We start from the raw sequence: 288,358 nt of genomic DNA, 5'->3' as shown, positions 1-288,358 counted from the left end.
AAGAGTCCAAAGTCAATACATCCTTGTTGCTTCAGTGCCAGGGTCGTTGGCAATGGAAAACATTGCCAGGAATCAGTGTTGCTTTAATGGTTTGAATTCTTTCTTCCACCACACATAGAGCTGAAGGACCAACTGGATGGAGTTTGCATAGTCAGTCAACACAATGAAATTGGAAACGAAATATTTCTTAAAGATATGCTAATTTCTGGAATGGGCAGGTCACTGGACCTAGCAGAAGGGAGCTCTACTAACCTGTCCCAATCTGGAGATGAGCACTTATACCTGTTTCTGGGGCTATGTTTAGAACTACCAACTCCCCTTTGTGTAAGTGGTTGGTCTTGTTGGTGCTAAACAATCAGTGGGAATACAGCCACCCTGTTGGATACTTCCTAATGTATTTCAGTCTCAAAGAAGTTGCACTGTTTTGCAGAGGGTAAGACACTGCTGATTTAGGACACCTTCACATGGAGCTTATGTAATGTTATCAAGATTGGTTACACATGGAAGTTTGCGGGTCCTTTTTATGATGCTGTCATCCTCTGGTGCAACTCCCGCCATTTTTTAGTTCCATTCTGCCATGATTTAACTCACCGAAGCTGCAATAATAAATGGGATGGTGGAATATTGTTGTAACGTTACAGTGGCATCTGCTGGCTGTACAATGGAGCATATAAACTTCCCCACAACAGAAACAGCCCCCCCTCAAAGATTTGTTTGTTTGTTTAATGTACAGTAGTCCTTGGTCTGCAATAGCACTTGGATTCAGTTATTTCCCCATCTCTTTTCTCTATCACACCATGTTCTCAAATTCTTACTGGGAATTGTTGCCTTGAAATTGCCACCAAATTGTCTCGGAGCTTCAGCAAGAGTATGGGCTTGTCTCATGCCGTCTGGCATACTTGTGGAAAAGCCACTCTTGTGCCACTTTTCAAAGGGAAGGCAATTTAGATCTGGGAGTGTGTGGGCACCAATTCAAGTGAGAATAGAGCAATGTGGAAAGCATCAAGCATGGGAAAGGAGGGAACTCAGCGCAACCCATAGGCTCCTCTTTAGCTTGGCATCTCTTCAAAGAAAACACCCACTCATCATTGAAGAGAATAATGGAAATGGAAATGGATACTTATTGAGTGAGCTAGATTGTGGGCAAGTCTGCAAGAAGATTTTTATGATGGCACCCAGTCACAGTCCTTATTGAAGGACCCACCTCTTCACAAAGTAGATGTGGAGGAGAATCAGACCCAGTGCATGGGTGGCACACTCTACATTAGGTGTGTCAGAGAAATCCACAATGGAATCAAATGAGTTTGGATTTCTCTGAATCTGACCCATGGATTCCGCAGTGGACCGACTTTTCAGGAGCAGCAAGGATTCAATGGACTTGTGGCTCATTTTGTTTGTTTTTTACTTTCCAGAATTTTATGCAAATTTAGTTGTAGAAAAATGTGTTTAAAAATGCCTGAAAATGAGCCCCTTAGACTAAAATGAAAATGGGCATTTTGGAGGAGGGATTTGTGCATTTTTGCAAGTGCAAATTTGCACAAATGCAAATTTGCACAAATTCGGGAAACTGTAAAAATCTGATTCTGTCAATGAGCAGACCATGGAATGGCAGGCACCGGATAATCCACAAAATGCAGATGGAATGGATTTTACAAAATCCATACATCTATAGTTCTACATAGGGGGGAAAGCATTGCTGGTTTACAACCCCCATCCCATGCTGGACTTCCAGTTTAGTGGCAAAGCACTGAAAAGAGAGTGCAGGAAGTTCCTATGTGGTCAGACATTGAAGACTGAGGAATTTTAAACCCGTAACAAACTGCCCTTGTCTGCGTCCAAGAACAATTCCTTTAAAGTAAGCAGCTTGTCAACTACTCCCAAGCCAGGAGTGCAAATGCTACTCAGGAAGGGTCAACACTATACAAAAAGTCTTCCAGCACTCTTCAGACACCCATTCCTGTCTTCATCTAGCCTCACCTCATGGTGCCACCTGAAGTAGGTTGCTTCACTCTTCTGCATGGTAGGGCCAGCCTCAAAACATCTTAAGATAGGGCTGTTTAGCCAGGCTGGTAAAATATTATGTGGACTAGTAATTTCTTTAAATTTACCCACAAAAGTTTTGTTACTTTTTTAAAAAAATGTACTTGAAACGATTAAAATGTCCAGCCATTAATGATGGAAGGGAAAGAAAGCAGCAGCAGTGCTACCTTTTCCATGTGGCCCTTGGCTTATCCTCTCAATCCTCATTCCCAATAGTAATAAAGCTTTAAGGATGTGTAATGGCATTTGTATTTACTTCCCTCCTTCTACCCATCTCTCTGTTTTTCCACTGTCTATTTTGGATTGTAAGATCCTTTGGAGCAAGGACCTATCTATGTTGCCTACTGTAAGTTTCATGTACACTGATAGCACAGACTAAACAATAATAAATAGCAATATGTCATTTCTATGTTAGAGTGCAGGGAACAAAATACGGCATGGGAGCAGGGGCCAAGAAAAGAAGTTCAACCACAGAATTTGAGGAATATCAAAGCTAGACCAACATGAATGAGCTCTTTTAGACTTCAGGTAATTTTATATTTCCCTGCAATTTTTAGATGTATTCTTTTGTTACTTGAGACATATGTTTGTGTGTTTTAAAAGGCCTGAGCTCTGGGAAAACTTCCGTGGCGAGAATACTTAGAGGTCGATTTGAAGTTCAAGTGTTTTTGAACAACAATTTTATAGAAGGTTAGAAGATAATAGGAACAGAAGTTTAATTTGAGAAAACAAAGTCTGATGCTGAAGAAAGCAGGAGAACACCTCAAAGAATAAGAAGATGAAAGAAATTCAGTAATGGTGTCATCATAGGAATAATTAGAAAAGACAGTGAACAATTATGAGATACAGATACATTTTGCATAAAGACACGCACTGAGGAGAAAGAAATGCCAATAGAATTACATCCACAGATTGAGAAACTAGAAATCAAGAATGTTTGTGGACTCTTGGAAGGGACAGAAGGGGATAAATGAAGGATCTAGACAAATGGATATTGGGAGTTGTGGAAGCTGAATAATCTGATGCGGTACAAACTGATATGGCATTCAAATAAAGATATTCTTGACTTTCCTATAATACCCCCTTAAAGAATGGAAAAGTACATTCTGGGGTGCCCTAGAGTATTAAATGAAAACTATTGTTGAAACTCCTAATAATGGTCAGCCAAAAGGATATAGGAGGCTAGAGAATATTTGTTGAAGCCTGTTGATTTAAAGTTTCACAACTACGAAGGAACACAGCTTTTGATTCGAAGCTGCATAGATGTGCAGAGGCATCCTTTCACTGCTATGGAATTGAGCAGAAGAAAAAAACCACTTCCAGAGCCCCATCATTAGTCGCTATTTGCCGTGCATTATGCTGGTGTAACTGATCGTGCAAAGTTTTGAGGCAGGATATTTCATGTTCAATCATGCCCATGTATCGTGGTGGTTGTCGCTTTGCAACTGCGATGCTGCGGGTGATTGGGGCGGGATCAGCAGTGAAAGCAGCACCAGATGGATGGTGCCTTGGCTTTTACTGTACCATTGCCCTGCCACTTTCACAGATGTCTTCCACTTGTACCCTCCTGTGTTTTCCCACCATTTCTTTCATCTTTTTTCTTAATGCAGAAAATCTGTGTTGAGGAAGCAAAGACGGAACACCTACACAATGCCTTCTGATCACTAGCATTAAGAACCTTCCATCTGGAAGTAACCCTGGTAATGAAGCTACTGAAGTTAGTTCACAAAACAGGGAAGCAGCAAATGAAGGCAGAAGAGAGACGTATAGTATTGCCAACTATCTGCTTAGTTTTAATCATACACGAATGCTGAATTATAGAATGTGGGTTACAGAAAATCTGTATTGTTTTATTTGACTTTGTTTTAAGGGTTTTTTTGGGGTGTGTGTGTGTGTGTTATTGATTTACTAATTAAATTTGAACATTACTGCAATTAATATAGTTAACGTTATACAGTTAACATCATGATGCAGTTAAGATTGTTTCCTGTAATGCTGAGGTGCAATAAGCAAATTGTACATTTTCTCTCAGCTGAAGAGAATGAATACAGAATGGGTTAGCTTAGTGGTATTTGAAGAGGAGAAAGAGAATTGTGTGCCCAAACACCGTTGAGTGAGGAAAGAGCTCGTGTTAGTGGATTTTCTCTGAAAGCCAGGGGAATAGCAATTTGATAGAGGAGAAGTTGGTAAATGTAATCAGAAATGTAATAACAGATGGGAAAGGGAAGTATCTGACCATTTAAAGATAGCACAGAGGTTCATCTATATCTTCGGGCCTGGTAATAATAATGATTCTGCTTTTCCCATGAGTTCCCCCTGCCCCAGGGATTTTTATTTTCTTAGAGCTCATTCAGTACTACTGGAAATGTTTTTAACATCGTGTTGGATATATTTCCATGTCAGAGTACACCCCAACATGGTTGACAATCAATATTAAAAATAGCAGGAATAGTCTTAGCATAAAGGGCTTCAAGATGTGTTGTGTTCGAAACATCCTACGGGCTGGGGGTGGGACACACACACACACACACACACACACACTTATATCTCCTAATCATAAGAATGGTTCGTTTGATTCAACTTTCCTTGACTGTGGTTTAATGAGAATGAGTCACTATGGCTGGAAGGAAAGCTCTGACCTAATCCACAGATCCACTGATTCTTGATATATCCTATTGCAGTGGTTGCCCTGAAAGTGTTCACTTTTTTACCCAGTTACCACAAAGTAGTATCTGAAGAACCACAACACTTCCCTTCCAAGCTCTCTTTTGGTGAAAGAAAACCGCTGCGTCTTAGGAACTGGGAGTAATAATGGGTATTTTTAAACTCATATTCCTCAATTTGGCAGGACATGTTTACGTGAAGGGTTTGTCCCGGGGTGGCTTCCCGGTAGCGGCACATCATCTACATGATGCAGCTGCCATTGCGAAGCCATCTGGGGGCAAACCCCGGAAACTCCACTCCAAAAAAGCGGGCACTTACCCCGACTTCTTCGCCAGTGGAGCCCATGGCACCTGTAAAAGTAAAAAAAAATAAAAATGGGCGTGGGCAGAGAGGAACGGGACTGTTCCTCCCCCTCCCCTTTTAATATTTTTAAATTCTGCCTTCAATTCAGTTAGACAAAATTTTAAGTGAATAATGAATGAACAGTGAACATTATGATTGTTTTCTGATTTCATCGTATTATATTACTAGAAAAAAAGCCTGTCATATGACAGGTGTATTTATTTTGTTAGCACTTCTTTGAATACAATATTTTTGGTATACACATTTTTAAAATTTTGAATCAACTTCCCCTGTTCTTCTTCGTGGTCTCTATGCATCACACATATGGGCTTTGCGCCTGCGCAGAGACCAGACCGGAACCTTCTCTAGCTGAGTGGAACGTTTTTGGCGGGAACCCCTCCCCCACGCTACCGCGCATGTCCATGGGGTTCCCGCCCTTACCTCAGTTCTTCGTCGTCCGCCGTTGTGCCTAGACCGAAAAACTTTATCTCTAGCGTTTTCTCTGTTGATCTATTTAAAATACTTTTCTAGCTTACCTTTTCTTCAGCTTTCTTCTTTTTCGTCCTTTTTCTCTCTTTATCTATATAAAAAAAAAAAAAAAAAAGATTTTTGTAGTTAGATTTCTCCTCAGCGACTTCGGTCGTGTGAGGCCTTTATGGCAATCAAAGCACCATTTAGAAAGTGCGTCAAGTGCGGAGCTAAGCTCCCTCCGTCTGACGGCCATTCTTTGTGCATTATCTGTTTGGGAGAGGGACATGTGGTAGAGACCTGCCACCATTGTATGTCTTTTACCAAACAAACCAGAAAACACCGAGCAGACCGACTCCGCTCCGTACTTTGGGAGAAGGCTCTCAAGGCCACAGAGGCCCCTTCGATGGAAAGAACGGCGGTTCATAAGTCTGTTGCCCGTAAAACGGCAGTTACAAAGACTGTTGCGGAGAAACCGTCAGACCATAGCACTGAAGTGCAGACCAGAGCAAATAGGGCTGAGATACCCCTCACGCCTGGTCGGTCTTTATCGAGTTCTATGGCTAAGACAATCCCTAAAACAGCCAGAACTCTGATATCTTCTTCTGAGCCGGAGAAGAAAAAGAAGAAGAAGAAAAAGAGGGATGTGGAGAAATCCACCGTACCGTCACCTCGACATCGGGAATCGGCCAAGAGCCATTCCACGCCTCCTGCCGTACCGACCACTTCGATACCGAGGTCACCTTCGGTACCAAGATCTATGTCAGTACCGACGGCCACGGTACCGACATGTCCTCCAAGTTTATCAGAGGGTGAAATTCGGGATTCAGTGTCGGTAACGTCCGCTCGGCAACCTATGAGGCCGCAAGAACTCGTACAGCCTTCCCCAAGACGGACCTCAAGAACAGATTGGGACAGAGCATCGCAGTACTCTGATTCCCAGCCTAGATATTATGACTGGGAAAGATACCGTCCTCAACAATATTTTCAAGGGGATCAAGGTTACTACCAGCAGGAAGGTTATTATGCACACCCTCCTCCAACAACAAGAGTCTGCCAGTTGCCTCTGCCTTCTCCATCCGCTCAGTTAATGTCGACGGTATCGACGCCTCGACACCGTGCACAGCAAGCAATACCATCTGCTGCATCCGCTACTGTGCTACCGCAAGATGATCAACATGGTCTGCAAGTGGTGACGTTATCCTCACCAGAGGATAACTATCCTTCCGATTCTGAATCTGAACATTCAGTTGCTCCAGCTGCCCCTTCACCTGACGATGCAATCGATGATACAGACCCGTCCTCTCCTTCGGACGATATGGTTCGTTTTTCGGACCATATGCTTAGGATGTCCAGAGCATTGGGACTTGACATACAGGAAACAGATGAATCGGTAGTCGACCCAATTTATGATGTCTTTCAGTCGACAACGAACCAACGTTTGGCCATTCCTGTTCCTCAAGCCTTGAAACAAACGGCTCAACTGTCATGGAAAACCCCTGCAGTGACACAGGCAACATCAAAGAGATTGGAGACACTCTATAAAGTTAAGGAAGAGGATGCACAATTTTTGCTTCAACATCCTAAGCCGAATTCCATTGTAGTGGAATCGGCACAGGGACAGTCACAAAAGACTCATTCTGCACCTGTCGATAGAGAGGGGAGGAAATTGGACCAAACTGGCAGGAGAGTTTACTCGTCCTCATCTTTGGGCATCAGAGCATCGGTGTACGAGGCAACGATGGCGAGATATCAGATTTTCCTTTGGGAAAAGATGGGTTCTCTATGCGAACATCTTCCGGAGGATAAGAAGGAGCTCGCAAGAGTATTCCAGAATGAAGCGACAGCCATAGCAAGGCAGCAATTGTCTACCGCTCGACATCAGGTGGATTGCCACTCAAAGTCGATGATGGGGGCCATTTCTTTGAGGAGGCACGCTTGGCTCAGATCAGCCAATCTTACTCAAGAAACGAAAGGGAGGATAGAGAGCATGCCATTCGATGGCGAAGGTCTATTTAATACAAAGACCGACGAGACGCTGGACTCTATCTACAAGGCGAGAACAACAGCCAAAAAGATGGGGTTTACTGCTCCTCCTCCACAGACTCAATACCGACAGAAGAGATGGATAAGACCTCCTCCACAACAACGGCCCCAATACCAGCAACCAAGGCAGCAGCAGCAACAACTTCAAAGGAAGCGGCCTTATCAGAGCCGTTTCCAACAGGAAAAGCGTCAGCCCGACTTCTCTAAGAAGCAGCGGGTTTGACTCCTCGGCTCCAGATCCACCCCCTTTTGCGAACCGCCTAGCACCCCATTACCATCAATGGGAGTTAATAACAACAGACTCCTGGGTGCTCACTATCATCAACTCGGGCTATGCCATCGAGCTCGATGCCCTCCCTCCTTTTTCCGGCGTGAAAGTAACGACTCCATCCCCTCCTCTGCTACTCGAAGTACAGACTTTGCTATCGAAAGGAGCCATCTCTCCCGTGCCCGCAGAGGAACTCAATCAGGGATTTTTCTCTCGTTACTTCACGGTCCCGAAGAAAGATGGAGGTCTTCGACCGATCATGGACTTAAGACAGCTGAACAAGTTCATCACCCCGAGGAAGTTCCGTATGACAACGGTTACTTCAATTCTGCAGCTTCTACAGAAAGGAGTTTGGTTTGCAGTGGTGGATCTGAAGGATGCGTACTTCCACATTTCCATCAGGAAGTCGCATCAAGCTTACCTTCGGTTTTCGATCGGTGCATCCCAGTACCAGTTCACCGTTCTTCCGTTCGGATTGGCCACGGCGCCGAGGGTCTTCACGAAGGTCATGGCGGTGGTATGCGCCCACCTAAGGCAAAGAGGCATCTATGTTTATCCATACCTGGACGATTGGCTCCTCGTAGCGGACAGCAGCGAGGCGCTCCAGTCGGATATACTAACCACCCTCAACCTGTTGGACTCGTTGGGGCTGTGGGTCAACCACGAAAAGTCCATTTTGACTCCACAGCAGAGATTGGACTTCATAGGGGTAACCCTATCCTCTCGAGACGGGAGAGCATACTTACCTTTAACCAGGGCAAACACTTTGCAGCAGTTAGCCATCGACATCGAGAGCCGGCGGAAAGTATCGGCTTGGACAGTCCAGAGACTATTAGGCCTGATGGCAGCCACTACGGCAGTCATCAGGTTTGCAAGACTCAGAATGAGGGTATTGCAGGCCTGGTTTTTAAGAACTTTCGATCTCAGGCTCAATGCTCGACGAACTTACCTTTCGTTACCGAAGCAAGTCAGGGCATCGCTGAAATGGTGGTTCTCGATGTCGACTCTTCTCGAAGGCGTTCCATTCCAACAACAGGCGCCTTCGGTAACGATCACCACGGATGCATCCTTAGAAGGATGGGGAGCCCATTGCAGCTCCTTAACCTCTCAGGGTCGTTGGCCTCGATCACAGAGGGAGCATCACATCAACCATCTCGAACTCCTGGCAGTAGAAAATGCAGTAAAAGCATTCGCACAGATGATCGAGGGCAAGAATGTCTTGATCGCGACAGACAATACTACTGTAGTGGCATACATCAACAGGCAGGGTGGAACAAGATCACACCCCCTGAACCGTTCTGCACTCAGGATATGGAACTGGTGCATAAAAAGAAGGACTTACCTGACTGCGATCCATGTAGCCGGCAAGGAGAACGTCTTTGCGGACTCTCTCAGCAGATCCTTCCATGTCGACCACGAGTGGGAGCTCGACGTAGAAGTGCGGGAAAGCCTTTTTCGGTACTGGGGCCGCCCTGTTGTCGATGTCTTCGCTACCGAGGACAACGCAGTCTGCGCCAAGTTTTGCAGCAGGGCAGGAAAAGGAAAGCGCTCTCTAGGAGACGCTTTCACCAGGACTTGGAGAGGAAATCTCCTGTACATGTTTCCTCCCTTTCCACTTTTGACAAGAGTGATAGCCAAGATCCAGATGGACAACTCCGATTGCATCCTGATCACGCCGTGGTGGCCTCGACAGACGTGGTTCTCCCACGCTCTTCGGTTATCGAGAGGGGATTACATCAGGCTCCCGTCGACACCGAAGTTACTGTCTCGACACCAGGGCAGGGTTCGACACGCAGATCTGTCGACCCTCAAGATGACTGCATGGAGGATAACAGCAACTCCTCCTCTGCAACTAGAACTTTGACTGTGGATCACATTATATTGGCAGCGCTAAAGCCTTCCACTAGGAAAACTTATGCAGCAAAGTGGCAAAGATTTCGGAACTTTGCTTCAGTACAAGATCAAACACCAGAATCTTGCCACTTGCCCTTCATCCTTAATTATTTATTGACACTTTTCCAGCAGGGACTTAAGCTCGCATCCATCAGGGTTCACCTTGCTGCGATTACATCTTTTCACCGGGGTGTGGATGGTTTTACACCTTTTACCCATCCAACAACCAAGAAATTTCTGAAAGGTCTGAAGAACACGATACCGACTGTGAAGACTATCGTGCCGCCTTGGAGCCTGTCAGTTGTGCTGCAAGCATTGACACGCAAGCCCTTCGAGCCCATGGCTTCGACAGACCTTAGGCTGCTTACTTTAAAGACTGTCTTTTTAGTAGCCATCACATCAGCAAGACGTGCAAGTGAGCTTAAAGCTCTTAGGATAGATGTTCCATACACTATCTTTCATAAGGACAAGGTTGTGCTACGCACAGACCCAGCCTTCTTGCCAAAGGTAGTGTCTACTTTTCATCTGTCCCAGCATATTTCTTTACCTGCTTTCTTTCCTAATCCAACTACACCTCTTGAGTCTTCTTTGCATACTCTGGATGTAAGAAGGGCTCTTGCTTTTTACAAAGACAGGACAGAGACATTTAGAAAGACAAAGCAACTGTTTATTTGTTATGGTGAGCCTTCTAAGGGACTCCCTGTCTCCTGCCAACGACTGTCACGCTGGATAGTGGAGACAATAGAATTGGCCTACTCTATTGCTAAATTAGAGTTAGTGAAACCTGTAACAGCTCATTCCACCAGAGCTGTTTCAACGTCGGTGGCTTTCACCAGAGGTGTTCCACTGACTGAAGTCTGTAGAGCCGCAACGTGGTCCACTCCATCCACGTTTGTCAAGCACTACAGTTTGGACACCCGTGCGAGGCAGGACTGCTCATTTGGGAGGACAGTGCTTTCAGAGATCTTCAGATGATGCACCAACCCACCTCCAAAGGTATGTCAGCTCGCTATTCGCCCATATGTGTGATGCATAGAGACCACGAAGAAGAAATGCAGGTTGCTTACCTGTAACTGTAGTTCTTCGAGTGGTCATCTATGCATTCACACAACCCACCCACCATCCCCACTTGGTGGTGTGAGACTTACAAATGACACTGTTTTATTGTGGAATGTACTTTACTTTATTTACACTCATGTTTATGGGGGCACAACGTCGGACTCCTGTAAACTGAGGTAAGGGCGGGAACCCCATGGACATGCGCGGTAGCGTGGGGGAGGGGTTCCCGCCAAAAACGTTCCACTCAGCTAGAGAAGGTTCCGGTCTGGTCTCTGCGCAGGCGCAAAGCCCATATGTGTGAATGCATAGATGACCACTCGAAGAACTACAGTTACAGGTAAGCAACCTGCATTTCTTTCCCATCAATTGTCCTCAGACCGTCGGACTCTGGACATTGCCACATACAGTTGTCCATGGGTAAATATCAGTACGCCCACCTTTTCTAATGTCTGTCCTTGGGCTAAAATTTTGAACCAACTTCCCCTGTTCTTTCCCATTCTTCTATCAAATTTACTCTGTACAATGTGCACCATGTACATTGATGGTGCTATATAAATAAATAAATAATAATAATAATAATAATAATACTCTCATGAGACAAAACTATTTCTTTCTTGGAACTTGGAACTTCCATAGAAGGCTGCAGTTCCGAGAAAAGTCGCTAGATGGCGCCAGAGGGCAAAAACTATAACTGGCTTGGAGGAGCAGTCTTGGGTTTTTATATATTTATTATTTATTTTATATATATATATATATATATATATATATATATATATATATATATAGTGTGCGACTACACTTAGAATCCTGTGTACAGTTCTGGTCACTCTTTGTATATCAGACAATTGTGACATCACCAACCAGTAGGCCAATCCACTGCCTCTGCCTTCTCTCCTATTTGCATAAGTGGCTTAGAGGAGGCCTCTGGGCTTTTATATATATAGATGGCTTTTTTAGCCACCTATTGTATACTGTCCTGATATCCTAGGATGAAGGAAGGATTAAAAGCACTTTAAATAAAAATTATTATTGTTATTATTATTGTTGTTGCTGCTTGAAATAATAGTAGGGTCTTACCTGGCAATATTTTCTTTCTCTAAAAAATATACAGCTGCTATTATTTTTGTTGTAGGGCCTCTAGGGGCTCCATCACATCAGCAATTTATTGCACACTCACCATACCTGGTAAGCGGTTTAGCAGCCCAGTACTCACATGACATCATCCATGTCCTGCACTCATTTCACCTCTTCCTCTCCATTTTTTATTTCTTTTTGGAGTGGGGAAAGTCTGGATTATTTCCCCTCCATGCAAATAAATGCACTCCTCCCTCCCATGTATTGCTGTTATTGTGTTCTATCCGACCATCCTGTTCTTTGTTGGGGGCGTGTATGTCTAAAGGCGGTCTCAGTAACAAAAGGGGAGGGCGCTGCGGTTCTCCACTCAATCATGAAGGGGGAGGGAGAGAGGTCCCATTTAACTCCTTACTCCTGAGTAGGCATGACCTGGGGTATATTTTCACCTTAAAAGAAAATGCACCCTCCTTGCCCGCAGCTCCCTCATTTTTAAAGAGATCAAAATTGGCACAGTGATTGCTCTTAAGTAGAGCTTTTAGCATGCTAAATTTGAATCAGATAAGTTCATCCTTTAATTTTTTAGTAATTTTTAATTCCCCCCTTAAAGCCTTTTCCCGATAGTCCACCAGTGCGAAGGATCAATTTTCCTTTACTTGATCATGCGAAGCTGTGCATATCCAAGTTCATAAAATAGAGAGTTGCTGGTTCCCTTACCCAAGAGTAAATACCATTGACTTCAACTGAATTTACATCCAAGTCATACTAAAATCAGGTGCATGCTTCCCTTTGAGTAAACCCCATTGAACAGAGAGAGAGACTTACTTCTGAGTAAACACATATACAACTGACTTTTAATAGTGTAGTCACCCAGAAGCTTTTTTTAAAGTCTCAAACAGCAAACTGGAAAGAAGCGCTCTGCAACCCTAGGCTTACTTCTGAGGTCTTACTTCTGTTTCTCACTTGCCAAACCCAACCTAGCAACAAATTGTACTGCAGCATCCTGCACCCTCCCTTCCTCCACCCTCATCAGTCTCCTCCCGTGGTCTTTCGCCACTTACTCTGAGGAAATTGGGTGTAGGATTGCAGCCATAATTACTGGTGAGTGGCACAGCTTTCCCTCTTGTATGTACGGTTAAAAATGCAGCTCCTGGCTTACCTGAGAAGCAAGGTTGTGGGGGGGGGCACTGTCCCAAGGGGGAGGCGGGGATAGAGCATCTGAGCCATCTAGTGTGTGCACTCATATGGGATTGGGTGCTCCGTTTTCCCCTTCAAGAGGGGGTTCACTTGATGGACCACTGGAGTGTACGTGGCATTAAGACCCAGCTCAACGTGGGGGCTGCAATCCACGCCATACCCCAGGGAGGCAGAAAGGGGCTCACTTCAACTACTGTCCCAATGAGGCGCCTGCAGGCAGGTAGTCCAATTAATGGATCCATGCCCTATGCCCCTGCCAATTCTATTCCAAGATGAACCAACGAAGTTGTAGCCAGTTACTGAACCCATCCAAGTCTATGTCTGAATTGGTTTCCCCACCTCCCTGTCCTGTCCAGCTATGCACTGCCACACACAAATAAAAATTGTGTGTATTTCTTTGAAAGCGATGTTCTCCTTCTATCAAGAGCCCATGTGCACATCTACCTTCCATCTTTTTGTTTTGTTTTGTTTAACACACCCAATACTATGGAAGAATTGATTATGCAAGAATGACATGATGCACCATTGATATTACAGATAATACAAGTAAAGTGGTAAGAGAAAAAACTGTGATTTATTATTTTTTTAAAAAATGGTCTGTAAAGGCTAAACCAGAGTAAACCTAACATCCAGGTAGTTCTGAATCCTTTGGCTAAGTTTTGATCTTTTCAAAGGAGTTTCTTTTACTTTTTATTTGTGTTTCTGACTTGCCTAGACTCTTTAATCAAAAGCCCAATAAAGAAAACAACAACCTTCACATTGGCTAGGGTGAACGGAAGCCCTTAAAGATCTAAGGCTAGGAGATCAATGCCCCCTGCAATTTAGGCCTGGACCTCAGTGCCCTGTTAGGTCAGAAGTCTTGCTATAAGGAAGGCGATATGGGACTTATTAAACTCTTTTATACATTCGTTTTTGACTTCATGTTAGGTGGGATGGGAGGTTAAAAGGGTGTGGGGGGAAACAGGGGAAGGGAACCAACAGCCCATGCAAACCGCCGGCGCAACGTTTTGCCCTGCACAGAGCTTTCATTGTAAAGCCCAAGAGTTCTGCTTTCAATAATCCTGCTGCTAATAATGCCCCATTGAGTCCAGAGAGAAAGACAGCATTGAAGTGCAATAGGGCTGAGTTTCACACAAAGGGTTAATTTAAAAAGAAAAAGGAAAGTTGGCTTGGAATGGTGCTATGTGGCCCGTATGGTGTACCAAGGCAGCTGAGAAACATGCACAACCAATAGGTGTAACCCATCCGCAGTGATAGTTTTATAAGGCGAAACACAAATGTTCAGAAATGTGCAGTCTGGTGGTACACAGAGGACTTGGGCTGGTTTCGTTCTTGCCCCAGGCCCTTTTATTATTTTGTTTTGTTTTTAAAGACGTAATTTAAATATGTGATTAAATATGAGTGTTAATGAAGGGCATTTTGCCAACTGCCAAGCCATGGAAAGATTTCACCTAAGGTTCACTCGAAAGTTTCTTTGGCCATGTGCAACTCATAGCCAAGCATGAATCATGCAGCTCCATGTGGGAGACGGAGCTACCTCTGAAAGGGTTGTGGGTTTCCATGCCTATGTTCCCATCTAGCCAACTGCCCAGGCGTATCAGCATTGCTCCGTCTTTAAACTGGTTTGGGGGTCAGCTAGACTTTGGGGAGTTCAGTGGGTCCCAGATTGTACAAAATTCAATCAGTTTTGTAAAACAGGATGATATGAGTGAGGCATTTTGGAGGTCTTGAATAAGCTGATTCAGTGGACCTGGTTTCTGGCAAGCCCCCAAATGCCTATGTATAAACTGTTTTTGCCATCAGAAGTTCAACTTCACACACAAGGCAGAAAGAATGGTGGCCAGTGGTATATTCTGAAGTGCAGAGCTCATCTTGGTTGTGTGTGTGTGTGTGTGTGTATACACACACACACTTCAAAGAGCAGTGGTACATATATAACATAATACCCTATTTATCTGCATCTCCAATCCTATGCATAGCTACCTGACTGCAAGCCTACGGATAGCTACCTGGGAGAAACCACCACTGAACTCACTGGTGCTTCTTTCTGATTGCTTGTAAAACACATTGAGCTTTAACAGAAGGTCTTCAGCAAGCTAAAATGCAACCTTTAGCTTTTAACTAAAAATGCAAACAGTCTTGCAAAGAAGTGTTATCATTTAAACTGCTAGGGTGGCATTAGGTTCTCCATCAAATAAGAGGATAGATGTATCCAGCAACCACTTGATTATTAACTATATTCCTCATCTGACTTCCTCTATGCTATTTTGTCATAAACAACATCAAAACTTGAACTCCTCATTAACAGCCTCATTCACTTGCCAGAGCAAAGAGGGTCTGTCAATTAACCTCGTGCTCCAATGGATGATATTGCTGCTCCTGCTCTGGAAAAATCTGGGAATTGCACCCCTTCCCCACATCCCTCTTCCACTATATTACATTGTTCTGGAAGAGCACAATTTGAGCTCCTTCAAACAGAGGGGGCAGGAGAAATGTGTTCCCTTACCGTTGGTTCTGAAGCTGCATCTCTTCCATTTCTACAATAAGCTGCAATTACACGGAGGAAGAGAGCAGAAAGAGAAACAAACGACCTCATGGCCCATTCAGTATAGTTGGACAGCACCCTCTAGTGGGCATGTTATAGCAAAATCTCTCCTGCACACGGCAGGAAACCGCAACAAATAACGTTGTAGCTCAGAAGAGTCACATTTAATGAAGATTATTTTATAACAACAACAACAAAAATTGCAGAAGAAACGTGAAACGAGCAGGAGGGAGACATGCTGGAGGAACATGGCATCGTTAAAATGACCCGTGAAGATCCGTGAGTGGCCAGTTGTGAGTGTGCTTTAAAACGCTGGTGTGAAGAATCTCATTGCTATTAAGTCAAGGGAGAGAGCAAAGGATTCTTTCAAATGGGCGATGAGGAAGAACACAATGAAATTGGCTTTGTCTGAATAAGGCAAGCGTGATGTTTTATGCTTATATTTTAGTGTCACAGAATATGGGCTAAATGGGGAACTCTGGCTGTTTTTGTGTTCTTGCCATTGTCATTGCTGCATCACCTCAGCAGTGACTCCAGTTCCCAGATATCAGTTGTGAAAATAATGCTAACAGTAGAGTTCAATTCAGGGCAAATAACAGCTGGAAGAATGTGAGGAGGGAAGGGGGAATTTTATCAGAAAAGCAGAATGTGAAAAGGGATAAATCTTTTCTGGAACAGCACCCCTCAAAACTGATATTTTAATAATTTCATCTCTGCAAATGTGATCACATGTTTTAATGTATCGTCCAGTTTGGCCAATTGTGAATTACTAGTGAAGACTAGACATGCAGGCCTTTGAAATCAGTACCGCAGCCATTGTATATATTATATAATCCAGTGGTTTTCTCCTTTATAAACAACTGGCATTTTTTAAAAAGTGTTATTTTAGGCAAGGCAGTACATTAAGTGGCATGTCTCCCTGATGGAAAATGTGAACTGCACATCCACGGTGAGATACATAAATTAGATAAAATAACAGAGGAAAATAAAGTAAAATAAAATAAAATAAGACATAGTGTTTTAATGTAGTTTGAAAACACATCTGCTGCATTCTGAGCATTTGTTTTCAGATAAAAGAATGTTCACTCAACATTCACTATTTCCACAACACAAATAATATATTTCTGTCCTCAGAAAGTTATGTGCCTTGGTTCCTCTGTCATAGGGTATATTCACTTTGGTATGTTCACTTTACCGAATAATATGTGTTAACCCCATGACACCCCCAAATACCTCCCTTGGTGTTTGAAGAGCAATTGTCTGTGCTCCTATGCTAAGTATTTATTACTCCTTGTAGGTAGGTAAATGCCATGGAGTTATGAGAAAAAGAATGTTTTTTTCTTTTCATATTGGCCCTCTAGCATGGATAAGGGCTGAATGGCAGGAACATCCTGCTCACATCTCCCCTTGGGGCTGCTTCAGTTGTTAACAGGATCAGCCTTACCATTAGGCAGACTGAGGAAGTCACATCAGGCAGCAGATGCTGAGAGGCGGCAGCAAGGTCTTGGTGGAGAGAGCTGTGTGCCATGCAGCCTGCCTTATCCACCTCTAAGCCAGCTTGTTGCCTTTAAGTGTGGTGGAGGTTGCTGTCCCGCCCCCAGTATTGAACTTGTGCATGGAATGTGAGGAGGCCACCATCTTGTTCCTTGCTCCAGGCAGCAAAATGTCTTGCACTGGCCCTGGATCTTACAGTCTGTAACGTCTTGGATACAAGTTTGTATCGCATAAAAAGCGTTGTAAGGAGGGTGAGGCAACCACCTGAGCTCCATCTTTCCATCAAGATGGGATAAAAATGCAACAAATAAAAATAAGTAACACATGTTAGTGTGTGAATACCATGCATAACAAAGGTTGAGAGCCAACCAGTGGAGGATTTTGGACCAATCAAATAAAAGTGCTTAAAATCCTTGAAATGTTGTACCCAGAATTGTACTCCTGACAAAGCTAATTTGAGTATTACCAGATCACTTGTTGTCTAGCAACAGCCGTCAAATGAACAACATGTAGTCAGAATTAAATTATCCAGCAGCTCAGCAAAAAGAGGCCAGGCCATTTTACTGATCGTTAGAACAATTGTGAGTAACACAAATGGCCATAACCACAAGCCGTTCCCCACAGAGCATTGTTTCCTGTCAGTGTCTGGAGAAAGCAGGAAAATGCTGATATCTACTGCAATTATGTTCAAGCCGATAACTGCTGTTTGATGTGATGAGCTCAATGCCTTGAGCTCTCGTTGTGCAGTCCTTTGTTCAACCTCTGAGGATCTTGGGAATTTACTGATCTTTGGCTCCCAAGTCTTTCTTTATAAACACACACACACACACACACACACACACATTCTATACTCGTTATTGCTTTTGTATCTTAGTTTTCCTTTTGGAGTTCAGCACAGTGAACATAGGAATGTCCTATTTCATAATCTCAACAGGTATATTAAATTTAGAAACAGAGAAATCATGTTTAGAGATTTATGACTGAGGAATTTGAATGTACTTCTCCCCAATATACCATTTTTGGGGAGTATAAGTCTCCCCCCCCCCACATTTGTTCACACCCACCCTTCATATAGAAGGAAGGGGGCAAAGGAGCAGTGATGAATGCTTTCTGAAGTTCTTAAAGGCATTTTACCTACATTAATCTCATTCATTTACCGTGGTCATATAGGCCAGAACATCTCTACATGAAGAAAAAATCCTGCACCTTTATCGGGGCTTCTTCCTGAGTCTTAGCGGGATTTTGATTGGCACAATATACGCACACTTTCACTTTTTTGGACAGTTCCCTTTGTGGGCAAGTTCCATATGTTTTGTTTATACCTCCAGTAGATGCTACTGCAATATTACGTGATTGCGAAAATACGCCACCTCTTTGATGGCTGCTTATATTTATTACTGCATTTTGGGGAGTTGAGGGGGCACCAACATCACATGTGCACCAGGTCCGTAAACCTTCTGGGTAACCCTGCAAAGGTGACCAGAGGGGGCACCAAAGGCATTCCTCACCTGGGGTGCTATTTATCCTAAGGCCAGCACTGAGGACAATGCCTGAATAGGACTTCTGATCACTTTGAATGTAGATGAATTCAGATGAACCACTCACACCGAAGGATTCCCATGAATCACTCAACAGTGTCAACTATCTCTTTCCTGACTTTAGTGCTTCACTGTGGAATTCGATAAAAGAGTACTCCAATCCAACCATGTGTGATTTCAAAATGAACTTGGCGCTAGCCCATGTTTCCACTTATGTTCTCATTCTTTGTCATGGTTGGAGTAGACTGTTCTCATCTTCATTCCCCACCAAGCCCTTATGCTACTTTGAAGCCAGGTTCTGCATCCACCAAATTCTGCTCAAAATTAAGAGCATCAGAAGAACTCTGCTGAATTAGGCCAAAGGCCTATCAAGTCCCGCAAACTGCTTTTCAAAATGACTAACCTAATGTCTCTGGGTCTGGGAAGTGCATCTGCAGGACTTGAGGGCCATAGCCCTCTCTCATTGCTATTTTCCAGCAGTAACTTCATCAGCTTTGAGTCCCCTTTTCATAGCTCAGCTAGATCATCTTTTGGGTCTAATGACTAGTTCAGTGAGAAATCAATATTCGGGATCAAAGACAGCACTCTGTGTCATGGTCCAAATCAACTTTGGGTATTATGCAATCATTCTTTTAACATATTTTTCTGATTCATATTGTGTCTACGGTATTCATGGCTAGATCTACACTACTGCTTTATAGTGGTAATGAAGAGCACTGATAACTGTTGGGAAACATTACACATTCCATACACTGCTTTCATACCGTGATTTCCTGCTTTTTATTCCACATTGTCCAAAATACTGCAACAAATGCCGTTGTGTGTCCTATGAGGCATGAATGCGCAAGAGGGATACAGCGTTGCTATAATGGCATCATAATGATTTGACGCAAGATGTAGATCTGGCCTATGATATTTATCTATAGAAGAACAATTGTAATCTTTTCCCACTAATTGCTGAGACTTGAGTTCTGTGGGGCTCTGGTTTGGTATCCCAAATCAAAACCAGTTCTGGCATTGTGGGGAGTTCAGTGGAACGACATCTGGCTGCAAGGCAAAGCACAGTCATAAAACAGCCGTTTTGAAAATATTTTACAGAAAGGTAGGGGACAAGATATTTAAAATAACAGCAGGCAGATTGCTTCATCTCATCACCTGTGACGCATTGAGCGCTTCCTGTTGCAATGTATTCTAAAGTTTCTGAAGTATATTGTATGAGCATATATGATTTCACAATTCCTTACTCCTGTAAATATTATATTATACTATATTATTTCTTTTAGATTGCCCTGAAGAAGGACTTTAATAGTCCAAAACATGTTGGCAAAAACATTAAATATTTTCTAAGATATATCTTTGGTTCCCCCCCTTGCCTTTGGCTTCCCCCTCCCTTGCTATTTGGGGTTTCCTTTCTTTTTTGCGGCTACCAGAGGAATCAGACGACTGCTTTCCCTCTGTCCAGCTGCAATAGTTATTGAACTAACCAAACAGCTGGGCAAAATACTTGTTATGTGGATCAGGCCCCAGATAGTTTCCATCACTCAGTTAAAGGGGTGTCAAACCTCTTTCAGCTCAAGAGCAGAATTCCCTTTTTGGAGAAGCTGCAGGAGCCCATATTCCAGTGGTGGGCTGGGCCAAAGGTGAAAGAGGTGGGGATCCAAAAACACCAGTCTATTTTAGCTTAAAGCTCTTACTAAGCCTTAGGGGAGGCACTTCAACTTTTTAGAATGGGAAATCACTCTGTAAAAGCCAGAAAACAACCAAATGTCAGGCAGTTGGGGGAAAGGGGATGACCATTTGTACAAGCCCAGAGGGCCAGATTGGAACTGTGAACTGGGGTTCAACATCACTGTTGTAAGGAGTGCCACAGCTCTGCTTGTTGAGCATGTATTCTGAAGACAAAGATTTGTACCATTCTCAATGAGATGTTGTTGTACTCCCATTTCTAGCGGTCAACCGCCAACGTTGCAGTTCTAGCGATAAGTGCCAATTTGGATTTAATCCATATTCCAAGCCCAGTTCTCAGTGAAGTGCAAAACCTGCCCCTGCTTCTGGATTACGCTGGTTTGGACTGGAGGGGGAAGCTGACATGAGTCAATGCTCCCTGCTATAACAAAATGCACACACACACACACACACACACACAGAGAGAGAGAGAGAGAGAGAGAGAGAGAGAGAGAATTCGTCATGCAGTCCAAATTCATATAATCTGGAGTCAGAAAAGTTTCCAACCTTGATGAGAACTATTAAATTCAAACTGGGATTTGTCAATTCTCCCAAACATTCTCTCTTTTAATATGCAGGAATTTATTATTATTATTATTATTATTATTATTATTATTATTATTATTATTATTAATTTATTTATTTATTTTGAGGCTTCTTCTTCTGGATTCTTTGCAGGATTAAGATTGACTCCTTTACATGTTTCTTCTTCTGGGTCCTCCCCCGCCTTTCTATATGTTTCATAATACAACCACTAGGTAGTGCAGTGGTATGCCAAAGTTGTGCAATTACACAAGATTTCTGTGGCATTGTAGAGGCCATTCAGAAAAAAGCCACACTTTTCCCTGTTAAGAAAAATATATGATAATGGTCGCAAAGCACAGGAGAGGCCCTAGAGGATGACAGTGTCATGTAAAGGGCCCACAAACTACTGTAAGTGAGCAATCACAAGCACACAATAAAAGCCTCATGTAGAAAGGCTCACTATCTCTAATCCCACTTTTTCCTTTTCTAGGTTACCTCAAAATTGTAACCAGTCTGAAAAAAACCTTATATTTTAACGCGTTTGAAGATTTTGCTGTTGCTTCTTCAGATAACACATTTCATTCAGTGAGCTGCTGTTTGGTGGTTCAATTCCAGAAATGTAATGAATAATATCGCTTCGAAGAAATTACTTTGGGATTCAGTCAAATCTCTAGTCATGACATCATCCCTCTACATCAAAGGAATCAAACAAGAATAAAATGCACACTAAATACCGCATAATCCTGTTTTTAATTGCACTTCTGAAGTGACCAGGGAGTAGAAAACATGCTTAATCCAAACTTCACAAATTCAAATACTTTTTTCAGTGAACTGGAACTGAACTTGAACTAAAAATCTCTCAGTTGCCTTGAACCTTGATTGGAACATAACCCGCATTACAAAAAGTGATAACCAAGTCAAAATGTGGTTGAAGTTGATTTGAGAATGGTAAGAAAGGGCTTCTCTTTTCCAACCTTACAGAGACAATTATATGACAACTATGGAAATCACTAGAGAAAGGAGAAAGAAAAGAAGAGAGCCTAAAGAACAAGTCTTCTCGTATTCCTAGTTTTCCTGTCTCATACATTTGATTACAGTTAGAAACTGCTTCTTCTATAGAAGGGCACCAAAAAAATAAATAAAAAAAAATTGAGTGAGTTAAGCTGCAATCAGTTGTCCTGTCCATACAAGAGCAGGAGACAGGGCACAATGGATGCCTGAGGGACGCTTTGTCAGGCTGTAGTTGCACAATCCCATTCCGTTAATCACCAGTGTAATGACACGAGACATTCCTGTTGGAAATAATTTCTGCAGACATTGTTACAACCCCTTGAATAAGGCCTAACAGAAAACCAGAGGCTGAAACGCATCAGGCTTGTGCACAGTAAAGTTGTCTACAGCATCCTGAGGCATTTCTCTCCTTTGAGCCAGTGTGTAGTGGCGAAAGAGTAGGATTGGGAGTCGGGAGATCTGGGTTCTAGTTCTCACTTGGCCATGACAACCCACGGGGTGACTTTGGGCCAGTCACAGACTCTCAGCCTAATCTACCTCACAAGGTTTTATTTTATTTATTTATTTTTATTTATTACATTTTTATACCGCCCAATAGCCGAAGCTCTCTGGGCGGTTCACAAAAATTAAAACCATCATAAAACAACCAACAAGTTAAAAATACAAATACAAAACACAATATAAAAAGCACAACCAGGATAAAACCACGCAGCAAAATTGATATAAGGTTAAAATACAGAGTTAAAACAGTATAATTTAAATTTAAGTTAAAATTAAGTGTTAAAATACTGAGTGAATAAAAAGGTCTTCAGCTGGCGACGAAAGGAGTACAGAGTAGGCGCCAGGCGGACCTCTCTGGGGAGCTCATTCCACAACCGGGGTGCCACAGCGGAGAAAGCCCTCCTCCTAGTAGCCACCTGCCTCACTTCCTTTGGCAGGGGCTCACGGAGAAGGGCCCCTGTAGATGATCTTAAGGTCCGGGTAGGTACATATGGGAGGAGGCGTTCCTTCAAATAACCTGGCCCCAAACCGTTTAGGGCTTTAAATGTCAATACCAGCACTTTGAATCGGGCCCGGACCTGGACTGGCAGCCAATGAAGTTGTAAAAGGACTGGCGTAATGTGATCTCGCCAGCCAGTCCCTGTTAGTAAACGGGCTGCCCTGTTTTGTACCAGCTGAAGCTTCCGGACCGTTTTCAAAGGCAGCCCCACGTATAACGCATTGCAGTAATCCAAACGAGAGGTTATCAGAGCATGGATAACTGTAGCTAGGCTATCACTGTCCAGATAAGGGTGTGTGTTTATCTTGTGTTGATAAAATGGGAGAGGAGGATTATGTATGCCGCCTGGGGTTCCTTGGAGGAAAAAGGGTGGGATATAAATGCAATAATAAAAATAAATATATTTTTTCTGGCGCAATCCCAGACAGCTACAAGGGTGCTTCCAGACAGAGGGCTCGTAGCACCTGTAATCAGAAGGCCTGGTGCAGCCATTTCATCTGCTCTTTCTTAGGGCACAACCCTAAGAAACTTGGATACTTGGTCAAAGTAAGGCCCACAAACTTTTTTGTTCCTTCCGGGATTTGTTTGTTTATTTATTTATTTATTTATTTATTGCATTTCTATACCGCCCAATAGCCGGAGCTCTCTGGGCGGTTCACAAAGTTGTGAGTCACATTTAGAGTGACCATATGGAAAGGAGGACAGGGACCTTGTATCTTTAACACTTGTAATGAGAAGGGAATTCCAGCAGGTGTCATTTAAATGAATGCAGCACCTGGTGAAATGCCCTCTTCATCACAATAGTTAAAGTTGTAGGAGCTCCGCCCTCTTTTGTATCTCGTCACTCTACAAATGAGGGCAGGACTCCTGCAGCTTTAACTGTTGTGATGAAGAGTTTAGTTTTCTTTGAAGGAGAGATCATTGGAAACATGCAGTGTGTTGTGTTTGTGATATTGGTTTTATTTACAAGCAGAGCAGGTAGGTTACAAGCAGAGCAGGTAGGTTCAGTAGCTAGAACTGCTGCTGACCATACCTCAGAGCCCCAGAATAGGGCTGTGAACCACCTCGGCCTGGATTTGGAGCAGCATCCAGTCAGCCTGAGGTGTGCTGAAGCAGATTGGCACTGAAGCCTCAGGCCGATTTGGGGCAGTGGAGGGCTGCTCCCCATACCTGCCAGCCTGGGAAAGATGGTGCAAATTCTTCCTCTGCCCGGTCCTTTAGCTGGAGAGTGCCACCTTCCCTAAACTCTGGTAGGTACTACATTTCAGAGAGCGGAGAAAGATTCCCAGCAGCTATCAAAGAATGGTAAATTCTTCTCCTAAAGGCGCCTGACCATTCACAGCAATGAAGATGGTCAAATTCATAAAAAAAATACTCTTTTGAAGATGGGGTGACCAGAACTGTACATACAGCAGGCAGACTCCAATGGGGCACTTATGTTACCCCCAATTCTCTTATGCCCCACCAATTCCATTACACAAGTGGTCCCCAACACTTGCGCAACAGCCACTTAGTCCTTCCGGGACCACCTGAAATCAGCAGAAACTCTCGTTTCTGGAAGAAGGCAGGTTGGCAGAGCTCATATAAGGAAGTTCCGTTGACCTCCTTCCAGAAATGAGCATTTCCACTCATTTTGGGGTTTCCACTAGGAAGCGCTAAATATCCCTTGCATAAGTGGTCGTCCCACTTGTGCAATGGAATTGGTGGGATCCCTGTTGGATTCTGCCCAGTATTCTAAATATGCTTCCACTGCAGAGTTATGTAACATCGTTATATTTACAATGTTTTGCTTCTGAGATAATATTGAATAGAGAGATACCTAAAATTAGATGAAATTGTGTTTTCTATTCCTGCAATTCAAGTCAGTGTAGAAAGACTACCTGGGAGCTGAAATTCTGGAGGATATGGTGTTAGTGCATGCAGCAGCATGATTTAAAAACACAAATTTTCTCAAGTTGAATATATATATATATAATTGCATATATAATTGCATGTGGTTCACAAAAATGACATTGCAGTCTTACAGTTTGACGTTAATCTCTGTGAAATGTATCAAAAATGGCTCAAAGTGAATTTACTGGAACTCAACCAGAACGATAAATACTGATGAACCTGAACTGGAACTGGCAGGAACAAGTAACGTTAAATGCAGTTTGAAGGGAAATTCTTTATGTGACCTAGAATATACAAAGAGGGCAACTTAAAGAAAACCTCAGATTTTATCATAAACACAGGAGATAAAGCATTGCTATATTATTTCCAAAAAAGGAAAAGGAAAATGTTGAAAGAAGAAAGTACAGATTGTCGAGACATTTATGGAAATATGCTGATTAGAGTTTCTTCTATGAAAAATGTGATTTTAAGAATAGATTGAACTGACAGAAGCTACACCACCAACCACAGGGTGTTTCGCACACATTAACTGCAGAAATCCTGCGTAGGTCAATGGATGGATTTACAGGTGTCATCTTGTGCATGTTTTCTCCGCAGGAAGTACCACTGCCTGGGCTTAATATGGATTGTCAGGCATCTATCGTTCTGTTGTCCGCTCATTGACAGAATCTGAGGTTTTGGGGGGGATGTACGGCAATTTTGTTCCACTTGTACTAATGTGTATTAATGCTAATTTGCGCTTACACTAATGTGCATTACCAGAAGTGTGCTTTAGCGCAAGTGCAAATTTGTGGAAATCCCCCCCCAAAAGTAAAAAAAGACAGTCCACAAGTTTGCAGAAGCTGTGTGATTAAGAAAAAAGTCATTCTGTTGCAATTCAGATTCATAGGAATCCTAACTCATTTGATTCTGTGTTGGATTTCTCTGAAATTTCTATTTCCAGTTCTCTTCCTTATTCTTTTCACTAAAACACTTCTCCATGCATAATGTTTGGAAATTAAATCAAGAAGGTGTCCTACTTATATAAGTTGATTATATCTGCCTTCCTCCTTCTGCAGCCAACCATTTAGTATACACAACTTTATTTTTATTTCGGAGTTCAGAAAACTTTTACATGAGGGTTAAAGCCTTCTTTCTCAGCACAGCTCCTAAAGTAAACTGAAGAGACATATATTTTGTCAAGGAACTGACTGTTGATGTTCTCCTCCAGGGGATTTAAATCAATCATTCCCCTTGTAGTTGTACTGTACAGGATTGATTTAGGTCACATTTCTCACTTTTCTGCGTTGTTAAAGAAAAGTTCAACCTGGAGCCGATCTACACTAAGCTGGATATACCGCTTATAAACGTTTTTTATTGTGTATTGAGTCTCATCTCGCCACATGACGCTTGCCTTGTAACGTTGTATTGCTTACCCTTTCTGTCGTTCTATTTTCTGATCTTATCTGTATAAGTCGTTGTATTTTCTCTTATGTGGCCGATCGCATCGTAAGAAACCTTCCTTCTTCTTTTTCATATGCTCCTAAACCTTCTCCTCATCTCTCATTCTCTCTTACTGTCAATGATGTTACACTTACTCCAGTCAAGGAAGCTCGTAGTCTTGGCTTTATATTTGATTCCTCGCTCTCCTTTATTCCTCATATTGAGGCAGTAGCTAAATCCTGTCGTTTTTTCCTGTATAATACTGCCAGGATTCGATCATTTTTGTCTGTCTCTTCTGCCAAGACTCTTGTTCATGCATTGGTTATTTCTCAGTTGGACTACTGCAGCCTTCTTCTCTCTGGCCTTCCTTCTTCTCACATCAGTCCATTGGTTTCTGTTCACCACTCTGCTGCTAAGATCATCTTCTTGGCTCGCCGCTCTGACCATGTTACTCCACTTCTGAAATCTCTTCATTGGCTTCCAATTCACTTCAGAATCCAATATAAACTTCTCCTGTTGACCTACAAAGCTTTTCACTGTCTAGCTCCTTCCTATCTTTCCTCTCTCATCTCACACTATTGCCCCGCTCGTGCTCTTCGCTCCTCTGATGCCATGTTTCTCGCCTGCCCAAGGGTCTCTACTTCCCTTGCTCGGCTTCATCCATTTTCTTCGGCTGCCCCTTACGCCTGGAACGCTCTTCCAGAACATTTGAGAACTACAAGTTCAATCGCAGCTTTTAAAGCTCAGCTAAAAACTTTTCTTTTTCCTAAAGCTTTTAAAACTTGATTTTGCTCTGACTTTTATACTGCCTGTTTGGTGCATTCTCTTCCCCTCCTTATTGTTTTATTTGATTTTATTAGAATGTAAGCCTATGCAGCAGGGTCTTGCTATTTATTGTTTTACTCTGTACAGCACCATGTACATTGATGGCACTATATAAATAAATAATAGTAATAATAATAATTTTCCTTAGCCAATCACCTTCCTCAGGGCGTGTTTCTTGTGTTTCCGTGCCCAAAGTAGCAGCCGTTTTTCCTCTTTCGTGCCTCGTGTTCCTCTTTGTAGCCACAACCTCCCTCCCCCTTCCATCATCTGCATGTCTATGGGCATTGTTCTATATGTGTTTACTCAGAAGTAAGACTCTCTCTATTCAATGGGCTTTCCTCAAAGGTAAGCCAGCATGTGATGTTAGCAGTTGAAATCAATGGGATTTCCTTTTGAGTAAGGGAACCAGCACACCTGTAGTTCATGAACTTGAAGATGCAAGCAAGCAGGGAGGGAGACTCCAGGCAGGGTTAGTGGATTTACTTTACTCAAAAGTAAATCCCATTGATTTCAACTACTAACATGACATGCTGCCCTTTGGTCTGTGCTTAGGAAAAGGGCGCAGAAAGAGGGGAATCTTTCAGCCCCCCCCTTCTCTCCGTTTTGCTCCCCTCCAAGCACAGACCAAGGGGTGGCAGGTCACATTAGCAGTTGAAATCAATGGCCTAACCCTGCCTGGAGGCTCGGAAAGGGGAAATCTTTCCACCACCACCCTTCACCGTTTCTCTTAGAGGAGGAGGGACAATGGAAGAAAAGAGGAAATGGGAAGAACAATAAGCAGATGGGGAATTGAAAAAAAAAACGTTACAACATACATTGTGTGGCCCAGAGTGCTGCATTCCTACAAGAGAGGAAACCAGTAAGAAACGCCTTAATACCTACGTGTGCCCAGCAACGTTTTAAGTCGGTATAACATATTATGTTTACTGACTGACAAAACAACGTTATATATACCAGTGTAGATCTCCCCCATGTTCCTTGTGATGCAGTTCCATCCTCCTCCACCACCCTCTAGGGATCAGGCATCCTGTTTGGGAAGGCCCGGCCTAATCTTTCTACATTTTAAAAAACACAAAACATATTATAAAATACAACTTGGTGAATTTTTTAAGTTCTGTAACGTTTTACCAAATTGATAAATATTCCAATATAAACAATCAGTAACATGATTCATGTTTCTACATAACACTTTTCAAAACAAAACTATAAATACTGTATTTATAGTATGCTTCACACAATATGCTCACAATCAGCGGTTGAATGTGGGTTGTTTTGAACGGTGGGTTGTTTGTTGAACCATAGGTTAACGTGCTGTCTGAATGCAGCACATTTTTTGCAGGGTGGTTTATCGTGTTGTCTGAACGCAGCCAGGGTGGCTTGTTAGACATCTTGAACAGTCCAACAACAAACCATGAGTTCTCAAAGTGGATTGTTCAAGAAAATAAGCCATGCTGCATGGTTAACAAGTCACCCTGGCTGCATTCAGAGAACATGTTAACCCACAGTTCAACAAACAGCCCACAGTTCAAAACAACCCATGAGTGTGGGTTAGGATGTTGTGTGAATGGTCACACTATTTAATTACTATCAATACATAAATTTAATCTTATACACCTACTCTTTAAATCTCACCATCCCTTAAATTGTTTTATATTTACTAATATCCAAACTGCATTTCTGACTCACAAACTCTAAAAAAAGGTCTCCAATTATTGAAAAAGACAACAACCCTTCCTCCTTCTTCCCACCTCTTATTTATATCTATTCCGTTAATTTTGCCATATTTGCCATTTCCAATACATTTAATAACCAGCTTTAACAGTCGGTACCTCGTTATTTCTCCATTTGAGGGCTGTTAAGATGTTGGCAACTGAATTTCAAGCTAAAGCTTGATGTTTACATAACATTACCTTGTTCACATATCCTAATAATGACCCAGTTCACACATCCTGATAAGCTTTATCGCGTACAAGCAGCATGCCTCTGAATCCTGCCCAATTGCTCCGGCTACAAGCAGGATCTTTAGTCCGTGTTTTGTCTAGCATCATGTGTGAATCCGGACCTCTGGCTTGTCTCTCCCCCAACAAGCCAAATCATTGGGGGTAACTGTATCTCATAATCCAACAAGGAACACACAGTTTTAGTAATTATGGGGAAGACCTGTGTTTGGGGAAATGTCCCCTCCCTAGATAAGGAAGTTGTCCAGAATGAACTGCTTTCTTCTTGTTATCCACACTTGGGACCCTGCCAGTGCCACCTTTCCCTGGCTGGGTTGTGGGCAGCAAGTAGCAAATAGCACTCCGGAGCCTTTCCCCTCTTTGCTATTTCTCCACTTAAAGCTGTGATTTTAAAGAGGAAGAGTTAATGAGCTCCAGCTTGTTCAGTGATGGAGTGGCGAGACAAGGCACAGCACGCAAGAGAGTCCAATAACTTGCTTTCCGCAACTAAGGAAGGGGAGATTAAGGCAGAGGGACCTGTGCTGGGAAAACCTATCATGCTGTTTGCTTGAGTCAACAGGAATGGGAAAAGGTGGAGACTTGACTAGAGAGCTGACACATGAGCTCCCAACTAAGAGCTACATGGTCCTAAGCCCTGACAGGTCTCTGCCTAAGCACAAAGGCTTTACAATTGAATTTGTATAAAAGGCAGTATGGATCTTGGAGTTTTATTTTCAGTTCCTTTTCTAATTATGCCATGGGATTTGCCTTGATATTTTCACTGAGCTGTCCATCCCAACCCCAAGAACTCTTTCGTGGTCAGCAACCACTAGCTCAGATCCCGTCCGTTTATATGTGAAGTTGGGATTTTTCAAGTTAATTTTTAAAAACAGGATTCTCCCCGCCCCACCCCCAGTTTGACACTTGCATTGCACCCAATCCAGTACTGGCAGTGTGATATCTCATATCTTGCACCATGGACTCTGCATGAGCGTGATCTTGCTGCACAGTGGTTAGGCTTATTGAGGAACTTAAGTCCGCTGCACTTGGTGCTTTTTAATTTTTTTTTTAGGAGAAATTGGTACTGCCGACTTGAGCAGGGAAAGCGTTACATGCTTCAAAGAAATAAACAACTGTAACAATGTCCCATATCTCTGGACCAGGATACTGATCCAACTGTCTTTCCACACCAAATCAATACTTGAGATCTTCTGAAGAAGGCTTGTTGGTCATCCGATTATTAACAGCGTCTCATCAAGTAATGACACTTCAGGCTTTTCTGTATGAGGCTTTTAAGTTTAACCCACCACTTTACGGAGTTTTCTGCTTCTGGAGTCTTTATGGGATTAAGATCGGCTCCTTTACACATGCTTTTTTTCTGGGGGGTTTCTTTCACTGCCTTTCCATATGTTCCTTTACAGAACAACTAGGTGGTGCTGTGGTATAGTAGAATTGTGCAAATACACCAGGGTTTCATGCCACCATTCAGGGAAATACCAGACTTTTGTCATTAGAAAAAAAAAGATGCTATAGTGGTGGCAAAGAATGAGAAAGTGGCCCTAAAGGATAATGAAAGTGGCCCTAATGGATCATGTCAAGCACCCACAAACTACAATGAGTAAGGAATCACGAGTGCACAATAAATGCCTTGTGTAGAAAGGCTTGTAACCAAGCCTTCTTGGTAGTGGCATCCACCCTCTGGAATGCTTTTCCACATGTGGTCTGAGAGGCGGAAGCTATGGTGAACTTTAGATGCCTCGCGAAGATGCACCTGTTTACTTAGACTTTCCCTGATGTGTAATTGCACTGCTCTGTTTTGCTGTGTTTGTAATTTTTATATTATATTTCTTATGTAAACCACTTAGAGATCTTATGATATCAAATTGTATATAAGTAGCTAAATAAATACATACTGTATTTCTTTGATTCTAAGACGCCATCGATTGTAAGATGCACACTAATTTCAGTACCACCAACAGAAAAAAAGCTTTGATTCTAAGAAATAATAAATGCACCCGCGATTCTAAGACGCACCCCGTTTTTAGAGATATTTATATGGGGGGGAAAAGTGTGTCTTAGAATCAAAGAAATACGGTAAATAAAATATTTCTGTGAGTAAGTCTGCCTGCCTGCCCTTCCTGAACAGTTTAACTAGGAGATGTTCCATCTGAAAGTTAAGAGACAGGGGGAAATATCTGTGTTCACGGGATCTGCAGCCTTCCAGCAGGGAGAGCCCCTTCTCCTTCTGGTTTGCGGAACAGAAAAGATCCAGCCAGCAACCAGCAGAGCTATTCTTGGAAACACGACTGAGTGACAGGGTAGGACTTGGGAAAGCAGGATACATTCTCCAGAAAGTTGGAGAATTTGGTGGGCCTTTTGCTAGCGACAGAGGAGGAAGGAGAGGTTCCGGGGTGTGTGGGGGAGTCAGGAAAGATGTTTGGTCTGCCCAGCCATAGCCACAACTCATCTTTGCGGCAATATTCCTTAATTTATTTAGGATGCAATCCTATGCATGCTTAGACAGAAAAAAGTCCTAAAATTGTTAGCATGCTGGCTGGCGCATGCTGGGAGTGGTAGTACCTTTTTCTGTCCAAACATGCATGGGATGGTGCCCTTAAAATACTTATATCCTTTCAATCTTGCTTTGAAGATGCCCAAGACAGCTGATGTTGTGTGTGGAGGGAGGGGGGGGGAGGAAGATACAGTATTAAATCAGCAAAACAGAAGACAGTGCAGCAGATTTCTTTTTTAAAAAACAACAAGAGAAAGATCCAAGGGGATGAAAATTCACAGGCTAGGTAGGCTAAAGACCTGTTGGAACACATAAGCTTTCACTTCACATCTAAGCACCATTAAGGAAGGGATCAGATGGATCAGGCAGGGCAGGTAGTTCCATAGCCCGGGGGCCACGATGGAAAAGGCCCACTTCCACCAAGCCTCTCCCACCCATCTGAGTGGACAAGCAGGCACATAAAGACCACAAACCTAACTTGATAATGGCTTGATGTGTGGTAGAAAGTAGTCCCTTTTATTCTGTTTCTAAGTTTTATTCCACACAGATTTATTTGCTTCCAAGTTGTTTAGGGCATTAAAGACAAGAACCAACATTTTGAGTCTCTGGAAATGAACTAAAAACTGCTGAAGCTGGTACAATACCAGAGCAGCATGCTTCAAATAACCAGCTCCAGTTAAAGCTTTGGCTGACATGCCTCAGTTTGCTAGTCCCAGGGCTGGTGCCAGACTATTTTGCGCCCTAGGCAAGGTGAGCTACTTTCACCCCCCACCCCCAAAATGCCAACTTTGATTTTTAAGAACATATGTTTCCTGGAAAAAATAAGAAGCACAAAAAAATACGTCATGCCAATTATAGCAAACAAATTGGAAAGGAACGTCTATGGGTCTAAAATGCATTATTTAATAGGAATATCACCTCCAAATCATCCCCCCAACTCTCTCACACACACACTCAGCATCACTCACTCCAAACAAACACACACATGAACACATGCATTCACTCAAAGACCCCCTGCACCGCATTCACTCATACATTCTCTCTCTCTCTTCCGGGCACGTTCCAGAAGTCCGAACGTGGATCCGCCCCACCCCAACCCCAGCGTCCCTGGCTTCGCTTCGGCTGGGCGGGCCAGGGGCGCCATCTCGCCCGCCCAGACCCAGCTGAATCCTCGGACTGGGCCGCCTCACAGACAATGTGCACGAGTGCTGCGCTGTGCCTGGCGCCCCTCTTAGCTTGGCGCTCTTGGCGGCCGCCTGAGTGGCCTCTATGGTAGCACTGGCCCTGGCTAGTCCACATCCAATCGATTACTGATCTCCTACGCCAAGTCAGAATGTCCCATGGCCTCCTTGGGGTTTCATTTATTTAGTTGAAAGATTGATTCTTCATCCTATTGCTAATGGCTCTCAGGGTGACATACAATAAAAACACAAATAAAATCCATATAAATAAGATCAACAGTCACATAATTCCCAGTTCTAGTCAGTATCCTAGACCCTATATTTTCTATTACCTGAAATTTCTGGACAGTCTTCAAGGTCAGCCCAACGTTGAACTAATCTAAATTGGAGGTTACCAGGGCATGGGTCACTGAAACCAGGCTGTCTCTAACCAAGTCAGGTAGTAGCTGGCATACCAGTCTAAGCTGGTAAAAGCTGCTCTGTGTCACAGAGGACACTTGCACCTTTAATAAGTTGATCCTTTAAGGGGAAAGCAACTACTCCCAGAAGAGGCTGAACACCACTCACCCAGACAGATGAACTACTCACTAACAGTACCTCTGTCTTGTCTGGATTAAGCTTCAGTTTATGGGCCCTCATCCAGCCATTACTGTGGCCAAGCACTGATTAAACAATTCTACTGCTTCACCTGGATCTGATGAAAGAGAGGGATATAATTGCATGTCATCAACACATTCATGGCACTGTACTCTAAATCTCCAGATGACACCACTCAGTGATTTTAGGTAGATGTTAAATGGCATGGGGAATAAAAATGGAGCCCTGCAAGGCAGAGCAACCCCCACCCCCACCACCACAGCACCATCTTCTGGAAACCACCATCCAAGGATGTGCACACCCAGTGTGAAGCCAAAACCAACTCAGACAACCTCTCCAGAAGAGTACCATGGTTAATGTTATCAAAAGCTGAGAGGTCCAGAAGTATCAATAGGCTCACAGTCCTCCTGTCTCTCTCCTGGCAAAGGACATCCCACAGAGCGAACAAGGTGGTTTCAGTGTGAAAACCAAGCCTAAACCCTGCTTGGCATGAAGCTACAAAACCCCAAACCTCTGGACAATCTCCCCTAGCAGATCCATACAGATGTGAAATAGCGTTGAAGACAAGATGAAAACCCTGTGTGGAACACCATAAGCCTACAGCCATGGTGTTGAGCAGAAGTCCCCTAGCACCACCTTCTGGAACTGACCTTCAAGAAGGACCAGAATCACTGTAAAATGGTGCCCTCAAGTTCTGCTCCATTTAGGCAGCCCAGAAGGATCCCATGTGTGTTGGTATGGATAATGGCTGAGAGGCCCAGCAGAACCAGCAGGGATGCACTCCCTCTATCCAGCAACTCCCAACGTAGACCTTCAAACAGGGTGGCCAAGTCTGTCTCAGTCTAAAAAAGCTGGATATGGATCTAGAAAATATCTATCATATTGTCTAGCTGGAGACAGGGGAAAGGTGCGGCAAGAGAAGAGGCTGGCTGAGCTGTGAAGGAAACACATAATTGGGAGGTTCAGACAACAACCCTCCCCATACACAAATCATGAGTCCCGCCAACATAGACTATATTGGAAGGGGCCTATAAGGCCATCGAGTCCAACCCCCTGCTCAATACAGGAATCCACTTTAAAGCATACCTGACAGATAGTTGTACAGCTGCCTCTTGAAGACCTCTAGGGTGGGAGAGCCCATGACCTCCCTAGGTCACTGGTTCCATTGTCGTACTGCTCTAACAGTCAGGAAGTTTTTCCCGATGACCAGCTGGAATCTGGCTTCCTTTAACTTGAGCCCATTATTCCATGTTCTGCACTCTGGGATGATCGAGAAGAGATCCTGGCCCTCTTCTGTGTGACAACCTTTCAAGTACTTGAAGAGTGCTATCATGTCTCCCCTCAATCTTCTCTCCTCCAGACTAAACATGTCCAGTTCTTTCAGTTTCTCCTCACAGGTTCCAGAGCCCTGATCATCCTCGTTGCCCTCCTCTGAACCCGCTCCAGCTTGTCTGCATCCTTCTTGAAGTGTGGTGCCAAGAACTGGATGCAGTACTTAAAATGAGGCCTAACCAGGGCTGAATAGAGGAGAACCAGTACCTCAAGCAATATGTGTGTACCAGGGGTGAGGGGTGGACCCTGCTGGAGCATGTGACTGCTATATGCATACAGGCATACTAGAATCGTGTTTTGACTAGGGCTGTGCATGGACCCCCGATCCGCTCTGCACCCGATCCGCAAATTCCGGATCAGTTCTGTTCTACCCCACGTTGATCCGCCTATGGTCCGTTCCGCTGCAGAGTTCCGGATCAGAATTGGAGCTCCGCAGTGGCGGCGGTGGCGGCAGCAGGTAAGGTCCCCTCCCTCCTCCCCCCTTACCTGCGTCCGTCGCGGTCCGGCGGCTGCTTTACCTGAGCCCGAGGACTCAAAGTCCTCAGACTCAGGTGAAGCCACTGCTGGAATGCAACGGACTCAGGTAAGACCCTTCCCCCTGCCCCCTTACCTGGATCTACCGCCATCGCCGCACGGACTGTGGTGGCGGAGGCGGCGCCAGGTAAGGCCCTCCTCCCCTTACCTGCGTCCGTCATGTTCTGGCAGCGGCTTCACCTGAGCCCGAGGACTCAAACAGGAAGACCAGGCTGTTGCGGCCTGGTCTTCCAGTTTGAGTCCTCAGGCTCAGGTGAAGCTGCTGCCGGAACACGACAGACTCAGGTAAGACCCTTCCCCCCTGCCCCCTTACCTGGCTCCACCGCCATCGCTGCATGGACTGCGGTGGTGCCTCCCCCACCAGGTAAGACCCCCTCCCTCCTCCCCCCTTACCTGCATCATTCACGTTCTGGCAACAGCTTCACTTGAGGCTGAGGCTCAAAGCGGAAGGGCAGGCCACGATTGCAGCCTGGTCTTCCAGTTTGAGTCCTGGGGCTCAGGTGAAGCTGCTGCCAGAATGCAACGGACTCAGGTAAAACCGTTCCCCCTTGCCCCCTTACCTGGCTCTGTTGCCGTCGCCACATGGACTGTGGCAGCGCCAGGTAAGCCCCCACTTACCTTTTTTTCAGAGCACCGGATCGAGGCGAAGGATCCGCTTGGTCTCGCTTCTCTTCGCCTCGAACCGCTGCCCCCCAGACCCGTTTTGTCTCTGCCTTTGTCGGAGGCGAATCAGGCCGCCTTGCTCTTGCTTCTACCCTCTGAAACGAAGCGGAGCACAGCCCTAGTTTTGACTTCATGGAGGCAAAACTGCAAACAGTACGAAGCCTTTATATGCAATTCAGCTCAGTTTACACATCCTAGAGGGTAGTTTGCTGAATGATGGACACTCACAGAGCTGCGCTGCTGGAACTGGAGGCAGCCGAGAATACAACTCGTCCTAGGACCCTGGAAGAGCCTGCGCTCCCTCCCTTCCCCACCAGGGCCGGCTGATTCCCTTGAATCAATGACAGAACTGGGCGGGGCAGACTCGTCCGGGCTCCCCATAAACCTGGCTGCTTAAGCCATATCCCGGGCAGATGTTTTACAACTCCTTGCATTCTTCACGCCTTTGCTCTGAAAGTGGGGTTTCCCCCCCTTTTCTGCCTGGCTCGGCTTTCAACGTTTTGTGTGCAGTCTGAGCGAGAGCGAAACCCCGGGGCGGGAAAGGGAAGTTGGAGATTCTGTAGGGCTCATGTGAGAAAACTTTATCGGATAGGGCGCGACGAGAAAAAAAAACAAAACCCAAAGCTAGGAGGGCAAATGAGAAGGAGATTCTGTGTCTTGGCCAAGAATTTCCATCACGATCAAGTGGAGAGGAAGGGAAGCCAGAAGAAGGGAGCAGGAGGGGTCTCCGCGGTGGCGGTGATGGGGCCGAACTTTAGCACCACCTTCGGCAGACGTTCAAACGAAAAGATCGTCTTACTCTGAGACACTCAGCCCGCAAATCGGGGTTTGGTGTGTGTGTGGGGGGGGGGAAGGAGGCAAAATCCCAACTTGGGGGTGGGGGTTCAAGCGCGCGCGCGCGCGCGTTTGGAAACCCGAGGGAGAACTTTTTGCCTTAGCGGGAAGCCCCTTCTAACATCCCAGGGCTGGGATTAATAAAATCGCTAGGGAAGGTTCCCTTCTTGTGGTTTGAATTAGTTCGGCTGGAAGATTGTTTTCTTTCTTCCTCCCCACCGCCGTCGCCAACCCCCCTCCCCCTTTCCCTCCGCCCTTCCAACCGCGCCGGGCATTTGTGGATGAAACCCTCCAAGTTGCTTCCCCCGAGCGAAAGGGTCCGCGACCAAAAGAGATCTCGTCCTGCGGACAGAAGATGCTGGTGGGACAATAGCCGTCGTGCCTCTTCAATGCGCGGTCCAGCATGGCTGTGTACGCCCTCACTGGCTTCTCCCTGGTCAGCCTGCTCAGTTTTGGCTACCTGTCCTGGGACTGGGTGAAGCCGGGCTTGGTAGCCGATGTTTCCTCCATGGGGAAGCCTCTCCCGGCTGCTGCTGCTGCTGCTGCTCCCGCCAGGCCGCCTCACGTCATCTTTATCCTAACGGACGACCAGGGTTACCATGACGTGGGCTACCATGGCTCAGATATCCAGACTCCAACGCTGGACAGGCTGGCGGCGGAAGGGGTGAAGCTGGAGAATTATTACATCCAGCCCATCTGCACTCCTTCCAGGAGCCAGCTGATCACAGGGAGGTAAGAGCTGCAAGAGGCTGCTTTGGCCGGCAAAGGGAGCCTTTGGCTATTGGAAACGCCAGGAGAAATGCCTGCCCCAGGCCACCGCCCTGACACTTATCATCAGGGTTAAAATGCGGTGGTTTTTCATGGTGAAAAGGGTTATTAAAGACCCCACAAAGAACCCCAAAGGGAAAGCTGGAATGTCTCGGTTATCCTAAACAAAACATATAACAAAACGTACTGCAGCCAAGATTGTGTGTGTGTGTGTGTGTGTGTGTGTGTGATTGATTGTAGGTAACTCCTAATAGTTCTATAAAACAAAAGAGGACGTGGAAGACTTTAAAAGCTAAGTTAAGAACTGAATCTCCAAAAAACAATGCATATATATATATATATATATATATATATATATATATATATTAGATTCCAGATAATTAATGTTTTGATTTTGTATTCTGGATGCTAAAGATGGATATTGGTGCACTTTCTAGCTGTTAGTGGGGTAAAATAGTTCACTTTACCAAAGCAGCAAAATGAACTGCAAAGAGACTGTTGGGTGTGACCTGATTCAGGGAGTGTTGGGATTCAGCTGGATGGCCTTAAACACCATGTGGTTCTTACTTGTAATATGGGAATAGTACTGGCCAATGTTGCAGGATTACTGTAAGGATGAATGATACCTACATTTCAAAGCTTTTTTCCTATTAAGTGATATTGTTAGTATTAACAAGTGGATTTGGGTGAATACACAGATTTCATCAGACAGCATGCCACACCCCCTCTCTTTCTTTAATTTTGCCTGAGATCATTCAAGGTTGATTTTCTGAACAGTGAGAGGAATTTACCCCCACTTTTATAGAATACTTTGAGGCAGGATCTTGCTACTATTCTGATTAAAGTTACTGGACCGGCACAGACCACCAAAAGTATTGTATGAGTAAATTTTGTATACTTTTTAATGTTCACTGTTTTTAACTTTTGTAAACCGCCCAGAGATCTTCAGCTATGGGGCGGTATATAAATTTAATAAATAAATAAGAAAAAATGTATAAAAGATAAAGCTTAGAGCAGGAATGTGGCTATGATGGCTATATAGATGTGTGTGGTAGCTGTCCCTGGGGTCTAAGACTGTGACCCTAACCTTCTTTACTTGCATGTGTTCCAATTAAATGAGCTGCTATGCCCAGGGGCTGCTGCAAATCCTGATTCATGAAGCAGAGAGGCCCCTTTCTGTAGTGTGTCTGCAACATGAGCAAAGAGTGCTCAGTTACGGGGCATATATTACACTTAATTTACTGTCCAGTTAACTTCTGAGCCATTAGAATTACAGCCTCACAATCTGCGCTGTAGGTTCAAGCACATGGACAGAGTAGAAAGGGAGGGGGAACGGTTCGACTTCCCAGCTTCCAAAAATCTGTGCTTGTGTGTGAATAAGACTTCAGATTTCTCTTCCAATGCCGTCCCTAATGAGTGGTGCATACTTAGCAGTGGAATAACAGGGAACACAGACTTGTATGGCAGAAGCTGAAGAAGGCTCTATGTTCAGCAAATGAACTATGTGCTTTTCTTCTGCTAACTGGAGCACAGCATCTGAGCAGAGAAGGCATCATGTGAGTGCACTGTCAAATTACCCCAGCCCTGCAGTCCTAAGTTCACTGCTGCATTGATGCTGCATACAAACCAATCCTAAAGCTTCCAAAACCACCACAACAAACTTTCTGAACTGGAACTCTGCACTGCACTGTCCCAGCCCTCTTCTATGCGACTTCAATAATGCTGCGCCTGGCAGCACGAAGTGGGGCGCAGCTGCATTGACTCTCCTTCCCAGCGTCTACATGGGAAGAAGCGCAGCTGAGGGTTTCCTGGCACTGCTGCTGCAGCGCCCACAGAGACACAGAGCCTTGCTCCAATCTGAAAAAGTCAGGGTAAATCCCAGACTTCTTTAGTGAGGAGCTTTGGGGCTTTGCCCCTGGATTGATTCGGAGTGGCGGCTGCATCATGTAGATCATGTGCCGCCACTTCAAAGCAATCCAGGGGCAAAGCGCCCATGTGGACGAGCCCCCAGTTCCTCAAACCATTCTGATATGCCAGATTTGCAATGATCTTATCTGCAGCCTAAGGACCAGGAAGCAAAGTAACCCCCTAAGTCCATCACCCAAGCTCTTTTTAGGCGCAGGACGAAGAATGAAGTAACAAGCATGACCTTCTGAGGCTGCACAGGCCGGGGCAAGAGAAGGGCCAAAAAAGGAAGGCCAGAACTAATTGTGGTCACGCCTTATAAAGGAAAATACTTTCAGGATTGGGGAACGGATGATCTCCCACCCCTGGTGATAGGGTGAATACAACGGACTCCCTGTGAGTCAAGGTGACTATGCTAGGGAGCGGCTACCACACTTTTTACATATTCTGTTTCCAGGGGACTGGACAGTCAGCAATGCCAGGAAAGAAGCAGAACATCCTCTTAGCACCTGGATAGGGCTGTCTTGTATAAAACAAAGACTCAATACAAAAATAACAGTGCTTGGGTGAATAATTGGCAAGTTGACTGTAGTCTTAACTGTCTGCAAATAGGTTTGGAGGGAGGGTGAGATCTCTCTTTAGATGACTGTGTCTGCAAGCCTATACACTAGCCACCCCCAAGCTTTTGCCATCCAAATCTTTGGGGCCTCAGCTCCCATCAGCACTGCCAATGGTCAGGAATGCTGGGAGCTGTTGTTCAGAACATCTGAAAAATGCCAGGTCAATGAGGTCTGGTCCAGATCTACACCAAGCAGAATAAAACACTTTGAAAACTGTGTATGGAGTGTGTCCTGGGCCCCAACAGTTGTCACTACTGTTATAAAGCATTTTAAAGCAGTAGTGTAGATCCTGCCCTGCTATACACTTTCCGGAAATAAGTCCTGTGAACTCGGGCTGGCTTCTGAGCAGCTATGTATAGGTCTGTGCTGTACAATAGTTTTTCTCTCTTTGCTTGTGTTAGAGTGTGCCAAACCTGGGAACTGGATTGTGTGTGTTTGGACGGGATTGGTGGGAATGTAAAATAAATCACGGATTCCCTCCGCTATATACACACACAGTCACCTGGTTATTCCATGGGCATAAATGCTTAGGGTTGGGGTAAAACAAAATGTAGTAGAAAATACGGTGGTACCTTAAATTCTGAAAGACTTACAGGGCCTGTTCAGATAACACACTAAGCCATGGTTAGGCTGCTAAGCCTTTTCAACAAATGATTAGTGAGTGTGATTATGTAGCCACCATGGTTAGGAATGGTTCACATGACACGCTAAGCCATAACGTTTAGTTTAAAATGCTTAACCACCATGGCTTAGCGTGTCGTCTGAACAGGGTCATAGCGGCACAAACTTTTGTGGACTAGAACCCATTTTCATGCATTTAATGACAGGGGCTCCAGTCCATGAAGGTTTATGCCAAATAAACCTTTAATAATAGTCTTTAAGGTGCCACACGTCTCTATGCTTTTTGCTTTTCTTCTTCTTCTCTGTAATAGACTAACAAAGTTAGGGTACAATCCTATGCATGTTTAGACAGAAAAAAGATCTACAACTCCCAACATGCTCCAGCCAACCGCAAGAATTGTAGGAGTTTTTTCTGTCTAAGCATGCATAGGATTGCATCCTTAGCCCTCTAGAATGGGTAACATGGTGGATTTCTGAGGGATAACAATGTGATTAGGGCTGCAAACCTATTCCCATTTTCCTTGGGAGTAAGCCCCATTGAGCTCTTGTTGGTTTACTTTTGAGTAGATATGTATAGGAATAGATAATGCCTAATCGTTCTTATACTTCTTGCAAGGTTCTGGATTTCGCCTGGAGTCCTTTAATTTTAAAGTTTCAAAAGGATCAGCCAGTCCTTGGGAAGGTTATAAATAAAAGTAATTGTCAAAGTAATTAAAGTATTCAATAATAATATTCTCCCCTGGACTGATCCTTTGTGCAGAGTGAGTAGGAACATGTGGGTTAAGATATGAATTACTGTGAATCTTCATGGGTAATGCTGCTTAAATTCCACATTCTGACTCCAGAAAGATATGTCCTGCTGATTGCAGCTCTGAGTCTGTCTGGAATCTTTCATGTGTAAAAGAAATAACAACAACCCTAAAACCATTTTGGCAGCTGCTGACCCATCAGTGGTAACTGTGCAGAATCAGGATTATTCAATGTCTCAGTGTTTTAGGGGTGCAGGCAGTGTCAGTGGAACTGTAAGATTGCTACTGCCTGGCCTGTTGCCTACACTAAGCCTCTTGGCAAACTGATTCTTGACTTCTTCATTTGTAATCCTGAAAATATATCAAATTATTCCATTTGGAATGCCTTACCTAAGGTAGTATTAATATATGCAAGATTAAATTATTACATGACCTTTGAGGCTCATCGTTCACCCTTGACCAATTACGTTAATAGAAACGGGGGCCTTCCCAGTTTAATTCTCTAATGCTATGAATCACCCGTGCAACGTTTTGAGATATTGTCATGAATTTCTAGAAATTACGTTAGAATTCCACTGAGGCTGAAGATTGGTGTTGTATAAAAAGGGGGCTTACAGACACTCCTTCCACACTTCTGTGCATCTATCTCAGGGGTGGACAAGTTGCAGCCCTCAAGGCTTTAACGGTGGCCCTTGGGTGCAATGATCCTGTCACAGTAAGCCTATATACACCAGTTGCTGAGGAACATGGGCAGGAGAATGCTGTTGCACCCATACCCTGCTTGTGAGTTCCTGGTTGGCCATTGTATGAATAGAGTGCTGGACTAGATGGACCCTTGGTCTGAGCCACCACGTCTCTTCTTATGTTGCCAAGTGCCGCCCCCTGCTCCCCCACCCCTCCCCTCCCCTCCCCCACCCTGCATTGCCGCCAGCAGTACAGATTGCTCTTTCCAGCAAGGAAACAATAAATCTGTACGAGGATCTCTGGGGGAGGAAGTGAAGAGCCTTCTAGAATAATAATATAATAATATATTTATTTCTTATCTGCCTCTCCCACTGGATTGAGGTGGGGTACAACACAAATACAAAACACCATAAAATATGTATAATTGATAAACTAATACATTATTAAGAGGCATCTTAAAATTCAACTGGGTAGGCCTGCTGGAAGAGATCAGTAAGGAAAGAGGATGAGATCAGTGACCCTAGCAGTGAGGAAAGAGCTATTTGTATCAGGATCATTAGGATGTGTGCATGTGTATGCGTGTGTGCATGTGTGCAGTTCCCCGGGCAGAATCGCATGCAGCTTTTCAGAAGTGTTGAGAAAGCATCGCAGGTGGTTGAGCCTTGCCCCTTTCCAGCTTGCTCCATCATTTGCTCCTGTTGCTTCTGCTACCTCTGGCTCAGGGAAGGAAACAATGTGGTCTGCCTCTCTCACCTAGAGGCAGCGGCAGCAGCGATAGCGCTGGTGGGCAGGAGGAGGGAGCAAGCTGGAAGGCTTGACAGGCTAGTATGTCCATCTGACCTTTGTGTTGCAAATGTGGACTTGCAGTGTAGTTGAAAAATGCACCATGACCTTCACACATTGGGGCTGTTCACACAACATGCAAACCCACACTCAGTAATTGAGTGTGGGTTGCTGTTGAACCATGGGTTAGCATGTTGTCTGAACCCAGGACATTTCCCACAAGGTGGCGTGTTAAGCACCCTGAACAACCCAACAATAAACCATGGGTTGTCAAGGTGGCTTGTTTGAGAAAAATAAGCCACATTGCATGGTTAACAGACCACGCTGCAGAAAATATCTTGGGTTCAGACAATATGCTAACCCATGGTTCAACAAACATTCCATACTCAACCACTGAATGTGGGTTAGAATGTTGTGTAAACCCAGTCAAATGTTCTGGTGGGCAAATTTATCCACCCACCACCCACACAGAAAAATGCAGCTTTTGTGGGAGTTGCAATTCATGACGTTTTCTCTGCCTTCCGTTCCCCTCTTCCTAGGTACCAAATCCACACAGGTCTTCAGCACTCCATCATCCGTCCCCGGCAACCCAATTGCTTGCCTTTGAACCAGGTTACTCTCCCCCAGAAACTGCAGGAAGCTGGCTATTCCACGCACATGGTGGGCAAGTGGCACTTGGGATTCTATCGGAAAGAGTGCCTGCCCACCCGGAGGGGTTTTGACACCTTCCTGGGATCACTGACAGGAAACGTGGATTATTATACCTACGATAACTGTGATGGGCCTGGGGTCTGTGGCTACGACCTTCATGATGGGGAAAATGTGGCCTGGGAGCAAAGTGGCAAATATTCCACCTTCCTCTACACTCAGCGTGTCAACAAGATCCTGGCTTCCCACAACTCTAAGGACCCCATCTTTATCTACGTGGCATTCCAAGCTGTGCACACACCCTTGCAGTCCCCAAAGGAGTACATCTACCGCTACCGCTCCATGGGCAACGTTGCGCGCCGTAAATACGCGGCCATGGTCACGTGCATGGATGAAGCAGTGAAGAACATCACCTGGGCGCTCAAGAAGTACGGCTACTATGACAACAGCGTGATTGTATTCTCCACAGACAATGGCGGGCAGACTTTCTCTGGGGGAAGCAACTGGCCGCTGCGAGGCCGCAAAGGGACCTACTGGGAAGGAGGAGTCCGTGGCATTGGGTTTGTCCACAGCCCGTTGCTTAAACGCAAGCGGAGGACCAGCCGGGCGCTCATTCACATAACTGACTGGTACCCGACTCTGGTGACCTTGGCTCGGGGCAACATGTCTGAAGCAGATGGTTTGGATGGGTACAATGTGTGGCCGGCCATCAGCGAGGGCAAAGAGTGTCCCCGTACGGAAATCCTGCACAACATCGACCCTCTTTATAACCACGCCAGATATGGCTCTTTGGAGAGTGGCTTTGGCATCTGGAACACAGCAGTACAAGCCTCGATACGGGTTGGGGACTGGAAGCTTCTCACTGGAGACCCTGGCTATAGTGACTGGATCCCACCACAGACTCTGACCAACTTCCCAGGGAGTTGGTGGAACCTCGAGCGCCTGACGGATGGGGTACGCAAATCGGTCTGGCTCTTCAACATCACGGCCGACCCGTACGAGCGCTACGACCTGGCAGAGCAGCGGCCCGATATCGTCCGGGCTCTCCTCATCAGACTTGTCCGCTACAACCAGACTGCCATCCCGGTCAGATATCCGGCAGAAAACCCTCGAGCTCACCCGGACTTCAATGGTGGTGCCTGGGGACCCTGGGCAACCGGCGAGGAAGAAGTGTGGGAGGGAGGACACGGAAAACTGAAAAATAAAAAGCGGAAGAAGAAATGCAAGATCTGCAAGCTGCGCTCCTTCTTCCGGAAGCTGAACACCAGGCTGATGTCGAACCGCATCTGAGGAGGGGCGGCCTCTTGCCAAATGCAACGTTGAAAGGGTCCAGTGCCAAGTAACAAGAAGCGGGGTGGGTGGTGGTGAGGAGGAAGGAGATGCACATCAAATCAGTAGGGCAATCTCATTTCCCCCTATACCCAGTGCTCAAAGTGGGATGGGCTATCCTTCCACATCTGTTCAGGTGGACATCATTGACTTTAGCCAAACCATCCCACTTCCTTTTGTCCTCTCACTTCGAAACTATCCCATTTTCATTTTCACCTCCCACTTTGGGTACCTGCCAGACTGGTGCTTATTTGTACTGGGAACCCTACAGTGCCTTTTATTTCCCATCTCTGACCCACTGCTTAGTGGGATATGGAGACAGTGCCTTACTAAAGCTTCCTTATTTTAACATATTGTCAAGTAAGATCATGATTCATGCACATTATAGTAAGATACAATACCATGAAGATGTCTTATGCAGGCCATCCAGGAACTAGGGGAAAAAGTTGTTGTCTGGGACAAGGTCTTATCTGCTAACCAAAGCTCAAACCAAATTGTACTTAAGATGTGAAAGGTGTTTGCAAATGCCTTCTTTGGGAGAGGAGCTGCTCTGTGTTTGCTCTTGCCTCATGACATACTGACCATAAATAATCTTAAAGGATGTAATGTTTTTGCTCTGGGAAAAAGTCTGTCGATGTGGCCTCCTGATCGCTTCGGTGCATGTGGTTGGTGATATAGAAGACTTGGTACTGTTATTTTTATCAGAGATAGAAGCCAGATTTGGAACAGTGTGAACATTTTCTCCTAAATACACATAATGCCAAGCATCTTGCAAATGTAAGCAGGGGCCATCTGTAAAGGGTGTGCAAGCATTGCATGGATTACATGTGCAGCCTAAAATATGCAGACAAATGTTGACAATTGAGCAATGGTTACACACTGATCTCTGTATCTGTTCATATACACAGAAGGAAATGCTTATGTATCTATTTACTTAGGGCATTTCTACATGAGGCTTTTATCCTGCACCTTTACTGGGCTTTCTGCTTCCTGATTCTTTGAGGGAGCCTCCTTTGCATGTTTTTTTTTTGGTGGGGGGGGGCATTTTCTTTCTCTGCTTTACACAAACACTAGGTGGCACTGAGGTGTAATGGAATTGTGCAATTACATGGGGCTTTATAATGCTAATTTTTAAAATGCCACACTTTCCTCATTAAGAAAAAGCCCATTTTTAACAGTTGCAAAGCACAGGAGAGGCCCTGGAGGAGGAGGAGGTCATGTAAAGGACCCACAAACTACTGTGAGTGAGCAATCAAAAGCCTTCTGTAGAAATACTCTTAACCACCTGTCTGCACAATTACTCCCTCACAATGGGCATGAAAGGAAGCCACTGCTTTATGGAGCTCCTTTTGCCATTTTCGTTCTTTGCAGTATCATCCATGCTGCAGGTAAGGTATCATTTATCTGCCCACATTTCAGTAGAATGACATGGCAGAATTATTACAAGTTGCTTCCATACTTCAGCCTGTGTTTAAAAACGTAACATGGGAATGATCCATACATATGATTAGGTCAAAAGGAGCTAAATAAAGCCCTACTGCTGCTATACACTGGGAGCAGTTGCTTGAAGTATTTCTTCATGCAGTGCATCAATTAACTTGTGGCATTAATTGCTACAAACATATTCATGACTACTAGCTGAGTTTTCTTTTTTGAAAACAAAAAGATTAAAGTCAAATTCAAGGTGGATGAAGCTATTAATGGCTGTTAGTCATGATAGCAAAATGAAACCTTCATATTCAAAAGCAGAGTACCAAGTGTTGGACAAATGGGAAGGGCTAATGAGTGACTGCTTGCAAGTTTCCGCCAGCATCTGGATGGCCATTTTCAGTGACAAGCTGTACTAGATGGGCCAGCAAGGTAGTTCTCACAATGCCACATTATAGCAATATCAACATTTACCCATTCAAGGAACTTGCAATCACTTGGAAGGGGTTCAACCCCCCCTGGAATAACGAGGAACTCTTGACTCCTCTCTTTCATCTAAGAACAAGTAAGCATGTAAACAGTAGCTGTGTTGTTACAACACAGGAAGCTGTCTTATTATACTAGGGATGTTCACACAACATGGCAGCCCACCGTGGGTTATTGCAGGTCCATCTAGCTCAGTAATGGTGACTTTCCAGGATTTCAGACAGGATTTTTTCTCAGTCCTACCTGGAGATGCTGGGGACTGAATCTGGGACCTTTGGCAGCTACAACCTCTGGGCTGCAGTAGATGAAAACACCCAGTTTTGTATTAAAACACATAAATGCAGCAAGAGAGCAAGAGGCTGTGGCTGAAAAAACCTGCAATGCCTTGTTCGTGTAAACAGGGGCTATTATTTCAGGGTTGTTATCCCAAGATAACCCCTTAATCCTCATTGGTTAAAGAAGCCCTCTTTCACCTGCCTGGTAATGTGCATGCCTCCTTCCCATGCTACATTTTCAAACATAGGAGTGGCTTTTGAGAGTAGATTCCGGTTTCACTGGCCACCATCACAACATGGGAAATGGCCTTTAAAAGCCTGAAGGCCTACTCCTTCTCCAGCTTCTTCCTTTTTGAGGATCGGCTGCACCTTGAAGTGGCAGAAGATGCGGTTTCCCGGGGCAGGGTGTGGGGGATAGGAAAGGAAGCAGATGATCCTTATGTTCAGGAGTCTTAGCATAGAAAGCCTATATACACCACCTGCTGGGGAACATAGGTGGGAGGGGGCTGTTGCACCATGTCCTGCTTGTGGGTTTCCCATTGACAGCTGGTTGGCCACTGTGTGATCAGAATGCTGGACTAGATGGACCCTTCATCTGATCCAGCAGGGCTCTTCTGATGTTCTTAAATCCCTTTGACAGACTATGAAATACAGGTGCTTTAACTTATTCCGAGGGCAGCCGCCTAATCCTGGGCCTTTTCCAACCATCATAGGGTACTTTCTCATTGAACATCTCCCAACCTTATCAGTAAGAGGGTGGCATATGTGGTCTGAAGAGGATCATTGGGATGTTCAGGTAAAGAGGGAATGGTTGGACCCTCCACTCTGCTTCCTTTCATTTGTGACTGTGTGTATGTGTATGCATGCATGCATGCACACACTACAGACGGGAGCAAGCCATGAAGGAAGTGGGTAAATTTCCAACATGAGTTGCTTTTACATTTACACAATGCGTTTTACATTTTCTCCCCACAGGTTTTACTTGGTGCAGTGTGTGTGTAGGCGAAAGCCCTGCTGTGAATTTTGAAAAAGTTATTTTTGTCACTGGAAAATGAGCCCTGTTAGGACTTGTCAGCTCTTGGATGAGCTGTATGAGGGTCTTTTTCTTTCCCTTTTAAAAATAATAATAATGAAGTAACATTCATTTAAAATCTGTCATTGAAAGCTGTGACAGTTGGCAGCATTTATACTGTATACCTTTCGGTAGTGCTTTAGAGATCTATATGAGCCTTTGAGCAAAGTGAGGATTTGCAGTGCTACTTCTGGTTTTATCAGGATAATAACGGCTGACAATATCCTTTGATTTGGGGTTAGATGCAATCCAAAGAGGGGGGGGGAGAAAAGAAAAAGGTATACTAGGTGGCTGTTCCCTTGAAATAGCTAACAAGGAAAGGGCCAGCATTCATTCTTCCGAGGGTGTTCTAAATAAATGTAATTATTTGTCAATGTTGATATTCAGAACAGACAAGGAGCATATACAGCTGACTGTTTACTAAGTGGTGGTTTATCTCAGTGGGTCAAAGCCATGTGGTAAACTGGTCATCTGAAAAGTCCTGATAAATGATGCGATGTTTACCTGATCATAAACTCAGGGAAGCAAGGAATGGTAGATGGTGAAATGCACCTGCTGTTTGTATTAGCATATTGATAAGCATCCACCTGGTAAATAGTCACCTGTATTCACTCAAGGATTGTGTACCTAAACCGCAGGGAGCTGCCAGAGAGCAAAACACAGGCAACATCAAGGCAGGACCAGTTTTACATGTTTGGCATAGTAGGTGAAATAGTGATGCCCTTTCTTTTTTGCTCAGAACCCAAGCCTGGTGTTCCTGGTGGTAGCATTTCCTTACTATCCCACCTTTTCTGTTCTCATTTACAACACCCCTCCTATTCCTATAATGAACAGTCAACTGCAGTGGCTGGACCTCTCCCGTCATGTCTGAAGGTGCAATATATGCCCTCTGCAGTATCATTTCGGTTCAAGCAAGAAGTTTTGTTTTGTTACCAGTAAGGATTATTAGCAGGGTAATCCGACCCACTTGCTATTATATGGGAGTTCAGAAGAACTAGTCATCATGAGCAACAGGAATCAATCCAGAAAGTGGGGCTAATGACCATTGAGCAGTTGCAAGAATATCTTTTCAGAAGATTAAAAGAAATCACATTGGAGAGGTTTTAGCCATTGATCGCTATATGAGACCTCCATGCATGGAGACAGTCTACTCACAAACAACTGGAGAAGGTCTTGATGCTGAGCTTCACAGAGGTATCTGGTTGGCTGCTGTTTGAAACAGGATGTTGGGCTAAATCAGGACTGAGGAACTTGTGGCCCTTCAAATGATGTTGGACTACAACACCCATCATTCCTGACCATTGGCTGTGCTGGCTGGGCCTGAGAGGAGTTGAAATCCATCAGCAATCTGAGAACTGCAGGTTTCCCACTTTGGACAAGAAGGCTCGTTGGTCTGATTGACCAAAGCAATTCTTATATTCTCATCAAAGCGTTGTTTCCAATGTTAGTCCTACTTTCAGCAGACCCACTGAAACGAATGGGATGCAAGTTAGAATAACATTGGATACACCCCCAACTTTTATTTCTGGATTAAAATAAATAAATCAAAAGTGACTTCTAAAAAGCTGTAACTTCAGGGATGACACCCCAGGATAACAGGAGAAAATAGGATATCCAGACCCATATTTCTGACCATACTTTTAGCTGCTGGACCTGCAGATGTAGCCAGCTTCAGTAAGGAAGTAAAATGTATAAATGAATTCCTGATTCAACAGACCTTTTGCCATTCTTTGGCTTCTCAAACTTAGTTTTCTTAGTGTCAGGGAAACATTCATGGGAAACATTATATTGACAACCTTGTAAAGTCTTTGTGTGTTTTGTTTCTGTTCCTTCTGCCACCCTTGCCAACCCGAAGCAACAAAAATTGATTTGTTCCTAAATTTTGAAGAATGACAAAATATTGTGTTTTGGGGGCAGGGACTGGAATGAGTATTAAAAATATGAAGACAAAAATAACGAACTATGGGTATACTTTGACGACTGTATGCCAATTCTGTGCATTTTTCCATTCCTCTAGGCAACAGTTACCCACTTGTCCAACAATTGTATTATGATCCGTTTTGCAGCTTTCCATGTGGAAACCCTGTGAGATTAGAGGAAACAGCCTGACCTACAAAAACACACTTGAGAAATGTAGTGACAGTTGGAGCCTTGGAAATATCAGCAGATTTAATTGTGTGTCATTAAGGTCAAACACATTCATTCTAAACACATGTAGGACGGCCCATCTCACATGGTCTCCTCCATGAGCCAGGGAGCAGGATGGCACAGGTTATTGCAGAATTGCACTGCTTCTACCTGACTACGCTTCGGCTAGCATCCCCCTGCTGAAGAGGGGATGTTTGCCAAGACATAAGGAGATAATTTCCCCTTTTGCTGAATCTCTGGGAACTAAAGTATGCCCTTAAAGAGCTCTTAAATGTGTCAGGAAGCCCAGCCGTAAGAGTCCTACAGTGGGGTCTGGCCAATCATCATCGTCAGCTGATCAGGCAATGTGGATTTTGGCATGGAAGAATGCAAGTAGGATGAGAGGCATTCCTGCAGCTGCCTCTCCTTGGCTGAGCTAGTGTATCTGATAGTCCCATTAAGCCCTAGCTTGGACACGCTGCTCTGGCTGCCACTGCAGCAGCTTGGAAGGCTGTGAATACTTGAGGAAAGGGTGAAATTGCTGGAGGGAGCTGTCTGTGAATGGCGCTGATTTCCCTCCTGCTTGGTGTCAATCCATAAAGGGCACAGACAGTGAGAAAAAGCAATTAAGGTTTTCAAAGTAAAATGGCCCTTTTTGACTCTGCGGAACCATCACCCAGGATGCACTGCAGCCACATCCCCATTATTCCGTAGCAATTCCGTTCTGTTGTGTTTTCTACTCCTGGAATTTTCAATGCCAGCAGCATCATGCTGACTTCCTCTCAGGTACAACAACTCTCACCTCCCCTGGCTGTCCCACTGCATGTTGTGTGAGGAATTAAAACTAAAATAAAATGTGGCACTATGTAATTGTTTCCTTGTCTTAAGGCAATGGCACTGTCTGGGTGGAGTCGCTTCTTTTTTCTACCAACATGTTTGACCACTTTCCATTTATCTCCCAAATGTTCCATTTCCAAACGTGCTCTTTTACACCTGTTTCTGGGGGATGGAAGAAAGTTGCTAGAACACTGCTTTAAGTGAAAAATGGAAAGTCTCATTATACCAGAGGCCACCTCTGTGGCAGAACAGGGAATCTTGCTCTCTTTCATACCAAAATGTGGAAAACATCAATGCAGAAGGATAAATGTCATTAGACACACTGTAGTTGACAACAGATAAGATGGATGCTGCCAATAGCTTGGTTGCAGTTTCACTAGCTAGTGCTGCTGACTGGCAGTTCTGTCCCCCCAGATTTCAGGTGCGATCCTATGCATGTTTAGATGGGGAAAAGTCCTACAGCTCCCTTGCATAGGATTTCGCCCTTAAATGTTGGGTTTCGAAGGGTCGCTTCAGATGTTATCAATCCCTACATGGGAGATGCTTCCTTCCCTGATCAAGGGATTAGCATGAAACCTAGCAGGAGTGCGTTTGTAGGGGTGGCAAAAGGAAAGCATTGCCTCAGCCCTGGAGCTTCAGACATAGGGTTACACCTTTAAAGCCCTGTCTTTTCAGACCGAATGGGCTTAACACAAGAGGGGCCTATGAATTAGGTAGGCATGCCTTCATAGGAAGCTGGCTTACCCTGGGTCAGAGGACTGGTCCATCTCCAGCTAGAGTCCAATTGGGAAGTGAAGTGGCATGCAAGGAAATCTGACGATAGCAGTGGGGATGCCTCCAGGGGTTGGGGTTGGAGGTCAGGCTCTGCCCCCTAGAGGAACCCAAGAAGCTCTGAAGGCCAGAGCTTCCACATCCCTGATGTGGCTGCTGTACTGAATGGCAGCAGCTCTCCAGGATTTCAGGCGGGATTCTTTCCCAGCCCTACCTACAGATTGAACCTGGGACCTTCCGCATGCAAAACAGGGGCTCTGCCTTCAGTTGATGGTTCATCCCCGTTGCTTCACAAAAACAAATGCTCTTCAAATACGGCCTTTTAGCCATTTAATTAAAAATGTATCTAAGAGCTAGCTGGTCTTTTGGACCAGGATGACGCTCCCCCCCCCCCCCCAATAACATTTCTTGCTCCCATGCCTTAAATCTGAAATGGCACTCTTTGAACTTGCACCCAGAGTCTACATTGCGGGTAATTATTCATATCTGATTATTTACAAGTGGGATTTTCATGGGCTGTACATGCAACACAAAGCCATGGCTTAGCTAAATCAGCCTTGTAAATCTCCCCTGCCGCCCCCCACCCTCAAGTTACTAGCCTGTGGTTGTTACATTTTATTTTATTTTTGCTTGCCTGCTTTTTATTCATGGGAGAGGCTGGGGGAAGCGCTCCGTCCTTCCTTTGTGCAGGTGACTAAAATACTTGGCAGAGTAGAAATGCATCAGGCTGGCTGAGGAGGAATGGAACATTCCCTGCCTCTTCTGTGATTTTAGGTAGTTTCTTTGCTGGTTGAGCAGGAAGGCCCATTGCCTCCTACAGGTTCAGCACAGAAGGACAGTGGGTTGGTGATGAAGGCACTGGTCATTCTGTTTGTGGCAACACACTTGGTATCTAAGTCGCTTTGGGAGGATCAAAGCACCTTCCTCTATGCCCAGCACAGAAACATAAATAATAATAATAAATAATAATAATGATCTCTCTTCTGGCAGCCCACTCACTCACCTAGGTGAAAACCAACAGAAAAGGGCAACTAAAATGGTCAAGGGCCTAGAGCATCTCCCCAATGAGGAAAGGTTACAAGAGCTGGGATTGATTAGCTTGGAAAGAAGGAGGCTAAGGGGAGACCTGATAGAGGTGTACAAAATTATGCATGGTGTGGAGAATGTGGATAGGGAGACATTTTTCTCCCTCTCTCAGAATACTAGATGGTCATCTCAGGAAGCTGATTGGTGGGAGACTGAGGACAAATAAAAGGAAGTACTTCTTCACACAGCGCATAGTTAAATTATGCAACTCACTACCACAAGATGTAGTGATAGCCACCAATTTGGATAGCTTTAAAAGGAGAGTTGGATAAATTCCTGGAGGAGGAGGCTATCAATGGCTACTGGCCTGATGGTTATGCGCTACCTCCAGTATCTGAGACAGTAAGCCAGGGGGGATCCGCACGTCGCTCCCAGAGCGCTTCTATGCGACCCCAGAGCACCCCGAAAACGATAGTCTGACTTCCCTGTAAAAGAAACGAGGAAGAGCCGTCCATGCCGCCCCCACCGAGGAGAGCTCTCCGCCGGAGAGGAGAGCTCGGCAAAAGAAGGCGGGTTAGAGAGCTTCTTCCGCTCTTCATCCCGCCTTCTTTTGCCAAGCTCTCCTCTCCAGTGGAGAGCTCTCCTCGGTGGCAGCGGCAGCGGCGGCATGGACGGCTCTTCCTCGTTTCTTTTACAGGGAAGTCAGACTATCGTTTTCGGGGTGCTCTGGGGTCGCATAGAAGCGCTCTGGGAGCGACGTGCGGATCCCCCCCCCCCGTGTGCACCAGTTGCTGGGGAACCTCCTTTGTTGGTCCCTGGTCGACAGCTGGTTGGCCACTGTGTGAACAGAGTGCTGGACTAGATGGGCCCTCGGTCTGATCCAGCATGGGACTTCTTATGTTCTTAAACTTTTGCTCCAGGCAAATTAATACAGAATCACTACCCTCTCTAGTCCTATACTTTCCAGATTATAATTGCTACTGCAATGCACTGAAAAGTAGGCATTGGAGGGGGAGGAAGCCCACCATTTTAACTAATCAGACATTGAGTACAAAAGGGCAATTAAATGCATGGCTGAGGGGCAACTAATAGGTGTTAAATTATGTGTCCGGTAGATGTGCATTCAGAAGCTGCTGCCATTTTATGCTCTCCACAGACACTGCTGTGCGGGGCTCAGCATACATCATCTCTTAACGACTCCACTTTCCTTTCACTCTGCTACCATGACAAACTCCTCCATACTCCTCCTATATCTTGCTGGGAATGGGATGGGGGTGTATGCTAGCAGCGTATAAATAAAGCGTGCATCAGGGTGACACCATATTCTTTAGTGACACATTTATATATCCATATTAGACACGCTGGGGGCTGGCACATTTTGTCCTGCAACTTATAAAGTCCTTTATACGGCTGAGGCATAGAAGGTGTAAACGTCAATCAAATCATTTCAAATTGGAAGAGCACCCAGTTAAGGTTGGGTGGTGTATTAATTTGGACCTTTCCTGGCTTTATCAGGCAGAGGCTGTTCTGAACATCCTTCGCATTCAGCATTATCACATCTTGTTTACTTGCCTTAACTGTCAGCTCATTCCTTACATCCATTAGAACTAAATTTCTATTAGAAAGTCATATATATATATTTCTGCCTTTTTAATGAGGGTTGCAGCACCCCCTAGTGACATCAGTTATACAAGATACCCCTTGTTGCACATTTGCAGTTGGCCTTCCAACCACGGGCTTATCTACAGGACTTCTCGCAAAAATGATTTAAGGCCTTTTGTGCTCTCATACTTAAGAACAACTTCTTAAATCCCAACACCACACAAACGTGGTTTCTTCTGCCCCTTTGGGAAACAGCTGTGGCTATTCAGTGGCAGAACATATGTTCAGCATGCTGAAGGTGCCAGTTCAATTTCTGGCATTCTTAAGTCGGGCTGGAAAAGATGTCCAGTTGAAATCTTAGAAAGCCAGTCAGTGCAGACCCGCTAGGGATGATGGGAGTTGTAGCACAGCAGGGGAGCATATAGTTGGGGAAGGGTGGTGTGACGATTTTAGGGGTTGATATACCCCCTGGGAGGAGATGGGCAACAAACTCAAATCTTTTCCTCTCCTTATCTCCTTTGGTGGCCGGTAGGGTGACCATATGGAAAGGAGGACAGGGCTCCTGTATCTTTAACAGTTGTATAGAAAAGGGAATTTTCAGCAGGTGTTATTTGTATGCGTGCAGCACCTGGTGAAATTCCCTCTTCATCACAACCATTAAAGCTGCAGGAGCCCTGTGCCCTCTTGACCAGATACGAAAGAGGGCAGGGCTCCTGCAGCTTTAACGGTTGTGATGAAGAGGGAATTTCACCAGGTGTTGCATGCATATCAATGACACCTGCTGAAATCCCCTTTTCTAGGCAACTGTTAAAGATACAGGAGCCCTGTCCTCCTTACCATATGGCCACCCTAGTGGCCAGATAAAACAGGCCCACGGGGAGAGAAAGAGACCAACCTCCTCCCTCAAGTTTGGCCTGAAATCATGTCCCAAACTCTAGATTAAAGGACAAAAGTTTATTACAAACAAACAATGCAAGATGAGAAGGGAAACGAAGCGGGGCCAAAAATAAAAGAGCCACTGTGGCGTATTGGTTAGAGTGTTGGACTGAGAGTCAGGAAATCCGGGTTCTAGTCCCCACTCAGCCATGGAAATTCACTACGTGACTTTGGGCCAGTCACAGACTCTCAGACCAACCTACCTCACAGGGTTGTTGTTGTGTGGATAAAATGGAGAGAAGAAGGGTTATGTACACTGACTTGAGTTCCTTAAGAGGAAAAAGTGTGTAATAATGTAATAAATATAAACAAATAAACAAGATGCAACCCTCACTAGCCTACGTTGGGAAGTGAGGCAGGTGGCTACCAGAAGGAGGGCCTTCTCTGCTGTGGCACCCCGGCTGTGGAATGAGCTCCCTAAGGAGGTTCGCTTGGCACCGACATTATATGCTTTTAGACGCCAGGTGAAGACCTTTTTATTCTCCCAGCATTTTAACAGTCTATAAATAAATTTTAACTTGGTGTTTTAAAGTTGTAATTTTGCATTGCTGCTGTTTTTATCTGGTTGAGCTTTTATATTGTATTTTATATTATGGTTTTACACTGTTGTTTTATACTTTGAATGTTTTTAATTTTTGTGAATCGCCCAGAGAGCTCCGGCTATTGGGTGGTATAGAAATGTAATAAATAAATAAATAAATAAATTTGGAAGGACAGTGTAAACTCCTAATCTCTCCTTTACCAAAGCTGTACTTTCCCCCATTTATTTCGCTTGGCCAAAGGAGGAGCAGGGAGTTAGCTCTTTCAGCTGATGCAAAGCAGAAGAAGCCAATTGTCCCTGGTAGAGAAGAAGGGGAGGAGGAGGATGACCTTGACTAGCTCAGCCAGGCAAAATACCTCTAAGAGCTTTTACATCCTTCCAGACCCTAAGAGAAAGCTGTAGCTCTGGTCAAAGGAAATCCCCAGTTAAGGGGAAATAGATGCTGAGAGTCAGCTAGCGTAGACAGTACTGACCTTAGATGGACCCATGGCCTGACTCTGAACAGGGCAGCTTCCTAAAAACACTGGAATCATGCCAGAAGAAAAAGTGACCATTCATCCTTAGCTGCCTGGCTCCTAACCTGATCCACCCTGAAACAGACTGTCTGCTGCTTATGCCAGCCAGGCTTAGAATGACCAAATGACAGGAAAAGAGAGGATTTGTCAGGACTTTTGATAACAAATCTGGGGAGGGGGAATTGTGGAATTTGAAGAACAATCTGGATTTTTTTCACCCTCCCCACCCAAAGGGCAGGCCTATGAAGTTAAGGCACCTCTATTTTTCCTATACCTGTGGCCGCAAGCTACAGTGGCCATAAAGAGGAATGGCCCAGATACCAATAGTACAAATATTTCTGGAACTGGAAACTGAGAATACTGCTATCTTCTCATGGCAAAACAGACCAGCTATGTTCTACAGAAGCAGAGGGGTTGTTAAAGAAGCCTAGTGAAAAGAACGGGACTCTCTCTCTCTCTCTCTCTCTCTCTCTCTCTCTCTCTCTCTCTCTCTCTCTCTCTCTCTCTCTCTCTCTCTCTCCCCACCCCCCTTGAGAGACTTGAGAAACTGATGCCTCAGGACTGACTAAGGTTCAGACAGATTGGAGTCATATACTGAAGTTTGGGTCATAATCTAAACCTACTTACTCTTGAACATTCCATTTTAATGGAATAGGGATTAACCTGGAGTACAAGGAGCTGCAGCTTGCAGCCTTCCTTAATTAGTTTAATCAAACACTGCTAAGAGCTAAAGTACTGAGAAAACACCGATCTAATCCATCTATTCTGAACAATACAGCTGTAAAACAAACAGACATAAGGTTTTACAGGTACTAAAATACTTGAAGTGGTGGCACTTGCAACCTAAATATAAAGCAAGCTTTAAAACAATCTGGGCACAAGCTGAACATTATACTGCAAGTCCAATTAGGCTCAAGAGGGCTTACTCTTGGGTAAGTGGGTGTAGGATTGCAGCCTTAGGGCATCTCTGCAATAAGGAAAAAAACCCTGCAATCTTACTAGGCTTTTTTTCCTCAGGTCTTTCCACATTCACTATAGGCGTCTTTAGACGGCGACCACGTGATTTGTAATTAAAAATTTCCCCTCTGCAAAATGCTCCATCAAGTTCAATGAAACAGTGCCATCTAGTGGCTGTACTATAGCGCAATGCCAGCTTTACACACTGGGGATATCCTGCGATATCCTGCAATAATTTTAAATAGTGCATTATTTCTGATCTTTTTAAAAGTGAGATTTCTGGGAGAAGATGCAAGAGACTGCCTGGAGATTGATGGTGTCATGGAAAGGACCTGCAAACCTCCGTGAGTGACCAATCATGAGCGTGCAATAAATTGCTCATGTAGAGAAGCTCTTAAACACTTTGGAGTCTCTTTGACTTCAGTGTGAGAGATTTAAGCACATGTCTAACTTTCATTGGGGCACAAAAGTGCTTAGCCTTGGCTGGATTGAATAAATAATAATAATAATAATAATAATAATAATAATAATAATAATAATCCCAAACCAAACCCAATCTTAGTATATTCTCGGAAGCCAATTTCTAGGACCTTTGATTTTCTAAACTGTTGTCCTTTAAATGCATTCAGGGCAATGTTTTGCAACTAAAGAGGCCAAAAATGTGTCTTGACTTTTCTAGTGCAGGCTTTCGGAAATAAAACCTTCAGAACTGATATCACAGGTATAGCCTAACATGTAACATAGTTTGAGAAATTAAATATGCACAAACTATAACCTGAGATTTAACTATTTGGATTTACTTTAGGGTAAACATACCGGCCACAATCCAACAGATAATTAATTATGCTTAAGCCCTTTGGAATCAATGGGTTTCAGTAAAACATTTAATATTCTTCATTGGATTGTGGCATATTTATAAACCTCTTTCCCGCGAAAAATTCCCAGAGTGGTAAAGAAAATTAAAAATCAAGTAAATATAAAATGTTAACCATTTAAACACACACACCCCAGAATGGGGCTACGAATTTAGATCTAACAGTTTGTTCATTGGGAAGCTGCAGAAGAATAGAGAGCTGAATCCACTAGTTCAGGCTTCCCCAACCTTCCAGATGTGTTGTATTACAATGCCCATGCTGGCTGTGCATGATGAAAGTTGTAGTCCAACACATCTGGAAGGTGCTAATTTGGGGAGACTGCATTCGTCTGAAGAGAGACTGGAGTCATTTCACACTGCAGGATTCAGAAACAAAGGACTACTGAAACACAGTTGAAAGGAAAAATAAGGGGAGTGAAAATGAATAATCTTTGACTAACCTATCTCCTTAGATAAAGAATGATTTATGCAATGTTGATTTCATGTCTGCATAAATAAGTTCCCTGACAAACAAATGCATAATTCTGTCAGAGTAACAGTGATATATAACATTTTAGTAAAATAGCATGGGATTCAACTGCTTTGGAGTAATCATAAATTTTCCATGAAAAGAGGTCAGAGACCAAAGAAAACAGTTGCTTAATGGTATGCACATGTGCAAAATTTTGTTAAGACTACATGCAACATTGCATAATGTTATAGAAGTGATAGCAGCTCTCCAATAAATAACATTATGCAACAGCTAGAGCCGCCTTCCCCAACCTGATTTTGTACTACAACTCCCAGCATTCCTGACCATTGGCCATGATGGCTGAGGTTGATGGGAGTTGAAGTCCAAAACATCTACCGGGCTCCAGGATGAGGAAGGCTGCCCTACAGTGATATGTAGAATGTGCACATTAGGAAATACATTGGGGTAGCTTGCATTTACTTGCTTTTGTGGTTTTCAGTTTTCCTTTTAAGTAGGCACCTTAACTCCTAACAAAATGAGAATATACTGGTGTGTTTGCCACACTTAAGTGAGCAGTAGGACATTCTAAGATCATTTCCTTTTGAGGAGAGAGCACTGGAGATTCACAGTGGTGTTTTTTGTGTGTGTGATATAAAGTGATGGCCCTCCCAAGAGGTAGGGTGAGACCCCCTCCACCTGAGGCAGCACATTGGGAGGGGGGCATCTCTCTCTCACACACACTCACACTCACCCACACCCCACACCCCTACTAACAAGAGGCTACTGGACTTGCTCTGAAGAAGGACCCCTCAGAACGACCCCCCCAGTGCAGCTTTTTGAAGTGTCCAGTGGGCCAAATGGCTTGCTCTGAGGACTGCTTCATAGTGACACATTGGGCAGACACTCCAGAGAGCTCTCCAGTTGCTTTCCTGCTGCAACAAATGCCACAGAAGGAAAACGGTCAGTGCAGTTCTCCAGGGTGTCTGCCAGAACCAAACAATGTTTTGCTCTGAGGGGTCATTTTTCAGAGTGAGGCAGTGTGGGCAAAGTGGCACATGTTATCGCCAGGGCTCCTCAGAGCAAGGCATGGATGGGCAAGATCAGCTGTGCTTCTGCTGCCGATACAAAACGATGGGGAGTGGGATACACACGGATTGGGGAGGAAGCAATGGAACATCTTGCACTGATGATATCTGTTTATTTAGAAATATACAAATGGAGATAGGAGAGAACTCAAACACTGACACACAGGTATTGTAGTTTGTAAAGCAGCATCGGTTTTCCCAAAGCAAACAGCATGCATTTGGGGCCTTTTCTCAAGCTCCTTCTTGCCAGTCAATTGCAAGAATCAAAACTTCTTTCTGTTTTGCTAGAACAATTCCAAGCAGATTCTCTTCAGCGCCCCCCTCCCCCACACGAGGAGCAACTTATAAGGTAGTAACTCACCACCACAAATCAAGCTATCCATGTTTCAGCAAACATATTCTAGCCCAGTGGTTCCCAACTGTGGCTCCCCATATGCTGTTACACTACAACCCCATCATCCACATCCATCAGCTGTGTTGGCTGGGGGTGATGGGGGCTGTAGTCCAACATCATCTGGAGAGCCAAGGTTGGAAGTCACTGAAATTCAAACCCACAGAAGACATATCTTTGGCTATTAGCTATAAAGTTCACATTTGAAAAAACTGTAACAATACGCACGAATGTCTTCCATCATGAAAATGCTGCCATTCAGCACTTCTCTTTCCTATGCTTCAGCAGAGTTCCTCAGACCACCCCCAGCTCCTAAGCATAGTATTCCATTTAATGCCACCTCCTCTTGAGCTCAAACTGTTAGCAGGAGCCTGCATTGCCTGCTCAGATGGAGTGGCAGATCGTTATGCTAATGGCAAGCCGAATCCTTCCTCCGCATCACAACCTTGCTGCTAATTATTTTTTTGAGCTACCAGCTTTGTTCTAGCTCGCACCTTCTGTCCTCCTCTGTCTGTCACTACAGAGCAGGTCTCTACCTACTGCTGAAAACGGCTCACCCTCGATGGGCATCCCGATGCTCCTTGGCAGTGTGCCGATGCTTAAAGAGTGAACTTCCTTTTGTTCCCTAACAGTCAAGTCCTCAGAGGGCGGTTTTCATTACTTCGTGCAGTGCTTTGCTGCTCTCCCAGTTGTGCTCAGATTACACTGCCTTCTCTCCAGCTTGTACTCCTACCAAGGCTTCTGAAATAGCCCCTGTGGCATTATGGTTTATGCCCTGAAGCCCCATCCTTGCTTTCTGCAGTCCACATGGCCAAAAGTGTTGTTGTTGTTTTCAGCTGGTCATCCTGCCCTAGTGATTGACTGCATGCTAGTCTATTTCAAACAATGCACAGTGTTTGGCTTAACTTGTTGTTTCCCAAATATTTGCTACATAAATGAGAAAGGCAAAATGTTCACATCTATCTATCGTTATAGGACCATTTCGATGCCTTTTGACACCCTAGGCAAGGTGGTATTATGGTGACCCACGCATTGCTGCCCTCTCTTCTCTCTTGTCCACCTCACTGCCGCTGCCACTACCCACCTCCTCATCGTCTTCTCTCCTGCAGCTGCCACTGCAGCCACCACCACCCTCCTACCCATCTACCTCCTGGCAGCATTAGCTCCTCTTCTTCCTTTGCTCTTTCCTTTCCCCATTCACCCTGGCTGCCGCCGCCGCCGCCACCATCACCTCCTCCTCCTCCTCCTCACTTCCTCTTTGCTTTCCCTTTCTCATGCATCCCCCCCAGCAGCCTTCTTCTCCTCCTCCGCTTGCCTCTCACGTCACCTTACCCACTGACCACCATCATACTCCACTCTTCCCCCTGGGTGGCTGCCTGTGATGTTCTGCTGCCTTATATGCCATAAATGTAAATATATGCAAAGTTAATGCTTTATATCATGTATAAATTTCCAGGAAGTAAGTAGGCCTCAATGTACTTACAATTTGTATCCACAGGTTGGGTTCATAAGGGGGGGGGGGGGTTGGGTTGAATGCCTGAGTGCTGATTGGATGGTGGAGAGGGAGTGCTTGGATTGGCTGTGTGAGAGTGGGAGGAGCTGGAGAAATGTAGCTATATATAGTCTGGGCTCAGTGGGTGTGGGTGATGATTCTGTGAAGTGAAGGGTAGAGTGGAGGATTATATGAGAATGAAGCTAGTTCTGTTATAGATAGTAGTATTATATAGTGGAACCTTGTAAGAAAGAGCTGACAGAAACCAATATGCTTAGAACCTTGTAACCATATTCATTTCAACTGAGGGAACCATTAAGCTTGTACATGCACTTACATTAATAAATTCAAATTACATTTAAACAACTGGTGTGGTCTGTGGAGGAGTGATGGAGAGAACAGTTAATAGTGGCAGCAGAGTGGGAAACTGAGGGCTAGATTGCTGAGCTGTGGGGCTTAAAGAATAAAGGTGAGACTAGACCAGCAGCAGTAGGCTAAAAAAACTCCACACATCATTAGCACAGAGGGGATTAAAGTGGTCCTGAGTGCTAGTGGTGTGGATTGTCCTGTCAGGTAGCTTGTGGGCATCTCAGGTGAAGCCAAGATGACACAGGTGGGCAGGACATCACACTGACACCTGGCTGTCTCACTTGCCATGAACCATCCTTCCTCATAAGGAAGCATGCTGGGTTGAGGTGGCCCTGGAGATGGCCTGTACCACTGCTGCACAGGCAATATCCATGGCCACCTCAACTGGAATGCAGAAGGACCCCTCACAGAGAGGCATTTGGGCTACTGCTAGTGGGTGGGATCTCTGTGGGCTGCTTTCCTACTACGGAATTTTCTGCAGCAGGAAAGCAGCAAGCAGGGCTTCCTGGACAGCATACCCTGCTCCACACCTAACTCTGAGGGGTTCTTAATAACAAAGTCTTAATTCTTGGAGTGAGAATGCATTCTCTCAAATATGCTGGGCCCCAGGGGGATGAGCATAGTCAAAGGCCCATCTGGAAAACTGCCTTACTAACTCTTTGCCCTCTTTAGCAGAAGTCTACAGCAGTGCACAGCTCCAAGCCACACATTCTAGGAGGGTGTCTATATGGCCTATTTACCCCAACATGTCCGTGCAGTGGCGCTGCGTTGTTTATATGATGCAGCCACCAACTTGCAGCCACATTGTTTATTTTTGCCCTCAACTTAAATGTCAGTGTTGCCACATGAGCACTTTGGAAACCGTGTTCTGCTCAACTCTCATATTGGCGAGGACAGGGGGTGGGGAGAAACCAGCAGCCCCCTCCTGAACTGCTTCCACTTTCTCTCATAGCTTTTCCTGCCCAAACTCTCAGCTTTTCCCACTTCATTTCACCAGCGGGACTGCCAGAGGGAAGCAGTCTGGAATTCCTTTAGACAAACTCTGAGAGAAGGTATAAGACATGTTTATGCTGTTGCCACCTCCATACTGTGAGCAATTTCCAGAGCTTTCTTACAGAATGCAAAATATATGCAGGTTTAACTAGTAGAGGAGAACAGGGCTACAGTTTCTGATAGATCTGATGACTGAGCAGCATCAAGGCCTGGGCACCACGTCTACAGGGCTAGGTAGACCTGGCCTCTGAGAAAACTATACATTTTCTTCTGTTGTTTCTCAACATCGCTTGCCTCTCCCCTGCAAAATGGGCACAACAACCCAGGGCCACTTTGCAGAGCTTGTGTAACCCACACTCTTTCAGCCACAACCCTGCCTCTTGCAATGTGGGTATAATAATGGACTTTATCTACATTGGCTGGAGTGTTTTGTGGTGTGTTTTTTAAAAACACATTTTTGAGTAGGAAATAAGTCCAAAGTTCTAAACATCATTAACTCCTTGCTTTGCTGTTACTTTTTGGATTTGGGCAGACAGTAGTGCCCAATAACAGTTACACAAATATGTAACGTTGGATTTTTTACTTGTTTTCTATGGGGCAGCAATCAATTCTCCACCATGGAAACAAACAGGCTTAAAAGTGAACTAGGAAATGCCTTCTCTAGACAATGAGGAGAGTGTGTCCATCATTGTTATGAACTCATTCATTGGCCTGGTTCAGACAACACGCTAAACCATCCTGCTTAAGCAGCATGGTTTAGCGTGTTGTCTGAACCAGGCCAGAGACTAAAAATACTGAAAGGCAGAAGCAGGCTAGTTTCTCACAAAACAATTGGACAGAGTAGTGCCTGCACATTTCGCCTCATATCTTGGGTTAGAGACCTGCTAGAGGGCTAGAGACCTGCTCTTTTTACTAATAATAGAAAAGAAAGCTAGGAATCTGGGGATTATTATTATTTATTATTATTTATTATATTTATTTGTATCCCGCCTTTTGCCCAATAATGGACCTCAAGGCGGTATTACAAAGTTTAAAACATACATTTTAAAACATAGGAAAAGAAATGTTTTTTTTAAAAAAGTTTAAAATTCACAACAAAATTATAAGTCAGTAGGGGGAGAAAACAAAACAAACAAATAAGGGGACAGGCCCTCGCCTTGGTGTCGCCCCCTTCGAGGTGACCCCGCTGGTGGCGACCCGCCCCCAAAGGAGCCTGCCTCTTAAGCTCCCAGTCCCCAAAAGCTGTTGCAGCTGGGGGTGAGATGGTTCTGTGCTGGGAGCCTGAGTCTGCTAGGAGGCAGTTGGACGGTTCCACAGACTAGGCAAACCCCCAAGGCAGGACAACAGCAGCTGCTGATTGGCCCTTTGCTTTGTAGGCTTCCTCTCCTGGCTGGATCCGCAGGATTATGGCCTCACTTGCCTCGCCTTGCATATAGTTAAGTATCCCTTAGCATGGCACTCCTGTTATCTTCAAGACTACAACGCTCTGACAAGTGATCCAGTTCTTCTTCGACATAAACTGTTACAGACGTTCCAAATGCATGCGAAATAAGGTTCAGTTTGCATCTGATGAAATGCTGCAGTCCACAAAAGCTTATACTATAACACGTTTGTTAAGTCTTTAAGGTGCCACCAGACCCTTTGCTGTCAAACCTAAAGTGCTGCATAATCGCCGATGGCATGGGGTTGGTTATTTGAGGCAAAATTTGTTCCTCAAAAGATTTGGTGCTGAGTTTTTCAGGTGCCACCAAACGTTTCATCAAGCCGTGTGTATTTGTTGCATGAACACTCAGCAAAATGGCCTGCTTTTGGCAAATGATATTGAAGTTAGTGGTAACAATGAGGTCCGGGAACATCTCGCTGCATGTTGTACCCAGTTCTCTTTATCAGCATCAAACTCCTTCATAATTCCATAGACCATTACCATTTCTCACAGCCACACTCCTATTTACAGTACGCGAAGAACAGGAGACACTGATGTATCATGTTTATCCTCATCACCAGCATAACATGTTCAGGTTTTCACCAGCAACGTGAAGTAACAACCAGAATTTGTTTTGTTCACTATTCCCATAGGCCTCAGCTTGGCATCCATCTTGGACAACAGCTTGACCTCTTGAGCATGCTCAGTCTTAAACTTCCTTAGTAAATGAATTTGCATTTTGCCACTAGGTGGCAGCAAGATTAACATACTGTATTTCTTCGATTCTAAGACGCCATCGATTCTAAGACGCACTCCATTTTTAGAGATGTTTATATGGGGAAAAAAGTGTGTCTTAGAATCGAAGAAATACAGGATCTTAGGGAAGAAAACTCCCTGTCCTGTGCCTCTTGCCAGATGCAAATCGCCCCTTATTGGGGCCACAGCTAAAGAAAAAACAACACACCACTCACTCCTTCTGTAGCCAACCAGCTCACTCTCCCCCTGTTGGTCTTCCTCAAGACCCACTGGTACTGCTTGGAAGTCCTATCATGCCATTTAGGTTGGTGCTGCACTATGTAATCCTGAATGCTTGTATATTTGCAAAAGGTCTCAAACACATGCAAAAGCCCACAAGTTCACATACACATATGAAAATCCTCATGCATCTGGCAACACCACAGAATATAGCGGCCTATGAGCAAGTGGTTCATTTCTTTGTGATAAGCTACTGCTTGGTACATTTTCGCCTCCATCTCTTTCCCCTGTCATCTCAAACTCCTCCATGCTTCTTTCTCTCCATCTCTCTTAGGGCAGAATGTGTCAAGGAATTTAGGAGGATTCTGGTATCTTTGCTGATAGTTCACATTCTGCCTGAGTCCTGGATGGAGATTATTCTGAATAACAGCTGGATTTTTTTTTTTTAATAACGGGGGATCAACCATTGTTTGTTCCCTCTTCCCAGCATCCTTGGGAGAGTTCTAGGTGCAACCTGAAATAATTTTAGCACCTGGGGGGAATCCGCACGTCGTTCTCAGGGCGCTTCCATCCGCCCCCAGTGCACCCCGAAAACGATCGTGTAACTCGCCTGTAAAAGAGCCGAGGAAGAAGCGTCCTTGCCGCTGCCGCCGCCACCCAACTCCCTCCTCGCCGGCTGGGACGGAGAGCTTGGGGGAAGAAGGCGGGGTGGAGAGCTTCTTCCGCTCTCCACCCCGCCTTCTTCTGCCGAGCTCTCCGAGCCGGCTGGCGAGGAGGGAGTTGGGTGGCGGTGGCGGCGGCAAGGACGGTTCTTCCTCGGCTCTTTTACAGGCGAGTTACACGATCGTTTTCGGGGTGCACTGGGGGCGGATGGAAGCGCCCTGAGAACGACGTGCGGATCCCACCCCCCCGGTTCAATTTGAATGCCTGCATTTTACTCCCACATTCCATCCTAAGACTTTAACTCAACGCAGACACCATGACTTGAACTCCTACCACTTTTTTCTTCCCCTTCTTTTTTGCTCTGTGTACCATCTTGCCTGATGAAGAGTCCCGAAGAACTCAAAAGTTTATTTTGTGACTATGAATTAGCCGAATAAAAGTATTGCGCTAATAAGGATAGTACAATAGTATACCAGAGTGAGTCTTTGCTCTGTTGAACTAAGGGCCAAAGCAGACTTTTTTATTTTTTAAAAAGTCATAACTGGCAGCTACATCTCTCTCTCTCTTTTTCGGTTTTGCTCTAGAGTAGGTGCAGGGCTCCCGATCCAGATTGGGACCTTAGCTTGGACTATATAGCGCTTTACTATTCCCCCCCCCCGCCCCCAATCGGCCTGTTCTGGATTAGGGGACTTCTGCTTGCAATTTTGATTGCAAAATAGTGATCCATAAAGCAAATGGATTAAGGGCCCAATTACATGCATGCATAGATAGATAGATAGATAGATAGATATCTTACAACTCCCAGCATTCTTCTACCAGCATGGTTAGTGGGGAATGCTGAGAGTTGTAGGACTTCCCCCCCTGTCAAAACATGCATAAGATTGTGACCCATAGTAATTTATTTATTTATTTTATTACATTTATATACCATTCCATAGCTGAAGCACTCTGGGTGGTTTACAAAGAATAGTAATGCCTGTTTTGGCCCTAAGAGACTAGTTATGTGTTCCTTTATTTTCACTAAGTTATCAGCTGCACTTTCAATCTTTCGAAGGAGCTTGGTTTTCTATAGCTTCTCACTTGAACATAGCAGTGAGTAAGACCCAGATGGTGTAGGGATCTTGTAGGCAAACACAAAACTGTTATGAATTCTTTTCGGCAATGATTCCATGAAACCTGTTTTATGAGAATTCAGAGAGAGATTAGCCCTGTGAAGCCACTGTGTGTGTGATGATGATGATGATCAGTATCATGCCTGCTGTTCCCACACCCCATCTCCCAAATCTCAGGCCAAAAGTCAGAGAGAAATTACATGTGTATAACTGCATGTGGCCACAACATTTTGAGCATATGGGAACTTTGTGCAAATAACCAGGGCTGAGCCAGCAGGTGTGAGTGCTCCATGCATTGATTGTACACAAATATGTTCTTTGAATGACCTATTTACACTAATCAGGCAACATATTCACAGCATCATGTTACATAGGGCAGCCACTTATGAACTGAAAAAAGAGGACACCAATCTAAATAAAAAATGCACATTCCAAATTATTTACAGGGACACTCTGTAGTTAAGGTCGGAGAGTAGATAAAGCATTCTACCATTATAAAGGGGTAATTGGGGGGGTGTCATTCCAACATTCTTAAGATTGAAAATGTTTCACCAATCTTCCTGAAATTTACATGTGTCAGAAAGAATAGTTGCTTTTACATACCCTAAAAAATTCAAGAAGATTGGTGAAAGATTGAGGGAAGGAGGGGAGTTTAAAGTACAAAAAAACAACACCCCTCTCTGAATCAAAACAGTTCTGATAATTTAGGCTGGCAATTTTTTTATCCATGAAATTTGGAGTATTCAGCCCCTTACCTATTAATCCAGTGGTGGTGTCTTCTTTCTCCTTCATTGTTGTTGGTGGAATGGCTTTCCTTTTTTAAAAAAATTCCCTTCGGTTGATTTTTAATTAATCCTATTCATCCTATTAGAATGAATACAGAAGCCTTCTTCAGGGATAGTGTGACACATGCTCAGTAGCATCACTCTCCCCCTCCCTCCTGCCTTAGATAGATTAGAATGTTGAAAATAAAATGGCCATCTACTTCCTCTAGCACAGACATTTCCTTAGTGGAATCATCAGTGTCTTTTCAGAAGTAAGTTCCATTGAGTGTTATGGTCTTACTCCCAGGCAAGTGTGTAGGGGATTGTAGCCTTTTTAAACCTCCTCTCCTTTCCAGCACAATAATCCTACAATTAACAACTTGCTTACTCTGTGTGTGTGTGTGTGTGTGTGTGTGTGATGCCTCTGCTAGAGGAATCCTCCTCAGAGGAGGAAGCAGAGCCCCCAGAAACCAGGGAGACACATCAAGTACTGGCACCAGACCAGGAAGAGCTGGGCCTTTAGGGGAGATGGCTCCAGGTCCTTCCCTGACAGGGGGAGGGGACTCTGACTCTGGAGCAGAGGCTGAGCATCCCCCTGACCCTCAGGCGTGCCATTTCCTGAAGTGACAAGCCTAGGATGACCATATGAAAAGGAGGACAGGGCTCCTGTATCTTTAACAGCTGCAGAGAAAAGGGAATTTCAGCAGGTGTCATTTGTATATATGGGGAACCTGATGAAATTTCCTCTTCATCACAACAGTTAAAGTTGCAGATGCCCTGCCCTCTTTTAAATATGGTCACTCTAGTATAGCTTCTGCACCTTTAAGTGTTGTGATGAAGAGGGAATTTCAGCAGGTTCCCCATATATACAAATGACACCTGCTGAAATTCCCTTCTCTATGCAACTGTTAAAGATACAGGAGCCCTGTCCTCCTTTTCACATGGTCACTCTAGACAAGCCAGTAGGCCTCCTGTAAGAAGAAGTGCTCAGTTGCAAAAACAGTCTTCTCAGGAGAAAGCAACTCCTCCAGAGTAGGGCTCTGGACAGCGAGCTCTGATGGACAGCAGCTGAGACTGGGGTATTACTTGGCTTGGTGGTCAGCTGTATAACCAAGAATGCTACAGCCAGTGCAGGTCAGTGTGTGTTCTTTTATTCTTCAATTGACATTGCTGCTGCTTGATCAAATTTCCTCCCTCCACCTGCAATTTCTTTTTTTTAAAAAAAAAAAAAATCCCATGTATTTGATTTTTAAAGAATTTTTATTGCTTGAGTCCCTATCTGACTTCATATTGCGACACAGCTACTTAGGGAGCCTCAGAGCTGATCAGAAGGGAGGTGGGAGGGGTGCAGGAGAAGAGCCCCATTGCACTGGGAAAGCGGGTGGGAAGGAGGAATATTACGAGGAAAGTTTTCCCCTCCTTTGCCCACCCTACTCTGGCAATCCAGTCTGACTGGGAATCACGATATGGGTATATACTGCTTCAGCTCTTATTAGCTATGAAAGGTTTTAATGTTGATAACTGGGGAGGAAGAGATGCGTTTGTGTGTGTAGGGAGAGGTTTGGGGCTGGGGAGCCTGAAAGAAAAGCATGACCAATTTAAAAACAAAAAACCTTCAAAAGTTGGGAAAGCACTTGAGCCCCAAACAGTGCTCTTCTATTTTGCCATGACTAGGACATGTAGTTTTGTCAAGATATAGGAGGTAGTAGCCACTTGTTGTTTGACTGCCTGGGGTTGGTTGTAGTTAAATATTTAACCATAGCTTGTAACCCTGTTCCTTAACCCCTAGTGACCCCATTCATGAAGAATCAAGCTTGTTCCTAGCTGAAAAGACCCTGCCAGGAAATGTTTTTCATATTTTAGTAACAACCATATGACTCCTGTTCCTGGATGGTACTTTATCTAGTAACTTGTATTCAAAAATTGTTCCTTAAAATTAAGCATCTTGCTTGGAGAGCCTCTCTTGTACTAGTGATCTCACTCCAGGATCTTTCTTCTGGCCTGGAGATGGCAACCTGGTCAACGTGGTGTCAAGTCATAAGAACAGAAGAAGTGCCATGCTGAATCAGACCAAGGGTCCATCTAGTCCAGCACTCTGTCCTACTGTGGAATCTCTTCTTTGTGTCAGTTTAATCTGGGCATATCTATGTGAATTCCAAAAATAATTTGGACAATTCCTCTACATCAACACCCTCTGTAAATAAAAGCAAAACTAAAGTTCTTTAATTTCCACTATTTAAAAACAATCTTCTTTGTTGTAATCTCACTCACCTTTCACAATATTGTATGTGATTAATCAAATTACCTCCTCACCCCCCCATCCCATCTCCCTGCTTTCTTCTTCATTACCCTCATTTTTCTCAGTGGCTGAAGCTCTCACGTATTGCAAGAAATGCTTCTCACTTTCTTCCATAATTCTCATGACACATGTCATCACTCTGAAACAGGCAGGCTGTCATACACTTGCCTTACAGATGCTCTGAAAACAATTTTACAGGGAATGTGCAGAATTCCAAATCCCATTCCTCTTGCATACCAAGTGGCCACTTACATAACTAAGTTTTACTCCTTTACAATGAAAAACAGCAGCAGTAACTCCAGATCATCTCTCTAATTATGTGCCCATTCACATTTCATGAAATCAGTCCAGGATATAGATGCTTTCAGGGTTGACGTTTGTTGCTAAAAGCAAGAAATACAAAGGCAAGGGGTTGATGGATAATCATAGTTCCTTCTGATTTTCTACAAGAAATATGGGTCACTTGATGCAGTGTTTTTACTGATTCAAAATATGAAATCTGTAATAAAAGAACTCCCATGTTGGGTTGATTTTGTGGCAATATCCTAAACTCTGAAAGTATCCTGACATCACATTTGTGACTATGTGAGGAAACTATACCATAGATTTAATAGCCATTTCCTCTCTCTGAAACAATGGGAATTTAGTTATGTGAGGCTAGGGATCTCTAGCAGCGGCCATATCTTTATAGCTTAAGCAACCCCACAATTCTTAGTTGGCTCAAAAAGTTACCATTTCTGGTAGCTGTAAAACAGATAGGTGTTCTTAGTGTAGCTATGCCCTTAGACTAGAATTACTAAAATTTGGGTGTATTACATATATTTAGTTAGCCATGAAATGGCACGCAAAACAGTCTCTTCTGCATATCCACGTACCTGTGCGTGCCATGTCAGAATTTGTGTGGGTGTGCCTAAGTCTATAATTTTATAAGGCACAATCTCCTGGATCCAATTAGCTTTCCACTGTGCTAGTGTAATAGGTACTCAGCCACCAGTCCCTTGCTGCTGGCAAGGACATACTTCTTTCGTTCAGATTTAGCACTGATGGCATTAGACATAATGTGTCTCTGTGAGGGGTTGCAATTATCTGGGAAAGTATAAGCAGGAAAGTACATGCGAAGGCAAACTCTCTCTCGGGGTGATTAAAATCACTTCCCAGGTCTCCATCCATCAGCTCAGCTGGCTCTCCCTGACAAGCTCCACACTGCAATGGGGTGGAAGAGGACAGTGGAGAAGCCCAACCTAGTTATGGCGAAGGTCTCTGGACCTGAATTGCCATTGTTTGCTTTCACTCTGCCAAGATCTTTTTAGAGTGACAATATAGGTTTTCCCTACTGGTAGAGACCAACCTGAAAAAGAGATGGTAGAGAGTTTGTGTTAGATTTATAGCAGTCATTCTGAAGAATGCTTAAGCCAGGGGTAGGAAAACTTTTTGGGACTATGGGCGCATCTGAAAAAAATGTCCTGGCTACCTCGACAAAATGGCTGCCACGAAAGGCATGGCAAAGAAAAAGAGCTTTTCTACAGGAGGGATTTATTATTTGCTCGTGATTCCTTACTCAGGACAGCTTATGGGTTCTGTAAATGATGTTATGATCCTCCCGTTTCACTTCTATTTTTTTCAGAGCACTTGCTTGGGTTATTTAGAGTGGGGAGAATGGGGTATTATTTCAAATACTTGTGCATTTGCATTATTCTGCTATAGCACAGCACCACCTAGAGCAGCGGTCCCCAACCTTTTTGGCACCAGGGACCAGTTTCGTGGAAGACAATTTTTCCATGGACTGGGGTGGGGTGGGGTTTGAGGGGATGGTTTTGGGAAGACCCCCCGCCCCCCCACCAGCGTCCTAGCTTGCGGCTTTGGAATGGCGCGCCCGGAAGTCAATCTCCCAGAGCGGCTTCCAGCTGGGTGCGCCAGTCCAAAGCCGCCCACCCCCACCACAGTGTCCGGCTTTGCTTCGGCTGGGCAGGCGAGATGGCACCCCACGCCCAGGTATGCTGGGGTGGGTGTGGGTGGGTGGGTAAAAGCAGCTCACCTGCGTGGCCCGGTTCCTAACAGGCCACGAACTGGTACTGGTCCGTGGCCCGGGGGTTGGGGACCCTTGACCTAGAGTGTATGTGATACACACACACACACACACACACACACACACTGCATTCATGCATGAGGGATACATGAGGTGCTTGTGGTGTGTGCATATGTGGGGGATGGAAAATTGATGGGTGTGTGGGGTGTGCGCATGTGGGGGATGGGGAGAGAGAGAGAATACAACTGATGAGTATGGTGATCCAGAGCGATAGAGAAAAATGAATTGACTGGCACAGCGGTTATGAGAGAGAGAGAGAAAAAGAGCTTGCCTTCTGTGAAAAAGATTCCCATTGACACTGAAATTTGCAACTTCAAAAATAGTTTAGTGTGTTTGTGACTCATTCCTTACCTCTGCTTTGTACTTGTTCTTTTGGGTAGGTTACTTGTCCTTTTTGGCTAGCCACACCTCCGACGGAAGCCATTTTGTAGTGGTTCCCAGGAACAGTTCTCAAATTTTCAAATATGCCCACAGGCCCCAAAAGGTTGCTTAGCCCATGGTATACACCATGTATGATTGGATTTGCACACAGTATATACTTTTAATCATCAGTGTGTGAGGCATACAGAATGATATATGAGTCAATAGAGCAGCAATGTGCTGAACAATTAGCTACTTAGAACATTGACAGAATGTCAAGATTAATTCTTTTCCTCATTGCTGGAAGCTGCACAAGTGTAATGAGCTGCTTTAGGCCAGACATCATTAACAGTCTGATTGCTTTATTCTGTTAGGGTTGCCATATTGCAGCTTCTCCAATCCAGGCAGCCTCCTTTGCATATTATGAATATTATTTGCTAATTATGCAAAATGTATGCTGTGGAAAGTGTGTCTCTTCCCCCCCCCCCCATTTTTTAACATTTTGAAATCCAGCGCATCTGCCCACGACTTGGCGGAGGACACGGCTTCTGCATGCTATTGAATGCTGGACTGGGACTGGGTCTGGGAAGGAGGGGTGCGGAGGGGACACGTTATCGAGGTTGTTCTTTGCTGCGTGAGGTGTGTTTTGTGTGGGGTATTGTTGGCTGGAGATAAAAATCGCCTCTCATGAGGAAATGACCCCATGGGTGTGGTTGCGATGCTGCCCATAATAATTTCTCTGCTACATGTCAAAGCACAGTTTAATAAAACTGTTGCAGTATCCATCGCTAGCAGTTTGCCAGTGCTTATCAGGCTGAGCAAGAGGGAACAAACACTAGAGCAGTGGGAAACTAGGGCTTGTTATAGCAACCCTGGAAACTAGCTCAAGGTAGTGTTTCTACTTTCTAGAACAGGGGCAGGTCAACAGAGCTCTTCCGTAAGCTCCATTGACTCGTTCTTTTCCGGAAATGCTAGTCTGGGCTGGCTTTTGGAGCGGCTGCAGCGAGCGCTACCTTCCCATTGCACTAGCGATCATTCTCGTTAGCATAATGGTACCATGGAAATTGTCTCCGATATTCAAAGTGCACATGCTTGTTTGGTTCTGTTCCTCTCTCGACGGGGAATGTGGGGTGCATCTGTGTGTGGCACTGTGAAGTTATTTGTAGCAGTGGCAATGTGGGAGGGGTGAGTAACACTCTTCTTTAGGACCTCATTTGAAATCAATCAATGGTCTGTTGCCCTACCCAGGGTTTGTCTTGCAGATGATTGAACAAACCCTGGTTTGTTTTCTCAGTCACTGGTTGTTTGTTTCCACCCTCCTTTGCCTGCTCTCTTCTTGTACCCCGACTGCCTTTGCAGGACCATAGTACTGGCATATAAAGAGGATGTGTTTTTTTTTAATGAGGCCTCTGTAGCCTAGCAAAACAATCAACCCATAATTTTGGGTTTGCATGTAACAATAACTCATTGTTCAAACAACCCACACTTCACAACTCACCCCCAAAACCATGGGTTTTCTTCATGGGTTGTTTGTGGTTAACAAACTATAGTTAACCCATAGTTCTGGGTTTGAAAATAGTGAAAGCCCACTATTCAACAAACTATGGTTTCTCATTACGTGTGAATGAGATCTATGATTCTTTGTTCATATTTTTTTAGACACTGCTGGGAGATCAGAGTATAATGCTAATGGAAAGTCATTGCTCAGAAATGGAAGCAGCATCAGCAGCATCTGTACAAACCCTTACAAAAGGGTTGAGATATCACCAGCATATCATTCTCGTGAGTCTCCCACAGGTATCTGTCTGATCACTGGCACTGCTGGTACATACAGAATACTGGCCTGAATGTTCCATCTTTCTGACCTAGCAGAGTATGTGTTTATCGATTCATAGAAATCTAAAGACTTGTGTTCCAAGCTGGGCCTCCTGACATTTGCTGACAACCTGTTCTCAACATTATTCAATGCCTTTTAAACAAACAGCCTTTATTAGTCACTGAGGAGATAACAATGTCAGGAATGCAGAGGAATGAAATCCACTCTTGTCTTTAGGTATGTAGTTCAGAAGATGTTGCCTGGCCCTACTTTTGTGCCAGAGCGGCTACCCTCCGGTTCCCAGCTACCGCTTCTGCAAACAAATGCTTCTCCACTTCTGAGTCAAATGTCCTTCTCCCATGTTGGAGGAAAGGAGCCCAATTCTTTCAGGGAACATGTTAAGAATACTGTCATTTTATGCTTCTCTCAGTTGATCAGACTGGATCCGCTCTGCAGCTGGATGGAGATGAAGTGTATTTAGTGTGGAAGAATAAAAAGAAGCCATTTTCGTGAATGTGGCAATAGTGCAATTAAATAAAAAGCCATTAGAGCTTGCCTTCTCCCCCTCCATCCCCCACAGTCCCCCACCCCCACATTTGCTCTTTTTCATTCACTCTTCCTGTTTTGGGAGTGCTGGGAATGCAGCTCTAGCTTTGGACCCGAGGTGCTTCTAGACAAGTTTTGATCAAGCCACAATGATGGTGGTGGTGGTAGTGGTGGTGGTGGTGGTGCCCTGATGTCATCACCTTCCACTCCCAATCCTCCTGTGCTTTCCCACTACCTTTTCCTTCTTTTTTCTTACAGCAGAAAATCCATTAAGGAAGAAAAGCTGGACTAGCCGCACAACACCTTCTGGTTGTTAGTGCTAGGATCCTTCTGTCCGGAATCACCCTTGATTTCTTGCAGGTTAGCTCTGCAGCTTTACACCTTTACTCACCCCTACCTATACAGGGTGGGATGCAGCTAAAACCTCAAAAGTTTCAGAACAACTCCGCATTAGCAGTAGGTATGCTTCATTATTAAGCATTACAGGGAACTATGCTGGCTGCTGCAAAGTGTCCAAAAGATTGGCACTGCAGATAGAATATGAGGGGCAGGCTGGCTTAGTGGATGAAAGCATTAGAGGTCTGTCTACAACTGGGGTTCCCAGAGCATAGGTAAATTTTGGAATTTGACAGAGCGATGGCCCCCAATTTGGATAGCTTTAAAAGATTAGGCAAATTCATGGAGGAGGAGGCTATTAGACTATACACTACTTCCAGTATCAAAGACAGCTTATGTATGCCTGTTGCTGGGGGAAAATGAGCAGGAGGGTGTTATTGCGTTCATGTCCTCCTTGTGGACTTTGGTATGATCCCGCATGGCTCTTCTTACGTTTTTATGTCCTATCTGGGCATAAAATAAACTTTATTTTACTTTAAAATAAAATAAAAATTCTTCACTAAGGAAAGTTGAATTCCTTGATTTGTATGAATCAGAGCTATGAAACAGATTAGCATATATTTCCTTATTATATACAATGCATTCAAAATGCTAAGGGAGTTGGTAAATCTTCCATGTGTGGAAAGGCTAAGGTAATCTAACCTAAAGGCTTTTAGTTTAGATCAAAGACAACTGGGCAGGACAGGGTAGGTACTTTATAAAAGTTTGCAGAAAGTGGACAGAGGTATGTCTTTCTTCTTGTCTTATAATACTGGGGTGAGGAATATCCAGTGCAATTCATTGGTAATAAATTTAGGACTGACAACAGGAAGTATCAGCTCCTTTTCAAATGTTGGGATTTGCTACCACAAGATTTGGTAATGGCCACCAACTTATGGCTTTAAAAGAATATTGAGCAAATTCATGGATGAGGATAACGCTATCAATGGCTAATAGTCTTCATGGGTATATGCTACTTCCAGTGATCTACATGACGCAGCTGCTACTCTGAAGCGAACCAGGGGCAAAGCCCCAAAGCTCCGCTCTAAAAAAGTTGGGTACTTACCATGACTTTTTGAGCTTGGAGCAAGGCTCCAAGGCTCTGTGGAGCCTTGTTAAGAAAAAAAAATAAAAATAAAGGGGTGGGGGAGGAAATCCCAGTAGGGAGGGAGCACCTTGTTCCTACCCCCTTGTTCCCCCCCCCCTTAGCTGTAAATGAGATTCTTTGCATTTACAGCTTTAAAACAACAACAACACCCAGTCTGACTTTTTAAAAAACAAATCTACCCTTCGAAGAGGGGGCACCAATGCTCCCAGGTGCCCTGGACTCGTGTGGATGGGCGTGGCGGGAAAGCCCAGGACTGCACTCCTTCCATTGTAGATGGTCAGAAGGAGCATCAATGCGGCTGCACCCTGGCTCGCACCGCTGGGTGCAGCATTAACGACATCATGAAGATGAGGGCAGGGACTCTTCTTACAGTGAAGGCTGGTGGCTCCAATGTCAGTGGGGCCATGAATCCATTCTGGGTTTCACTCTGAGCCAGCCAGTACTCTAAAGGAGCTATCCAAGGCGGGTTCAGAACCTTGGATAGCTACTTTAGAGTTCTGAATGGTTCTGACTGAAACCCAAAGCAGACTCACAACCCCATTGACATTGGAGCCACTAGCCTCCACCGTCTTCTTTATTTATTCATTACATTTATATACCGCCCCACAGCCGAAGCTCTCTGGGCAGCTCAGAGTCATGGGAATGGGCCAGTGGTGCCAGCAGAATGGGACTTTTGGACAGATGTCCAGGGCCTCACTCAGCAAAATGAGCCTGAGGACACCCCCCCCCCATTCCCAGCGCAGGATTGGCTTATCACATTTTGAAATAAGCAAAGTAATACAAATTACAATTTTAAAGGAGGAGACCTGGAAGACCATTATGTCTAGAGTCAAAAACCTACTGCACCACTGGAAGGGACAAGATGTTATTTGGGAAAAACTCTCTTTGGTTTTAGAGATTTCATCAGGCATTGCTCACACATTTTCAAGCTTACTTGTATGGCCATAAGGGCTAGAAACGTGCTTTAAAAATGATAACTGTCACGATATTGACTTCTGCCCCAGTATACATTTTTGCATTATTTCCTGTACTAATAGAATACACCGCATAGCCATGAAAACACTTCTCTAGATTTGTTGTCATCTTTGTTAATATGCAGGTATCTGGGACATTAATACCCGGTTGCTTATCACCCCTGTTGGATTGTGGCTGCCACAGAGCATGCCAAATTTTGGACTGTTCTGAAACTTACCAGTAAGAGAATGTGCTTGGAAATGGTGGTGCTATGATTTTAACATGCAATGTAAATATCTGAAGGAAAAGAAAGAGCTTGGCATTGGTGACTCTTTGATGATAGATCTGTATGGATATGTTGAAAGGCCTTAATTTCTCATGAGTGGAAGTGCTGAAAAATATGGGAAATAGAAGTAAGTAAGCGACTGGCATCCAATGCAGAGAAGTGACTCTAAAACTGTTCTTACAAACACACACACACACACACACACACACACACACACACACACATATATATATATATATATATATATATATATAAAATTTGTATATAGGCGAAGCTCTCTGGGCAGTTCACATATAAAGATAATGGAAACATATTTAATATATTCGTTCCTGTATGGGTGACCTTTGATCTGCAGAAAGGCTGTCTCACCCCGTTCCCAACTATTTGGGAGGCAGGATTCCAGGGTTACTGGCAGAAAATACGACTCTGGATATGTTGCATACTTTTCAGGATCCTTAATGCAGCCCACACTCCAAAATCACTCCCACGCAGGGACTGATGTCTGCTAGGCAAAATGTCCCTCCATCTGGATGCTTTGCCTCAACAGCAGCTGCATATAACTAACAACTGCATTATGCAATCTCTCTCTCTCTCTTTCTCTCATGATGTGATATTAGAAAAGAAGAAAAGAAGCTCCAATGGCAAAACCAGAAAGTGTATGAAATCTGGGCCAGACACCCCACTGGGAATAAAGCTCAGTTGCTGTTTTCCAGAAGGTCTCTCTCTCTCTCTCTCTCTCTCTCTCTCTCTCTCTCTCTCTCTCTCTCTCTCTCTCCAGATTCTGCATTCATTTTAGCTGCTCCCTCTACAGGAATTGGAGAAATTCTGCATGCTTTATATTTTACTTTATTGATTCCAAAAGTACAGTGTAGCCCTCCAAAGGTATCCAACTCTAATAGCCCTAAGAAAGGCTCAGAAGAGCTCAGAAGAATAGCCCCATCCCATCTCCCCCAAAAGTAGTTCTGGCTGAAGGAAGCATCATGTTTCTTTAAACCTTGAGACTATTGCAGTTGCCCAGGCAACACAGCAATACCTGTCGTTCTGGAGAATCAGTTACCAGGGCAACGGCATCCTGTCTTTCCAGAGACCATCCTGTAATGTGAAAACTGCTGTTTCCATAGTAACCTTTTTTTTTTTTTTTTGCCCCAGTTAATTCTCACTTGCATGGCTTAATTTGCTTTAATATTTATATTTTGGATTTTTAAAAAGGACTTCTCCTTCAAGCCCTCGTCTGTTTTCCGGCTCAGAATGCAGTTTCCACAGTCACAGAGTCAGGGCGTTAGAGAGCTGTGGAAGTGGCAGGCAAAGCAGGTGTTTGGGAAGCAGTTGCCCGGGCAACCAAACCAGGGCGTTCCAGAGGTGGTTGCTATGGAAAACTGGATGCTGACGAAGGCTTGTGAGGCTGAGAAGACAAATTGCCCTCATCATTATCTCCAGGCTTGTCAATCATACATATTCGCTTATTTACCTCTGAGAAGGAGAGAGCACTAGGAGCGAAGAGAGAGAGAGAGAGAAAACCGAGAGAGCGTGTGCTCCAAAGAGGCAAGGTGTTCGTGTAAAACTTCACGCCCAGGGAGGCAGTCACCATACGGGATGGCAACCATCACCTGCAACCGGTTTACAGAAGAATTCCAGCTCTTTGAAGAGCTGGGGAAGTAAGTTTGAGATAGATCTGGGGCATGGGATTGTGTTGGAACTGAACGGGGATATCAGGCTGCAGGTGAGTAGGGGCATGGAAAGATCAACCAGAACCGGAACAGCTGGTGTCCCCGGGGGAGGGGGGAGAAAAGGCACTGGAGTGAACAATAAAACAACTCTCGGGAGAGCAGGGAAATGCCGGCTCTAAAGAAAGCAAAAGGAAAGAAGAAAGAACCAGTCCAGGGAGCTGGCAGACCTTTTCAGACTGCTGCTAAAATGAGGGTTCCAGGTCCTTCCACTTTTGAAAGGCAGCAGAGATCAGCATGGGAAGGGTTGAAAAATCACTTGCAGACATTGTTCTCTCTCTCTCTCTCTCTCTCTCTCTCTCTCTCTCTCTCTCTCTCTCTCTCTCTCTCTCTCTCTCTCTCTCTCTCTCTCTCTCTGTGTGTGTGTGTGTGTGTGTGTGTGTGTGTGTGTGTCTGCCTGCCTGCCTGCCTGTAGTTCTGAGATGACCCAGCTGAAGAGGCCGAGGGCACTGTGATCAGGCATCAAAATGACACGGTGTTCTGGGGAAGTTTATATGCTTGTTTTGGTTAGCAAAGAATAACTTCCCAGGGAAATCACTGCTGTCTTCTCAGGAAATAGATGACTGATGATTTATAGAGGGGTCCTGCTGGATAGCAGCCACTCCGTGCCTTATTTTCCCCAAATTCTGTTTACTGGGAGAGAGTTCTTTAGACAGACATCTCTGAAACCTGTGTGTCAAAGCACCCACATGGGTCCAATGGAGACAGTGGGTAAGAGAATGTCAACTGAGTTTTGTGAGTTCGTAAGGAACAGATGGGACTGTGTACAGCTTTACATATCGAACCACATATTTGCATGCACAACTAGGTTTGCTTCCCTCTTTCACTGTCTGTTTGCAAATCTGTTTGTCCAAGTGTGTGTATATATGGGAAGATGTGTGAGTTTCTATATGCACTTCACTCTCATTGAAGCGTGTGCAAATTCACTTGACTTGATCAAATCAGGTGCATAACAAGAGATGCGTATATCTTTAATATGGTGTGTGTGTTTGTGTCTGTATTCTGTCAAAAATCTATTGTATATTCGTGATTGGTAGAGTATCTCCTGTGAATGATCCCTGAATATGTACATGTATATATTTTGTCCATGTATGTGTACTTTTTGGAATCATGTACACATTCTCTGTATTTGCTGTCCTCTCCAAGTGTCTATATGCATAGTCCTTTGTTTGAGCTCTCTGGTGTCTGCTTTTTTTTTTGGTGTTTGCGGTGTATTATGGATATGTGCTTCTGGTTTGAATATGTAGGTGTGTCTGTTTACTGGCATTAGTGTTTCTCTAAGTACACACATTGGTACTTTGCATGCAAGTAGCTGGATTTTTGGATGCATGTAGTTGCACAAGTATACAGGGGGAAATCAAGATCTGACCCCTTTATTTAGAGTGGTTAGCCCATGCAATTTAAAGCAAGGGACAGGACCGAGTGGACTAAATTCAGTAGGAGTCAAGTCCACAGAAGTCGGTGGAGCTGAATGGGTATATAATAGAAGGTACATGGATCCCTCTGATATGTCTGCACCATGTGTACTCATTCAAAGAACATACTTGTATGTGGTTCATCAGACCTTGTATTTATTTTCCAAACATTTGAGTGATTGAATCATGCATGGGTGGTTGAGTGATGAGTCAGTGGGCAGTTCTCTGCAATAAGTGGAGGCGTAGCTTCTTTTCAGTCCTGGAGGTGAATGTTGTCCTTCCTTAATACATACCTGCAAAAGAGTTGAGCCCATTTCTTCAGCAGGCTTCCTCCACCCACTTTGCTCATGCAGACACTATTTTGAGGGGTGAGGACCATGATTCTGCAAAGTGTTCATAAGAGCTTCTGGCTTAGATGGAGAGATGATAAGGAGCTAGTCTTAAATGGTATGTAGCTTAAAAAGATGGTTCTGAAGAGATTATTACAAAGTGTTCCAGTTATAGAAGTTATGTAGCAAGTGGTTCAAAAAGCCATCTTTCCTTGGTGGCCTCCTCAACATATATTACTGGTGGTATTCCCCCTGCCCCCCATTGGATCCTTGCTTACTCTCTGTTACTTCACTCTGTGCTTGACTTAAGAATTCCTGTGGACAGCAGGGTGTGGTGGCCTCCATTTTTTCTCCTCTTCTACTTGAGCTCAGGTGGTAAAGGGGAAGCAAAACCAGGGGATTGTTGCCATGCAGGATCCTATGAGTTCCATGTTATCGACTGTGATGCGGGAAAGAAATGTTGCATGGTTTATGGCTGCATCTTTGCAGATCTGTCCCTAAACACATTTCATCTAAAGACCAGACTTTCCCGTAGTCTTTTGGGCACTGTGGTGCACTGTTACGATGCTATCCAGAAACTGCTTCACATGTCACTCAACACTCTTGCAAAATGGCTACTTCCTCTGAAAGAAGGGCAAAACAAATTTGCTGCAGGAGAGATTTTAGTCAACTTGTCCTGAAGCAAGCTTGTGCAAAATGTCATGAGTTTATGTGTATCTTCACCTTCAAATATTTTAGGGTAGACTCTTATGTAGGTCACTGTCAGAGGCTGTCCACCTTCTTCCAAATTAAAACAAAAACTAGAGAACCATGTATCTGCATCATAAAAGCTTATCCTTACACCTATATTGGTAAGTCATATCCTAGTCATTGAACTGATCTCCTGGCATTGTAGTGAAAATTACTTGTACCAAGAGAGTATTTTGAGGATTGGGCTATTATCAGTATATTTTGGATAAGTCACTTTTAGTATTTTTGTTATGTATTATTTTTTGGGTAGAAATGCCTAACACAAGTCTTCCTCAATGGGGTGCCATTCAGATGTTTTGAACTATACCTCCAAACATTCCAGACCATTGGTCATACTGGCTGGGGTTGATGTGAGTTGAAGTCCAAAATATCAGGAGGGCATCAGATTGGGGAAGGGAGGCCTAATGTCAAGGCCTCCAGATATTGTGTAGTAAATATGTAACAAAAAGATAGTCCATGCAGATAAATAAATATTCTAATTTCAGACAATAATGTGACAATGGCCTCTTAAATCTCATCAGGATGAAGCTGGGAATATATTCTCCCTACTAAAGCGAACACACTTGGCTTCAGTCATTCTCTCCACAGGACTCTTATTACATGGCTGTTTGAAAAATCCAACATACCACTGGATATGGTGTCCCATGTGTTAGCTGGAAAATGGTGTGTGTGGAGGGTGGTGACTCAAGTTCAGAGCTCTGCTATTTGTGTTATATAAGACAAAGATGCTCCAGGTTGAAAAAGCAAAACAATGTTCTAAGTATATTTTGGCAGGCTGGAAGGGATGAAAAGAAATTGCAGTGCCCCTAAAGGAGATAGGATGAAACACCTTGGATATGCATCTTATTAGGGTCTTATGATGAACAGAAGTGTTTGAGAAATCAAAATATATTTATCATTCTATATTTATGTTTTCCTTAGATTGGAGTGAAAATGGAGTGTTTTTCATTGAAGGGTTTGGACTAATCCAAATCAAAACAAAACAAAAATGAAACATTTCATTATTGTCCAACCCAACTCTATCTAATATCTATCTATCTATCTAGATTTACTTAGCTTGTTTATTAATTCAGAAATGTTTTAAACTGAATAGTTTCCTAGTTGACGCTATTGTGTGGGCATAGAAAGAACAGCTTTCAGAATTTACCTCAAGAAAATGATAGCAAAAGACTGTAGGTCTTTATTTAGTAAGAAACATCCACAGTTGCATTTCCTGAGCTGCAGCCTTAATAACAGGAGAAATTTCTAGTATGTTCACAGTACATACAGTGACTCTGCATCAAATTCCAATGGTAGGTTTCCCAGTGTCCTATGTAACAGAGTTGTGGATGGGGATATATTAGACTTTATATAGCTGGTAATGTCTATATGGCTATGTTGAATGATTTTAAAGCTATCTTAAGTTAGCCATTAAGAACAGTGTTCTAACACAATAAGTCTAGTAATGGAATAAGCTGTCTAGGGCAACATGAATCTGTATATTTAGAAAACTCAAGGGATGGTTAGAAAGACTGAAGGATGTCCCATTTTATTAGCCAGGAAGGATCTGCAGGTGTCAAGAATGCTGAATCGGCACATCTGAATCCTCAGTTCACTAGGGTACCGTCCTGTCTAGCACAGCTCAACTTTCTCTGGGAAGCCAATTTGAAGCAGTTGCCCTTACAAGAAGCGTGAGGCCTTTCAGGACCTTGGACAGATCTAGAATTCATTCAGGAAGAGCTTTTGTCTCAACAAAGTACAGAGGCCTTTTGAAGCCTTCTGAAGGCAGGAGGTCTGGACTCCGCACCCTCTGAGGAGCTGTCTACTTCTTATAGGGCAGTTGTCCAGCTCTGCAGCTGCTGGCTTCTACGCCCGTTCCTCTACTCTAACCCCCCAGCAGATCACTATCAGTCCAATCAGACTAGCAGCATTGCTACCGGTAGCACGCCAACTGTTGCAATGAACCGCACCAGTAGCCCCAAAGTCTCATGCTAGAAATGACACCTCTTCCTCAGTGATTTCTTCCCTTCTCACCCACTTCCTTTTCAGTGATGCCAGCAGTGGGGAAGTGCCCCTAGGCCAAAGGGCTGGACTTCATGACTCACCACATCTCTTCAAGCTCTATAGTTCCAGATAATTAAGATCAACATCCTTTACCAGAGCAGTCTAGACTCATTTAAAGACTAGCTCCCCAATGGTCCAGGTGCAGTGTGCAAAAACACAGGCTAATTAGAAAGGACTGAATTCTCCGTCATTAACTCCAGCTGTTGCCATTGGCAGCAAGGCACACCTTGTCAAGCTAATGTTCCTGATAGCAGTTCTTTCATCTAGTAAATCAACAATGAATTTATGATAAGAACATAAGGTGATCAGACCAAACACCTAGCTAGTCAAGCTTCCTGTTTCCCACCCTGCTGTCCCTCCTGTTGGCTGGCTGGTTGCAACCCTCTAGATGCTTCTAAGTGGTACATGAGACACCCCTCCACTGCAGTTGTCGAACAGAAGAGTTCTCCCCTCTCAGCTCAAAGGAAGCTGCATTATACTGAGTGAGACCATTTGTCTGTCTAGCTCTGTATTGCTGATTCTGACTGGCAGCAAATCTCCTGGGTCTCAGCAAGGATCTCACATCACCTGCTACATTGGGAGGTGGTGGGCGCACCTGAGCTGGAGGGCTTTAAACAGAAGCCATCTTTCAAGGATGCTACAGTGGCATCCTGCACCAAATAGAGGGTTGGACTAAATGACCTTCAAGATCCCTTCCAACTATGATTCTATGACCCCACCTTTTTTTTACATCCCTCCATTGTGAGAACTGACCATTTATTTCTACTCTCTGCTTCCTGTTCTTTAGACAGTTACTGATCCATAAGAGGACCTGTCCTCTTAGCCCAGACTGCTGAATTTCAAGAAACATTGGTTTGTCAAAACCTTTTTAGAAGTCCATGTATACAACGTCTGGTGGAACACCCCTATCCACATGCTTATTAACACTTTCAGAGAACTCCAAAGGATTAGTGAGACAGGACCTATGTTTCCACTGCTTACCTTTACTCTTAGACAAGAATAAGAAAATATATGTATTATGTTATGTGTCTGGAGTTGCTGCTTCTGGTTTGATTTTATACTTTGTCACACCCCAAGAAGTAAAATACCCAATTAGCTCTTGCATCTTTTTAATTGTATGAAACATGATGATAGGGACTGCGACCAAATAATAATAATAATAATAATAATAATAATAATAATAATAATAATAATATCAATATCAATATCAATATCATAGGGTGGAGGTCCCATATGTATTTGCAATTTTGAATTATGTTTTATTTTTTGACAACTGCTTGGCAGGGTTTGCGTTTTCCATTTCACACACTGTGTTATCTGTGCAATTCTTGAAGATATACATGATGGATTTCAGTAATATACAATTGCTATTTGGGGGATAAAATGGTTATAAGTTCTGACTTACAATCCTTAGGAAATGTAATATAATCTATGACCATTTTGTATTAAGCACCTACTATGTTAAGTTATAACAAAAAAAAAAAAAAGTCCGTGACTACTGTTATTCAGCAAGGCAGTTTTTCATTGCGTAAAGTGTTATACAACTACCTCGTGTTTTACAGCAGGATTTTGGCCTTCAACTGAATCACTGATGAGAAGGCCCCTTCGGAAAAATGGTTTCTGCTGCAATCATTCCACATATGTGTGTGGCTACATCCTACATGTGCTTTACTTTATTACATTTTATTTTGTTGAAGACCAACACCTTTGATTACGTATGTTGCCACCTAGCTGAGCCTTTGATTGTGGAAGGTCACACTACTCTCCATCCTAGAACAAAACTCAGGGACTTTTTTTTGTTTCCCTAAGGAGTGGGGATGGCAAAAATTAAAAGCTGAAACCACCACACTAATCTCCTTCTTGATGCAGCCTGGCCTTGCTGAATGGGGTCTATCTAAGCCTGTTTTTCTCCAAGCACGAGGAGGAAACATTCCCAGAATTCAACATTCTTATGTTCCTCAAATTTGGCAGTATGACTGATTTCCCAGCAGCCTCTTTTCATGAGTGAAGAGGGAAAGCTAGCTTCTCCTGGAGAAAGTGCTGTTAAAGATGTTGAATCAAAGAATGGAGAAGAGCTGATACTTAGAAGAAAGCTGTGTTTTTCTCTTTAATGTCTGTCATAAAATACTAACATGCTCAGTCCCAAAAGCAGTAGAGGAGGGGCAAAGAAGATCATTAAGGGGGCAGGGAAAGGACTGAAGAGGGCAGCCTATTGTGAGAAGAGGTTGTTCCTCTGAGAAGCTGGAAGGAATCAGAGCAAGACAAAGAAAGGGAATAGAATGGCGCTTTTTGAGTTCTTTGAATCCACCCCCATTGGCAGGTGAAAGAAGGAGCTGAGTGAAATTATCATGTGGCACTATATAATCAGGCACCTCATCCCCAGAGCTGTAGAAAAAAAGAGGGATTTGCTTAAAAATAAGAAAGGGGGGGGATGCCCAACCTACACTTTTCTTTCCAGAAAAGAGATAAACTCTTAAAATGGTTTGAAGGAGGCGGGGTGGGAAGGGGGCAGGCAGCCGCACAGGCTGGTGCCAGCAAGGGAAGTGTGAACAGGGGGGAAGCGAGCTGTCCTTGTGTCAGGAACGCGGCTCAAGTGGCTTCTCGCAAGCCCTCGGAGTTTAAAATGAAGCAGAAGCTGCTCTCCTCCCATTGTCTAAGTGGGGAAAAAATATAAAACCCTAAAATATTTGTTAAAATGATAAAAACAAGGAAAAAGATAAACAATATTGAAATCAGTACGATCCTAATGCACCATAGCATAAACAAGCAATAAGTCTTGCTTTACATTTCAGTTCGGTTTCATTTTATTCCAGTAGCAATCAGCCTTCCTCAACCTGGTGCCCTCTAGATGTTTTCAACTGCAACCTCCATCACCACAAAGAGTGGCCATGCTGTCTGGGGCTGATGGGAGTTGGAATGAAATACAGGAGAGGGACACCTGTTTGGGAAAGGCTGCAATAGATGATGAAAATGGAGTTGAGTCCTCCCCCACCCCATTCCAGTGATGACAGTTGCACCCAGTCTACATGGGGAATTTACTGTGCCTCACATACAGGTGTGATACATGATGTTACCTCAGTCTCTATCCTGTCTTCTTCATACTTTCCCAAATTCACAAGTTTAACCTGATTTGCCACAGTCTCATTTACTTCTCTTTCAGTGAAGGCTCTTCTTCTTCTTCTTCTTCTTCTTCTTCTTCTTCTTCTTCTTCTTCTTCTTCTTCTCCTTCTTCTCCTTCTTCTTCTTCTCCTCCTCCTCCTCCTCCTCCTCCTCCTCCTCCTCCTCCTCCTCCTCCTCCTCCTCCTCCTCCTGTATTCTACTACTACTACTACTACTACTTATTTTTTATTGTTGTTGTTGTTTTCATTTTCTTCCTGACTTTCTTCCAAGGAACTCAAGGTATTGTACTTGGTTGTCCCCCATTTTATCTTCATCACAGCCCTGTGAGGTAGGCTAGGCTGAGAGAGAGTGACTGGACTAAGGTCATCTAGTGAGCTTCCTGGCTGAGTGGCAATTGGAACCTGAGTCTCTGTTGTCCTAGTTTGACACTTAGTCTAACCACTACCCTATGCTGGGTTTTCTATCATATTGCCTGTATTACTTTTGGAAGGCCTTTTCATTACATTTTGAAGAGCTTACCCTTGAGGGAACCTCTTGGCTTGCCCATGAGAAAGGGTGCAGTGATGAACAAGAGGAGTGTCTCTGTGGAAGATAGTGGTGTAACTAGGTAATTTTAGACCCTAGACTTGATGGCCTTATGCCCTGCACCCCAAGATGGCCATGTATATTATTTCAGCTGGGAAGTGCCAAACTAACATTTCTCTTCTCTGCCATGGCCCAGTGGTAGAGCACCTGCTTTGTATGCAGAAGGTCCAGGTCCACCCTTGTTATCTCCAGGTAGGGCTGGAAAAGCAGGAAAGGATGCCCAGGTTGCATCCATCTAGGTAAGCCTTGGCATGCCTATGGTGGCCCAGGTGATGACAAAGGTCCTGTTTGCTGCCACCCACATCATTTGCTGCTCCCTGGGCTGTTGTTTGTGGGGGCCCTGGACTTCACCTTCAAGGTTCAGGCCTAGCTGCACCACTGGTACTAGATTTATCATATAAGTTGTCTGATATAAGATGCTCTCTGCTTGATCCAAGAGCTAAGATCTCTATTCCTTGAGTTCCCCTTTGTCATGTACAAAGTGTCACCCCAAAATATGCAAGTAATGTGTGACAGTAAGGGAAGAGAAACATTCCCCTCTGCTTCACACCTTTAAATTCTATTCCCAGGGATGAAATGTGTCAATTGCTGATTACTGTGTGGTGTCTGTCAAATCTAGCCAAGCCAACAGGTTCAAATCTAATTGGTGGATTGCTCCCCTTCTGTCAATAATTTCCCTCCAGATTCCTCAGCATAAACTGGGGCAGGGGGGAGGTGTATCTCCAGGTCTTTGTCTTGCCTCAAACTTCCAAAATATGCACGTATGTTACTGAATTTCTTTTAAGCACAGTAACAGCATAAGGTTACGTAGAGAATCCTTGTTTACTTTCCTTAGTGCTGTTTCCTATTTCCCATGCTCTCTCGCTTTGAATCCTCTAATAACCTTTGTAGCTTAGAATCTGGAGTTGACTGAATAATTTTACTCAGCACAAGGAATTGGTTCTACCTACATGCTTATGTCCAGATGTCTGGCTTGGGCCATGGGCAGTAGTGTGAAGCAAGCTAGAAACCAAGAATCAGGAATCTGAACCAAAGAAAACCAAGTGGCAAATCAGGAGGCAGGACTACGGTGGCCATTTATGAGTCCCCTCAAAAAGATGAGATGCATCACACACACAAAAACCACTGATTTACACAAAATTTCCATATGCTGATTTATAGGTATAGATGCAAATGTAGAAATAATTAGTATAATTTTAATAAAAATACAGTACATCTCGGCATAGTGCAGAAGATTGTGGTCAGCTGATCTTTGTGTGCCTGCCTAGTCTGCCGCCCAGAAGCTAGCTGTTGATGGACAACAGTCCTTACGGGTCTTTATCTTTAAACCAGAATTGAACAGGACAACCTTTCCAGTAGAAGATGACTTCAAACAGAGTTCTGTCCTCAGGCAGCCCTTCAAATAGAGGACCGTCCTCTGGAGACCTGGTCTCCCAGGACCAGAAAGCAATCAGAATCAGAGAGCAAACCAAAGGAACCACCAGAAACACAAATGCTTACATGGAGATTGCTGCACAAGCAAAATGTCATTGAGACAGGAAGTCCTCTTATACTCCTTCCTGCCCAGGAGAAGCCAATGGCCAGCCTGTGTGGAGTCTTTCTGGAAGTTTCTTCACTGAGAAGCAGTGATAGAGCTTGCCCCATGGGACAGTGGTCAGCAGTTCCTGCCATGAAGCTACCTGTTTTGTTAATGGGGAGGCAGAAAGGGGGCACAAGATGTGAGCTACACCAGAAGGGAGTGAGCTAAAAGGCACTTCCTTCCTCCCAAATTCAATAAGTTGCAGATTTGGATTTAATGCAAATATTGTGTGACAGTAAGGGAAGAGAAACATTCATCAACCCAGGTGTAAGTTGACTACCGTGGGTTGTGGCAACTACTGGTTAATTTGAAAAGGCAGCACATCTTGGTCTGCAGGAAACATGGCAGGCTTCTGCTCAGTTCTTTCCTTTTTTAAAAAAATGTTTTTCGTATTCACATTTTACTTGTTTATTCTTTATGCAAACTGCACTGAGAACATGTTGCCATATTTAATCTGAATTAAATTGCACTTAATTCATAAGTGTAAGTACATAATAATATTGTAGCAGAGGGAGAGGAATTGCACATCCTCACAGTGACATTCTGGGTAACCAATCAAGTGCTGTAGCACTAAATTGGAAAGATGTATGGAGCTGGATTCCCAGGTACCTTTCCTTAGCTGCCCATCCCCACTACTTCAGCAATGAGAAGTTGGTAGCATTGGCTGCATGGCCAGTGCTCATCCTGCCTGCCGTGGATGCAAGGTGAGGGGTTAAGGCAAAACGAGCACCTTCCACCTGCCATAGAGAGCCCTTCCAAACACTTCAGCATCAGACGCACCCATAAACCAAGCAGGGATGCTCTTTCTTGTAGAAGAACCTTGTTCTCTCTTTGCCTCCAACATCCTGGTGGCTCCTACATCAGTGGGGTTGTGAATCTGCTTTGGGTTTCAGTCAGAACCAGTCAGAACTCTAAGGAACTATCCAAGGCACTGGAACTATTTTGGGGCTTGGAGTCAGCACCATGAATAGCTCTTTTACAGTTCTGACTGATTCTGATTGAAACTCAAAGCAGATTCACAGCCCTAGTGATTTTTTTTTTAAAAAAATACTTACCTAAGCGCACAAGTGTTTGTGCGCATCCAGCCCTTTAATTGAAAAAAAAATGGTGGACGTGACGGGGCTTTCCTTTAGCCCGTCACATCTGACGTGTGGATTGGAGCAACAGCCCGTGCTGGCTGCACCGCGGACTTGCCCCTCCTCCCACACAGATTACCAGGTAGGTCTAGCAAAGGCCTGTTTTCCGCTAGTCATGTCAGTCTACACACAGAACTGATAACTGTTGATTATTAACAATGTTATCTTTCAATAGCATGACTAAATCTTGGCAACAAGGTCTCAAAGGAACATAAGGACATAAGGGCAATAGCACCCCCCCAGTCATGTTCTCCAGCAACTGGTGTATAAAGGCATACTGCTTCTGATACTGGAAGTAGCACATAGCCATCAAGATTTGTAGCCATGAATTTGTCCACTCCCCTTTTAAAGACATCCAAATTGGTGGTCATCACTACATCTTGTGGAAGTGAATTCCATAATTTAACTATATGCTGTGTGGATAAGGCCTTCTTTTTATCTGTCCTGAATGTCTCATCAATCAACTCCATCAGATGACTCTATGTTCTAATACTATGAGCATCATCAGACGAGCGTTTTATTGCATGCTTGTCACTGGGCACTCACGGATTTTTGCAGGTGCTATTCAGAACATTGTTCGCCTCCTGTGCATCTCCTGCCCCTTCTAGCTTCCTTCCCATCCCATGATAAAAAAGACCCCAGCAAGTCTGAATCATTTTTAGAGACAGAACTTGCCCCGATCTCCTGCTGTGTGCAGGAGAAGCAGCAGAATCAAAATGGCCCACGTGTACGTTGTTTACTTCCTCAAGTGAGGGCAGAGAAGTGATGGTAAGGAAGTGTGATTTCCCCGTTTGATGGAGCTCTATGAGAAAAGAAGAAAAATGTCTCCCTATCCACTTTCTCCACACCATGCATAATTTTGCACACCTCTGTCATGTCTCCCCTCATTTGCCTTTCTTCTAAGCTAAATAATCCCTGCTGCTGCAATCTTCCCTCATAGGGGAGATGCTCCAGCGCCTTGATCATTTTGGTTGCCTTTTCTGCACTTTTTCCAGCTCTACATCTTTTTTAAAAGTAGGGTGACCAGAAGTGTACATAGTCTTTGAAATGTAGTCCAGACCTCAGCTATGAGGGATTTAGATAAAACAGACTTGACATACTGCTTGCCATAAAACCCCAGTCAACACCTCCTTCACGGGGCATCACCCAACACCCATTATTAGAACACTTGCCCACTTTGGTGGTAGGCATCATCTTACATTCCTGAAGCCACTCCACTCCACTCCAAGCATGTGCAGGGAGGGTTACCCAGAATGCAGCACCGACAGCTATGGATTAGGCAGTGCATGGGTGACACTGCTCTGCTAGCAATGTCTTTTCATGCAAGAAGGGAATGCTTGGCCTTTCCCCTAAGTGCCAGTGGGTATTGCAGGTTGCCAGGATCTCAGAGGCAGTGCCGCCCAGCTCATCAACACGTTACAGCATTTATAACCTTGGGTAGATGATAAGAGGGCAACAGGCAGCGGAGGCTGACAATTTACACGTGCAAAAGTGGCTTTTGTACCATTCCTTTTCCTAGTGGTGTTATTATGCAAGCATCTTCCACTTTATATAGCATTAATATGGTTTGTGCTTTGCAAGAAACTGCGAAACTGCTTAAACACTTCTGGAAATTTTGCATAATGTGCCACTGGTCATTTCCCCAAACAACGCCTAAGCATTAGGAACATACAAAGAGCCCTGCTGGAAATGAACGAAGCTCCGTGGAGCCTAGTGTTCTGCTTCTAATAGAATCATAGAATAGCAGAGTTGGAAGGGGCCCACAAGGCCATCGAGTCCAACTCCCTGCTCATAATAGTAGCAAAGCAGATGATACTCTGTGTGTGTGTGTGTGTGTGTGTGTGTGTGTGTGTGTGTGTGTGTGTGAGAGAGAGAGAGAGAGAGAGAGAGAGAGAGAGAGAGAGAGAGAGAGAATGAAAATAGAGACTGAGCAGGATTTGTTCTTCATACTAATGCAATTCTCATATCTATGTATCTAAATCTTTATCCATATATGTTTGTATCTATATGTAACCCAAGCCACTTGCAACGTTAAAGGACAAGTGAGTACGTTCCCTTTTTGAAGAATAATTGACTTTGGACATGGTCATCAATACAATTGTAATTATCTGGAACATTGTGGGATGACCCACTCTCATCATGTCATGGGAATGGTTAGTTTTCTAATACATTCCCAGATCTGCTAAATTGCAATCTGATCACTGGATGGAGCATTCATACAAGCCCAAATTACCACGCCACTCTTGTATAGAGAAAAGTCACTTCCAAGATGCTCACATAAATCAGTTCTGAAAAGATGCTTTCTGCCTGTGCAGAGGAGGAGGCACAGATTTATTCATAGGGAGGGAGGGAGGGAAGGCAGGGTGTAGTGGGTGCGAAGGGGATTTTATAAATACATTTGGGCCAAGCTAATTTGGCATGAGTTAGGATTTTCTCCTAGTGCCAGTGCCAATAGCAGCTTCAGAAGAAGTCTATCCCTTAAGACTGCAGCAGAGGAGGAAAGGGTTAACACCCCCTTCCCACCTGCTGCAAGCTGGATGATGATCTGCTTTCCCCAGTGGATGCACTTTGCATTTAAAAAAAAACCATGTACATTAAATGCAAAGATGCATTTAATATCACATCTAGTTTGGCCCTTTGTCTCTGCACCCTTCTATGCACTGTCTTTGTACAGTTCATTGGGCAAGCTGGGTGGAGAGAGATCTCTGAGAAGGCAAGGCACAAGCAAGTAAAGGAGAACACTTGCGCTCAAGACGCATGCATGTCTGAATGCCAGCAGGGACACCTCACCCACTCAGCCACCCACATGCAAACTGAAATATGGACACAGTGAATACCAGTCACAGTACACATCCCTCCAGGCAATATGCTCTTGAGCACACATCCCTCTGTTTACTTCCTGAACACACAACCTTTGGGAGAGGAGAGAGAGAGAGAGAGAGAGAGAGAGAGAGAGAGAGAGAGAGAGAGAGAGAGAATTCTGATACCTTCATCCCCATGTCTTTGAAATACACAATCTTCAGAACATTAATTCCATCCACAACACCACACCATCTTGTCAAGAGTTGTCACTGTTTGTGCAGGTGTGGGTGAGCGAAGGCTTTCAACTTAGCTGTCCAAATTCAGCACAGTTTCATTCTGAGGCTGCAAAGCTGTTCACAGAAAAACAGCTACAGTGTCACTGCAAGGAACATTTTAAAACCCCACTCACCCCGGCTGAGCATTTTTAGGGTTATCCGTTCTAGTTAAGACATACCATTTATCAGAGATAGTTGCAATCCTATGCATGTTTAGACAGAAAATTCCTTGAACTCCCAGCATCCCTCCAACCAGCCATGATGACTGGGGCATGCTAGGAATTGTCAAACCCCCCCCCCCCCGCGTCTAAACATGCATAGGATTGCACCCATAATGTTTTCCCATGCCGTGCAAAACATTGAAACCATCTGCAGACTACAATCTACAATGCCCTTTCCTAAATTGGTGCTCTCCCATAATCCTCACCCAGCATGACTGGGGATGGTGGGAACTGTAGTATAACATATCTGAAGGGCACCACATTGGAGAAGGTTGCTCTGCAATATAGGCAGATTCTTAAAGCGCTCCTGTTGCCCCTGGGATATTAACAAGCCATCCCTGCATGCCACATGTAGGTGCCCTGAATCTTCCTGGCTTTGAAATCTCATATCCCCACAAACCCAGTGATCAAATCAGGGCTGGCCCAGTGATCAAATCAGGGCTGGGATCCTTTTATCCCAGTCAGTCCTTTGCAATGCCATATAGGAGGCTAAGGTGCAACTCTTGGATCACATGCTACTTCGTTGATGCCCCTAAAAATATCGGTGCCCCAAGCAATTGCTCTTGGGTAGCTTGTAGAGCTGGGATGGCCCTCTGCACAGAGCACACGTGTACAAAAAAGTAATCTAACAATTACTCACAATGAGCCCAGCTCATGTGTTATAGCTTGTTATTGTGTCTGCAGGGATGTCATGTTTTGTGGTTATTTGTCCTAGAATGTGCTACATATGTGGCATCTTTGTAAGGAAGCCAGCAGTGAATGAGAGGAAACATAAAACATCAGCCTCTGTTATCTTGAAATTTACTTTCTTCCCCCCCCCCCTCTCTTTTTATGACGTCTGATGTGGGTCGTTTTTGTTGTTTTGCTAGTTTTAATAGAACAGGGTTATGCTCTCTGGTATTATACATTTGTTTTGTTTTGTTGAATACCTGTAAGGCACTGGTTCCCCTGATATACATAATCTCGCCCACCCACTGTCACTCACTGACATGTACATTTCATTTGAAACTGGCACCTGCTATGTGCACGTTTCTTCCAAACACCTACCACATCACCTGCCTCTTTGCTCCCAAGGCTGGATTTGAGTGTGACTTCTTTTTTCCATTAAAGAAGGCAATCACTACGTTGGAAAATAGCTAAGCATATGTGCACATACCCACTCACCCCCCATTCTCTCTCTCTCACACACACACTACAGACTGTATTTTCCTGACAATCCGGATCCCCTGTTTTATCCCCTGAAGCCTACTGCCTTTGTAACCCAAAGGAAACATCACTCTGGTTTCTCCAAACTTCTGAAACAAACAGGTTCGATTTTCTCCCACACTCCTTCCACATTGCATAGCAGAAGTGAAGCTCACCCTTTCTCACTGAGAGCCTCTTCTTATTATAATCATTTGCATTGCCATAGCAACTAGTCTCCAGCCATAAAGGGGAGGGGACTGTTGACAAGTTTGAGAAACCTGTGACAGGTTAGCTATTGGGGCTCCCCACCCCCACTTCTGCAAGAGTGGTTGCATTTGTTTTGCTCAAAGTCTCTGTGTTGTTTTGTTGAGGAGGATTGCACTGAAAGAAAGGTCTTCCAGATATCTAGGTCAAATGCTCCCTCAGGGGGTTGGGGGAGAGTTCTAGAACTGTGTGGAGCTTCCCAACCAAGTGGAACTTGCGACATGGTGGCATCACACCACTCATTTTGCACATTGTGCAACGTTATGAGGAAGAAGACATGGAGCTCCTGTATTCAGGGGGCAGCTATGGGTTAGTCTTAAGCCTGATCACGGTGCACATAATACATAGAAGATGTGTAGATATAACCAACACTAAAATCTTGGTAGGATTTATTTTTGTTCTAATGCATCCTGCCCTTTCTGTGAGGAGCTCATGGCCTCATAGCAATCCTGCATGGTAGATCACTTTAAGGAAGAACAACAACAATCAAGCATCTTGTGGCGCCGTAAAGCCTCGCCACTTCATTCTGGCAGAGGCTTTCCTGGACACTTCATCCGATGCATGAAGTGCTAACCTCAAACTGGCAGATCTATAAACGCACACATGCCGGTTGGTGGGGGTGAGGGTGGGGAGGTGTAAACCGTGTTGTCAGATGGAATTGAAATATGAAAAGTACAGACAGTGATGACTGGCTTAACAGTTGCCATTCGCACAATGTTGTTAGGTGATAACGTGTGTGTTACTGCAGTGGTGAGCTGATTAACATATGTGGTGTGTTGGTTTAAGTAGGACTATGATGTGACCATAGACACAAGAATGAGTGGGGATTGGAATTGGGGTTTTCCCTGGGCAAGCCTAGCACAGGGCCAGCCTGGATCAAAGCAGCTATGGTAGGAATAGCGATGCAGGCTAGCAGTATGCCGTGCTGAAACTTGCAAAGGCACTGGCGATCTCCATGGGAATTAAATTATTGTCATCTTTCCTTCCACCCACCTGCCCTCCTACCCTAACCAAGGTACCGGAGCTCAATGTGGAAAAATTGTCACAGAATGATTCTCACATCCCCCTCTCCTGCTGCTGGGGAGGCAGATGCGATTAAGACAAAAAAGCATAGGAGGGGGAGGAGGAGGGGGGAAAGGAAGGTCTTTAGGATAAAAAATGGATTGGTGGCCCCTGTGTGGAGAAGAAATGAAACATTTATTTCTCCTCATCCAAATTAAGCCCTTGGCCCTCTGGGCGCACGGGATATTAATAGTCCTCATCATAACAGGCAAAGAATAATGCTCGAGTTCCCACAGCTAAGAGAGCCAGCAAGTACCCAGCCTCACTCCCCATTCCACCCCTTAATGCTTCCAGAAAGCTCTTCTTTTTTCAAATCCCGCTCAATGCGGGTCCGGGCTCTCACGTGACCCAGAACGATGGTTTCCAGCAGGGGCCCCTTTGTGCGTGGGTTGGCCTCGCTACGTGGATTTCAATGAACACTTTGCTTCTGTTCCTCACACCCCGTTGCTTTCCTATTTGACTAAAGATTCATATTCAGACTCAAATTGCCCTCGTTCTACCACCCCACCAGGAAAATCAATTATTCACCATTCTCCACAGAGGCCCCGGAGCCCCGTTCCTGCGCCAATTCTTTTCCTGTGTACATATATTTGCTGGAAAAGAGATTGCTCTTGATAGCTGGGTTCTCTCCCCAGCCCTTGAATATGGACTGAATAAATTTGGAAGAAATATCACCAGTTCCAAAGGACTATTAACTGGCAAATTGGAAGTTTTGTATAGGGAAACGGAGGAGGGAGCGCCTCTGTTCCATCTCTGAAATATGGGCCTATAGAGGCAAGGATGAGCAAACAACACAGTGAAAGTATAATACCTCCGGGCATTTCAAACATAAGACCGGGGATGTACGGATTTTGTTAAACTCATTCTTTCTGTGTTAGGCAGGTTGTCCTCTGCTCATTGATGGAATTGAGTGTTGTTGTTGCTTTACCTGAATTTCGTTTTACTTGAGCTAATTTGCATTAGTGCTAATGCACACTCGTGCACATGTGCAAAAACTCTAACACACATTAGTTAGTAAAAATTAGTGCCAGTGCAAATGAGTGCAAATCCCCTCCAAAAGTGACAAAAAGGGCCACACATCTGTGGAATCGGCAGGTTGGATTCATAGTAAACTGAACTCACTGGAATCCATTGCAGTTTTCTCTGACCTCCCTACATGAGACCAATTCACACCTACTGCACATGCGGGTCTGAGAATGTTTCATTCCCTCTTGTCCCTACCCAGTGGTGGTATGATCAATTCTGAAGTGCAGGTGCACTGCAGTCCCCGTAGCCGTGCTCCCAAAGAAAGTAAAAAAAAATATGGCCAGTGTTGATTCTTCAACAAACCAGTTTTCATCTCCTTGAGGAGGAGGACTTTTGTAAAGCTGATGGATCTTAATTGCCCCAGCCCAAAACTCCTTGCATTACAACAGGGAACAATAAATTGTTGCTGGGAAAATTCATCCCTGCCCCTACGTGAGGATTGCAGTTGCCATTCGCAAAAGAGAAAAGACTGAGGGGGTGATGGGGGTGGCCGATGACATCACTGTCCCTGCTGATAAAAGGGTCCCTATGCTGCATTCCTATGAACCCTCCCTATACTACACCACTCTCTAGACTGCTAAGCACATCTCTAATTACTAGAATAACAACTACACATCTCAGATTAGGAGGAAGGGCTTGAAGGGCAGAACTTGTGAACCCCAGGCAGGTCTGAGCCCCAGTATTTATTTTAAGCCCTGACTACTATCAGCCTTGCCTCCGTTCCTCCTAGGTCAAGGGTGGTCAACTTGTGGCCCTCCAGATGTTTTGGCCTACAACTCCTATTAGCCCTAGTGACTTTAACCTATGGTGAGAGGCCATGGGAACTGTAGACCAAAACATTTGGAAGGCCACACCTTGTCCATCCCTGGACTACGTGAAGCAGAAAGCATGCTTGGAGCTCTGAACATCTTGAGATTCATCAGGGACCTTAAGAACTTTTTGGTTCTGTGGAATTAAAGCATTTTGCCGCAGTTCAACACCCTGTAAACCTAACCAGTCAGCTCTCTGTCACAGTTATGGTTGAATGAACCAGATATTTATTACAGGAGCTAAAGGCATAGTAGAAATGGGTTTGCAATTAGAGTGTGCAAGCAAGTTACTGAAAAACAAAAATCAAAGTAATCCTAAGCACAGGGATCTGCCAAGTGGCAGATCTGCTGCAGTTTCTCCAACAGAAAATCCACTCCATCCCAAACCCCTCAGGCCCTGGAGGGGAGGAGAAGTTACTGGGAATAGAAACACAATGCTGGCAGGAAAGAAACAACCATGCCTGTAGCATCCATGGAAATTACACTGCTGGCAACCGATCAGGAAGCCCACACATGGTACATCCCCAGGCCACCCACCAACAGTCAGACAACAAGGCCCCACCATCAACTACTTACAGACCTTCCCAACAATGTCACTACTCACAATATACATGATGCCTAGGCAAAGGGGAGAACACACTGCTAGTAAGCTAGCTTTGCTGTGGCACACATGGCAATGCATCCCCATACATGTCTTGGATGTTGTTCCTTTGAATTCTATGTGGAGCCTTTTTAAAAATAAAATAAAATAAATACAGCCCACCTCAATTCATTGGAAAACAGAGCCCCTGGACACACAGAAACTCTACACCACCCTGCCTGCACTCATGCAAGCCATGCTACAAAGCTACACAGAACAATTTCGACATTACAAAAGGCAGATTTTTTTTGGTAATGCCTTGTATTGTTGGGGTGGGCCATAAACAAACAGGATGTACTACCGGGAGAGGTGATTTACTGCTAATTAGGGCTGTGCACCACCTTGGATTGGAATCCCAAATCCAAAGCGGATCGGGGTGATTCAGACCTCTTTAAAACAGATCCGAGGTGGATCGGGGGTGGTCCGAATCGATCTGAGGCAGATCAGGCCTGGTTCAGAAGGTCCGAATCGGGGTCCGAACCGAATTGGGGGGGTCCGTGCACAGCCCTACTGCTAATGCCTTCTTCCCTTTGGCTGTGTGATAGACAGTGTTTGTGTGAGCGAGAGACAGGGGTGACATGGCTGGGTGGGCCTATATGCAGTTGATGGCAGGGTCGTTGTTGACTGTGTTGGTGGGCAGGCAGAGAATATAATTTCTGTGGACTTCCTGATTGGTTGGGAGATGTGTAAAAAAAACCACAAAACAACAACAGCTCACTCCCCCTGGTAACACACAAGCAGGCCAGAGCAGACAATCAACCAGTATCACAAACAAACTCCCACCCGAAGGATTCCCTGGCCACCACTGGTATCAGCCAGGCAGGGCAGTAACCTGATGCACAGGGAATACAGAAGGTGCCCCTTGAGGGGGTGAAGTGGGTCTGCTGGGAGGAGAGGGCCCAGTTGCAGAAGCAAAGGAAAAGGCAGGCAAGGCACACCAGCCCTAATAAGAAGGGAGGCACTCATGTCAAGCCTTCATGCACTATCCAGGATTGGGCTGTGCTGTGCTGTGTTTCACAATTTGGGCCCAGAGATTAAGATGGGCAGCCCTGTTCAGGATGTTCCGGTGATTCCATTGGTTGGTGGGTAGGAAGGGCATGCTAACCAAGGCCAGGATCTTGGGCCCATGCTAGCGTGGCTGAGGTATTATTACTTGGCCCATGAGGTGTGTCCATTAAGACATGGTTTGGATTTGCCAGCCCCCAACAGTGTGGGGCTGCTGGGGGGATGACACAATTGGGGTGCTCAGTGCTCTTGAATGATCAGGCCCAACACCGCCTCTCCTTCGCTAGGGTACAGCCTTAAGAACATACGAGCCATACTGGATCAGACCAAGAGTCCATCTAATCCAGCACTCTGTTCACACAATGGCCAACAAGCTGTTGACCAGGGAACCACAAACAGGACATGGTGCAACAGCACCCTCCCATCCATGTTCCCAAACAACTAGTGTATGCAGGCTTATTTACCTTGCCCTGTCCTGACTCCAGTCAGAGGTACATTTGGCCCCACTCACTGCTGACTCCTTTTAGCTCACTTACTGCCCCTTACTCTTACTCTTCTCAGGAGACTTAGGATTCCTTCCCTGGCACACCTTGGACCCCACCCTGCAAACAGTGGTAGCCACATCGCTACGTCTTCCCCCTGCACTGCAAGTCTAGCCAACCAGGGATGTTGGCAGTTGTAGTCCAAACTATCTGGAAAGTCAGGATGGAGATGACTCTGGCTCTGACTGCAAAGAAAGACAACGTACAATTCAATATATGTCAACTCAGATGTCAGTGGATATTACTGAGCAACACCAGGCCTTTGTAAGAAAAGTAAAAAGCACGTGGATAGTTATCAAGTCCTTCAACCCCACAGGGCTCCTGTGCCTTGGGCAATGACCAGACATACAGCAGGGGTGTGAGAGGCAGAGTGCCTTTTTATAGAGGTGGAGCGAGATGTGAACTACTGCAGCAGTGGCATAACTGTCTGTCCTGCGGTTTGAAAGGGAGCTGATGACAGCCACACCTGGAGCCTACAGGAGCCTCCTGGTCACCATGGTTTGCAAACATATTGGCCAGTCTCTGCCTCCAGGCGCAACTGATTTGATGCCTATTGGAGAGAAGTTGAAGGTGCAGAGAAGTTGAAGGTGTGTGTGGGGAAACAGACAGCAACTAGCGCAGGAGGCAACAACTGCAGCACTTCTACTAGTGCTGTCATGCTTCGGCAGTGTGTGTGGTTGAAGTGATGGAGCAGGAACATTGCTACCCAAATGTGGTACCCAGTTCTCATGTGTCAGCCTCCTCTTCTGCAATGCGGTGAGACAGGGAGATGGCAATGTGTGCACTGTTGCTCATCCTCCCGGCCTCTTGGGAGTTGTGGTGGGCCTCTATGGGTGATGACGACTTGCCTGGCTTTGAGCATCCAGGCTCTGATTCTGCAGAACACAAATGGGTAGCCAACAGCCTCAGTAGTACTCAGTAGTACTCAGTAGTAGTGGAGTGTCTGGTCAAGGGCCATGCAGGGCTAGGCCACGAGATTTCTAACAAACAGTAGTAGCAGACAGCACTTTGCCACGTCCATGCGCAATGCAACATGGGGAACAGGTGGCCATTTCAGAAGTTAGCCATGGTGTCATGTGCTCTCCCTGCTCACACCTTGCCTGTGGAATGTGGGGAACTCTGTAGGAAAGGGATGTGCCTTACTTGTGTGTATGCACGGAACATGCCTTGGCCACTGACAGGCGGGAAGTGTCTTATGGCAATGCCCCCTGGGCAATACAGGTAACACACCATGTGCTTTCTCCACAGTTTCTCACCACCAGAGTTCCCCCTCATCAGCTCTAAGTGTTCATGACATGAAGCCAGAGAGAGATAGAGCCTTGTGCCACACAAGCCGTCATTTGAGTTATGGTCTTAGCCTGTGGGGTTTCTTTACTGGTGGTACTGTGCTGTGAGCCTGTGCCTGGGTGCTGATTTATGTTGCATCCTGAGCGCAGTCATTCCAGTGTAGGTGTGGCTGGGGGTGGGCAAGAGGCAGACTTTCTGAATTTCTGATTTCCCCCTCCCATTTAAGTCAATGGGAGGGAATTTGGTCGTGGTGTAACTTTACATCTTCAAACGGGGTGGAGAAATGGAATGGGGGCGGAGCGGCTGGATGCCACCTAAGTACCCTCTGGCCACACCCTATCCCCCTTTCAGCTCTCCTTTGGTGAATCCTTCCCAGAGGAGCAGAACTTCTGACTCAGAGCTGGGTTGGTGGGTGGGTGGAGAACTGCTGAGGGGGTCCACTTTCAGCTGGGGTGTGATGGGTGGGCAGGCTTCTGCCTCTTTCTAGCCCCATCCGGCTTCAGGGTTGCACTGAAAATCAGGTTTGATCTGGCACTAAGTCTTCTATCTATTTTCACACGCACACAACACTCAAAACAGCGCTGAACTTCTCATGCATCGTTTGAATATTGATAATGCAAAGTATAAAGAACAGAGCCAGGTTTCAGCTGAATTTACATACTAGCCTGCGTAGTTTTTCCATTAGCATTGCACATGCAGGAAACACAAATGCCAATTTAAACATCTGAAAATACCTTAGCGTTCCATTTTACTGAGATGTGAACTGGTCTTGGTGCTTACAGCTAGCAATGGCAACATTCCTGATGCAGAACTTACTTTCTAGGTAATAAATATACCTTCATGATGGGTCCCATGTCTTCTGCTGCCTCTGCTAAGTGCCAACGAGAGGTAGTTGGGCTGCATTAGGAGAAGCATTGTATCAAAGATGCATGAAGCCCTTATTCCTCTCTACTCGGCACTAGTGAGACCACACCTAGAGGATTGTATATGATTCTGGGCACCACTTTTCCCGAAGGACATTGACAGGTTAGAACAAGAGGAAGGCAACAAAGATGATAAAGAGACTTGAGAACATAACCTATGAGGACAGGCTAAAGGAACTTGGGATGTTTAGTCTAGAGAAAAGAAGACTGAGGGGAGACATGTTAGAAGTGTTCAGGTACATAAAAAAGTGCAACAAGGAAGATGGTCAAGAACTATTTTCCATTGCCACTGAAATTAGGACCCTAAATAATGGGTATAAGTTGCAGCTACCTAGATTTTGATTAAATATAAGAAAAAAACTTCCTGGCGGTAAGATCTGTACAACAGTGGAACAGTCTACCTGTGGAGGTTGTGGGCTTTCCATCTCTGGAGGTTTTTAAGAAGAGGCTGGACAACCACCTTTCATGGATGGTTTAATTGGTTTTCCTGCATGTTACAGAAGGTTGGACTAAATGATCCTTGTGGTCCCTTCCAACTCCACAATTCTGTGATGACCTTTTTCACTTTTCCAACATCGGTCAATCAGATGACCATTCAGAGTTTTGGCACCTTGCTTCACTAAAGCTAGTATAGCTGAGGAGGCTCCGTTCAGCAAAAGCCCAGCTGTCTTAGAGACTAGCAGGACACCTCTCTCTGCAGGTAGATAATTCTGCTCGGATCATAGATGAAGATGCTGCTGCTTTGGCTTTCTGATTGAAAAGTAGCTAACTATTGACAGGAAAACATGGTGTGTGACTACAGTTTTCACCGTAGCTTTAATGTTACCATCAGAGGTCAGTGGAATTGTGACCGTGCGCTTGCAGGACACACTCCTTGCACAACGGGGCTTTTGTTTTTTTAAATAAGCCCAAACAAGCTAAAATGGTCATTTCCGGAACTGGCAGCTTAGCAGAGCTGGCAAAAGTGAGCACCACTGACCTGTCGCAATCCAGGAATGAGTGTTTCTGCTAGTTTCCAGGGTTACTTTTAGAAGCCCCAAAGCTCTGTGGCACAAGCAGCAGGTCCCGCAAGTGCAATGGAACCAGTGCAGGCATTGCAGCCCCATTGCATTCTGCATCTAAACATCTACCTGGATTTGAATTGAATGCTCCTCTGCACGTTATATAGTTTACCATACTTGGAAAGGAAGGCGGCATCATGGGTCAGCAGCTTTCCGGCAAAGGTCAAATGGCTCTGCTTTTTTGGGGTCTTTCTTTTAAAAACCTTGCTTCGCTATAGAGAAGGGGTGCACAACCCATGGCCTATGGGCCACATGCAGACCCGGATATGTGTTGCGCAGCCTCATGCGTCCCTCACATTCCTCCCCTCTCCCCATCCCAGCGGCTGATCAGCATCTCTGGCGCCACACCACTAATAGTTAAATGGAAGCAGCGGTGCCTGTTGCCGGGTGCTGGACCCTCTCTCTCTGGCGCCCCAGAATTAGATGGATTCACTGCTTCTGCATGGTGATGCAGAAAAAGTGTTCCTGGTAAAGGTCGTGGGGGAGGGGGAGGAGGCAGCAACCCCTAAGTAGCCTACCCCTCAGCCCAGCAAGTTTGGTGCAAGATCTCTGGGATCGGGGCATGAAGTCTCCCCCCCTCCCCAGCGTCTCTGTGCGTTGGTATGTGTGCATGCATGCACAGTTGGGTGTGTGCATGTGCACAGCCCCCAGGTTCCCCACCGACACTGGTTGTGGCCCTCAGAACCGAAAAGGCTGGGCACTCCTTTTGTAGAGCATTACTTCCTTCAGCTATCAGAATAGTGTGGGTGCACTAGCCTAATAAATGAAACATTTCTTCTTCTTCTTTAATGACTGTTCCCATCAATGAGAGAGGTGCTGTGAAGTAGTCACAGTGGTCAGGGTCATGCTGTGAAGCAAAATGTAAGGCAGGTGGGAGATCAAGAGATGATGAGTGGCATCGCACAGGGGAAAATCGTGTTTGCTTACCGTTGCTTCTCTGCCCATGCATTTGTCCTTCATTACCTCCTCTTCTGAAAGAGGAAGTAAACAACATGCACATGGCCCATTCAGTGGGCCGTTTTCATCATGCAGCAGGAGATAGCTGCAACTTCCGTCTTTATTTTAAGTCGGACTTACTGGGGTTTTTTTTGTGGTGCGAAGAAGGCAAGAAAGGGTGGGAGGTGCTCGGGAGGCAGACATCATGAGAGGGACCTGCGAAAATCCATGATTGGCCACTAATGAGCATGCAATAAAATGTTCATCTGATGGAGCTCAGATGTCCATTGCTGGGAAATCTGGCTCCTTTTTGGCTTAGCGGAGTCCCACAGCATTTACAACTCACTTTGCATCTGTGAGCTGAGCTGTGGGCTGTTCCCTGAACTCTGGGAACTTTTCCCCACTTTTTTTGTGGGGGCGGGAAAAGATTCTGAGATTTGCACAGATTTCTGGGCAATCTGTGCAAATTTTTGAGCAATTTGCACACATTACAACCAAATTGGCTATAATTTGAACAAATTCAGTCGTAATCTGCTCAAATGGCTCAGAACTTCCTCCCACACACACATACATACACAAATGGGCAAAATTACCAGAAAATCTATGAACTGGCATGGCTTACTGCTTCTACTCTATCTCACAAAGCTCAAATTTGTGTGTCCTTTGATTAAGCCAGAAGGTAGCGCTGCCAACTTAAGTCTCCTAAGTACAAAAATGTGGACTTGCCCTAAGCAGACAATTTTGATTTGAGTTGAGTAACAGGCAGAGAATAAATGATGCAAAATGATGCAAGCAGAGTTGCGGAAAATAGGTGAGCATGGTGTTACCATGCTTACTTGGGACACATGTCTCTAAACATGAAAACAGACTACCTCTCAATGTTCAGGGTTAGGGTTAAGGTTAGGGTTCAGGGAGCACAACACACAAAAAATGGGCTGGAAGAACTGTTACCCATGCAGCTTGGGTTTGATTCAACCAGAACATAGGCAGTTGTCTGCCTAGCATGTATTAACTGGAATACACGGGAGTCAAGTGTGGGTAAGGTTTTGGCCATTTAGTCTGAGTAGTATCCATGCCAAAAAAGGGGACACCATGGAGACAAGATCAGAATTTTTCTGAAAAGGAGGTTTTATTGAGAAAACATAACAAAAAAGCAACTAAAGGGTTCACGGGGGACCCAGAAAAAAAAATGCAGCAGGAGGAGTGGTTGTGGAGTTTTCATTTCATTTCATTTCTTACATTTCTATATTGCCCAATAGCTAAAGCTCTGTGGGTGGTTTACAAAGATTAAAACCTTTAAAAAATACAATATTGTACATAGTATAAAAAACCACAGTTTGGCTACAAACATATAATCAGACAGTAAACGCACTCACGCGCGTGCACACACACACAGATATCAAAACAATATCCCATGATCTGATTAAAAATCTATCCTATGTTGCCAAATACCCGAAAGTAGAATAGAAAAGATAACAATGTTGGCACAAGGTGGGCCTCGGTGGGGAGTTTATTCCATAACTGGGGAGGGGGGCACTACTGAGAAGGCCCCTCTCCCTTGTTCTCACCCTCCGAGCCACCCTTGGAGAAAGCACCTGGAGGAGACCATGAGAAGTTGTATGGTAGGTTCATGCCAGGAGAGGCATTCGGTCAGATATTGTGGTCTCTCGAGCCATGTAAGGGATGTAGGGTGCAGTTGCACAATGTGGCTTTTGGCTTCAAAGGAAGTGGAGAGAAAGGAGAATTTCAGCAGAACTTAGAGGAAGCAGAAGAAAGTAAAATGGGTGAGGGATGATGATTCAAGGGAGCCACGCAGGCCCCTAACTGGTAATTCACCCCTAAGGGAGGGGAAGGCACAGCTGCATAGGAGAAGGGGACAGACTACAAACCTGAGCTATGGTTTGGGTTACTTAAAGCTCCATCACACCAGCATTATAGTCTGCTGTCATGGTGAATTGCATGCAAAGGACTCAGATGACGCCGACCATGTCCTGCTGTGATTATGGTTCTTCCCTCCCTCTTAGCGACATATCATGGCACGCGGATAGTCTGGTTCTTCCAATGATGTGAAAGCACACCGCTCAAACTTTAATGTGCATTTTCATCCATCGTTTTCAATCTGATGTTCTGTGGGCATGTTTTCAAGGGGTGGTATTGCTGATGAAAGAGGAGGGTGTGCCTTTTCTCCAGGGGGCTTTGTAGCTTCTCTCCCCTTTCCCTCTCTCCTTTTCAATAAAAGGGAGTTTTAGTTGATTAATAAATTAATCTATGGATTAAATTCACATGTGGGTTATAAGCAGTCCCTGTGGAGGAAAAAGAGGTGCCATATAACTCTATGTTATTACTCCTGAGTAGGCATTTTCACCTTAAAAGAAACGTGGAAAATGCAACTTCCTTGCCAGCAGCACCCTCATTTTTAAAGATAAAGAGATCCAAATTGGTACAGTGATAGGTCTTAAGGAGGGCTTTCAGCATGACCAATTTGAATCCAATTGGATCATCCCTTGATTATAAGGGATTTTTAAAATGGAAATTAAACAAATGCTTACATCTGCATAAGTTTAAAGATAAAGAGATCCAAATTGGCACAGTGATAGCTCTTATGGAGGGCTTTCAGCATACCAAATTTGAATCAGATTGGATCAGCCCTCGATTTTTTTAATTCCCCCCCCCTTAAATATTTTCCCAGTGCGAAGGATCGTAGGATTGATCTTCCATTCCTTTGATCATGGGAAGCTGTGCATCTTCAAGTTCAAAAAATACAAATCTCCTGGTTCCCTTACTCAAAACTAAATCCCATTGATTTCAACTACTAAAGTCACATGCAGGCTTACCTTTGAGTAAACCCCATTGAACAGATAGAGTCTTACTTCTAAGTAAACACATATTCCAGTTCTAGAGAGCCATGGAGGGCTCATGTGTGTGCGTGCATTTGACAGATGGAGCATGTATGAGAGGTGCACCGTGCAAGTCGGGGAGAGGAAGGGGGCGAGGGGAACCGGGTTTGCCTGGTGCCCTTTCCACAAGGCTTGGACACCAGCTGTTTCTGCAGCTGAGGATACCAATCCCAGAAGGGCTGCAGCAGAGGCTTCTTTTGTTATTCCAGGTGTGGGGGGGACAACTCTGTTTTGCATCAAGGGGAGGCGAAGAGGCAACCTTGAGTCAAGCAGCGGGGAAGCGAGAGCCCCCTATCTCTTTCCATCCAGGTGTTCACTTTACTGGAGTGGGATTCTCTCTCTCTCCACACCCACCCACCTTTTCTTTCTTCCTTCCTTCCTACCAGCCTGATCCCAGGCAGTGTTCAGTGCTCCTAACCAGGATTTACTTCTGAGTAAAGATGTGTAGGAGGGCGCTTAATAACTTACAGCAGATATCCACAAAACTACTTAGGGGACAGAAGTCCTTGTTTTCCCCAAATCTGTTCAGCAACAAGAGAAGCTACTGCTGAGGAAAAAGCAGAGCAACACCCTAGTAGCCCCATGTTTCTTGCAGTCAGTGCAGGGGGGGGTGGGGAGTTGTGCAGGGGAGGAGAGGTGTAAAGATGCATGAACCCTAAAAGCACACAGGTGTAAGTGATCAGGGCTTCACACAATATGGAAACAAAGGGGGATAATATGAGTGTGGGTGTGATGGAGCTTAAAGACTCACAACACAATGGAGTTGCTCTGAAAAGGTGATTCCCAAGCAGACAGAAGAAAAACGATTGTCTTGTGTTTGTTTTAGCAAAAAGAGGTGGTGGGCTTTTAATTGGATTTTAGAGAGTGATGGACAATGCATCTCGGATAGCACCCTTTACTTCTCAGTGTTCAGCAGCCAATCAATAGACAGGCCAGTTCAGCTTGATTAGATTAGAACTCGAGCAAGACTGGGGGATTTACGATCTCAGGGGGGTTGTTAATAGCAGGCGGGGGTCAGTTACTTGTCCCTTGTCCAACATCAGTGAGAAATGAATAGCCTGATTTGCCTTTTGCAGTTTGATATGGTTTTTTTGCTACATTTGGACAACAACCGAAATAGTTTGAGCCCAGGTGCTCTATGCAGGGGGACACACAAAATGGCGGCAGAATGTTGTTCTCTGGCAACGGTGGTGTGATTTTATTTTATATTTTAGTGTGGGGAATCTAGAGTTGCAGAAGCTGCTGGTGCTATAACCTTTTCAGTCAGCACAGATGTTAAGTTTCAGCACTATCAGGTTTAATTGGGGCTTTTTCACAAAAATTTCATTGGTGACGTTCTTTTCTTTCATTAAAATACATTATTACTTGGCACACGTTGCCATTTGTTCTGGGAGACATTTGACAAGACAGAAGGTGCTTAATGCTTTCCACCAAAGGAAAAAGTTACCCTTCAGGGTGGGGTGGGGAGACAACGTGAAAAACAGAAGGAGGAACCTGCCAAATGTTTGACTGAAGGAAACAAATGGGCACATTCTGTAACGAGGACATCCCCCCACCCGCCCCGGCCTGGTTCGTCCGCATTCACATTGCTCTTTCTCTATTAAATGCTATTTGAGTGAGAATATTTCCCTGACTGGATCTAGACCAGCCTTTATCCCAGGGCGAATGCTAGGATCATCCCTGTGCATCCAGATGACGCACAGGGGATCCCGGGATCAGCCCTACACTTTTGGCCTGCTTTTTCCACAGTCCCAGGCTCAGCCTGGGACCATGGAAGGTGTGGCCTGTTGCCACGGCTTGAGCCGGCTCCACGTGATAACTTGCGTGGAGCTGGGAGCTGCACCCATCGGGGCTAGGGTGGTGGGAGCGGGGAAATCAATTTTTTTAAAAATAAAACTTACTTTGAGTCGCTCAAGTGCTCGTGTGCTGCTGGCCCTTTAAAAATAAAAAAAATGATGGGTGCGACGCCTCTCTTCTTGAGGCCGTTGTGCCTTATGTGTAAATGGGGGTGAGATCTCGCATTATTCACATCGCGAGGTCTCCCCTCCTCTCCCCTGGACTTTACAGTAGGTCTAGCTAAGGCCGCTGTTTGAAAAAGCACCTCCAGTGTTTCCACTCAGGATAGTTTTGGGAACATTTTCCCAGTGGAGGCTGGTGGCTCTTTCTGTGAAATGGGTATTTTGTTGTGCTATGTAAGGTCAAATATGTGGTTTGGCAGTTTGGGCTCAAACCTAACCTCTGCCTTGTATTCAGTTCCTTGTAACAAGCCAGGCTCCCACAGTAGCCATTTTGGTGGTGGTTTCCATGGAACTTTCTTGAATGTCCAAATGTGCCCACGACCCAAACAGTTTGTGACCTTGTGTCTTTCTCACACTCAGATATAGGAAATGGCAGTACTTTTGGGTAGGCAATGGGTTGAAGACAGAGATGGAGCTATGATTTGTGGTGGTAAAGGGAGAGGAGAAAGTGCTTGGAGGAAAGGGAGGAGGAGCTGCAATAAGGGAGATAGAACAGGGCCAGAGTCGCTCAGACCGTAATGAGATGGAGATGAGCTGCAACCCTTTTCCTAAACACCCTCATCCTTCCTGAGACATTTCACAAACAATATGCTAATAAATAAGTCCCAAGGAGTATCAATGGCTACTAGTCATGATGACTATATCCTACCTCTGGAAGGTAAGAACATAAGGAAAGCTTTGCTGGATCAGAACAAGGGTCCATTTAATCCAACGTTCTCTTCACACAATGGCCAACCAGCTGCCTGTGGGGCACTCACAAGAAGGACATGAGCTCAACAGCACCCTCCCACCCATGTTCCCCTGCAACATATTGCCTCTGATATTGGAGGGTGCATATAGCATTCAGGATTGGTAGCCAGTGATAGCCTTCTCCTCCAGGAGTTTGTCCAATCCCCCTTTATTATTTATTTATTTATTTACAACATTTATATACTGCTCAATTAACTAACACAGATTCCAGAGTGGTGAACAGATATATAAACAGTAAAAGAAAGAAGGTTAAAAAAGCAAATTAAAATTATTCAGTTAAAAACAAAGAAGCCAGGAAAAAACCAAAAAACAAACAGTGGCTGGGCAGTTGGGGAAGGCTTCTCAAAACAGAGATGTTTTCAGGAGGTGCCGGAAGCAGCCTAGTGTTGGCATCTGCCTGATCTCCAGGGGTAGAGAGTTGTACAGAGAAGGGGCACTACACCTGGTGGATTCCAATCAGGCCTCAGGTCCATGTGGAACCACCAGGAGCAGGCCCTCCGACAATCTCAGTGACTGGGCAGGTTGGTGAGGGAGAAGGTGATCTCTTAGGTATCCTGGTCCCAAGTTGTTTAGGGCTTTGTACACTAGTACCAAAACCTTAAACCTGGCCTGGTAGCCAATAAGTAGCTAGTGCAATTCCCTCAGCAAAGGGGTTGTATGCTGAAAAGAGGCAGTTCCTCACAATGGCCGAGCTGCTGCGTTCTGCACTAGCTCCAGCTTCCGGAGCAGTCTTAAGGGCAGCCCCACATAGAGTGCATTGCAGTAATCCAGTCTTGAGGTAACTAATGCCCATACCACTGTGGCCAAGCTATCCCTGTCCAGAAGAGGCAGTAGTTGGTGAACCAGCCAAAGCTGGTAAAAGGCAGTCCGAGCCACAGCGGCCACTTGGGCCTACAGCAACAATGATGGATCTAGGAGTACCCCCAAACTACGAACCTGGTCTTTCAGAGGGAGTGTAACCCCATCCAGAACAGGCAATGAGCCTAATTCCTGGACTCGGGTACCACTCACCCACAGGGCGTCCGTCTTGCCAGGATTCAGCTTCAGTTTATTGGCCTTCATCCAGTCCACTACAGGGTTTAGGCACTGATCTGGGAGTTGCACAGCCCTATGTGTTAGGGAAAGACGTTCTTCCTTTTATCTTTCCTGAATCTCCCACCAACCAGCTTCATGAGATGACCTTGGATTCTAATACTATGAGAGAGGGAGAAAAATGTCTCCCTCCCCACCATGAATAATTGTGTACACCTCTATCAGGTCTCCCCTTACTCATTTTTTTCTAAGCTAAACAATACCAGATGATGTAACCTTTCCTTAAAGGGGAGTTGCTCCTGAAGGAGCATGCCTTTCAATACCACTTGCTGAGGAGTAATAGCTGGAGAGTGTTATTCCCTTCTCATGCATATCTTGGTTGGGGGCTTCCCATCAGCAGCTGTTTGGCAACTGTGGGAAAACAGAATCCTGGACTAGATGGGCCTTTGATCAGATTCAGCAGGGCCCTTCTTATGTTCTATCACTTTTGAACTTTCTTAGATTTAACTATGCTAGCATGTGGTACGTGACTTTATTCAGCCTAACTTCTCACATACATTTTGTTTTGGTTTTTTCTTCTTCTCTCCTGCAGAGGTGCTTTCTCAATTGTTAGAAGGTGTGTGAAGGTACTGTCAGGACAAGAGTATGCTGCCAAGATCATAAACACCAAGAAGCTCTCAGCTCGTGGTAGGTGATGTCTGATCTTACTACATGTGAGAAAGAGATCTATCAGCCCAGACCTCTTTGCTACTATGACCGGCCTTTATAGTAGCCTATATACAATCTTGTTTGCTCTGGGTGCTGCTCTGGTGATATTTGATACAAGTATATGTTTTTAAAAGTATAGATATGCTCAGGGCTGGCCCTAGGATAAATTGCACCCTGCGGAAGGACTGCCTTTGCTCCCCCTCCTGGTCCCCCAGAGGGGTTATGGGGCCTGATACAAGTGTGATGTTGGGGTCCCTGCTGCTGCCACTACAAGGACCCATGCATATCGGTACAAAGTTGGGGGCCACATAATAGAATTGGTGCACGCATGGACTATATCTGAGTATTCTTGCCTGCAGCTCTTCCTTGCCCATGGATCAAGCAGAATAACAGATGTGCTTCAATTTCTGGCCGGGTCTACACCAGCCCGATAGTCTGGGCTGGTCACAGCCGAGTCCCTGTGCATCTATATAACGAGGGATAAAGAAACCCTGGGAAAACCTAATTCTTCCCGCGGTTTCTGCAGCTTTGATGCCGCACCACCGCACACCCACCTCGGGGCTTTCTGAGCGTTTAGACAGCCCCTAGGAGGTGGACAGATTTTGTGCAGTAAGGCAATTATGAAACAGGAGACAGCTATCCAAATCCTTAGAGCCCCATTGTATCCTCACGACAACAACAACCCTCTGAGGTAGGTTGGGCTGACAGTCTGTGATTGGCCTAAAGTCACCCAGTCAGCTTCCATTGCCAAGTGGGGATTAGAACCCGGATCTCCCAACTCCTGGTCTAACACTCTAACCACTACACCACAATGGCTCTCAGTGCCTCTTCATATACCTTCTCACTTTCCTTTCTATTTCTGCTCTGGGGAGGTGGGGGTGTCCATCTTGTCACCTAGAGAGATGGAATCTATCAAGACTTGTTTTCTCTGTTAATTAATACATATGCAGCTGAATATGGCTGCTCTCAAGGTCATTCATAATACCTCTTTCAATTTAAACCTATTAAAATGGTTTAGAATTCACTCTGGAAAAAATACAGTCAATCTGCATTAACCTCATCTTTTAAAAAGGTCATAACACAATTAATTAATGTCGTGTTTTTATAGACAAGTGTTCAGCAGCAACAAAACAGATTTCCTCAGTCATTCAGAAAATAAGCAGGGAGATAGAGAACTAAATAACCTAGAAGATATTCCTCCACCAAAGTTGTAGCACTCTGAGCATAGGCTGGGTTGTCTGGGGACAGCAGCTAGCCAATTAGGTGAGAGTGGAACGGACAAGAGGGAGCCAGATTGTGCGCAACGAACCGCGAAAGGCTGTTGTGAGAGTCGGAGGAAGCAAGGTGTCAAACCGTCTGAGGCTGGGTCTCTGGGGTTTATGTGTCAGAGATCACCAGAAAAAAGTGGAGGACAGGGAAGGTAGCTACATCTAAAAGAGCCTCACAAGCATGAGACCAACTGGGGTTCTCTACGTGTGGGACAGACATGATCGGCCTATATGAGAACAACAGTTTACATTTAAACATGACTGGAAAGTCCTCTTCAGGGAATCACTTCAGCTGATAGGGCAGAGGGGCAGAGTCTCAGGCCCACGAGTGGAAGCTGGCCCTCCCAGAGTCTCACAGCAGCCCTCTGGGTTTCCCCAGATGGCCACATCCCATTCTCCTAGCCCAACCCCCTCCCCCCAACCACCAATCATTTGGTGATTTCCCGGCTTTTGTGCAGTTCCCCCCGCCCCATTCTAAAAAGTTGAAATGTGTCTCTGAAGGCTTAGTTCCTGTCAGTCTGGGCTTTCAGCTACAATAGGCTGGCATTTTTGGTTTCCCCCCTCTTGCCTTCAGCCTCACGCAAAACTGCAATGCAGACCCCGAAAGTTTCTTTGAAATGGAAACCGGCCCATGGGTTGAAAGAGGTTCTGCACCCCTGTAGTAGGGCCCTTAGATCAGTGCTTAGAAGACATGCTTTGGATGCAGAAAAGTACAGGTTCTTTTTCCTGCATTGCCAGAGGAGAGAATCTTACAGAGCAGGGCTAGCCAAGCCCTCTCTCTGAAGCCTTGGCTGCTACAAGTCAGTGTAGGCTGTACTGGGCTCAGATTCAGTCTAAGGGAATGCTGGCATGGAAGTATAGTCCTAACTTTGTTAGGACTAGTGTTGACACCCTGATTTTAAAACAGAGGATCATTTGGCTAGTGATGAAGGACTGCCACTTATTGGAAATAGTAGATTCACTGTGCATGCTTCAAGGTAGATTCTTGCACCAGGCTTCACTGAGCATGCTTCAAGGTTTCCATTGGCATAGAATTGGAAGGGGCCTTTAAGGCCATCAAGTCCAACCCCCTGCTGAATGCAGGAATCCACCTTAAAACATCCCTGACAGATGGCTGTCCAGCAGCCTCTTGAATGCCTGTAGTGTGAGAGAGCCCACGACCTCCCTAGGTCATTGGTTCCATTGTTGTACTGCTCTAACATTATACATAATTGACACTTCTGATGCACCAAGAACCTTGTGTATGGGCAGGAGGCCAAGAATGGCCAGGAATGTCCTTAGTCCATCTTTGTGCCCTCCAGATGTGTTGGACTGCAAATCCCATCATCCCCAGCTAACATTCATGTGGTTGTTGTAGATGATGGGAACGATCGTCTAACACATCTGGAGGGTACCAAGCCATGGAAGGCTGCCTCAGTCCATGTCAGTCCTCTTCAAACCTACAGAGAAGCTCATCATGGAACCCCATCCAGTTCGTCTAGTCCAGACCAGAATACTGGCAAAACTGAAGTTGCTTTCTTCTCTCATCCCTACTGCTCTTGGGCTATACTGCACCCACCCTCTGTCGTAAAATAAACTAGCAAGGACTTCATGCTGGGCTCGTATCATTTTCACTTGATAACTGCAGTTAGCCCTTGTTTACTTATGAAGGGGCTGTTTCATATGGATCCTTATTTTGTCTCCAGACAATGACTCCGATAACGGGAGACAAACTGGGACATAACGAGCCCTTCACTGGTGCTCTCGCTAGTGCTTCAAGTGATTGTGCGAAATCTTCCTCATAATAATTGCACATGCTAGGACTACAAAGCATGAACAACAGGGATATTAGTGCATTATAACGATAATAATTGTTGGATCAATGATTTAAAAAAACCCCTATTTATTTTATTTTCTCTCTCTTCTGTTTGAAGCTTATTTTACATCAATGGAGAGAACGGAAAATGGAAACCTTAATAAGCTCTCCCTTTGTTCTGCCTCTCATTTTAATTTGCATTTACTACTCTTTCTAGCTCTCTAAGGGTTGGGTCGGAGAATGAGTGGGTTTGACAAAGTGATAATTACTGAAAGAACATTATCAGTCAGTGCTATGAAGTAAGGTTAGCAAGCTTGCAGTGGTCGTTTTTGATCTTATAGTCTCATTACCCTATAAAAACAAAGCCATAGCAGTCTGTTACATAGCTTCCTATGATATTTTTTGTGTGGACATAATTATGTGTGGATGGTGGTGGTGGGGAGGAGGTTTCAACATCAAAATATGCCATCTTCAATCATGCAAATGTTCCTCGTCAGTGTGAAGACAGGTCCATGTGTTCAATGGGAATTATCTGCACATATTTGGAACTTGCTGTGTTTGATCCCAGCTGTTATTACTGTGCTCTATTCTATTGGTTTCATCCACTGAAATGATGGCGATGCGTATGTTCGTGCAACTGTTGTGCATATGCACACACAAATGCACATGCTTAAATTTCTGTCGCCTCTACAAAGCTGCATAATTGATTTTCCTTGTTCTGCCCGCAACTGGCTGCACATGGGATTGGCAGAGGAACTCTGAGACCCCAAACTGTCAAGAAGGATGCAGGATCCATTTTTCTTTCCAGTCATAACACTTGCTGAGAAGCTCCTGCTGATCCCTTGATGGCTACACTCAGACTTTCCAATTATGCAGCCAAACTCAGCACATCCCTTGCATTGATATGCTATAAACAATCAAGCCCAGTCCTTCTTGTGATATCTCATGCCCAAGAAAGCAAGTAAGCTAATTTGCATTTTCAGGGTTTCACTGCCATCACCTGTCACATACTTAAATCTATGTAGATCTTGTCTTCATCAAATCCATCATAAGTGCTACCAGGTGCTTGATCTTTGTTACCAGTAAGTTCCCATTGCTGGTTCAGGACATCAACCAGGTCTTATGCAACAATTTCTGTAAACCGCCCAGAGAGCCCTGGCTATGGGGGCGGTATATAAGTGAAATAAATAAATAAATAAATAAATAAATAAATAAATAAATAAATAAATAAAAAATATTTAGACATCACTGCTTTTTCTTTCTAAAAATAAAAAGCACACCTACCTTTTGCACAACGTTTTTACTTGCTCTTTAGGCAAATTTCTCAGTTTCCTGGCCATTTTCCTCTTAGAGGTAGGGTTTCCACCAGTGGGTCTCAGTTTGGAATTAATAAGGACCTTGGACCTTTCCTTGTTGCATAAAATTCCTACTTGCTTTTTCATTAAATGTCACAATTGAGTGCTCTCTCTACACTAATGTCCTCACTAATTCAAAGAAATGGAAACAAAATTACTTTGTTTGGCACTGCGTGTCCCTTCTATTAGAAAACCATTTTGTCCCCTCCAAAACTCTGCATGACCTGTTATACTTTCTCCTGTCCTCATCACTGTGCCACCAACAGTGAATAATATATGCCTCTGCCTTTCCCAGGGGAAAGTTATGTGATACTAAACACATAACTTGCTACTGAGTATTTAAATTAATAAGGATGATGATGATGATGATGATGATGATGATAGGCACAAGCAGCCCGGTTTTAATTGGGACCAAGGTGTGTGGTGAGTGCGATTTAAGCCTTCCTCGCCCACCACCACATCCCCAAGTCCCCCCCCCATGACTTCTAGTAGCCCTTGAAGGGAAGCATCCATTGGCATCATGAAAAGCTTCCAACCATGGGCAAATATCAGCCACGCAGGGAAGGCAGAAAATGTTCACAAGAACCATGGTGGGAGAGAAAAGGGTTAAACTTCCCACCTCCACTCCGTGCATCACATTCTGGATGAAAATTTGGACCTCTTATGCCTATTCTAACCTTTTTAAAAGCAAAAAAGATTGAGCAAGTGATGCATATAAATGTCACATCTTGTTTGACCCTCAATTTATGTGGCATCTATGTGTTTTCCTGTCACGTGTCTCAGGAAACAATGTTTTTTCTGCCAAGGGGGTTGAAACCAGCTTTCCTCCAGCTTCATACAACAGGCATACTTGCCACTGCCCCAAGTGCTGATTTAGTCTTCAGTTCTGCCTCTCCCCAATCTTTGGGTGGACTTTATCTATTTATTGCTTAAAGTGCCATTTATATATTTATACAATTAGAAGTTTATATGGTGCCTTATTTAAGCGCGCACATGCACACAGAGAGAGAGAGAGGGAGGGAGGAAGGGAGAGTTTTAAAGCTAAAAATCTGCTTTGGGAGAAAGGGTGGGGGATTTGTGATGGCAGAGGTGCTAGGCAATAGGTGCTGTGCATACTTGGTTGTTTGCAGCAAGAGAGCAGAACTGCTTATCCTGGCATAAAATCAGCTTTATATAAAACTCCAAGGAAAAAAACCTGAAGAAAAAATGATAGCCACTCATAGTGACATTGGTAAAATCAAATATATGCTCCCTAGCATAGCTAGTTGTGTTTAATACAGCCAAATTTGCTGTGAAAGTCTCCCAACTTCAGCAAGCCTATGAGGCTAATTTTTTGGTTTAAGGACTTTGCATCTTGTAAATGATCTACGTATTGTGAATGCATGGTTTGTTTGGCTGTAAATTTCTTTTTTGGCTATAGCCTGTAATTGGTTGCCTAATAAGGTTGATTTGGATTTGATTTTCCTTGAGATTGACAGTAGAGTGTATAACTGGATGAAAATGCAGTGAATACACTTCTCCCATGAAAATTATGTACATTTTTTATGGACCCTAGGCATGCTTTCTTTAATCCTCTAGGGTATATTCTCAGTGCAAAAAATAATAATAAAAAAAATCCATGTCACTAATTCTCCAGTAGTGCATTCTAGCCCTGTCCATGATACCCAAAGTACAGTGGAAGCTGGTGGCTCTGATGTCAATGGCGTGGTGAATCCGCTCTGGGAGCACCTTGGATATCTCTTTAGAGTTCTGACTGGTTCTGATTGAAACCTGGAGCGGATTCATCACCCCAGTGACATTGGAGCCACCAGCCTCCATTACCTAAATAAGTCTTTGGGAGCGTTTGGCTTCAGTTTTACTGTTTCAGGCAGTTAAAAAGTCTACATTGGTAAAACAAACCAGGATCAATAGCAATGTTCTTCATAAACTTTGTGAGATGTTATCAAATTAAAGAACCCTTTGCAGACTGCATAATCTCCATACTCCCGACTTGGGTGAGGTGGGTGACAGTGGTTCTAGCAAAAAATACTCAAAAGTTTTGTATTTTAAAGTTTTGTATTAAATTTGTATTTTAAATTTGTATTTTTGCATTGCTGCTGTTTTTATCTTGGTTGTGCTTTTATTTATTTATTTATTTATTACATTTTTATATTGCCCAATAGCCGAAGCTCTCTGGGCGGTTCACAAAAATTAAAACCATAATAAAACAACCAACAGGTTAAAAGCACAAATACAAAATACAGTATAAAAAGCACAACCAGGATAAGATACAATACTTTTATATTGTATTTTATATTATGGTTTTATACTATTGTTTTGTTTTGAATTGTCTTAAATTTGTAAACCGCCCAGAGAGCTTTGGCTATTGGGTGGTATAGAAATGCAATAAATAAATAAACAAACAAATAAATAAATTTCTCTTACAGTATGATGGTAGTGATTTATACCATCAAAATAAAAGCGAGCCCACATACATTAAGAGAGCAGTCTCACAACCATTTTCATCCATGTTATCCATGTCTGGGCTGATACCCAAGGCTCTTTTCTCCCTCAGTCAGTTACTTGCAGGACAGTTTAAATTATATCCTGGGGCAAGCAGAGAATGACTACTTTTAATAAGTCCTGATAGGGTTCCATGAATCCCAATAGGGCAGTGGAGGCTGGTGGCTGCAGTATCAGTGGGCAATGAATCAGCTTTGTGTTTCAGTCAGAACCAGTCAGATGGCTAAATGAGGTATCCCGAGTGCTGAACCTCAACACCAAAATAGGCACCTTGGGTATTGACTGATTCTGACTGATTCTGGGTTTTGGTTCAGAATCTGACTGATTCTGACCAAAACCCAGAGTGGATTCATCTCCCCATTAACATCAGAGCTACCAACCTCCACTGCTATAGTGCTACAGTGTATAGGTATTGCAGCAGGGCAGTCAGTGGAGGCTGGTGGCTCTGATTTCAGTGGGGTTTGAATCCAACCTGGGTTTGTCAGAACCAGACAGAACTCTAACAGAGCCATTCAATGTACTGAACCTATTTCTGGGATAGGATTCAGCACCTTGAACAGCTCCTTTAGAGCTCTGGCTGGTTCTGACTGAAACCCAGAATGGATTCACAGCCCCACTGAAATTGGAGCCACCAGCCTTCACTGCTATAGCGCTATGCGGATATTATACCATGGTAGTTAGTGAGTTGGCTTTTTCACTGCCATTCCCAGGGGGTTCAATTCATGATTTCCACCTCTGCATACTTGAGAGCTGTAGGCTTAAGCTGCCAGTCAATTCTCTTGGGGGTTATCCCAGCAGCACTCCATCAATACCCATTTCTTGTAGCAGCTTAGTTTGATGTTTCCTGTCAGTACCAGGCAAGCTGCGTATCAGAAAGTAAATGTCTCTAAATGCAACTTTGGGGGAAGTTTGGAAGTCAGAGGACAAAAAGCCTTCCAGCTATGGAAGGTTTATCGGTTGGAGCTATAAGCTAGGAACAACCACATTGTGTTTCATAACTGGATGGCATTCAGTGTGGAGCATAGGAAACTGAATTGAGCTTTATGTAATGCATTGCGTCCCTAAGGTGCCAAGACGCTTTATAAAGCAATGAGTAGGAGCAGTAAGTGTGTAAGCAAGCAGAGCAGCTTGTATGTTGCAGCTGTCACTCAAATACAGCTTTGTAATTTTCCTTATTGCAAAAGGAAGGATTGGCCCAATGCACCGTCCATTATTTTCCTCTCAGTAATTTCCACAAGTTCCTCAACTCACACCTGAATAATCAGATAAACATACTGGAGTGTTTTCTGATATTATATTTGCTTTTATAAGTTTGCCAAATAATTATGATCTAAATCTAACATTTAAGAATATAAGAACATACGAAGTGCCATGCTGGATCAGACATCTAGTCCAGCATTCTGTCCACACAGTGGCCAACCAGCTGTTGACCAGGGACCCACAAACAGCACCCTTCTCTTCCAGGAATTCAAGGAATGACCCTGGGTTATAGTATTTTGAGAGAGGCAGAAAAAGGTCTCCCTATCCTCAACCTCCACACAATGCATAATTTTGTGCACTTCTATCATGCCTCTATTGCCTTTTTTCCAAGCTAAACAATCCCTACTGCTGTAACCTTCTCTCATAGGGGAGATACTCCAGCCCCTTGATCATTTTAGTTGCCCTTTTCTGTACTTTTTCCAGCTCTACAATATCTTTTTCATAGGTGTGGTGACCAGAATTGTACACAGTATTCCAAGTGTGGTTGCACCACAGATTTGTATAAAGGCAGTACAATATTGACAGTTTTATTCTCAGTTCCTTTTCTAATTATGCTTACCATGGAGTATGCCTTTTTTTACAGCAGCTGCACAGTGGGTTGACATTTTCATTGAGCTGTCCACCCCAACCCCAAGATATCTTTCTTGGTCAGTCATTGCTAGCTCAGATCCCATCAGGTTATATGTGCATCACTTTACACTTGCTTGCATTGAACCATATTTGCCATTTGGATGCCCATTCTCCCAGCTTGGAGAGATCCTTTTGGAGCTCCTCACTTTTTGTTTAATCACCTTAAATAATTTGGTGTAATCAACCAACTTGGCCACTTCACTGCTCACTCCTGATTTGAGATAATTTATGAACAGGTTGAAAAGCATTCTCCCAATACAGATCCCTGTGAGACTCCACTATTTACTTCCCTCCCTTGGGAGAATTTACTATTTATTCCTACTCTCTGCTTTCTGTTCTTTAACCAGTTACTGATCCATAGGAGGACCTCTCCTCTTATTCCATGACTGCTACGTTTCTGTAGGAGTCTTTGGTGATAGCATTGTTACATTACCATCTTTATGTAATAGACATATCTGATGGGATTCAAGCTTCAGAATATTTGTGGCAAGCACTTCTGTGTAGATTTGTTGCCACATTTCTCATTTCTAGTTCCCTGAATTATCATGGAGAGGTGGATAATTTGTGCAAATGGCTACTCACATCTACTTATTGTCATTCTGGTGGTGCAAGAGGACTCTCCGGCTTTGGGGTGGCTCGAAATGTCCCCAATAATAGGGTGACCATATGACAAAGAGGACAGGGCTCCTGTATCTAACAGTTGCATAGAAAAGGGAATTTCAGCAGGTGAAATGCATGCAGGACCTGGTGAAATTCCTTCTTCATCACAACAGGAGCTGCAGGAGCCTTGCCCTCTTTGAAACTGGTCACAGTAGCCCAGTTCTGTTGACATTGACTGAGAGTGGATCTCCAAGGTTTCAGGTAGGATTTATTCCAGCCCTACCTGAAGATTCATGCAGAGCATGTGCTCTTCCATTGAGCTATGGCCCCTGGTCTGAGCACCAATGAATACCACAATAATCATGTTGGAAGGACTGCTACTTTTCTCCCCATTTTGTGTAGGGATATTATATTGTTTGTCAGCTGCCAGTATTTTATATCACTTTACCAGATCATCTGAGGGCTGGTTTACACTTTACAGCTACCCCGTGGAAGCCATTTTAAGTCTCTTCATGAGGAAAATTTATTTATTAATTATTTATTATCCCATTTTTACCCCACCTTTCTACCAAAAAATGATACTCAAGGAGGCTTACAGGACCAATTAAAATTCATTAAAATGCAATAAAACATAACAATTATAGAATATATAAAACAGCAACACCCACTTACAGGCCAAAGGCTTTCTTAAATAAAGCAGCCTTTGCCTGCTGGCTGAAGGATATCAAAGACCTAGCAGACCTAGCCTCCCTTGGGAGGGAATTTCAGGGCCTGGGACAGCCATTGAAAAGGCTCTCTCTTTGGTCACCGCCAAATGTGCCTCTGAAAGTGGTGTTTTTGGAAGAAAGGCCTCTCCTGGAAAACTTAAGGACTTGGCAGGCAGTCTTGTCAAGTTCTTAAGTTCTCTTATGGGAGAAGGCAGTCTTTCCGGTAGCCTAGGCTAGATCTACACTACTGCTTTATAGCAGTATTGAAGTGCACTGATAACTGTTGGGGCACATTACACATTCCATATACCACTTTCATAGTGTTAGTTCCTGCTTTTTATTCCACATTATCCAAAATACTGCAACAAACGTCATTGTATGTCCTACGAGGTATGAATGCGTAACAGAGATATAGTGTTACTATGATGGCATCGTGATGATTTGACCCAAGGTGTAGATATGGCCCTAGTCTCAAACTGTATAGGGCTTATAGGTCTTAACCAGCACTTTGAATTCTGCCTAGAAACAGACTGGTAGCCAGTGAAGCTGTTGTAAGCAGCCCCACTCAACAGTCTGGTCACAGCATTTTGGACCAGTCGAAGTTTCTGAAGTTTTAGAAGGCAGCTCCATGTATAGCATGTTATAGTAGTCCAAATGGGATGTGACAACAGGATAAGATGGCCACTTATGAATCACAAAAAAAAAGAAGAAAAAAAAAGGAAATGCATTACAAAAAAGAGGATAGAGGATAGCTATTTGCATAAAATTTGCATATGCTAATTTGCATGTGTAGCTGCAAATTTAGAAACAATTATTATATTATTTTTTTTTAATAATTTTTATTCATTTTCACACTATATAAACATAAATGAACATTTCCAAAATATAATTGAAACAAACACAATAAAAAAAAGAAATACATCAAATATCTGCTTCATACATATTGAATAATTGTTGAGTACAAATATCAAAAACTATTACATATGCCTTATCACACTACAACATTTTCATTCTTAACATAAAAGTGCACCCCCCACCTCGGGATCATTCTTGAGTCCAAAATCTAATCGTTTCTTCTGATGGTGGTTTCCCATTTCCCTTAGTAAACACGAACACTAGGAACTGTTTCCAAATTCCTTCGAACTCATTTATTTTAGTTACGCCTTTTCTCCACTTAATATTACATGTCAGTTTATCATTAATGGCTATATCCCATACTACTTTATACCACTCCTCAATAGAATATTCCCCTTGGATCTTCCAGTTCCTAGCTATCATCAATCGTGCTGCAACCAACAAACTCGATATCAGCTCTATAGTTCCTTTTCCACACTTTATATCTTCAAATAGTGACAGCAATGCTATTTTTGGTGTTTGTTCTATTTTCATTCCCACTATTTCTTCAATTTCTGAGAACACCATCTTCCATAATCTTTGTACATATTTGCATTGCCACCACATATGTAAATACGTTCCTTTTTCCCCACATCCTCTCCAACAATTTGCTGAATGTTGATCACTTATCTTGTTCAATCTAACCGGGGTTAGGTACCACCTCCATAAAATTTTAAAATAATTCTCCTTTATTCTTACTGATAAACTTCTCAACACTCTTTGTTTCCATAGTCCCTCCCAGCTCTGTCGCCCTATTTGTATCTTCAAATCTGATTCCCAAATCACTTTCTCTGTATTCTCTCTAAACTCCTTCTCTAACAATATTTTATATATTTCACTCATTAATCCTTTTGAAACTATGCTACCTCCTTTTCCTTTCTCCTTACTTACTACTAATTCTTCAAACCTCGTCATCTTTCTGCACATTCTATTATCTTTAATCCACTTTTTATTCCATTGTTCTAATTGACCATATTCTAGCCAAGATAGCTTCTTCTCCTTTAACAAATTTTCCATATCTTCTCTTGTTTTAATATCTCTTACCCAATCCTTTAATTTTATTTTATTTTTCTCTTTTAATATTTTACATAATCTACCCTTTAGATCCTCTGGGAAATTCTTTAACATTATTATCGGTGCTAAGGGAGAGTTGCTCGGAAGCAGCTTCCCTTTAAATTTGCTCCAAATTTCCCATTGAGTCCTCAGGAGTGGATTATCTATACTTCCAACCCATTTTCTTCCTCCATCTTTAAAAAAAACATTCTCCAGATTCATCTCTACCTTACTTATGATTTTTTCTTCCATCCAGTATAAATCTCCTACTCCCATAATTGCTTCTACAACATGTCTTAATCTATTTGCTACGTAGTATAATTTTATGTTTGGGAGACCCATTCCCCCCTTTTTTTGGCTTAGGTACCAATTATTTTTATTCACTCTTGCTCTCTTTTCTCCATTACAATATTTATTAATAATATTTTGCCAACTTTTTATCTCGGTTTCTGATATTTTTATAGGTAGCATCCTAAATACGAAATTAATTTTAGCTAGTATCTTCATTTTTATCAAAGCTATTCTCCCAAACCAAGATAAATTTAATCTTTTATATTTCTCCAATTTCTCTAATACCTCCTTCTTTAACCTCGTTAAATTTTCCCTTTCTAAATTCTCTAGATTTTTTGTAATTTTAATTCCCAAGTATTTAATCTCATTCTTAACTTTCAATTCCATCCCCTTAAATTCCCAATCCTTTTCTTCCTTCTTAGTATAGTTAAACAACATCATCTCTGATTTAGACCAATTTATTTTTAACCCTGTAATTTCCTCAAATTCCCTCAACTGATATTTAATTCTTTCTAATTTTCTTAATGGATTCTTAATGGTCAATAAAGTATCATCCGCAAACATGTTTAGCTTTATCTCCCTTACCTCTCCAATTCCTTCTAATTCTTTATCCTCCCTTAGTGCCTTCGCCAAAACTTCCATAACCATTACAAAAAGGACCGGCGAGAGCGGACATCCTTGTCTTGTTCCTCTGGCTAGTCGTATCTTTTCAGTAAGTCCGTCATTTACCACCACTACCGCCGTATTTTGGGAATATAACTGTTCTATTACATTTTTAAATTTATTTCCAAATCCCAATTTATCTATAATACTCTTTAGTGCCTGCCAGCTCACACAATCAAAAGCTTTAAAAATATCTAATGCCATAATACCTGCCTTAATATTTGCTTTTTTTATTACATTTATTACATTTAAAACTCTACCCACTAAATTATGCATATGTCTTCCTACCACAAACCCACATTGATCTGCTCCTATATATTCTGCCAAAAATTTATTTAATCGTTTGGCCATAATAGATGTAAAAATTTTAGCATCCTGATTTATTAAAGAAATAGGTCTATAAGAATCAGGATTAGTCAAATCTTTATCTGGTTTTGGGATCAGAATTATCACTGAATGTTCCCATGATTCAGGTATCTTCTCTCCTGATAATATCCTATTATAAAGTTCCATTAATTTTGGAACTAAACAATCTTTGAAGACCTTATAATATTCTGGACCCAAACCATCTGCTCCTGGTGATTTACCCACTTTTAACTTATCAATAACTTCTTCAACTTCTCTTTGAGTTATTACTGACTCCATTAACTCCTTATATTCTGATTTTATTTCCTTCTTTATAAACCTTCCAATATACTCCTCCACCTTTTCTTGTTGAATTTCTTTACCCTTGTACAATTCCTGATAAAATTCCTGAAAAATTTTTATTTTAGCTTTCATTGCATGACAATAATTCCCTCGACTATCTTTCAACGTTTCTATCCCATTCCTCCCTTTTTCTTTTTGTGTGAGCTTGGCAAGCAACCTCGAGTTCTTATCACTGTTTTCAAAATATTCCCTTTTCATATACATTAAATTCTTTTGAATCTCTTCTATATTTAAGTTTTCTAATTGTTTCTTCTTAGCTTGTATTTCCACTAATTTATATTTATCTTTACTTCGCCAATATCTTTCCTCCAAGTTTTTAATTTCTATCTCTAACTTTTCCTGTTCTGCACGTTGTTGTCTTTTTAAACTACATGTTTCTCTAATACAGATTCCTCTTGCTACAGCCTTCATGGTGTCCCAAATGACTGACCCAGCTGTTCCTCCTTTTTCATTAATTTCCCATGCCTCCGACAGTTCCTTCCGAATTTTATCTACTATTTTATTGTATTTCAATATCTTTGTGTTCAACTTCCATCTATATGCCTCTTTATAATCTTTCTTAACTGTAAATTCTAAACTTAACAAGGCATGATCAGTTACTTTTATTACCCCCATTTCCATTTTACAAATCCTCGTTGCAAAGTCTTTTGAAACAAATATATAATCTATCCTGGAGTATGTATGATGAACTGGGGAAAAGTATGAAAATCCAGGCCTATTCCCGTAAAGTAAGCGCCACGAATCTAAATAATCATTTTCTTTTACTAATTTATTCAATATAGTCATATTGTTCCTCTTTTCAGCATTAGTGGGATTTGACCTGTCCCTTTTATTATCCATAACCATATTAAAATCCCCAGCTAATATAGCATACCCCTCCTTAAATTCTTCTATTTCTTTGAACAGCTTTATAAAAAATTCTCTATGCCTCTCATTTGGGGCATAAACATTAATCAAAGTATAAACCTTTCCCTCAATTTTACCTTTTAACATAAGATATCTACCCTTATCATCCTTTTTTACCTCTTCTAATATAAACCCACTTTTTTTTGAAATCAAAGTGGCCACTCCATTTTTTTTTGATGTCCCTAATGATTTTTCATAATAGGCTAACCACTTTAATTTTATCATATTCGAATTCTCGGAGCCTTGGTGTGTCTCTTGGATCATTATAATATCTGATCCCTCTTTATTTAGCATTTGTTCTATTCTCTTCCTTTTCACGACTGCCCCTAAACCTTTAACATTGAGTGTTGATACCTTTATCTTTTTATCCATAATCACCCTTTTGAAATCTCTTCCGATCCCTTGTGCTCAGCAATTCAAACTTGCTTACATAAAAACACAAACTCCATACATAAAACCCACACCCTCCTACCCCGATCCCTCCTCCCCTACCTTCCCCCCCTCCCCACCCCCCCACTCTAATCCCCCCCCCATATCCCCGTGAGTCTAATACTCCAGCCATCTACTTTAAAGGGGGAGGGGGGAGGCAGTGCTGTGCCTGGCCGGCAGGTCTCTATATTAGCATTTTTATTTGCAATTATCTCCAACATAATTAACAATTCTCTTACTCTCCAGATGTCCCAGCCTCATTCCCTCCCCCACCCACTCCAGCCCCATCTGCTTCCCCATCCAGACCCAGCCTCTTCAGCAAATCTTTACCTTGATCCAATGAGGTTACTCTGTATTCCCTCCTCCCATATGTAAATCTTAAGAAAACCGGGTAACCCCATGCATAAGGAATTTTATTCTTCATTAATGTTTCCGTTATTGGTTTAAGACTACGTCTCCAATTTAATGTGCGTTGAGAAAGATCATTGTAAATTTGCACTGGTTTGCCTTTACACTGTATCTGAACCTTAGATCTCAATTCTTTCATAATTTGCTCTTTTTTGTAATAGTTGCCAAATTTCACCAATATGTCTCTAGTCCCTTTGTAGTTTTTCCCCCCCACACGGTGGACTCGGTCCAGATCCGATCCATCTATTGGAATGTCAGGCGTCAGCTCCTTGAACCAGTTCACGATAATTTCTCTAAGATCTTCTCCTTGCGTCTCCTTCAGCTGCTTTATTCGAAGCGAAGATCTACGAGATTGATCTTCCAAGGCGATCAAACGCAATTCCCATTCTTTAAATTGTATATTAGTTGATTTTTCGAAAGCCTCTTGTTTCTTCTGGTCCAGATCCACTTTAGCCTCTATCTTTTTGATCTTATCCGAATTTTCCATCGTTTTATCCATAATAGTACGCATTTGTTTTCTGAATTCACTCATTTGCTGATCCATTTTTTTAAAAATAATCATGTTATTTTCTGCTATAATAGCCTTGATTTCCATTAAAGAGGGAGGGTTACTACCACTTTCTTTCCCCCCTTCTGCCATGTTTCCTTCTTTATTTGGTATTGTATCCAAAGAGACTGGGTCTATATCTTCCTCTTCCTGTTCAACTCCAGGGGCTGTACTTCCCAGGAAGGAGAGGTAAGCCAAATTATGATTTGAAGGTTTCTTTTTTTGTTTATTAAGCTTTTCCCAACTTTTGATCTTTTTTTTAACGTTGGGCATGGGTCCCTTCTGGGTAGGGCATAAATCTTAGAGTCCAACTCTCTTCCTTAGCAACTTGTGCTGGCTTCTCTATTATATAGCACTCACAGCTCCTTCTTCACGAGGAGGGGGGAAAAATCCAGTTCACAACAGCATTCACTAGAGGGGGTCAGATTTAATCACTCAAAGTCTCTCACATCCCACATCTCCCTCACCGAATGCCAAATGCAGCTTTTTTCACCCCTTCACCCCCCTTCTCGCCACGCCAATAAATCCAGTCAACCACTTTAACCTTAGAAAGCCAGCATTCCAATCGTTCCCATGTGAGATAAAGATGAGAGGTTATATCACAGATCAATGTCCAGCAAACATAAATTCCTTCTTTTTAAACTGCGTCAGTCAGCGTTTACTTTCACTTTTCATAGAGTTACCGTTTAGACAGACATTGCATTAATCATAGTTCATCTCACCTCCCTTCTCCAAATCTCTCCACTTTCCCGGCTCCTGTTGGTTTTATAATCATTTTCTGTCAGTTGCTCAAAGATTCATGCCCATTAAAAGAGAGATAATTGCCTTTTCCGGCAAGCGCCGTTCAGAGCCTCAGAAGAAACCCGCCATCGCTCAGGCTGCCAAGCTCCGCCCCCCGAAACAATTATTATAAATTTAAATAGAAATGCAGTACATTTCACTGAATTGTGGAAGACTATGAAGAGGTGACCTGTGTGCTTTGCTCAGCCTGCTGTCCCGGTGCTGTCGATGGGGAGCTTCACGGCCCCTGTTCTCCCTAGCTGCTTATGATTATTTTTCTACAAACCAGAATTGGCTGGGCAGCCCTTCAAGCAGAGGACACCCCTTCAGGGCAGAGGATTCTCCTCTGGCAGCCCTTCAAATGGAGGACTCTCCTGGCTAAAGTAGGACACATGACCACTGCATGTGGATGAAATATCCACGTGTGGTGGCTCACAATGGAGCTCTCCGATCCACTGAGTCAGGGAGCTGTTTGTGGTGGAGTGGAGAAAATTGCCTTGGATATGGGGCAAGGCAGTGTAAGGCTCCTTGTGTGGTAACTGCTGCCTTGTGGAGCATCACAAAGAGGCCTCCTCCACGTGGCAGGCTGTACATGTGCAGCAGACCCATGTAACCCAAAGGGTGATTTTTGGTGACTAGGCTGCTCTCACTCGGGGGTGGGGGAGAAACATCTTGGGAGAGGCAGAGTTAATGGGGAAAGGAATGGGTGGTGCCTGGGCTGCTGCTGCTGCTGCTTTGGGGATTCATTTTGACTTGTGTTTTCTGGAAATTCAAAGTGGGGGCGTTACCTTCAGCAAAGCTGCTAGCACTTAATTAGTGTGAATAAGAAGACTGGAAATGGGCAAAGCTCTGCCTTTGTTTCTTCATGACACCATTATTCATCTCTCCAAAAGGTAAAAAAGAATAAAATAAAGGAGCTGCTTTCAAGCCCCCAAAATAGAACAGTGCTTTGCAAGCTTCCCACACATGGCTCTGCCAATGAAACGCAATCCCCAAGAAACCACGGCATTGCAGGGTTTCTGCTCTTGATCCAGTATTAGGTTCTGCTGCAGCCTGGTTGGGAGCTCTTCCTGGTACTCCAGATTTCACCCCAAAGTCCTCTGGATGGGGATCTAAAAGGCCAGCGTGGTGTAGTGGACGAGGGCATTGGACTGATTCCTGCCCAGTTATGAAGCACACAGGGGGATTGGTCCTGTCCTGTGAGGAGAAGTGTCCCTTGCAGCTTACAAGACTGTGTGGTACACTGGATGGTCTCCCCGACGAGGCTCGCCTGGCACCAACACTCTTATCTTTTCGGCTCCAGGTCAAGACTTTTCTCTTCTCCCAGACAGTTAACAACATATGCTGAGCTTTTAACTGACCCCAGAATAGTTTATTTTAAATGGATATTGTTGTTTTTATGCTTTTGATGGTTTTAAATTTTTATATTTGTTTTTAATGTTCACTGTTTTAAACTGTTGAAAACCACCCAGAGAGCTTTGGCTATGGGGCGGTATATAAATGTAATAAATCAAAAAATCAAAAAATCCAAATGCCATTCTGCAGCATTTGTTCCCACATCTGATAGTAGGAGTTCCAGCATTGCTGCTGCTGTCAATGGGACACTAGAGGCAATCACATCCTGTTTCATACACCTTCTAAATGCCAGGTGGCTGTTGCACATTGTACCATATTCAGCCACAATGTATCCTAGATTCTTAAGAGCCACTTGTCCAAAGTCTCCCAGTGATGCTGAAGGCTAAGGAGTAATTTGAACTTGGGTGTCACCCATCCCGCACTCTCTGCCCTGCAGGCAATGTTAGTTCATGTCACTGTTTACAGCATTCTTGACAGGACTGCTGTTCTTGACAGGACTACCGGTAATAATGAAATATTGGCTGGGAAAATCTCATGTGTAGTCAAAGGCTGTTCCAACGCACTCCCATGGTAGTCTCTTTTCAAACCAGCCCCTTGGAGTTGCAAGGGGACAGTCATTAGTGACCCTGAGTCCCTTTCTTCTCCAACTTGACTTGTTCCTTAAATGCGATGGCAAAGAAATGAGACGACTTGCTGTCCACTGAGAGCAGATGGTGCTGTTCCTCTGGAGGGTGCGCACTCCTGGGCTGAGTGTTTGGCTGCTCCATCTGAATGCAAACTGGCAGCAGGCAAGGGACACATGACAGCTTCAAGGGCTTCCGGAAAGACCAGATTGAGTTACACTATTTCTTTCCTCGCCTTCCTAATCCTTCCTTGCTTCTCTGTCATTTAAAAAAAAAAAAAAAAAACTCTTCCCTCTTCCTCCTCTTCTCCAACTCACACTATAGCATCCTTCTCCCTAATAGCTCATTCTGAAGAAACATCTACAGGATAATCCTATGCATGTTTACTCAGAAGTAAATTCCACTGTGCTCAAGGACTAGCAGGCATTGATAGCCTTATCTGTCATGAGTTTGTCTAATTGCCTCTAAAGCCATTCATGTTGTTGGCCATCATATTTGGTGTGGCCATCTAGGCAAGGGAGCAGCATAATTAAGGCACTCTGGCCTCTTAACTTGGGGATGGAACTGGAAGAGAAGGCTAGCAGTCAGGCTAGGTTTGGTTTGTAGATAAGGGAGATCCTTGGTGGATCAGTAGCAGTTGATGTCTTGGTAGGAGGTATCTCCAGCTTATCAACTCTAGCGTCCCTCTCACCTTGGATCAGCAGTCAGCCAAGTAGGTGACAAGCCTCAAGAGTAACTGACCACAAGTCCTGCTTTTTAATTGCCCCTTTGTGTATAACAGCAGATTTGGACTGCAAGGAGCAGAATAGACTCTACAGTAGAATATCATGGGTTTTGCCTCAGTATAGCCGTGATGCACCTCAGTCATTCACAAAACTCTGAAGATGGTAGAATGCAGTGGTGAGAATGTCCTTTGCACTGACAAGGTGTGGTGAATTGCTGTTCCTCCCCACACTCCTCTTGTGCGTGGCGGACATCAGAACACATCCAAGTATATGTAAAGGCAGCGATGTAGTCATTAAGACTTGTCCCAAACTGTTCAGGTTATACCTTGCTTTTCTGGCCATGATGCTGTGGGCCCGAGATAAGTGTTAGAATGTGAGTTTCATGACATCTTCCAACCCTAGGGGTGCTTCATTCACAACTGGGAACTGTTCTGTATTAATGGGCTGATGAGTCCAAACCCTCAATATATTCAGGTAGGCAGGTGGATAGGGGTGTGTGTGTGTGTGTGTGTGCGTGTGTGTGCATGCATGTGTTTGAGAGAGACTACGAGAGAAGGAGGGGAGAATATGCCTTTCTTCCAGGTCAAAGGGGTGTCTTAAGAAAGGAACAAGACTTCTAAATTAGGTGACTACTTAAAAAACTTAGCTCTCCCACGTAGTTCCATTATTCATTTGCCATCCAACGCTGAGGCCATTGTTTCAAACCACATTTGCAGTACGCAGAAATCTCTAGCTTTATGTATTCATAGGCAGAAGGTTCCCTGCTGCCCTGTCATGCTTTGCAGTGACACCAACTTTTGTCTGGATAATGAGGGATTCCCTCTGCCTCTTCCCGCCTCCCACCTCCAGGTACGTGCAGATCCCACTAAAGGACATGGCAACATGCTGTACTTAACACCTTAAAAACCCCTTTCTATTTCTTTTCACGTTTTGCATTTGGAATGTTTAAATGCAAGGATTTCCCCCTGGTGTTTTTTTTTAAAGCTGCGGTGCTTCCTTGGACTGGTAGCAAGTGAAGATTAGCATATCACCACAGCAAGGAAGAAAAATACTTCTTCTGTTTCTCCCCTCCTGATCCCCAAAGGGGTGGGGTGGGGGGCAGGAAGGACAAACTTTCCCAAAGTCTAAGCCATGTACTTGATCTTTCCAGTACAATAAGGCTAGAGATGCCAATAGCAGCTTCTAGGTGTCAGGGGCGAATCAGCCATGAATCAACTTGCACTGGACACCCATATGTAAGTGTGTATAACATGCCCCAGCTTGGAAACTCTAAATTAAGACATTATGGGGACGCAACAGACACCCAGATATTAGATAATGAAGCAAGGTAGGCTAGAAGATAAATTCTTTGTTTAGTTTTAGGCTGGCTGTTCAAACGGCTCCACACATTGTTTTTAAACTTTTCTCCTGCTCTTAATTCTGCTGTGTGTGATGTTTTAACATTTTAAAACAATTTCTTAAACTCTGTTTTTAAGTTTTAATTGCGAGTTACTTTGGGTGCCTGTGACGTTCATCGGCCTATTTCATTTAAATATTTAAATGTAAATATTTGCCAAGTTGTTGTTTATATTATGCATACAGTTCCAGGTAGTAAGTAGGCCTCAGTGTACTCACAATTTATATCCACAAGTTAAGTTTTGCCAGCTTCAGCTGGTTTGCCAACTATGGCCTCTCGTGGAGAGGGACAGCTTCGCCTTAGCAGTACAGGCATTGGTAACTTCAAGATTGGATTACTGCAATGCGCTCTATGTGGGGCTGCCCTTGAAGCTGCTCCGGAAGCTGGAGCTAGTGCAGAATGCTGCAGCTCGGCTGTTGTCTGGAGCTGCCCAGTCCCAGCATGTAACTTCTCTGCTGAGGGTACTGCACTGGCTGCCGATTCGCTACCGGGCCAGGTTTAAGGTTCTTGTACTTGTGTACAAAGCCCTAAACAACTTGGGACCAGAGAGCGCCTTCTCCCCTACCAACCTGCCTGGTCACTGAGGTCATCCGAGGGCCTGCTCCTGGTGGTTCCACATAGACCCATCCTCCTATTGGAGCCCACCAGGGGAAGAGCCTTCAGCGTGGTGGCGCCCCTCCTGTTGAATTCCCAGCCTCTGGAGGTCAGGCAGGCTCCAACCTTGTACTCCTTTCGGCGCCTCCTGAAAAAATCTTTATTCCAAGAAGCCTTTCCTTAATGACCAGCCACGGTTCACTGTACATTTTGTTGCTTTTAAAATCTATTTTAAAGTGTTTATTCTGTTTTTATTTAATTTTATCTTGTACACCGCTCCGAAATTTTGAATGGGGAGCGGTATATAAATATTGTAAATAAATAAATAAAGAAATAAGTTTGTAAGGGGGTTGAATGCCTGAGTGCTGATTGGATGGTGGTGGAGGGGGAGTGCTTAGATTGGCTGTGTGAGAGTGGAAGGAGCTAAAGAAATGTAGCTGTTTATATAAAGAGAGTTAAGTGAATGGTAGAAGTGGGGTAGAGAAAAGTGGATGATGATATGAAGGAAGTGTAGGATTATATGAGAGAAGTAGATGATTTTATAAGACTAAGTGTCATGTATACCCCTACTGCGCTGGTGTTTGGAGCAGGTGACCCAGGAAATCAATAAGAAACAGATTCTGATTCAGAAGATGCCGAGCTGGTTGGGGGGGAGGAGTTCACACGGGAGAGCCTCCAGGTGCGAATGCGCCCCTCCCAGAGTCTGTCTCCTCAAGGCCAGATCCTATGCTCTCAGGAGACGGGGGGGGGGAATCCACACGTCGTTCTCAGGGCGCTTCTATCTGCCCCCAGTGCACCCCAAAAACGATCGTGTAACTTGCCTGTAAAAGAGACGAGGAAGAAGTGTCCTTGCTGTCACCGCCGCCGCCACCCAACTCCCTCCTCGCCGGCCGGCGAGGAGAGCTCGGCTGAAGAAGGAGGAGTGGTGAGCAGAAGAAGCTCTCCACCCCGCCTTCTTCCCCCGAGCTCTCCGAGCCGGCCAGCGAGGAGGGAGTTGGGTGGCGGCGGCGGCGGCAGCGGCAAGGACACTTCTTCCTCGTCTCTTTTACAGGCAAGTTACATGATCGTTTTCGGGGTGCACTGGGGGCGGATGGAAGCGCCCTGAGAATGACGTGCGGATTCCCCCAGGGAGTCAACTTCCGGGGGTGAACATTCCAAAACATTACTAGATGCTAGGAATCGCAGGAAGTTAAAACGTTCAGCGAGATTAGCAGCAAAGAGACAGTCGGAGAGATTGCGTGAGAAGGCGTCCACGCCTCCTCCTCCACCTTGAAGCTTAGGACATTTGAAAAGCCTTTTCTTTCCTTTGAATGGTCAATTGTTTTGCTCAGTCTGCAGAGCATTGCCTAGGGGGGATTTTCCCATAAAGGTGCCTAGTTTGTGTTACAGAAGTGTTAATTGTTTGCAATAAAGCTTTGTGGAGTGGCCTCGGAACTTTCCTTGGTTTTGACTCCTTGGGGACGCTTGGGCAGCTGCATCACAAGACACCAAAGATAGTTTATATAAACAGTCGTATTATATAGTAGAACTTTGTAAGAAAAAACTGACAAAAATCTTGTAACTATATGCATTTAAACTGAAGAAATCAATAAGCTCATGTACACGCACTTACTTATATTAATAAATTCCAATTAATTAAAATAACTGGTGTGGTCTGTAGAAGAGTGACTGAAGAGAAAACAATTAATGGTGGCAGCTGAATGGGAAAATGAGAGCTAGGTTGCTGGGCTGTGGAGCTGTGGGGCCTAAAGAATAAAGGTGAGACAGGAGCAGCAGCAGTAGGCCAAAGTCTTCACACTGGTCATTAGCACAGAGGGGATTACAATGGTCCTGAATGCTAGTGGCATATATAGTCCTGCCAGGTAGCTTGTGAGCATCTCAGGTGAAGCCAAGGCAACACAGGTAGGCAAGACATCACAGTGCCCTATTTGGGCCAAAAGGCAATGCATAAATAAACTATCAGCATCCATCTACCTCCAAATCCACCCCAAATGCAAACGTCTTGCACTGATTCCAGAAAAACATCTGTGTCTTAGGCCCAATTAATGTATTACCTTGGCAGCATGGTTGTGGCCTCATGGTCTGCTTCCATGCTTGGATCTCATGCGTACTTAGCTGCATCTTGGAATACAGGGGTACTTTCCACATTAGCATCCCATCTCCCCTTCCCATGATGTTGGAATGAGATTAACAAAGCATCCTACATTATGGGTGTAAGATGTAGCACCCTAGATTATAGATGCAAAGTGTGAGCCAGGAATTGGAGAAAGTTTTGTGGTATCAATTATGCTGCAAAATCAATGTATGAATTAGATCTTCTGCTCAATTTTTATCTCATATGTATTTTTGAGCACAACTGTGCAGGAGCATATGATGGCAGAAATGCTGGGAAGAGTATTTAGACATGAGTGCAGGTGGCCTATACTGAGCAGGTGGATGTAAGGCTGCTTCAGTTTGCCATATGCTTTATACAGACCCTGAAGCAAAATAAGCCTTTTTATAATTCTTAAGGTTCAAGAAGGGCTGCAATTCCAGCAGGGGATAAGAAAATAATAAATACCATTGTACAGTCTTATTTAGAGTCTCAATTTAGTCTAGATAGATAAACTCAGACTGGAACAGTTGCAAAGAAGAAAAGCTGAATGACTGTTGGGTTGGAGAGCCTTATATGCAGAATGTGTCAAAAGCCCTGTCTCTATGTCTTAAAAAACAACAACCAGGGAAATGTGATTATTACATTCTACAGCTTTGTCAGTGGAAGAGCTATTTACATTAACCCTATTTATCATTGGTCTCCAAAAGTACAAGAAGTACTTCCCTCAAAAGGCATGAATAATATTGTCTAGGTTGGAGAAGAGCAAGGAATTCCCTTAGGCTCTCGTCCTCCCTTTCCTCTCTCATAAAGGTATGCCCATGGCCTCCATGCACCATGATATTCCATAGGAACTCCCCCACTCCACAACTCTTTGACTTGAGGCTGAGGCCCCTTTTGATCCTTGGAGATGGAGATGAAACATAAGAAAATCCCTACTGGATCAGACTAAAGGCCTATCTAGTCCAGCATGCTGTTCTTTATGCTGTCAGCCAGCCTAGGGTGACCATATGGAAAGGAAGACAGGGCCCCTATATCTTTAACAGTTGTATTGAAAGTGGAATTTCGGTAGGTGTCATTTTATACATGCAGCACCTGGTGAAATTCCCTCTTATCACAACAGTTAAAGCTGTAGGAGCCCTGTCCTCTTTTGTATCTGATAACTCTAGTAAAGCACTTGCAGCTTTAACTGTTGTGATGAAGAGGGAGTTTCATGAGGTGCTGTCTGCATACAAATGACACCTGCTGAAATCCCCCTTTCAATACAACTGTTAAAGATACAGGAGCCCTGTCTTCCTTTTCATATGGTCACCCTAAACCAGCCATCTATGGGAAACCTACAAGCAGGAAATGAGGACAATAAAACTGTCCCACTCATATCCCCAGCAACTGATATACTGAAGCATAGTGCCTTTAATACTGGAGGTGGTGATGTACAGCTATAATGACTAGCCATTGATATCTTAATCCCCCTTAAAAGCCATCCAAGTTGATGGCCACCACTACATCTTGTGGTAGAGAATTCCATAGTTTACCTATGCACTAAGTCCTTCCTTTTAGCTATCCTGAATCTCCCACCATTCAGTTTAATTGGATGACCAGTATTATGAAAGAGGGAGAAAAACTTACATCTGTCCATTTCTCCATAGCACATCATGCATACTTTTATACAAATCTATCACACCCCTTTGTTTTTCTTCTAATAAAACCCCCAACATTGAAATCTTTCCCCATAAGGGAGTTCTTCCAGATCCTAGATAATTTAGGTTGCCCCTTCACTATACATCTCACCTCTACAATATCCCTTTTGATGTGTGTTGACCAGAACTGTCCACTTGTAGCCACTGACTAGTTGGGGCTTTGGAAGAATGTTACAAGTGTTACAAGAAGTTACAAGAAATGTTACAAGAAGAATGTTACAAGTGGGAAGAACCTAACACTTTTTTTAAAAAAAGTTGCTTCAGGAGGCACAATATGACAAAGTTTGAGAATGCCTGGAGTTCCCCCCTGTCTTTTTAATTGTAGGTACAACTACAAATGAATATGATAAATAAATGCAGTTGCCTCATCCAAGGCCCTGAAACCGTTTTAATTTGGTCTGGGGAGGATTTCAGATGATGTAGACTTGTGCTAAGAAAGGCTTCTCTGAGGACCTCTTTTCTTGTGATTTTTCTGAATATAACTTCTTAATATAGATGTGGGATAATGGGGCAAATGGTAACATTTGATTCACTAATTTGGTGGATGCTACACAAGACGTGGTCTTCAAATGGCTCTGTGTATCATGCTGTGAGTTTACAGGTGGCAACTATGGAAGAAATAGACTTTGGTATCTAGCCAACATTCTTAAGACTATTTCACACATTACACAGGCGGTAAGCCCACATTTGCTACCAAGTACACACTCAACAATGGATTTTATTTCAGCAAGCCTTCTTAGAACATTTTTTTTCTGGCAGCTTTGATTCTTGCTGCTTAAAGCTGCTGAGTTAAATTGCCATTTTAGGATATATTGTAAGCTGCTTGTGTTCCTCAGTAGAAAAGAAGGATAGAATTTAACAAAAATAACTACAACAGGATAGGGTTTTGGAAAGGCGGACAGGGCTCCTGTATCTTTAACAGTTACATAGAAAAGGGAATTTCAGCAGGTGTCATTTGTATATATGCAACGCCTTGTGAAATTCCCTCTTCATCACCACAGTTAAAGCTGCATGTCCTGCCCTCTTTTCATCTGGTCAATTAGGGCAGGGCTCCTGCAGCTTTAACTGTGGTGATGAAGAGGGAATTTCACCAGGACCTGCATATATACAAGTGACACCTGCTGAAATTTCCTTGTCTGTTCAACTGTTAAAGATACAGGAGCCCTGTCCTCCTTTTCATATGGTCACCCTACACAACAGTTAAAGCCGCAGGAGCCCTGCCCTCTTGATTAGATACAAAAGAGGGCAGGGCTCCAGCAGCTTTAACTGTTGTGATGATGAAGGGGGATTTTCAACAGGTGCCGCATAACACCTGGTGAAATTGACAATGATACTTGCTGAAATTCCCTTTTCTATGCAAGTGTTAAAGATACAGGAGCTCTGACCTCCTTTTCACCCTACCCCCACAGAGACAGACATTTGCTGAGTGCCCATGCTGAGCAGAGCAGGTGATGCAGCACTTCAGAGAGTCCAGATGATGGCAATAGGGTGACTGGTAGAGATGGGGGGAATGTCCTGTAGCGGCATCAGGGGATGCAGTGATGGCAGTGGGTGGGATGCAACAAGAGGGTGGGATGTGAAGAGGTGGGAGGTTGGAGCACATGGCAGACACAATGGGAGTGGGGCACGATGGGTGGGTGGGTGGGTATGGGATGGGTTGGGCCCCCGTGGCAGGAGGGATGAAGGGGGTAGAAATGGGGTGGTACCACTGTGTGTGTGTCCTAGGTAAGTGTATTTAGGATTGCAGCCTTAGTCTCTAGAGTTACTCCATGTATATCCACCTCCTCTCTTAAACCCACCTTCTGCTTCAGTGTGTCTAATTTTTCTTTGTACCTTTTGTCTTTTAAGAAGAGCTGATTCTTTTCCAGCCTTCTCATCCACACTAACTGCTGCTACCACTTTGCTCTCATTTCACAGTGACAGATTGTAATGGCACAAACAGAAGGGGAGGTGGCGTTGGGGAAGAAGGAGGCATTCATTTAGAATTTCAGCCCGTATGGAACAGCAAGGGGAAGTTTTATAACAGCCTGATTCTGATATTTCCCCATCTCACTTTTGTGGGTTTAAGATCCCAAACCCTTCTACATACATCCATATAATACACACACACACACACACACACACACACACACACACACACACACGGGTGACCATATCTTTAACAGTTGTGCAGAAGAGGGAATTTCAGCAGGGGTCATTTGTATGCATGCAGCACCTAGAGAAATTCCCTCTTCAACACCACAGCTATACTAGAGTGACCAAATTCCAAAGAGGGCAGGGCTCCTGCAGCTTTAACTATTGTGATGAAGAGGGGATTTCACCAGGTGTGGCATGCATACAAATGACACCTGCTGAAATTCCCTTTTCAATACAACTATTAAAGATGCAGGAGTCTTGTGCACACACCTTGGGAAAATAGATGGGAAGATGTAAATTGGATACTTGAAAGGTGGTTCATCAGGCCTTAGGCCTCTTTAATTCAAGTGTCTTTCCCATTTCTTAAGAAAGAAAAAGCATAGTCCATGAGCAAGAAGACACTGAAAAGTGTCTCATGTTCAACTACATTAACATGAAGATAAATGTGTTTATTTATTTATTTATTTATTTATTTATTACATTTTTATACCGCCCAATAGCCGAAGCTCTCTGGGCGGTTCACAAAAATTAAAATCATCATAAAACAACCAACAAGTTAAAAATACAAATACAAAATACAATATAAAAAGCACAACCAGGATAAAACCACGCAGCAAAATTGATATAAGGTTAAAATACAGAGTTAAAACAGTATAATTTAAATTTAAGTTAAAATTAAGTGTTAAAATACTGAGTGAATAAAAAGGTCTTCAGCTGGCGACGAAAGGAGTACAGTGTAGGCGCCAGGCGGACCTCTCTGGGGAGCTCATTCCACAACCGGGGTGCCACAGCGGAGAAAGCCCTCCTCCTAGTAGCCACCTGCCTCACTTCCTTTGGCAGGGGCTCACGGAGAAGGGCCCCTGTAGATGATCTTAAGGTCCGGGTAGGTACATATGGGAGGAGGCGTTCCTTCAAATAACCTGGCCCCAAACCGTTTAGGGCTTTAAATGTCAATACCAGCACTTTGAATCGGGCCCGGACCTGGACTGGCAGCCAATGAAGTTGTAAAAGGACTGGCGTAATGTGATCTCGCCAGCCAGTCCCTGTTAGTAAACGGGCTGCCCTGTTTTGTACCAGCTGAAGCTTCCGGACCGTTTTCAAAGGCAGCCCCACGTATAACGCATTGCAGTAATCCAAACGAGAGGTTATCAGAGCATGGATAACTGTAGCTAGGCTATCACTGTCCAGATAAGGGCGCAGTTGGTATATCAGCCTAAGCTGATAAAAGGTGCTCTTTGCCACTGAGTTCACCTGTGCCTCAAGTGACAGTTCTGGATCGAAGAGCACCCCCAAACTACGGACCCGATCCTTTAGGGAGAGTGCAACCCCGTCCAGGACAGGGCAAACATCACCTCGCCGGACAAATGAACCACCCGCTAACAGTACCTCCGTCTTGTCTGGATTGAGTCTCAGTTTGTTAGCCCTCATCCAGTCCATTACCGTGCCCAGGCACTGGTTCAGAACAGTCACTGCCTCACCTGGGTTTGATGAAAAGGAAAGGTAGAGCTGGGTGTCATCCGCATATTGATGACACCTCAGTCCACATCTCCGGATAACCTCCCCCAGCGGCTTCATGTATATGTTAAACAGCATAGGGGATAAAATAGAGCCCTGCGGAACCCCATGGCTTAGGAGCCACGGCACAGAGCAATAATCCCCCAGCACCACCTTCTGGAATCGGCCATCCAAGTAGGAGCGGAACCACTGCAACGCAGTACCTCCAACTCCCAGCTCAGACAACCTATCCAGAAGGATACCATGGTCGATGGTATCGAAGGCCGCTGAGAGGTCCAGGAGAACCAACAGGGTCGCACTCCCCCTGTCTCTCTCCCGACAGAGGTCATCCCACAGGGCGACCAAGGCAGTTTCTGTTCCAAAACCAGGCCTGAAACCCGATTGAAATGGATCTAGATAATCCGTTTCATTCAAGAGTGCCTGGAGTTGTCCTGCAACCACCCGCTCAAGCACCTTGCCCAGGAAAGGGATATTAGCCACCGGCCTGTAGTTGTTAACATCTTCCGGGTCCAGATTAGGCTTCTTCAGGAGTGGTCTAATTACCGCCTCTTTTAAAGAGGCCGGCACCACTCCCTCTCTCAAGGAGGCATTTACAACCTCCTGGACCCAGCCGGCGATCCCCTCCTTATTTGATGTAATGAGCCACGAGGGGCAAGGGTCAAGCACACAGGTGGTCGACCGGACTTGGCCAAGCACCTTGTCCACATCCTCGGGCCTCAATAACTGAAACTCATCCAATAAAACTGAGCCGGACGGCGCTCTGAACGCCTCTACTAGTGGTGCTGCATTAAGTGTGGTGTCCAATTCATGACGAATCTGAGCGACTTTATCTTCAAAGTGCCGTGCAAACTCGTCACAGCGTGCTACCGAGGGTTCAACTATCTCACGCCCTGGCCCAGAGTGTAACAGGCCACGAACCACTCGGAAAAGCTCCGCCGGACGACACCGAGAAGACGCAATGCTGGTGGAAAAGAACTGCCTCTTTGCCACCCTCACCGCCACAGAGTAGGCTCGATAATGAGCTCTAGCCCGTGTTCGATCAGACCCAGCACAAGTTTTCCTCCACCTGCGTTCTAGCCGTCTCCCCTCTTGCTTCATCGCCCTCAGCTCAGATGTATACCAAGGAGCTGACCGGGCTCTGCTCAGAGGGAGAGGACGCTTGGGCGCGATCGTGTCAACCGCCCGAGTCATCTCTGCATTCCACAGAGCGACCTGGGCTTCGACAGGAGCACCGGCCATATCAGCAGGAAAATCCCCCAGAGCCCTCTGGAATCCATCGGAGTCCATTAGCCTCCGGGGGCGGACCATTTTAGTAGGCCCCCCACCCTTGCAGAGGGGAAAGGCCGCCGAGAGTCTAAACCTCAGTAGGAAGTGATCCGACCATGACAAGGGGGTAGATGTTAGTTCCCCCACTTCCAGATCACCATCCTCCTGTCCAGTCGAGAAAACCAGATCAAGCGTGTGTCCCTTTGCATGTGTTGGGCCGATGACATGTTGAGACAGCCCCATGGTTGTCATGGCAGCCATGAAGTCCTGAGCCGCTCCGGATACAGCAGCCTCGGCATGGAAGTTGAGATCCCCCAGAACCACCATCCTGGGGGTCCTCAACACCAGGTCCGAGACAACCTCCGTCAGCTCAGGCAGGGAGACTGTTGGGCAGCGGGGTGGACGGTACACCAGCAGAATCCCTAATCTGTCTCGAGTACCCAACACACAGTACAAACACTCCAGACCAGCACTCGACTGAACAGGAAGCCTAGAGAGGGAGATTGTATTCCTATAGACCACGGCAACCCCCCCTCCCCGGCCCTCGAGTCTGTGCTGGTGCTGCACCGAGTACCCAGGAGGGCAGAGCTGGGTGAGAGCAACCCCACCCAGTTCACCCACCCAGGTCTCAGTGATGCATACCAGGTCAGCCCCCTCATCCACAATCAAATCATGGATGAGGGAGATTTTTTTCTTTATTCTGCTCCCATTTCAGAATATTAAATTTGTCTTTCATGTCTTACTGCATTTTTCAGCAGCAGTAGCGTGTAATGGAAGAATGCTTCAGACTACTGGATTCAAGCAGTTTTAGTGCAGCTTGGTACTTCCAGACACAGTACCAATCAAAAGACCCAGTTCATACATCATGCCAATATCTGGTCTGTTTAACCCAGGTATTGCAGGGACAAGCTGCACACTCATTGTTTCTGCTTTTAATTAACAATCCAGGAACACCCTATTCCTGGGTTGTTTTGTGACATGTGAACCAGGAAACTCTGGGTTGTTTATGGATTAAACAACCCAGAGTTAACCCAACCACAAACCATCAGGAATTGGGTTAACACTGGATGGCTTAAGCCATAAACAAAGCAGAGTTCCAGATTCACATGTCACTTCTGTTAATTAAAAGCAGAAATTACAAGAGCATGGGAAGCAGCATGCTCAACGCTTTGTCCTCAGCAATTCCTGAGTTAAACCAGTCTTGCTTTTCCTCTTTAATGGATTTTCTGTAGAGAAGTGATGGGAAAACATGGGGTGGGTGGGTGGGTTACAAGTAGAAGACAATGTCATCTGGACCCCTCCACCCCATAACTTTATGTGAATGAGGCAGGGCAATTGCACAACAAAATCTTCATCTGTGAAGAACCCTTTGACTCTGTAAGAACACATACTGCTTTCATGCAGTTGTTAGTTGCTTCCTCAACATCTCAAGGACACAGGGATGAGCTAGGTCCAGAAGACAAGCTGAGATAGATGTTTTGTACTGCACCAATCAAGTTTTTTTGCCGTAGATTTTTCAGGCAGTTTATAACTTTCATAGATGCTGGGGGTGGGGGGAGGTTTCTTTCGTTTACTGGGTGACCCCCTTCCTTGCAAGGATCTCAGCCACCAAGAATTATAGATAGGCTGCCACCACAGGCTGATTCTGGTATGAATACTCTAGGCTGCTTGGGGAGTTTCTAGTCCCTATTGTCAAGGATCCTACATTTCAGCTTAGCCCTGGGGTGTGTGTATGTGTGATGGAAGGGAATCAAATAAAAAGCAAGGCACTTTTGTTTTTACATTTCCAAAACCCAGAGAACGCCAAATTTTACAAAACAGGTGAATTATCCTTGGAGCACAAGAGAGTAGATTAACAACCATGCAGTCTTTAACACATGGGGAAGATTTTAGTGAGAAATTATTTTTAAAACAATGCAACCAAATGTCAGAGTAGAAAGAGCAGTCTATTTGGGAAAAGGGGAGGGAAACGAAGAAAAGAAGAAGGCAAGCATCACATACACAGGGTAACAAATAAAAGCAAAAAGTCAGTCTAACTTGGCCAGTTCATTTTAGCTACTTGACTAAACCTTGGGTTTTAGAGGATGTGCAGAGTTCCTTATAGAACAGCTGGGATGAGAGATGGCATCTTGGACTCCTGTTTGGATGGTTCCAAGAGACAAAATGCTTAGATGAGGCTCCACCTATTTATGGGAATTTGAAAGAAGTAAAAGCCGGTCTTCTGAGTGAGAGGGAATTTTTATTTTGTCTGATGGTGAGAACAGATACATTTCTGACGCCAGTAGTCTAGGTAGCCTGTCAGTAATTTATATAAAGGTTCCTTCCACCTCTTTAAGAACTCTGACCTTACATTATAAGAAGACTGGCTAGTTTCAGTTCACATAGGTAGTGTGAAAAACAGATTAAATTTAGGGTATATGTAGGGTACCCTAAATTCCCACCTCATCACAGCAGTTAAAACTGCAGGAGCCCTGCCCAGCATGACCAGATAAAAAGAGGACAGGGCTCCTGCAGCTTTAACTGCTGTGATGATGAAGAGGGAATTTCATCAAGTGCTGCATGCAAACAAATGACACCTAAAGCTTTTAAAACTTGATGTTGTGCAGACTTCTACTGTTACTTTCTACTGTTAGTTTTTCCCTACCCTGTGCCTGCTTACCCTACCCTGTACCTGTTTGCATTCTCTTCCCCTCCTTATTGTTTTACTATGATTTTATTAGATTGTAAGCCTATGCAGCAGGGTCTTGCTATTTACTGTTTTACTCTGTACAGCACCATGTACATTGATGGTGCTATATAAATAATAATAATAATAATAATAATAATAATAATAATAATAATAACTGCTAAAGATACAGAAGCCGTCCTCTTTTTCATATGATAACCCTAGGTATATATTGCCTAATAAAAGACAAGATAACTGTTTGTTGCAGACTTCCAGAGGATTTATCTGACCACAGAACTCTAAGGGGCACTGTTGCTCTATGTGGAATATAGAGTCCCTTACAGTAATAAATAAATTGTTCTTAGTTAAGCATTGGCATGTGACAAATTGTCTTTTCTGTTCCCATAATAATAAGACGTCTTCCTGGGGCTGTGAATTTTTCTAGATGAGGCTGTTTAATCTCATCTTCTGGATTCTTTGCAGGATTAAGATCATAACTCTTCACAAAGTCTTCTCCTTCTTCTTCTCCTTCTCCTTCTTCTTGTAAAATCTCAACTAAAACCCCAAAGGCAATAAACTCCAAAAGCCCAGGCAAGTGTGATTCTGCAAGTCCTTTCCTATTCGCCATCTCTGCTTTTCTCATCCATAAACCAGCTGCTCAGAAGCAATCCCTAAGGGATGGAGAGGAGGAGTGGTCCATGGCCAGGAGAATCACTCTTGGGCCAGATCTACACCTTGTGTCAAATCATTAAGAATGTGGAACAAAAAGTAGGATCTAACACCATGAAAGCTGTATATGGAATGTGGATTGTGCCCCAACAGTTATCAGTGCACTTCAATACTGCTATAAAGCAGTAGTGTAGATCTAGCCTTGCTTGCCTAGGCTCATGGAATCTATCACCTGCCGGACTGTATTTGTTGTTGTTCCATTTATTTATTTATTTTAAATTAGAAACCTTTTCATTTTGTACAATGGAGAAAGAGAACATAAAAGAAAAACAATAGCAGCATTCATAGGATCATGAAATTTGTTCCGGTTTCGTGAAGTTGCTCTGAATAATAAATCATAAGCTTGCACAATATCCACAAAAAGGATATTTGTAGAGTTGAAAAGGTTCAGTAAAAGGGCAACCAAAATGATCACGAGGCTGACTACAAATGTGACTACAAGGAAAGGTTACAATGTTTGAGGTGTTTTGGCCCAGAAAAAAGGCGAGAAAGGGGGCTATATAGAGGTGTATAATTATAGAGGTATATGGAGAAAGTGGATAGGGAGAGGTTTTTCTCCCCTCTTCAAATACAGTAACAGAACCCTGAAGCTGTTTGTTGGGAGATTTGGGACAGACAAAAAGAAGTACTTTCCCACAGAACGTGTAATTAAACTCTGGTTTTCCATCACAAGGTATGGTGATGGCTACCAACTTAGGGCCAAAGTAGAAGTCCGCTTGATACATGGAGCCAGTGGATACCTTTTAGTAAGCATTCTAGCTGTAGGGTTTGCTCCAATCACTCTCAGGAGAGGGTGGTGGTGGAAGAAATAAGCCTCCACTTCCTGCATGCTGCAACCAAGTATGACCCCCCTCCCCCTATTGAGGGAAACATGATATATAGCTGCATGCCATGTAGCCACTGAACATTTAGTTTGCCTCTTAGAAGACTTTAAAAGGGGATTAGGCTATCAATGGCTACTAGTCCAGGATGAGAGGCACCATGCTTCTGAATACCATTTGCTGGGAAACAGAAGCAATATGTATAGCCAAATGCAAGTTCTGTGAGGAAAGTCTCATTTTATGTATTATCTTGCACCAATTCTCACTTTATCTTAGCAGCCCCATATGCAATTATTATTATTTTCTCTTGGCTTTCCTCTGGCACTGAAAAAGGAGCAGACATCCTTAGTTTGCAAAAGAAACATGGGTCCAGACTTTGCCACAAAACACTATTCCCCCCTTCCCTCTAGGTACAATGTTCTCCCCATCTTCTTGGGAAATAAAATACAGTGAACACCTGTCTTGTGTGTTGGAAAAGACAGTGGGCATACCTGAGGAGAATATATTGTCCTGCTCTGCCACCAAACTTGGGGGTCTGAAGAAACACCAACCCATCCATATAAATAATACTTAGGATTTTAAAGTGTTCATAGAACCATAAAATTTGTAGGGATCTATGGAGACTTACATACTTATCATGTAACCTACCCCTTATCACAAACCTAGGAGACAGGCTTGTGTTATTATTGTTCCTATATTACAGATGGGGGGGTTCTGAGAGAGAGAACCTTGCCCCCTAAGAACGTGTAAACCTGAGCCACGTCTTCTCTTGCCAAAGAAGTTACAGCGTGACAATAATCCTGACATAGTTGCCAGCATTTTCTCAGCTGCTTCAAATGCCACAAGACAAAAGCCTTCTCCAGTGCTCCTCAGCCATTCTCCACAACATTTGTCAGATGAAAGAGGAACATTTGTTTCTTCACTAGGTGAGAGAATAGTTCCTTATGCTGGAGTACACAGGGCAAACAAGTTGCTTCCCTCAGTGGCAGCTGACACAACTCACTTGAGATTTTTTGAAACCTATACTTAATTTATATTAACCACCCAGGAAAGATTTTTTGGGAAAATACTACTAAGAGTAATCTAATTAATGCTGCACGTTACATGTGGATTTCAAACAGAATACATTAGATGTGGCAAAAATCCAAGGAAGATGTGATTTGACTAGACAGATTGTACATTTAGGAGATATGTTCAACATCAGGTAGAGACATTCAGTACTGAATCATTACCATTAACTGATGATAGATTCTCCATCTAGTTAACAGGCTTATCCAGAGGGCAAAGTGAAACAGGACTAAGTGTTTATTATCCTCCTCCAGATTGGCTACATTCCTACACAGGATATGACACAGCAGTGTCATAAGCATACTTACTCAGTTTATGGGGTCTACGCCCAAGTCAATGTGTATACTGTATATTTAGGCTGCTGCATACACAGTTAGGCTGCTTAAATCCCATTTAAATCAATAATATTTAACTTTTCAAAGAACAAGAGTCTTTTGCAGGAAATGGCAGGCCTATGTCAATTGACGTCTAATTAAACTTACCTCATTTCCCAACATCATTATGATGTGTGTTTCTTCACCCTTTACTCCACGTAATTGGCTGCCACTGGTGGGGCTGAAGCCAAAGTCACAAGATGCGTTTGCAACAGCTTAGTCCAGGGATGACACCCTGGGGTATGCTCTTTGCCCTCCTTGCCAACTACAGCAGCACAAACACACACATATTTGAACTTAAGAGCTGATGAGGTTTTCCAAAAGGTAGATTAGAGGAAGAGAAGGTCATGTGAGCATGCCAATAGGATCTCCACTTACATATCACTCAAAAATGAGAAAATGCATCCCCTGCAAAGAGGACAAAAGACGCCACCGATATGCATAAAATTTGCATGTGCTAATTTATAAGTGTAGATGCAAATTTAGGAATAATGGCTAAAATTTTAATAGAAATGCAATACATCCCACCATAGTGAAGAAGTCTGTGAGCATGTGAGTTGTGTTCCTGCTCAGCTTGCTGTTATCGTTCTCTCTTTCTCGAAGTGCCTGTTCTCACATGGGTTAAGTAAACCACAAGGTATAATAGAGTGTGCCAGTGGCCATTTTGATTATTCAAGCCACAACTGCGGTTTGTCATGCGATGTGAACTGGGTGAGGCTGAGTTGAAACCACCCAGAACACATGTGCTGTTACTAGGGTTGTGAGCGGTTTGTTAACCACAGTAACGACCCACCTCTGCCGGGTTTGCACAACACTACAAGCCATGGTTGTGGCTTGAATATTCCAAACCTGCTTGGCATTAAAGAAGTCACAGTAGTGTGTGAATCAGGTGTTTCTCTTTCATGAACAAACATGCATGCATGTGCACACACACACACACACACACACACACACACACACACACACACAGAGTCAACTGCATAAATTATTGACCAACTGGAGGGAAATTGTGAGGGGGGGGGTTAGAAACAGTAAATAGAATGAGGAGACAAATTAGGTGGGAAAGATTATGCTTAGCGAGAGAGTGCTGCAATGATGAGGCTGTAGAAGTCTTGTAAATGCCAACGATAGAAAGGGATTATTTAGGGATTTACATGGCAGGTGCATGAGTAGAAATGCAGTAGAATATGTTAGCTTTGTATTAGGAAGAGCTGCCTGTCAGACTCAGTGACATTAGAGTGTGGAATAGTTCTTGCATAAGTATTAGAAGCTACATCAGCCAGGAATCTTGTATGGTCAGGGAGGCCGGGTTCAAAAGCTTTCTTCATTCTCACTCTCCGTAAATGCAATGGTTGAGCCACGCTTTTTTGGTAATGATGATGATGAAACACTTGCTTCAGTTGTAGGGCCCTGTGCAATAAAACACATTCATAAATGCTCACAGGGGGAGCATTCTGCTCCCAGGAAACTCATTTCATGTACCAAGAAGCCAATAAAATCACAAAGTACCACACTGTAAAGTGTAGAGAAACCAAAGTTCTACATTTAAAGTTCTAGGAAACAGCAATTTCCAGTTCAGCTAAGAGGAAGCTGTTTTTAAGAAGGCGAGCGCAAGATTCTCTTCCTTGGCTGAAGGAGGAGATGCTTGAGAGGATCTATGCCTCGGTGCTAACATGTCTTCTGCCTAGTTTATAAATATTGCAGGGGGTTCAGTGGTGTTGGGGTTCAAAGATTGCCATTCATTCGTAATCAAATCAGAAGTGGTGGTGATTGTCACTTGACAATCTCTGTGAAGATCCATTCATATGTGAAATCCCACTGGCTTTAATTTTCATAGCTGCTTCCCGCCCATCCAGCTGCAGATGGTGAACCTGATAGGAAAAGCACATGATTTGCATGCACCAAGTCAACATTTGAATGCCAACACCTTCAGTTAAAGGATGTCTGTCATCCAAAGTTTTTAAAACTCTGCTCTAATTCGGGGTTGTTGTTGTTTTGGTTGTTTTTTTAAAATCAGGTCTGAGGTCAGCACCAGGGCCTACATGGGCAAGCTGGTGCCCATCAGGACTGGCATGGGTCATCACAGCACTTTTTTTTAAAAAATATTTATATTAAAAACATTTTATTGTCAGGGGGCAGCTGGCTGGGGATGTACATTGTTACTGATGCTCATTTTATTATTTTTACTTTTCTACAATGAAATGGTGCTTTTCGCCAGGCAAATATGTTTAGCAGAAGAAGCAAACACCATTTTAATTCCATGGCGTTATGCTTTCAATGAGTTTAAAATGTGAAACTCTGCATGCTTGATGTTTTATTTTTATATTTTTTAACCGGGGTTGGCAAGCAGCTTTGTTTCTGGTTTTTGTTTCAATGTATCAGGAATGTAGAAGCAGTTGTAAAACATGAAATTGGGGTGCCTTGGATGGCAGAGTGGAGAGAAGAGAAATGTTAATTTATGCTTTATAACTGAAGTGATACATATGGCTATCTAAGGGAGGCTGCCATATAAGACCATTAAGTCCAAGGTATAAAATTACCTAGCTGCAGCACCACTGCATAAATGGAAAACTTGTACTTTGGGCTGAAGAAGCTATAGGCACTTTTAGGCAACTCTCTTGTGCCTAATAATAAGCTAGGGTGACCATATGAAAAGGAGGACAGGGCTCCTGTATCTTTAACAGTTGTATTGAAAAGGAAATTTCAGCAGGTGTCATTTGTATATATGGGGAACCTGGTGAAATTCCCTCTTCATCACCACAGTTAAAGCTGCAGGAGCTATACTAGAGTGACCAGATTTAAAAGAGGGCTGGGCACCTGCAGCTTTAACTGTGGTGATGAAGAGGGAATTTCACCAGGTTCCCCATATGTACAAATGACACCTGCTGAAATTTCCTTTTCAATACAACTGTAAAAGATACAGGAGCCCTGTCCTCCTTTTCATATGGTCACCCTAAATAAGCATCTTCTTTAGAAGAAAAGAAGCGACACAAAAGGTGATTGCTAACAATCTTTTCAGTAATATGTGTTCGTCCCTGAAATAGGTGGAGATGGTGAGCCCCAGCTAACCCTAAAAGATGAGTTGATGTTGATTTTTCTGCTGTTTCAAATGAGTTTGTGCAAGTGCTGTGATTCCTGTTTCTCAGTAGTGCAGCTGTTTTTCAGCACAAAATAACTCCCAAAAAAGAAAGAAAAAGAATGAAGGTTCTTCTTTTAAAAATAATGATTAAAAAATCTATATACCCACCGGGAGACACAGATTAAAAGAAAAGAGCGGAGCAACAAGGAGCAATAGGTGGTGGTGCTCACACATTCATAGCCATTAATGGTCTGCTGGAACTTGTTGTTACAGCACCTCTGGAACAGTGTGAGACTGTTGTCCCCAAGCTCCAAGGCACATTTGCAACACATTGGGGAACAGGCAGAACAAAATTCACACTGCTGGATTCCACATATCTTACTTAACACAAACCTTAATGTGTGCATGTGTGTTTACCTCCAAGTAGAAGCTGAAAAAACTTGGATGAATGGTATCGTGTAGGAAGGCAAACAAGGAATGAGTTGGGGACCTAAAGGCAGGTCTAATGAACGATCAGAAGCACTTGGCTATATACTGTGTGACATGGTAAAACTGAACTGGTCTTACGCTGTTTGTAGGAGATGATTCTCTTCCAGCAGTTGAAGAGCGTCATCACACGGGGAGAAAATCGTGTTTCACTTCTCTGCACTTCCTCATTCTTCCTGGAGGGGAAAGAGGAAGTAAACACAGATCATGTGGCCCAGTCAGAGGCTGTTTTTATTGCATCACTTTTCTTGCACACAGGAGGTGATCGGGGAACATTTTTTTGAAAATAGTCAGATTAAAAAGGGTCTATTTTGCTATGGAAAAACAAGTGGGAGGCGGACGTCGTCTGAAGGACGCATGCACATCCATAAGTGGGCAGTAGCAAGTGGGAGGTAAAATGCTCGTCTGATGAACCTCAGAGTGAGTTTGCTACGAAACAAGAACTAGCCTTTGCTGAGAGGCATCCTTGTTTTGAAACTTAAATGTCAAAAGAAAAGGGTTTGTCAACTTCCACTAGTTCTGCAAATGCCAGAGTGGAGGTTTTCACACACCCAAACATCTCTGTTAGAACTGTTGTTGCTATCTCTGTGAGCCACACCTGCTTAAATGCAAAGTATCTCTAGGTTTGGGGTAGGGATGTGCAAATCAGCAAACCCAGAGTCGCTGAAGATCTCCAAAATCCACCTCGAAACTTGTTCTGTCTCGTGTTCATATCACATTACGAATATTTTGCTATCTGACGACTATTAATTCTCCTTGTACTGGCTGCTTGCTTACATTTTTATTAATAATCCATTGTTACAATGGTAATATCTCACTGAACTAAATGCTATAGCATTGCCCCTGGAACTTCTAATCTCTTGGGAAAACAGGACATACACAAAACGATTAATGGGGGATGTTGCAGTGCTTAAGACATTTCCCCCCTTTAAACTTTGTAATATAAGCAGATTATTCCCAGTTTTAGCCTGGGTGCATAAGTATTTGTGGATACTGTAAAAAATAATTTATACATCAGATCTTCCTAGAGTTCAAGGAAGTAATTTTATTTTCATATGCAATAATCATTTCCAAACTGGTCACAGGAGCTTGTGAGATAATCGCAGAAGGTGGCTGGGGAACTTAGATTTCTTAGGCTGCAAGTTTGTGAATCCTATGGAATTCTGTGGGGCTTATTTCTGAGTAGGCATGTATAGGAGTGCACTTTTAAGGGCATTGAAAGATAACAGTTCTGTCACAAGCTGGCAATGGATCAAGCATGTTCAAATTTCCATTGCCACATGCCTCATGGTAAAAGATTTAAGCACCTTTAATTCAATTTATCTTGAGGTCTCCTGTACCACTGGCATTGCATCCATTGCTGCCTGGGTTTGCATGTCATAATTCCCCAGGTTTGCATGTAATGAGAAGCTGCTATGGGCGAATTTCCACGTGGGGTTTCTCATTGTGGAATATTTGAACTTCAACGGGGCATGCCATAGCTTATTGTTACATGCTACCCTAGCAAGAGTGGGTTGTTGGGGTGGTTGACAAGCCACAAACAACCCTAAAACAGCCCATGAATTCTAGGTGGCTTGAATTCTAGATGCCTAGCAACCACTACAAGAAGCCCCATGGGGAAATTCACCCATGGTGGTTTCTCATTACGTGTGAACAAGACCTATGTATATCCATTGGCATCTCTTCAACTAAGGGGGGTATACCTGCTGGACTCTCTCTCACACACACTGATTTAAGGATATCTTTCCCTACAGATCATCAAAAGCTGGAAAGAGAAGCTCGGATCTGCCGTCTCCTGAAGCATCCTAATATAGGTAGGAAAAAGCTCTTCATCTCTTTATGATGGGTGTGTTCATTTGGGGAAGCAACCTGCTTCTAATCTTTCTTTATTCCACTCTTCTTACTTGCTATGGGACCTGGTACATTTTGGAATGGAATGGCAGTATTGCCATTAGGTCTTTCGGAGAAATCCGTAACAGAACCTAATGAGTTCAGAATTTTATAAATCTGACCTGTGGATTCCACAGTGGACTGGTTTTTCCCTGTTGGGTGGATTTTGCGGACTTGCAGAACATTTTTCTAAACGTTGGGAATTTTGCCCAACTTTCGTCATAGAAAAATACTCAATCATCATCATCATCATCATCATCATCATCATGATCATAAAAAACTGGCCCATAATCTGCATTTCCCCAATAGACTAAAGTATGAAAACACACATTTTGGGGGAATCTGCACATTTTGGGGGAATTTGTGCATTTTCGCATGTGCAAATTTGCACTCGTGAAAAATTAGCATTTGTTCAAATTTGGAAACTAAAAACAAAAATCTGATTCTATCAATGGGTAGACAACGGAACAAAAGGGGCCTGACAATATGCAAAAGGCAGACGGAATGGATTGTATACAACAGGTATTATTATTATTATTATTATTATTATTATTATTATTATTATTATTTATTTATTTATTTATTTATTTATATAGCACCATCAATGTACATGGTGCTGTACAGAGTAAAACAGTAAATAGCAAGACCCTGCCGCATAGGCTTACATCCCTGATTGCTATCTTGCACGTTTCAAAAATAAACAGCACCAAGTAACATCGAGGTCTTCACCATGCAGTTTTAACAGAAGTTCTATAAAAAGATAAATTGTATGTTATGTGGAGATGAATATTCTGGAATAATGGAAATCTGCTAACTTTGTGTGTTCTATGAAAGTATTTCTTGTGCTGCCTGGAATACCACAGTCTTCTTTGCACATCTCAAGGCAACCGCACCGAAATGGATAGATCTTGGACAAACATCTCACAATACACTTTATCCTTGAGCATTATTCTTATTGTCCCATTCCTCCTCCTCTGTGTTTTTGAGGGTTTTTTCCTCTTTGTTTTTAAAATCGATCTGTTTGTGGCTTTATTTCCATTTGTTCTAATTCCCATTAGACACTTCGTTTACATGTCCGCCCCACCACAAAACCCCCACACTATCTCTGTTTATTTCTAATTTATGTCTGATGTATATTTCTGTGTGGTGGGAATTTTTTGTATTGCGGGGGGTTATCTCATTGTTTGTAGTCTGAAGTGGTACAACCCAGACACAAGCTTTCCACCCCAGTGTCTAGACACCCTTTTAATTTCCCACAGTTCCACAGAGCAACACTAGGCCTCAGTCATTGTGAGAATTTAAAAGAGTGCAGGGCAGGCATCTGCAGTATTTATGTTATTTATTTATTTTATTTATTTATTACATTTTTATACCGCCCAATAGCCGAAGCTCTCTGGGCGGTTCACAAAAGGTCTTACCAGGGCCCTGGGGCCCTGCTAGCTGCTCAAAGATGTCAGATGCTAATGCCATCCTTGCCGACATGGCCTCTTTTCCCATGAGAAAGCATCAGGGGGTCATAGCTCAGTGTGATGGAACACATGCTTTGCATGCAGAAGGTCCCAGGTTCAATTCCTGGCTTTTCCTGGTAGGGAAAGGAAAATAATCCTGCCTGAAACCCTGGCGAGCCATTGCTGCCAGTCAGTGTCAACAATACTGGGCTAGATGGTCTGACATATACCTCAGCTAGACCTACCGGTCTAGCGCGATGGAGGGGTGAAGATCTTGCAATATTTTTATCGCGAGATCTCCCCCTCTGTTTACACGCAGCGTGCAATGACCACAGAGGGAGAGGACGTTGCAGCTGCCATTTTTTCTTAAAGAAGAGCACATGAATGCTTGTTCACAAAAGGTATTTGTTAATTTTAAATTCGTTTCCCCGCTCACCCCCACCCTGCCAGGAACCGTGACAAACCGTGACGCCCACACACATGTTCTGCGGTCTCAGGATCAGCCCGAAACCATGGGAAAAGCAGGCTGGAAGCCGAGGGTGAGATCCCGGGGCAAGAGAGGGATCATCCCTCCCTGCTCCCGGGATCCCCTATGCATCATGTGGATGCACAGGGACAATCCCGGGGATCGCCCTGGGATTTCGCCCCATCTAGCTATGGCCTCAGTATAAGGCAGCTTCTTATGTTCATATCAGATTTTTCCTGCGATGTGGTGTTTGGGATTGCCTCAGTCCAGCACTAGTCCCATCCTATCCTGTGCTTTGTGTAATGGACAGTGCAGGGAAGCCACCTTTTGCAATAGAATTGCCAGGCTGCTGTTAATTAAAAAAAAAAGAGAGAGAGAGAGTGCTAGATAAACGCTACTGTGCTGATTTTGCACAGTGATAGCACTCAATGGGGCAAGGAAACTAACAAAAAGTTCCAAATATGATTCTTGAAATGTCCGAGAGCCGTGTGGTGAGAATACAGCTTGGCTGCTTTTAAACATTTTATATAACTAGTGCTATAGGAGTGCTCTAGTACTGCAATAGCAACCCAGGGAAATGCTCAGGGACAGGGAACATGGGGTGTGTGCGTGGGAGGAATAATAATAATGAAAATCAGAGAAAATTTTAAGCTGAATTGTGGAATAATACCAAAGATACTATCCAACAGCTACTCAAGACCTAATAACACAGCAGACCCAATAGCACTGGAAGCACTGGAAGTTTTTCCCCATTACATTGTTCATTAAGTACTGGATACTTCAGAAGCAGAAGCTGTACCTTAAAAAAACCCAAAACACCTCTGGCTCCTTTGCCAATCCTGAATAAAACTCCCAGTGCCAGCTCCAGGTTTTGGAGGCCCCTTGGACCAGACACCCCCAGTGAATCGATCTTCTAAGCCACAATTGTCACCAGCTACTCTTTTTCCTCCTCCTCTTTCTTGTTCTTGCTGCCACTTGCTTGCTTGACAGGCAGAGAGACAATAAGCAACCAGGAAACTGCTTCTAATGTAGGGGAGGACAAACCGGAGCCTAATCCGGCCTGTGAAGGATTGAGCACCCTCTGCAGACTCCGCCCCTGCTAAGCCCCTGCCATCCTTAACCCCTCCCACAACTAGGCAAGCAGCGCAAAGGGGAGTCCTTTGTTATCCCCAATCAAAGAAGCACCCCTAAACTATGAACCTGCTTGTATTACACACAACTATACCTGCTGAAATTCCCTCTTCTATTAAAAGTGGAGGAACCGGAGCTCTGCCTTCCTTTGCTTGCAGGCCACCCTGCATTCATACCAGGGCTGTCATTAAAGGCGCAGTATGAAAACCAACAACCCTCCTCCAGAAAGTGAGGACCCATTCCAGGTCTTCCTGGCATTATGAGGAAATGTCATTGACTGGTGAAATAGGCATGGAGATAAGCTATGGATTGAAGCATATTTAATTGCATCCTGTACAGATAGAGTTGCTTAATTGGCCAGAAAAAGGCCTGGCCTACTTTTGTGCCTTTAACAGTAGCTTCATAAGCAGGAATAGTTTTTCATGGCACGGAGAAAATTACAGGAGCAAGGCTGGTAAATAAATAAATAAATAAATACTCGGCAACCCTATGTGAGAGCATTCTTGGACCCAGAATACTTCTAAACTATTTATAAACTATCTTAGGCCTCAGCTAGACCTACCGGTCTAGCGTGAAGGAGGGGTGAAGATCTCATGATATTTTTATCATGAGATCTCCTCCTTTGTTTACACGTGGCGCGCAATGACCTTGGAGGGAGAGGACGTCGCGTCCGCCATTTTGTTTTGGTTTTTTTTAAAGAGGAAGAAGTGCATGAGCACTCGTATGCAAAAGGCAAGTGTTTTTTAATTTTAAAAAAAAATTCCCGCTCCCCCCCACCCTCGTGCATGGGTCCCAGCTCCTTGCGAGTAACCATGAGGAGCCGGGACAAACTACGACACCCGCCCACACGTTCCGTGGTCTCAGGATCATCCTGAGACTGTGGAAAAAGCGGGCCTAAAGTGTAGGGCGAGATCCTGGGGCAAGGGAGGGATCATCCCTCCCTGATCCCAGGTTCCCTTGTGCATCATGTGAATGCACAGGGACGATCCCAGGGATCACCCCAGGATAAAGCCCTGTCTAGCTATGACCTTAATTTGCAGGATCTGTCTGTATGTAGAAGCTTTGGTGGAATGGAGGAATGAATGCAAGGAAGTTGCATTCATTTTTGGAGGATAAGAAAAATTCAGAAAGGTGAAGGCTATCCAGTAACAGAGGCAGTATGCCTATGTACATCTGTTGCTGAGGAACATGGGTGGGAGGGTGCTGTTGGACTCAGGTCCTGCTTTGTGAGCTTCCCACACCCAGTTGGCCACCCTGTGAACAGAATGCTGGACTAGATAGACCCTGGTCTGATCCAGCATGGCTCTTCTTATTTTCTTAAATTCATGCCAAAGAAGCCTCTACTGGACCTCTGACCCTCACTCCATCTGTAACTGTAAGCTCCATCTGATGAGTGTTTTATTGCACGCTCATTACTGGGCACTCACGGAGTTTGCTCAAGTCCCTCACATGACATCGTTTGCCTCCTGCGCACCGCCACCCCTTCTGGCCTTTCTCGTGTGACAAAAAAAACAAACCCTCTTTAAGTCTGATGTTTTTTTAAACTCAGAATTGCTGCTCTCTCCTGCTGTGTGCAGGAGAAGCAGAGCCATTAGAGCAGTGGACTCAATGGACCTCATCCTCATTCTGTACTTCCTCTTCTTGAAAGAGGAAGTAACTTGAGGAAGGAAAACATGGACGGAGAAGCAAAGGTAGGGAGCATGTTAACCCCCGGTGTGATGGAGCTCTGTATTCCACCACCACCACCACCACCCTTATTTCCACCTCACCCCTCCTTCTGTTCACACACATACGCATACATGCGCACCCACATGGCAACTGCTTTATAAATGTTTCAGATCATAAAGAGCCTGTCAGCTTCAATCTGTCTTGGGCAAATGCCTGCACAGCAGCGTCAGGTCTCCTTTACATCAGGCAGAACCACAGACTGTGCTGGACCAAGCTGTTTCTATGGAAACAGAGTCATTTCCTTTCTCCCTCTTGCCCTGTGTACAGGAATGCTTTTTTGGAGATTATATCTATATCTATCTATTTTTATAGACATCCAGCTGCATATGAAGACAATAACATGTTTGGGATACATAGGGTGAGGATCAGATGTTGGGAGAAGATAGCAAAAATAAACCATCCTCTCTCTCTGTTAAAACATTCATTATTATTATTATTATTATTATTATTATTATTATTATTATTATTTTGGACGATTTAAATTTTGTTACCTTAAAGTTTTTCAGAGACCCAAATGACTTAAATTAAATAGAGAACTGACATGGAAAAGCTTACTCTAACAGAAAGAAAGGCAATTCGAATATTTATTCGATGTATATCCCACCACATGCTTTTAAAAACCCTGAAGGTAGCCAGCATTAATTAAAAACAGCCATAAAAAACCCTGAGCAATACAATGAAATCAGTTTTAAAATAAACAGCATATACAATAAAACTGCCTTGGCTCCATCTGGCACTGAGTTCAGATCTTTGCCAGGCTATTCTGGTTTGTTGAATACATGTTGTACTTCCAGGTTGTTTTTTTTCAAGGTCGCCTCTATTTTTAACAGCTCTGCTCCTTTTCCTTTAACAGCAGCTTGGTACACAGAAATTTAGCAGGTGACACATCCAAGTGCGCAAGGCTGCTTTTAAGATGCAGGAGCAGGGATCATAATAATAATAATAATAATAATAATAATAATAATAATAATAATAATAATAATAATAATAATCTGGCATCCTTAATAATGAGATAGGAATAATATTTTATCCAAAAATTGAAACATGCCAACTTCTAAAATAATAGTTCAATTTCTGAGCTTTGAAGATATAGTCAGGTTACAATTTTTACCCTGAAGGCTTTAGAAGCAAAAACATTATGTAAGTGCCATTCTGACTTCTTTTTCCTCACAAAACATGCTTTTAGAATGGAAAATGGCAGCAAAATTACAAGCAGACCGAGCTGTTCATGGAGCAATGGGAGGAATGGGTCACCCTAGCACATTAGGACCAGCACATGGTGTGCTTGGCTTTGATTACCTTGCCTCTGCCTCCCTCACTAGCCAGCCGCTATTTTCGTGTGAGCTGTGGGTGTGGGTGTCAGGGAAGCAATGCACACACAAGAAGCACAGCCATTTTTCCAGGATCTGATGTCAATTCCACTTCAATGTGCGGTCTCATTATCAGCTGCTATGTGCCTGTGGTACAGCAACCCTATGGTAGAAGATGAGTGAGCAGGAGAAAAGTGCTCATATGTTTTTTTTTTTATTCTCCAAAATATGTTCCATCTGTGTGACTCACCACAATGAGATCCAGCTTGCAATAAATTGTGGCGTGCTGCAGCCATGGCTTTCCTATCTTCCCCAAGGGATGAGAAAGTTAACGTGCTGACAACTGAATTCTCATCATTGTTAATCGCACACTGAAGAGGAGTGGGCAGCTTATACTTCTTCTGAGAGGCACTGGGCAGACTCAGTTGCTTGCTTTACGTGGATACAATTTTGTGCATTTTTCTCTGTGGCCATAAAAACTTCCTCCTTCCCCAACACACTTTTTATAAATGAAAGCCAAGATTAATTGGCATAACTGTGATAATTTATCAGGTAACAGATTTCCAGATACAAAAGAGGACAGGGCTCTCCTGCACCTTTATGGTGTCTTCAGACGGGCATTTTTTTCATGCGATCATCATGGTTTGGTCACTGGTTTTCCTGCGAGCTTTCACGATGCCATCGCCATGCAGCTGTTGCCTCATGTCGCCCTCCCCTTTTTGTGTGCTATTTTGCTATGGGGAAAATACGGTATTTTTGGCAGCCATGCAAACAAACCGCCGCTGTTTCCCTGTGTAATCCTTCCATCATGCTATGTCCTGCTTTGTGTTGGTGGTGCAGTGTTGATGTCGTCAGTACTGACAAGGATCAGTTGGGAGGGTCTCTTCACACCTCTCTGCCCCTCTGCTCCTACTCAGCTCCGTATTTCAGGAATGCTTAAGCAAATAAGCAACAGGGAGGGGATGGTGGTTGCAACAGACATGAGCAGATGCAACCTGTTTCTACTTAATCCCCCTAATCAATCGAGAAAAGTGTTACTGTTGCTTTTAGAGTTTTTTCAGACAGGACAGAAATCACTTGGCTGGGAAGCAGGGTCATAAGTGCAAAGATGCTCTTACAGGGACAATACTGATTTGAAAGTGAGGTTGGACCTCTGAACATGCAGACTTCTGAACTTGTGAAGAATCAGTGCATAGCAAGGGGACGGGGCTGCTGAGCACGTGCTGCTTGGAATTTTTTTAGCCCTTTCTATTCAACCCCCCACCACACAAACACACACAGAGAAGTGTAACCCCCTTCAACACAATCCCCTCTCTCAGTGTATACACAAACGAGAAAAATGTTACTGTTGCTTTACAGGGACAATCCTGACTTGCTTGGGGTGGGGGATCTCCACTGATGCAGACTTCTGAACTTGTGAAGAGGTGTTTCATTTCACGCCTAGAGAGGGGCGGGGCTACGCCACAGGGGTGGACAACTGATAACACCCTACAAGGCTCCACCCACCCTTGCAAATGATATGTAGCAGCATTATGCATAAAAACTGGCTGTATAAAGACCCCCCCCCTTTAAATCCTGAAAAAAATCCAGAAAAGGAAGATGGGGTAAATCTCAGGAGAAAATGTCCCATCTGGAGATGGCCGTAATGTCATGCAAGCTACACTATTCCTTTATAGCGGTATTGAAGTGCACTGATAACTGTTGGGGCACAATCCACATTCCATATACCACTTCCGTAGTGTTGTATCCTGCTTTTTATTCCACGTTCATAACGATTTGACACAAGGGCCCTTTCTACACCTAAGGATTATCCCAGGAAAATGGAGGGATCATCCCTGCCTACTCCCGGGATCCTGTGTATCATTTGGATGCACAGGGATGATCCTGGGGCGATCCCAGGAAAAAAGGCAGGTGTAGAAACAGCCAAGGTGTAGATCTGGCTGGCTAAAATCCCTTCTTCTACACATAAAGATGCACGTACCCCATCCTCTTTACCCTCTGGTCACACTTTTGGGGGAACATTCCTCTTCATTTTTAAAAGTGTTTCTCTTTCATTCCCGAATCCCCTATCTTTGTAAACTGCCCAGAGAGTTTTTGCTATGGGGCAGTATATAAATGTAAATAACAATAACAATAACAATAACAATAACAATAATAATAATAATAATAATAATAATAATAATAATAATAATAAATCCACCTTTTCACTAGATCATCATATCCCCTGCTAGGGTTGCCAACTTTTCAACCAGTCACTGTAAACTTGGCTTCTAACAGCAGCTTCATTTTCGCCCCCAGAAATCAGCAGATGAGCTTCTCTTTTTAAATATATCATGGAGATCTAAACATTCTCACCTGCAACACCGAAAACGTATCAACTGCTGACTTTTGAAAATCAAGCCGCCGTTAAGGCACAAGAACAGGTCATGCATCCCCCCACTCTTCCTCCTCCTCCTCCTCCTCCACCACCACCATTCTGCACCAAACATCCTCCTTCAGAGACCTCTTTGAGCTGTACGGAATGGCAACACTTCTCTATTAGGACAGACAGGGTTGAGTTAACAAGAGCAAGAAAACTGAACAAGACCAATCTGTTTGCTATTTATACCCAGAAAGCCATTTCCTCCTCCCCTCACACCCCCACTGTTCACTGCTGCCTGGAAACTCAGAAGTACTGTTCCCTATGAAAGCAGCACAAACAAGGTAATTATCTACTGATGATCTGGAATGATCCAAAATGCTGCAGGCTGGAATTAGAGAGGGAAAGAAAGAATCGATGCTGTGAGGAACAAAATGATATCTAAGGTGTTACTGATCCGGGAGCAAACGGCCAGTGCTCTGTCTTTGGGGCTGTATTGTCTCCAGTCTGAAAGATCATTTCCTTATACCATGATGCAGCAGTGCTGTTGGAGCAGAACTTTGAGACAGAGGTCTGGGCCTCACTAAGCAGAATAAGCGGAAGGGCCCCAAACACAACAAGTTTGGCTCACCACATTCTGAAGTCAGTGAAATAGTACACACGGCCATTGAAAGGAAGTTGTCCTCTGTAAGAGCTTTTTAACGGGAGGCATTTATTGAGTGCTCGGGATTCCTACTCATGGTTGTTTACGGGTTCTTTAGACAATGATGTGATCCTCCAGTTTCACTTCCAGTTTTTTTTAAGAACACTTTCCTGTTGTTGTTGTTGTTGTTGTTTTAGAATGGGGAAATGAGGTATTATTTCTGAATGCACTGTTCCTACTTATTTATTTGCACTATTCTGCTATGGCACAATGCCACCTAGATGTCATGTAGTGGAAAAGCAGGGAAGGAAATGCTCTTTATGTTGAGCTCAGATTTCAATTCTGCGACAAAACTGAAAGTAGATACAGAGATTAACAGCGTCAAGCTCTGAGATGATTACATCCAGAGTTTTAAATTACCTAATGGCACCACTGACCACCATATGGAGGAAAGGGCATTTCCCTGAGTTCGATCTTCACCTCTTAGCATTTTGAGAAAGGGGAGTTAGCATTCTGAGGGTGACAAGGAGTGTCACCATCGGCATCACATGATCTTGAGGGTGAAACTGCTTTGATCTATTTATTATGCTTCAAAAACATAATAAGTAGGGGGACTATGCCAGCATCCCATCCTATAGCCCCCACACCAAAACATAATAAAGAACAAAATTAAAAATGACGAAGTAAATGCATTTAGTTTTATCAAACTGTTTACTACTTTTATGTTTGCATAAGTAAGCTATCAATACTGTTCATAATATAGAAGCCAATGATGAAAAATGAAATTGTGAATAGATAGGACTTACAGCCATGTCTTCAATCCTCAAATGCACAAAGGAGGGGAAGAAGAAGAAAAAAGATTTATTCAAGCATAGCAAAAATCATAATTCCCTGTAATAATTTTGAATGAAAATACCTTAGTAAATCCCATAGGAAATTCAGTGCTAACCTGAACAAGACGACAACAGTTTTAATAGTGGTTGTGATGTTTTATGATAACGTTTAAAAAGAAATGTCATGGCAAATGTGCACGGCAACAAAGCCAGAAATGCTATGAGGGAAAGCATAAAGTATTATGGGATACTCTTCACTAGAGATGCTCTTCACTAGAGCATCAGAGGAAGGAATTTTACTTTATTTATTTCATTTCATTTCTATACTGCCTAATAGTCAAAGCTTTCTGGGCAGTTTACAAAAGATTAAAAGATTAAAATATAATATAAAACATAATATAAAGACCATTTGCATACAAAATAATTTAAAACACTCAACAATAAACATCATGGTACTGGTTAAAAACCTTATCATATATGCTGTCAAATGCCTGGTAGTAGATGAAATTCTTAACCTGGTTCCAAAAAGATAACAGTATTGGCACCAGACGTATCTTAGTGGGGAGAGCATTCCAGAATTGGGGGGCCTGCACCGAGGAGGCCCATTCCCTTGTTGCCACCCTCTGAACCTTCCTCAGAGGAGGAACCTGGAGGAGGGCCTCAGGTGACGATTGTAGCGTATGGGTACATTCATACCAGGAAAGGTGCTCCATTAGGTATTTTAGATCCAAGCCATGTATTGCTTCATAGGTTCCCCCCTCTTTTTTCCACTCTTCCTTTCTGTCTTGCAGATGCCTGTTCTTTGCTCCCTTTCTATCCCCACATTTTGCTTGTATGTCGTTTTCCTTCATCATGTGTACTATAATAATTCAGCATTCTGATATCATTTTAGACTGCTCACTAAAATGTATGATACACTAAATGTATGGTATCACTAATCCTTAAAACAATCCTATAAGGCAGGACAGTATTGTTATTCTAAGGGGTGCAGGGATTTAGGTAGTCCAGCTGTGTTTGATGTATGGGGAAATGTCTGGAAGACTGGACGTAGTTTTCCATGAGGCACAAGCATAGGTGAAAGCTGCTGTAATAACTAGGTATTATTTGAACTTGGAAGGTCTATGAGATAAATGGGATTTTTACAATAAATGCTGAAAATGTGGATGGGCAGAGCAATCCTATGGCCCCTGGGCAGGCGTCCTGGCGACCATAGGAGATTGCGGATTCCCAGTCTTGAGGCCAGAGACACTCCTGTGACCTCAGGAGGGGGATTCTGACATTGGGTTTTCCCCCTTCCCCATCACAGCAGCCATGGAAAGCACTTTAGGGAGAGCAAAAAGAGGACAGGATCATTGGGGAGCAGAGAGGAGTGGTGTGGATCTGTAGGATCCTATCAATGCTCTATCATGTCCCCATCCACTACCAGTAAATTGGCTAGATGAGCTCAGAGGCCCGTCTAGCTGAATTTTTCTTTTTAATGAGGAATGGGAGGCAAAATGCCCTCCGTCTTTCCTCTCACCTTGCCTGGCTTTTGCCAGCAGGGCTTTGGATAAGGGAGGGCTCTTAGTGAGGAAAGAAGTTACTTTCACATATGGTGGCTGCAGGATAAAGCAAAAGAATTTGGGTCATCAATATGGAATATAATAGGAAAATAACAAGGGTGAAATCAGATTTAGATCCTGTTATATATATTTTACTAACATATACGAATACGTCTGTCTACGAACAGGGAAATTAATTTTATATATGACTGTGACTGCAAGATGGTGCCATTGGGAAAAGTCTCAAATAGAAACCATGACAGAGCAAGAATAAAAATTGTATAAATATGCAGTAATGGCAAAGTGTATGAGTTATATAAGGGTGAAAGAAGGGAGGCAAGGCATTTAAAAGATTTGTGCAAAGTTGAACTTCAGGAGATAAAAGGTTTTTATTTGACATACTGTAACAAGGAACATATTTCTTGTGAAGTAATATTTATTCAGTATGAATGTAGCATCACACAAAAGTTTTGAAAAGTACAGTTGCATTTTACTAGAACCGAAGAAAATAGTTGGGTGATATATCCAGCAGAATTTTGCCTCCTTCTCCTTCCACCACGTGGTCCCATGCACTGCCTAAATCTGCTCTGGAGGATCTCCTAACCCTCCAAAGCAGATAAACCACTGTGAGCAGTAGTGTGGACAGAAAATCAGGAGGCCCATATGCTTCATTATGCTTCTTTGCACTACTACGGCCCATGGTGGCTTTAAAAAATATTTGTGTTTTCCAAGAACATGCCTTATTTGTCCCATTGTTTTTCTTAAGTTGCCCGTGGGCTTCCAAGCAATTTGGAAGGTTCATGCCCACTGTGACCTTGGTTAAGAAGCATGGGTCCCAGTAGTTTCCTTCTGTTGTAAGATCATGGAGGCCATACAAGTTGTTCTTTTGAGATGAAATGGAAAACAAATTGATTTTAAGGTGAACTAGTGAACTTCTTTGATTATGCTCAGAAATTTGTAGATAAGGCACAGCTAGATCTGGTTGGCTATCTAGATAATGATCCCTTGAAAGAATCTTCAAAGGAAACTGGTGTATTTTGTTTAATCTGACGATGTATCAAGTTTTTGTGTGTAAGAATATTATTGAGGCGAGACTGTGACTTTTGATTTTGAAACATTTGTATTAATTAGACAATATTGGTATTTTCTTTATTCTGGCCCTTTTTTTAGGGGATGGAGTGATGGCCTAGTGAAATGTTAAAGGTATTAATCAACATGGGAAATAATGTGATTCTATCCTTAAAAATCAATAGTGACTTGCTTCTAAATTATGTGAATTCATTGCTCCCTGGATTCCGATTCTTCACAATAACGTTTTTGTTAGTACTATGTTCCCCAGTGATCAGACAATCATATTTTCATTGTTCTTGATGCTTTCAGTGTCTGTCTTCCCAGCTTTCTTTGTCACAATTGTTAGATTCTTCTTACAATTGGAAACGTTTTATTAGCACAACCAATTTTTCAAGTGATAACAGAGAACAGATAGGAATTGGACATTTTCCTAAGGTTATGCAGAAGCTGTGATTAAAATTTCAATAGCTGAAACTGCAGCGCTTAGGATTCTCATAAAGACATTTTTTAACTTTATTTTTTCATTGTAGAATAAGTACAACACACACACAAATTTCAAGTATTTCTAGAACACATCGAGATTAGATAGTAGTATTTAAATATGCATGGGCTAAAGGATAATCATTTATATAAATGGTCTTGTGACACCCAAAACAATTGGATAATCAAATGTCCAGCAAACTGTGTATTGTAGATTGTTATAATACATCCTGTCAATTTCACCTCTACAGAAATTAACTGTAATAATTCCTGTCAATTTCATCGCTTTGGGCTATTTCTCTCTCCTTTCAACACAGTATTTCAGTGATGAGAAAAGCCAGTTCTGTTACAATTTCTATGCAGTTCATAAAGGTGCAGGATTCCTCTCAAGGCTTAGTGAGAAAGTCTTATTGTTTCAACATTCACTTTATCATATGCCCAGATTCCCACCACTGATCAGTGAGCTGAATGGGTGGTGGTAGGGGGATGTACTTGTCTCATCTCTACTTGACTGACCGGTGGTTGGGACACTTCAGGCACAATCAATCCTAGCCATGTTTAGACAGAAAAAAAGTCCTACAACTCTTAACATTCCCCAGCACCTGCCCAAGGGTCTCTCCTTCCCTTGCTCAGCTTCGTACATTTTCTTCCGCTGCCCCTTACGCCTGGAATGCTTTTCCAGAACATTTGAGAACTACAAGTTCAATCGCAGCTTTTAAAGCTCAGCTAAAAACTTTTCTTTTTCCTAAAGCTTTTAAAACTTGATCTTGTTCTGACTTTTATACTCCCTGTTTGGTGCATTCTCTTCCCCTCCTTATTGTTTTATTTGATTTTATTAGAATGTAAGCCTATGCGGCATGGTCTTGCTATTTATTGTTTTACTCTGTACAGCACCATGTACATTGATGGTGCTATATAAATAATAATAATAATAATAATAATAATAATAATAATAATAATAGTGAAACAAACAAATGAGCACTTCGCCACATTCTCAGCTGCAATGCAAATCCATTCAACCCACATCTGGATACAACACACAATGGTTCCTATGAATTTTCCCTGGATCTGCCTTCCTTTCATTTACTTTACATAGCTTATTTTTCTCCTCTTCCGTGTCACAGCCAAACTGTTGTTCCTTTTAACTTGACAGTCTGCAGCCAGACTGTGGAAATACTGCAACTTTGGTTAAGGTCTGTAAAGACCTCTGTGTGGTTTTTACATTGTGTGGTCTTTGAAGTGCAAGTTTACATCCTTTTCAACAATTGGCTGCATTAGAGAGGTGACATGAACGGGGGTGGAGAAGATAGATGAGGCTAAGTGTGGTTTCACGTCATGCTCCGGCACTTGGGCCCTATATTGAACAAATCAAGTATTTCAGCTCTAATGACTGAGGTGGAAGATTAGTAGATTGATTTCTGAAGGAGAGGTTTATTCTGACTGGTAACTTTATCAATTTTCTTTCTGCAGTGAGGCTCCATGATAGCATATCAGAGGAGGCACACCACTACCTGATATTTGACCTGTAAGTAATGGCGGAAAATAGTGACATAATCATATTTATGTTGAGCATTCTCCAAACCACTGGGAGGGGCACCATCTTTCTGCTATCTCATTACACATACACACACACACACACACACACACACACACCACATCATCTGTTCCTCTGTGACCAGAGTTATACTATAGGTTGTTTCTTCTTCTAGAAAGTTGGTAGTAGTTTGGTGGAGAAATTGTTCCACATACTGTGTACACCTTTTTCCCTCCCTGACCCACTACCATCTTCAGGCAAACAGGTATTTTGTAGTGTTTAAAAAAACCTGCAGAATCCATTTGAACAGAGACCATAGTGTCCCCATTCAGAAGACACTTTAAACCATGACTTTAACCATGGTGGTTAAGCCAGAAAGCCGGGCTGTGTTCAGAAGACACCTTAAACCATGGCTTTAACTATGGTGAATAAAGCAAAAAAAACGTATTCACCATGGTTAAAGCCGTGGTTTAAGGTGTCTTCTGAATGGTCCCAATGGGACACATAAATGAGTATGTACATTAGAAATGCAGAATCTCAGGCATGAGACCCCAATTCTGCTCTCTCGGGGTCCCAATCCATCTTGCAAGGTTTCCCCAGATGGCCAGGCCCCTTTCCCCAACCACTGGTTGTGCGGTGGTCTCCTGGCTTTTGTGCAATCTTCCCCATTCTAAAAGGTTGAAATGCCCCTCCTAAAGTGTAGTTACTGGCAGTAAGAGCTTTAACCTAAAATACTAGGCCAGTATTTCCTCCCTTTTACAAACCCCTCCTTTCCCACTGAAATATGGCCCTTGAGACCTTTCTGAAATGGAATTCGGTCCTGAAAGAAGTTCAACATTCCTAATGTACCCATGGACGATGGTGGTTCTGCCAAACCATCAGCTTCCTTAAAAACTATCACCTGTTTCCATCTTGTGTTGGTGCACAACATAGCTTGTGCCCTACTCTTATGTCCAAAGTTGCAGCTACATGGCTGAGATTTTATGGGTGCTTCCAGATGGAGTGTTGCCAGTCAAAAGACATTGTGTAACTATTCCGTCTTTCCCGCTTCAACAGATTCTTTCTTTTAGTAAGAAAAAAGACGGAAGAAGAAATGGGAAAACATGAGAGGGTTACAAATGAAAGACGATGACATCTGGACCCTGGTAAAATCATGTGAATGAAGCAGGGCGATTGCACAATAGAAGACTCATCAGGAAGCACCCTACATGGTGTTTTGTTACGCTGAGCTTTAGCAAAATTAGCATTGCTCTTTATGCATATCTGTCCTTCAAGCTTCTTAGAGCAGCAATTAGCATATTTAATGTGGAGTCCCTGGAGGACCATCTGCTCCTGTGCTGTTCTCTAACTCCTGTAAGAAATCCCGCCTGGTGTGGCACTTTGTCTTTGTGGCCCCTTTGAGACAGAGGAGTCTGGCATCGACGGGATCACTAATACATCTCCTGCTTCAACCTCTTCCTTCCTGGGCTGCTCATTTCTTTGTTTCTGCTTGCTGACCAGTGAGCAGGAATGCAGTGGAAATGTGGTACTAAAGTTCCAAGCAGTTAGACTGTGATTAGCCTGGCAAGGAAGTATCGAGGTTGGCAATTTCACTTGAGAGGAGGTGATTGCTTTGTATGCTCGGAATATGTCCCATAGAGTCCGAGATTTCAAGATGACAATGAGATATTGCATTGTCTACTTTGTCATGTCTGCCAGACACCCAGTCCTGCCTTGTCTGTTGTGTGAGGCAAAAAAATAAAAATAAAATCAGATGTCTGTTTGTGTGTGTGAGGCCTTAGCTAGACCAGGCTATCCGGGATCAGGGAGGGATCATCCCTCCCTTGCCCCAGGATATAGTCCTACCCTTTGGCCCCACTTTTTCTGCAGTCTCGGGCTGAGGGTGGGGGGAGCGGGGAAATCAATTTTTTAAAAACAACAACACTTAGCTTGAGTCGCTCAAGCGCTCGTGCGCTGCTGGCCCTTTAAAAATAAAAAATGGCGGGTGCAACGCCTCTCTTCTCGAGGTCGTCGCACCTTACGTGTAAACGGGGGTGAGATCTCGCGTTATTCACAACGTGAGGTCTCCCCTCCTCTCCCCCGGACTTTACAGTAGGTCTAGCTAAGGCCTGAGTGTGTGGGTGAGCGGGACTGCTGCAGTGCTGCAAGTGGAGGTGTCGCACTGTTGGAGTGACACATGGCCATGCGACCGATCCAGTACAGCCACGCCACGGAAGATCTGCCATGCATCAGGTTAGGATAGCAGGCTGGTGACGCTAAGTACAATTCAACTCATGTCAACCATTTCAAGGATCCCCTGCTCCATGCTTGTATAATGTTGTACCACAAAAGAAGAAGAATAAAAAAAAGAACACTGTCCTTAAAATAAATGGCAAAGCCCCATCTCTCATGCATCCCTTACAGAGGAGAGGTGACTACACAAGTGTCAGTGCTATGCCATTGTAGCAGGGTTTTTTTCCATAGCTAGAGCTGATTCCACTTTCCTTACTTTACAGAGTCACAGGTGGGGAGCTGTTTGAGGACATTGTAGCCAGAGAATACTATAGTGAAGCAGATGCCAGGTAAGTATGGGAACCTAACAAAATGGCCAGGGAAAGAAGAAAAAAAGGCACAACACTTAATCTCTGAGCTTGACAGACAACAGGGCTGAGAAACTGCTGGCTATACCACTGATCAGTTTTGCCTTTGAACCTTCTTGCTTTGCTCCATTTTTTTCTTGGATCCACCTGATTCCCCTCTTAGAATTATGTAACAAGCTGTTACTGCCAGAAGGTTTGGTTTAATTTTTGATTCTATAGTACATGCAACCTCTGGTGTAGTGTAACTCTAGGCCTTGATCCCATTCATGCAAGATGAAGAAGATTATTTATTTATATCAGGGGCAGGCAGAAACTAGATTGAGTAGAAGATCTCCGGGGGGGGGGGGGGATCTACACTACTGCTTTTAAAGCGCTTTAAAGCACTTTGAAAACGTTTTGAAAACTGTATATGCATTGTGTCCTGGGCCCAAACAGTTGTCAAAACTGTTATAAAGCACTTGAAAGCACTTTAAAGCGTAGTGTAGATCCCCCCTAGGTTATTTGCAGTAGATCAACAAGGATTTCCAACTCCCAATGGTTTAACAATAGTTAATATAAAAGGCCTTTTTTCCTTTTAAATTAAACTGCTAAAATCAACAAAGCTTGGGCGAAACAGGAATATATTTGTGTGTATGAGCTTCAGTCCAGCAACTATTTTTCACCTGGCTCCAGTTGGTGGACCATGAAGTAGATCTTGCAAGGGTAAAATTTGCCTATGCCTGATTTATACAATAAACCATCAATTATCACAAATGATGGCTTTGGTATTATTTTGAAACATTTCCATTTACACATTGATTTCATTTTTATGGTACCCAGTTTGTATCTGAATTTTCAAAGCAAACTAAATTTCTCAGCTTTTAATTTGGGCACTGATACCATATTGGCTGTGGCTGGTGGCTGGTACTTTAGCTTTGTGGGACAACTTGTTTCTTTAGATTGCCAGGCATCAGATTAAGGGTGTGCAGCCCAATCCTGTACATTTTTACTTGAAAGTAAATCCCACTGAGGTCAATTGGACTTACTTCTGAGTAAGTGTGCATAAAATGCCACCCCTTAGTTTAAGAGCATATTGTGCTAGACAATCAGCTTAATTTGCTTCTTAGCAAACAGCTTTTATTAATTTTCCTGTAAGCCCAGAAAAGTATAACCTATTGCTTTATTAGCATCTGCCAAAAATGTAAACAGAGTCATTTCATTTCGCAGACAGCTGTTCTGGCACCTGGGCCTTCATTTTCTGTTTTCCACATGCTTGCAACATGATGTGTATGTCTCATCAAGCTGTCACAGTGAGACCTACAAACATGCAAAAAGTGGTTATGCTTTTGCCATCCTATCTGCTGCCATCATTTCTGTGAGAAACTGATCAGGTTGTTTGTGGTCATTACCTCTAGCTACCATGCAAGCTGAAAAAGGAGCCGGCTGTGTTCTTTTTCTTTTTCTCACAGGAGGGAGCCTGAATGACTCCAATAACTCCCAAGTGGAGTTTCAGTGGCAATCAGATTAGGGTTGTTATTTCATTTTCCTTCCTGTAAGTAAACCAGACTGTGTGGAGAAAACCACTGAGCCATTCTGTGTGGGTGTCAGCAGCAAAGGGGAATGAATAGATAGGAAGTAATGTAAGGATAGAAATACAAAATGGGGACTGCTGAGAAACATTACCTCAAGTGATCTCCCATAATGTGACCCCGTTTCTTCTCCATAGCCACTGCATTCAGCAGATCCTGGAAGCTGTCTTACATTGCCACCAGATGGGTGTGGTACACCGGGATTTGAAGGTAAAAAGATGTATAGACGTTAAGAATGGAAGGACTTAAGAGTGTTCTTCTGGTTAAACTTCCTGCAGCAAGACTGGAAGACCCATAATGAACTTATAATGTCTGTGTTTGGACATCACGTAGCAACCCCCTCCCCCCATCGCAGGCTGAATATTCAATATTCAAAAAGGCTGCAGAACATGCCCGGCATGTACTGTGGCAAATCGTGGATTAATTAACCCACAATTTGCCACTATTTATGTGTGAACAGCCCCTTTCACTCAGCAACTCCTGCTCCCAACCAGCGATCTCTAGTTGATTTACAGCTTAGGGTTGATGCTCTAGAGCATGGGCAGTATGCAAGGTGACATGAGAACTAACATAAATTACTTTGCCCTAAGGGGCCTCTAGTGCAATGCCAGTAATGTTAGCTGGCATGATAGGATTTCCTGGGAAACCTATCACATCAGTGAATGCTGTTGGCTCCCTTTTGCCAGCGCAACATAATTTAGATGAGTTCTTGTGTCACATTGGATACTGCCCTTTATGTCTCATGTTTGTGGATTCATAGGTCACTTGGGCCCATCTGATCTATAGAAAATTCAGACAGCATATGGGAGCTTACATTATTTTGCCTCACATCTCTGCCTAGAGACTGGCTTTTTTAAGAGAGAGAGAGAGATGAAACATGGAGATCTGAGGTAACTAATGTGCTGAATGGGCACTATGTAGCATGGTCAGAATATGGGCAAAACCTGGCTATAGGCCCCCCGTATTACATCTCCCCCTTAAAGCGTCCTCCTCATTTGGACACAAGCAGGAGGAGTCAGAGGAGTCACAGCCTGTTCTGTGTCTCACTGAAAAAACTACAAGGAGCTTGTATCTGGGACTGGGAATCAATACGGTCTGTTACCAATGGTCCGTCTTGCAGTTTGTCTTGGGATTACCGAGCCAGCCAGCTGCTCCCTTGCTGGTTACTGCAGTTGAAAGAATGTAACTCGACAATAGCTCTCTATAACAGATGCACTAATGATGCAGTTGTTAAATGGGATCTGGACGTCAGGCAGCTCAGCATGGAAGAATATCTAGCCCATGTTTCTTCAGCCAGTGCTGTAGGCAATAATAGATCCTGAGGTGCAACTGACAGCCTGTTAGTACACTATTGGATGTCAAAATATCTACCAAAACGAGCTACCTCTTCACTGAACATGGAGTTGCTCTGCAGCTATTCTAGGCTGATCTCCCATCATCTGAACGCAGTTGTTCTTGAAATGCAAAATGTTTCCGTTCAATTGGCGAAGGGGCATCCCTTTGCAGTTGGAGCAACTACCATAGATGAAATAAATAGCTGCTCTTTGGCTCCAGTCCGAAGCACGCTTAGAGCAATCCTAAGCATGTTTATCCAGAAGCAATTCCCACGGAGTTCAGTGGGATTTATTCCCCATTAAGAATTGCAACTTTGACGGAAAAGAAGTGCTAACAACCTCAATAGTAATTACTTCCGCATACTAAACATGGTTAGGCCTGCACTGCACAATTGTTACGGAGAAAGAGGTTTCCAATGTCACCAAATCAGCTGAGAACAGTTTTGTGTGCAGCAAGATGTGGAGACAACATTGTGCTTTTAGGAGACACGTGCAGGGAATCTTGAATTGTTCTGTGTCCCTCAACATGCATTCTGGGGTTGCTCTGTCTCTGCATTGTTCTACCTCTGGTTAACCAGAAAGCTGGGGTTGGGGTGAGCTTATCAGGCATTTCTCACAGGGGGGCCTGTTCAGACGATATGGTTAGTCTGCTAACCCCTTTGCAGCAAATGGTTAATGAGCGTTTTTAAACCATGGTTATGTAGCCACCATGGTTACGAATGGTTCATGCGGCACACTAAGTCATGGTTCACACAACATGCTAAGCCATAATGATTAGCTCAAAATGCTTAACCACAGTGGCTTAGCATGTTGTCTGAACAGGGTCAGAGAATGATACAAATGATTGGGCAGGATGCAATCCTTCATACCATTACCTTGTGATTAAAAAAAGGAACTGCCCATTCAACTAAATCCACAAACTATAGGAATTTTTACGCCACACTCAGAAAATGAATAAATGTATCTTTTGCCTGCTAATTACTTTAAGAAACACAGGCCAGTTCTACACCAAGCAGGATATGACACTTTGAAAATGTTTTGAAAACTGTATATGCAGTGTGTCCTGGACCCCAACAGTTGTCACTACTAGGGGTGTGCACGGACCCCCCGCTCCGCTTCACTTGCAGATCCGCCATTTTTCGGAGCGGGTCGCTCCGCCCCGCCCCCGCTCCGCCCACTTCCGCTCCGCTCCGCTCGGAGCTCCGGATCCGGATCCGGAGCTCCGTTTTTGCCCCCCCATAGGGTTGCATTGAAAGCTAAAAAAGTAAACAACTTTTTTTCCGTTGAAGTTAGAAACCTCACGTTTGGCACCATGACACCTCATGGGCGTATACACACACACGCCAAGTTTCAAGGCAATCCCATCATCCCCTGATTTTTGGCGAATTTTTGAAAATCGGGCACCCCACACACAACATCCCTGCGAGGTGGGCAGGGGAGGAGGGAGGGAAGGCAGGCAGGCATGCAGCTGGCATTTCTGGGGGCATAAGGAAGGGAGCCAAGGATAAGCCAGTAATGCATAGAAAATGGAATAAATCAATCAATAAACAAAGGAGGGGTGGAATTAAAAGCAGCAGTGTTGCTCAATAAACAGCAAGAAGAATTAAAAAAAAAAGGCTATATCTGTCTTTTACCAGCAATAGGGGGACGTGCCCGGGGGAGGGGGAAGTAGCTGCCAGTTCAAGACAGCCACCAACAGCTCTGAGAAGAAGTAAAACGCTCACTTCAACTCATAACAGGCATTGCTCCACCACTGAAAAGTGACCATTCACTTCAACTCATGATAGGCATTGCTCCACCGTTTTACTCTCTTTGGAAGGCTCTATGGCCTTCCAGTGCAGGAGAGAGTGGGGGCACGTCCACGATGAGATGCCCTAGGGGAGCTCATCCCCTTGCACCACATCGATTCAGTTGTTCACCAAGGTTAGGGTGGGGAGCAGTGCTGTGTTTTCTATCTCTTATTCTTGGCTTAGTATATGATTTCAGGTTGTGTTTGTGCATTTGGTGGGGCTACTGTGTTAAAAAACACGGGGAAAAGCCCGTTCAGATGAAGAAAGAGAAGTTTCCCAGAATCCCAAGTTACCTGTTTTGCCTATGCCCTCCTCCAACTTTGGGATCATCATGACCGGGAGCTGACTCTGCCCCTCAGCCCTTTGAAAAAGGTATTTTTCCCGCCGATTTTTAAAAAACTTCTAGCCCGCGACCCGTACGATGCAGAAAGTTGAGAGTGGTCTCAAAATGACCCCCATCCACGACTCTCTGTGCACAAGAATTTTCAGAACGATAGCTTAAACCCCCCCCCAGTTATCCCCGATTCTTTCCCTCAATGCAATCCTATGGGCGAAAAGCCGAAACGGAGCCCCGCGGTTGACCCTATTTTTAAAAAACTTCTAGCCCGCGACCCGTACGATGCAGAAAGTTGAGAGTGGTCTCAAAATGACCCCCATCCACGACTCTCTGTGCACAAGAATTTTCAGAACGATAGCTTAAACCCCCCCCCAGTTATCCCCGATTCTTTCCCTCAATGCAATCCTATGGGCGAAAAGCCGAAACGGAGCCCCGCGGTTGACCCTATTTTTAAAAAACTTCTAGCCCGCGACCCGTACGATGCAGAAAGTTGAGAGTGGTCTCAAAATGACCCCCATCCACGACTCTCTGTGCACAAGAATTTTCAGAACGATAGCTTAAACCCCCCCCCAGTTATCCCCGATTCTTTCCCTCAATGCAATCCTATGGGCGAAAAGCCGAAACGCAGTTTGAGCCCCGCGGTTGACCCGATTTTTAAAAAAATATTGCACGTGAACCACAGCACGCAGAGAGGTGAGAGTGGTCTCAAAATGACCCCCATCCACGACTCTCTGTGCACAAGAATTTCCAGAACGATAGCTTCAAAAACAACGTAGTTATGCGCGATTATTTGCCGCAATGCAATCCTATGGCGAAATGTTTTCAAGATGGCGACCGGAGCGCTCCGCCTGAACTCGGAGCTCCGAAAAATGGTCGCTTCTCTTCGCCTTGCTTCTAGGGGGTCCGCGGTCCGCTCCTACTCCGCCTCTGGGTAAGGCGGAGCAGGCCAATCCGCTACTGCTTCTACGCTCCTAATCGGAGCGGAGCACATCCCTAGTCACTACTGTTATAAACAGTTTTAAAGCAGTAATGTAGATCCTGCCACAGACTACATTTCTGTCATTTTACTCCTTCTGCCTCCTCCAGAATACACCCCTCTCTATATTTCTCCCACATACTGAAGTACTGCTTAACTCATCACTCACATTTATCATCTAGAAATATGGCCCTCACATCGTCTTGAGAAATCCACGTGAGTAGGGATGTATGAGAAATTCGTTCCAGTTAGTTTTTCGATCAGCATTTAACCAGTTTCACCTTCCAGACTGAGCACAGACTTGGACCCTTTCTGCAGTTGAAGTCTGTATGAGCTTGCAGTGGGATTTGTGGACCAAAAAAAGAGTGTTCAACAGCATGTACGGTTTGAAAAATTCATATAAAATGCATACTTTTGGGGAAAAGTGCATAAATACGCTTTAATCAATGGGAGAAGGGCGTGTACATTTCAGAGATGTGCAAAATTGAATTGAAAAGATATGCACAGATTTTCAGGCAAAAAGAAAAACACGAAGCTCACAATGTGATATGGACACAATTCAGAACGAGCTTCGAGATGGAATTTGGAGAATTTTGGCAAGCTCAGATTTTGCTGATTCGCACAATACTTGAATGACAGGGCTTTAGCTAAGGGGCCAAAAGAGAATGGTGTGGTATATAAGAACATTAAAAATTCAGCTGGATCCATCCAAAAGCCAATCAGGTCCAATGTTCTGTTTCCCACATCATCCAATGAGGTGCGTTTGGGAAAGGCTACGAACATGATGAGGGCAAATGCCATTTTTTGTTGTTGCTCCCCAGCAACTGGTATGGACAGGCATGGTGCCTTGATATTGGAGGTAATATATAGCCATCATGACTAGTAGTCATTGATAGCCTTATCCTCCATGGATTTGTCTAATCTCCCTTTATATCTGTTCCGAATCTCCTGCCAGTCAGTTTCATCGGATGACCTCATGTTTTTATATCATGAAAAAGGAAGAAAAAACTCTCCATATCTACTCCCCCCATACCATGCATAATTTTATACACCTCTATCACAAACCTTTAAAACAAAACTCTGAAAGTTCAGGACAAACCAAACTTCAGACTGGAGGAATATTTAAAGTTTGGGATGAACTGAAGTGAATTGAAGACTGGAAAAATGAGAAACCAGAATTGAAAGATTTGTTCATCCCTTGTAGGCAAAGCTGTAGACAGGAACATGTCAGAACAAAACTCGTGGGGCCACCAGTTACTCTAAATTTAGAGCCTTTCCTTAGCCTCTTATGTTTTAGGATTGTCAGGTGTCTGTAGATTCCCCAAGCCTGACAGTAATCTCTAGCTGGACAAGTAACCCAAAACCTGTCAAGAGCTGACATTTGACATTTCTACACACTTAAGCTAACCCCCCTCCCCCTGTGCTTCATGAATTAATGAGCTTGAGGAGAGTAATATGCCAAGGACATCCTGAGAAAGAATATATCTTTTTCTGGCTCTATGCATCAAGGAATAACATTTAATATATCTGGGAGACATTCAATGTTATTCCCTTGATTACTAAATAGATTTCTTGACAATTGACAGAAGAATTGTCCTATCTGCTGTAAGGAAACCTGGACGACTATAGCTTTAACTGAGACAAACAGTGATTTGGCCTCACCAAGAAGACCCTTGGAAAAGCCTTTCACTTTAATAAAAGCTTGCAGTAAAAGGCACCTACTAAAAATGTTCTGTTTACCACTTCATGCCTATGGAAGTGTTTCTTTAGAACTCATTCACATAGTATGGTATATGGTAGAGCTCTTCCATTTAGTGCTTTAGTGCACATGTGAAAGCTCGGGAAGCAGTCCCAGTGGAAAGGTATAATATGAAAGAGTATTTCTTGCTCCAAAATCTCAATTTCCTGTGTATGGATATCTTATTTCTGCTGTACAGAAGTGGGGATTGGTCGTACATCCTTTTGTACACATTAGGCCATTTGGTTCACTGCAAGAATCTACCAAAGACCCAGCACACACACACACACACACACAGAGAGAGAGAGAGACAGAGAGAGAGGGTCCTTGGCTAGACCAGGCTATATCCTGGCGTGAATCCCGGGATCGTCCCTGTGCATCCAGATGACGCATAGGGGATCCCGGGCTCAGGGAGGGCTCATCCCTCTTTTGCCATGGGATACAGCCCTCCCCTTTGGTCTGGTTTTTCCACGGTCTCAAGCTGAGCCTGAGACTGCGGAGCGTGTGGCCTGTTTCCGCGGGTTTACCCTGCTCCATGCACGGGGCGCAGCGCTCCTCAGGAGCGCTGCATCTATCGGGTAGGGTGGGGGGAACGGGGAAATTAATTTAAATTTTGTGCACGAGCGTTCATACGCGCCGTCCCCTTTAAAAAAAAAAATTAAATGGTGGGCACGACGCCTCTCTTCCTGAGGTCGTCATGCTTTACATGTAAACGAGGGTGAGATCTCTCATTAATTGCAACACAAAGTCTCCCCTCATCTCCCCCAGACTTTCAAGTAGGTCTAGCTAAGGCCAGAGAAGAGAGAGAGAGAGAGAGCCCAGCATCAGAATTTTGGTGTACAGTAACTACCAGCTGTTTGCATTTATTTTGCTGCATTGATAAGGCATCCATCCTATCTCCCATTTGACAGTCACTGACTTAACATTACTTCTTTCTTTTTGTGTCAATGGACTTGTCCAAAGTTAAATGCACTGCTCCACACACCCTTTGTCCCAGTTCACACAACCAAAGTGTCATTAATAAGTCACAGTGGCTTGTTAACCACCCTGTGTATACCAGTCACTTGTTGGGGGGGGATTTGCATAATTACCCTCAGCAGCACAGCTTGTCATGTCATGCAAACCCAGCCAAGGTAGTTTCTTGCTGTGGGCAACAAGCCACCCAGAACCCACAGGGTGTTATAGGGTTCTGGGTGGCTTGTTACCCACAGCAACATGGCACCCTGGCCGAGTTCACATGACATGACAAGTTGTGCTGCCAAGGGTAATTAGGCTAATCTCCCTGCCATGCAACTAACACATCCACCAGGGGAAATAAACCACCATGTCTTATTTCCACCTCCAGGATTATGCAAACTGGGCCTTCATATTTCTCGGGGGGTGGGGGAAAATGTCGTTAGACATCATCCCTGGCAATTTTGTGATTCTTTGCACATGTGGAGAAGGGTAGAGCTAGAAGTCTGTATGGCCACAATGATGTTGTATAGTATGGAAACTGTAGTGCCTAATTTCATGAATGATTTAGTCTAAAAATCTGAACTTTTTTCCCTTAGGAACTCCACTTGCACATACACCCCACACACATATGCAGAACTTTCTAACTATTGTGGCTATAGATTGCAAAAGTGCAGGAGTTTCTTTTTAAAAGTTCCAGAAATTATAAGAGAGCTAAGCAGATTTCCGGTGGTCAGGAGTAATTCAGACTTGTGGTGTCTTTACTTTTCATTCCCCCCACTTTTATCTTATGAATGCCTTCCTTACTTTTACATTGATGTTACAGTCAGAGCTCATCATGACTAGGGTGACCATATGAAAAGGAGGACAGGGCTCCTGTATCTTTAACAGTTGTATTGAAAAGGAAATTTCAGCAGGTGTCATTTGTACATATGGGGAACCTGGTGAAATTCCCTCTTCATCACAGCAGTTAAAGCTGCAGGTGCCCAGCCCTCTTTTAAATCTGGTCACTCTAGTATAGCTCCTGCAGCTTTAACTGTTGTGATGAAGAGGGAATTTCACCAGGTTCCCCATATATAAAAATGACACCTGCTGAAATTTCCTTTTCAATACAACTGTTAAAGATACAGGAGCCCTGTCCTCCTTTTCATATGGTCACCCTAATCATGACTCCCTTGTTCTTCAAAAACTCAGTTTTGCTGGAATTAATTCAAGGGTAAATGAAATGCACTTGCTTAAAGTGCATTCCCCCACCCCCATCTCCACTGATTACTGGGTTTTGACTTTGTCATTGCAGCAACGATATGTTAACGGGACAAGCATGTTAAGAAAGCCTTGTTTTGACAAAACTAGCACAAATGTCTGCGTACATAAGACGAGTCCTGTTGGACCAGACCAAGGGTCCATCTAGTCCAGCACTCTGTTCACACAGTGGCCAACCAGCTGTTGACCAGAGACCCACTGTAGGGATAGAATAATGCAGATTTCCTGTGACATACCAGAAACTTGTATTCATATTGACAGAGATGCAGAAAGGGATCCCGGCTATCTGATTACATTCAGATTTTGTTTGTGTCTGGGTCACTCAAAAATGCGAAGAGCTTTTTCCCCTTCTCCCTTCTTTTTGTTTGTTTGATTGATTGTTTTGTTCTCTGACTTTTTCCTTCTGTAGCCAGAGAACCTTCTGCTGGCATCAAAACTGAAGGGAGCTGCTGTTAAATTAGCTGATTTTGGCCTGGCCATTGAAGTGGAAGGGGAGCAGCAGGCTTGGTTTGGTGAGTGGTGGAAAGCTGGGCTTTGGGGGTGTCGTGCCTCTATGGTCATATTTTTCTTGTGTAACCAGTGATATAGTTGCTCTGAATGTTCCATGCACCTCTGCACTTCCATTGCATGAGCCAGCTTTCCCTGACCTCATGCCCTCCAGATGTGTTGGACTACAACTTCCATCATAGCCTGACACTTCCAGAGGCCATCAGGTTGAGGGAAGCTGGCATAAGTTGTAGGAACTGGGAACCTCCATGCGCAATGATGAAGGGTTCCATCCGATGAGCGTTTTCTTGCACGCTCGTTACTAGGCACTCGCGGATTTTTCGCAGGTCCCTCACATGATGTCGTCTACCTCCCACGCACCTTCTGCCCCTTCTGGCCTTCCTTGCACCACAAGAAAACCCCTAGAAAGTCCAAAATATTTTTAAAAGCAGAAGCTGCTGCTCTCTCCTGCAGTGTGCAGGAGAAGCAGCGTGATTAGAGCGCCTGACTGAATGGGCCTCCTGCTTGTTGTTTACTTCATGTTTTGAAACAGGAAGTAACTGAGCAATGAAACCAGGAGCAGAGAAGTGATGGTAGGGAGCGTGTTTTCCCACCTGTGATCGTGCTCGAACTGAGAACGTGGATGGTCAATAACTGCAAAGCAAAAAAAGAAAGTAAAGAAAAAGCAAATAAAACCTATTCTCCTACTTTGCTTGAACTTTTTACAGCTGCCACCCCCACCCCCCCACCCCCCGGCAAAGGTTTATAGCCTTAGGCCTTGTCTGCTTTACACTTCTACTGTGGGTCACTCTAATTTGAGTGGAGAGGAGAGGAAAAAGTCACTATGTTTCAGATGCACAAAAGAGACAAGCTCTAGTGCTGGTAAAAACAACAACCTTATCTTTAATAAATTCTAGAGCTAATTAAAGAAGAATTTATTAAAGATAAGATTGTTTCTTACCAGCACCAGAGCTTCTCTCTCTTTTTGCATCTCACTGTGATTTGAGCCACATCAAAGGTACATTTGTTTTGCCTCCATTTGCCATTAAGGGACTGGGAAGCTATATGGGTAGTGTTGCAATAGTGAAAGTTAATATTCATATTGCCATTTTTTCCAAAATGGTTGTAGATTGTCATATTGAAATTGTTTATTGAATTTGGTTTTAGCTGTTTAAATTGTGTATGTTAATACTTCATACTATGTTTTATTATGATGCTGTATCTGCAGTTTGTAATGTTTGCAGATTGTTGTGAACCGCCCAGAGAGCTTTGGCTATTGGGTGGTATAGAAATGAAATAACTCATCACCATCCTCATCCTTTGTGAGTGGAATCTGTTAATACCTTGTTTTTTTCATTTATACACATGTGTGCACAGAAACAATCTACTTCCTTGTGCTGTGCGTTGAACCCTGGTTCAAAAGATGAGATTAAATGTTTTTGTCTAAAAAAAAAAATCTTTCTTTTATTTATATTTTCCATAATTACTGTAAATCTGCTAGATGAGCCCCGATAGTCTTTGTGGTAGGAAATAATTTAGACGATGTAAAGAGTCAGAAGTGCAAACTAGAACAGCTACACATTCAGAACATGAGATTAAGGGTGACCAAACTATGCATATATATCCCAGATGCCTATAATAATATAACAATTGTGACAGAATTGTTGCACGTCTAAATGGGATAAGGCACCCTAATCAGTGCAATGTAAGCTTACATTCTATTTCATTTCATGAAATGGAAAAAAATGAAATACATATTAGACAGAAACATGATAACCTGCACCAGATTCTCTAGATATATACACAAGGCTAAAAGAATATAATGAGTTAATCATATTTGAATCAGAGATATACATGGAAGGGAGCAAATGATTGTAGGATGAATGCAAAACCTGGACATATATTAATTATTCTCCAATTTGTACTCTTACCAAGCAATCCTAACTGGCCCCAGAATAGTTGTTTTAAATAGATATTGTCTGTGCTGTTTTTATACTTTTTATGGTTTAAAATTTTGTATATCACTTTTTAATGTCAACGTTTTAATCTTTGTAAACCGCCCAGAGAGCTTTGGGGAGGTATATAAATGATGATGATGATGATGATGATGATGATGATAATAATAATAATAATAATAATTCCTACCTAGAATTAAGCCCCACTGAGTTCAATGGGACTTCCTACTTGGTAAGTATGCAATTGTAGCATCCAAGTACCAACGCTTGGATAAAAAGTGGGTACCGTAGATTACATACATTTAGTCACTTTGGAACTCCTATGTAACTGATAAAGAATATTCCTTGTTGCCTTAGATACTGATTTTGGAAAAATGCGGGCAATAAATGCTAAAGGGTCAGAAAGCAGACTCAGAAAGCACAGGATATATTAACATATCAGCTGGTCTAATGCTTTTTTAAAGGGGATAAGATGTCCACCATTTGTGGTTTGTCATCAATTATGTAAAAGATGTGATGGTTGTGTGTAGCTGAAATACATAAAGCATTCTCAGTCTAATTATTCCAATATAGTTTGCAGCTCCGAAAAGTTACCCACCCTGATTTAGATTAAGTAGAGCTCCTTGATTTAACAGGCTTGTAAACTGGCTCCTTGATTTAACTTGCTTTAGTTAAGCTGTGTCCGTTTCGGTTACTCTCACCTAGTCAGTGGCATTTGTTGAATTTATTTAGCCATTTCATTAAGATCTTCTTTTTTAAAAAACTACTTCAGTGCAAGATATGATTTAATTAACTCAGGATCACTTGCAGTTATAAAGGGAAGTTAATTAGGTCATCCTAACTTACATAGTTATTATATCTTTAAGCTGTAGGCAAAAGCTGTCAAGGGAATCCATTTATAATTTCTCTCACCATAAATACATTTTACAGATGCAGTTTGTCAGCAGAGGGGACATAACTCAGGAATGTAGCACATGCCTTTGCCTGCAGAAGGACCCTAAAGGATCTTGGGTAACAAGGAAGGAAAAGATCTTTGCATAAAACCCCAGAGAGCTGCTGCTTGCCAAAGCAGAGAGCATTGGCCTAGATGGACCAGTGCTGCATCTCAGTAAAAGGCAACTTCCTGTTCCCTGGACCAGCCTACTCTATCCTGGTGCCCTCTAAATGTGCTGGGCATGACGGGGGTTGCAACCCAGTACATTTGGAAGACACCACATTGTGGTGGGCTGGCTAGACAAATTTTTTAAAGGACCAAACTAGAAGTGATGAGAGAAATCTGCCATTATGGTTGCCCGTGGTCATAGTAGTAGGGAAATGTAGGGTGACCATATGAAAAGGAGGACAGGGCTCCTGTATCTTTAACAGTTGTATTGAAAGGGGAATTTAAGCAGGTGTTATTTGTATGCATGCAGCACCTGATGAAATACATTACAACAGTTAAAGCTGCAGGAGCCCTGCCCTCTTTTTGTATCTGGACACTCTACTCTAGCCCTCAGCCACTGAAAACTTTATTCAACCACCTCTCTGGCTTCTGAAACATTGATGATACACTTTCAATCATATCTTCACAGCCATGAGGGCTAGAAAGGTGTTTTTGTTCTGTTCTGTTGTTTTGTTTTGTCTTGTTTTTGGAAAGCTTATATATCGCCTTAACTGCCAAAAAGCCATTTAACACATTAGTTAAATGAAACAATACATATATTCAGCTTCTTAGGAAGCTGAATATAATCTGTACCCACTACCACATTCTCTGCTTTTTCCAGGGAATCATGGCACACACAGGCCATGAATATGCTCTCTTTTTTTCTACACAGAGATGATCTTCCTGTTCGAAAATGTAATGTGCAAAGCAGTCATATAAATGTTTGCTTTCCCTTTTTATTATAGGAACTTTGTACACACAGTGGGATCTCAGAGAAGAGGTTGGAAGGAGGCCCACAGATTTATTCATTTATTTATTTACAATATTTATATACCACTTCCCATTCAAGAATTTTGAGCGGCGAACAAGTAGAATAAAAGAGTACAAACAGAGTAAAAATACATTAAAATACATTTTTAAATGAAACAATAATTTTAAAAGAATGAAGTTTTTGTTTGTACTTTACTCAGTTATGACCTTCTACGGACCTTTGTAAACTGGAATAGTCTTCATGAAAAGGTAATACTATAGAAAGTGCAACACACTTATTTAAAAGCATAAGAGATCATAAACTGTGCAATTGTACAATTCTTGCAGCACAGTTTTTAAAAATAGCAAGCCAACTAGCCAGATAAGAAAAAACAAATCATCCCCATGCATTCCTAGACAGCCTAGTTGCCCAAGAATAACCTAAATCAGCACTTACTTCTAATACAGGGGCAGTGGAAAGAACAGATGATCACATGCCATAGCAATGCATACCAACGCCGTAGGAAATAGACCTGTGGTACAGACATCATCATTATTATTTATTTATTTATTTATTTATTTATTTATTTATATAGCACCATCTATGTACATAGCTTCTACGATGAATCTTTTGGTTTGTTTGTTTGTTGCCCTTTCAATATCTGTTAGTAAGCTTGGATTTCCTAAAGGCCGACCAAAGTTGGGTGTGGGTAACATTAACATACATATGGAATGATGAGTGTGGGTGTAAATGGAGTTAGACTGGATTTTCAGCAATGATGGAGTTGGATTTCTTTCAGATAGCATGCATTCCTACAGAACAAACACAAGGTTCAGTGGGAATATAAAATGACAACGCTCTTTGCTGTTACTATTCTCAGAATCTGAATTATGGTGTTAAATCCCAAGACTGTTCATTGTCTTGCATTTAGAGCTGAAGACTCTGCTGGGAGCAATGGTGTAGCTAGTTGTAAGTTTTCACTTTTTGTCTTACTAGGTTTTGCAGGTACTCCAGGCTACCTTTCTCCTGAAGTGCTCCGAAAGGACCCCTATGGCAAAGCTGTGGACTTGTGGGCGTGTGGTAAGTGAGATTATGTTTCAAAAATGGCCAGAGAACCTTTTGGGGGAAGAGGAAGAGACCTCTGTGATTCACCCACCATGTTTTGCACTATTTACAGTCCCTATCTTGTCCACTGGACTTGGTTACTTCTATGATGTGTTGAGGCCATGTCAGTGTTGCTCTGCGAGTTGCATACTTAATGACAATGGGCTAGTAAACCATATACATGATAAAATCCTATTAATATAGTACAAAAGGGGAAGTAAACATCCAGCATCATCCCCGGTCATGACTCTCAAATGGAAGGCCATGTTCTTTATGCTTCTACCATTAGAAAGATTCCTCTATCCTATGAAATTCTTTTGGAAACTGGGGACATGCTCACCATGTGGTGAGTGGCGACCAACCAAGAAGGAGATCTTGGGGTTGTGGTGGACAGCTCAATGAAAATATCAACCCAATGTGCAGCAGCTGTTTAAAAAAAGGGGCAAGCTCCATGTTAGGTATAATTAGAAAAGGAACTGAGAATAAAACTGCCCGTCTCATACTGCCTTTATACAAATCTATGGTGCAACCATACTTGGAATACTGTGTACAGTTCTGGTCACCACACCTAAAAAGTTATTGTAGAGCTGGGGATGGGAGAAGACAGATAAGGGCAACTAAAATTATCAAGGGGCTGGAGCATCTCCTCTCTTAAGGAAGGTTACAACAGCTGTGATTATTTAGCTTGGGAAAAAAGGAGGATAAAGGGAGACATGATAGAAGTATATCGAATTATCCGTGGTGTATAAAATGTGGTCAGGGTGACATTTTTCTCCCTCTCACATAATACTAGCACTCAGGGTCATCACCTGAAGCAGATTGGTGAGAGATTCAGGACAAATAAAGGAAGTATTTCTTCATACAGTGCATAGTTAAACTGTTTGAATTTGCTACCTCAAGATGTAGAGATGGCCACCAATTTGGATGGTTTTAAAAGGAGATTGGACAAATTCCTGGAGGAGAAGGCTATCAATGTGTACTAGACCTGATGGCTATGTGCTTCCTCGAGTAGCAGAGGGAGTATGCTTAATGTACACCAGTTTCTGGGGAACTTGGGCAGTAAAGCGCTATTATTATTATTATTATTATTATTATTATTATTATTATTATTATTTATATAGCACCAACAATGTACTTGGTGCTGTACAGAATATACAAATAAAACAGCAATGCTCTGCCTAGAGGCATATAGTCTACTGTTGTGCTCACGTCCTGCTTGAGGACACTTCTTATGTTCTTAGTCTCATTTGAATGTTGTCAAAAAGGTCTTGGGGAAACTCCCCACCCTCACCCCATACATGGTCCTACTAACCTCACAACTTATAATAAAAGTACCAAACTCAGTATGGCACACCATGTGGCAAATCCACGTATCGCTTGTGCTTCCACAACCATTAAGTCTACCATATATATATATATATATATATATATATATATATATATATATATATATATAATCAGGAAATGGAGGAAACAATATCAAAATTGTTTTGTAACAGATAGGCCGGAAATTCTACAACAAAAATCCCACCCTGCAACTAAGTATCAGATGAATGGGCTTTTAGGTGCCAGTAAGCTTCATGAATTTATTGTCATGTTCGGCAGAACTTCTAGAGTTATTAAGAACAGCGTTTTGAAGATTATAAATTGCATTTCTGGATGTTTGTTACTTGGAGAGTCTATTATACCCCCCATTACCATAGCAGCAAAGAGCCTCTCATTCATTAATCTATTTATCTTCATCATTCCTTTGAGACTCAGGGAAGAGCTCTTATCCTTACTGTACGAATGAAAAAAGGAAGCTTAGTAAAGCTCCATCATTGGTGCAGTCCAAACAAGTAGCTGTGGCAGAATTCAAAGTGAATGCAGGTGTCTTCAATGAACATCTGTGAATGAACATTGCCAGTGTCAGAAGAGGTGTTATTCCTCTACAGCAATATACCCAGTTTCCTAAGACATGTTTTTATATTTGATGTGAATAATGAACAAAGATCTTTTGAATGGTAGGGACTGAAACAACTCAGGTCTGGGCAGGATAATGTGACAGGCTGTCATCTCCTAGGTAGAGTCACTTCTGAAAAATAAGCATCTCCAGCAGTCTCTATAAGAGAGTCTGTTTACCAACAGCAGTCCATCCCTCAAAATCAATGAGTTAAAAACACACAGAGACAAATAAACAGTACTCTCCATAGGCCCCCTGCATGAGGCCAAATTGTGTGTGTCCATCACTTATTTGGCACGTTGATGCACCAGTGACTCATTTAAACATTTTACCTTCAACCTGATTTTCACAGCACACATGTGGGGAGAGCAGTTTTTCCTGTGTTGTATTCCAGAATGTTGCACTAAGCAGATGTGGCGTGTACATCTTAGCTTATATATTTTCATGTTGATGAACTCTTCAAGCTCAGACCCAGCATGTGTGTCTGTATTTGTACCTTGCGTTATTGCTGTTGACATGCATAATGAGCCAGTCCTTACCAATGACTGCCAAGAACCCGCCAGATTTTCAAAGATTAGTTCCTGAATGCAAGAGGCTATTAGGATAGACAAAGACTTCTTGAACAGCACACTGGTCTGGGCAGAAAAAGAGGGACACAATGAAGGGTAAAAGTATGAACAAAACTGTTACATTTCCATTGAGATTATGTTGCTGATAAAATTTCCTAAACAACATACTGTAGATATCTTAGCTGATCTCTCAGATCAGGGATGAGGACCTGGAAGGGATCAGGAGAACAAGCAGAGATGGAAAGTTGGATTCTCTCCCTGCCCTGCTCAAGTTCGTCTCTATCAATGAATAACACCATTCTTGATATGGAAGAAACAATGGAAAGGTTGAGTTAAAAAGCCATAGAATAGGCTGTATTAGCCATAGGATAATGTACTTTATTATTGCTGGATATTAGTATATACCCAAGATGGGCTGGTCAATTGGCAAGACAATTCCTGCTCCCTCCAGTCTAGGTTGTCTGGCCATAAGTGGCAGGTGGTTACTGGGTTTGACTAAAGTTAAAGTAGTTGGCCCAGGATGAAATTATTATCATTTCAATCACCTTAGCTGTTCCTTTCTCCATCGCTGGAGTAGGATGGCTCCCCACTGACACCCAGCCCGATTCAGGTAGGGTATGTCATGATCAACATCACAGTGTCATTGCCCTCCAGAAGTGCCTGGTTTAGCTCAGCTTTGCCTCAGACAACAGGGCCTTGTGCACTGTAACTAGTTTTGATCAGTGCTCGAACGGGGCTAAGGTAGTACTGAGAATTGGCCCTGTTGCATATGGATCCAAAGCATAATATTGCAGGGAGAATGTGGCAGAGGATGTTTTGCTGGCTCTCTAAGCATTCTGGGCCAGTCATTTGGAGAAGCCCAGCCTCCTGAAGCCTGGAATATACAACACATATACACCTGCAAACCCACTGCCTGCCAATAGCTATTGTCCTGTCCAGTTTTACCACCAAGTGCTTATTCAGCCAAGATGTGTAATATATCTTTCCATATTCATAGATTAGTGTCTCTTTCATGAAAGTCCGATGCTAACTGATAATTCAGCTTGAACTATCAAGAGCTCATACTTAGCGCTTGATACTTTGGACAGGGAGCCATATCACACAACCTTAGCATGGTACTTGGTGTGCAGTAAGGTATCTAGCTCTCTATTAAACACCCTTGATTTTCAGTCTCCCTGATAGCATTGGCCTGTTCCAGTCTCCAATGAACTAACTCCTTCACCACTTGCACTTGGTTGGGGTTTATGTAACAAATTATGCTTGCCTATCCCTTTCACACACAGGAGTTATTCTCTATATTCTGCTGGTTGGCTATCCTCCTTTCTGGGATGAAGATCAACACCGACTATACCAGCAGATCAAAGCTGGAGCCTATGATGTAAGTGACTCTCCTCCCCCTCCTTTTATTGCTGAAAAGGTCTGAGAGAATGAAAAGGTATTTTGTCTGCTGCTGAAAAGAGAGCACAATAGGTGCCAGAACTCTGGGAAGGGAGTTCTGTAAATGGTGCCACCACTGAAAAGTTCCTCTGCTTGACTTCTCTTCAGAGCCTCACTTGTTGACCTCAACACATAGGCAGTTTAATGTGGCAATCAGCTTTTTTTTTGCAGGTACCAACATCTCAAATTGTTTAGGGCTTTTGATACAAAAGGTTCATTTGCCTTCATCACAGTGAAACAGATCCTCCTTTAATTCTTCCCTGCTGGTAGCAGAGCTGGGAGAATAAACTCTCTAATCTGGGATTTGATAGGTGCTGTGCATCTCATTCCCACCTTTGAACAACAGTGGGACTCATGACTCCCTCAGTTACCACTCTATTACTAGCTCTAAGGCATAGAGGCTGGTAATCTCTGGCTCAGGGCCAAAGAAGGATATCAGGCCCCAACATTTGTGCTCCTAAAAATTGAGTCTGCAAAAAAAAGTCTCTACCCACCAGATTCTTCTCTGGTTTCACACATTAGAGAGGATCTCCTCTGGCTTTACCCACCAGTTGCTGACTCCTCCCTGTTCCTTGCTTTGTGTATGAGCCTAAAAATATATACTTGAAGGAAGATTTTTTTTTAAAAAAAAGCCAGATATGAATAATTAGAAGTAACAAAAAGATACTGGATCATGGGCTACAAGAAATATACAGCCATCACCACCCCGCCCTGGCAGTGATAGCACAAGGGCATACGCTTTCTCCTGTAATTTACACGTAGGCCAAATAGGCCTTGTAGCAGGTCTGCTCAGGGGATGTTTTCCTTTTCGCTGTGTGTGCTCAGTAACAAGCTGCCAAACTTATAACAGGATAGCAATTTAGTAGCATACAGATTTTGGCAGAGCCTTCACAGCAGCTGGCTGATAGCCAGCGGTCAGCTGTGCTACATTTGCTGCCTTGTACTGACTGTACTTAGCAAGAAATGCACCCAGGGTAGCCCCAGTCCTAGTCGGCCCTGTGAAACTACTCTTTGTAACCAAGGTACTAGATGGAAAGTCAGCCATAAAAATGCTCATTTAGGCTGCAATCTTATACACGCTTCCATAGGAGTAAGGCCCGTTGAGCTCAATGGGACTTGCTTCTGAGTAGACATGTATAGAATTGAGTTGTAAGTCTATCGTGCCTAAGTCAAAGAGTCCAGTTTTCCTACAATTCCCTAAAAATTGATGTTTTAATCCCTTCTCAATCTCAATCTTCATTGTATCCTGAAAAGCACTGTGTACAGAAAGAACAAACCCCATGGAAGATGCACAAAAGTGCTTCTGATTGTATTGTGTCAAGTTTCCACCCCCTTTGTTCTTGTAGTTTCCTTCCCCTGAATGGGATACTGTCACTCCTGAAGCAAAAGACCTCATCAATAAAATGTTGACAATCAACCCATCCAAACGTATCACAGCAGCAGAGGCTCTGAAACACCCATGGATATCTGTAAGTACAACATACATTTCTTGGAAACTGCTCAGGTTCTGAGGGTTGTCCCTGGATGATAAGCAATGCTCATACTTTTTAGAAGCTCTCACTGGGGAGAAAAGGGCATCTCTGTAATGTGCTCTGTAATGTCGCACATGCAAATCCACATGCAGTTTGTGCAAAGTGCACAGTCTTTTCTTTGCATATCGATTCACAGGCATTATATTGTATGAGTTCCATACGATAAGTATGCCATGCATACTTGCTGTGGGCCACTGATTATGTTCATCGAAAAGCAGTGATCCTTATAAAGTCTATTGTTGATGTTGTCCCCTTCTTATGCCAGTCATAATGGGCTCATAACTAGTGTAACAAGGATGGATAGAACATAGTTACTTTTTAAAAAATAAAATGTGCTTTTCATGTTTTCTCAACGACGCAACAGTTTTCAGTCATTCTGATGTAATGAAATGAAGTTTGAGTTGTGTTTTTGTTACTTCCTTAGGTAGTATTGTAATTCAACTCTGCTTGCAGAATACAATTTAAATAAACAATGTTTTTCCTAATAGACCTGTTCTGAAACAGCAGACATAGATGCCTCATCATGAACCATTAAATGCCTGGGAGTAGAGAGTGGTCTTTACCTGGTGGGCCTCAGTGGGAAGCTTATTCCACAGTTGGGGGGCCACCACTGAAAAGGTTGCCACCTTCCAACCCTCTTTTGGAGGTGGCACTTGGAGGGAGACCCCAGATGTTGATCATAGTGTCTGGGAACATCCAGGTTGGGAGAGGCATTCTGTTAGGTATTGTGGTTCTGAGCTGCGCAAGGCTTTTAAATTGGGCTTGGAAATGTACCGGCAGTCAATCAAGCGGGCCAAAATTGGTCCTACATGTTCTTAGCCCTCATCCATGTGGAATCAGGAAGTTTGGAGGGGAAGGGGACCCTACAGGGATCCTTCCCAAGGCATATTTGTTTACTATTAAAGCAAAACTTTCAGTTAATTTCCTGGGAACATTTCTCACTTGGGCTATTGGATTACATAACTATTTTACAACTATTATAGCAACTTCTTCTACACACAGGTATGGTTGCCACGACTCCATAGATTGCTGATCTACACAACTTTATTTTGGGGTCCCTGAACAAGATCTTTCTTAGGGACACCACATTTATAATCAGGCCCCTGCTTTGAATGTCTTTTGCCCTAGAAAAGAAAAAAGTAGCCAGAACCATCAGTACATAAGAGTATCAGCCAAAGGAGGGTTAGCCAAGCTGCTAACAGCCTAACGAACCATCTCCAGCATCTCTGGTGTGGCAGAACAAGGAACAAATGAACAAACGGGGAAACTAGTTTGCACAGCCCATTAAAGTTTAATTTGCTGCTGCTCGGAGAATTCAAACGCATGGTTGTGGGACTTTGCCTAATATATGAATGCACATTTAAGAGACAGAAAATTGGTGCAGAGTTCAGCAGTGTGTGTAGAAATGACATAACTATTTTGCATATGATGTACCTGGTTCATCATAAAATAATAGGCTGTAAGAAGCTGGAAGTCATCTAGTCCGACCTACTGTATAAAGGCTGTACTCTCAGTATCCAGCCTTCCCAACAAAATTTCCTGATTTCACCCAGTTTCAGTCTGTGGACAGGGAACATGAGGTGATCAAGGTTTACTATACCATAGGTACCCTCAAACCCAAGAATGCACCTAGTAAAACAAGTGCAGGCTGCGAAAACAAGGGTGAGCTCTCTTTTTCCTATTCCCTTGCATTTCTGAGCAGACTTTCTTTCTGTTTTCCAGCACCGTTCCACCGTGGCTTCTTGCATGCACAGACAGGAGACTGTGGATTGCTTGAAGAAGTTCAATGCCAGAAGGAAGCTAAAGGTAATCCATGCCCTGTGTCTGACTCATAGGTGCTCCTCTAGGAAATGGGTATACATCACCAGCTTATTTTCACTTTCTTTTGTTTCCCCACGTTCATGAAGGCTTAGCTCTGAGTCTTCCAAGGCTGACTGTCTGACTGGCCACCATTATCATAAGAAAGGAAAGATCTCCCTAGATGCCTCTAAGTCTTTGGATCATAACATGCCAGATGAAGGAGTGCAGCTGCGTCCCTCCCCAGTTTTTGTATTTGTATAACTAGATCAGTAGTCCAGACTCTGGAGGGGATAACCTGTTTCAGTTTCACTTGGCTTCGCTACTGCTAAGTGCCATCATTTCCTGTTCGGAGAGAAACTGTCCCATGTTTCACAGCAGATCAAGGGCTCTGCTCTTTGAAAAAAGAGCAGAAATTGAGAAGTTAATGCTGATTAGACTAAACCCATTAATTAAAATGTTAGGACAAATTAATATTGCTTCCTAAGACTCACAGAAGTTGCATTCCAAAGTGTGCTTTTTTCTATTCATGTCGGTGGAACTTACTTCCAAGTAAATGAACATGGGATCAGTATCCAAATGCAGATTTCACATCACAGCCCACCCAGCTCTGTGCTACTGGTGGTATGCAATTCAGTATCAATTAAGAAATTTACCACCAGCTCCTTCCTCTACTGCACACATATTATTGTTCTGCCTTTTTGGCTTGAGAATACTGTGCGGATTTGTAGCCTTTGGGCTGGAGGCTAATAAGATTACTGAGTAAGGCAGCAGATAGCAGTCTGTGTTTACTTTTCATCTAGTAATCTGTTACTGCTCTAATTATGATAATGTAATCTTATTGTATGGAATTTATTGGCTTATTGAGAAATGCTGAATAGAAAGAGACGAGAAGAGGAGGAGGAGAGAGTAGCAAAGAGGTATATCCAGTTGGCTTCCCTGCCCCCTACCAAAAATAATGGGCCCATTCAGAAGATACCTTAAACCACGGCTTTAGCCATGGTGGTTAAGCCAGAAAGCCAGGCTGTGTTCAGAAGACACCTTAAACCATGGCTTTAACCACGGCAAATAAGGCTTTTTGCTTTGTTCACCATGGTTAAAGCCGTGGTTTAAGGTGTCTTCTGAATGGGGCCATATTTTGATGGAATTTTGAATCCATCCACAGTCACTGCAACAGATAGGGGTAAATGATTTCTATCATGCTAATTTAATGCCTTTATCCAGTAGCAATGTGTGCAGTTACATCCCGCTTTTCTTCTACAAGTAGTGAACCAGTTGTTGTGAAGTACTGCTCATACGTGTGTGGAGGGCCTTATTTTCTTGTAAGAAAATGGGCAGTCCTAATGGGAAGTTATTTGATATTAAAATACAAGGCCAAGGAAAACAGGGATCTATAACCAGTTCTTTTATTGACTTACAGAGAATGGCTCTGGAGATATTCCCTTCAGTACTGTACCTTAGTTTTCCCATCTGTAAAATGGATGTGAGGAGACCGATCTGCTCTTTGACATCTATGGGACAATATTCTATGTGAGAGATATATGTAGTAATAGTAGTAGTAATAGTGGTAGTTGTGGTAGATTCTATTATCAGCTGCTAAGTTGAAATGCCGCAGATGAATCTGTCTCTGCATGTCCATTTCTTAAAAAAATAATAATTCACAAGTGTAGCAAGTTTGGGGTACTATGCTGCAGTCTTGTGATTAGGCACAGAACTAAATGCTAAGAAAACATTCTGCGCTCCTGCTGGGAAGCCCTTCTATTGCTGCGGTGCCTGTAGAGTCTAGTTCTTACTGCAGATCTCAAAAGCAGATGATGTGTGTGGGATTCAACTTGAGACAGTAAGAAATCCTCCATCTGTAGTAACTTCTAGGAGTCTAGCCGTTAGTCTGGTCCCATTAGAGCATGAGTGTTGCTTGTTCGTTGGGAAACAAAATCCCATTAACACTGCAAGAAAAGATATAGGGTCTCAATAAGGTGGCTAGAATAAACCCTGCCACCACCATTCAGAAACTTGCAGAGTAATTAAAAATCCATGAGCCGCTATCCAATGACTAGTTTTCTGCAAACTGTTTGCTGTATCTATTAATATCATCTCTGAATTATATTCATCATGCTCCTGGAACAATGCCAAAGGTACCTCCCTCTTGTAGCCCCAGCCAGCTCCATTTTCCACTCAGTGTCTTTAAGAGGAAGGCTATTTGGGTGGGGGAAGGGATACGCCTGATTCTGATGTGTCCTGTGATGTATCCTGTTTTCCCTCCTTTTCTTTCTATCTTTTGTGTGTTCCAGGGCGCGATCCTCACTACGATGCTAGCAACCCGGAATTTTTCTGGTAGGTAACCCCACTCCAACCAGGTCAATATTCATTTGCTGCCACTTTATTTATTGGATGCTAGCAGTAGGTGGAAAATATGAATGGCCAATGTGATAGGCAGCCTGAAACATGGCTCTGACACTGGTTGGAAAAGCCAGGCCATAGGGCATTTCCATACATGGCTCTAAAAGTGTTTCAGAGTTCCACCTGGAGGGAGACACAGGAAAAGCACACAGGAGAGAGTCCCCCCCCCCCCAATTTACACTCTGGCTCATGTAGATTGGTTTTGCATTTGCATTTCAGATGCAGGAAATGCAGAAGATGAATTTAGTATTACATGAGAACATGCCTTTAGATTGCCCTCCAGACTCCTGCAACAAGCATAAATATATCTGGTGGATTTTTACTGGATACTCAGTAGACAAGGGGCATAGTTGGCACTCGACCATGAAATTCTTCCATCAAGGGTTTCACAGCACATTGCACCTACTGCACTGAACTAACAGATATAATTTGGAAAGCAAAAAAGTTGGGATTGCAGTGGAATCTAATAGTGTGAGTTATGCTGAATAATTAGTGTTCTTGACTTTTGGTTTATTAATGAAGATCAACTACATCATTGCAGAAATTAGTAAGATGAGAAGGGTCCTTCCTAAAGAATTAAACCCCCTGAATTTTGGTAGGGCCTGTATTCAATTTGGTGTTTTGATCTTCCTGGTTACAATGCAACCATTGAGGAGGCCACTACAAAGGACTGGTGAAATTCCCTCATCCTCACAACAGTTAAAGCTGCAGGAGCCCTGCCTAGCGGGACCAGATACAAAAGAGAGCAGGGCTCCTGCAGCTTTAACTCTTGCAGTGAAGAGGGAATTTCATTAGGTTTGCATGCATACAAGTGACACATGCTGAAATCCCCCTTTCAGTACAACTGTTAAAGATACAGGAGCCCTGTCCTCCATTTCATATGGTTACACTAGTTTTAGGTTTTATGGGACTGTTCCAACTAAGCCTTCATGGGGACCTTCCAAGAATGGCTTCCATTTACTGAGATTTTTATTTATTTATTTATTTATTACATTTTTATACCGCCCAATAGACGAAGCTCTCTGGGCCGTTTTTCTTGAAACTAGACCCATGAAAAATTAATGGGGTCATTTGATAGAAATTAAATTTGGTGTGTGGTAAAAAAGAAGAAGATTTGAATTAGCAGATATGTTATAATAGGGAGAATCTGCATATGTTCTTGGAAGACATAGATGGCTTTAAAAGGATTAGTAAAACTTATTGAGGACAGATCTATCAATGGTTGCTCATCATGGTGGCCCCAGTGGACCCTCCATGGTTAGAGGCATAGGGCAGCAGCAGGAGGGAGGGGGATTAGTCTTTAAGCCCTGCTTTAGAGGCTTCGCAAAGTTACCTAGCTGGAAGCAGGATGCTGGACTAGATGGATATTTATTTTAATACATTCTTATGACTTGATTGACCTAGACTGAAGCTTTTTTTAAAAATGGGAACAATTGTTGTGATGGGATATTATGAATCTTAAAATCATTTTTTTTCTGAACAGAAAAGATTTCCATGTAGAGAATGATGTGCTATCTCTACATATAGCATTATAGCTCACCATCCCTTCTATGTGCTTCACTACGTTAGCCTTCCCATGCCTAGGCCAGATCTACACCAAGCAGGATATGAGACTTTGAAAATGGTTTGAAAACTGTATCTGGAGTGCGTCCTTGGCCCCAACAGTTGTCATTATTGTTATAAACCATTTTGAAGCAGTAGTGTAGATCCTGCCCTGGTGCCCTCCAGATGTTTTGAATGTGAACTCCCATTGTCCCCAACCAACATGGCTAATGATCAGGAATGCTAGGAGTTGTAGTCCAAAACAACTGGAGGGCACCAAGGTTGAGGAAGGCCACACTACAGGGTCCATTTAATTCAAAAACATAATCAGTGGTAGCTTCGCACTGTATGCCCATGTAATGAAGCATGCATGTGCAATACTCACATGTGGCCACTGATGCACTGGTTGCATGTTATAAACTTCAGCACTTTAAGTAAGTAGGAAGTGCAGGGTAGAATTTAAAAAATAAATAAATGCCAAAGGGTGGGAAAAGATAATGGAAGAAGCTTAGACAATGTAGACAGGTTGTTTATTGCATGGAGTAAACAAAGCCAAGTGGGTCCGTGAGGAAGTCACTGTGAAAGCCATGAAACTATGTTGGAGATGTATCATAACATTCTTAGTTTACGCTTTTAAAGGACTGTTGCTGTGGAAATGGAGGAGAATTAGTTAATCATCTGAGAATTCTGGGCTTACCACCAAGACCAGAAAATTCAAATCTTTATCTTTTATCGGTTTTCTATCATACATAATTTGAGTAGTTCAGATATTGCAACTAGAGCAGTGATTGTTCCTGACAATTGGGTTATCTGGGCCTTCTGCTCAGGAGCTGTACTCGGGCCAAGTGTGTGTGTGTGTGTGTGTGTGTGTGTGTGTGTGTGTGTGTGCACGCGTGCATGTTTAGCATTCAGAGTCTATTTGAAGGCAACAGCAAGAAGAGGGAGGGATTATGAGTGGGCTGCAGTCCCAGGAGTTCGAGGCTAAGTCTGTGAGAGCGATGGGGCGGGGGGGGGGATTGGGGAAGGTGTCTGCTTTTCATCATTGTCAAAATGTGGGCTGCAGCTGTCAGGATCTCATAATTGTAGCACATGACCCCCACCAGCATGGGGGTCTAAAATTAGCACGCAAGAGAGTCTGAGAGTGAGAAACTTAGACTGGCAAGTGCACGCTGCTCTTATCTACAGTTGAACCATTTAGTGTTCATATCCAAGACCACAAAACGAGGCAGGCAAGCCCAGGAAGGAGAGGGCTGGCAGCATAGGGTGGGATTCAATCCCTAGAGCCATGTAGTTGGAAGATCCGTCAGTCCTCTAGGGAAGAAAGAACTGTCAGAGAATGCTCCTTCAGTTTCCGTCTCTTTCCATTGCTGGCTCTTGTTTTGGTTTCTTTCAAGACTTGGGAGTACAAGAATATAAGTGGCTGTGGCTTTTCTTGCCCACGTGGAAGGATCCTAGTAATCCAGCTTGTGAGCTTCATGGCTTTCTGAGAGAGGCTTCACCCAGAGCTCTGGATTATTGTGAAGTGAGTTTGCTACCAACGGACGAGGCAGTAGCATTGAATTAGATGATCTTCAGTTCCTGTGTCCTGCTGCTCACCCAACTACCCTCATGTTGCTGGTTCTCACTGTGCTGATTCTGACACCATCCCTATTCTTCTTGACGTGGTACTTTTTCTCCACAGGAGGGAAAAGTGGTGGCAACAAAAAGAACGATGGTGTGAAGGTAAGTCCCCCATCCCAACCCCCCATTCCTGGTTCATACAGCCAATAGATTGCCTGTCTTCAGGATGGCAGGAATGGTTCTGCATTGTTGGGTCCCAGCGTGGCCCAGGGCCTTTGCATTAAAGTGTTGCATTGGTGGCTCTCTTGTTTCATCCTCTTCTCATCATAAGAGACATTTTCCCATTCTTTGCATTTCCAACAAGAACGCCAAAGTGAAGAAGAAGAAAACGAAGGTGGAGAAGAAATGACTTTTGTCTAATTTGCAGCTTGCAATGCTTAGATAGTGTAATGGATGCCTCGGCTCATGCTCAATTTGCTTGGTTAATTCATATCCCAGAATGAAAGACAAAAAGAGGGCAGTGAGGAAGACTGTGAGATGAGAGTTGTGGACAACTCAGCAAGGTGTTGAACTTGACCTTTGAGAATGGTCTATTTATCCTAAGAATTCTCCTCCTACTCCTACTTACTTTTCATATATCAGAAGAAAGCTTATGCCTTTCTTCTACTGTCTAAATATTACTACCCCATGTTGCCACTTCAGAGTTCATAGCCCATTCAAATATTTGGGGGCCATGTTGATATAGTCCTCTTGTAGTACTAACTCAGAAGTTACACAATCCTCTTGTAGTATTTGATGTTCTCACAGTACTTGTGTGGATGTGTATTATCTCAGAATTCATCTTAGAGCATGTTCCTGATGCATTCCTCTTTGAATGCATCTTCCTGATGGATAATCTTTCCCTGTGAGGGAAGCTTTTTTATATGGGAACTCCTTCAAATGAATAAGCGCACCCTCCCTGAGAACGTTGAGGTGCTACAGATCTGTGAGACCATTGTACCACATGCCCCCTTGATAGTTTGAATTGGCTCTATGGCATTTCTAATCCTATGCAAGGGGCTGTGACAGGTAAGAAAACCTGAAAGGCACTTCACCTGGAAGAGGGGGAGATGGCATGGGGAGTGAGAGTGAGGATGGCTCTTGGTTTGTTGGCTAATGAGGGCTTTGACTTGGAGTCTCTGAGCAGTGATGAGGAACACAGCAGGCACTTTTTCTTGCAAATAGTTCACTGGGGTTTTATATGAGTCCGCAAATCTGCCATGTTGGCATCATAATTTTCTGGATCATTAAAAACTTGGGATGGCTGAGAAAATGCAGAAGTGTTTTTTTTTTTTATCATCAACTAAAAAATGTGGGGAGAAAGGGGCAAGCCATAAAAACAAAACTGGGAGCACAAGAGCCCCCAACACACCCTAACTCCATGGATCAACAGGTTTTCCCGTTCTCCACTCTGAAATCTTTGTGAAGTTTGAACATGGTGTTGAATGGCTTAGCACTGACATGATAACAATTTTCTTTTCTGAAAGCCAAATGTCAGTGTTCTAGAGAGGAGCCAGTGTGGTGTAGTGGCTAGAGTGTTGGACTGGGAGTCGGGAGATCCGGGTTCTAGTTCCCACTCGGCCATGGAAACCCACTGGGTGACTTTGGGCCAGTCACAGACTCTCAGCCTAACCCACCTCACAGGGTTATTGTTGTGAGGATAAAGTGGAGAGGAGGAGGATTATGTACACCGCCTTGGGTTCCTTGTAGGAAAAAAGGTGGGACATAAATGCAATATTAAAAAATAAATCAACTCAATCCAATTTCCTTTCGGAGACACCCCAGGAGAACCAACTTCCATCCCAGCACTCTCAAGAATGGAGTTTTCCACTTGGCTTTATTGTAAAACTGGCTTCCTTTTAATAGATTCTCATTTCTTTTTTCTTGTTTGGTTTTGCTACTCCTTTTAGTGGGAGAGACAGCTGCTATTTTAAGTATGTGGTATGATAGATTTTGAGGCCTGGTTGTTGACCACATGGTTAATGTGTCTTTCTGATGGGATTCACTGGTTTAACCATCTCATCAGAACAGACTGGTCCCAAAGAAAGAACCAGGTGTTCTTGAAGTACCTTTCCATTCATGACAGCCTGATCATGGAAAGCAAGTTATTGTGCTACCACTTCTTTATGATGTGCCACCCTTTTTTTATGATGGAGTAGATACTAATATACCACTTCTCTAAAGGTGGAAACATGCTATCCATGGAAAATAGAAGGAAAGGGGGGTTCCTTTTCACTAATATGCCCCCATATTTTATTGACAGAAGAGGCTTTCCCCCTCTTTTAACCAGTGGATATACAATAACCTTCACTGCCCTGTTTGATGTCACATTTTGTTACATTGTAAATTAACGCAGTCACTGCCTCATCTCACATCCTGTCATGTCTTAAATTAATAAATTCTCTTCCTTGTGTTGTGTCCTTTTCTTGTATGTCTGTCTTACTTTAATGATGTCACTGCTTTTGTGTTGCATCGTGTTGCGTCTGATGGCTTCTACAATTGCCGTCCAGCATGGTTTCCTAGATAGTTCATTCTCGCATCTTCCTCGGTTCTCAGTGGAGACACCATGCCTCTGAGCCTAGTTGGCACCACCATACATAGCTTAAGAGTTATAGTAGAATCTTCCCCCCTCTCTCTTTTTGTTGGCTTTGGAGAAGAAGCTGTAGAGGGCTAGCTAAGGACATCGTATGATGCAACAAGCAGGGTGAAGTAAAGCAGTGAGGATTATCAATGGCCAGTGGGCATGAATTGCTCTTCATACCACAGTTCCTAGAAAACAACCCTTAATCTCATCAGAGATATGCGTATGTTTGATACCTTTTTATGACGAGTAAGCAGGGAGGTTAAGAGGGAGGCCTATATGTGTGCCTCCTCGTTTACTGTGCCTTTGGTAAGCCTATTTCGATGCTGCATTTTCCAGATTTTATCAAATTCTTGCTGGTTAAACTCTTATCATTGCAGAAATGTTTTGTTCCTGCTTTCTAGCAGCAAAGAAGGATGTTTTCTCATAGTGTAGTTATAAAATCTGGAGATGAAGAAAGAATACAGTAATGAGATATCTTCAGATAAATGTAAAGAGGGCAGAAACAAGCAAAAGTCAAGAAGAAACAAGAAATGAATTGTGGGTGGTGGGGGTAGGGAATAGAGAACTTTTTCAAGCTTTTTTTTTTAAAATTAAACATCTGACATGAGGTGCCTCTCTTTTGATGTATATTAAAGTGCTGTGTCGAGAGAAGTTCATCATGAATCAAAGGGCAAAGTTGTAAATCTTGGATACAGGATTTCTGTGCTACTATGAGATACATAGAATGAGCTGCTCAGGTCATTTCTGCAATGCAAATAAGCTCATTTCCACCATTTGCTATGGTGTTGATGAAAGGCCAGGATGATATGAATCAGGCTCTCTGCTTAGGAAAATTGTAACTGTAATCTGTTGTTTCTTTTATAGTTAGGGATTACCCCTAAGAATCCCCGCCTATGATTTCAGGCAATTTGTCAGGCTTCCTCCCTCTTTTTTCTTCTTTTTTTCTTCCCCAGTGAAAAGTTCCCACATGGTGTTCTGTTTCCCTACATATAGGTAGCTTCTGCTTCAGTAGCCCAAATCTAGAAAAAGAAACTGTTGCTTGCCATGAAATTTGATCTACATCTAATTCTTTTGTATTTTTAAAATTTTTCTTACAATTTTTTTTGGGGGAAAGAACTAATGTGTCCTTTTCAGCTAGAAAGCAAGGCTAATAGCTCTGACATCAGATTTCAATTTCCACCTAAAGCAGATGAGAGCTGTGGCTCACAGGTACCTGAAATCATCCCTGATGTGTGTACAAAAATGCTCTACAGACATGACCTTTGAAGAGTAAATCCATTGTGGAGAGGTTGAAAAGCAATGCATTTCAACTGTAGCAAAGATGCAGATTTAGGGTGCGTCCAGATGAGGCTTTAATGATGCCCTTGACATGCCTCATTCATGGAATTTTACAGGAGAAGGAGTCTGGACATCTTCGTAACCCTCCTGTGTTTTCAATGCGTAACTCTCACATCTTTCCCACCACTTCCATCTTTTCTCTTACTGGAGATCATCTGTTAAGAAAGAAAAGATGAAATAGCTGCACAATGCCTTCCAGACAGAGGATGCCAGGAATCCTCTGCCTAGAAGCACCCTTATATTAGCAAATGGTAGGAGCTGTTCGACATTTAGTACTGTTATCTCTGGATATTTTGATGTCTCATCCCTTAGCAGTTTTTAAAAATGCTTTAGGTGTAAAATATCCTGCCTCACTGAATCAGGTTAGATGATCTCTGATTCTAAACAAACAATTCCAGTCTATTTAGCAAGGAGAGTTTGAAAAGTTAGCATTTCATTTAAATAAGGCTATATTCATGTAATGTTGTGCCCAAGTGAAATTAGTGTGGTGGTTTTAGCTTGATATATAGTGAATATTTATTCAGATCTCAAAACATGATTGATCCACTTGGAAATCATTTCTTGACTTGGATCAGAAAACTGCAGGATTAAGAATGAGATGCCAAGGCTGAGCTTTACTTTCTATCAGGAAATCCAGGTTCATAGGATGCAAAAAATGAGTTGTTCAAATGTAGATGATTGGAAACTGGACAAGGCTGGTTGAATTGTTAATTGTGTAGGGAAGTTAGATTAGAGTGGTTTGCATTGTGGTTGTTTTTCCTTCACCCAAGACATGGAAATCTTGGGTGATTAAGCATCAGCTTAAGCATCAGGTTTATTCACAAAGTCTTCATCTTTCTAGAAGGATCACTACAAGTATCCCAGGGCCCACTGCATCCCATATTCTGCTCTCTTCCTTCTTTCTCACTCTGTGTCTCTTCTTGTCCTATCTCTTCTCCTTGTTTTTCCAGAAAAGAAAGTCAAGTTCCAGCGTTCAGTTAATGGTGAGTGTCCTTTGTCTTCCTCAATGCTGATAATGTTGGGCTTCTCAACATGTTCCAGCCCTCCCTGTTCTTGGGAATCACTTTGAGGTGTGGAAATAAGTAACCCCTTTGGAAAAGCATCTGCCCTACGTGTCCTATTAATAGGAATGGCTGGCACAGAAAGATAGTTGAAGCCCAAAAGCACTGAGAACCTTATTCCAATTTTTAGTGAAAGGTTCTCAATGGAACTTCTCCTTTAGCAGGTCTGCAAGCTGCATCAGTCCAAGGAGCCATGAAAGAAAATGACATCTTATATGGCTCTGCTGGAACTGTACAGTCACAGGGGACCAGACAGCTGGCTTGGCCTTGGTCAATCTGCTGTTTGAGATTACATGTATCATGTAAATAAGCCTCTGGTGGGATGAACTAGTGGCTCTAGTCCAGCCACCAGAGTTGTCTTGCTGAGAAACCTGGAGAGTAAATGGCTCCCTTTCTCTGTGTTAATTTGTGTACCCGTTGGCTGTTTATGGAAGGAGTTGTGTGTCAGCCTTTGATGGTCCTTGTGGGTCTTGGAAGCCCTCTCTGTTTTACTGTACATTTCTTTCTTTACTATGCGGTCACTGTGGTCTCTTTCACTCCTGCACAATCTCCCTCACTCTCTCATCCTAGCTCCCTCTCTTTGTTAATTTGTACATTCCTCTCCTGATTGTACAGTCAACATGGTGTCTTTCACCCCTACACAGCCCCTCTTGGCCCTCTGAGTTGTAGTTGTAGGAGACTTTAAGATCCTCATTCCTGCTAGATCTATCTTTGTACATCAGTGTAGTAGACTAGGTGAATCCAATTCTGCACGATTTTTTACAGTGAGACCTCCTGCTCAGTCATGGTTGTAAGATTTAAGACAGGGCAAGTGTTACAGCTGCAAAACAAGAGCCGTTGTTATTGATTAGTGGTTTTATCTGATACTTACCTGTTTTTTATCCCTTTGCAGTGATTGGTGCTATTGGGGTAGAACTTGGGTGATGGGTTACCAAATGGTCAGGATCTTTCTGAAACCCTCCCACCACACATATATACACAATTGGGGTGGGTCTTATTTTGCTTCTGTCCTCTCCATTCTTTGTTCAGGAATCTTCAGAGAGTACAAACACCACCATTGAAGATGAAGACACCAAAGGTACAGTATAAGGTTTTGGAAGAAGAGGTACAAAACTGAATCTGAAGCATGACCCTTTTTGGTCAAGGACCTTTAATAAGCATGCACTGTTCATTCATATTTCACAAACAGGTTATCAAGAATATGAACCCCTATGCAATTCTCAATGTCAGTCTCAATGTCAGCTGTTTACAAAAATGTTTTCAAACTAGGAAGTTTAATATTTTGGCCCTTCTTAAGCGAAACAGAACTTTCCCTATGCTTTATAGTTAGCTCAACAGAATTAGCTGTCAGTAAAAAAAGTTCTACTAATCATAATAAGGTTAAATTGACTATAAAATTTTAAAACTGAATATTTAATTGTGAAATTGGAATAAGAATCTATTTTGTTAAGAGAAAGAAAATGGCTGTGATGAGTTGATCCCCAGATACAGAGATTGAAGTTTCATTATAATTAATCCCATGTAAATCTGTCTGCAACGCACAGCATTTTTTTCTGAAGAATAATACTGCTATCTTGATTACCATTTGTGAATTAGAACTTATTCATACTGTTGCATGTTTGCTGATCTTAGAGTTCAGATTCCTGTGGTAATATCTGCAACTAGGAAACACGTGGGATGGATGAACCATTCACTGAACTTCGGCTGTTGGGTGGTATAGAAATGAAATAAAATCATCATCATCATCATCATCATCATCATCATCATCATCAAACTTCACCCTCCGTTGCATCGCTGCTGTGGTGGATGGCTATACTGATTTGGGTACTCCACTTGCTCTGCCCGCCACATGTGGTTCCCCGTTGTACATGTCACCATTGTGGCATGGATATCAAACTACATTAAGGTGGCAACCATGCCACAGCTTTTAAGTATGAAACAGATGCTTTATCTTGATCAAACTGAAACACCACAGAGGTTAAATGGCTGATATGCTTCAGAAAGGGTATATGGGCACTCCAACAATCATTCATAATTGTCTTCTGACCATAAGCAAAAGGAGCTCTTGCCTTCTTCTGAAGAAAACATGGAAGTTCTGTGGTGGAGAGGAGCTGAAGAGGTGGAATAATAACTGTGGAGATGTGATGACAGAGAGGGCCAGGGGACAAGTCTGGGGAACTCAAGCTGGCCTCGTTTTAGGAGCAGACAGGCTGAGAGATTGTTTTGGGAAGAGACTTCCAGGCCCAGGTTTAGTGTGGTGGGGAAAAGGATTGCACACCAGCATCAACCTGAAGGAGTGAACACAGATATAGGACGAAAATGAGGGTCTAGCATCTAGACAGACATTTTCCTACCATATCCTTATTCACCTTTTATCTTATCTTTTATCTTAAAGTAAGTTCCTTGATTTCCCCCTCCCTCTCCTATGGGTCCTCCTGAGCCCCTACTATAGTTTGCTGAGAATTTTCTGAATATTAATATCATAAATAACCTTTTCAGATGTTCTGTTGATATCTTTTTGGCAGTGTTTGAGTACGCTGATTCTTTTACTCACCTGGCAAACATTGACTGTTTTCTTTCTCTTTCCCATCTTCTCCACCATGTCTCTGGAAAATCTTTCTTGATCACCTTGTTAAATCACCCTTTGGGAAGAACCTGAGGAAGGCCTGCCTGCTTGACAGAGCCAGTGTTCCAATAATAGCTTGGGAAATCATTTCTCAGTGTTAATTAGTAAAGTCTCCCCAAATGAAAAGAACTCATCTGCTATGGAGATGGACTTTGGCCTGACATTAAAGTTAATTGAAAATTTGCCTCTCTGGGAATAGCTCATGAGGGAAAGTATCTGTGTGTGTAGTGAAAATTAATACTTAAATGACTGAAAAACTGCAGGTGAGGAAAGGCTTTCCAGCTACACACATTTTAGTATTAACTCTTTGTTATGTGATGGTCTGACAACTTTATTCAAAGAAACAACTATGATCTTATTAACTTCTTTCAGTGCTTCCCGATGAGGCCTTTATTGTGCAATCACCCACCTCAAACATGGACTTTTACAGGGTGGCTTCCAGATTTCATCATCTTCCCTTTGTAACCAACCCATGTTTTCTCACTGCTTCTGACTTTTTCACACACACACAAAAGTCAGGGACAAAGAGGCAGAATAATGCAAGGCCTTTTGATTGATAGCATTAGGAGCTGTCTCTGGAACCAACCATTGCCTCTTTAGCATAAGGAAGTATTAGTATTAGTATTATTTGTTACATTTATATACCATGCCGTAGCCAAAGCTTTCTGGGTGGTTTACAAAGACTAAAATATTGAACATTTAACAAAACAGATAGACAAAATTTTAAACCCATAAAAACATAAAACAGATAATACACAAAGACAATATCTGTTTAAATAGATATTGATCTGGGTTCAGTTAGAAAGCTTAATATATGCTGTTAAATGTCTGGGAGAAGAGAAAAGTGTTGACCTGGTGCTAAAAAGATAGCAATGTTGGCACCAGGTGAGCCTCATCAGGAAGATTGATCCATAACTGGGGGGTCACCAGTGAAAAGGCACCACAATACATCCATATTTCAGCCTGATTAATAAGTACAATGGAATTACTTTCCATAGTCATTAGGAAGATCCAGTTCACTGAATACATTGCTGGATTTTGAGGGATTTTAGCTCCTTCAGATCCAGCAAAAAATAGAGGTGAGGAAACAGGACAGAAAAGAGACTTCCTGAATTCTGTATTGTCTTCTAGCCTCCTAGGCCGTTTCTACACCTGCCTTTTTCCCCAGGGATCATCCCGGGATCATCCCTGTGCATGCAAATGACACACAGGGGATCCCGGGAGCAGGCAGGGATGAGCTCTCCATTTTCCTGGGATAATCCTTTAGTGCAGAAAGGGCTCTAGTTGATAAAAGAGGAGAAAGGAAGGGCTCTTTAGGTTTGTTGTTCAAACTTAAAACACTTACACTTTTAAAGGCAGGTGAAAGCAACTTGAGGGACTTGATTTAGCATGTTGCCTCATTCTTTTGACTGGGGGAAAAGCACAAAGAGGCTGTTGATATTTTGCTGCAGCCCCCAGTTTCTAACAGAAAGATCCCATTGAACCATACAGCCACTATTTAATGGCTGCCCTTTCAGGAATAATAATCTATGCAAACATGGCACAAAGACATCAGTAATTTGTTCACAAGGGTTTAGGGGCCAACAACATATAAGTAAATGTAACTGAGCCCAACACTTTTTTTAAAGAAGAAGAAGAGCGATTTGTGTGTGGGTAGATTTTGAGTACAGAAGGGTGGGAGAATTAGTGCTTAACTCTTGTCCTGGCTGTTGTTGCCCAGTTCTCCAAATTGCCATCCCCTAAAAATGCATATTTACTTGTGTTTTGAACCCTGTTATGGGGAGCAATTTGTACTGAAGAAATGGTGGGAAGAAAAGAGGTAATGCACCCTCAACCCCACATATATACTAGCCTATTCAATCCTTTCCAAATGGTAACAGTTGCTTTTTTAAAACAACACCACCACAAATATATATTTGACATTGAGGATAATATAAGTGGAGCTGTGTGCAAGTGGCCTCTTAAAATTCTCCATCCTATCTGTGGGCAGAGAAGTTGGGTGGAAAATTTCACTGAAGAGAAATTCTCCAACAATTTCTCACAGGTAGGCATCACCATTGGCAAGGGTTGTAGAATTTATTTATTTATTAATTACATTTCTATACCGCCCAATAGCCGGAGCTCTCTGGGCGGTTCAAAACCCAGCCTTTTTCTACTTGTTCTTTAGCCAACTCTCTACTGGTGCTAATGGAAGATGTCCTGGAATTAATAGGGAAGCAATGCCATACATGGGTGATGATGGGATGACAATCCCACAGCTACATTCTCATTCTGCACTGATAACATAAGAAGCCCTGTTCGTGTGTATCCTCTGTTTGTATGGTCAGAGATATCCTTCCAATCAGAATGCTGCTGCTGGCATACAAAATACACACTCAAATTGGGCAACCTGGATGAGCAGTGTTTGCATCTTTGACCAGAGAGACATTCGTTCTGATGGTCTTGTCCATGCCACCCTGGACAACATAGATGACACTTCCCACCATGCAAAGGGGCACATATGCACAGGGGGGATACCACCATATCTATTTTAATAATAGTCCTCAGTGACATGAAAGGTCTGTAGCTCAGTGGTAGAGCACACACTTTGCAAGTAGAAGGTCATCGGTTCAATCCCTGGTGTCTCCAGGAAGCTGTCTTCATGGTGCCAAGTTGGCGCCACGTTCCCCCTAAACCCCACGCTTTCACTCTTGTAGAGTTGTGCCAGATAATCCCCATACCAAGGAGCTAGGGAAAGGAGGAGGAAGAGGAGGCAGTGGCAGCTTGGGGGAAGAAAACAAACTGTTCTTCCCCCTACCAGCAAGGCAGTATCCATTCTTTCACTGGCCCAGTCCCTGCCCAAGCAGATGGTGACAGTTAGGGGTCATCATCTGCCGGAACCCACAGAGTGGCTATGGAGTGGTTCCAGAGCTAGGACAGACCAGCAGAAGAGCTGGGCTGCCTTTGCTCTGGCTCAAAACGTCAGGTAAGTTCCTGACTTTTCAGCTGTGCATCTTCACTTCTTTGCCCTGGGGTAGCTTCAAATCTAACTGACGCGGTGCAGCTTCGGAGCTACCTTGGGGCAAAGAAGACATCAAGACAGCACCCAGGTAAGGCTTGAAAAACTCATGCTTGAAATCCCAGAGAGCCATTGCTGCCAGTCAGTGTCAACAATACTGGGCTTGATGGGCCATTGGTCTGACTCAGTGTTAGGCAGCTCCTTACATTCCTATGTTCCTATGGCGTCTTAGTAATAAAAGTGTCATTCACACATGCATGGCAGGAAACGTCACCAAAAGAGACAGCAACAAACACTATCCCAGCTGAGCCGCTCTTACTGAAATGCTTTTGTTATAATTTGAATGTCATTAGGCACTTCCTTCACTACAAACTAAGTACAGCCCACTGAACTTGACTTTGTCCTCATGCTTTCCATTAGAAGCGGAAAACCAAATAATTCCTTTCAAAGTCTCCCTCACTCTAGGGAGTATCCTTTTCCAGTTGTTTTTATAATATTTCCATCTCTTAAGCCCTTCCTTTCTTTCAAGTCAGAATGTCCAGGGCTGACTGTACTCAGAACTAAAAATTGATAATTTAAACTTCTGAACACAGGCAATCCAAATCCGGTACCAAGAAAGTTGGGTTCTGGAGCTTGTATACATTATGCAAATGTAATGAATTTTCAATTCTTTTCTTACTTTGCATAATTTATACTGCAGTTTTTGTTACTTTACATAGTTTATTCTAGTTTTAGTAGTTATGGGAGGGAGAAAAATACTACTTATTATACTACTCAAGCTACTTATTCAGCTACTTGTCAAACTGCTGAGATATCAAGGCATAGTCCCAAAGACTTTCAAACATATCTTCACAGCAATAAGGACTGACATTTTCCAAAAGATGAATTATATGTCCACTACCACAACATGTGTTCCAGAGAACTGTACAGTCATGAGAGTGTCTTTTCTGACTTCCTGTTTATATTCAATATTTTCACTATCTCTTCTATTTATTTATTTTAAAACCTGACAGTACGGAAACAGGAAATCATTAAGGTGACGGAGCAGCTGATTGAAGCAATAAGCAATGGGGACTTTGAGTCTTACACGTGAGTGTACCCACTGGGTGTTTTGCTTTTAAGGGGGTGGGAAAGGAACCTACTACTGAGCTGGCCCAGTGTGTAGTAGTGTGGTAGTAAAACCTCCAAATGGCCTTAACTGTGAAAAACAGCCTGGTGCTGCTGTCCAGTTTTGAAATGCCAGTTTTCTCTGAAGATAAGCAAGCTGGTGGATTTCTTTAATGAATATACAAAGCACAGCTAGGAATTAATTTCAAGAACTTCTGTTTTTCATTTCTGTGTTCATCTTAAACCACTATGTCATTATTAGCTTCTATCATAATTAAAATAGATGGATTTCTTTTGCAGTTTGGCCAAGGATAAATTACAACTATTAATAGTGAGCAAGCATGCATACGCCTGGATTCCTGGCTTAAAGGACAAACAGCATGGATTTATTGATGAAGAATAGAGGCTATAGAGATGGCTTTTCTTCTGTCTACCTGAAGGGTCTTTTCAAAACACATATATAAATAAAACCAAGTTCTAGCTGTATATATAACCAGATAGCATCGTAAATTCATTGAATTTCACCTTTCTTTGTTAGATCTCAGCATAGCTTTGAAATTGTTAACACCAACTCACTCAAGCTTAACCAGATAAAGAGTGCTTCCACCATTGACTTACACCATTTTGAGTTTTCTTCTCTTTTGTTGTGTGGAAACGAGTGTTCCCTAATTGTCTTCCTGACTAGTTGACTTTCTGAAGCTCATGTCATCGTGGCCACTTTTCCTAGAGAAAATCTGATGGTATGACAAAAGCATCGGATTAGTTTTGTTCTCAGTAGGATGAGATGTTTCTTGGAAACAAAGCAATGTGTAGGGCAAGTGTACTTATGTCAAAAAGATAAAGAACAGCAAAGATCAATGGCAGTGGTGGTGGGCTATTGGTAGAATCCTAAACATATTTGTTATGGGGAAAACTCTCAATGGTAAAAATGCGTAGGTGTGGACTGCTTGTTTTTGTTGGAATATAGAAGATTCCATTAGAAGTTAGCCCATCAGCAGGAGGCTCTTATAGATGCTTTCCTTAATGCGCCAAAATAATCTCTTCTGCAATTTATTGGAAATGCTTGCCACCTCTTGCTCTCCAAAATCCAGAAGCCATAGAGATACATATGGCTTATACAGCCACAGGCCAAGAAGTGGAGAAGATAATTAGGGCTGCATCACACCAGTGTTTTATCGCACTCTCGTCATGCCTGGTTTGTGGTTTTGCAGCACAGCACTCAGGTGACGCTGTGCCTGTCCTGCAGACACCCCACCTCTTCCCCCCACTTTTTTGTGTTTTCCTAGAATGGGGAAGGTCTGAATTATTTTCCCCAAATGGAATTAAAATGCCCTTCGGCCCCTGTGTAGTGCTGTCCTCTCACTATTTCCTTCGTTTTGGGCGTGTGCTTTGAAGGGAGAGCTTGCTGATGAAAGGAGTGGGGCGGTTCTCCTCCTCCAGCACCATGTTGAACGAACGGACTTGTTTTGAGTCGGTTGAATGGACTTTTATTGCTCCAACCCTGCAGAAATGGAGCCCAGCCAATGAAACATTAGGTTGGTAAATTTCTAGACAACAAAGCCAGAGCAAGGGGGGGAAAGAACCTACGCCCATCACATTGTTACAACCAATGAACTAGTAGCGGAAGGAGAAGGGGCAGGGCATGGTGGAGTGGAAGAGCAAACAAGCAAAAGGGAGGTTTCATCAGTATAGTGTGATACCACAAACCCACGTGAAAGAGGTCATTAGCTTGATGCACTAAGGAAACGGAACTAGAAATTACGGAGACAAACCAGGGGGGAAAATAGGTGTGATGGAGCCCTTAAGCAGGTCACTGAGTGCAGTAAGCATTAGGAGAGAATGAGGCAGCATTTTTAAAATAAAATAAGATATTAAGATAAAGAAATTAAGCCTTTGAATTTCCTAGATTGGTTAATTTTATTCATTGCACATTCACAGGGATGAGAAATGTTACTAAATAAAGACAATGAAGTAACTTTACTTCTCTTTTTCTCATCCTCCACCTGTCTCTCTCTTTTCATGGACTTCTCCAGAAAAATGTGTGACCCCGGGATGACTGCTTTTGAACCAGAGGCTCTAGGGAACCTGGTGGAAGGGCTGGATTTCCATCGATTCTACTTTGAAAACTGTAAGAACCTTCTGGCTTTGCAAATGATCATCTGACTCTGAAATCAGAACATAAATATTTCCATACTAGGTCACTGCACCACACCAGCCCATCTAGCTCAATGCCCAATCTCTAACTAGAGCCAGTGTAAATCCATCATAATAAAGTGTGAAAGAGGCTTGGAGGTATATATGGGATTTTCTTTCCTGTCATTTACCCAAATCCCAGCTGTTAGAAGTTGAAAGACTCCTTGACCAAGAAATGTCACCTTATAACTCTTTTGGCTGGCAGAAATTGATGGACCAATCTCCACTAAATTTATCTAAACTCTTTTTAAGCTTTCTGAAAAGAGAAGGTTAACGTGGCTGAGCCAGCATATATATATTTAGGGCTCAGTATATATTCTGCATGCCTACTGCTCAAGGTTTAAGTGTTGGGATCACCTGCTAGAATGGATCTCAGGTATCTGTCTGGTAAACACCTCTGTCTATGAGGCACTGGAAACCCACCGCTCACTACCAGTCAGAATAAACCATGCCCAGCTTTAAAGGGCAGTAATTGAATTCAGTATAAATTGGCATAAACATTAATTGCTTTACCGCTTAATCATTCTCAAAGTTTCAGACAAAATCATAAATGACTGAAAGCAGAATGGATGTTTTCATTTTCGAATGTGTGCTGGATGGTTTACACAATTTCTGAAAGTTTTAAAGAGGGCTCTCATTCCCGCTTAAACTTGATGCGATCATAAATTTGAAACAAGCCTAGATAAATGCATCACCTATGCCTATTTTTCTGGTTGCTACAATTATTTTCTGAAGATGAGAGATCTCCCAGTTAAAGAAGCAAGGAGCAGACTGCATTGACTTCACTGGCTTTTCTTTCCACTCCCAGTATGGTCCAGAAACAGCAAGCCGGTGCACACTACTATTCTGAACCCACATATCCACTTAATGGGAGATGAGTCCGCCTGTATTGCTTACATCCGCATCACACAGTATGTTGACACAAGTGGGATCCCTCGCACTGCACAGTCTGAGGAGACCCGAATCTGGCACCGCCGGGATGGCAAATGGCAAATTGTTCACTTTCACAGATCTGGAGCACCTTCTGTTTTACCACAGTAAGTGAATCCCCACCTACAGTGACAATCCCTCTCAGATCCTCTTTTGGCGTACCGATGGAAATGGATAGGGAGCGAGTTCTACCTTTAAAGGTGGCCTAAAAAACTTGTAAAACAAATACATAAATAAAATTCCGCAGTGTAAATAGAGGTGCAAGGGTAAAAAATAAGGTTAGAAGACAGTGGAAGAAAAGAGCGGCAGTCAAGGCTAAATGTAAAGCCCCTGCCGACATCTGGTTTGTTTTGAATATATATTGCAACCAAGTCAAAGTCTTCATGAAAGGGTTTTATGTAAAATATCACAAAACAGGTTATTCACCTGAGCCTTGAACAACAATGTGACAACAATGCACTCATGTATTAAAGCGTTCAATTACAAGTAGAGTGTTTGAGGCAGTTCATGCACATGTAACTTCATATCCCTCACGTTACAGACCCACACTGTTGTGTCATCATTTGCTAAGATTTGCGTGCGACCTGCCAAAATGGGAAAGACCTTTGTTATGTGATAGGCTCAGAACGGTATTTTAAGGGTGTTGATAACCTTCATGGAACAGCAGTGACTAATTCTTGGAATTAGAACAACTTTGGTTCACTTTCTCCCTCACCCAATTGATAAGTCACCTTTTCAGGTGGTAATAAGAGCATGAGGTGATTTCATTATATTAAATATGTGGCAAACATGATTCAGCTAACAGGATGAGCAAGTCAAATTTATTGAAAAATATAAACCCAACTGGAATCCCTAGTCCCAACTCAATGTTTAGTTTCCATGTAACTTTTAGTTACAACTGGGGTTGTCAAATTCCTCTTTCCATCCCCATTTATTGTTTTACTGCGACTTTATGACTGCCTTGGTTGCTTGCTGGAATAATGTACCATTATATTCCATGTTAATTAATCCATGACCACTTTGTTCCATAGTCAAGATCATTAAAATGAATTAGAACCCCCTTATCATCTATAAGCTTGGCTTGAAAGGAAAGAAGGGGGAAAATAATTATTTTTGATCACTCTTTAAACTTCATGATTACGAGAAAGTGTTCCAATGAAGTTAATGCTTTGCACTGTCGGGTTTTCTAATATGTAGTAGCATCCAACCATGCCGTCTCCCACCTACAGTTTGGAATGTTATAGACCAAGAATAACATGTACTGTATGCCTGAGCAAAGTCCTATTCAGGCATTCCATTAACTTTATGTACCAAGACGTGAGCTTGGGCACAGGGCTTGGTCCCATCTTCAGAGAGGAGGCCTGCATGTGCACAGTTGTATAAGCGGAGGCTTTAATGAAACCATGATAGCTCAGGGTTTTGGCTTACAATGGGGCTACACAGCACGGGACCACTCTCAACTCAGATGTTGGTATACGCAGTAAGTGGAATGCCTGAATAAGGCTCATCTGTTTCCCCTGTAAGTGCAAGAAGATTCTATATGAGCATCCCTGAGAGTGGATCTCTTGTCCAGTTTGATGTGAATTCAAGGCTAATCCTTAGCAGCCAATGTAATAGTGGTCAGTACCCATTCTGTTGAAAATTGCTATTGAACTGAGTCAAGGTTTATTCATTTTATGAATTGCCTGTCCATTAAAAAGATGCCCAAGACAATGTATAAGAGGAATGCTAACAGTGCAATCATATACATGCCTGCTCAGAAGTAAGCCCTACTGAGTTCATTGGGACTTATTCCCAGGCAAGTGTGTATTAGATTGCAGCCTAAGAATTGCCGTCTTTCAATCACTTAGGTATTATGAAGAATCCAGATGACCCTATGATCAGATTATTGTTTTCCAGTGTATTCTGTGTCGTCCTCCCATCTTTTTTCAGACCCCATTTGTGGCACCTTTTATGACTTTGAATGGGAAAATGTACTTGACTCTTCAATATGGACTGGCAAAGTGCTATTAATTTACCTGGCTTGCACTATTGTGTGTTTGCAGCCAGTGCTAGACTTCCAGGAAAATTATTTTTGGCACTTCTTTGTTGCACTGAAGCATGTACAGAAAGATTTTTTTTAAAAAAAAATGTTGTAATGCTGTTCAGAATTCCAGACCAAAGGGGAGTGGGGTGGCAGGAAGAAGTGTCACTGTTTTGCAAGCTTCCTCCATTTTCTGCCTTGCTCAGAGCTGTGAAGTCTGGAACTCTTAAGGAGTGGAGCAATGAAAATAAATCAAAAGTAATGTATTCCTGTACTTGCACTTCAGCTCAACAAGAAAGAACTACTTTTTAATGCACCTAAAATGGTCTGTAAAGTAGCACAGGATTAATCCTTCCACTGACTCCATCCTTCTCAAATGTCCCCTCTCCGAGGGCCTGGGGAATTTTTTAAAAGGGTGTGCTAAAGTAAAACTGCATTGATGAAAAACAACGTAGCTGGCAAGGGGTCTATTCTCCCAATATTTTTCGATATTTTGTGTGTTCACCATGTGCATGTGCATTGCAGGATGATAAGGGGGGAAATAGCACTATATTGTGAAACCACTGTTTTAATTCCCTTTGCAGCACATGGCAGAAGAGTGATGCCCCAGCAGCACTGTAGAGTTCTAGTGTGCAGCCCATACTTATCACAGAGATAATGACAGCTTAGGTATATGCTCTTGCCTGTTCTTTTCCATGTTTAAATTATGTGCTCTCTTCACATTAAGAGAAGATGGTCTGAGGGGCCACTTTGGTTGGAACTATTGGGAGCTGAACTCTCACCAGGCTGTTCTCCACCCCCACCCCACCCCACCCCCACCCCTTCCACCCCTGTTCTCAGAGCAAGATGGGTAGTAAGGGGCCTCCTCCACAGGGTTCCTGCCCTCCTAGACACCTGGGGTCTTGTAGGGCTGTTCACCCTCTCCCCCACCACCCTCAAATTTGAGAGGTAGATGCTAGCAGGGGATGAAGCACTGAATTTGTCTCTGGAGAATAGTGACAGGCCTTTTCATATATGACAAGGGTAGTTGTATGGGGTGGGAGTGGTTGGGAAGAACCGTATCTGGAGAGCATCATTTTGGTGGAGTAAAAGGCCATTTCCTTTTCTGTTTTTCAGCTGAAGCACCAGCCACTCAGGCCAGGTTTCTCACTGCCTCACTACAAAGGGAAGATCCCTGCTATACTTTATCTAGGGAACTTGGCTGCTGACTCTACTACTTGGTTCTTGCTGGAATTCCTTTCACACACAGAGCTCCTCACCAAAATAAGCTGAAAATTTAATAGACTCTTCTCCTTCTGTTTCACACGCTCCATGTTTGCCACTTTGTGCCATTCTAGTAGAATAGGGCATGTGCCAGGACTCTATTGCATGAAGCAGCTTTCTATGTAAAAGGAGAAACAAATGAGGAATAGGCTGAGCTATAGCCTTCCACTAGTACTGGCCTTAGATCTCACAGATCCACCCTCATTAAATATTTTTCACAATTAACCATGTTTGTCACAGGGACAGGATCTATTCCAGTCTCTGATAACTACACTAAGTCTTAAGGGGACTGAGAGAAAAGAGAAAATTTAAACTAGCACACACAATTTAAACTACCTGGTGGAGGCTTGTGCGAGGGGGGCACCTCCTTTCACTAGTGGATTAATGCCCGCACATATAATACAACGTTCTTATTCTATTATGCTCTGCCCATTTATTTATTTAAACATATTTCTATACTACTCTTCAGTATCTAAATTCCAGGGCAGTTCACAGGGCTTTGTCACTCCTGAACACCTGCATCTTCTATTCAACATTAAGCTAAAATCTGACAAGTACCATCTTAATTTAAACCCTCGCAAACTTCTGTTGGAGTACATATAGTTTTTTTTCAGGATGGTGAGTAAAAAACACCATTAATCTATCTTCCCAGAGAAGAGGTATCAATGTTTATTCTCTTCTCCCTTTAGAGCTGGAGGGAAATACATTTAAGAGCAAATAGTGATGCTTTAAAAAATCCGACATGGTAACGGGATTATTTTTAATGCAATGACAGTGGTCTCATAGCCTGAGCCAGGCTTTGCCACCATCCCATACAATAGAGGAACTTCCTTTTATCCATAGTCAGCTTGGCTATAACCTCCTAAATGTCAGCTGATTTCAGCTTCTATTGAATTCAACTTTCTTTCCACTGGCCTTTTGCTCCCTTACCTACAGCAACCTTTCCCTCTGCCCCTCCAAGACTTAGATTCCTCATTAAGCTAAACAAATACAATAAAAAGCCTGAATCTTTCCCCTGCCCCTCACAATTTCCTAAAAAAAACCCAAAAAACGCTTCATGAAATGTGACAGCACTGACGATGCTGGCAACAGAACTGCCCCTTCAATTTGAAATAAAAACAGAGGCCAAGACTTTCCAGCAAAGACAGAGAATGCAAGCTTTACTAATGACACTTTGAGGCGTTTTGATTATGCTTTTAACAAACAAAGTGAAACCTTTCGCTATCTCTTGTACTTTGAGTGCATGCCTTTTTATAGGAAAAACAAACCCCTTCTGTGTTATTTCGTAAATGGATTTTGAGTATTTGCTGAAATTGATCTTTATGTAATACCTAGAAATATCAACTGTTTGGGTTTGTGGCTGATTTTTAATGAAGTTGGGCTGGGGTGGGCTGCGGGGGGCTTAATATGTTATTGTTTACATTTGGAGTTGATTTTGTGACAAATTGTTATTGAAAGTGCAAGAGGGTACAAGAAGCTAGAAATGGGGGGAAGGATTTCTGATGTGGGTTTCTGGAAAATCTCATCAAGAGCTTTTACACCATACTAGGACTCCTTGTGGCTCACTTTCTTAAATGCCGTGGAAAGGTTTGAAAAATCAGAATGGCGCATTCTAATGGAACCCAATGGAGACCGAGGAAATGTCTGACGACAGGGTCAAAGGACAGCTTCTGCTTTCAAAGAACATCAGAGTCGGCTTGAAAGAATGGATCCTTCTCAAGCTGGTGTATTTTTTTAAAAAATGACAAACCGATAGCCAGTGTGTCTCTGACAGCACTGTTGTATCATTTTGATGAGATATGGAGGGCTGAAAGACTTCTATTTTTGGCATCACCTTCTTGCCTTCCAGTACAGGTTTGGGAAGTGTGATGGTTGTTATTATTATTATTTTTGGCAGTCTTTCTGTTTTTTGCTCCCTTTTATTTTTCTCCCAACTTTAAAAGTCTTTACTCTTTGGTGTGAGATTAACTACCGTGCACTTCTACTACCAGGGGAACTTATAAATGGCACTTTCTTCATTTGCATGACACTTAACTTTATAAACAGCTATGTGTACTTCAAAGCAAACAAAAAATGCTTGTTTGGGGACAATAACAACAACAACAAAATCGGGGTAGACTCTCTGTATCAATTTTGAATCGTGTAATTTTGGCTTTTCCGTGGTTTGAAATGCTTAGCTTTCCATCTTGTAAAGCAGGGTGGTCATCTGCCGGTATGAAACCATGTTTGCAAAATGCAAGGACAATTTCCCACTGGAGCTGAGGGGAAGAAGTGATTATGGATACAGGAGGTCCATTTGACGTGATTTGATTGACCGAAACAGGAGTTGATTTTTTGCTTGGGATGAGTGGTGAATGTACCGTTTACCAATCTCTAACACAAAAAAGGTGTAACACAGCTGGATCATTCAAGTCATGTTGATACTTGATGGAATTACAAAGAAATATGCTGAGGTGATAATTACAATGAGGTAAGAAGGGCTTTCATATCAGGGGACACTTATCATATAAATATGGACCTGAGGACACCTTTAGCATCATTTTTTTTTTCATATTATTTGGGTTTCCATAAAGATTTTTGGGTTCCTTATCCACTCCTACCACCAGCATTTAAAATGAACAGGGCAATACATCTCACCATTTGCTTACATATCATCTATGTCTGAAGGGCCATTTTTTGGGCTGCCAGTGTTCACAGGTCCTAATTTTATGCTGAACATCACCAAATCTCCTAGGTAAGCCAAAGCCTTTTGGACTTTGGCCATGTTGAAAAACCTTAAAAATTACTAGGCACTGAACATGCTCTTCTCCTATAAAAACCTCCATTTAGTTGATGAATCTGGACTATGTATTTCTGCTGCTAGAACTCAGTAGCCTAGCCTTTCTAGGCTGTACCCATTACATTGAGTTTTCACTTCCAGAGAGTTATGGCAAGTCCCTCAGAAATGAGGGGCTTCTTCCCCATCCATGCCTTCTAGAAATCATTACCCTTGACTGTGGGTTTTTTTTTTTGGGTGGTGGTGGAGGAGCAATATTATTACATCTTGTATTGAGTCAATGTTTTGTAACTTCCAGCATAATTTCTGAACCTAAGATACCTCAACATTTCTAAGTTGAGAGATGCAGGGTCCAAGCAGAGCCTGAGGTTCAATTCTTTTACGTCTTCCAGTAAAGAGGAAAACCTAAGAGGTGAGAAGGTATTCCAGCCCATTCAAGCTTTGCGCACTACATCTGACTTAAGCACCTGCACTTTAAGGAGGGCCCGCCGACCATGGATTGCATTTCAAAGAACCCTCGTGCATTCTTCACCTTGATTTCCAGTGGCATTTCAAACACCCATTTTTACTGTGAAAGCATTTTAGCCAGATTTTCTTTTATAGGACCAGTTTGCCCTGGTAAGCTTACCATGGTAAGCTGCAGGGCATGCCAGCAGCCATTCTGAATATTCTTATGTCATGCGAACCTATGCAAGGGTTAAAAACCCTTGCATAAGCAATAGACTGTTCTAGAGGTTGTTTAACCCTTGCATAAACTACCTTGTAAGGTTCACACAATATGTTAAGCCTCAGCATCCACAAACACTGCAGCTTGAACATTTAAAAGGATGGTTGGCATGTACTGCAACCGGCCGTGGCTTAAATAAGCCACAGTGGGCTGCGGTGATCATGCGAATCTGGTCATTGCCTGTAGTACCTGCTTATCTTCTGAAATTCTCTGCCCTCTCTTTACCCTTCCAGATTTTTCAGTGGCAAAATATCTAGACATATCAGGCCTCCTTTCCTGGCTTCCAGCTGAATGATACATGCAAATTGATCAGCAGGCGGGCCAACTGGCCTTTTTATTTATTTATAATATTTATATACTTCTCCCCATTCAAAATTTTGGAGTGGTGTACAAGATTAAAGAAAAGAAAAACAGAATAAAACACCTTAAATTGATTTTAAAAGAAGCAAAATGAAAAGTGAACCTATGAAACATTGACCTGGACTGCACAGTCATTTTCAGTCACAGCTGCTTAAATACCCCACCATGGTTTGCAGCATGTGGCAGGGGCCTCTGGGCACCCATTCCACAACACAGCCCCTGTTCATAGCTTGTCATGCTGTGTGAACACATCAAGAGTTGGATTTTGGTGTGGTTAACAAACCACCCACCACCCTAAAACAGTCCCTGGTTTCTGGGTGGTTTGTTAACAATGCCAACAATCCACCACCAACTTCAGACAACACAACAATCTACAAGCGGTGGTTGTGCTATGCTATGGGCAAACACCAGGAACCGCACTGGTTTATTTAAGCCACTATGGCTGAAAATAATCGTACAAACCCACACTCAATCTTAATATTTACCTAGAGCCCGTAAACATATTTAAAGTTCCATAATTTTAGTTCCATAGGCTAAATTCTAGCAGATAGAGGAACCAGTAACGTGATACCTTTCTCAGGGTTAGGCTACATGCTACACAAAAATGGATGTAAAAAAATCCACAACAGGTGTTATTCTAACCCCCCCCCACACACACATTTTTAACAAAAAGCAGTCTCGGGGGGCCTACAATTTTGAGCAGAGACTGACAGGAGTAATGGCTTGCTCAATCCCCTTCCCACTCTTTCTCCCACCACAGGGTTTAAGATGCATCTTTAGAAGGCCAAATACTCCTGGGATCCCCACAGACGGAAAAATGTTTGCAGGAGAGATTTTGAGCAGAAAGAACAGCTGGCGTAGTGAGGGTTTCCTACTTCATTCCCCCTATCGGCCCTCCACTCTGAATTGCAGCCTCCTGAGGCAGCTTTTCATCATAACCATGAGATGGGATTTGTTACAAGGAATTGTGTGCAACACAATTGCATACAATGATTGTGCGTACTCAGGGAGTTTTAGGCAGAAGATTTCAGGGTCCTTGGAACTTCATCCGTTCTGTGCAGCAGGCAGCAACCGCTACTAGCAGCATGGGCACGATCACCATGTACAGGAGCTGAACTGCAAGTGCTCTGCCTGATTTGGGATCATGGCTCTCTATTACCTTGACTGAGTCCAATTGCTGAATTAAGTGAGGAGGGATGCTGCTAGAAAATGTGCTTCAGCCCCCAAGGCTGTTGAATCAGACCTAGAAAATTTGCCTTAAAAGCAAATTGATAACGTGATACAGCATTTAAAAATCTGATAGATAAAGGTGTGCTACCCCTAGCCGATTTTGACATGAACTGAACAAGCCATGCCAGTGGCCGCAAATGGCTCACACACTTTACGGTGCCACTTGTCCCAATAATGCATCACTTTTATTGTGTGCTTTTTCTTGGTGTGTTCACCGGTGCTAATCTTTCCCACCCAAATGCCCCTTGTTAACATTTGTTCAAACATCTCTCAATGGATAAGGGCTTTGTTCAGCCCCTTCTTTTGCATTATCTTGGCTTTTTTCTGTTTAAAAACATTTACAGTTTTTTTACCTAAATAATGAAATGGAGGAGAGGGCTTTTGGTGACCCAAGCAGAGCCTCAGCTTCTTCATTATCCCACAGAAATGTCTCAAGCCCACCATCCCCTTTTTCACATTGCATCAGTTATTGGCGTAAGAAGGGCTGCTCGTCTGTGTTTGTGCCTATTTAACTTTTTTTTTTTTAAAAAAAAAAAGAAAAACAATCTGAGTCTTGAACAGAAAGAAATGATGTATGCCTAGCAAAGCAATGGTGAGCAATAAAGGTACAATGATAGATGAGAGGAATAAGGAGGGAGAAACCAATCCAAAATCAAAGTGCAACAGAGATCTGGTCTGGACATTACTCTTCATAGGAATCTAGAACCAGGGTTAATGTATGCTGCATCCATTTGTATGTTCTCTAAAGATGCATAAAGTCATCCCCATCTCTGGAGATTTTCAGGATGAAACTGAAATGGTTTATGTCTAGTGAATTGGACAGTATGGAAAGAGACTTAGGGCACAATTCTATGCATGTTTAGACGCACAAAAAACCTTCAACTCTCAGCATGCCCCAGCTATCCATCCTGGCTGTGGTATGCTGGGAGTTGTAAAAGGTTTTTCTGCCTCAACATGCATAGGATTGCACCCTTAAGGTATTTCACATAACCTTATGACTCTACAACAGATTTGAAAACAATTGCAAAGAAAAATTGCTCTGTACTGGAATTCACCTAATTTACTTCGCAATTAAATCCCAGAAATCTATTTCCAGCTATGGATAAAAGCAGGAGGTTAAACTCCAAAACAGAATGTTGCCAAGCAAAATTTTACTATTACATGTTAGGAGGATTCACATGTCTCAGGAACCAGGGCATATACTGACCCTGCTGCAAGTGGGAACAGGTAAACAACCACAGACCATTGGCCTATGGTTTGTTTAGTGTGATGTGCAAACCCCAGACCTTTGATTTGTCCCTCCTAGACAAGCCAGAGAAATAATTCCTTTGGCTTAATGGGGGAGAGACAAGCTACAGGTCCAGGTTCATATGTAATGCTAAACAAACCATGGTCCAAAGGTCTGTAGTTTATTTAGCTGCTCCTGCTTGGAGTGGGAGCAATTGGGCAGTGTGCACCAGCTCGTACATGATAAACCAGAGTTCCAGCATAATCCTGGTTTATGACGTGCAAACTGGGTCTGTAGTTGCAACTCTGCTCATGGTATGTTCAAATGCATTCCCAGATAGATGAGCCTGAAGCAAAGCCTCATATGCTCTTACCTGGTTTCCCACATAGCCGGGGATACAGGCGGCCTTTTCTCCTCCAGTTATTCCACATGTTCTCTCCTTTCTTAGGATGGATTAACTTCCTTCTCCTCAGTTCTTGCATGGCTGCAAACGAGCCACCTTTTGTCCTTTTTTTCTTTTGGTAAGGTAAAATCTGCGAGAAGGCAGAGTTTGGGAATATGTTTTTTCTAACTGTTGCACAATTTTATGGCTTTTGTAACATTTTGGGGGACAAACAGGAAATATGTGTTAAAATGAATATATATATATATATATATATATATATATATGAAATCTCTATGGAAATATTTATTTCACATGAATACAAAAAAAGGAGGGGGGAAAAGAAAACAGAAAAAGGAGCTTTGTAATGTAAACAAATAAAAATTTCAGAGAGTGTCCCTCTCTTGTTTGTTAACTTGATGTGATTGGAATATTCAAAAATCCTTCAGTATCTTTTGTAAGTGAATCAGAACTGTAACGCAGTGTGACTGTGTTGGATTCTTTGTTCCAGTTTTTTTGAGGCTGTGGCTGTGAACAAAATGATCACTGCTAAAATTTTATGCTATATTTTTGGGGGGAATGGGGAGGAGGAAACGGGAATTGTCAGTTTTATTCTTGGTGTTTCAAGTGCAATAAAATAGCTACAAACTCTTGAGTATGGAAAACAGTGATTCTCACTAAATAACTTCCACAGTCTGTCTTAACTCATTTTTGGGGTGTGTGTGTGTGTGTGTGTGTGTGTGTGTGTGTGTGTGCGAGCGCTTCTTTCTTTGCAAATATCATTTCACAAGCAGGTTACTTGGCAAGAAGGCGACGGAAGGTTCTCTCCCTCTTGTGTGATTCTGTGGCTTGTCAACTCCTTTCTTTTTCACTGACTAAACTCTTCCTACTTCTCCCTTTCAAACTCTTCCTACTTCCTACAATTCCTACAGAAGTTGATTGCATTATGAACACAGCACCAACAGCTCTGTATTCATTAATGTGAGCCCAAGGAGCAGAAATTGCATTTCGGGCAAGAAAAGAAAAATACTAGCACAGCAGTGCATCAAAAACAGAAAGAACAGTGCCGGCTCCAGGGGGCCCTTGGGCACGACACCCTCCATGGGTCTCCTCTCTCTATGAGTCTACTTTCTCACTACCATTCTCACCAGCTGCTATTGCTTCCCATCCTGAGCTTTATCACACCAGGATTATACGGTGCAATCACTGCGAATTGCGTGCAAAGGACTCCGAAGTTTTCCACCTTATAATCTGCTTTGACTGTGAAGTACCCCCATGCATCCTGCTTTAATTGTGCTATAAAGGGAAAAGCCTTGCTGTATTTAGCCACTAGTTTTCGAGCGTATCTTCCGAGCGGCCACTGGGGTGCAGGAGCAGGATTTGAAAAAACAAACAAACAAATGCTTACATCTGCGTAAGCTTTAAGGATAAATACATCAAACTTGGCACAGTAATAGATATTCAGGAGAGCTTTAAGCATGCCAAATTTGAATAAGATTGGGTCATTCGTTGATTTTTTATATATATTTTTACATTTCCCCCATTAAACCTCTCCCTGGTATACAAAGCGCTGCCACCCAGGGTACAACAACAACAACAACTACAATGAAAGCTAAACGCTGTAGGGAGTAATTCGAGGGAAACAGGTATGTGGGATGAAGCTCCCTCTCTCTCAATATTTCTACTGCTTGCTTGTTTGGAACACAGAGAGCAAGTAGGCCATGGCATCTACTGTTCCTCCTTCTCACCCCCTCTGTTGTCTGGGCCAGAGTGAGAGGCAGGAAAACAAGCAGGTTGCAATGAGGAAGTGGAGGGACAAGTCCAGGGTGCTCTTGTCATTGGGCCTTCAGCAGGGGCCTAACCATCCCTTGATGCCATCCCTGGAAAGGGGCTTCAACGGAGATCTCTTCAAGATTGACAGGTCACTTCCTGAAAGGAGTTCTTGCAGATCTTGTTACTGGGTCACGCAACATGAATATTCTTTCAGAACATTTCCTACACTGTTTTCAAACTTGACATCTATCAATATCTAATGTACCAAGGTTAACAGAGAGACCAGGGCCAGATCTGCTGATTTTTATCCGTATTGAAGTACACTGGTAACTTTTGGGGCACATACTGCCTTTTAAGCAATATTTCCTACTTTTTATTCTGTATTATCCAAAATACTGCAACAGATGCCATTGTTTGTGTGCAAGAGTGATATAGCATCGCCATGATGGAATCATATCAATATAACACTAGGTATAAACCTGGCCCATAACGAAAATGCAAGAAAATAAGGGTCAAAATAGAGTGAGATGGAGAGACCTTCCATGAGAGGTAGGGCTCCACTCATAGAGATAGGGCTCTACTCATTTTCAGGGGGCTGGAGGGGCGGCCATGGGAAGGAGGAGGCATCCATCAGGGCAGTTAATCCGGCTTCTGGATCCAACCCTAGATGGATCCAAACCCTGTATCTGAATAAGGGCATGTCTGAATCCCATTATTATTATTATTATTATTATTATTATTATTATTATTATTATTATTATTATTTAAATCACGCCTTTCCCCCAGTACTGGGACTCAAGGCGGTTTATAAGATTAAAACATGTACAATTAAAACATATAACACAGAGTTCCCACAGAGGAATGATTCAAAGTGCATTGGGGAACAGAGAGTGAGATGCATCAATTCCAACTTTCCTCCCCCAAAATGTTTTGTATTTGTCTTGTACCCTGCCTCAATCCAGAGGAAGAGGTGGGTAAGAAATAAATTTATTAATATTAATATTAATATCCCATTAGGGCTCTGATGCCAAAAAAACATCCTCCAATAGGAGGAAAAAGTGCTGGGGAGAGAAGAAGTTTGGAGTGAGAAACCATGGGGAGGTTTCTGCACACTCCACCCATTCCTATTATGATTTAAACTGCTCCACATCCTGGGTTGGATCCACGATCTGCCTTCCATGAATGGAAGGGCCCACTAACAGAAGGTGCCTCTACCCAATTTCTAGGGATCCCCCAGCTCACTTCATTCTGTGGGGTTCCCCCGGCCCACTGTGTAGCATTTTCAGGGGGCTGGAGGGGCTGCCTCAGGAAGAAGAAGACAGGTAAGTCTGCTTCCGCCAGATCCGTTATACAAACCAAAATCTGGATCTGTCCCCTCATCCCACTTTAAAGGGTTTATGTATGACCTGTATCGGGTTGTACAGGCAGACATTATTGCAGACGACATGAAATTGGGTGGGGTAGCTAATACCCTAGAAGACAGAAGCAAACTGGAAAGTGACCTTGATAGGCTGGAGTGCTGGGCTGAAAACAATAGAATGGCCCCGTTCAGACAACATGCTAAACCATGCTGCTTAACCACAAAATGGTCAATGGAATGCATGCATTCCATTAACCATTTTGTGGTTAAGCAGTATGGTTTAGCATGTTGTCTGAACCAGGCCAATGAAATTTTATAGGGATAAATGCCAAGTTCTACACCTAGGAAAAAGAAACCAAATGCACAGTTACCAGATGGGGGACTCTTGGCTGAACAATACTACAAGCGAGAAGGATCTTGGAATTGTAGTAGATCACAAGCTGAATATGAGCCAACAGTGTGATGTGGCTGCAAAAAAAGCAAATGCTATTTTGGGCTGCATTAATGGAAGTATAGCTTCCAAATCACGCGAAGTACTGGTTCTCCTCTATTCGTCCCTGTTAAGGCCTCATCTTGAGTATTGCATCCATTTTTGGGTACAACACTTCAAGATGGATGCAGACAAGCTGGAGCGCGTTCTGAGGAGGGCAATGCAGTTGATCAGGTGACTGGAAACAAAAACCTAGGAGGAGAGACTGAGGGCCTGTCTTGACGAGGGGTCTGCCCCAGGGTGGATCTGCAGCAGTGGCAGCTCATTTATATGACTCAGTTGACATCGTGGAGTCATCCGGAGGCATTCACCAGAAGTTCTGCTTTTAAAAAACCAGGCCCTCAGCCTGACTTTTTCATGCCAGTGAGGTGCAGACGTGCATCTCCTGTCTGTCCCCATCCCCCAGCTTTGCACTGGAGTCGTGTCTTCAGCTACTGGTGAACCCTGATTGGTCGTCATCAGGAAGGGGGCAGTGCAGCGAGCTGAATGGCTGCCGGGCTGCCTCTGTGGGCCGTGGAGCAGCACAGTTAAAGAAAAAGTAAAAAAAAAAAAGGTTAAAGAAAACTGGAGCCAAGCACAGTGTGCTGGGACAAGCTGACTGGCCACTGCGTTGCCTCTGTGCATTAAAAGAAAACCGTAAAAACGAACAAAAAAACCCACCCCGGAGCGAGGAGCCAACTGCCCCCACCATGACATGACATGTTTGTTTGTTTGTTTGCACTCCCCCTTTCTCAATGCCTTGCTTTTCTGCTGTGGGGAGAAGTAGGAGGGAAACAACAGGTATGTGTGTGGAGGAACAGGGCGCATGGGGGTGGCAGCAGCCCCGTGAGGTTCCAAACCCCTCATTTGCACTCCTTTCTGTGGGTATTACCCTGGAAGAGTGCAAGTGTGAGATGTCAGACCACGAGGCACCAATGCAACCTCATATAGACACGGCCTTGAGAAGAGAAGGCTGAGGGGAGACATGATAGCACTCCTCAAGCAATTTGAAAGATTTTCACACAGAGGAGGGCCAGGATCTCTTCTCGATCCTCCCAGAGTGCAGGACACGGAATAACGGGCTCAAGTTAAAGGAAGCCAGATTCCGGCTGGACATCAGGAAAAACTTCCTGACTGTTAGAGCAGTACGACAATGGAACCAGTTAACTTGTGGGTTCTCCCACACTAGAGGCCTTCAAGAGGCAGCTGGACAGCCATTTGTCAGGGATGCTTTAAGGTGGATTCCAGCATTAAGCAGGGGGTTGGATTTGATGGCCTTGTAGATCCCTTCCAGCTCTCCTATTCTATGACTCTAGTTGGTCCAGCGAACTAGAATGAATGAGAACAAACAGCAAGAAACAAGTGCTTCACATACAATACCACCTCTGCCCACAAGATGTCAGGAAAAGGCCACAAAAGCAGTTCACTGTGACGAAGTGTGAGCATATTCCTAGGATCTCTAAGGGCAGGATAAGGCAAACTGTACTGCATGATGGATGCTTCGTCCTATCAAAGATTCCTGTCTGTGAAAAGCTAGCATGGATGGTCCTGAAGGACATGGCAGGGAGGTGGAGGGCTCTCTCTCTCTCTCTCTCTCTCATGTCTTTTTTAAAACTGTGCAGATTGGTGCTAATACTGCATGGTAAGAAGAACATAACAGTCCTATTGAATCTAAAAGACACGTGCTTTAGGCACCATAGCTCCCAAATCCCCCTTATTCTGCGATCCTAAATGTACTGAAATACTGCAACAAAACATTTTTGGGATTGGGCTGTAATGGGATCACTGATCCACCCTTTCATGTTTTCTGAGGAGAATTCTTCATGGGGTAAAGAACAAGTACCACTGGTGGGCATGGAAGTGTAGCTTCATTTTGAAAGGAGGAGGAAGAGGAAGAGGAAGAGGAAGAGGAAGAGGAAGAGGGAGGAGGAGGAGGAGGAGGAGGAGAAGAAGAAGAAGAAGAAGAAGAAGAAGAAGAAGAAGAAGAAGAAGAAGAAGAAGAAGAAGAAGAAATAATAATCTAATGGTCTCACCATATGAGGCTGTTCCCTCAGGAAGATGGTGGCTGCATTCCCCCCCCCCCCCCAGTGCTATTCCAGTCCTGGCCTTGGGCAGAGCAGAAGCTGAAATCCCACTTGCTATTCAGACCTCATCACATTCACTCCTCTCTCACATTGACCCAGTGACCCAGAGAACACGAATATACAACTCGTTTCCACATTTCCTATCATTGTTATGGAAGCACGGCATGGCTCAATACTGCCTTCATTCCAATTCTCTGTAGTAAAGGTCAAAGTCTGCATTAACTGCGGTTGCTGAAGACAACCCTGCAGGTGCCACAAAATGTTGGAGCCTGCTCATCAGCTGCAGTGGCAAATAATTGACTTTATGAACATTTGTAAAAAACATTGTGTGATCTCTTTTATTTATAATGCCACTGCAACGCTTTAAGGCTGCAGTCCGATGTATGCTTATCTGAAAGTAAGACCTATTGGTTTGGATCCAGGCTTAGTCATAATTTGAAATCAATAGGACTTAAGTTAGGGTGCTTCCAAACAAGGCCTTTATGGCATAATTGCTCTGCCTTATTTATGGATGATTTCGGGGGGTGGGGGTGGGCAGATGACAATGTCTTCTATTTCCCGTGATTTCTTACAGTTCTTTCTGTCTTTTCCCTTAATGCAAAGAATTAGGTAGAGAAAGACAGAACAGCTTCTCAAGACCTTCTGAATGCTACCACTAGAACTTTCCATTTGGATGCACCCTTAGTTATGACTAAGTTAAGTCCCACTGATTTTAGTGGGTTTACTTTAAGTATGAGTAGGTCTGGATCCAACTCACGGAATATTTAACAGGTATTTAAATATTATTTAAAATATTTGTATACCACCCTACATCTTGTGGTACCACAGCGATGTACAAAATTGAAACATTAAAACTTCCTATTAAAGCTTCAACAAACTGCAAGGGGGGAAAAAGAAGATACTTAAAATAGCAGCTACACCACCCAGCTTCATAAACCAATTGAAAATGCCAATTGAAAAGGCAAACAAAACAGATTTGGACAGTGTCAAAAACATTATTATGAAGGCACAACCAGTCACACCTCCATGAGGAAAGTGTTCCACAATTGGGGTACCATGACAGAGAATGTTTTCTCCCTTGTTGTTACATAATGTTGAAAGTTTCACAGAGCCTGGTCTCAGATTCCAGCTTGGGAGCGTCTTTACATAAGGACTGTCTTTACAAATGGTGCTGCTTACCTGGGGTGTTTGTGCTTCCTGTTTTTTGGCACAATTGTTATGGGTAGAGAGGGGCAACCATGTGGTTTGAATGAATACTTCCCCTACATTCAGTTCCATTGGGACAGCACCATCTAGTGGCAGAAGATCCTGCTGTTGTTGTTTTCCAGATATTACCACTTTAAAGTTGGTTCTTTTCATGATAGAATTTCTAATGGATGCTGTGGGAGACATCCTGGTCATTCGCGATGTCATTTAAAAGACCTGCAAACTTTTGTGAGTGGCCAATCAAGAGTGAGCAATACATTGCTTGCTCAGAGGAACTCAGAATGAACACAGACATTACTTTAAATGTGTGTCTAGCAGCTATGCCTTTTTTCCCCTTCATTTTATTCTAGAGTAGGTACAGGGGCCCCAACCCAGACCTTTAAATCCCCCCTTCCCCTCATGCTAGGGGCCTGATCTGGATAATGCATTTGTTTTATTACTATTTAATCAAGTTTTAATTTGATTGTAAACTGCCTTGAGTGCCACTTCTCTTGGTAAAAAGGTGGGGTACGAATCAAATTCATAAATAAATAAATAGGTGGCCCTGCAAGACTATGTATGATGCTTACAGGAGTACTGGGTAGAATGTAAAGCTCACATTCAGCCTAAGCCTAGCTCACAGCATCATTGTAAAGAAAAACTAGCTTCGTGAAGGAAGGACAGCATACAAATTTATTAGATAAATGGTAATATAATAATAATAATAATAATAATAATAATAATAATAATAATGTACAAGTAATGAAATAATAATAGTGATAATAATATTTTCATCTCCCCCTTTTCAATGGAGCATCTGGGAGAGTTGTAGCTATAAAAAGTATATTGTGTGCCATGGCATAGAATGATGCCCAATATAATTTCCTTTTATGAAGACTCAATGGGTGGGTTGTGTTAATGCTCAAGGTCTAATTGATCTGTTGGGAGGTTCTAAAGACATTTTTATTTGCATAATCTCACTTCAAGTTGGCTAGAGACCCTGAAAATCCCCCCCCCCTTGTGCCCTTTCACTTGAACCATGAAGAGGACTGTGTCCCACAGGTAACACTCAGCATTCAAGGCTCTTCCCATCCCCAGTCCATGTAGCAGTTGTCTTCTGTGTTTCCCTCACACGCCTTGTCTTCTGGGTTCCAGGCAGGGTGAGGAGGATTAGCAGAGCAAAGACTAAGATTGATGAGGTACAGCTTTATTTACCATGCATTTCATACCCCTGATCTAGACTCATTTACTCTGCAGGTATCCTGTTTTCTACTTGTGGCATACTACAGGCTCAGTTGAATAAGAACCTTTGGGGATGGTGGCCATGTGGTTGGATAATCCTGATGCTAGGCTGGAATTGTACTACTAGGATAGGGTGACCCTATGGAAAGGAGGACAGTGGGACTCCTGTATCTTTAACAGTAATTATTATTATTATTATTTATTTATATAGTACCAACGATGTACTTGGTGCTATACAAAACATACAAATAAACAGCAATACCCTGCCTAGAGGCTTACAACCTAAAATCACATTAAAACATATGAAGGGGGAAAGGAGTTCACAAAACAGAAATAAGAGAATAATCATAGTAATAAGAACAGTAAATCAAGCTAAAATACCAAAAGCTATTGAAAACAAACAGTTGTAGAGAAAGGGGAATTTCAACAGGTGTCATTTTTATGTACGCAGCATCTGGTGAAGTTCCCTCTTCAACACAACAATTGAAGCTGCAGGAGCTATACTAATGTGACCAAATCAAAAAGAGGGCAGGGCTCCTACAGCTTTATTTATTTATTATTGCATTTATATCCTGCCTTTTTTCCTGCAAGGAACCCAAGGCAGCATACATAAACTTCCTCCTCTCCACTTTATCCTCACAACAACAACCCTGTGAGGTGGGTTGGGCTGAGAGTCTGTGACTGGCCCAAAGTCACCCAGTAGGTTTCCATGGCTGAGTGGGGACTAGAACCCAGATCTCCCAACTCCCAGTCCGACACTCTAGCCACTACACCACACTGGCACCTGGTGAAAGTCCCTCTTTATCACAACAGTTAAAGCTGCGGGAGCTATACCAGAGTGACCAGGTACAAAAGAGGGCAGGGCAGACACTTGTAAAGAAATTCAGCCTCTTCCTCTAGATTAGTTTGGATTGGAGTATGGCTCTGATCCAGCTATTGGCACACACAGCCCTGGCAGCTGGGGAAGAACTGCCAGGAAAGGCCCTGTTTGCGTGCAAAGGGCAGTCGATGTGACTTCTTTTATCTATTATCACTGAATGACGCTCAGATCGGGGTGTGGATTCAACTTTGCAATCGGCACAGTGCCTCTCAGCAGAGTTGAGTATGAAGCAAGGCATATTACATTACGTATCTACATTGGATGTGAATTATGCTCTGTTTTCTTCTTGCTTATCCTTAGTGCCTGAAGACTTTTTTACTTACTGCCAGAAGACTTTCCCTGCAGGTGTTTATACTAGAAGCCTGTGCATAGCCCCCATTGAAGAGTGTCTCTTTAATGTCGATATGCCTGTCTGTGAATAATGTGCGTTTTTTCTTCTTCAAAAGTTCTCACTGAAAGATAACGAAGTCGGCAGCAGGGGTCTTGCTAGGCACTGAAAAGATTCAGGGCCCAGGCCCATAGGATGCAAATCTGCAAGGAATTTCCATTTGGTAATTTATATCTACATATGTAAATTTAGAAATAATCACTAGGACAGATTTAAATTTCACAGAAGGATACACAAGGGGAATTTAGAGGAGTATGTTGTACTATATGGGGAAAGGAGGATTGACCGTTCTCTCCTCAGCTGCAGTCCCCCTTGAAAACTGCTCTCTGCATGTCAGTTAAGCTGAGGTGTGGGGTGGGGGACTTCAACTGGCACTAATTGACACTTAGGGAACTGGAGAATTGATCAGGGGACCCTGGGAAACACCATGGAGAATAAATAGATCTGGGGTCCCTGGGAAACACACTGGAGAATAGATCTGGGGTCCCTGGGAAACACACTGGAGAATAAATCCGGGGTCCCTGGGAAACACACTGGAAAATTGATCAGGGGACCCTGGGAAACACACTGGAGAATAAATAGATCCGGGGTCCCTGGGAAACACACTGGAGAATAGATCCGGAGTCCCTGGGAAACACACTGGAGAATAGATCTGGGGTCCCTGGGAAACACACTGGAGAATAAATCCGGGGTCCCTGGGAAACACACTGGAGAATAGATCTGGGGGCCCTGGGAAACACATGGGAGAATAGATCCGGGGCCCCTTGGGAAACACACCCAGGCATGGGATCCCATGAGCCCAGGCCTAGCAACATCCCTCAGTCATTGCAGTGTTAAACAGACCCCAAGAGCTGCAAATCTTCTGGAATATGTCAACGAAAGTATGATTTAATTTTTGTGAACTGCCCAGAGAGCTTCGGCTATTGGGCGGTATAAAAATGTAATAAATAAATAAATACATATAAGACTGTGCGTAATGCAAGGCGTTTATGTGCCAGATGCCTTCCCTCCACAACGTAACAGTGACATGCAATGTTGGATATGTATTTGTTTGACACAGACGCCTGGCTCTGTAAATGGTTTATAGACTTCTTTCTATGAACCAGGAGGAAGTGTTAGTTCAAGTCGGAGCAGCTCACTTTTATTCCCATGAGAATTCAACCTCACCAGAGCGTCATAGAGGAAACATCCCTTTATTGCTGGCTCCTCGCCATACCCTGGCCTCCCTGCTCTTGTACAGCCTCATTGTCTGATCCTAAACTCTCAGCTCCTCCTTAAGGGCTGTCAGTTTCCTTCCCTGTCACCCTGGGATTGATGCAATGTTGTGGAGCCAAAATACTATATGGGGAGGGAGACTTTTTAAAAGGGCAAGTCAGAGAGAGAGTGGTGGGGGGAAGGAAAAGTGACTCTGCCCTTCATGCTTTTCAGAGAATACCCATTGCCTCCCTTAGCTATTGCTTTATTAGCTGGTATTACAACAAATAAGTCCCGGCTATCATAAGATAAGAAACTTTCTGAAAGGCTAAAATTAGGATGACCATATGAAAAGGATGACAGGACTCCTGTATCTTTAACAGTTGCATAGAAAAGGGAATTTCAGCAGGTGTCATTTGTATATATGGAGAACCTGGTGAAATCCCCTCTTCATCACCACAGTTAAAGCTGCAGGAGCTATATTAGAGTGACCAGATTTAAAAGAGGGCAGGACACCTGCAGCTTTAACTGTTGTGATGAAGAGGGAATTTCCCCAGGTTCTCCATATATACAAATGACACCTGCTGAAATTTCCTTTTCAATACACCTGTTAAAGCTACAAGAGCCCCATCCTCCTTTTCATATGGTTACCCTACTAAAATACTAGCAAGTGCTTTCAATGGACCGTTCTGTAGAGGCCCCAGAAGGGCTACAAACCTACCATTGAACAAAGTGGCCAATGTTGCCTCAGCAATTGCTCCTATTGCGTAATGGAACGGCTGCCTCCAAGCCCTGTGACCACCAAGTTCAATTGCTAAGAAGCTGAGATTCTTGTCTCAACAAGTGGCGTTCTCACAGTGGGTTCGCTGTGGGTAAGGTGACCATATGAAAAGGAGGACAGAGCTCCTGTATCTTTAACAGTTGCATAGAAAAAGGAATTTCAGCAGGTGTCATTTGTATATACGGAGAACCTGGTGAAATTCCCTCTTCATCACAGCAGTTAAAGGTGCAGGAGCTATACCAGAGTGGCCAGATTTAAAAGAGGGCAGGGCACCTGCAGCTTTAACTGTTGTGATGAAGAGGAAATTTCACCAGGTTCCCCATATATACAAATGGCACCTGCTGAAATTCCCTTTTCAATACAACTGTTAAAGATACAAGAGCCCTGTCCTCCTTTTCATATGGTCACCCTAGCTGTGGGAGAAAAGGGGCAGTGATTACAGTACCTCTGACATCGCAGCAAGACATATCACAAGCCAATTTCTGCTTGCTTGTACTATTTGTAATGCTCCAGCATTATAAATCTGCATTTTCCTCATTTGTTTCTATACACACACACACACACACACACACACACACACACACACCATTTTGGAGGTTGTGAGCTCTCTCTCTCTCACCAGAACTCACATCTCCTACAGTATGGGTGACGTGACATCTGTTCATTCCTGAAGAAAGGCTAGTCTTATCCAGCTGAAGACCTTTTTATTCTCTCAGTATTTTAACACTTAATTTTAACTTAAATTTAATTTTTACTGTTTTAACTCTGTATTTTAATCTTATATCAATTTTGCTGCGTGGTTTTATCCTGGTTGTGCTTTTTATACTGTATTTTGTAATTGTGCTTTTAACCTGTTGGTTGTTTTATTGTGGTTTTAATTTTTGTGAACCGCCCAGAGAGCTTTGGCTATTGGGCGGTATAAAACTGTAATAAATAAATAAATAAATAAATAAAAAATAAATCCACTTCCATTGCAAGAGATACTGCTTGGCTAACATGAATAAAATGCCTGGTGATACAGCTGTTATTATATTGGAGTGTGTATGTGTGTGTTTGTGTTTACACACACCCCCAATCCAGAAAAAGCATCAGTGTCAGTTGTTAAAAGAAACCATGGAAGAGGTTAATGCAGGTTAATGTAGCTGTCAGTAGAACACTTTATTGGGTTGGATCCAGATCCTTTTTTCTTCCAGTGGAAGGACATTTGCAGAATGGGACTCTCTCCCCTCTCCTGCAGCCCCACGTGCACCCTCCAAACCTGCTTCATAGGGTCCCGCAACCCTCTGAAGAATGCAGGACGGAGGAGAAGTCTACAAGTACTGCCCTTCTACTGACTTAACAAGGGATTTGGATCCCACACATCCAGTGTTTACAAATGTGGGACTACTTTTTCTAACACTGAGGTTGAGAAAGTTAAGGAAAAGAAAGCCATGGTATGATGGCAAGGCATAGCATTCTCCATGAAAGGTCTATGATCTTCACTGGTCTACCATATTATGTGGCTGATGGACACAAACTGGAGGATTCTTGGAGCTAGCTCATCTGGAGCAAGGCTGAACTGTACACATGGGGGCCTGCCAGCCATTTCCATGATTGTGGCTCCATTTTTTTCCTGCAAACATCAGAATGGCAGCTGGCTCTTTGCGTGCACAGCTTGATTTATCCTAACCTTTCTCCATACAGTCAGATATCTCATACACAAAACAATGTTAAGAAATACAACAGTGCAGACAGATCCTTAGATTCCTATGGCTTTATATGCTCATGGTACAAAAGTATGAATTCAGTTGCTCGGCATTGCCATACACTCCTCTTGTAACAAGACAATGGTGTACAGGCAATAAGGATTGGAGGCTCCATCTGGTTCCTAATCTGTTTGCACACGCTAGCTACTAGGGTCATGCACTAACAAGCATCAGAGGCTGTCTCCCAAATAAGGAAGCATGAGATAGAAGCATAGAGGTCACATTAATTCAAAGATGATTTTGTTCCAGCCACTGTCCAAAGACTATGAGCTTTTGTACCTGAGGCATTTATTGTGTGCTCATTCCTTATTCATGGCTGTTTACAGGTTCCTAAGATATTGCCATGACCCTCCAATTTAGCTTCTGATTTTTAAGAGCACTGTCCTGGCATTATTTTGAACGGGGAAAATGGAGATTTATTTCTGAAAGTGAATGAAGATGTATTTCCCTACTTGTGTAACTGTGCTATTCCGCTATAGCAAAGTGCCATCTAGAGGTTAGGTAACAGAAAAGCAGGAAAGGAAATGCCCTTTGTAGAGCTCGGATCTCAATTCTGCAATGAAACCTAAAATAGATACAGCCGATTAATGGCCTTGTGTAGAAAACTCAAGTTTTACAGGTGTCAGCATCTGATATGTGTGGGCTGCCAGTTCAAATTTCCTCAATTGCAAGACCCATTTAAGCCAGTTAGGAATGATGGGAGTTGTAGTCCAACATATCTGGATTGCACCAGGTTGCTTTAACCTCTCTGTTAGCCATATGCTTAAGCTATTGTGTAAAACACAGTGTGTGTGTGTGGATCAACCACTGAATCGACACACTTCTTCCATACTGCCCAACCCTTCTCTTTCAGAACCGACCACTAACCTCACAGTTAATTATCTTTGCTTGAACCAATGATTTTCCTCTTTTCCATCTCTCCTGAATTCGTTGTGCTCTTGGCTTCCTCTGCTCTCACCCAATCAAAGGCAATTTGGGCAATAAATGAGCCTCTCCTTGGGCAAACAGTGTCAAGGTTAGAGCAAGCCAGTCATTGTAGTAATAAATCTTTATTGCAATCCCCTCTTCCCATCCCCCATCATAAACTAAACTTTCCATAAACTCTACATTTATGATAGGTTTTATAATGATTAACTTAATGCTCAGTGGCTTGTAAAGCCTTTCAAAAGCCTTGCTCTGCTGGAGGCACGGGTGGAGGAAATGGGGGAGGAGCTTCTGCTTTTTTAGCATGAAGTAGAGGACCAGCCATGCATTTCATTTGCAGAATTAACCACCTGTTGACCAGCCTGATCCCAGTATGAAGAGTGTTAACTGCAAAGCACAGATCATTTTCTCTGGCTAAATAGCATTAAGGCAATTTATTTTTCGAAGACCTATAATGGAATGGAAAATGCCTTTTATGTGATCTTATTTTTAAAATAGGCCAAAAATAGGTTTCTGAGTGGACAGAATGCTTTTTTGCATAAAGGAATTCCCTCTGATAGAAAAGCAGGAAGTGTCTGCCTTAGGCTGCAAGCTAATAGTACAAAGTTACCCAGTTAAATGTGACATTTGAAGCAAGGCGAGGGGGTTTAAAAGTGGCGCCCGCTAATCCAGATGGGGACTGCAGCACTCGGGGAGGGGAGATTTACCTTTCCCTTCCCCACTGCGGTCCTGGGAAAAGATGTATGCCGCCTGGGTGGGAAATAGTGATAGTAAAACTAAACAAAAAACCTCGAAGCTGGAAAGAAGTATGTATTGTAAGTGTGTGCGTTGTGTGTGTATTTATGTGGCTGGTTCAAACATACATGTGTGCATGTGAGTGTGCACACATGTGTACGTGTCTGCATGTGTGTGTACACATGGGTGTATTGACCCTGATGCCCGAGCCAGCCAATTAAAAGATTGAGTGTTCCTGATGTACATGGATGCCTAACTGCAGAAAGAAAAGTCTGTGCATGGAAAGGTCTGTGCATGTGGGCGTAGTAAGCTGGCAGCCATAATTAGCATTCTTTCGCTTAACTTTCTCCATAATATGCCCCCTTGTATGTTGATGGTGCTTAATTGATAGGCATAGATTCTCCTGATCTCTATCTAACAAGGCAAGAGCCAGCGTGTGTAGTAGTTACAGTGTTGGATTAGGACTTGGAAGATCCATGTTCTAGTCCCCACCAGAAGCTCTCTGGATAACTTTGGGCCTCTCTCCGCCTAACTTACTTCACAGGGTTGTTGTAAGGATAACATGGAGAGGAGGAGGATTGTGTACACTGCCTTGGTTTGCTTGGATCAAAGGCAGGATATAAATGTAACAAACAAGCACATAAATATAGATTAAAAGCAGAGCACTTCAGTGGGGGTGGGGTGGGGGTGGTATTCTGTGGCAAAGCAACCATCCTGCCAGTTTGCTCCCCCCCTTCCCTTTGCCTCTTCTATTTTATTTTTTCTCCTTCAGCCTCTTCTTGCTCCCCTCTCCAAAGGGAGTGAGTTAACTCCAGCTCCAGGACTGGCATAGTTTCACAGCCTGTTGGGTGTGTGTTGGGGGAACAAGGAGACCTAGGATCCCACAGATCCATGGCCTCCTTCCGACAGGCCCCCAGAATGCCCTGTTTGGCCCATCACCACCAAGACAGAGATGGTAATGGAGTTTTCCACAGCTGCTCTGGGGAGGCCTCTGGTGGCAGATGTGCCGTCCCACTGTCAGGCCTTCCTCTCGCTGCTGGAGCACAGCAGCCACCACAGCCAGTGGAGTACTCCCTAATGGTACTGTAAGTAACTGGAGAAAGGTTATAGCCCTGGCTATTCTGCTTTACACCATTACTAAGAAGGTGTTGGATTGGTTCAGTACTTTAATTGAAATTACACAAGGCAACATCAGGGACTGTGGTAAACATGGCAGTGTGATTTCTAAAGGATGGTTTGTTTGCTTGTTCATGCATAGTGCTATGCACTGTGCTTTACAGGGTAAGTACAGGAAGACAGAGAAGGGGGATGGAAATGGAGGCAGAGGGTAAAAAGGAGACGAATTTGTGACTTAGGCTTCATTATAGTAGGAGATTGGGGAGTTGTGCTGACGGTTTCACAGAAAAGCTGAGTTTTGAAGTGGGACTTGAGGGAGGAGGCATTCTGGGAAGGGGTTCCTGACATAAGGGGCAACATGGGAGACAGAAGGAGGAGACTGTGGTGGAATTGGAGGAGTGAAGGTCATGCATTGAAATGTATTTCAGGAAAACAGGAAAGAGAGTGGGATAAAGGGAGTAGTGCAATCCTATGCATGTTTTGACAGGGGAAAAACAAGTCCTACAACACCCAACGTTCCCCAGTTGGCATGGTTGGCTGGGGCATGCTGTGGATTTTAAGATGTTTTTTCTGTCCAAACCATGCATAGGATTGCACCTTTAGCAATTTAGACCTTAAACGTAAAGAAGCCCCGTAACAGGGGGAACCATTAGCAGTAAAACCATAAAGGGACAAATTAAATCTTAGTGCACCTGACATAGTTGTAGATCTCACTGCCACCCACAGTTACTGCATCCTATTACAGTGGGAGGAGGAAGAGCTACGTAGCTTTCTTCCATTTGCAGCCATTTGATAATAGCTTCTCATCACATGTGCTAGGATAGCAGAGACTCCAAAGGAACGAACACTGCAAACCTTTCTATGTCTACTCAGAAGTAAGCTTCTGAGTTCAACAGGACTTATTCCCTGGTAGGTTGTAGCCAAAAGAGACATTATTTGGCTTTAAAGGTATTTATAACTAACACTGGTCCTCTAAAGCGTAGTGTGTGGTATTTAACTTTTTTTTTAGTTCGGAAGTAAGGGAAGCAAAAGGGTGTGGGAATCTGCCAACATTATGAACTTACAGCTGGAGTCAATTATAGACTGCCAATGTTGAAGTCCTATAGAGCAGTTTAACAAATGGGGTTTCTGCCCCATAGGAAATTTTGACACTTTGGTGGTGGTGGGGAACTGGAAAATCAATATACACACATACAGAACTTGGATCTGGCAAAAACAATGAAATGCCAAGGTGGCAATGTTGAACATTTTCAGCCAGACTTTGCATTTTAGCATGAAAAACTTGAACCACCGGATTGAAATGGAACTTGCGATTTGATGTATCCAGGTATATTTATTATTTATTTTAAATATTTTTACAGAGCCTTTCTGTCAAAGCCACCAAGGCAGTGTATTACTACAACAACAAAAACAATAATAATAAAAACAAACTATAAAAAAAACATTGAAACAGTAATCCACCTTTAAAAAGTAAAACAAGTAAAAACAAGACAATATAACATTATTATTATTATTGCTATTGTGGCAAAATGAACATTCTCATGATGTTTATAAATAGGGGTGTAAATAGATGAATATGGATGGTTTCCACCTAGCCCTAGTCAGTGCTGAATTTCAAGGAACAGCTGTGGAGCACATAGCTTTATGAAAACACCTCCCTCTAAAATGTCCATCTACCACAGACCTCTAAAAACCTCTACCACAGGACCTCCATTTTTGCTTGTAGTCCCACTTTATGTTATGTCCCTATATTTTAGATCTTGCATCATCCTTTCTACAAAGGAGGTATGCAAACAGGATGTTGCTCTTCTGAACCGCCTGTTTAGCTTCTATTTCCAGTCCTAAAGTGTATTTATCATCCAGAGGGAAGGCAGACTCCCTCAGATGTCCCTATCTATGTTTTCAGTTTCCTGAAGCAAAGTGAGAACTGAGGGACATGCATTTAACATCCCTGGGAACAGGGGTGGTGGTAAAGCCATCTGAATGCTTTTGGGCTGTGAATCTGCATCCTCTGAGGATTAACACATACATCTCTGGGTGTGTCCCCCCCACCTGCCTCAAGGTGGGAGGAGAAAGAATCAGGGAAGGAATATTCTCAGTGTATGTATGAGGGCCTGGGACCATCAACATTCAAATTGCCATGCACCTCACAACTAGCATTTCAAAGCTTCCCAGGCTCTGATGCCTCCCTTTCAGAAAGAGGGAGGAGAGAAACTGGCTACAATTCAATGACCTGATGAGAAATTTTGTGCCCTTCCTCCCTCCCCTGCCCCCTCCCGTTTCTACCTTCTTATTCATTTTTGAAGGCATCTTCAACATTGCTCTGTTGATTTAAAATTTTGGAGAGCCTGATTTAAACGCTGCATCTTTTATTCAATGTTGTCTGAATTCTAAGAATATAAACTCTCATTCTCATAAATGTTCTCAGCAGTAAATTCTTGAACTTGTAACCTATTAGCCCAAGCACCATGGAGAGGGCAGCAGCAGTGGTTTCTGCTTTAGTCATTACTGCTGGCAGCATTCTTGTTTGCAAGCACGCAGGCTCTGTTTAGATGACCCTAAGGACTGGGTCACATATGCATGTTCATCACAAGAGTTGGATCCAGATCAACTGGGCTGGTGAATGTGGACTTCCTCATCCCCTGTTTCCCAGGGGAGCCTATCCACCACCACCCCTGAAAATGCTACACAAAGAATTAGGAGACCCTGTTGAATGGGGTAAGTTGTGGTGTGAGGGGGAGAGGGAATACCCAAAAATCAGGTGGAGGGGGACCTTCTGCAAGCAAAGCCCTTCCTCTCACAGAAGGCAGATCCTGTGTGATGTTCACATATGAATGGGGCATCACAGATAAAACAGGAATTTCATCTGCCACCTCAGATGCAATGCTTTCTAATAGCATCACTTTACACATTCAGTTTCCAGTTATAAAGTGTACAACACTCAAATGAAGAGCAACCAAATGGTTATGTGCCTGTGTGAAGCAGGCCTGAGAACTGGGTGCACTTGGACCCTGGGCCCACAAGGCAAACTGTAATAATTCAGCCCAGGTTGTGTTATGAAAGAGTGTGCCTGAAATTGTGCCGAAGGGGGTTCAATAGTAACAAGGTGGTGTTACTGTTTTTAATCCAGGCTTATTTAACCAAGGGTAAGTATCTTTCAGTTCTGTCCTTCTACTTAGAATCACCACTCTGCACTTTTTGATGTGTTAATCCTTAATAGGGTTTAAACACTCATTTGTTTATGCAAACTGTGAAATCAATTTCTCCAACATCTTCTAATTGGCTATTATCCTGTGCTGATTCTTATATTTTAAAAATATAAGAAGAGCCATGCTGGATCGGACCAAAGGACTATCTAGTCCAGCATTCTGTTCCCACAGTGGCCAGCCAGATGCCCTAATGGGAAGCTCACAAGCAGAACACGAAGGTACTATTGTATTTTAAATGTGATTTTAATATTTATATGTGAATCACTTAAGGATTTTATTATATTAAGTGGTATAGAAGTATCACAAATAAATAAATAAATGCCCCCCCCCCTCTGGCTCATGTTCCCCAGCAACAGGTATATTGAGAGGTATTTTGCCTCTGATACTGGGATCTTTCAGGGGATGCATTTAGCGCTGGGTGGGACAGAAGCCAGCAGTGGGCAGGGCGAGAGGTCTAAACAGCACACAACTCTAGAGCCCACCTCTGTATTAGCCTGCCAATTCCACCAGAGACTGTGGAGGGCAACGAAGGAAAGGGGGCATACCTTAGATGCTCATGGGCATGGAAAGGGTGGAGGAAATAGGTAAGGAAGCCTTAGCTGTTAACAGTAATCAAAAAGCCACTTCCCATACAGGTAAGAGAGGTTAAATTCTGAAATGTATAGAACTCAGTTGAAGAATGTTGAGTAGAGGAATAAAAATGCTGTTCTGATAGAATGCAGCTCTCCAGGTATGACACCCAGAACATTGCAGACCAGATGAAATGTTACTGTGACTCTACCTTTCTGCATTGCCAGAATCAAACAATTAAAAAAAAACCCTGATACAATCACATTTAAAACTGAATCCACATGTGTACATCAGTAATGGGAGAGAGGTTCAAAACGCCTTTCAGTGGCATGTGTGAAATTTCTATGAGTCTAAAAGATACAGAGAGCTTGGGTTGGATCCAGATTTAGTTGCGTGCAACTGAGCTAGCAGAAGTGGACTCCCCACGGAGGTCTTAAATGCCACACAGATAGTTGAGGGACCATCTGAATGGAGTGAGCTGTGGCGTGTGTCTGGGGAGGGACTATTCCCCCAAATTGTGGTGGGGGGGCACCTTCTGTGACCAGATCTCCCAAATGCAGATCCTGGATCCAAACCATGTATCGTAAGCACATTGCTTTCAAGTTTCAAGATCTGTGTTCCATAAAAACATAACACTTAAGAGGATAGTTCTTCCTTATTTTAATATCAAACAGTACACACACACTCAAGAACACATGCCATTGGATGGAATACATTATAAATGCTGAACTTTGGAATTGCTCTTTAGAAGGGGCTGCCCTGTACACTCCATAATTAAACAGTAATGAGATTCTGACACACATGTACACACACTTACAAAGTGTTCAGAACAGGACCCTACTGAATTTTAGAAATGCCAGATCAGAACTGACAAAATTATCTATCCAATTAAACCATTTACTTGTGTAAGTAAATAAAGATTTCTTAATACCGAAAAACAGTCTTGTTAGAAAGTGGGAAAACTTTTTCTGACTCCTGAATTCTCTGGTGGTTTTCATTGGGGCCTGGAACACCCCTAGATACTCAAGTTTGTTGGCAGTGTCAGGAAGAAAAGCCCATGTGGGAAATTTGTGTTTGCCCTAGAAAAGCATCTGGAGGCAGTCTGCAGACAGCATATTTGTGTGCCAGCCTGGAGCCAAGAGATTTCATTTCTATTTTTCTGCCAATTATTATTTTTAGCAAAATCTTCAAACATTTTTCACAGATGCCCTCCTTTTTGCTCTAACCTTCAAATTCAAATGGAAGAACAAAGTGTATCTGCACTAGGGAAAGGTACCACTCTTCAAAGCAATCGCCCATCAGCCAGCTCTTAGAGAATCAGGCAATATGAGGAAAAACTACTTCTCTAATTACCTTTCCCGTTCATTTCATTTCTTATATTTCTATACCGCCGAAGCTCTCTGAGCAGTTCTCCATCTATTCACATATCTCACACAGTTTGAGAAACCCCACTCTGCACTTCACAGGGCTGACTCTATCAATAGGTGGATTAAGGCAGCCACCTCAAGCAACTGATTTGGCAGGTGTCCATACGCCGCTGCGTTTGCGTCCCATTATCTCAAAACCCTGCAGCATCGCTGCTGAATGAAAGAAACACTAGCATTGGACAGCAGGAGGGAGCGCAGGCTGTAAGATGCAATGCCAGTGGCCATTTGGCTGGTTAATCACGCCCCCTGTCCTGATGAGGAAATGCTTACCGATCTGCCCACTTAAATAACCCAAACCGAGGCCATCACTGACACATGAAAAAACAACGTGGTGACCTCAGAGCAAAGGAAAAAGTTGCAGTAAATCAACATTTTTTAAAAGCGCAGTTTTGGGGGGAAAGCCTGTCATGGTTGCAAGTTGGCAGCCTGGATCATATAAACAACACAGCACCCCTGTGCAGTCATGATGGGGAAAATAGACATATAGACACCTCCCCTGGAGTGTCATGAAAGGGCAGCGCTTTGTTTGACAGAGGGAGAGAGGCACTTGTGGGATATTCTGACAGTCCTCAAGGATTGCAGATTGGCCTCATTGATTGATCATCCCCCCGCCCCACTCCAGATAAACATCATGGCAAGGGGGAGACCAACCTAGCTGCATTACCAGGCCAGAAAAGGAAGAGCTGCAAGGTGTTTGTTTTGTCCTTCCCTGCTAAAAAGAACACCTATAAGTACTTTGAAGTACTATAAGTACTTGCACCTGCGTTTTGCTATTTCCCCCCTCCTCCCTCACAATTCCTTTTCCTTTTGTGTCATGCCTCTTAGATTGTAAGCCTGATGGCAGGGACTGTCTTGTGATTAATCTTTGTAAATTGCTCTGGGAGGCTCTTTTTTTGGCTGAAGAGCAGGATAAAAATTCTGCAAATAGATAAATAAATTCTGCCTATTGCCAAAATAATGTCATCAACCCAGAATACTATGCACCTGGACTTAGGTGGATGTCAGTTCGTTGGGACTGACATAATTAGCCAACTAGGTAACAAGCATTTCTAGACAAGGCTTTTATTGTGCTCTTGCCGTTCCAGTATTTATTGGTGCTTTTGATGACATTGTAATCCTCTAGGGGCTCTCTGGTATTTTCCAAGCATTATCATGGGGTGGGGTAGAATTTGACCAGAGAAAATCTGTCATTTTGGAGAATGGTGGAATAAAATGCTGGTGTAGTCGTGGAATTCCACTGTGCCACAGCGGCACCTAGAGTTTATATAGCAGAACATACAGAAAGGCAGAGAAGGAAAAAGCTCCCCAAACTAGTGTGTATCCAGTTTTAATCCCACAATGGAATCCAGAAGAGAAACAGTGGTAAAGTGGATAAAAGCCATGTCTAGAAATCCCGAAAGATCTTTATCCACCCCCCTTCAATTTAGTTCTTCCACAATCAGGCAGTGAATTAGCCTTTTAAAATCCAGCTTCTACAATTATTTTTTTAGAAAGGTATCCTTCTTTAGGAGATGAGAGATCTGCATATAATTTGCAAATCACAGTGTGACTTGCATTGTTTTAAAAACTGCTGTTTTTCCTTCATTTTAAAAGCTAAGAATTTGCCATTTTGTTTTACTTTTCTGGGTTTACTGCAAAACATTTCTTGTGGAAAAGAGGACTCCTCCAAATATTGGAAACCCTGATACGATGAACTCGCATTGCTCATGAAACCAAAACCGCACTTGAGTGTCTTTGGTGGTAGCTATATATAGACTGTTTCCATGCATGAGACCAAAAAGCAGATTCAATCCTCTCTTCTGCTATATATGTAACACACAAGTGCTGTGAATGTAGGATAGGGTTCAGTAGAAAAACTGAATGAACATTCCAGTTCATGTGCTAGGTATAACATCCCCATGAGAGAATGATTTTAAGCAAAGACCATTATAAACTGCACATGTGGATCCAAACCAATACAATTCCACAATGGCAAAACTGAAAAGCATGCTATTCTATGGTCCAGCTTTTACCTGAATCCATCCATGCATTATGTGTCCCTTCACCACACAGTTCAGGTGCTGTGTGACATCAAGGCTTTGCATGTTCGCCAAACAAAACTGGGGGAGCAATCCTGTGACCCCTACACAGTGTTTGCATGAGCAAACACTGCCTTGGATTCCTGTATCCGAAGTTTTAGACAGTCCAGGAATCCCCCTCCCCTCCCCTTCAGAGCCACCATGGAAAGAAACGCACCAGCTTCCTTGTGACCTTGGAGAGGGGGCCAAAGGGAGCGTATCTGTAGGTGGAGAGGGGAGGGGCCAGTTTGCGCTGTACCCCTAGGCCTCTTCAGCCTCCTTCTCTCCTCCTCCACAGTGTCCCAGATAGACAGGCGAAAAATCCCATGTTGCAGCTCAAAGGCAGAGTGGGAGGCACAGCAGTCCTCTCCTCTTGTTCTGCATTGGATTTTCGTAAGCCTATGAGTGTAGAAGCTTATGAGCATTGAGGGTGCAATCAATAGGGTTGCACCCCAGGTTACTGCTCTTCCTCAAAGAGTGCGCTAGCTCAGTGGAAGAGCACATACTTTGTATGAAAAAGGACCCAGGTTCAATCCCTGGGATCTGCAGCTATGGCTGGGAGAGCCCCTTGTCTGAAACCCTAGAAGGTTGCTGCAGCCGTATAGGTGATACTGAGCTAGATCAACCAAAGGTCTGGCCCAGAATAAGGCAGCTTCCTGGGTTCCTGTGACTGCACACATTTTGTTTACATGTACATGTGATGAATGTGCAAACCCTTTGGATTCACACATTGCCTGCAGGTGTGTGATGGAGCTGAGCTTGAGATTCTGTTCCTCCATGACTCAGAGAGTGTTAGTGGTGTGTGACCTCACCCTTTATGGATAGATATGAGGATGAGACAGGCTCACAAACAATGGGTAGATAATTTGTGTGTGTTTTTGTAATGAATCTTCACAAGCAGAAGCACAATTATGCATTTCCCCAGGCAGCTTTAAACCCCTGACATTAATTAATTTCACTACTTCACTTTCTTTTCGTTGCCTGCATTGATCCAATGGAAAAGGGGAAATGTACTCTTTCCTGGGTGACAGAAGTAACCTCTAACCTATGCAATAGCAGTGTAACGCCAGGAGAATATATATTATATGTATAATACTTCCATGATGGCTGCTATCCTGCACCAGTATCTCTGTCTTTCATTTTGTTTCATTTTAGAACCAGTTGGTGACCCACAACACAGTTCACAGAGAAAAATCAAATCTTACAAAAGGTTTAACTAAACTTTGACTGGGGCCTTAGCTAAGGTTTATCCCGGGATCATCCCGGGGTCATCCCTGTGCATGTAAATAACACACAGGGGATCCTGGGAGCAGGCAGGGATGACCCCGGGACGACCCTGGGATAAACCTTAGGTCTAGGCCTATGTTGTAATTGTAGGTATCTCTTAATTCCTTCAAGATTTGTTTACAGGCCATATGTTACTGGCACGTACTTTGGCCTGCACCTGAGTTTATAAAGGGGTAGAGAGACTTTTAAATGTTATTTTTAACAGCTAAAGACTGCCTTTCTGAACAATAAGTAAACTTTGACTGGGTTACTTTTAACTGTAGGTGTCTCTTAATCCCTTCAAGATTTGTTTACAGGCCGAATGTTGCTGGCATAGCATTGTACTTTGGCCTGCACCTATGTTTATAAAGACCTTTTTTGAATTCACATTTCATTTTGTCCCAACTTGCACTTAATTATGTTTGTTTAATTATACTTGACATTTTTTATATTAAAAATACAACTTTATAGTACATTGTTATAGAAGACAGCCTAATTCTTAAAAAAAAAGAGATTTATAGACATAAATAAACTCCTGACCTTGAATTATAGTGAAAATTGTTGTTATTCGTGGAATCTGTGTGTCAAGAGCTTTCTAATGAAGTGTGCTTCAATCGGTCAATGGAAGGCAATCAAAAAGGGCTGACCAACTAACTCTCAACTTTGACTTATACATATATAAGATTTGAAACCAGAGTTCTGGTTTGTTATTTTAAAATTTACTGTAGCGTCTGGTAACATAGTTGTTATTTGTACCAATGCCTCACCTAGCCTCCCAGCTTTCTAGAAGCCATACATCTGAGAGGCTGGCTTCAAACTCCCTAGGCACTTACAAAGCTACCACTTGCTAGACCACAGAAGGAGAGAGATAACTGTGGCAGATCTGGGATTGCTCGTCCTTTGGTGAAAGGACGGCTATGCTAAGTTGTTCCATGAAGTCTGTGTGCTAAAAAGTACAAGGAAATACCTAGGTGAATGCCAAGGAGGAAGGCAGATGAGATTTGTACAGGTGGAAGCTGGCATTTGGGATCCAGGGCCCTGATCATGAGGATACCATCACTGGTGAGAGGAGGAAGGGACAACATGGGTGGGTGGCCTGTACCAGACACTAGAGCACTAAGACACAGGTTCATTGCACAACTTGCCACACTGAACAGAAACCTCAACAACACTGGGATTCTCAGCAGAGACCACTGCTCTGCAATGCTGAGCGGCCAACAGCATTTGGCTGTGCCTGGAAAGGGACTTGCCTGAAGTGCCGAGGTGCAACTTTGTGCAATAGATGGGGTGGGGAGAGGGATGCTCCCCACATTCTCGTCACATCCTGTCACAGGGAGTGAGCAAGGAGGTCATCTCTTCACATCATGGACTCTTCTTCATCCTCTTCAATCTCTTTATCTACCTGAAAGGCTATGTTCTCGTAGCTGGTTATCCCTCCATATTTTCGCATATGGACCATCAAAGGTTTAGGAGACTGGCTGCCTGCCAGAGTGGCCACGTACATGCCAGTTCTGTTCTCCTCCAGAGAAGGACCCCAATCCATGGTTGGTCTGCTGGCTTGCTGGATTCTCTGCAGGGAGAGGAATAAACAAGTCAGGGGAGGCCTGTTGACAGAGACAACTTCATAACACTCCTGCAGCTGGCAACCCCAAAGAAATGCTTCACAACGCAGGGGCACCCAAGTGCTAAGCAAGCACAATTGAAGCTGCTGTTTATTACTATTTGGCCTGGAAAGTAGCCCATAAGGAGGACGTCTGGATTCATACGGGATTCCAGACAATCTAAAAACAGCCACTCGCAGCACAGATGGTATTTTAGTCACTTCCAGCACCAAGGGCAGGACAGGGAGCTTCAGTTTTTTGAAATTCTTCTGTCAGGATTATCATGGCTCAGTGTTGTTTTTTTAAAAGCCCCTGGAGCTCTACAGTAACCCATTCACCCCACTGTTTATACATGACCTGGCAACTGCTTCCCTCAGATCTGCTGCCTGTCAGCTTATCTATACAATCACCTAAGGTGTCCCTCAACTGCAATGTATTTGTCTGTCCATTTGTGCACTTCTGAGACTCTGCCGTCCATACCGAAGTGGTTTTTCTGTTACAACTGCACTTTTTGCTTCCCACACAATATCATTTAGCATGTCAACGGTTCGTTAGATGAATGGTAAGAAGTGTGGACATCTGTCATTTTCCCAAGGTATGAATTGGGATTCCGATGCTCCCATTCATGACGATGAAGACAGAAGTAAGATCTGCCAGTTATTTGGACTTCATTTCTCAAGGATCAGGTAGCCTAGCTTCGTGAATGCCCAGGGACTAGTGCAAGAGTGAGGGACCACTTTCAGCCCAAGGGCTGAATTCAATTGCAGAGAAGATCCTGGGGCTAAAGGCAAATGGGCAGGACTAAAATTCCAAAAATACCATCATATGGAACTAGTGGAAACACAAAACTGAAAGACAAAATGATGGCAGGCAAATACACATACTAATTATTTCAAGTATTTAGCCTAGTCCCTATCCTATCCACGCCCAAATGCCTGGGGGAGATAACAGACCCCCATGTCCCAGTGATGCCTTGCCTAGCCTGGAGTGCTTTGTGCAATGTCCCTGGCAGGAAGACAGAGCCGACTTCCCCAGGGCTGTTGGGACAATGAGCCAGTTATATCTTTGCATACTTATAACTATGGCCAGATCTACACCTTGTGTCAAATCATTATGAATGTGGAATAAAAAGCAGGAAATAACACTATGAAAGCGGTATATGGAAGGTGGGTTGTGCCCCAACAGTTATCAGTGCACTTCAATAAAGCAGTAGTGTAGATCTAGCCATCAACATCCTTTTTATGGTGACAGCAGCCCACTTTCAACCTACCTGCCACATTTTTATGGTGACAGGCAGTGACAGCTGCCCACCTCCTGCCACCACCTGAGGCCAACATGAATTATAAAGACATACTAATGCACTTGGCAAGGAACTGAACTTGTGTTTGGCTTTCAGGATCGACTGGGCAACTTGGTTCCTTCTGGATGTTTTGGGCTACAATTCCTGGGATCCCTGACCATTGGCCATGCTGACTGGGGCTTATGGGAGTAGTAGCCCAAAACACCTGCAGGGAACCAAGTTGCCTAGCATGCTCCTGAATACCTGTAATTTCTCTCTCACAGAGAGAGCTAATGTGTTCCCAGCTCTGGTACACATAACCAGGAGAATGAGACCACAAAACATCTGAAAGCTGCACAAGACATCCTCATCTCTTTCTCCTCTGTGTACGTAAGAACATCAGAAGTGCCCTGATGCTGGATCAGACAAAGGGTCCATCTAGTCCAGCACTTTGTTCTCACCGTGGCCAACCAGCCATCAGCCAGGGACCAACAAGGCAGGACATGGTGCAACAGCACCCTCCCACCCATGTTCCCCACAACTGGGGCACACAGGCTTACTGCTTGCCAACCCTGATTAAAAAATATAGTCTGATCATGTGCAGTTTCACGTTTTAAACTCACTCCTCTTCCCTCTTCCTGACCTCCTACACTCTAGCTTTGTTAATGGCCATATCAACCAAAGACCATCAAAGGAGAGAATAGCTTGGTTCGCTGGCTAGCTGACATGGCGATTTCCCATCAAGACATCTAGAGGATGCTTCTCCTTGCACAAAGGTGGTGTATTTTCTTTTTCAAGTCAGTCCAGAAGAATATGGAGCACCTACTTAGGGGTTCCGAATAGGTATGCACTGAGGGGTAATCTGCAACCCGCAAGTAAGTTTTGAGGCATTTCTGTGAAATCCAAAGCTTCTTAGAATCATGAAAATGTAAATATTCAAGTGAAACACACACACACTTCTAATCCTCACGATTATAGTGAAAACATTGAAGCTGTGTCCTAAGTATAGTTTTTCTCTTAGCTCATGTTGTATGTTTTTATGGTTTAAATTTTGTATATTGTTTTAATCTTATGTAAACTGCCCAGAGTGCTTCAGCTGTGGGGCGGTACAGAAATAAATGTAATAAAATAACAACAACAACAACAACAACAACAACCTTTCATTTAATTGCTAGCACTGTGTTTTTTCTTAAATTTCTCTTAGGCATAGTTATTATATGACCAACTATCTCCATGAAAAAACATAGAAGAATATCTCCGATCTCCTAGTGTATCAACACTGAAGGAAATCCAACCAGAGATAAGTGTTTGCACAACAAAAAGCACTGTGTTAGTGGTGCCACCAGGGCTGAATCTTGAGGCTGACTGTGGCGTCACCGACCCTTGCACTAGGCCCGTCACATAAACCCTTCTCAGGCCAAGTGCCACGACTTGAAAACCTGAAGGAGGGTTAAGTAAAACCTTTCCCCTAGCTATGAGGGAAACAGGTTTAATATTGGATCTCTCTGAATATACTGTGGTTATAATCTAGTATAGGTGTTTAATAACTGCAAGGCAGGTAAATAATGCCAGGCTGACACGTGGTATTTGGTAGCTAACAAAATAATAATTTTATTGTTATTTTAAAAGCTTTAAATAAAAATATAATACTTTCAATCCTGCCTAATCTAAACTCTCCACACACCAACCACCTCACTGTCTTCACACCAATCCTGAATCCCTAGAATCCAAACACCTCAATAAACAACTCTCTCTCACTCACTCCTCAAACTCACATAGGCAGGATCTACACTATTGCTTTAAAACGGTTTATAATAGTTTTGACAACTGTTGGGGCCCAGGACACACTCCATATACAGTTTTCAAAGTGTTTTTCCCTGCTTGGTGTAGATCTGGCCATACATACTTCCCACCAACTCCCAACACTCTCCTTATATACTCTTTCCCCCCATCTATTACATCATAAACCACACCCACTCAGTTCTAACATTCCATACTTACCAGACATACTAGTCTAGACATATAGAAGATCGGAAATTGTGGGGTAACACCACACTGACGTCCAGGGCCCCACAGCCCAGAGGGCCCCACAGGAACAACCAGAGGGTGGAAGGGGATGGGGACAGTGGTAAACTGGCTGAGCACCTGAGCCAGCATGGGCCTGCCAGCACCCACCAGGGCTGATGCTGCTCACTCCTGCATCCTTTCTTCTTAAAAAAACCCAGCGTTTTAGAGTTCAAGGGAAGCCAACTGGGCATGTACATGGTTACAGATGCTCATTGTATTTTTGTTTACTTTAAAAATACATCATACTTTTCTACAAGGAAATGATCTTTATTCCCAAGTAAATGAGTTGCTACCTCAGGGTAGCAAAAGCAAACTCCATTTTATTCCTGTTGTCATGATGATGCTATTATTTAAGTGAGTTTAAAACTGCACATGATCAGACTACATTTTTAACCAGGGTTGGCAAACAGTTTTGGGAGGGCGCTGCTCTAACATATCAGAAATGTAGAACCAGTTGTAAAGCATGGAATGGCATGGGGTGGAGGAAATGTTAGTTGTGTACTAACATAACTAAATGTTAGTTATGTTAGGTGCTTGGACACATGGCCATGGTCATCTAAAGCACCCCCAGCCCCAGCTAGAACATTAAGTCCAGAGTTAAAATTACCTAGCAGTGCCATTTTACTGGTACTTAACAGGACTCATGGAAGCAGACAATTCTGTGAATGTCACATGCTGTCCTTTCAATGGCTCAGCAATGCCTAGCAATACACAATCCTTCTGCCTATATGAACTCGTTGGACTACACCCACACACAGTTTGTATCTATAGGAGTTTGAGAGGAGCAGCAGTATCATATGTTCTCATGCAAAGCAGAAATAATGGACTCTGCTATTTTTCTGCAGATGACCTTCTAGGTTCTACATTTGAAATTATTTTAAATCTATGCAATGTACATATACACCACTAGAGGACACCTTTTGCACCAGCAAAATAGACTGAAAGAAATATGGTATTAATACTCTCATATTCATGCTTAGACAGAAAAAAAGCCCACCTCTGGCTAGCTAGGGAACGTAGGGCTTTTTTCTATCTAAAACTGTGTAAGATTGCATCCTCACTTGTTTAAATGAATGTAGAGGAGGTTTTGCTATTTGGGAATCAGTTCACAGTCAGTTTTACAAAGGTTGTGGGAGGGAGCAGGGAAATGAAAATGTCTCTTCGCTTGTTCTACTTATCCCTGTGGCTGAGAATCCTCGGGAGTGGCCCAAATGGCTAACAAAGATGGAAATGATGGCTACAATAGGAGGTCAAGGTCTGAACCGACCCACTAGGGGCTCATCTACACCAAGCAGGATATTCCACTATGAAAGGGGTATGAAAGTGGAATATGGAAGCAGGATCTACACTACTGCTTTATAGCCATATTGAAGCGCACTGACAACTCTTGGGGCCCATGACACATGCCATATAACGCTTTCATACTGCTTTCATAGTATTATATCCGGTTTGGTGTAGATATGTCATGGGCCCCAACAATTGTCAGTGCACTTCAGTACAGAATATACTGCTTGGTGTAGACAGGACCTAGGAAGGCTGCAGCAAAAGGGATCAAAGGAAAATCATAGGCTAGATTCACAATTGGGAACTTGGGGATCCACTGGAGTTTTTTTATAACTTGGGTTCTAGTATAAAGGACTGAGGATGGCCAGGCTTTATCTCCAGATCAGCTGGCACTTTGAGCTAAGTCCCTCTGATAGGTTTTTCTAAAGGACAAATTGCCTTGAGCATGTGCAGAGTGCCTTTCCTTTAAGAAAGGAAGCAGCAACAAAGACACATCAGAAGCTGCCATCTTCCAGATAGGACTATGGGCATCATCAGATGAGCATCTTATTGCACACTTATTACTGGGCACTCACAGATTTTCGCAGGTCCCTGTCATGATGTTGTCTGCCTCCCACATGCCTCCCACCCCTTCTAGCCTTCTTTGCTCAACAAAAAGAGAACCCGGTAAATCTGAATTATTTTTGAGAAGGGAATTGCCGCTATCTCCTGCTGTGTGAAGCAGCGTGATCAAAACAGCCCACTGAAGGGCCATGCACATGTTGTTTACTTCCTCTTTTGAAAGAGGAAGTAAGGAGGGACAAAAGGGCGGGTGGAGAAGCGACGGTAAACAAACACAATTTCCTCCTATGTGATGGCGCTCTATGTGTCCATCTAGCCCAGAACTAATGTCTCTAACTGGCAGCGGTTCTCCAGGGCTTCAGGAAGGGAGAGGTCTTTCTCCGCATCTCATCCTCTCCCCGCATGTCATCCTTTCCCCTTTTCCCCTTCATTCTTTTAAAAATGGAAGATGGCGGCCATTGAACCTGGGACTTTATGCATGCACAGCTTGTGCCCTCTGCCATAGAGCTGTGGTCCCTCCCCAAGATTCTCATGGAAAGAATGAGCAGAAAGCCTTTCTATTCTTAACAGGAAGCAGCTGTATTATTTTTAAAAGAGACAGACTTAAGGGCAGCATGTCTCTGAGTACGTGTGCAGATTGGCCCCATCTGAAGATTACCACTTTTATAAAACAACATAATTATAAGAAAATAGGAAATAACGAAAGCAACAAATATCCATTTTTTCCTGGTTTTAAACCCATGTTTTCTGGTAAGAGCTGATAAGGATGAAATTCTAGTTGGGTCAATAAAATTTTGGTGGTTTGGCATCCCTAAGGACCGTATGAGTCACCAGAACATTTTTTTCCTATCTTGTGTAAACAGTGAGAACAGGCTTCAGACTTTTTGAGGCAGTCACGTTTGCACAGCTACAATGGTGTTGGCTGCAATAAATACACAATGGCCTTGCTCAGACATAAAAAAAATTCTAAGCTATGAATAGTATTACATGGATAACCTATTCCAGCGTTTTCTCCTTAACAGATATTCTATATTAAGAGAAAGGGCAGAATAAGTGGTGGGGAAGCATGGGAGGGTTACAAGTGGGAAAAGACCTCATGTAGAACACCTGTAAAATTCTGTGAATGAGGCAAGGCAATGCAGCACCCTTTGGGAGCCTTGGTCTCGTACACTGCCAACTCCTCTCTCCAGTGCAGCTGCTAGGAGTTCAGAACCTTTCATTTCTGTTTTCAATTAACAGAAGTTTAGTGTTATGTCTGAACCCTAAAATATGGTTAACTATGGTTTCCATAAGGATGCTGGCTTTATAAACCATAGTTTGAAGTTGGCTTGTTTCAGTAAATCATAGTTAAGACGAACCACAGTTTGGCCAGGTTTGGATGTAATGCCAAATGGTAGTTAGTTAAAAACAGAAGTGAAAGCTGTGTCTGAGGAAGAGAGGGGAGGGTGAGAACCCAAACCTGAAGCTCACCCAAGCTCATTCGTGTAATGATAAACATAGTTTAACACAACCATAGTTTATCATTTCATCTGAACAAGATCCAGTGTGTATACAGAAGACAGATGTCTCCCCAATACTTGGGGACACAATGGTAATGGGAAGTGTAAAATGGAGAGATGGGAAGTGTAGAGAAGTATGCCCTGGATGTGTGCGCAATCTGGGGATGGAATGGTTTAAATCACATCTTCTTGTGTAGTGGTGTTGGATCCCCCTTTTGTTGCTTACCTGCCAGAGTGTCCCTTCCTCTCGGAGCACAGCGAAAACCATCCCCACAGGGATCATCAGACAGGAGAAGATCCCCATCAGGATGCCCAGGACCTCGGCCCAAAGTGGAAAGCGGTAGCTTCCGTTATACTCTGACGGTTCATACTTGATTATGCTGTACACCAGCAGAGCCTGAAACGGAGCATGGGACATCAGGTGACAACTAGTTTGCACCAGGGAATTCCCCTCCATTCTAAGGGGTCCTTAAAATGAGCGATTTATTGCAAACTTGTGACTGGCTACTCAAGGAAGTTTTTGGATTGATTTCATGACATGGGGCATGTCTATACCATAGAGTGTAGAGGGAGGGAGGGGGAGGATTGCGGACTTACCTATTTCCACGATCTTCCCCCAGCGTCTTGATGGCTGTGCAACATCCCAGAAGGAAAGAGGATATTGCAACCACCATTTTTTTCTCCAATAGGAGAAGGAGCGCAATTGCGCTCCTCCAGAAAAGTAAGGTTTTTTTTAAAAAAAAGGGCACGGACTGCCCCCGCACAGCTCTGTGACCGTTTTAAGAGCCCCGCTACTCACAAGGAGTAAGGGACGACCCAGGAGCAGCAGCCCCATGGCCTGCGCTGCTCAGGACGGTCCAGGGACTGTGGAAAAATAGGGTTTTCTATGGTCCCAGATATCCCAGGGAAAGTCCCTAATCGTCCCGGGTTGCCCCTGGGAACCCCGTGCATCATTTGGACAAACAGGGACAATCCAGGGACGACCCCGGGATATAGGGCTGGTGTAGACATGCCCCCAATCAACAACCAGGACGTCTCCCACAGAATCCTCCAGAAATTCTGGGATAAAAATAAACACTTTTAAAGTAGCAATAGGTGGGAAACAGCAGGATCTTCTGCAACTAGATGGTGCTGCCTCAATAGAACTCAATGGTACTGTTCAGAGGGGAAGCATTAAATTCAAACCCATTGTCGCCCCTCTCCTTCCATGTTATGCAGCCCATAACAATCATACCAAAGAACCAGGAAGCACATAAGCCTCGGGTAAACAATACAATTTCCCTTAATGTAGAGACCCCCTGCTACAACTAAATCAGCTCTACAGGAGGCTGCCCTAGAGATGCAGCTCTAGTCCCATTGGGATTAGGAGAAGACAAGTCTCTGCTAGCAGACAAAGGGAGAATAAGAAGATCTCCGGAAAAAGCTTTGGAACGAAGATACTTACCGTCATTGTTATGGGGGACAGGAACAACCAACAGGCTTTAAAGTATATCCCTGGGTTGAAACCCAGCATCATGTGAATATCACGGCAAAACCTCTTCATGCCTACAGAGAACAGAAGGATGTAGAAGAAACAGGACAGTGTATGTGCTGCTTCATCACTGGCGTGATCCTGTGCATGTTTGCTGAGAAGGAAGTCCCACTATGCTCAGTGAGGCTTGCTCCCTGGTAACTGTGCAGCCTAAACCTACCTGAGAGTAAAACCCATTGAGCACAGTGGGACTCCAAGTACACATGCATAAGATTGCGGGGCATGTTTGTTTGTTTGTTTGTTTGTTTGTTTGTTATGGTGCATAGACACTTACATTTCCCCCCACCCCAAACAAACAGGAATTGTACCACACATTTCTCAAGCAGGGTAAGCCTGCTTCCGTGTTCAGAATGCAAATAACAGATATATTAACCAGCAAATCAAACACTGATTTTGACCAGTGTCCTCTCTTGACTTTAAAAACCAGCCTGCCCAAAGCCTGTGCAAGCATGGAATGAATGAACTACCTAGTTTGGCCATAAGGTCCCAAACCTTACTCTTGCCCTAAATGGCCCTGCCCGACCAAAACAAAAATAGCCCTCTGCAGTGCAGCATGAAGGGTGATGCAATACAACATGTTATTTTAACCAATTCCACATAGATCTTGAGAAGATATCACAGAACCTGGGCACTGGCAGCCTGTTCCTGAATTCCATATCTCTGTTGCCCCACAAATTCCAATGCGTACCTCTTTGCCTCTTCCCTCTCACTTCTAAAAATTGAGTTTTCAACACAACGTACTCAACAGTTCAAAACTGAGTTTTAACACAACAACCCATGTCTCTTGTCTTACCATAGACCCGTGTCACCACCAGGCAGGTGGTAATGACCACCACCATGAGTCCAAACCCAGCACTATAGTCATCCAGCAGCACTAGCCAATACATCCCGCCCTGGAAAGAAGAAACAATAAATGGCCAAAGCCTATGCCCAAGATACGGGATGGTCAAGCTACAGTGGCACAAATCCTTCAGGGAATACCCACTTGCTTTTCTGAATGAGTTTACCTGGGACAACACATCCTGTTCTACAGGTCAGATTTAATAACCTAATGATTCAGAAGATGTGATCGCTATAGCCACGTGCTAAAAGTAGGCACTCCAGGCATGTTCATGAACTCAGCCAACCAGGGCACAGAAACAATGCAATTTACCTGATCACAATGAACTGTTAATAGAAATAGGACAGCCATCTAATCTCCTCATAATCACTTGGATTTACTTATTTATTTATTATGTTTCTATACCACCCACTAGCTGAAGCTCTCTGGGTGGTTCACAGCAATTAAAACCACGAAGTGCATCTTAACATACAATATAAGATTTAAAAGCTTAAAACTACAGTATAAAAGTACAAACCACAATAAAACCTGGTAGCAACACAGAGATTTCAGACAGAATAACAGGTTTACAAAAAACAGAGTTAAGAAACTAAAATGCCTGGGAAAATAGACACCGGAAGGAGCACAATGTAGGTGCAAGGTGAGCCTCTCTGGGAAGCTCATTCCCTAAACATGGTGCCACAACAGAAAAGGCCCTCTTCTTTGCAGCCACCCGCCTCACTTCCTTTGGCAGCGGTTCCAAGAGAAAGATCGCTGAAGAAGATCTTTGGGTCCAGGTAGGTACATTTGGGAGGAGATGATTTCATGTAGCCTGGCTCCAGGCCTCTTAGAGCTTTGGATGTTAATACCAGCACTTTGAATTGGGCCTGGAAATGGACTGGCAGCCAGTACAAATAGAAAAGCACTGGCATTATATGATCATGTCCATATAGTTTACTCAAGTCTCACCCAACCTGGCACCCTCTAGATAACGTTGGACTATAGCTCTTATAACGCCCCAGACAGCTATGCTAGCTAGGGCATTATGGGAGTTGCAGTCCATCACATCTGGAGGGTTCTATGCTGGAGAAGGCTGGTTTACTCAGGGCTCCTTTATCCTAATACCAATTTCCCTGTAAATCCTCACCCAAATGAACACCCCAAAATGTCTGGTTGCTGCAGCCTTTGACTTTCCTTACCTCTGTTGTGAGAATGAGCCCCAGCAGGAACATCACGACGCAAACGATGCCTGAGAAAATTGCCTTCTTTGGCCGCAGGTAATACGGGAATTCATCCGTTACGGCAGTGACGATGGTCTCTAGAAAGGCAAACTGCACACAAATGAAAGCAGGGGCTCTTGTAAGCCGTAAGGGCCCTTTGCTTGAAGGCCTATGGCTACTTCTTCCCAGCATAGATCATGCTCTCCTTACCTGACTGTCTAGGCCAAGAGTCAACAGCATGAAGAAAAAAAGGAAAGACCAGAAAGGAGAAAGAGGAAGCATTGTCATGGCTTGTGGGTACACCACAAATGCCAAGCCCGGACCTAGAAGACAGGCAAAGAATGAGAAGTACCATGACTTGGAACTCCAGAGGTGCACTTAAGGAGACATTACGGAGGAGTCGGGTTTCACAGATGTAGACATAAAGCAGCTGAGCAAAAAGTGACGGGAGAAGAGAGCGCATGGAAGAGTCCATGAGGGGAGTCATAGGTCTTCCCCATTCCATTTCCCCAGCTCAGCGCAGGGCCCAGTATGATGCAATGACACACTGCCCACCTGAAGGCCCTTTTCTAATTTTAGAAAGGCCGTTTCCAGCCCCCAAAGCACTACTTGCTTCCTGGGTGGGTGTTCTTAGCTGTTGAAGTTCAAGAAATATGGCACTGATACACTTAGAGTACTTCCAGATGAGGTTTTGATGGTGCTGTTGCCCTGCTTCATTCATTAAATGTTACGGGGGGGGGGGGGGGAGACGGACGGACGGACGGGACAACAACCTCTTCTACTCGTAACCCTCTTCTGTTTTCCCACTGCTACTTCCGTCTTTTTGCTTTAGTGTTCCTCCAGACGGAGGGCTCCTAGGGTTAGGACAGAAGGCCTTGCACAGCTGTTCAGACTCTTCCTCCTTTCCTCTGTTAAAGCAAAAGGCACAACGAGTGGTAAGAAAACACGAGAGGGGCCTGAGCAGAAGATAGCATTGTCCCCTGTAAACATCTGTGAATGAGGCAGGGTGATGGTACCATCGGAGCCTTGCTAGGAAGCACACTTACCAGAGAAAATCCACTCTGGAAAACAAGGCAGCATGGCTGCACAAGTCTTTCTGACTGATAGGTCTAGGAGCCCTCTGTCCAGAGGCACCCGTGTCCACTCAAAAGTAAGTCCCATTGATTGCAATGGGCTTTACTCCCAGGTATGTGGATTTAGGATTATAGTCGCAGCCAGAAAACGTGCCTCCCCCTCCTTGGCAACATTTAATTAATTCTGCCCTAGCTGCAACAGCCAATTCTGAGGACTGGGGCCCGATGGACAACTGAGTTCCCGATTCAGCTGGATTTCGCTTTCCAATGTATTTTCATTTCATAACAAATTAGGGGGCATTATGCCAACAGGAGGAAGAGTCCCTTTTCTGCTAGTGCTTATTTGGTTAGTTTGGACAAACCCTCAATCATTTTGTTGCCTAATGGCAGTGATAATAAGCCCAATTGCCAGTCTGCCTTTTGAATATCTACTCCAACCTGGTGCCCTCCAGATGTATTGGGCTACAGTTCCCAGCATCTCCAATGGCTGGACGTTGTAGTCCAACACATCTGGAGGGCACCAGGTTGGGGAAGTCTGTGCTCTACTCCTTCCCACTTCCCCCAAAAATGGGAGAGGGAGGAAGGGAGATGCAACTGAACATTGTGAAATTTTAGGAGAGGCTGCAACAAAGAGTCTCAGTCAGTACATAGTTGAATACTTCTCTCTGAGAAGCATGGAATCATAGAATAGTAGAGTTGGAAGGGGCCTTTAAGGCCATCGAGTCCAACCCCCTGCTCAATGCAGGAATCTGCCCTAAAGCATACTTGACAGATGGTTGTCCTGCTGCCTCTTGAATGCCTCTAGTGTGGGAGAGCCCACAACCTCCCTAGGTAACTGGTTCCATTGCCGTACTGCTCTAACAGTCAGGAAGTTTTTCCTGATGTTCAGTTGGAATCTGGCCAATCTTGCTACGCAGCACACAGAAATGCAATTCTTAGACAAAGCAGCACACACACATTTGCACAGAAGAGGGAAGAAAGGGATTTCAGGCCTTACCTGCTTTGGCTACTTCTTGTACAGGGACATCAAGTTCTTGGGACATGTAGCCCAAAACAGAGAAAATGGCAAAGCCAGCCAAGATACTGGTGATGGCATTGCCCACAGTGACTATAAATGTATCCCTACAGAATAAAAAAATACAGGAGCTGAATCAGTAGCCTCTGGTGTATTGAAAAGGCACAGGCCATTTGAGACACCAGGGAGTAACCGGGGAGGAACAAGAATTACACTTCACAGCCAAGTGGCTGCCATGCTTGCCATCTGTTATCATGGTCTTCCTCCTGCCCCAGTTAAAGGATGGCTACTCCATTGGACTCACGTGTATGGGCTCATCACAAAAGATATGTCACCTGTACATGTCTAGGTGAGGTTGAGGGAAAGCAGTAGAAATAAAGCTCTCATGGGCACAAAGGAAACATCCATGGAGGGAGAGAGAATAATGTAAAATATCTACGGTGTGTACACATATGCATGCATGTATTATTCCTAATATCATTTCTAACATCAGGGAGTTAAGTTTTCCTATGTCATGTTTACAAGTATCCTGATACACTAGCATTCCTCACATACAAAGTACTTTACACAAAATATGTTCTTCTCACAGAGAATACTTGATTGTTACTCAACAGGCATTGCAAAAGAAGACTAGGCTAAAGAGGCAGCACTAAACAGTGTGTGGATATGAATCAGTAGTATGAATATTGTACTGATTCTTCGCTGAATATGTGATCTCTCTCTCTCTCTCTCTCTCTCTCTCTCTCTCTCTCTCTCTCTCTCTCTCTCATTTCTGTCTAACAGGGTTCTAGCCTCCCTTCTCTGCCCCCCCTTAATTTTTGTTGCTATTGTTCCTCAAAATCTATGTTCCTATCCAGTTTGCAAAATTTATATTCCAACTTCCTTTTCAGTAATTGCATGTTGTCTCCTTCCTTTTACCACAACCATGACTTCCTTTACAAAATGTATATTCATCTCAGGGCCAGACCTACAATAAGGCAGAGTGAGGCGGTTGCCTCAGGCGGCAGACAATTGGCAGCTTCATGCGAGCATTGGCAGTAGCCCCATGGCTGTTCCCCTCTGTTGGAGGACTGAAGGCTGTGTGTTCCATGGGGCCTGTCCTGCACCCCCTCAGCTACCCAGCTACCCTGGGGGTGAGGTGGGTGATGTTTCCCATTTCCTGTGTTGAAGTAATGTAAGCCTCTGTTAGTAGAATGGGAGGGGGCACCACTTTGTCTGTCACATCAGGCAGCAAAACATCTTGGGCCTGCCTTACATCCTTTGGCTACTCTGTGTAGCTTCTGTTCTGGGAAAAGATGTTGTAGAGTAAGGTTTATCTGACCATGCTTGAGACAGAAGACAACTGCAAACTTTAAACTGGAGCTTTACTTAATATCAAAAGGCACCTTCTTCTTGCAGGCAATAGGCAAAAGTGAAACCTAAAACCAGTACCCCAACTCACTACATGTATTAGCCATTTAGTGGCTAGTCAACCAGTTATTTCCCCTTCCACACAGTGGGTTTAACTAATGCCTGTCACTTATTGCAACAAAAGACAACAAATTTCAACAAATCATTTACATGACATGCTACATTGAAAACATGTACCTGTAAATATTTTGGTGGAAGGTATTATATGATGCAAAGGTGAGAAGTCCCCCAAATCCCACTCCAAGAGAGTAGAAGATCTGTAGAGCTGCTTCAATCCACACCTGAAATGGAGTTGAAAAACAAGAAATAAAGGTGAATGCCACTGAAATACAGGAAAGTCAAGTCTCTGCTTTAAAATAATGTATTTATCTAGATCAGCAAATTACCCCTTGGTAAATTACACCAGAAGTGTGAAAGGCTCAAGGCCACAAATTGATCACACTCCCACTGTTGTTTTTTTGCACCCAAGTATATTTCTAGATAATATATAGGTCATTTAGAGCTTTTGTACATGAGGCTGTTAATCTGCTGTACCTACTTTTAGTTTTGTCACAGAATTGAGATCTGAGCACTGCATGAAGAGTGTTTTCTTTCCTGCTTTTCCGCTACGTAACCTCTAAGCTGCGGTTTATCGCAAATATACAAGTGGAAAAGGCATTTTCTTTTGCTTTCTTTAAATGATACCTCATTTCCCCTGTTCTAAAAAAAAAATCTCACTGAAAGCACTGTTTAAAAACAGAAGCGAAACTGGAGGGTCACAACATCCTCTAAACAGTCACAACATCATAAACAACCTTGAGTAGGGAATGGCAAGCACACAATAAACGCCTCATATAGAAAAGCTCCTAGTAGATCCAAATGGAGTCTCTAATGCATGGGAAGGGGCCATTTGGGACCGGCCCTACCATGAGCCAAGCTGAGGCCTCAGATGGTAGAATCAGAGGAGTGGTGAATTGCACTGTTCCTAACTGCCCCCATCAGGAGGGCTCACCGCCACCTCCCGGTAAGCCCTCCTAGCCACTCTCTTGCTGGGGTATTTGCCGCAGTAGGAGAGTGGCTGGCGGAGCTCTCTGATGCAACTGCCTGCCCTGTTTCTGCCGCAGCACCTCCTCTTCTTCCTCTTCCCCTTTGCTTCGCTGCTGCGGGACTCTGGCTGGCTCTTGTGACGGCTTGTGTTCTCACCTCAGGCGGCAAGATGGGTGGGGCTGGGGCATAGCTCAGTGCTGGAGCACGTATTTTACATGCAGAAGATCCCAGCTTCAATGCCTGGTAGCAGGTCATGGGAAAGCCCTGACTGTCCAAACACACCACTTTGGGCTCCACGGACCAATGCTGTGACTCAGTACAAGGCAGCTTTCTAGGTTCATATTTATATTCAACATGAGGAAAGGGGGTGACATTGGATTGCTTAGGCATTGCCAATCTTACATTCCGTCACCAAAAACAACAAAGACAAGTGGCCATGGATCGAGGAGGAGGTGGTGGTGGTTTATTTCTCATTCATTCTTAGTTTTTCATCCAAGACCAGACTGATCTGGGCTCCCTCTGGCCTGAGAACCATTTCTCTGATGGGCTTGTTCATAACGTTGCTAATGGCAGAGCTACACCTTACATTAAATGTGCAGCTGCCTCCAAACAAAATAGCAACTAAAGGCTTAATTCCCTCCTCCCCACCCCAGACAATACATAGGGCAATTTACCATATCCAACCCCACATCACTGGTTACTACTGGGGACAAGGGATCACAAGAAGTGTACACTACTGCGATGTCTAGACGCTGCACTCTATGTATGTTTATGTTTTAAATATGTGATTGCTCTTTATGGCAGGTGTCAGCCACACACATCTAATATAACATGTGGTTTATACATTACAAAGAAGAATTAAAAAAAACTTTCTTCTATAAATCTGGGAACGACACCCACATTTCTTTCTTTCTTTATTTTGGCAAGGGTTATTCTGCTACTAAGAACAACAGTGAGAGCCACATGACTGACCTATAAACATGTGCATGAAATATAGACTCTTCTCTTATGCAGCTGCCAGGCTTGAGGAGTCCCCTGCTACACACATCTGTCTGAAAATGATGATGGCTTGTACGTGGCAGACAAAAGAGCCCATATAATTCGGCCCCACTGTTCAGTGAAATTGCACGGCACAAATCTCACCTTGGGAGATAGCAGCAGGTCAAACTGGGGTGTGAGATAGAACTTGATTCCTAACCAGGCTCCTTCCAGTGTCACACCACGAATTAAGAGCATGATCAGGATGATGTAAGGAAATGTGGCAGTGAAATATACAACCTGCAAGAGGACAGAGGCGTTTGATTGTACTTGCAGTTGTTATTTTCAGTATACCTAAAAATATGGTGAAGGTTCCCATCTAACCATAGGGATCTTGCACTGTCCCATAAACTATGCAGAGTAGTTGTTATGTGTTTATACAGTATAATTGAGCACCTTATAATAGAGATGGAAGGGGCTTGTAGGGGATTTACTCCAACCCCCGACTGGATGCAAGAGATCTAGAGTGAGAGTATGCCTGAAGGGGGGTTGTCTAGCCCTCTGCTTGAAGATCTACAGCGAAGGAGAGCTTCCCCACCCCTAAGTAATTGGGTCATATTCAATGTTAATCCTTCTTAGAGGAGTCCTGTGGAAATGAAAGGGACTAATATTGGATACAGGACATTGTTTCCATTGTTAAACTGCTCTTACCATCCAGAAGTTTTTCCTAATGTTTAGCTGAAATCTACCTTTCCATAACTTGAGCCTATGTAAGCCTTATTCACATAGGCTTAAGTTAAAGCCATGGTTAAAGGTGTCTTCTGATCACGGCCTGGCTTTCTGGCTAAACCACCATGGTTAAAGCCATGGTTTAAGGTGCCTTCTGAAAGGGCCCAAAGAATGTTTGCCTGATAATATGGCCTTTATACCCCTGTTGATTCATTCTCAATCTGTGTAAAGTCAATGCACGAGGAAAGGGAGTGCTCTACCCCCCACACCTCCTCAGGCATTTCCGTTGCCCTGTACTGGTGTGTCCTGTATTCATGGAAGGCAATGGCCTGAAGAGAATAAAGAACCCTATCAGGGGTTTTAATCCTCTTTAGGCCACGGACACAGGAGGCTCTCTGCTTCAGACCTTCACCCTCCATGAGTACAGGAAAACAGAATTGCACAAGGAGGGGTGGGTGGGTGGCGCTGGACTACTCCGTCTCCTCATGTATGAATTCTACAGAAACTGAGCATAACTGAACAGGGCTATTATTTCTGTTCCATTTTAGAATATGAACATGGTGAAGATGGTGTTCCCCATTCTAGAATCTGGAGTCTCAGTGAAATATCTAGGAAAGAAACAATCTAGAGTTTGGATCTTTCCTGTCCTAGATATTTGATTGAGCAGAAGACACATGAACCTAGCTTCTGATTCCAGACAAAATACACTGGTGCCTACTTCTGATTCATGCCATACCTTGCCAGAGGATTTGACTCCCTTTAAAATACAGAGGTACACAATGACCCAAGCGAGGAGAAGGCATAGGCATAGATTCCAACGAATTCTCCCAGGATCCCCAATCCCTGAGCTCTCTTGGATGTGCAGGACGTAACGACTAGGGTAAAAGGAAAAGAAGTAATAGTCAGAGCACCATATTCCGATCACTAGAAGCGAGGGCTGATCTTCTTTCCAAAATCAGATAATTTGTGATGAGGCAACTAAGGGCAACTACAAACACTGTGAATGTGTGACATGGAAAGTATTTCCTTTTAGGGAAAAGCATAAAAAAATGTTTATAGATAGTCATGTATGAAAAAATTCCATAACCATCATTTTCACGGTGCATACACTGTACATAAACATGCAGAGGGCAATCTTAGCTTCCCAGCCTGTGTGCATCCAATGAAATTAATGCATCTGTTCATCACATGTGTGGATCGACACACTGTTTTGATACTTTTCCCTGTACAGAAATACTTTTCTGGCAGGGGATTTGCAACACCTGTATCAGATGTAAGAGCTGCTTTACAACATGCATGTCCCACACACGTATCAGTTCATGTAGGAATTTTGTGATCAGAACAGATGTCTGTATTGCCATGTTTGCACCCCATCCTGCTGCATTTACACATGGTGAAATATACATTTGAATGTGCAGCTGGGAAGGATACACAAAAGAGACGTCGTCACATACTAGATGTTCACATCTTGTGTGAAGTAGACTTTGTGCTCTGAGCCTTAAATCGAAGTGTTTTTGACAATGAGGTGCACAACAGGATTTCTTTCAAACAGAATGAATTATACCATTATCATGAATTCATACCATTATCCTGGGCTGAAAACAAGCTCACATTCTTTCCTCCTTAGCACAAGGGCAGGTAGAAGATACATTGGAGGTGTGGACAATTGCAGGAGTTCCGTGGGTCGTTCTTGCCCCTGCAGATCCCACACTTGCAGCCCGAGCTTTTCCCCACCAGACGCACCAGGAAGAAAATGGCTCCCATAGCACTATGGAATGCCAAAAGAGTCAAATGTAGCTTGAAAAAAAAGATAAATTTGACTCTTTTGGCACTCTATAGATGGCATTTTTTCAGGGGGGAGGAAATCTTCCTCCTGAATTTGTGGGGGGGGGAGGCAGTTGGGGCTGCATGTGACCAGTGGAGAGTGTATTGCCCATTCCTGGTGTATAGCAGCTTCTGCAGACAACTGCACTAACGTTATAAAGCCCTGAGAAAGAACGCAACCGTGTTCGAAATGCGTAGGCACCTGGCACTTTAATAAACCTTTTACTAATAATATTATTGCAGAAGATTCCTTGGTTCTGCCCTTGCCTTTGGCTTATTTTTTACTCCCCTACGGGGTTTCCTTCTTTTCACACTTGCAGTACTGCCAAGGCCAGCAGATTTTTTGTCTGAAGGGATTGGTACAGAACACAGATTCCTAGGCTGAGCTTGTACTCAGAGGCAACCTGTTCTATAGTTTTAGGTGCCCCCTGAGTCACTATTTTGCACTTGGCTCTGGTTGGTGAACTTTGGAGGTTGTGTCAGTGTGGTGTAGTGGCTAAAGTGTTGGACTGGGAGTCAAGAGATCTGGGTTCTAGTCCCCACTCAGCCATGGAAACCCACTGGGTGACTTTGGGCCAGTCACAGACTCTCAGCCCAACTCATCTCACAGGGTTGTTGTTGTGAGGATAACATGGAGAGGAGGAGGATTATGTATGCCGCCTTGGGTTCCTTGGAGGAAAAAGGCAGGATATAAATGCAATAATAAAATAAATAAAATAAAATAAAAACAAGGTAGATCTCATGAGCCCACCTCAGCCTTAGCATATTTTAACTTGACATGGATCCCCAGTCCAGCTTTCATAACCCACAATTCTCATAACAAATGCTACAAGAGAAGAAAACAACCTGTGAATGTAGTCATGTCCTAAATATGATGAACAGAACCACATACTTCTCAGCGAACATCCAGTCTGTGGACTGTTTCATGGGTTGTACTATGCAGATGGTACTACAAAGCCCTCTGTTATAACTTTTAGAGTGTGCAGCTGTCCATCAGATCTATTCGGGGAAACATTCATGTCATCACAGATCACCCAATTGTTTCATTTAACCTTGCCTAACCTACTTACCTCCAATATTCCTCACTTGGGCTGACTGTGTTCGAGATGTTGAAAGGGACAGCACCATTCCCTGTGCGCATGATATGGTGGTCGAGGCACAGGTCCGTGTTCCACCAGTTGCCGCAGTATTGCCAGGGCAAGTTGTTTGTCAGCGAGGCAAAGAGGTAGAAGAGAACATAGGCAATGATCATGTTATAGTAAATGGCCACCAAGGAGACAATCAGGATTGTGGCCATGCCAACACCTAAAGAGGAGAAATGTTGAAGAGAGATCAATATAACAGCAGCAATGCAAGTCTCAGGCAGCTCCCCGGGGTTCAGCGTATCTATTGCAATGTTCACGGTGTACATCTCAGAGCCAGAAAATCTGAGTCAGCCATGGCCCTATAGGCTGGCACCTGAGGACTGGAGCAGAAAACTTCAGTTGCCTTGATTGCAGTAGAGGCTGGTGGCTCCGATGTTAGTGGGGTAGTGAATCTGCTCTGGGTTTCAGTCAGAACTCTAAAGGAGCTATCCAAGGTGCTTACGAGTTCTGACCGGTTCTGATGGAAACCCGGAGTGGACTCACCACACCCAGTGACGTTGGAGCCACCAGCTGCCACTGCTTAGTCCTTCAATAACATTCACTGCAGCCATTTTCATTCAGTCTCTTATATTTATCACCGCTCTAACCCATGTTGCTGTACTTCTTTCTCACAGTGGGTGAAGGTGGTAGTGATGTCTGTCTGTCTGTCTGTCTGCTGCTGCTGCTGCTGCAGTGATGCCTTTGCACCAGCAAGCCCAACTGTCTACACTTCAAAAGAAGAAAGGGAGGTGGAAATGTTAAGAGGTCTAGCTGAGTATTGCACAAAACAGACCCACCTTTAAAGAGTGGGCTTATCTTCCAAACAGCAAGAGGCCCCAGGCTTGAGAACTGGCCCAGCGACAGCTCCATGAAGAAGATGGGAATCCCACATATTGCCAACATGATGAAATATGGAACAAGGAAAGCCCCTGCGGGAGATAAAAACATGACACAAAGCACAGTGGGCATGTCTGGAAATGGGCAAAGCTGAGCAAATAACATGCTCCAGTGTGACCACAGTTAAGCATAAACCAAAGGTGTCCTCCTTGTGTGTCAGATACTTACCGTATCCTCATCCTGTGGAGGCTGGTGACTCTGATTTCAGCAGGGCTTTGAATCCCTCCTGGGTTTCAGTCAGAACCAGCCAGAACTCTAAAGGAGCTATCGAGGGTGCTGAATCCCCCCAAATATGATCAGCACCTTGGATAGCTCCTTAGAGTTCTGGCTGGTTCTGACTGAAACCCAGAATAGATTCATGAAATCAGAGCAACCAGCCTCCACTGTCCTCCTCACAAGGGCTCCCAGGTTGCAACCCGAAGATTTGAGCAGTATCTTTAAAACCACCAACAGGAAATGTAACAAGGTATCTTCTCCTTCCACCCGTTTTCTTCTGCCCTCTTTCTGCCTCCTGCCTGCTCCAGGTGTGCAGCAAATGGGGGAGGGAGCACAGACTACAGGATGTAACAGGGTAGGCTGGAGGAAGATGCATTACAGTGAGTCTAAAGGTACAAGGCAAGACTCCCAGTTGCTACCTGACAGCTTTACTTTTATCACCTTCTCACTGGAGCACCTTATAGAGAAGTTGCTCTCCTTCCTTGTCATCAAGGCTTGCTTGTGGGAAGAGCATCACTCAATGACAGAGGGCACGCATGGCATGCAGAAGGTCCCAGAATCAATCCCTAGCGCCCCCAGCTCAAGGGACCAGGGGATGGAAAGAGATTCTTCTGCCTGAAACCCTAGAAAGTTGCTGCCAGTCAGAGGAGGCAATACTGGGCTGGATAGACAATCTGACTTGGTATAAGACAGTTTCCTGTGAACAGGAGCTATTAGTATTAGCTTTGGGCAGATAGGAACTATGACATAGAAAGGCTAAAAGGCCTTACCCTGACACTAGCTGAATACTTGGAGGATACAACAATGACTTCAGTGTGAAAGCTGAATCCAAATGACTTGGCAAGATGACGTGGAGTGACTGTGATTTAACCAAGAACACAATAAGTCCCAAGTTAGCATCCTGATCACTTATATGTCTTATTTCTTTTATATAACCAAACTGCCAAAGAAGTGCCTACATTTTCTGTATTTACATCTGTGGATTTATATATATGCTTGATGCTTCACAAATCTATTTGTCAATGCAAAGGGCTCCATTTCTACTCTACTGAAATGCAGCTGGCTTGTCAGAGAAAAGCACTCCCACCCACAATTCTTAGGAAAAACAATCAAAACACAGTACTAATCATAAGCTAGGTAGAAAATTCAGCTGAGAAGAATTGAATTATTTCTCCTAATTTTGTCAGCATCCTGGAACTGATGCTCTACTCTATAAGCAAAACATTCCCAAAGGTTTGCAGTTAATGGCTAGGATCTTGTTGTTGTTCTTGTCCAATTAAAGAAGACGGCATCTCCAGGAGAGTGCTGCCCTTTTACATTCTGTTTCTTCATGCAAGAGCTGCATTACACACTGACTCGGGAGGATGCATGCCACCTACTGATTCATCAACATTGCTCTCGGAAGCACACAGGAGATTTGGCAGAGGCATCCGGCATCAAGCTGGCGCCTGCTTAAGAGTCATTTCACACAGAATGATGCCCACTTCCTTGACAAATGTGTCCTCCTCACTCTCATATCCTAAGAGTCTGCACAAATAAATCATGTGGAATTCTCAACTTACCTTTATCACAGGGATCCCCAACCTTTTTTAGAACTATGGGCACATTTGAAATTTTCAAAAAGTCTCATGGGCACGCACACAAAATGGGTGGTATGGGTGTTGGTGGTGACTACTCATAAAAACGTGGTGGTGCCCCCACTCTCTGTGGGTATTTATTGTGTCTCTCTGTGTGAGAGAGAAAACACACAGACAACACAAACATGCACATCATAAAACGCAGACAACAGAAAATGTCCCTGTTGCTCTGTGCCGCCATCCAAAAAGCCTGCAGTTTACCAAGCAGCAGTGGTGGTGGTGGGGTCCCTCCCCACCTTTCATTTCCCCCCCCAAGGCAACCATGGGGGCTTCAAATTGAAGTATTTACATCCAGCCACTTGCTCTCATCATTTTCTGAGATTGCCCCCATCTGGCCCAGAGGCATTTTGGGAAAACAATGATGGTGGCAAGCTGAAGGCAACCACTTTGCTTTGAAGCAATCCCAGTGGCTTGGCAAAATTAACAATTAATTAATTAGTAGGAAGCCTATCATGAAGAGAAGACCATGCAGAGGATGCAAAACTAACAATGATTTTAATAAATACAGTTTATAGAGAACAGGCCATGAAGCATACTGCTGCAACCAACGTAGAATACAAACAGAAAGCTCAGTGTCCAAGAGTGATTCAGGTCCTTCCTTGTATAGCAAGCCAGGAGGGCCAATACACTACAAAGTTGTTGTTTTAATTGATAGGAAGGGTACCTGCTCACAGGTACCAAAAGTTCTGGGGGCACTGTGTTCAGCAGGCACTTTATTGGGGACCGCTGCCTTATCTTTTTCTTAACTTCCTTTTCTTTTTTATACAATTCACAAGCAAGTCCCTTGGGGAAATGTGTGAAATTAGTAGAACAGATGATGAGGTTTGCAGGCAGGACATGTCAAATAGGTCAAAGAGGAGGGGGATTCACTTATGAATATGATACACAATACAGAGCTCCATGTCCTTTCATCCAGCACTGAATTAGAAGGATAAACAGGAATTTGGAACTGCATATCTATGGGTTGAATTTATATCTGACATTTATGTCCTATAATATCATTCATAATATCTGACTTTATTTATTTAAGTATTTATTATATCTCTATACCACCCAATAGCCAAAGCTCTCTGGGCAGTTCACAACAACTAAACCATAAAATACCAAATAATATACATTATAAAAGTTTAAAGTATAAAGCTACAGTATAAAATAAAGTAAAACCTAAAATAAAACCTAGCAGCAATGCAGAGACTGAAAATACAACAACAGATTTAAAACAATAGAGCTAAAGAGCTAATATCTATAATATGCTAATTTTTACTTTATTATTGTAAGTCCTCCTCCTCCATATCCATTTTGAGATTGGAAAAATTAAGGTCCATAAAGCACAATCCTATCTTAGAAATACTTTGGATACTGCCTCGATATCACTGGCATCCCTGATGGGTCCTTTCCAAACTCCTCTCTTCATCCGACCATTTCAAAGATGATTTGCGCATGAAATTTGGGGAGGGGGGAAGTGTATGCTACCACTCCCTGATCAATGACTTCTACGCAATGTCCAGAGAGACTAACTTGGCACACTGCCCCTCAGTACTTGTACATTGAGCAAATGCACATTCACCCCAAGGGATCTGCACAGTCATTTGTGTCTGCAAGCTGAAGTTGAGGCAGGAAATCAGAGGGCAGCTGGGTGGGTTTGAGGATGCTGGTAGTAGCTGCAGACAAAAGAAAAGACTGTTGCCCTGGCGTCCTTCCATGTCACACCATTCCTCTTTTCTGGGGCCTTTCATCCTGTGTCCTGCTATGTTCAAGATGCTCCTGCAAGGAAATGGCAGCATCCACCAAAGGTCAAGGATCAAAGAAAATGTAGTCCAGTCCTTACCTCCCCCATTCGTGTAAGCCCTGTATGGAAACCTCCAGACGTTCCCCAAGCCAACACAGTAGCCGATACAGGACAGGAGGAAGTCCAGCTTGCCTGTCCAGTTCCCTCTGTCTTCAGGATACTCAATCTCTAGGTCACCATCTCCTTGATCGCTTGGAGTCATTAACAAGTCCGGCATTACTGGCTGATGAGAAAAAAAAGAAAAGAATTCAGGAGGACATTAAAGACAAGTATGAAAGAAGGAGGAGGGATAAGGGAAAGAGAAGCGCACTTCAGAAAGCAAGGAAGAATGGTAAACAAAAGGGTGAAGAAAAGACAGACTACAATGTATAAATCAAGATCAGCACTTACGTAACACATTGGATCGCAATCACAATTAGCCTTCAGGCTCGTTTACACATGTACGTTAAATTGATGTAGCATCGGCTGGCAACTGAATCAGCCAACACATCTCAAACATCTCAAACAGAATGTTTGTATCATCCCGATGGTTCCCCCCTCCACGTGATGGTATCCATTGACATATTTCACCGATGTCCTGGAGGATGAGGTTCACACAGCCAGCAGCCTCTGTGCAATGACCTTCAGATGGTCCTGAGGGGCCTTGGGCAGGACACCCTCCATGGACCCTTCCCTTAGGGAGTGGCCAGGTGCTATTGCTCTTGTTTGGGCCACAGCAAGGGGCAAGTAAACAACAGGTTTCAGGGGAGAAGAGAAGGAGCAAGTCAGAGGTCTCTTGTCAGGGGGCCTCTGCTGGGACTAGGGATGTACAGATTGTGTAAAATCCATTCCATCCACATTTCACAGATTGTCAGGCAATTTTTGTTCCATTATTCACTCATTGACAGAATCGGATTTTTTTAATGTTCCAAATTTGTGCAAATTCGCACTTGCGCAAATGCACAAATCCCCCCCACCCAAATGCACAAATCCCCCCAATGTGTACCTTTACGCTTAAGCATTCAGTTGGTTTCCCCCCCACCCCCAGTTGCCATAGATTACAGCAGGAGACAATTATTTTGCTAGAGGAAATTCAGCAAACGCTACCTTCTAACAACCCTCCGAGGAAGGCCTTTGAATAAAGTACAGGCTGAAACGCGTCAGGCTTCATGAAAATAAATATTTTGCATCCTGAGAACTCATTTCTCTTTTTTCTGACATGTTTGGATGCTCACCTTTTGTTTTTGGGACTTCAACTTCCACCAGCCCCTGTCAGCATGGTTAATAGTCAGGAATGCTAGCAAATGTAGTACAAAACTTCTAAAGAGTGCTGTGTTGTGGAAGGCTCTTTTTTAGCCATACCTGAGATGCCAGGATTAAACCTGGGATGTTCTGCATGCAATGCAAGTGCTCTATCACTGAGTGTGCAAAAAATATGTTCTACCCTTCCCCATGTACAGCCCTGCTGTCCCCATTTGTATGGGGCTTGTTAGGGACACAAACCCAGGCCCTCTTGCATCCAAAATGAGAATCACACCTATAGACCAATAAGCCCCTTGTGTTCTCCAGCTTAAAAACAAAACAAGACGGGGCTGTTGATATGCTTCGAAAGCCCAGGGGTGACTGCGTGGTGGCGCTGCATCGGTTATACAACGCAGCAGCCACCTCACAACCATTGCGGGGCTTTCCTGTGAAGCTGTGAATTAAAAAAGTTGGGGACTTACCCAACTTTTTTGCTGGAGTGAGGCAAGTCTGGTGCTTCCGCCATTTAAGCTTGCTGCAGTATCGCAGCAGAGACGTTCCTGGACAGATGGCAACTCCTGATTGTTTGCCATCCACCTAGACAGGGGGCAGCCCCCAGAAAGCCTCCCTCTGAATTGGGATTAACTACAGCAGAGAAAGTGCGGGGTTTCCTTAAATGTGGTGGCAACCTGGCACCGTCAAGGCAGGGCCAAAGAAACTTTACCAGCTTCTATTGCCCCATGTAAGAATTGCTCTGTTAGAAAGGCCACAGACTGAAAAAGTCAACCCTAACAATGTTTCACTTGACCTAGCCTTCAGACATATATATCTTCCCAATAAACTGAGCTGTCTGCTTCTTGGTGCTTAATTAATTAAAAGGAGAAGTGCTAAGCAGATGTGTGAGTCTCTCTGTGTGTGTTCAAGCCTATCTGGAAACCACATTCACTGACTTGTGAACTATTCTTTAAAACCCTAGACATGAGGTGAGAGCCTCTGGCTACTCAGTGATGAGTCACAGGCCCACTCCCAAAAGCTTAGGAGTACTTTAATCTTTAAGATTAATTCATATATTCCTAGCAAACAGCAAACAGGCTGAGCTCTGGTGAGTTCTGGCACATATTAAGCGCTGGTCCTTTTTCACCAATAGCTGCCCTTTCATCTACCACAGCGGACTACAGTTATAGCCGCAATGCTCCCTCCTCTTGTTCAGTTTCCATGGAGACAAGTGGAGAAAGTGTAAGTGATGAAATGGGCCTAATGGTAAAGCACAGATTTGCCTCCCATATGTCTACCTGCTGTTACACTTACATAAACACATGCCTGTGCACAGGACCAGACACCCAAACATGCCTGTACATGGTCAATATGAAATCATACAGGTACACAGAGCTAGATATGCATGAACACAAGTACACAATAAGCAGGTGGCTGTACCTATATGCATCTGCGCCGCATAGATCCAATTATATCTACATGTGCATGTATGGCCACGAGGTCCAGCTAAACGTCTGTATATAACCATAGAAGCCAAAGATGTGTATGGATGCAAAGAAATGCAATATGTTCTATATCTAGACATTGTCGTACTCCCTACATGTATATAATGCCTGTGGGATGTGTACAAGGTGAGGTTCATGAAAAATGGAGGGGAGAGAGTGTGGCACAGGAGTTTAAAAATAAAAAAAGAACTGGTGGTGCTGAACAAGAAGAAGAGGAGGCGGCAGCAGCAGAGGGAGGGGGGAGAGGAAACTTGAGGAACCTAGCAGTATGATGAAGAAGAGGAAGAGGCCGATAAAGCAGCCTTCAGCCATGGACCTCCACCATTAGAAACAGGCAACAAAAGACTGAAGGAACTGGGACAAGCAACCATTGTTGGCCTGGGCTTTGTAGTGAATTGTGGTTTAAAATTAGTGTTGTTCATATTTGGTTTATAGCTCTATTCCTTATTGTGTTAATATTGTAATTTACTAAAACAATCTTTAAGTTTCATAAGCACTGTTGTTTGTCTCTGGAGTGATTGCAATCTGCCCCTTCTCATCCTAATTATCAGTGCCGGGCCGAGGTTTTGGAGGGCCCTTGGGCAAGGAGCCCTTCATGGGCCCTCTCCCGCAGTCTACCTTCCCACCAGCTGCACTTGCTCCTCATCCTCTTGCTCCTCATTGCTACCACTTGCTTGACAGGCAAAGAGCCACTGAGCATGCAGGCATGGGCCTCTAAGTCTCCTCCTTCTCACCATCACCATGGTCTGGGCCAGAGCGAGAGGCAGGTGAAGAAGCAAGTGGCAAGGGTGAAGAGGAGGAGCAACTCCAGGGGCGTCTTTGTCAGTGGGCCCCTGCTGCCGTGTGGGCCCTCACCAGGTGCCCAACCATGCCTACCTTACCTGGCCATGCTAATTATAGAAACCAGAGGCATTACATGTGCAAGACATGCCATCTAAAAACTGTTACACGTGCAGACAAGTGCAAACACACACACGATAGTAATGCACCCCTATTACACAGAAGCAGAAAATAGGCCAGTGCCGACAGCTTTATCAATGAAACCATCCTGGGCAAGGTTACTGGGAACACGCTGTTAATGCTTCTGTATTTCCCAGTGGGGATCATCACAACATTTTATTTATTCATTCTGTTTATGAACCCATTCACATCCTACCTTTCTGTCAGAGGCTGTCAATGTGGTTTCAACAATACTACAGCAGCCACAAGATCAAATTAATTTAGGCCAAAAGTTTTCTTTAAAAGCCACATTTTAGCCGCTTGCTAGAAAAGCGAGCAGTGAGGTAGCCATATGGGCTGTGCCACAGCAATAGAAAAAGCCACTTTGTGCCTCCACCTGCCAAATTTCAGACAGCAGGGGGACCATCAACAACAGAACCTCACTTGTTGAATGGAGCTCCTGGGCAGGCTCATCAGGAACAAGGCAGTCCTTGAGTTATCCTGGACCCAGATCATTGACGGCTTTAAAGGTTACCCACCAAAGTAGGATGTCCTCCACCCATCCCCACGAAGGGATCTAGAAGGTGGAATTGAAAGCTGCTGAGAGATCTAGAAGAATTAACAAGGGGGAGGGGCTGGCTAAACACTCGGAAAGACCTGAGTTGAGTGTGTGGTGGTGCGGCCAGGGCTGGCGCTACCATTAGGCCAACTAGGCAGCCGCCTGGGATGCAGACCTCAGAGGGGCGCAGTACTGCTCTTCAGGGGTCACAATTTTATACAAATTTGCTGTTTTAAGAAAAAAAATAAAAGGAAAATACAATAGTTCAGAAACCCTTCTTGAACAGCTGAATCGAAGTTGGCAATTTGCGGGGGGGGGGGGTGTTTGTAAGTAGCTCGCCTTGCCTAGGGCTCAAAATAGTCTGGCACTGGCACTGCGTGCGGCATCGATTATACGACGCTGCTGCAATTGTGCACCACCCTGGGGCTTTCCGCCAAAGCTGCAGAGAAAAATAAGTTATCCCAACTTTTTTCTCCAGAGCGAGGCAAGGACGCACAAGACAGCATCAGGACAACCCCTCAGCCTCGCTCCGGAGTCGCAGCGGAGACGTGGACGAGCAGCACCTGTGGGATGGTGACCTGCGATTGCCTGCACTACCCCCTTTATCGGTTTAGCCGTGCAGGAGCAACTCTACGGGCATCTGAGCTGATGCCCTTCCAAGGCAGCAGCATGTACACACACCCTTCACCTGGGTGTCATCTACACTAATCTTTACACCGTTGTTTAAGTGCATTGTTGCGTCCTTCCTTGCTACGTTAGGAAATGCAACTTGAGCCCAGTCAACCTAAATACCTTTTCTTCTAACGTTTTACCCCGGCACACTCTTCTTTAGAACGTTCTTCATTATGCTCATTATGCCGTCTCTGAAGTAAACCTCCTTCTTCCTGTGACTCTGAGCTTTGCTAGACCTGCCGGGATGGCAGGGAGGCGGGGCGACGCGTAGGGACGAGGGAAGCCCTGCAGCGTTTTAAAGGGGCCACGTGCGCCCCGAAAGATAAGCGTTTTTTAAAAAAATTAAGCCTCTGTCCCCTCTTTCACCGCCCTCCCTCCCCCTCCCCCTCGTCGCGTTGTGCCAGCTCTCCCTCCCCTCATCTAGCAAAGCCCTCACTTGTGCGCCTCTGCCTTTGGCCGTTTGCATAGCCATTCACACATATTCCCCCCCCCTCTCTCTCTCTCACACACACACACAGGATCACTGGGGAGAGGCTTTAACCTCCCCACTCCAGTGATCTCAACACAGCCCAAATCACTGTTCCCAGACTGCTTGGGATCGCTGGGGGAGCAAGATTAAAGCCTCCCCAACACACAACACTCCCACTTCAGCCAAAATTGCTGTTCACAGGAAGCAAAGACCATGGTCACGAGACATGGCTTTGAAACACGGCTTTGAAAACAACAAAAGGTTGGGGCACATTGTTAGTATTAAAACGATTTTAATGGAAAGTGGAACGGTTTTAAAAGTCAGAAGAAACGTAACAACAACAGCATCATGTGACTGCTGACGTCATCTCTGCCAACTTGTTACGTTTCATCTAGACAAGTGTAGATTGTCTCCTGGACTGGCATTTCAAAGTTTTTAATCAATAAATTCTGAAGAGCCACAACAGTCGCTCCCTGAAAAAAGGAAGGAAGGAAGGAAGTTAGGGGTGGGGTCCTTATCCTAGATACTACTGGATGCAAAATATATCCTGTGTTTTGCACCATGAGGCGGAGAAACACCTTTAAAATAGACCCCAAAGATAAACAGTTTTTAAAATAAACAAACTATGTGTAAGCACACACGCACATACACATGAAAAGAGTACTTATAAACATGGACTATATTGAGAGTGTTCTCTGAATTAAAAAAAACCGGTAAAAAGAAAAGTTTATACTTCACAGAACATTTCGGTGAAAGAATAAGCAGACTGATCTAAATTTGGTCATATTTAGAATACATCCAGGGAAATCAATAGGACTCAAGCCAGACATGTCTAACTTAAATCCCATTCATTTCAATGGGTCAACTCTAAGTATGACTTGGACTTTTGCTAGACCAGGGTTTAGTCCGGGCTTGCCCCTGTGCATCCAGATGACGCACAGGGGATTCCAGGCTCAGGCAGGGGTCAATCCTGCCTGGTCCCAGGGTAACGGGCACCACTTTTGGCCCGGTATTTCCATAGTCCCGGGCTGAGCCCGGGACCGCGGAAGGTCTAGCCCATTCTGCGGCTGTTCCTGGCTACGCTGCTTACTCGCACGTAGCCGGAAGAAGCCGCACACGGGGCACAGCGCGCCACAGGAGCTCTGTGCCCATCAGGGAAGGGGGAGGGGGCAAGGGAAGGGATCAGGGCCAGGGGCAGGGGGAGAGATAGGAGCCAGGGGGGAGATTGGGGGCAGGGGGAGCGGGGAGAACATTTTTTAAAAAAACAAATACTTGCCTAAGTGCATGTGCATTCATGCGCATCCGGCCCTTTAAATACACCCCCCCCCCCGAAAAATGATGGGCATGACAGCCCGTCGTGTCTGACATCTAGATTAGAGTGACAGCTCACGGTAGCTGCACCACAGGCTCACCTCTCCTGCTGCATGGATTAAGAGGTAGGTCTAGCAAAGGCCTTGGTCTGAATCCAACACAAAGTGGGGGTTTTGTGTGGGTTTTTAAAAGGTTCCTTTGGTTTAGGAAACAAGTTCCCTGCATAAATGAAAAGATTTTTTAATACATTTTTAATTTATTTTTTATAACATACAGAAATAATAAACAGAAATAGAAATAAAAATACATACATCATATTATCCCTCCCCTCCTCCCCTCCTAGGAAATCAACGTTTGGCTTGGTTTCTTATCTAGCACATGCCTGGCACTAAATCAATGTTGACTAGTAATCATTGGAAAAGGAATACTAGCAATTGCTCTTAAATCCCATTTACAACTTGTATGATGGTCCCAAACTACTTACCTCTGATCCTTTACTATCTCCATGCTCACACATTCTGCTTGGATTGTTCTCCTTATTTTCAGTTCAACCCGTCAACCACGAAAATGCTCTGCATAAGAGAACTCTAAGCATGCTTCCAGGTGGTCATTTATCTCAGGGTTGATTCTTGTGGTGACAAATTTTCAACCCACACAGCCTTTTTATATTTTTTATTTGTTTAAGGGGAATTTTTTTTAAAAAAATCCTAAAAAATCAAGGGATGAACAGATCTGAATCAAACTTGGCAAGCTGAAAGCCCTACTTAAGAGCTCTCAAGGTCACAAGTTTCATCTCTTTAACTTTAAAAATGAGGTAGCTGTGGGCATGGAGAGTGGGGTTGGAGCAGTAAAAAAGTCCACACATTCCACACAGAGTGCTGGAGGAGGAGAACTGCCCCACCCTCCCTTTTCATCAGCAAGGCTCCATTCAAAGCACATGGCCCCAAAAAAGGAAACAGTGAGACAACGGCACTACACAGGGGCTGAAGGGTGCATTAAAGTCGCTTGGGGAAAATAATCCAGACTTTCCCTGCTCCAAAAAGGAATGAAAAATGGAGAGGAAGAGGCGAAATGAATGCAGGACAGGGACGACATCATGTGAGTACTGGGCTGCAAAACCGCATAGCAGGCATGATGAGTGTGTGATAAATCGCTGGTGTGAAGGAGCTCATTGTGTCAAGCCTAGAAAATATATTATTCTAATAAGTATCAGATAAATGTGATAAACTGTCTTTTGGATAAGGAGAAGAGTTATAGTATGTGTAAAAACATTATCAAAGCCTTTCTTTTGCTAATGATGATTATTAGCTCTGTACCAGAGTCAGAACACTGAGTTATTGGAGAAAATAGTCCACACTTTAAGAAATGCATCTGTGTTATCACTGAGTCACAAGCTGGCAGCTTGAGAAAACAACAGATCCCCGCCCACATCAAATGAATATTCCCTCCCTCACCCCTCCCCAGTATTTTGCCATGGAAGCATCCCCATACCTTGACTAGACATCCAACCAGAATTAAACATGTTGGTAATCACAGAGTTGCTGTCCATACAACTCTCTATCATATATAACTTGTTAGCAGAATAGCATGAACCTGACAAGGGCTGAGGTGTGTGGAGTCCTAGATGAAGGAGCACACTTTACCCTGGACAAATCACACCAGAGACACTGGGTCAAAGGATGCTTTGCACCACTAGACGAGCATTTTATTGCATGCACATTGCTGGGCACTCACGGATTTTCACAGATCACTCTCACAATGTTGTCTGCGTCCTGCATGCCTCCCGCCCCTTCTAGCCCTTTTTGTGCGACAAAAACCACCCCAGTAAGTCTGACATTTTTAATGAAGGAAGTTGCCAGTATCTCCTGCTGTATGCAGAAGCAGCATAATCAAAACAGCCCACTGAACGGGCCACGTGCACATTGTTTACTTCCTCTTTCAAAAGAAGTAATGAGGGACAAACGTGCAGGCAGAGAAGCGACAGTAAGCAAATACAATTCCCAACCCCAACCCCTGTGTGATGACACAAAAGTTTGCATTTTATTGTAGGAAATACATGTCGTATAGGAGGGTTTCCAATTCAAGATGGAGGGAGACCCAAACAGATGTCTCCTCTCTAGAGGAGTACATGGATTAAAGAGGAAGAAGGAAGTGAAGTCAGCAATCCTAAGATTATCAGTCTACCATGGGAAGGAAGGCCAGCAAGGATCAGAGGACAGTGTAGGAAGCTTGGCGGTCCTCTCTTTATCTATTCCCTTTCCATACAGACACATCAGCCTTTCTCTTTTCTCTTTGAAACTAGCTGAGTTGCACCCACACTTCCAATATAAGTAGCCTGTCTGCACTCTACATTATTAGCTGCTGGGAGGAGTGCATGATATGCCATTCTTTTCCTCAACTAAACATCTGGCCTATGTACTTCTAAATGTCAATTTACCCTGGAATGGTAGCCACAAACCATGAAACAAAACAGGAAGTGCTTCACAGAAGAGCTTCCTGTTATTACAAGGAGTTTTGAGCTACCATCTACTGGCTTAACACTATGGCTGCTCCCCTTTCAATGGTGATCTTTATTTATTTTATTTATTTATTTATTACATTTCTATACCGCCCAATAGCCGGAGCTCTCTGGGCACTTCACAAAAATTAAAAACATTCAAAGTATAAAACAACAGTATAAAACTGTATTCTCATAAAACTGAGAATTGATGGTATTCTCAGAATAGCATCAATCAGCATAGAGATTATTGGATCCCAGGGTGGCCATTTGTCTGACTTTTCAGAGGGCAGTGTTTTATTTGAAGTTCTGTTGAGGGGAAAGTCCTCTGTTTGAAAGTATACTCTATTTGAAGGGCTGTCCAGTCCAAGACTGGTATACAAATAAAGAACCATCAGAAGAAAGAGCTGGGCATTGAAGCTGCCCAGCAACAGCACCTGAGCAGAAGACTGAGCAAAGCAGACAATGGGCCTGTTCAGACAACGCTTCAGGCTCTGTGGTTAGCAAAACTGTGGTTCTCTGGGGTTAGCACTAACCACAAACCATGCTGTCGCACACAACACTCTAAGCCAGGGTTAGAGCCACTAACCCTGCTGCAGATAATCTAGGGTGACCATATGAAAAGGAGGGCAGGGCTTCTGTATCTTTAACAGTTGTATTAAAAATGGAATTTCAGCAGGTGTCATTGTTTTGCATAGGGCACCTGGTGAAATTCCCTCTTCATCCCAACAGTAAAAACTGCAGGAACTGATCTGACTGTGGTTAGTGAGTGAGCAGGGTTTAGCAAAATGCATCGCACAAGATACCTTAAATCCTGCTGCTTAATATTTATTTATTTATTTATTTATTGCACTTATATACCACTCCAATAGCCAGGGCTCTCTGGGTGGTTTACAGAAATTCCAAAAATAAGATTAAAACGAGTATGCAAAATTTAAAACTCTAAAACACAAAATTTAAAATTCTGGTTAAGGCTTTAACCAAAAGCCAGCAGGGTTCAACGTGTCTTCTGAACAGGCCCATGATGATGTGATATATTGCAGGCCTAAATTTGCATATATTCCAACCTTCCCTAACCTGGACTACAGCTCCCATCATCCCCAACTAGCATGCTGATCCAGAATTGTGATCCAACCTATCTGGAGGGTACCAGATTGGGGAAAGCTGGTCTATACATACAAATTAGCACGTGTCCATTTTATGAACCCTCTTTGATGCTCTTTTTTGATGACACATTTTCTCTGTGTGTGTGTTTGGTGATGTGCAAGTGGCCATCCTACTAATGCCTGTCTCTGGCATATCATTGTGTTGATCACCCGCAAAAGTAAAGAAAGCTGATGTCAGTGAGTGTCCTAGGAAATGGATGGTTTCAGTCCAGCTGAGCTACCAAGTCTTGCCGCTGAAGCTCCACAGACCTCCCCACAGCGCTGTGGTAGTGAAGTACCATTCTTTGGTGGAAATGACCATGGTGCACTTCATCCTCATATCAGTTTGCCCCAGAAACCACTAGAGATGACATGAAGCCATCTTGAACATCACTCCAAAGCAAAACAAGACTCATTGCTTTCTCAAAGCTTTCTTTTGCTTTTCCTACTACCAGCCGCAGGAGAGGGAGCCTTTTTGTTCTCATGCTCTCTGTCCGAAGACAAGCACCAACCAGGAGCAGGATGGCTGTTCTTATAGGAGACCACCTGCTGATCTCACAAACATTTATAGCTAGAGCTTTCTGAATGGTTGGTAGGCATCTGCAGAAGGAGGGGGAATCGTTATAGAAAGCCAAGGGGAAACAAAAATGTCGAGGTGATTCAAACAAGACCCAAATGGTAGTACACAATGTGCTCATTAGGGTGAATAAGCATGTGCGTATGTGTCGCCACACTGATGCAATGTGTGCAGGTCTGTGCACACAGGCATTTTGAGCTCCTGGCCCATATGCCTCTTTTGGCTTTCGGTTCTGTTCTGAAGCCCACAGGATAGGGAAGTGCCTGGCTGGACATTTCAAAGATTGAGCAAACTATCGACTTACTCGAAACACACTAGAGATCATTTGAAGTTATTTCAGTTTCCTTGCAGCATACCCTGTCACGTGTGCGTGCGTGCATGTGTATGCATTAGAGAGAGGGGGAAGGGGGAGAGAGAGAGAGAGAGAAAGAGAGTGAGTGAGTGTGAGAGAGAGACTGACTCAACTAAGACCAGACTAGATAAAACCGTGCAATGGCATGGGTTGGCTATTGCTTCAGCCTCTTTCTCCTCTTCCTGCTCTGCCCCATATAGGGCACCTCCTATAATAAACCCTCATATTTGAAATGCATTGCTCAGGACAAGAAAACATTGATGGCATCTGATCCATTGCCCCAAATATAGCTTCCTTTACTTATGTACACTGTTGCCCTATCACTGAAAGAACGCTTGACAGGGACAGTATGGGGAAGAGGTAGAGCACCTGCTTTGCATGCAGAAGACCCCAGGTTTGATCCATGGCATCTCCAGGCAGGGCTGGAAAAACTCCAGCCTGAAACCTTGGGGAGCCATTGCCAACAGCCAGCATCGACAATACTGAACTAGATGGACCAATGACCAGACTCTGTATAGGGCAGCTTCCTATGATCCCATTCCTATGTTGGAGAGCCCTGGAGCCTCCTTCACTAAAAGAAAGACCTCCCTCATTGCCACAACCTTATACCACTGTCACCTCTTGAATGAAGAGCTTTCAGAGTATCTTTGGAAATGATCTAAGCTATCAGAGGTCCACCAAGGAGCCAAGAAGGATAGGAGATGGGAGAGAGGCCCTGATGAAGGAGCACAGGACAGGCGCGGTAGGCAGAATGAGGCACCTGCCTGTGCAGCTGGCTTGGGGTGTCATCAAAGGGCAGAAAATTGTTTGTTATTTACATATGTTTATTCTATTTGTACTGCCAGGAAGAGGTGAAGGTGCTTGTGGGATTTTCTACCAGTTGCCCAAATAACTTGACCAGCCCTGTAGACTATGTGCCCAGTGGTGCAACTAGATAATTTTAGACCCTGGTCTTAATGACGGACATCCTTGAGGACTCCTGGGGTCAGGGGGGATGGGCAAAGGAAAGAAACCCTGGGAAAACCCAGTTCTTCCTGTGGTCTCGGGGTTATCCCAAGACCGCAGGAGGTGTGGCCACCTGTCCCGCCTGGTGTCATGTTTACTCGTGAGTAAGCACGGCTCTGGAAATGGGCATGGAACTGTATGGTGTGACTCTGTGCCCATCAGGGAGGGGTGCCAGCAATTTCGCCACTCCTGGGATAGCAGGGAGGGGGTTGGGGCTGATTTCAGGGGGGATTCTTTATAAAGTCACAGTTTTGTTGGAGTGGGGCCTCGCTCTTACATGACTAGCCCCACTCAGGGGAGGGGGAACCAGCACTCATGACATCCCTCCTTCCTCCCAGGATGTCACCACCATGTGTGCATGCTGGAAGAGGCTGTCACGATCAGGATATCACGAGAGTCTCCACCCTCCTTCCTGGCACACTGACAGGTGCAGAAAGAGCCTACAAATATTCTTTGGGTCTACTAAGCACAATTTTGTAGAAGGGGATAATAGATTTTTCAAAGTAAAAATAGTAAAAGAAACATCTCTGTCTGCCACTACCCTCATCATCTGCGCCTCTGTAGGTGTTAGGGTGACCATATGAAAAAGAGGACAGGGCTTCTGTATCTTTAACAGTTGCATAAAAAAGGGAATTTCAGCAGGTGCCATTTGAGTGCATGCAGCACCTGGTGAAATTCCCTCTTCATTACAACAGTTAAAGCTGCAGGAGCCCTGCCCTCTGTTGTAACTGGTCACTCTAATATAGCTGAAGAGGGAATTTCACCATACAAATGACACCAGCTGAAATTCCCTTTTCTATACAACTGCTAAAAATATGTCTTCCTTTCCATATGGTCACCCCAGTGGGTGATATTGTGGGGTCCCTTGAGCTGTGGGGCCAGGACTTCAGTCCCTAAGTTCAGCCCTTCCTCCACCATATATACATCCTGATTTGCTGCTCTGCCTCTGGCAATACAATGCCCTGGGCTGGCCCTGGGTGGAGTCATAAGTTGGAGAGATATAAAGAGGGAGAAAAGAAGGTAGAGGTGTAACTGTAAGGCTGGAAGGTGAAAGGAAAATCACCACTACATGGATTGCCAGGGCTGAGCCAGCCAAGATGAGGCCAGCCTGGAGGAAGTGACTATGCAAAGAAGCACAGAGAAACTCCATAGACCTGGCCCAGTTTCTTATTCCAGCAATTCCCAATGAAGAGCAGTGAACCTGCCCTCCTGAAGCTCAGATGCTGAAGCTGAAAGACAGTGCTGTCTTTCAGCATTCCCCACAACCTCTCCCTTCGTCCATCCCACCATGATGCCCCCCAGCATCTGCTACACTTTGGATGCAGTGGGAGGATGAGGAGGGTAATGGGAGGCAAACATGACAGGGACTAGAGCCTTGCCACTGAGCATCCCCCCTCCCGCCACCAGCCACAATGTGAATCATCCTGGCAGAAGCACCTGCTGCCGACTAGGAAAAGCATCGTCCTTCCGAGGCCAGCTGGCTAGAGCGGGTGCCTTCAATTATCTGCACAGCGTCCGCGTTTAGCAAACTTGCTAACTATAAAGGGAGTGAGAAGAAGAGCTCATTAGGAAATGACAGCCTCCCACCCGGCCACCCACCTGCCTCACCTGCTTCCGGGAGCGGAACCCATTGCTCTTCCCAGTGGCAACAGACAAACCGTTCCCAAGTCTGTGGTCCCAGAAGGGGAGGCAAATCCTGCCCCCTCGGGCTGTGCTTCAGTCTCCCAGCCTTCGCCAGCTTTTCCAGTTTTACATGACAAAGGCACCACCTGCTCCATCTCTCCCTCTCCTCTTCTCAGGATGTGCCTCTGGTACCGATCGATCAAACTGCCTCTTACCTTCTGTGCACGGCGTTCCTGGCCCTTCTTCATGGTGGAGTCGCGTTGCTATGCACTCCCTCCCCGACGTTTGCACTCTCTCGCTCTTCCACTTGTTTTGGAGAAGGTCTCTGTCTCTACAACAATGGGATGGAGAGGAGGAGCGTCCCCCGCTGCCACCCAAATAAATAAATGAGCAGATCCACAGATTAAAAATGAGATCCACACATCTCCTTCTGGTTCTCCTTTCTGCCCCTTTCCTGGATTGCTGCTTCTTGACTAACTGGCACAGTGAGAAGGGATGTTAGCAACACTATCTAGGAGGCAGCATGAGAGCGAGGGAGAGGGAGAGAGCGAGAGAGAGCTGCTTGGGGGTGGGGGTGCTAGGAGCAATGCAGGCTGCCTGGCACACATAGGTTTGCTTCGAGTTAGATGGAAATGACAGTCTGCCAAGCAGCAAGGGAAGAGTTGGGCAGATGGCCGTATCCTGGGGTAGGATTCCTGGCACATGGGTGTGTGGATGGCTAGTAGCCTGGTCCATTCATGTCCAGAGGCACAATGCCTCTGAATACCAGTTTCTGTGGTAGCAAACAATATGCTATATTAGTCCGGATAGCTACGTGCTACCTCCAGTAGCAGAGGCAGTAAGCCTAGGTACACCAGTTGCTGGAGAACATGGGTGGGAGGGTGCTGTTGCACTCAAGTCCTGCTTGTGAGTTCCTGGTCAAGAGCTGGTTGGCCATTGTGTGAACAGGATGCTGAACCAGATGGACCCTTGTTCTGATCCAGCGTGGCTCCTCTTATATTCTTATGTCTTCATGTCCTGTTTCTGGGCTTTTCAGACTCATCTGGCTCACTCCTGTTGGAGTGGGGTGGACTTATGGCTGAACCCATGTGAAACTGACATGGGCCAGAAACAGAGTGATCAATTTATCCCTATATAGGAAGAGTTATCAGGTAAAAAGAGAAGTGGAGATTTTAGGTAGCATGGAA

At 43.6% G+C, this 288,358-nt stretch overlaps 3 protein-coding genes across 4 annotated transcripts; 2 read left to right on the top strand and 1 right to left on the bottom strand.

Annotated features, from left to right (window-relative positions):
- Nucleotides 1-37,019: 37,019 nt before the first annotated feature.
- ARSI (arylsulfatase family member I) lies at nucleotides 37,020-44,717 on the top strand. The gene is made up of 2 exons (XM_063123318.1): nucleotides 37,020-37,348; nucleotides 43,286-44,717. The coding sequence occupies exons 1-2, from the start codon at nucleotides 37,020-37,022 to the stop codon at nucleotides 44,682-44,684; spliced, it is 1,728 nt and encodes a 575-aa protein (XP_062979388.1). The 3' UTR covers nucleotides 44,685-44,717.
- A 34,375-nt stretch (nucleotides 44,718-79,092) lies between these two features.
- CAMK2A (calcium/calmodulin dependent protein kinase II alpha) lies at nucleotides 79,093-213,439 on the top strand. 2 transcript variants are annotated; one of them, XM_063120885.1, is made up of 18 exons: nucleotides 79,093-79,373; nucleotides 111,727-111,821; nucleotides 153,018-153,077; nucleotides 167,634-167,688; nucleotides 170,193-170,258; nucleotides 171,982-172,054; nucleotides 180,646-180,748; nucleotides 185,566-185,649; nucleotides 189,468-189,562; nucleotides 190,968-191,090; nucleotides 192,876-192,959; nucleotides 195,242-195,284; nucleotides 198,574-198,614; nucleotides 203,364-203,396; nucleotides 204,504-204,552; nucleotides 210,112-210,187; nucleotides 212,239-212,333; nucleotides 213,207-213,439. In XM_063120885.1, exons 1-18 carry the CDS (start codon nucleotides 79,312-79,314, stop codon nucleotides 213,437-213,439), a joined length of 1,470 nt encoding a protein of 489 aa, XP_062976955.1. In that variant the 5' UTR covers nucleotides 79,093-79,311. The 2 variants fall into 2 exon arrangements, with proteins under 2 accessions (XP_062976955.1, XP_062976954.1); XM_063120884.1 differs by lacking the exon at nucleotides 203,364-203,396 and having other exon boundaries at nucleotides 79,094-79,373.
- Nucleotides 213,440-248,595: 35,156 nt separating this feature from the next.
- On the bottom strand, nucleotides 248,596-287,683 carry SLC6A7 (solute carrier family 6 member 7). The gene is made up of 14 exons (XM_063120857.1): nucleotides 287,387-287,683; nucleotides 273,342-273,525; nucleotides 269,561-269,692; nucleotides 268,710-268,944; nucleotides 266,552-266,690; nucleotides 265,252-265,386; nucleotides 263,260-263,363; nucleotides 261,655-261,779; nucleotides 259,795-259,907; nucleotides 259,564-259,695; nucleotides 258,338-258,437; nucleotides 257,458-257,558; nucleotides 256,240-256,410; nucleotides 248,596-249,292 (listed from the first exon to the last, which is right to left on the bottom strand). The coding sequence occupies exons 1-14, from the start codon at nucleotides 287,417-287,419 to the stop codon at nucleotides 249,080-249,082; spliced, it is 1,917 nt and encodes a 638-aa protein (XP_062976927.1). The 5' UTR covers nucleotides 287,420-287,683; the 3' UTR covers nucleotides 248,596-249,079.
- Nucleotides 287,684-288,358: the final 675 nt, after the last annotated feature.

The sequence above is a fragment of the Elgaria multicarinata genome, chromosome 3 (genome assembly GCF_023053635.1).
Source record: "Elgaria multicarinata webbii isolate HBS135686 ecotype San Diego chromosome 3, rElgMul1.1.pri, whole genome shotgun sequence".
In the NCBI taxonomy this organism is placed as follows: Eukaryota; Metazoa; Chordata; class Lepidosauria; order Squamata; family Anguidae; genus Elgaria; species Elgaria multicarinata.
Note: the sequence above shows the minus strand (reverse complement) of the source record. Positions and strands in the feature narration are given on the sequence as shown.

Excerpts from the sequence above, each read along its gene's own strand:
- ARSI (XM_063123318.1), top strand. The coding sequence starts at position 37,020 with ATGGCTGTGTACGCCCTCACTGGCTTCTCCCTGGTCAGCCTGCTCAGT. Across the intron at positions 37,349-43,285 it reads AGCCAGCTGATCACAGGGAG|GTACCAAATCCACACAGGTC; the intron begins GTAAGAGCTGCA and ends CCCTCTTCCTAG.
- CAMK2A (XM_063120885.1), top strand. The coding sequence starts at position 79,312 with ATGGCAACCATCACCTGCAACCGGTTTACAGAAGAATTCCAGCTCTTT. Across the intron at positions 167,689-170,192 it reads CACTACCTGATATTTGACCT|AGTCACAGGTGGGGAGCTGT; the intron begins GTAAGTAATGGC and ends CTTACTTTACAG. Across the intron at positions 170,259-171,981 it reads TATAGTGAAGCAGATGCCAG|CCACTGCATTCAGCAGATCC; the intron begins GTAAGTATGGGA and ends TCTTCTCCATAG.
- SLC6A7 (XM_063120857.1), bottom strand. The coding sequence starts at position 287,419 with ATGAAGAAGGGCCAGGAACGCCGTGCACAGAAG. Across the intron at positions 268,945-269,560 it reads GATAAGCCCACTCTTTAAAG|GTGTTGGCATGGCCACAATC; the intron begins GTGGGTCTGTTT and ends TCTCCTCTTTAG. Across the intron at positions 259,696-259,794 it reads CTCTTGGCCTAGACAGTCAG|TTTGCCTTTCTAGAGACCAT; the intron begins GTAAGGAGAGCA and ends ATTTGTGTGCAG.